At 37.5% G+C, this 288,358-nt stretch overlaps 2 protein-coding genes across 24 annotated transcripts; one reads left to right on the top strand and one right to left on the bottom strand.

Annotated features, from left to right (window-relative positions):
* Positions 1 to 101,194: 101,194 nt before the first annotated feature.
* On the top strand, positions 101,195 to 264,129 carry ABI3BP (ABI family member 3 binding protein). Of its 19 annotated transcripts, none has more exons than XM_082073944.1 (62): positions 101,195 to 101,345; positions 128,927 to 129,106; positions 138,282 to 138,350; positions 141,415 to 141,547; positions 150,693 to 150,874; positions 153,023 to 153,084; positions 159,675 to 159,726; positions 160,799 to 160,861; positions 161,905 to 162,000; positions 164,506 to 164,583; positions 170,271 to 170,351; positions 171,692 to 171,766; positions 176,246 to 176,311; positions 176,780 to 176,854; positions 178,066 to 178,134; positions 179,257 to 179,331; positions 180,011 to 180,085; positions 181,398 to 181,463; positions 181,848 to 181,913; positions 183,552 to 183,626; positions 184,883 to 184,939; positions 186,367 to 186,441; positions 188,197 to 188,262; positions 188,766 to 188,840; positions 193,628 to 193,693; positions 194,078 to 194,143; positions 195,783 to 195,857; positions 196,909 to 196,983; positions 197,954 to 198,028; positions 198,885 to 198,959; positions 199,509 to 199,583; positions 200,609 to 200,674; positions 201,076 to 201,156; positions 205,921 to 205,986; positions 206,988 to 207,035; positions 207,526 to 207,600; positions 209,188 to 209,235; positions 209,731 to 209,805; positions 211,367 to 211,414; positions 212,223 to 212,297; positions 212,995 to 213,069; positions 213,723 to 213,770; positions 214,316 to 214,390; positions 215,074 to 215,148; positions 218,550 to 218,624; positions 219,304 to 219,378; positions 219,850 to 219,924; positions 221,500 to 221,574; positions 222,055 to 222,129; positions 223,056 to 223,121; positions 223,429 to 223,503; positions 228,931 to 229,026; positions 233,386 to 233,496; positions 236,253 to 236,336; positions 237,456 to 237,524; positions 238,843 to 239,055; positions 242,652 to 242,763; positions 253,715 to 253,794; positions 255,264 to 255,293; positions 256,265 to 256,426; positions 260,337 to 260,450; positions 262,692 to 264,129. In XM_082073944.1, exons 1-62 carry the CDS (start codon positions 101,267 to 101,269, stop codon positions 262,805 to 262,807), a joined length of 5,055 nt encoding a protein of 1,684 aa, XP_081930070.1. In that variant the 5' UTR covers positions 101,195 to 101,266; the 3' UTR covers positions 262,808 to 264,129. The 19 variants fall into 19 exon arrangements, with proteins under 19 accessions (XP_081930070.1, XP_081930059.1, XP_081930060.1 ...); XM_082073933.1 differs by having other exon boundaries at positions 205,918 to 205,986; XM_082073934.1 differs by lacking the exon at positions 170,271 to 170,351 and having other exon boundaries at positions 205,918 to 205,986.
* An 854-nt stretch (positions 264,130 to 264,983) lies between these two features.
* On the bottom strand, positions 264,984 to 286,589 carry TFG (trafficking from ER to golgi regulator). Of its 5 annotated transcripts, none has more exons than XM_082043505.1 (9): positions 286,430 to 286,589; positions 282,340 to 282,381; positions 281,091 to 281,299; positions 276,219 to 276,302; positions 275,171 to 275,317; positions 273,486 to 273,653; positions 272,520 to 272,660; positions 268,106 to 268,195; positions 264,984 to 265,775 (listed from the first exon to the last, which is right to left on the bottom strand). In XM_082043505.1, exons 1-9 carry the CDS (start codon positions 286,438 to 286,440, stop codon positions 265,414 to 265,416), a joined length of 1,254 nt encoding a protein of 417 aa, XP_081899631.1. In that variant the 5' UTR covers positions 286,441 to 286,589; the 3' UTR covers positions 264,984 to 265,413. The 5 variants fall into 5 exon arrangements, with proteins under 5 accessions (XP_081899631.1, XP_081899630.1, XP_081899633.1 ...); XM_082043504.1 differs by having other exon boundaries at positions 264,984 to 265,778; positions 286,430 to 286,585; XM_082043507.1 differs by lacking the exon at positions 282,340 to 282,381 and adding an exon at positions 283,394 to 283,471 and having other exon boundaries at positions 264,984 to 265,778; positions 286,430 to 286,582.
* Between the last annotated feature and the right edge of the window lie 1,769 nt (positions 286,590 to 288,358).

Genomic DNA, 288,358 nt, shown 5'->3' with positions numbered 1-288,358 from the left:
GCAGGGCTCAAGTCTCCCAGCCTGACCGACAGGTAACTGCTGGCCGCAGTTCACTGTTCACAGTTCCAGTCATCTGCTCAGCAAGGAAGTGGCTGTTTTTCCCTTCTCTATTTTCAGACTGCAAGATCAGAGGGATTTGATCCACAAAAACGCTTTACACAGTTCTTACAGTTCTCCAGTGAACCAGAGACCACTGCACCGTTTTGTTTTGTTTTCTCTCTTTTTTCTTTGTTATTTAGTATTTAAAGTTTTGATTAATAAAACCAAATGAACAACAAAATATCAAAAAAACCTTCCCACACTATTTTAGGGTTTGCTTTCTACCTGCTCCCCTTAGGCATGGATGGAAACCCGCAGCCATGGTGGAAAGGCAGTGTGATTCCACAGATCTCCTCCACAGGTTCTCACTTTGCCCTTCACCCCACCACACCAGCATTAATAACATCAACTCATGGGTACCTGCCTTAAAAACCTCAAACAAATCAACCCCACACTGAAATATCCTCCCAAGGCTTGCAGTGAAAATGACTAGAAGCCTCAGACATGCAGAGATTGACCTTTCAAGGGAGTCAAATCTTTTGCATTATGCATATAGCTCCTGATGGGGTGTCATGCCTAATGCAACACTGAATACACCAGTCTAACGGAGAGCAAAATCAGAGGGTCGATGACTTAAGAGTAAGGCTGATGGTAAGTGTTTTGGGGCCACCTCTCAGCACATCACATGACTCCACTGGCATTTTTCAAAGGGCAAAGCACTTGCCTGCCAAGAAAATAGGCAATGGAATCTGCTGGTAAGACATTTGGGGCAGAGAACCAGTCCACAGTTTGCAGGCAGCATAAGCCACTCTCCAAAAAGGGATCATTTAGCCTGGAAAGAAGGAAGAAAGTAATGCTAGAAGCAACAAAGTAAATGAACAGGTTATTATTTTTAGTGTTTTTGGGTTTTTTTTGTGTGTGGTTTTTTTTCTTCTTTTTCTTTTTTCTATATGGGGAAGAGGAGAAATGTCCTATAATCACTATGGTTTGATATACATTCTGGTCAATAAGCTGCTGCTGGCCAAGTATCCTTAGCATTGCTTTGCAGAGGGGAAAGCAGAACTCTGACCATTTTGCCCTGTCAGGCCCTCTGCAACCTGTAGCTGCCACATCCAAAGATAATCAGGGAGGAAGGATTAACTACAGCATATCTATTTAGCAAAGGAGGTTAACTGGAAAATTTTATTTCTGAAATATTAGTGAGAGATGTGTGTGACCGAGTTTAGCTGAGGTTCTGCAACCTCACTGCTCAGCAACTATTTTGTATCACGTACCCTCATCTGTCTGTGAACAAATTTGTAAACCATCAACCATTCCTCTCCAGATGGAGCATTGCACAGTGTTCCACATCATGATATAAAAACTTGATTAGCTGTGCTGACCTGTATGTTCCATAAACATATAACAAAACTTCTCACTGTTTAAATATTTGTGTGCAAAAAGCTGATGAATTTATAACATTAAAAACTTGAGCTGGCAGATCATGAGGAAAAAAAAACAACACAAGAAAACCCAGCAAAAACAGGAGAGCTATTCAGCCCTGTAGTATAGAAAACCAAAGATGTGAATTCTTCAACCCTCATGTGAATCTCTCATGAATATTTTTAAAACCAGCGCAGTCCTGGTTTTGCTCTGGGAAATGGGAAACCTCAAACCCAGCAAAGCTCAGTCAGAAAACGGAGGATGCTTTCAGGGACCAAATTTGAAAATCAGAAGTATTTATACAGTTGTAAATGTCAGATGATGCAAAAACCCACATGCAATTCATTCTGAAAAAGACTTGGCACAGCAAAATACAATTATTTACTCTTTCACAGGATTTTCTAACATCATGAGCTGTCTCACACAGCTGGAGTTATTTGACCATTTCAGGACTTCCGCTGATTTACACCTTGCTTGCCTCAAAACCCTGCCATGTCAAGTTCTCTTCCCTCCCCTCTAGTTAGTGGAAACAATATAAAAGGGCTTCAGCTTGAAAGGGCCTAATTAGAACTTGGTTCAAATTAAAGAAGCATTCAACCTAGCCCACTAGCAACAGCAATGCTAACTGTTCTAAACTTGTGTGAATTGGATCCCACCCCAAGATTCTTTTTGTGGGTGGGAAGAAGGGGCAAAGCAAGGGGAGAAAACTGGATGAGAGACAAAGCTTGGCTATAGTTCGGGTCAGCAACAACGAGTCAGAAACAAAAGTTTAAGTGAAACTCTAGCCTTAGGCACACTGCAAGGGAAAGCAAGCCGTCCTGTCCACCTCTGGTTTTAAAGGCTCCTACTAAGGGCAGGACAAAGGGCAGACCTATTGTCACTGCTGGAGTGAAAGGAGCAGAACTCCTTGAGCTTCGGAGGAAGCCTGGAGGGCCATCTTCACTGTGGGACACGAGGCACTCTAGGAAATACTCATTTCAACTTCATGTCTGTTTGGTATGTGCACTGAAACATCTGCTCCGGTTTTCCACACACAGAGCGTGGTAAAACCGGAGTCAAAATTCTAACCTCTGAAATTAACTATGAAATGAACTACAGCCAAGGCAAATAATACCTTCAAACTGGGGGAGGAAGGGCCAAGGGGAAGAGCACTCGAGTTTCTTACTAGTGCCAAGACTCACAATTTGAAATCTCTCCACTTTTCCACATTTTTTCCACCAGCATATAAAGAAAAACAAACACTGATTCAGGTTTTTTTAATAAGACAGGCTGTCCTTCCTTAACTTCCAAAAAAAAATTTCTAGTTTTATTATCCCTTATCCATAATTACTGCATACTCAGCTCACTACTCCCAAACTCTAAGCCTGCCTGCCACTAAGGCAAAAACTTCTATCACTGGCAGCTTCCAGATGCCACTCTGACTCTCAACTTTATTCAGAGGCTGAGGACAGAATGTCCTCCTACCAATCCATTCATGCCTTCCTTTTCAATCCTTCTGTAATAAAATACTGCAGGAGCTTTTTCTAAAGCAGGTGTAGTAGTTTTTGTTCTGTTTTATTTTTAAAATCAAAGTAAAACAATTGTTTTATTAATAGCTATTTAAGATGCCAGATGTATAAATCGCTTCTCATATTCATTCCGACTCAGGAGCATCTCTGGCAGTCTGCACCTCTATACTTGTTGATGTGGGGCAGAGATATTATGCTTTCTTCACTTTTTATGGTACCAAAAGGTGACCAAATAGCCATGTCTGGAGTTTCATTCTCCATCTAAAGCAGCAAGAAGAGGTGTATCAGCCTACTCTAGTTACAAAGCTTTTGGTTGACTCCAGCTGATTAAATCTCATTTGCAGCTGCCTTCAAAGTACCATATGGACATATGTGGTTCTCCTGAGCATCAGCAAGAAAGCCAAAAGTGATCACAGCCTGCCAAGCAACTGTCAGCTCAGTAAGGTTGCCATATTATATGTGGACCACAATCAGTCAACATCATACTAAAAGAGAAGACTATTAGTTTAGGTTGGATTCAGGCCAGTGGTCTACAGGTAGAGATCCCACACAGGGTAGCAAAGACTCAAGTTTAGTGTAGCTTAATTTCTCTTGGTGGGGTAAGCTGTTCTCCTTGGACTGTGAGGCCACTCACAATGTTCCCAGCACCAAGCTAGTCTGTGCACGGCAAAGTTGGCTCCAGGCCCATAGCAAGTGATGAGGTGGTCAGTCCTGATCCACTGCCTTGATCAGCAGCAGAGCTCTGGAAAACCAGGCTTGTGGCAGCAACTGCTGGGGTGGCTGGCAATTGCTGGCCTGGACAGGATAATCCCTATGAGGGCAGCCAGCATCCCCCTCTTCACTAGAACCACACTGACAGTGAGTGTCCTCTCAGCAAGACTCGAGTCCATACCATCCCATGAGCAGGGAGGCCAAGCCCACTCCCCCAGTGATTAAAGGGCAGTTCAGTTTGGCTGAGAAGGGCAATTCTAGCTTTGGTGGGGGCTACGTGATTGTAGGTACTTGGTCCTGGCATATTCATGGCTCTGTGCTGGTTCTCCAAATGGGGCAGGCTGCAAGGGTGCTGGGCACTGCTCAGTGCCAGGGATGGTGACACTGAAACAGCAGCTGCAAAACTGACATTTTCCAGTCTCTCCTGAGCAAACTGAACCACGAAGACAAAAGTGTGCTCTGGTTTAAGGGATCTGAGGACAGGTCTCCTCATAGTTTACTATAGGAACTGTTTCTATGGTTGACTGCTTGGCAGAAGACATTAGCTACCAGTACAGTCTTTGCTTCTTAAAGGAAGACTGAATAAATGTAGTCCTTCTCAAAGTGTCAGCATAAGTTTCAACATTTTTCTTTCTTTTAATTATTTCTTTAAATCATGCTGGAATGCTTAAGCCTACCACTATTAATGAGCAACTTGTCAACTCAGATGTTGATACATTTCTGAAAAATCTCCTGCAAGGTGTTTCTGAAGATTATAAGCTTCTGTTTCTGTTATTTTTTAAAAATACATAAATGGTATTTACTGACATGATTTTATAATATAAAACATTCATCAGATAGCAGAGCTGTTCAGCCAAACAGCCTGAATTCAAGCACTAGTATTTTGTACCTACCACTGCAATACCTGTACTGAAGCAGAAGTTGTTTCAATGGTGTTGCAGTCAAGTTAAACATATTTCCTCAACATGGTCAAACTAAAGATGCTTCAGTCCTATTCTAGATGCAGTGTGCTGCACTTTCTGCACTGATTTCACACTTATTTGCAGTTTGCCTCTCTGCTGAGGCTGCCAGTGACAGTCCATATCCAACTCATTTCACATAAGCCCCCACTCGCTGCCCAAGGGCACTTAATTTTCTAGTTGGCACTGAATCTCAGGAACACTTGCATAAGAAGAACACAAACCCCAATACTCCAAGTCACACTTCATCTGAACATTGTCCACATAAATAAGCATGGACATTAATGAAAGAGAGATGTCAACACTAAAAGGTGTTGAAAATTATTTTAGGAATAACAAATGCTTCGGGGATTAACAGTACCATATGGTACCTTTCACCTCCAACTTACTGGTACAAATCCAGCTAGAGCAGCATGGATAAACACCTTTACCCTCTTCTGACTTATTACTTTACAGAAAATAAACAGGTGTTTGTATCTCACCCACACACAAAATCCACCATCATAACTGGAAGCCTTGTAGGCTTTCTCAGAAGAGAGCTCAAAGGGAGCCAGAACACTCTTCTCTCCCCCAGTACAACTACTCTATCTACATGAGGAGCAAGGACAGCGGAATGCCAAATACTATTACCACCCACTATCAGAAATTAAAATATGATCTACCATATATGATCTTTCCAGCAACAGTCTTTTTCAGGGAACAGGAGGATTTATACCTTTCAAACTGAAATCTCATCTGCAGCAGGTGTAACAATATTCTCCCTCCCTACAAGCTTTATCTTGCTTGTATTCTTAGACCATCACTGCTATGACAGCACTACTATAAAATATTTCACATTTAGCAGCCCTCCTATCAGCCTTAACAAGGAAGCCTGAAGTAATCAGCATCCATACCTCAGTGAGGTCATTTGAACATTACCCTTTTTTTATTCAAGAGTACTGTCCAAGTTTGAGTTACCCAGTTTGTTTATTTGTTTGTTTGTTTTATAAATTTGCTCCAACTTCTCCCTATGAGTTAGAAAGAAGATTTCTACAAGTTATTATTATTGTGTGAAACATGTAAGCAGTTACCATTGCTTTTAAACTTAATGGAAACAGATACATAAATAACCTCTGAGTTTCCTCTTTTCAATTTATGTGGAAATCACTTTTTGTATAGCAGAGTTTGCTAGCTGTTTAATACATCTTATCTTTGTCAGTGGCATACGGGAGATTCTCTGAATAACTCGAGACTGGGATAGTCAGAAGGTATTATGTCTGCCTTCTTTAAAGCTCTATTTTTATCCTGGACTAAATAGAGTTTTTTTGGCTAAGACTGAACGCAGCTACTTTCACATCACGTAGTGACCAGGAGCGCAAATCACATCAGAGAAATCTCTTAAGTTTCCTTGGCAAATCTGCACCTGCTGCTCAATTAAAAAAAAAAATAAAAAATGCAATAAGTATTCTTATTTCATTATCCCACACATGCTTTGAACACTACAGATCAAAGGCATGGTAATGGAGATCAGAGACTTTCTATTATTCCTCCTTTGAATGTTTTATCTGTATAATTAATACAGATCGAGTAAGGCAAAGCTAAACATAACTAACAGAGATTTGTCAAACCAAAGATCTGCCAGAAACATCACCCTACAGATCATATTTTGTCTCCTCATACACCAGTCAGGCTAGTTCCCTGTTCTGACCACCTGTGTCTGGATGCACTGTCTGGCTGCGCTCCCCAGGGCAAATTTTCATGCATCTGCCAGACTTTTCCAGCTTTTACCCTTACTTTGCCAAACACACACATACTAAAATAAAGCATCAGTGACTACTAAGTTGCTACATATTCAGGGCCAAAAGTGACCCTGTACAACAGAGAACAGTTTGCATTATTTCAAAATGATCAAGCTCCAGGCCCTAGTTTACACACAGTGTGCACCTAGGTCTCCAAATCAACTTCTCTGTTCACTTCCAGTTCTTGTATACTGTTGATTGCACAGCTGCTGAACCACAGTGGAAGTCTTGGGTGAATTAATCTGCAAGGTTTCAAAGGATGTGCTCCCCAAAACTAAGTGCAATGCATAAACGGTTACTCAAGAATTTCAAAAGGACCAAATAGCACACAGTCCTAGACGCTGTCACGTCAGCCACTGCCTGCTAGAAAGGCTTAGCCCATTTTAGGATTTGCTTGGCACTTATCCATTTAAGATTTTAATCCATAGCTGTTGCCCTTCAGACTCTTCTGCGTATTTGTGGCACAGACAGAAGGCAAGACTGCTTAATTTGAGCCTTGCTTTCAGACACGTTCCCTGTTGGTCCAGACAATTTTCCTGTCTCTCATCAAAATGAGTGCCTTCTCTTTGTCACCTGGTGCACTACTCCAGCCTGCTTTCCCAGAAGAACAATTAAAAAAAAGAAAAGCCAGCCATTTGATGCATGCTTAAATGCAATTACAAGTTGAGTGAAACAAGTTGGACTCCTGAAAAAGAGATAAAGGGAAAAATCTGCTTTGAAAGGGACCACAAAACGTCACCACAAGCTTGCTCTGTTCTAACAAAAGGTAAAGCAGGAGCTACGGGAGGTATCAGGGACCCTGTGTCAGATCAAACCAGAGTGCAGTGGCATTTGCAAGGCAGACCAGGTGGCTTAATGGAGGCTGTGTAAAACCAGAGCAAAGCTCGCAGTAGGTTTGATAACCAGTCCATTTCACAAGAAGGGCACAGTCTAAGCTACGAGTGCTGTCCCACAATCTGCAGCTCCTCTAGGACTACACTTCCCCAAAGGCAGTGGGAACTCATCATTTGTTCAACTGCACATTGCAAAGACCCTTGCAGTAAACTCTGAGAAGCCTTGGGGTCCCTGTAGGAGCACAGATCATCAACCGTGGATGCAGTAACATTCTTCTGCACAAGTTTAAACCCAGATTTCAGACCTAGATACTGACCAATTGATTTACCTTTGTAGTAATATACAAGGAAAACTGTCTCCAGCCCTGTAGCTTTGTGATGAGGGAGGTCCCGATGCTACCTTTTTGGACCCTCACTTTCAGAGGAAGACTCTCAGCCTGTGGAACTGCCCATGTAAACAAAAGAGTCTTCAGCAAAGCTACAGCAGAGCCTACAGACAAACCAGATCACTCAGGTGTTCAGTATCAGCCACCTTGGAAACTCTGGGTAACACAGGTGCAACTGCAGTGGCTGCTAAACCTGCCTAAAAGTGCTACTTTGCACTTTCTCCCTGTGCTCACCTGGGCGCTTCTTCTGCCAACGTATCATGGCTAGAGGTGGCACAGCGATGTGCTCAGCTGAATCAGGGAGTCCAAGCCAGCAAAACCCCCAAGCTCTCACAAACATTTTAGCTATATCATATCAATTGGCTGCCTGTCTGGCTACATTGGCGCCAATGCAGGCAATGGGAGAAGGAATGTTTTGTGAGGACAAGGGATGGGGACTTCTCATTTTGGCAGCAACCTACATGTTTAAGGTGCAGTTTCATAACCAGTGTGCATCACAGTGGGTGCTTGGTATTATACCTGTCCAGCAGACCACACAGCCAGCCTTCTGTATGAAAACTGCTACTGTTTTCCCATTTGCTTCTGCAGTACTTTACAATATTTCCTTCCAGCCCTCTAAGTGGGATTTCTACCAATACCTCAAACTACCAGAGTATCCAAGGAAAAGACTCTCAAATCCAGCATTTTCCTTTTCTGCAGAGAGAAGGGAAAGTGCAAGGGAGAAAAATACTTTCACACACATGTTCACATACAGTTTAAGGCTGGGATATCCTTCTTGGTTATTGAAGACAATGTCTGAAGGACTGCAGAATCTTTTAATTCATTAATGACTCAAAACTATGGATAGAATTGTGCCTAGAGTTTACACGTCTGTTTAGCCCTGTGTCCAGGTGGGGAGAGGGGAATAAAAAAACCCAGAAAACAAAAAATCAAAAAACTGCAAACGCAGATTATTTTTTTGAGACACAACTAGCAACCGTTTGCAGACTGCCATGCTATTACATGTACCAGAAAACCCTTACAGAAAAAGGTGTTTGTGGGCTAATAGCATATTCCCTATTTCTTATTTGTAATTTTCCCTGCAAGAGTTTCTCTTTTGGTTTCTGATTCTTTGTTTTCTCCTTTAGTTTCCTCAACTTATTCCACCCCTTACCTGCGTTTCTTAACAGTATGAGTATGATCTTTCATTTTTTTTCCCTTCAGAAAGTGGGACTTAAATGAATCTTGTACACTGAATGGCACCTGATATGATTTTCTCATGTCCCATCTCAGATCTCTAACTTCAAACACTACTTTGTGTCCCCTTATATCCAGTTGTCTTTACTTAATTGCATTGTTACACCCCAAGTTCAACCATATGAGCTAATTATTGAAATTGAATGGCTGGCTTGCTATTTGCCTTTAATAAGAGAAGTTGTCTGAAAATGGACGCATCTCCACCTTGTTATAAAGGCAGTTAACAGGAACCAGTGATGCGATAGCGAACTTAGAAAAACTGGACAACCAATAAGAAGCAAATTTCCTGTGTTTAATCATGAAGTTGTTCTGGAGGGATTGCTTAGATCCTGGACTCACTCCAACTTGGAGTCCCCAAACCCAGATACTTTGCCTCCCAGCTTTCTAAGAAGGAATGCCTGAATTTAACTTCCAAGAGAAAAATGTGACAGCCACTCTTGAAGGCACCTGATAGTAGCACCTTTTGGCATGAGCACGTGTACTTCATCCTCGTCCTCATTTGTACCTCTGATGCAGCTGAACACACAGAACTAAGATACTGCTTTAGCATTCACCATCTGCTCTCACCCGCTCTTGGCAATTCTGCCTTACACTCTTTACATTGCTACAATGATACAGATGAGTCTCAGGGAACAGAAACACATGAAATTGTGTTTCCTAGGCATAAAACTCAGGATATCTGTATAATATGTGTACAAATGCATAACTGTACACACACAAGAGCTATTCTAGCCAGCAAGTTGGCACAGTCATATTCTCTGAAACAGAGATGAAAACAAGAACCAAAGGGAACAAAGCTACTGGAACACGCACACACAAGCACATGTTATGCTGGAAATTTCCCCAGTGGCTCAGATTCTTATTTCTATGAGGTCTGAAGGGGGCTTCTTCCCTCAAAAATTCAACCTTCTCACATGGCTCAAATAAAAACTACACAAACTGTTCACAAATGAATTAACCGGGTTTTGAATCATCTTTCATCAAGTCTTGTATCCTGCCTCGAGTTTTCAATCCTTTTTTTTTTTTAGACATTCTGTATTAGTTTTAAACACAACGTGGCCAGAGTACCTACAGAATCTGATCTCTCTAATGAACCTAATAATTTTTTCTTCCAGACCCATAACATGCTTGCCTGTGACAGCTGCCAAAGTCACCATTTGCCTTTCTATACTCACCTCATTTCCTCAGAGCTATTCAGTGTAGTGCTACTTATAGTTACCTTAGCTGGCAGCTTCAGACACTTCCTTCACTGATCTGCCACCCTCACAAGTTTCGCAGCTCTATCAGGGCTCATCCTCTCTCTCCAGGAACACAACTGCTCTTCTATTTTACTACTTCACTGCATCTCCATCCCATCCTATGCTGTGCCACTACCCTTTGCTGTCCCACTGTCTGCACTATCCCCAACAGAAAACTCTTGTCCACAACTGTCTGTGCAGATTTCCTTGTCTTTTTTTCTAATCAACTCTTTGAACCACTTTTAATCGTGATTCCCCATCACAACCGCACAGATACATTTCCCCAGTAGCAAACCTACCCAACAGACTTACCCAGTTAGTGCTGCTAACTTAAAAATAACCGCCAATCCAAACTTACCAAAAACTAAGAAAAGGAAATTTAACTTATTTGTAATAACACAGAGAACTATACCCCATTCCCAGTTCTATATAAATAAATACATATATGTACAGACACACCATTCTCATATTCTGAAATTACCTCTGGCCATGTATGTTTAGTTTTCAGAATCATGTTAAATTTTCTCTCCTCCAGGCCACAATCCTAGCTCTGTCACAAGCTTTCTATGTTATCTTAATCAAGTTCCTAAGTTACTAAATATCTGAAAGTCTGGAGAACCTGATTCCTCTCCCCAAGAATCAACAGAAGTACCCAGCTCGGTCAGATTCGTGATAGGGCAAACAATTCTGATCTGTACACCAGTTTCTCAACCTGTTAATTTTGCTCCTCTAATAAAGAAGGATAACGTTAGTGCCTCATCTGGGTGCTGAAGACGGCACCTAAGCACCTGAGGAAGGTTCAAACTAAAGTTGTACAAATGAATTTCAGTAAAAGAGCAAAACTAAAACCCAGCAAAACTCAACAAATCTGACCAAGAATAAACAGAAAACAAAGCAGAGAAACACCCCAAATCCTAAATGTGGAGGACAAACAAAGGTTTATGAAACATCCTGTCAGCTACTAGACATGTCTTTCATGTTACATCTAGACAATTCTCTGTGCTTGTATTGTTCAGCTTTCTAGGCTTTTCACCTTGTGTCTCATTAACCATGATGTCAGCATGTAGCAAGCTGTCAAGTGGCATCACTAATAATTGCCTTAAAAACTGTGTGCTGAACCATCAGCAACAGAGCTCATTAGAAAGAATAAAGAAGAAAACCTGGCCAAACTTCTTTTTAATTTTCATTTATCCTTTAAGGGCAACCACAACAGCAGATGGTTTATCATTCCTGCACAGCTTCTGAGTAAAGAGAGCTGATCCATCTATTTAAGAGTCTTATCTCCTGTCAGCCTTGTGTTTGGGAAATGGCATATTGCAAGGTTTCACCTTATTACAAGAATGCTTTCCCAATAGGCCTGGAAAAATTTAAGCTTTCCTGTCAGTCAGATGAGCCCCTTTATCCCATTTGGCGACAAGCCTTGGATAAAAATAGACTGCCATCTGACTAAGCAACTGTGAGACTGAAAGACACATGCTGGAATGCAACTGATCTGAATATTAGTTAATCAGCTGATGTGTTTCTGTCTTTCCAGTTATACATTATGTCTGCTGGGAAAGTATATGAGACTTCTTTCAATAGTGCATTTAAAAAAAGAAAAAAATTAAAATTGAGCATTTGTTGTGTGGGGTGGTTTTTTTTTGTTTGTTGGTTTTGTGTGCATTTTTTTTTGACTGGCTGTACTACAGCTTCCCTATTTTAAAGAAAGCTTGTTACCTTGAGCCTTCTCCACACATTCTATGTAGAAAGTCTAGAAAGTCTCATGCTATTTTATTTTCACCATTTGTGCTTCTCTCCTTTCACTTTTGGGGACAGAAGGGAAAGATAACGGACTCAAAAGCAAATGTAGTTCACAAGGCAGAAAAGACTTTCACATAAATACTGCTTGATGTAACACCAGTCTGCCAGTTTGGCATACATGAATGACCATTACTGGGTATTAGGAAGGTAATAGGACAAATATGGATCAGTCTTTGTGATAGTAAAATATTTCATGGTACCCTAACAGTATAAAGAGTATTTTGGTTTTATTGGCAGAAACAAATTCTGCCTAAAATAAATTATAAAAATAGTTCAAATCAATAACAAATACAAGCTTAAAATGTCAGTAATGTAACTTAAGTGAAAGAGACTCCTCCTTTCTGGTCAACACATACCTCATCAGTTTAGTCTTTTGAATTGGGTAACCTTCAGGAAAGAAATTGGGAGCAGCTCTGATGGCATGAAGTTTGAGTCTATAGTACTACTTTGGGCTGAACAAAAATTTGTGGTAGCTCAGAATAATATGATTTTACAACTATCAAATTCTAACATTTTTAAAGCATAATCTCTGAGCAATTTTTGATGCATGTATACAGAGCATGACTCACAAAGGTTACACTTTGCTGTCTGAACACTCACCTGCCTTTCCAACACTGCTTCTACTCCTTCACTGCCAAATGTATTTAAGCAGATAACCTACAGCACACAGTTATTGCTGCTGGAATTTCTGGGCTGGTACTTAACCGAGAAATTACAATATTCTTTTGTTCATCCTTCTCCAAGTAATTTACTTTCATACTTCTGTAAGTAATAATTACAATAAAAAGTCTTGAGTGTTACCTCTGTGCCCTAGAAGTGCATTAGACAGAGCATCTGCACTTCAAATAACCAGCATATTATTTTAGTTAGGAAACAGCATGAGTTTGGATGCATTGGGAAAGAAAATTTTCAGGGAAGTAGTCAATATCTATTGCCTTAAGGACAGACTGCAGAGTAGGCTATTACCTCTAGACTGCTGCCTCTCAATTACTATGGAAGAAAAAAAAATCCAACAAATGCTATATTAGATATGAGAAGAAAAGCCAGTTTCCCAGAGAAATGTGGAGATGCAGCGTTCATTTGACTCATTTATGTCACGTGATGATCCACACTGAAAGGAAGGGTGGAAAGAACATTTCTAACTCTTTGTATCACCCACCTGGTTATTACTAGACTGTCTTGAAGATGTGTCATGGTTCTCAACAAGACTACATGAGCAATTAATTCAACACAACTCCAGAAAACTACTCTGTATTTATAATATCTCAAAGCAACAAGAATTATAGAGGAAAACATGTCTCTTTCAGTCCTCTACCGAAGCTTTTGAGGAAAGACATCTCCAAGATGTAACTACAATTAGTTTAGGTGAAGCTGTCACTTTCCACTGAAACTCCATAATGGAAAAATTCTGACTGGAGACTGTGCATCACAGATTCTTTGAATGCTGCTAGAAGGCAAAGCAAGCTATTTATTGTTTTGCAACAGAGGAGAGCTAAGTTACTTTACACAACTCATTTGCCACCATGGAGGAAGTTTTGTTTGCTTTTTTGCTTTTTAAAAACTAGTAACAACATCCTTTTTCAGAAAAAGTGGTAGCACCCCTCAGTTCCAGAAGGACAGGGAACTGCTGGAGAAAGTCCAGCGCAGGGCAACGAAGATGATTAAGGGAGTGGAGCATCTCCTGTATGAGGAAAGGCTGAGGGAGCTGGGTCTCTTTAGCTTGGAGGAGACTGAGGGGTGACCTCATTAATGTTTACAAATATATAAAGGGTGAGTGTCACGAGGATGGAGCCAGGCTCTTCTCAGTGACAACCAGTGGTAGGACAAGGGGTAATGGGTGCAAACTGGAACACAGGAGGTTTCACTTAAATTTGAGAAGAAACTTCTTCTCAGTGAGGGTGACAGACACTGCAACAGGCTGCCCAGGGGGGTTGTGAAGTCTCCTACTCTGGAGACATTCAAAACCCGCCTGGACACATTCCTGTGAAACCTCATCTAGGTGTTCCTGCTCCGGCAGGGGGATTAGACTAGATGATCTTTTGAGGTCCTTTCCAATTCCTAACATTCTGTGATTCTGTGACCAGTTTGATACAAACATCGAACTTAAATTCTCCCTACTCTCCCTGCTCCCCATTTCATTTTACTGGATGATGAATGTTTCAGACATTGCAGAGGGCATGTCCTTAGATCCCATAGGCAACAGGCAACATTCAAACTTACTTCCTTTTAAATATGGTGATTAGTTCTTGGTCCACATATGCATTTTTAATTGGAATACCTAAAATGGAGTGTCTTAATAATTTTCTTCCAAGAATCATATCTTGTTATCTAGAAGAGGAAAGTCTGTAATGAGCAAATGTATATATTAAAAAAGGAAGAGAGACTCAGATCACAGAAAAAATGGGAGCTCGCCATTTCTGCAAATGATACTCTAATCTGCTAGAAGGAAGGTTATTTTAGGATTACTGTAGCTGGAAACCTCCTGCTCACCCATATGCCACTTTTCCTTTTAAGTGCAGCAAGGACTCTTCATCCTAATTGTGAAGCTGCATGCAGTCAAACGAAATTATTGCATTTGTGCTGATGAGAATCAAATGAACATGTAGGGTCGAAAAAACCTGTAGCTACTGAGCTAATTATAGCAGGGGATGAGTGTGTGTGTGAGGGGGAGTTGAGACCTGGCATACTGCACTTGAACAAGTGATGTGAGTAAACCTGCACAAGTATAAATTGCAAGGATTTATAGCAACACAAATGCTGGCACAGGAACTTGAGTCATAACTTTCTCCTAGCCCAAGAAGATAGGATATGTGAGCTGTTGATTGTATTGTGTTCTCAGTTTTCAGAAGCATGAGTAGAAAGAGCATGTCCTGTTGCTGTTTTTTCTTCTTTTTAATTTTAGCACCTATTTTTGGGGGATGTGCTTTCCAGTACCTATTTTTGGGTGCTTTCCATCAGCTCTAAAAGCTGCACTGATCAGTATGCTTTGAGAGGCAGCTGACAGGTGAGGGGAAAGTGAGTGGCTGATGACCATTCAAGTAATACAAATTCAGAGAGTTTTATCCTATTCAAGGAAAGCTGAGCTTCTAGTCCAGACTGGTCACCAACCTTTTTCCTGTCAGTTTGAGTGACCATCACGTAGCGGATGGACAGAAAGGTCTATCACAGGGACCACCTCCTGTAGTCACCCTGCATCATTTTGTGATGTGCTACAGATTTCACTGCATTCACTTCGTTGCCCTGCGCTGGACTCTCTCCAGCAGTTCCCTGTCCTTCTGGAACCGAGGGGAGCTACCACTTTTTCTGAAAAAGGATGTTGTTACTAGTTTTTAAAAAGCAAAGAAGCAAACAAAACTTCCTCCATGGTGGCAAATGGGTTATGCAAAGTAACTTAGCTCTCCTCTGTTGCAAAACAATAAATAGCTTGCTTTGCCTTCTAGCAGCATTCAAAGAATCCATGATGCACAGTGTCCAGTCAGAATTTTTCCATTGTGGAGTTTCAGTAGAAAGTGACAGCTTTCCCTAAACTAATTGTAGAAACTGAAGTTCAGTTACTTCCACTAGATAGCTGCCTAGGAGCCCTAAGTGGCATTCTGGCAATGTATAAGCCTCTGATTAAATGACATACAGCTTAAAAAACCCAAATATCCATTTGCAAACTTAACATTATTTCAAAAAGATGTGTTTGAAGCAAGTAGTACCTGAGATAATGCCTTGCTGACCCATAAATCTGCTTCCCATGATAAATGGAAGGCTTACTTTACTTTCCAATAAGTTCTACATGTCTGTTGGTCCTTCAACTAAAAGCCTTTGCTTCAAATTCTTTTCCAGGCTTTATTCACCCAGCTGCTGTCTTCTGGAGACTCAAAGTTCTAACATCACCCCAATCAGATGAAGATCCTTTCCTTCATACTCATTGAGCTTAATTTTGGCACAGGAGTTACCAAAAAAAAAACAACATAAAAAAAAGTCCAGCACATGCTGCAGCAAGCAGTGTCTTGTTCTTCCTACAACTTTTTGAAGTGTACTGAACACAACCAGATGTAGCATTTTTGACAGCTCATAAAGCGTGTGACCACAAACATGTTCTCTCCACAAACGAAAGTGTCAGCCTTTGCATTTTCTGTTTTCATCCCTTAAAATTAGTTGAATTACCCACTCTATCACTTCGTCTACATTCATGAAAATATTCTCTGTGTGTTGGTAAAGACACTTCATGGATCAAGTTTCACTTCTTCTGGTAAAAACAATGAGAAACCCCAAACCAAACAAATAGAACTTCAGGGAATCCCTGCTTTGATTTCACTGAGGTTTTCATTGAACAAGGCTCACCTTAGCTGCAGGCTAGTTAAGGACAATACGTCTGACAACTTGCAAACACGGAACCAAGAAGTCCTCATCACATTGCTGTATGAAAGTCAGCTGTGCATCCTATGTATTTCAAAAGAGAGATTCAGCCAACATGTAAACAGGCGAGGAGCACAAACCACTGCAGCCTTCACGTATGTCTAAAGGACAGTGGTACTTTACCACCATATGGTCAGATAGATGTAATGCCAGTGCAACATGCTTAGCAGTTTTGACCTACGAAGTCCTAAATTAACTGTAACTACTCAGGAGACTCCCTCACCGAGCCATAACATTCTTGTGAGAATCTAGAAAATCTAGAAAATCCTAGGCAGGAAACTCCTGAGTTATTCTTTCTAGCCTGACAGCTTAAAATGAAGGATTTAAAACTTGGTTTTCCTCTCGTATTTTAAGATTAAAAACATGAAAGGCTTGAGTGAACAAGCACTTGGGAGATTCTGATATTAAAATATGTGTATTGTTGCCCTGTTATTGTGTCAGTGGCTATCAGCTTGCTTCTGTCACAATTTCTGTTCCAATTACTGCTTGCATTCTCATCATGTTCTATGTGGAGCAGTGTCACACATGTACAAGGCTGTCAGGTAAAAACTTGTTTGTCAGAACAAACGCACACCTGGCAGTCATGCAAAAAACATCTACCTTCTAGTTTATCTGGAGCTCTCTATTCATTTGTGGTTACACCAGACACATCCAACATTGGGATCTTCTCTAAGTTACCTCTGCTACATTTGTGATTGTGCTCTTTCCGATCCTGCTGTAAGAAGAGAGAAACACCTTTGATCTGAACTAGGAATAGAGTCACAAAACATCTCAAGTTGGAAGGGACTCACTAGGATCATTGAGTACAACTCCCTGCTCCTCACATAAACCATATGACTAAGAGTGCTGTCCAGACACTCCTTGAACTGTCGCAGGCTTGGTGCCATGATTATTTCCTCAGGGAGCCTGTTCCAGTGTTTGACCTCTCAGGGAGGAACCTTTGCCTAATGTCCAATCCAGACTGTGTGCTGGAGACACTTATGTACATACCTCATTACTGCTGCCTCAATTATCTTTGAAACAGAAATGTTACTCACACAAAGCTGGGGCAACAGCATGGTGTCTTCAGAATCAAAGACACAGGAGTACCTGGAAATGCCCAAGCCTAAACCAAAGCTGTGGTCTCCTCTAGCCTCAGTCTGCCAGCTACAATACTGTCTGGTAGAAGGGCTACAAAGGTGATCAAGGGTCTGGAGCATCATCTTTCTTATGAGGAGAAACTGAGAGAGCTGGATCTGATCAGCCTGAAGAAAAGAAGGCTGAGAGGGGATCTCATCAATGCTTACAAATATCTCAAGGGTCGATGTCAAGAGAACGGGATCAGAATCTTCTCAGTGCTGCCCAATGATAGGATGAGGGGCAAGGGGCACAGACTGAACCACAGGAAGTTCCATCTAAACATGAGGAGAAACTTCTTTGCTTTGAGGGTGCCAGAGCACTGGAACAGGCTGCCCAGAGAGGTTGTAGAGTCTCCTTCTCTGGAGACATTAAAAACCTGCTTGGACACATTTCTGTGCGATCTGCTCTGGCTGAACCTGCTTTAGCAGGTGGGTTGGACTAGATGTTCTCCAGAGGTCGCTTCCAACCCCGGCCATTCTGTGATTCTGTGAAGGACAGGTGGTAGGAGCTAAGCAGCTGCCACCTCCCACTGCCAAGCAATGGATCAGCCTACCCACAGGGAAACCCCACCTCTGGGGTCTCAGGCCCGGCTGGACCAAACCCGGAGGAGCCGGGCCCATTTCAGGGCCGAGCCCGGCGGTGGCGCCCTGTGGTGCCGCGCTCTGGCCGCCAGAGGGCGGCAGCAGCCCGGGAGCGGCGGGTCGGGCCGGGCCGGGTTGGGCGCGGTCGCGGCCGGAGGCGCCCCCGGGGTCCCCGACTCGCTGAGCGGGGTCGCTCCGCGCCCCGTCCCCCTCCCCTCCGGCCCGGAGCTATGGCCCGCCCGCTCGGCGGTCCTGGTCCTGCAGCACAGGGCAGGGAAGGTAGGCGATGCACGCCAGGGAGCTCCACCGTTTCGACCGCAGGGCTGAGCAATCCTTTCCCATGAAAGGTACTACACCTATTGCATTACGTAAGTAAGGTGATACTAGCAATATTTACACATTACCTATATATTAAAATACTTTTCCTAAATATTTCCACATAATTATATAAAACTAGTATATATTTAATAATTTACTATGAAATTCCTGCTTTCATAGGAGACAGAGCACCAACCCATTTAGCTCCCCAACCCACTTGTTAGCTGGCAATATCATCTGCTCCAGAGCAGAGTTTTTCTCTAGGAAACTCTTTTGGCACCAAGTGCTTTATGGCATTGAACACCAAAGGTTATCTGATCTCAGTAAAAAGTAAATTGATGTGCAGTCTGCTACTTCTGTTTGACTAGAAGTCTTTGTAACTGCATACGTGAAGACATGCAAACTCGCAACTTCTTTCAACAGTCAACTGATTGCATACACTCCTGTATGTTGCCCAACTCTGGGAAGTTCGTATTACTGTATCTTTGCAAGATCTTCATTCTTCCAAGACTCATGACATTTCTATCACCACTATTTAATCACCTTTATTTCTCTGTGTCTGGGACAGAGTTCTATTTTATTTGTTCTACCCGTGTAAAACGCACATAAATTACTAGGGCTCAGTTCACACAGATGAGTGCATGGACTATATATACTCTTTTATAGTATGGAAAACATGTAATAATAAAAAAAATAGTTGCTTGTGACACTTCAAGCAACTCACTGTGTTCACCTGTGACAGCAGAATTGAAAGAAGTGCTGTCAAATAAATACACACATAACATCACTTCAAATAACATTTCACAAGGGACTATTCCCTGTATAGATAAAGCTCATTGGTAGCAGTAGGGTAGCTGAAAAAAAGAAAACTAAGCTTATTCCCCTTGCAAGGTAGGAAACATCCTTTGGAGACCCCACAATTTCAAATTGTTCCTCATGCCCAAGGTGTGGCATTGAACAAATGGCAGCAAAATCTCAGCCTTCACTGTGCCTTGAGGAGAACAACTGCTCCCCCCAGTGAATACCACACATGCCTAAACTCTTCCAGTTAAATTAGAAATTAAGTTTATAAAATATCCCATGCTGATCCCTGATATTTACATAACACAAGAAGTAGAAGTTTAACATGAAATTGATGTCACTCAGTTTTATAGATCTCTTCTACATTCCCTCTTGGTCATATCTTTTGAAGATGTCATCCAAGCTGTCAGAGAGAGAGGGAAGATAAGCACTGACACAAAATAAACGGACGTTTTCTCTTAGTTGTGTCTGCTAACCTCATCCACCTTAAGTTCAGATTTAGGATACTGTTTTTGTCAGGTTTTAAGAACTTTTCTTGCAAGTAGGTGAAGACGAAGTAATAACTAAGATAAGCTGGAAAAAAAAACCCCAAAAACAAAACAAAACAAAGAACAAAAAAACTACCACAAACAACAACAAATATCCAACAAAACAAAACAAAAACAACCCAAAGGATGACTCAAACCCACACACACTTCAGAAAAACCTCAGGCATTTCTGATCCCACCAAAAAGAGGTTTTTGTTGCTTCACTTGAAGAAACAGCTGCATTAGGATGGCTGGACACAACACAATGCAATAGAGCTAGATTTTCTAATAGTTCTTTGCACTACCTCACTTTTGGAAACCTGTTCACTTACAGGGTATGTCTTCCAAGGGCTAAATAATTCTGTATGTTAGACCTTGGATTAGAATCCTAATCACATCAGTTCAAATCAGCAATAGCGTCACTTAACCGGGAAAGAATTTACAACAGGGAGGGGAGGATGCTTTAAGGTTAACATCTTTTGCAAATGAATGAGGCAGAGCAGAAATTTGCCTTGCATACTAGCCTTGTCCCAGCATTAGAAAAATGAGTTTTTAAGTTCAGACCTTGGATTTATGCACAGCACATCATCCATTTGAAGGTCCATGTTGTAAGCCAGCATGACCCTAATGTGCCTGTACAGCCTGAGATACATTGACCTGCTTCCCGAAAGAGTGTACTAGCTGAGGTTCATTGCTGCATTGCATGGCTTCTGCTCAGAGCAGCTCAGAGCAATACCATACAAATGACCCCTTACTTTACACTTCTGGTATGAAGGGGACCACACAGTCCAAGAATGCACAATGAACATAATCTAACTACACAGTAAAAATAAAAAGAAGGTAGGTAGAGGTTTCAAGATAACCAGTATGTATCAGCTGAACTGCATTCATGCTGGTGGACTGAAGGGAAAATGGATTAGAGTACATTTTATCCTACTATTATATTGCGCAACATTAGCAGAGACTCCTGTTGAATTTTTACAAAGTAGCTAATAGAATGAGAGCTAACCTCAATATAAAGCCCAACTAATTGCCTGTGGCACCTGTGGTTGACCAGAATTTAGAGGCTTAGATACTTAAACTGTGAGCAATGATGTTTGAGAGCTAACTAAAGCCATGCACTTGCCTAGTATGCTGGCAGGTTGCTAGAATTTGACCAGAGGAATTTGAACTCAGTGGAAAATATCAACTCCATTAGCATGCATACAGCTCAGCTTCAGATGTAAACATACTTCCATTTCATTAGCTGCTCATTGGCTAATACTAAGGAGAAAGACAAATTGCTATGGATTGTGTTTAACATTTTATTTCATTATTCTGTATTACTAACCGCTTGTACTTTCCACAGATATGCCTAGTTTTAACTCCAGTGGTAAATGCATTGAAAAGTGTGCAGTCAACTTTCACCTTACAACAATTTGTAATAGTATCTCTCGTTGAACATACAAACAGTTAAGTCTTCAGGTCTTCACCTTCTCACTTTTACACAGGAAGTGTGTTTCAGGTCTTAAGAACCTTGAAAACCTCCAACTTTCTCCTCCCACCCCCTGCAAACCCCAAAAACCAATCCAACGAAAAAAAAACACAGACAAACAAGAGCTGTCTTCCTGGACAGCAGGCTGATGGTATTTTCCAGATTTTATAAGACTAGTTAGTTTTTCAGACTGGTCAGGGATAAAGCAGAAAGCCAAGTCAGCAATAAGGAGCTGACAACAAAGCTGCAGTTTTTGAGTGTTTTTTCTTTCTGTAGTGGTTGAGGAACTTATATGAGAGATATACTTCTCTCCCTCCATGACAAAACAGTTAACCAACACATTTTTTCTTCAGACACAAATATCCTCATAAAGAAGTGCTCTAGCTGACGTCCTGAATTACTAGCCAGAGATTACTTGACATGTTTAGCCAATGAGGACAGCTTACTAAATTGCCAATCCTCTCTCCAGTGAAGTTATTCCCATGCCCAGTCTTGAGACTCCCATTGCTTATTCCCTCCTCACTCTGAAGAGTCAGTGCTGGCTCTTCAGAAACATACCAGATGCCATTCAAGTTGCCACCCTTACTGAAAGTAGGACTGAAGTTACTGCAGGGACTGTTTCCCTTTCCTGACTGAAGCTGCCAATCATCACAGGACAAGCGCCTTATCATGACATTGCTTGTTTCTCTTCCTCTGCAAAGATAAAGCTGTAGGACATATATCATTGCTGTATAACTATACTAGTGCTGGGGTGAAGGAGGTCTATCACACTCAAAATTGTAGTAAAAATGAGGAATGAACTTGGGTATGTCAACAAGGGCCAACTCGGACAGAAACACATTCAATACCAAGAACTAGCCATCTTTTCTGCAAAAAGAAATAATCTACTACACAGTATAAAACCTCTCAGCAAATCATTCACTTTCATATGAAATGCTGTTGAGGTAGGTGGCCAGAAGGCTATCTTACACTCCCAAATGTAACACGAGTTTTCTCAAGAGTTTGGCACCTGTATCAAAGAGTTGGAAGACTAAGGAATTGGGCCCTTGGAATAATACAGTATTTCTCTTCATCTTATATGAAGCTATTTTATGTTGGCCATGACAGCAGTTCTGCATGACTATATTGATCAGCTTTCAGAATATTGTAAGATTTACAGACAAGTAGTATTCTCACCATTCCAAAACTAGAAAAAAACAAAACAAAACAAGAATAGCAAAGCAACTCAGGCAAGGTCAAGTAGCAATTATTTCTTGCTAATCCAAAGACACTTGCTTGTTAAAATGGCACAGCTAAGTTTATTCAATGTGTGCTTGAGTATACTATGCCAACATCAATCCAAGTCCAACTGATGTGGATAAAGCATTCCCGTGTTAACCTTTTCTAGTACAGGACATGCAGGCTGGCAAGTTGCAGAAGGCATCAGTGTAAGTATGAACTGTAAAATCTCCACCTATTTTATAGCAGCAGCCAGCCTCTTCCACTGAATTTGATTTTGTCTATGCCATTTGCTCAGGAGGAATGGGCCTTACTAAACACAAAACTCCACCTTTCAATTACAAATTGATAAAGTCAACAGCTTTCCAAGTCTCTGTTGTTAATTTGGTCTTTTACACTTGTATATAATAATAGCATTTGGACATACTTGGAAAAGGTATGTGAAGACACATTCTATTTTGACTAAAACTGTGAAAAGGTATTCTATTATTTATAATGCACCTATCACAGTGGTATCTGAATGCTAAGAACTTTAGCAGACAGGCTTTAAAGCCAAATAAACAAAAAGGATAATTTACATTCCTTTCTTAGGCATGCCATTTGGATGTACTACTCTCTTTCCCCTCTCCTACAGATGTTAAGAAAAAGCAACTGCAGAAAAATCACAAGTCCAGTTACTGCAGTATTCCAGAATAATATGCTTTCTGCAAGGTTTATTCTGTTCAAATGCAGTTCTCACTGACCATGGTGCTTTATGTGCAATGAAGTCCAGATTGCTTGCCCCACAATGTGAAGCAGGAAAAGACAGCTATTTCTGATCTCAGTATTTAAATCATCTCTTCCTTGTAGAGAGGAAATAAAATGTGAACTACAAAATTTGAATTTTGTTCAAATTGAAGTTCTTGAGAGATAAGTGCTATGGCTTAATAAGTGATGCAGCCAACCAAAACAAAAGAAACCCTATATATAAATCTTGGTTGGTGTTTTTTTTTTTTTTAAAATCCTGTCTAGTCTGAACAGGATCAGTTTCTTTCTAAGCTAGAATGTTATTTTGGAATCCAAACTACTTTTTGATCGACATACCACACCAAATGCTGCCAAATAACCAAAGAAATTGGATATTTAATCTGGAATCTTGGCTGACGATGGCTACCATGAGAAAAATAGCAGTAGACAATAGAAACCTCACATTTCAGAGATCAAATCCGGGAAATATTTCAGTAAAATTTGGATCTAATGGTAAAAAAAACCAACAACAACAGCACTGCCCCACCCCCCCTCCAATATAGACACAGATGTCTGGTTACTCTGAGTCCTAACACATCATCGCTATGCCAGAAAAAAGGAAAATCTACCTTCAGAAGTACATTCACAGCTGTACAAGTGTAAGGCAGCTGCTATGTATCATAAGAATATACTTTATTTATTTATGCCTGATAAACAAGCTGACTACTGAGAAAAACCTTCTATTATGTCATTCCATAAGTCTGACAAACATGATTATTGTCCCCAAAGTAATTTATTGCTGTAATAACTTCCCATTAATTTCTATGAGCATATGTAAAGAAAACCCCTCTCCCTCTACATAGCTGTATTACACTCAATTTTAAGATGGCTAATATCTTAGCATGACTGGGTTTGTTTTTATTATTTGAAGTGTCAACCAGTGTGGTTGTCTTTGGAAATTACACAAGGGATAACATCTGTTAGTAGTGCTGTTCCAGTAAGAGTCATGGCCAAACCAGCTCAGATGTAAAAAAAAAAAAAAATGTAGCTCAGTTCATGCTTTGCATTAAAGCTTACTGGAATCCTTAAGCCAATTCTCAATATTGTGAAAATCAAAGTTATGGCTAGGGAATTTCTCTGTTAGAAATGTATCAACCCCCTGTGCAACAAGAACTAAACACATACTTGCGTATCACAAAGGTCCAAAACTTAACCAAGCACCTACTCACAAATCTGTATGAAGATGCCAAAACATCCAGTCCACAAACAACAGTAAAGACTTATAAGGTGGCTGGCATCTGAAGTCAGACAGGTAATATGCCAAGACCATGCTGACCAGTGCTGCCTAGTTGCTTCCCTGTGTCCCCCCACCACCTTCCCAAATCCACACTGTCCTAAGCCTAGTCTACTTTGAAAAGCTACAATAGCATAGTTATTAGGTGTACTTTCTACAATAGGACTGTAATAATATATGTATCACTGTATTTTTATGCTAGTTCACCTCCAATAGGAGGAAACAAATAATTCAAAAATTATATGAAACATGAGAACCAACTAGAGAGGGCTATGAAAACAAAGACAAGCAACTTGGGTACGACTATAGAATGGGAGTAAGTGGAGGAACACTAATAAAAGGGTGATAGGATCAAACAGTGGCCCCAGGAACTGTTTTTAAAGCTGAATTTTGCACTAATATAAGCACAAAAAGACTCTCATCTCTCAGAGTCTGCAAAATGGATGTTTTAGTAACCTAGACAAAATAAGAAGAGCCTAGGGAAGAACAGATCTGTGCAGCTGAATTAGGAAAGCTATATCATAGTAAAAAGAACAGTTAGAGTTTAAATGTCAATTAGACAAAAGTCTTGGCTTTTAATCCAAAGTAATTAAGTAACTGCTCCCCTCTCACAAAGAAAAGAGACAGCGTGACCAATGGGACTCAGTATATAAAAAGTCAGATGACAAACTTCTGCAAGGCCAGATGCTATTGGTCTAGATAGGTAGTAGCCAGTGGTGAGGGAAAAAAAAACCCCGGTTCTTAGATGCCACCTAGATATGAGGTCCTGGTTAAAGGAAACTGGTTAAAGAAAACTATTTTGACTGTAAAAGCGAACGACAGGCAGAATGACAGCACAGATTCTCTACAATAAGCAGAAAGGTGTGGATGGAAGACCCACTGTCTTAAATAATATTCATCAACTCTGCATATTCTCTAGAAGGCATACTTTTGATAACCAGATATTGGCAGGCCTCAAAAGAATTCAAATTGTTTTGAAGAGACCGCAATAAAGGAAAACATAAACAATTAATTCTTGCTAAAATAGGGAGGAAAGTAAAAAATACTTTGTAAGAGCCAAAAGGAGAGAGAGACAGATAGTGATCAACAGCAGAATCTCAGAAAAGAGACAGGTATCAAACAGAAGACATGCAGGTAACATCCAGGAAGATTCAAGAGGAACCAAACAAATGAAGATATCCATGTGTCAAAACTGGGGATGAACACTGGTTCAATAATAGATGAGGTTCCACAGTAGCCTTTTGAGATACAAAGCACTATGTAAACAGACAGCAGAGATCAGACATGAAGTCATCAGGAATTTGATACTATAAACCGCAAATAATCCTGTCATTCTGTGACAGAAAAAGCAAAACCCCCAAAATGCCTGCCTCAAAATGAACGTGGAAGTTGGCTGAGAATCCAGAAGGAAATATGGGCATGAGATATCTTGAATAGAAATCTCACAAAGCAGATGGCCATTTTACACTACACGGCTTACTATCAAAAGACTAATATGATTGGATCAGACCCTTTCAAAACAAGATTTTTTTTCCTGAGAAGTTTTCAGCTTGACAGAATATTAATCATACTGTCCAACATTTTCTCATCTGAGAAACCCAATTTTCCATCAAAGGAGGTTTAGTATTTTTTTACTCACAAAAAATAGAAATTTAGTAAAAACAGAAGATACGCTTCAATCCAACTGCAATATTAACCTAATTCTTCAGTTTTTTCTTCATTCAACATGTCATGTTAATATTACTGTTTAAAAACATACTTAAAGCAAAGAAGTAACAAGAGACACCTACAAAAACCAGATGGCAACAGGAAGAGATATACACGACATACAAGAAATTTGTCTTGATAAAACAATTTAGGACAACAAAGTAATGTGAAAACTGGAATAATCCTAAATTGAAATGTACAAGACTAAAACATCATGCAGCACAAGCTGTCTAGCAAGCTATTAATCCTAAACTTAAGGCAAAAAAAACCCACTCTGTGTTAAGTTCTATCAAAAGGCAGCAATGGTTTTGTTCTAAGGAAGCCCTGATGCTCTTTAAGGAGGTAAAATAAACCACTTGTTAGGAGGGGATACTGCAATAAACTACTCAGTCGTTAACAGGAACCCTTAAATTGGGCAAAACAATAACAACAAAATGTCTGAATAGGTATAAGGCTTCATTAATATATTTTTAAACTATTTTGCTCCTCAAATGCAGAATATAGTATAAATGTATTTCACAGACTCACATTAAGCCTTCATGGCTTTCTATATACTGTTTAATGCTTCACATTACATGCCACAAAGTGCTATGCATTGGATTTATGCAGAGAGATAAACTGTAATTTGTCTTGGACAGCACCTCATTATTCAAGACAGATGGGGAAAATGCAACATATGTATCTTAGAGTGTATCTCCATCTGATAAAACAAATGAATTAGCAGACGCAAGTAGTGCTTGCTGTTTTGTTGCTCCTGAAGAAGCTATTAGGAAAAATAATCATTTGTGCAGTATTGCTCTATACTACTCCTGGTTCTATGAACTCATCACAGATTTAGTAGCAAGCGTCATGGGCATTCTGAAAAATGTATTGATATTGGTTTGTCTTACACTTTCTTTGAGGTAAGAAGTGAATACTCGCTAGATTGGAAAGGAAAATTAAGTGGCACATGAAAGGAAACTCCAAGTTGTTATCAGCCCGTTGCAACTAACATCACACAGACTACAGCCTTGAATCCACTCATGCAAGCAAAGGTTTCTAAGAAGCCTTCAGAATCTCATCTTTATCTTACACGTTTCTAGAGCACCTACTAAAGAATCAACCACTAAAGCACTAAACCAGGGGGGATGAGCGAGTAAAGAAGATTCTCAACTTTCAATCTACCTAAGAGTTGCACACATGCCTTTCTCCTATACTGCTGATAATATTGAGGAAAAAGCTTTGGTTTTATTTAGGATCTATGTCAGAAAGAAAACAAAACTAAGGCCATAATTATTCTTCAAGTCTCTTCATAGCCCTGACAATGCTAGGAAGATACTACTTTCATGCAACAGCCACAGATTTTCCAGAGAAATATATAAAGGCTGCCTGCTGAGCTGCTTGCAAGGCTGCTGCCAACAGTGGTTGCCACTGGCATACTATCAGCCCTTATGTGCATGCTGCCTTTTAAACAGTTTGCCACCAGATTGGTAACAACCACACCCATCTGGGAGGAAGGTGAGAGCTGCCTTTCAATTTACCCACTAACATGACTGACAGGGTTCCTGTCTTTCACCATGCTACCATCAGACTTAGGCTAATGGAGCTGAATTTGACTTGTCATTAGTTACTGAAATTAAGCTCCACAGCTTACTGCACAGTGTCTGTGAAAAGAAGCCATCTCCATACAGAAACACAGTCCCTCTGTACAATCCTAGTTCCATTTCTCAAAGTTTCCACTTGCTCATTTCATGACCTTCAAAGCTTATGAATGCATAACTAAATGGCTACAGTTACAGATGAAACAATTAATTGTTTGTGAGGACAATTTGGTGTTTTGGGAAGATAAGAAGGACTGATATTAGTCAGAGCTGGCATCATCTAGGAGTGTTTGGCAACTCATCTGCAACCCATCTGCTCTTTCTTGTTTCTTCCTCACCAAGTAAAACATTGAGAGGGCTTTGCTAAGACAGTTGGAACAATGTCCTGGAATGCATTACTCTTTCCTGCTAAAAGGCGTTTTTTACTAGATCAGTTTACAAGTGGATATATATTATTTTTAAACTCTCAGCCCTAAGGTTACAACAGAGGACCTTGAAATCAAGCTATGATATTTTTTTACTTGTTTCTTGAGAGCCACAAAAAGAAATCTGCAACTGAAACTTACCTGACGATAATAAAAGCAGGAGCACATGCCCACAATCTCCGGTAAAAAACTACTAAGAGAAACATCTTTGTCAGTAAACCTATGGCCTAGCCCAAGCAGCCAGACTTTTTAACATGCACATCGTTGTCCACATCAAGTCTGTGCATGTCCAATATGAATGTTAATTATCACTCACCTGGCTGTGCATTCATACCACTCTGTCAACATACATGATTTTACAGATTACTGGCTTTGAAATCCACCTCAGTTTAATACATAAAAACGCAAGCCTGTTACACTCCTATCTGTTAAGCAAAACTGCAGCAGGTCTTATGACTAATTCTAGAGCACTTTGATGATCCACAAGACACCAACTGTTATTTCTTAAAGAGCACTATATGCACTTTCTGAAATAAACCTGCAATTAAAAGGTTACACATACTATTTTGAACTCTTGTGCACCTTCAGTTCAGTTCTATTCTGCCACAGATGTCTCTAATAGTTACTGACAGGAGACATGGCTAAAACACAGGGTTTGTCAAAAGATTTTAGTCTGATGTGGAACTACACGGTTCCCAAACACCTCTGTAATACCTAACAATGTGATTCCTGGTCATTTTTAAAGTAACCAAAAGGACATATCATAGATTCCTACAGATACGGATGACTGAGTATCTGGTGGTATAGAGCTCCAAAATTAATTAAGTCACCATTATATCCTTTCCATATAATTATTCTTAGGAATGAGTTCAGCAAGCGTTAGCTGCTTGAACTGGTGCATACTTCTACAATGTACTTTATAGCTAAGTCTCCTTACAAAACACCAGCAATTGAGGTTATGTAATCCCTTTCAAACAGCCAGATATCAGGTTAACCCAATTTTCTTCCATGAGACAGGGAAGGAAATGACTGTGGCTTCTGATTTTGGATAGAGCTGTGCTGAACTCATCTCAAAATTCCCTCGGTATCAGTAGATTCCAGCATATTTTTTGGCCTATTCAGCACCATTCCTGTGTACAGCCATATATTTATCTATCTGTTACCCCTTCACAGAACTGGGACCAAGGGGTCTACTGGCCGTAGTCCATTCCTGGCCAACTTAAGATACTTCAGATGCTTAAGCATCCTCTTGAGGCATTTTAGTTTGCAAACAGCTTTTCCATAGTTATATTTTCACTAAAGAAAGTAAACAGATGGCCTTTGCTTCAAATAACGGAACTCCAATAGGGAGGTTTTGTTTCACTTAGCTAGAATCTAGATTTTTCAGCATGGTGACTTTGCTAAGATGCCTTAAGAGTCAACAGGTCTCAACAGTCAGCCTCGAGCAGTGGGGCATTACTCTCCTTATTTAGAAAGGATGCAGTGCATCCAGAATGGATCCAATGGATCCAGAATCGTACTCTCAGCCTTCTGTGCAATTCCAAGTCTAGATGTAACAGACTGTCAGTGTTTACCTGACCACAGGCTTGAAATAGGTTTAAAAGTAAGCCTCACGAGACTTAAGTCACATCATTACTCATACGCATAAGTATGCCTTAAAGGAATTTTCAAATTAATTTCCTATGTGGCTGTTAGCTTGATTAGTAGAAATATTTTATTGAAACCATGTTGCTACATACTACACTTGACAATATTGCTTTTCTGCTGCAAAAGCGTTATAGCTGCTAATATAAATGGTGAAACAGAAATTTGCTTTTACGTGTGTCAGCTGGTTTTCCAGATCAAATTCCAATCAGCTAGCACTTTCACAAGAACAGCCTTTTCTGTCAATAACATTTACATAAAATTGCTTTTAATAAGTAAGAAAAAGACAAACCAAACCCCCTCTGAATTAGGTTGACCCAGTTTAAGTATTTTGAATAGTTTGGTCTTTACTCTGTGTAGCCAGAAATAATTTTTTCATTCAGGGTCAGTCCCGCATAGTTCATCTAACAAACTGAAACTCCTCACACTCAAATCCTGCAGTTTTTCTGGAAAGACATGGATACTGAAAGAAGGCTTCTAATAAACTTTCTGAGCCTACGTACTGCTATAAACTGCCAGAAAGTTGTTAAGAAGACCTTATTAAGAGACAAATTAATATTTTATCAATTTATGTGCATTCATTCTCTAATCCAACCTAAAAATTTTGTTTTAAATAGTTGTGCCAATCACCAGTCAGACCAACCAGGCAGCCTGATCATCCCAGTAAAAAGCCCCATATATTGAAGGTCTGACTGAAGCCATGAAAGATTTAAAGATAGATTAAGGATAATAGTGTGAGACACTGAAGAAGTTACTGTTATTTCAAAAGCTGGACCACACAGCTTTCCCACAGTATTAAAAAATGACATTTTTAGTTTTCAGACCTCACTTCCTGCTTTAGGCCTAAAATCTGAATTTGGCAACCTATTAACCTGTTTCAAAACAGCCCTCTTTTAAGATGAGCAGGATGGCAAGTCTGACAATAACTTCACAAAAATGTATAAAATCCACCTGCCAGGTATGGTGATGTCCAGTTAGGTTTGATTTAACAAACTCAGGATCTGAATCAGCCTTAACACTTGCCCTTCTGACATGGACAAAGTATTAAGCCAGAAACAACATATTAGCAGCCTGTCAGCGACAATCCTACTGCTAGAGTTAACCTGCTCTAAGAGTAAAATTAGCAATACTTAAAGCTCTCCTGTAGATAGACTAATAATATCCAATACCAAAAATAAAATTTCATACTCTTGCCCACAATCGCATATCCAAAGTTTATATATCTATATATATCTGTGTTGTGCCCTTGGGTTTTCAATTTAGTCTTTACATTCCTGGATATCCATGTCAAAGAAACAATGGAGTCAAATCTTGGAAGACAGAAGAGATTTAAGGAAAATTAGGTAGAATATTTTATTGTACATCCAGTCAGGATGGCCGAGCGGTCTAAGGCGCTGCGTTCAGGTCGCAGTCTCCTCTGGAGGCGTGGGTTCGAATCCCACTCCTGACAAGTTTTTTACTGGCCTGAGTTCAGAGAAAAGCAACAAAGCTGATGAAGTGTCTAGAGAACAAGTCTGATCAGGCACAGATGAGGGATCTGGGGCTGTTTAGCCTTGAGAAAAGGAGGCTCAGGGGAGACCTAATCACTCTCTACAACTACCTGATAGGAGGTTGTAGCATGGAGGGTGTTGGTCTCTTCTCCCAAGTAAGAAGTGATAAGACGAATGGCCTCAAGTTGCACCAGGGGAGGTTTAGATTGGATATTAGGAAAAAATTCTTCATGGAAAGGGTTGTCAGGCACTGGAAGAGGCTGCCCATGGAAGTCACCATCCCTGGAAGTGTTTAAAAGATGTGTAGATGAGGTTCTTAAAGACATACTTCAGAGGTGGACTTGGCAGTGCTAGTTTAATGCTTGGACTCAATGATTTTAATGGTCTTTTCCAACCAAAATGATCCACAAAACACATCCACTGTTAGGAGAGAAAATGGAACTATATAAGGGAAACAATTCATGGAAGCAAAATTATTCATTATAATACTATGTGTTTTAGGAAGGACTAAAATGTCCTTTGACAGTCCTGCTTGTTGCATCAGGAATAGGTTCCGTATTTTTCACTGTATTTTGAATATGTAGTTAGGAACTGCATGTATTACAATTGAACATTAGTCTTGCTGATTACTTCACAGAACATATACTGTGTACTTACAGTTTGAAAGCTACACAAGAATTATCACTAATCTAATGAGCAAAGCAAGACAGATTTATGTAGATTTGTCCACTACCACTTTTGCAAAACGTACATTAGTCACTGGATAGCCCAAGTACTGTTAGCTGGAAAGAATACTTAGCTGTCATAATGGGTGACGGAACTATCCTTTAGTCTTAGCTATTAATGTAAAATAAAATACATTTACTGAATTACTAGGTGTTCAAATAATATTTTGCAAAATAACAGAAGGCAGTGCTAACTCTTCTAAACTCACACGTGTTGTAGGCAGATCTTCGTTGGCTGAGATGCACTAAGAACTAAATTCCTGTCCCCAGCTCCTCATTATTAGACTCCCACTCCATTTCAGTGTCCTCTCAAATCTGCTGGATGAATGACTTGTCAGATGTCTCTAACTCATTATGGTCAAATCAAACTCTTCAGCCAATATAGAATAAATGGATTAGGATATCTGTCCACAGCCTGGAACTCCAAACAGACTCACAGTAGCAGATGATCAAATGTCTGAAGCTGCCATTGCCCCTGGGCATCAGCCTCACAGGCTAATTGACAGTCATAGATCTGCTGCTGAATTGCCACAGTTTTCAACCTAACACAGGAAGATAAACTATTCACATCTGGCAGCGATTGTTAGAGCAAGCATTCCAGAGCCAGCCATCTTTTAGCTCTCTGTTTTTAATCCACTTCTGACAGCCTATCTGATCCTTACTCCTATAATGATGGTACCATCATCATATAAAATCAATTTTCCTTAATGTGATAGTTAAAACACAAGTATTGTCTACTGGTCTTTGTAACTACACTTACACTCGATAATATGTTTGCTGTAGGCACAAAAGTTCACTGAAAATGTCGTAATTATGATGGCTTTCTCAGACAGTGGGGAAAACTTAAAGCAGTACTAAGGTAAATACTAAGTCTTCCAAATTTACGATCATCATATTGTCTTCTTTATACCACTTCTGGTTTGATCCTACATTTTTCTGTGAACAACGTGTCAGGGCAAATGAACACAAAGGGCTGTGGTAGAGGACAGTGAAGGTGAAAGGACATCACTAGCACAGTATACAAATTCCCAACGGGTTCAATAAATCCTGCAGATGTTGGAATCTCCATTACTTCTTCCAAAATCCTGCCAGTACTGCATTTGTTTGTTTCCTTTCCTTTCGTGCCTGCCACTGAGTACAAGAGTACAGCTGCTCAGAAAAGAAAGGGCTTGCTTTTCTTTAAAACTATACCAGATGGGATGCTCATTTGCTGACTTTGTCCAAAACAATAAGGTTTAGTGCAACACAGTTTTCCAGATACACACATGGCCAAGTCTCCTCTTCCTTCCTCTATTCTTCTGTTGTAACTAAGATCAATTTTACATAAACTGTTGATTGTTAAACCATTTTGGAATAGATTTCTGCAAGGTCAACTAATTGCAACTTCTGCTTTTAGTTTCTTTATAAACTTGTGAAGTGTCACTATGGAGAAATAGACAGTATTTAAATAAATTTTTATTGTCTATAAATGTTTGGCCATTATAGTTTTACCAAACATTTATTTAAAGAGTGCCTGCTAGGGTCAGAAGACTTAAAAATATTGCTCAAAATATTTCTCCTCAAGTATTTGCAACATCTTTGGCCTGTATTTCCAACAAGACCTCCAATTTATTCGTTTAAGGGTTGAGTAGAGAGAATCAGATTAATCTTCTCTAAATGATCTTCCCATAAACAAACATCAGCACTTGCCATTTGCATTTTACAGCTTGCTGTGGATATCAGAACCAAAAATACTTCCATAAGCAGACTCAAACTATTTATTAGTTATTAATCACATGACTTATAGCCCCCTATGGGACAGCTAACCATAAATATGTGAGCAGTCCTGCCTAATGCTTGTAGAGGGCAGTACTATGTATAAATACATTGATAGAGAAAAGGACTGAATTAAAGAGATATTTCTAAAAAAAGTTACTGCTATCAACACCTACAATGGCATATTTTAATGATGGTGCATTAGACAGTTAAACCTGTATTAATTCAGCATTCCTTTACTGGTTGCCAGTCATAGAGACTAAAAAATAGCTTCCTCTATTTCCAAGTTTAGAGACGTGTAATCAGAAAATCACTCAGTCATAAATGCATTTAAAATATAATAAGAATCATGACAATCTTAGAAGCAGCTGCTTGTAAATCCCAGAGCCAGTCATGGAACTGAAATCTGCAGAATGACATTTCCAAGCTTTTCACAGCACATTCCTATGTGTCAGACTGTGACAAGATAGACAGATAACCAGGTGCCCAATAAAAGTGCTTGCCAAGCTCCATTGTGAGTTTACTGCATAGTACTGTTGATACCAGGGAGGGCTTTCTTGTACCTGGGCCAAATGGGGAAGCAAACCAAAGCTTCACTTACGGGCTGAGGCAGGCAGAAGTAGAACGTATCAGGACAGGACATGCTATAGAAACACATGAGACATTTCCCATTGTGTCTCTTTCTCCCTCACTGTAAATCTACGTAAGTAGAAATGCACAGGCATAAATTCTTCAAATTATTCTCTGGATTTATCTCCTCAAAGGGAGTCTTGTAGATTTATTTAGCTGCTTCTTACCGCTGTCACACTTGCAACCTCCAAAAGGGTTTCAGCAGTCTTGTGCTCTGGTGCTCCCTGCCTCTGGTATCTACTGCCCCCATGCAACACTCTCAGAGAGAGCTATACTCTGGCTATAGTTACTGTAGCATAACCTGCAAGATCTAACAGTTAATAACATGTATTTCAGTAGTTCTCAAGCTTGCATTATTAGCACAAAAACTATATTAGGTAGTATTACAATGCAACCTCTATTAACTACAGTTTCCTACTGATCTCCTTAGTTCCTTCCTTTCTATTATCTTTCTTTCTCAGCAGAGCACATTCTCTGTTCATAACTGTATGCAATAGATGGCAAGAGTTGATAGAAGAGGTAGTTTCAAGTATGCTATTGTCAAGCATACAAGAATCAAGAGAAAAAAATAAATTGTTTGATTGAAACCATCTTCACAGAATGCAGGAAAACACCCACACCTTAAATGGATATCGAGAAGCAGTTATTACATTTAATATAAACAGTAGTATTGCTTTCATGCACTTTTTTTTTTTTTTAAGTACATTAGCTCATATACTGGAACTGACTGAGTTGTTTTATAAGCACTGTGCTTTTAAGCAGTAGGAGTGAGGCCTCATCAAGTAACTGAAGCTGTCTGATGTTGCTCTGATAAATAGGGCACATGCCTTTAATTTGCCTGTTTTGCTCTTCAGCTCTGCTATAAGTATATGGAGTTCCGGTTGCACAAATTAGGTTGACAGTCTAAATATCTGATACACAATCAGATTTTTTTTTTTTTTTAATAAAGGTGCTGTTTTTCTCTTACAGCCTGCCTTTGTATTTTGCCCAAGCATTCTTGAGGGCAAACAATATTGTTTAAGTATACACATTATTCCTTTTTTTCCATACTAATTTTTCTTGCTCTTTCTCTTGTTACAAGTTTCTCTCTCAACCCATTTTTTTCCAGGTTCACAGATTCCTTGTTCTTTGCATCTTCATTTTTATCTCATCGCTGTTCTCATCACTATTTCCATTTCTTTATAACAGCTGTTCTTTCCTCTGATGCAGACTCAGAACCCACGTCACAGGATGCAGACACACCCTATGAAAGCTCTCTAGGTGGCTGATGTCTCCAAAAACCTTGTTTTGTTACCTCAAAGCAAATGAGGATAAGCTTGTATAAGGGGAACATGAATACTTTCATTTTTATATGTAATCTGAGCTTCCATTTTAGAGATCTAAGGATTTCGAGAAGGATTTAAAATGTACATACAATCTCTGAAGTTCCACTGATGTCTGACCAGTGTTTTAAAGAGAAATAGTACCATATTCTTGATATTGGCAGATGGCCTTAAAAAGCAAGTCCCCCTACCTGCTTCCTACTCCTGTTACAATAATACTTACAGAAGCATCTACCACAGTACTATTGAAAACACTTATTTCATTAAAATATTTTATTTTGAGACCTTGTGGTAAATAAGTCTTTTCACTGGGGACTGATGCTTGAATTTGAATTTTTGGAAGACGCTATTTGGGTTGAAAGTATGATCAGTTTATTTACAGTTATCATCTTCTCTGTATTTCCAGCTGCTGTAACAATCTAAACACACTTTGACACATATTAGCTTGGAATCTTGCACGATACACTCGGTTACTTAAAACTGAAAATTGGCTTTGCACACTGCATATTTCAGTTTTTGGAAAGGTCCTACTTTCTCCCTGTTCCCCAAAGGAGATAGCTATTTTATAACAGAACCCATGGAAAGAGGGGTATAAATTCTTTTCTAATTTCTTCTCAAACTACACACAGTGACCATATGGAAAAGCTATTCAAGAAACAATTGCATGGCAACTAAAATGTGAGAGAAACTTGTTATGAGCTAACTTACAACACAGTATAAGTATTCAGAGCATACATGTGGGTATGTATAGTAAATATATTAACATTTTTGTAGATCAATATAGTTTAGTTAGTTTTCATCTGAATGTAGTTTCTTTGTGCTTGTACTGTTTTACTTGCATATTTACATGGCTGTCAAAAACTGAGACAAAGTCTACTCAACTATTACACAATTCTGCAACACCCAAGTTCTATGGCCTGTCAAACTGCAGGCTCCATACACTGAAGTATGATCAACTTACTATTTTCCTGTCTTTAAATAAAAGTAGTAAAAGGACACTAAAAGAAGTGAAAGTGGAAGTGGGTCATACCAAATAGCATTTCCCATCTTTGCTATAACTCTCAGGCATGTCTGACTAGCCCATTCCAAACTTGTCAAGGAATTAAGCCAGTTATATTTCATTAGGTCTTTTAGTAAAGGAAGTGTGTAAAGTAAAATCACACTCAATATATTGGCAACACTGAAGGTGAGGGAAAAGCCCCCAGACTGATTACAAGAAGTTTGTTATTCTCTCTCATAACCAGTATATGTTAATATCAAGCTTGTGAAGACTAAAAGATACCCAAGATAAATACTTAGCTTTACATAATTTATCTTTAGCTGGGATATCATGTAGCTTCAGCTCAAGAAAACGGACATAATCCTAGATAAACTTGGAACTTGATTCTAAACTAAGGATTCTACTGCTTTGGCTGAGTTTGGCTTGGAAGTTTACTAGGAGGCTGAAAAGTAATGAAATCAGGAAGAACTGAAAATAATTTCTTGCCTAATTATATTTGAAATCTAAATGGTGACCTGGTGCCAATGGGGAAAGTTTATAAAGAAGCAAATTTACCTCCGGGAATGATTTTAATTCAGTAATTCTGAACTGATTTAATATTGAGTAAGTTGTCTTAATTCTAAACCACATAGTTGTTAGACTAAACTGGTGCTGGAAATCACTATTACTGTGTTAGAGCACTAATTTGGAAAATAAAAAGGATTTATAAAACTTCAAGAAGTCTAGTTACATATAACACAGTCCTTGGCCAAGAGTAAGTATAGGTAAGTAAATGTAAAATAATTATTTCTTCCCCATTTTAGGTAAGGATACAGATTCAAAAATAACGAGAGATATACTAAAAATGACCAGCAGATACAGTCATTACACCAATTGTACACTTTGTTCCTTCATAGCAAAGTAAGTCTCTACACGCATGATCTACACCTTATGATACCTGAAATATCAAGTATCTTGAGCCTTAAGCTGACAGAATAAGAGCTTAAACTGACAAAAGACATCCAAATGCCATAACTGTCCAGGAAGCTGTATTTCGCTATGTGATTTCCTTTTTACCTTACGACTTTCATAGTATTTTAAGCAAATCAAGCTGTGCCATTTTGCCTTTTTATCTGACCATGGTATGGCTATACCTTGAATAGTGAGTGTATTTTGGGTTCATAGTATCATGGGATGTCCTGAGTTGGAAGGGGCCCACAAGGATCATGGAATCCAACTCTGGTCCCTGCGCAGGACAACCCCACAGTTCACACCGTGTGTCTGGGGGTGTTGTCCAATCTCTTCTTGAACACTGTCAGGTTTGGGGCCGTGACACCTCCCTGGGGAGCCTGTTCCAGTGCTCCACCACCCTCTGGGGGAAGAACCATTTATTAATGTTCAGTCAAATCTCCCCTGGCACATCTTCCTGCCATTCCCTCGGGTTTTGTCACTGGAGAGAAGAGATTGGCGCCTGCCCCTCCTCCTCCCCTTGTGGGGAAGCTGTAGCCACCAGGAAGTCTCCCCTCAGTCTCCTCTTCTCCATGCTGAGCAAACCAAGTTACTTTAGCTGCTCTTCATACAGCTTCGTCTCCAAACCCTTCACCAACTTTGTAGCCCTCCTCTGGATACTCTCCAGTAGCTTTATATCCTTTTTATACTGTGGTGCCCAGAGCTGCACACAGTGCTCCAGGTGAAGCCGCACCAGTGCAGAGTAGAGGGTTGCCATATTTCAAAAAGGACATAGAGAAATCAGAGAAGGGTAACTAAAATAATCAGGAGAATGGAACAGCTGCCTGAAGATGATGGCTTAAAATGGCTGAAACACCCCTGCTGGAAGAGGATTAGGCAGAGGGGTCTATGATAGATGCTTTCAGGTGCCACTAAGACAGCAGATAGTGAATGAAAAATTGTTGTTCAACAAATCCCACTATACATTAGTAGAAGGCACTTAACAAGCCTGGTGTAAGATGAAGGGCAAGGAAGAATACTTTTTATGCAGCAGGTAGCCAGCTTTTTGGAACTTACTGCCACAAACAGCTATGGACGGTATCAAGAGAGACTAAACAGATTAATGCAAAACAGGTTCATGAGGAGATACAAAAGGGATCAAGCAGGAATTTATCTTCCAGCATCCCTGTTGCAATTGTTGATGCTGAGAAAGTAAAAGGGAAAGGACTGCAAAATGCAACCAGGCCTGCACATTCTCCCTATAAAGCATCTCTTTTTGCTGCTGTTTCTAAGCCGTACATTGGAAGTACTGCATCACTCCATTTAGCAGCGCTTCTAAGAAGGTGGACATCATGTACAGTGGGTAGACATGGAACAACAGTTGGGTCTACTGCACAAAGTTGGATTCTGATTTATTACACTCATGCCATTCTCCTAAGTTATTTAGAAACTATCTGCTGTAGAGAAAAAGGCATTAAGCCTAGATTATAAACATAAGTAAATATAAAAACCCATTCTCTGGGGGTAACATCTGTGAAGTAAAGGAGAAGTTGAACAGAGTTCCTTTGGGTTTTGCCCAACAGGAAAAAGCAGTTGTTATGTAAAACAAGGCAATGTTCATCAGATGTATAAGAACTCAGGGAAACAGTAAGAGCAAAATAAATGGTAGACGAACATCCAAAATACTAAGATCTAAATATTTTTTTTCATAAACTTACTAGCACAACATAAGTTTTCAAAGAAAATTATTAACTATAATACATTTGTCCTTAAATGTCTTTAAAGCCAATTGCTTCCAATGGTAGTGGATAAGCTTGTGTATTTTATCATATTTGCATTGAGTTTTCAAGTATTCTCATTAATATAGTACATTAACATGTTGCTGAAATTTTTGAAACTGAACAATATAACAGTGTAATTGTAGCCACTTCTACTGGTTGTTAACAATTCATCAAACAAGGATTGTACTTCGTAACACTTTTGGGTAAACATTATTGTTTGATTTTCTGAAAGCGAGGTGTTTTGGTTTTATTTTTTTTTTTCTTCTTAAAAAAAAAAATCTAAATTGCTTTTGAAGTTACACAGATTTTCATAAATCTCCTAAACCACTCTCACAGCCTGTTTCCTTCACATGAAGATCTAAATGGATACAGCAAACAGAACAACAGAGGAATCTTCCTACATTGCCTTTTTTGACTTAATGTTCATCTACCATTGCAGGGCCAGAAGAGTGTTCAGATCAAACTAGCATTTAATCATTCTCCTTATCACTCTTTGCTAAATACATCCGGGGGTAGCTTGGGCATGTGGACTCCTAACAACTAAGAAACACATCTAGTATTGGGAAAAAAAAATTAAAAGGCTAAATTCTAAGAAATTAAATGTGATTTCTCAGGTCATACTTTGGTCTATTTAAAATCAGAACATAACATAGAATGATGAGTAATCACAATGTTTGTTTCCACGAAATAAATGTTAAGCACCATCTTCTAGATCAAGAGAAAGAATCTAATAGGATGCTTCAGAACATAAACGAAGCTTATAAATACATACTTGTGTTTTTGGCTTTCTCAGAATACTTCAGGATTACAGTAAGAAATTCATATGTTAGGAGGGCTGTAGATTTACCCTAAAACATTTTAAGGGAATTCTTGATGTAATGGCACAGAAAGGTAATGGACTGTAACAATTACCTCTTTGTCTTATCAAATCTTTTTCAATAGAATACCATTCAGCTGTAAAATCACAGTGAAGAAACACAACAGTGAAAACATAAGCATTCATGTCAATAAAAGAGACCTCCTAAAACCTGCATCTAATTAGATGGACTAAGGTTTATCCCCTGACAGAACTGTAATACAAACTAACTCACGTAACAAACTGTGGAAAACCAGGATGCAAATGAAAAGGCTTACCTGCCATATAAAAAAATAGAAGAAAAAAGCATCCAGCAGCAGATTACACAAAGATGCCAGAACACTTTTACAATAGTGGAAGTTTCTTTATATTATAGGGGAAAGACCTGCAGAACAGCATGTTAGCAACATGTTGAAATTCATTGCAAGGTGATACTGGACCCAAATCTCCCCATGCTCCAGAGTTTCACCATGAAGTTTGACAAGAAATGAGCATTCACACTCATGTATACAAACAGCTCTCAGACATATAGAGGGTAGATATTATATATTTGAGCTATGTAGGCCACTTATCTAGTATTTATCTGTGTGAATGTCTCTCTGAAAGTGCTCAGCCCTGAAGTTTTCACAGAATTCCAGAAAGGGCATTTGCTTCATTGCTGGAATGGTTTAGCCACTTAGGCTATTTTTGCTTATAGGATATTTTTTATAATTGCTTACACCCATTTGAGAATTCTGTTTCATTTGCATAGGAACAAGTTTAGAGAAATACAAAATTGGTTATTTGAGCCCATGCACAATGAATCAACGTTTGTAGACATCTGCAAGCTCCCAATGTTTTTTGTTTATGTGTAATATTGTTTGGCAGCTGAAAAACTTTATAATTATCATTCAAACAAAACAACTATAGTTCACTCATAACAAAGCCAAAATGTAAATTTGATTAGTTCTGCCCTAAAATATATTTCATTCACCACAAATCATCTGCAATTTGCAAATTTGTATGTTGCTTGCTCCCGTCAGTCTAAGCGTTAACATTTGGGCAATCTAGAAACAGTTTTGAAACCTTCAATAAAGCTTGTTTTTTCAAATATTAATGCTAAACCTAATTTAAAAATTTCAGTGATATCATGATATAGTAGTAAATTCTGACTTCCTTGTAAAAATATAATGCATGTGCAAAATTCTAACACTTGGCAAGCAAAGCACATTTATGGAATATTCCTTCTATTCTGAAGATTGCCAATGACATCCAGTTTTGTTCTTCCCAGTGGACAAAAATTATGTATATTAAGCACAATAAGGCTAGTTAGAATTGTTATGCTATAGGCAGAAACATTATTAAGTTTGTATCATAGGACTCTGTGGCTTCAAATGGCTGCATAATCATAATTTAACTCAATACATGTAAGAATGAAGGCTTCTGCTCTTACACTAGACCAGGCACCATGCATCCATTAGTTTGCCACTTGGGAACATATATAGCAGAAACAGATACATAAAAGAAAAGACACGTTCAAGAAAACAAGTGATCTACAGCTCAGATAAGGCTGCGATATTAAAAAGCAAAACAGAAAAAAAAGTTTCTATTTTTAAAAGCACAAATGTGCTATTCACTTCTACTTTAACTTCTTGGAAAGTGTGGCTGCCTTTCAAGAATTCTAGCTGGACCTTTTCCTGACCATAGTGCTAATCTCAGCATGGCAACTTTCACGTGCATTCCTTTTTCGTGGGTCAGAAGCGTCTTGTTACAATATAATAGGGTAGCAACATAAAGCCAGGAAATTCATTACTTTTTTACTGGGTAAGGTAATAATTCTGAGCAAAATACTGATACAGCAATCTGGGGGCATGGAAATACCAAACCAGTCCTAAAAAATAATTATTGATTTGTGCCTGGAGTTCTTCTGGCAGAGACCATGCCATGGGGGCTGCTGACTAGAATTTCCTGTAGTTTACAGCCTCCCAGTGATAATTAGATCAAACTATCTTTAGACACTGCCAGTGGAGCTTTTAAATGCACTAGGAAGGATTTCTATAGAACACCGCAAGTCTTTCACCTTACCTCTACAGTACCCAAATAAAATCTTGATTACTTCCATATGATCTTGATTTTCATTACAGAAATCTACTTGAAATGGTTTTACCTATCGTGAATTGTCATAAAATGTAGTTGAAGACACCATTAATCCTCCACAGAAACTGCTAGAATAAAAGTAATTTAACACAGAATTTGAATATATATATTTTTAAAATATTTGCTGCAAATTTATCTGGTTTAGACATTCATATTTTTTAGAATACACAAAACATTCTAATTAATTTGAATAGGAATAAAAGACACCATATTAACATTTAGACAAAGAAAAATGTACTCTTTACTCCCTAGATTTTGTAAAAACTGTACTACTGATTCATAAATCCCCAATTACTCTAAAAACCCTATAGGTATACAGGAAGGAAAAATGTAAAAAGTAGCTCATGTAGGCCAGTGTCCTGCATGAGACTTAAGCAGAACTCTCTAAACTCTGTGTACAGCAATATGTTCACTTTTTTAAAGCACTACCCATTTAGGCATTCAAGCAAAGAACTTGCCTTCCAACTGAGATTTGCAATCTGTATCATACAGTAACAGCTTATTTTCAAAGACTCTTGCAGAAGTTTCTATTCAACCTGCATTTTATAAAATGGATAAATAATTTACAGGCAGGCATTAGAAACCCCAACATTCAATTGGGGAAAAAAATACAGTTATTTGTTTGTTTTAAATACGTACAACAGGAATATGCCTTTACTTTTCAACCACAACAACACACATCTGAATTCAAATTTAAAATACAGCCTGAAACACCTTAGAAAGAAAAGAGGCCTCTCAAGTAGGTGATGATAAAGCAATTACCCTATCAGGTGGTACATAGGGCATATCTAGTTTGTTATTTATTTCTCTTTTCCCAATACTTAACCATCTCTCCTAGCCTCGTTTTTCTTTCTCCTTCCTCAAACCATACTCTAACAGTATGATAAGCCTCCTTCTACCCCTACCTCTGTTTTCATCCTTTCTTTTTGATTTTCCTTCTCCCTTCGCCTCTCATACAATGTGGCTGGGTTTTCCAAATCCTCCAGGCTCTGCTCCAGCCCAAGCAGCTATTAAGCAACAAGCTCAGATCTCAAACTCAGCCTGGTTTCCATCCACAAGAAACATAATGGAAATTAACTTTGTTCCTAGAAAGAATGCAGAGAGCAGCAGCTACTGGGATTAAGAACAGTTTGGCTTTGGTACAGTTGAAAGCAAAAGAAAAAAAAGCATTTGAAAGTAAGGGTAATTCAGAAAGTTGAACCTAAATAATACTTAGCTATATGGAACAAAACAAGTGGGTTCAGAATTTCCCAAGCATACTATAAGCACCTACTGACACAATTCTTGAAAATATTTTTCTATTAGAATTATTACATCAACAAAAAAGTACCTGTAGCTACATGGCATAACACACAGCACAGAGGAAAAACACAACACAACCCCCAAACCACTTGCTGAGTCCACTCTTCTACAAGAGAAACAGACACTAGGAAACACATGGGTAATCCTGAAAACAGGAAAACATTGTTCCAGACAACCAGAAAAGTAAGATTACTCACTTAAGGACTAAAAACTAGCGCCACCTTTCCTTCTGCAGCCACCAGTGTGCCATGACCACCTTCTTCTCAGCCTGGACTGGCACAGCCATCTTGCAACACTGTGGCAAGAGCTGCTTCCTTCCACCTGGTGAGCAAGAACTTCTTCTTTTCAGCTCCCTTCCCTCTTCTCACGGTGCCTAAAGAATATCCATGATGACAGATGCAACTTCAAACAGCCATACACATCTCAAAATAAATGCAGGCTGTCAGATTGACTCCTGCTAGCAGACAGCTATGAGCAGGCTGATACAAGGGTTGTGAAGTTAGTTACACAGGCTGTTAAAAAGCTCACCATGGTTCTAGGACTTCTGAATCACACCCTGAGCCTGTTCAAGCTGTAAGGAAGATGCTTGTCTTATCAGGGAGAAAAAAAAAAGCTCAGACCTGTATAGTGGAAAGCTTGGTCTGGAACAGACATGGACAGCAGTGAAGAGCAAGAGGGGAAAATGGTGCTCCCTAGGGATGTGCAACGTGGTTGAAGGGCATGGTGGGTCAGGCAATCACCTGTGAGAGAAAAGCTCAGAGAAAACAATGGCAGGGTGAGAAAAACATGTTTCAAAGCTGCAAATGATCTTGCCAGCTTTGTATTTTCGGAAGGCAAGTGACCTTGCATGGGCGCCTCTGCTTGCCTCTGAGATGGCTGCCCCTTCTGCTCTGACCTGTCCCGCAGGTGCTTTCTGCCCCAGCTCTGAGGGAAGCAACAGTCATTGTCTCTGGTTCCTGTCAGCCATACCAATATATGAAGTGTGAGAAAGCTGTTAAGTTTTATGTGAACTTGTTTTTAACCTCAGTAGAGAGTTGTTTTAATGAAAAAGAGAGGAAGGCAATTGCTGTAATTATTATTATTATTATTTTTAATCTAAAAAAACAACCAAACAAAAGTTAGCTGGAGTGACCAGCAAAATTCCACGCCCAACTACTTTGAGGGGAAACAAGGCAGCTGAATGCTGTGGTATAGATGACTTTACTTGTGTACTCTCCGTTAACTTCACTGAAAATAGCAGGGGCAATATACCTGAGCCTCCAGTATACAGTTAAATAATGTTTCACAGGGGTATGGCTCAGGTACTGTGAAAGCATCCAGTCCTCATAGGTACTGCCCTAATAAAACAAATAATATTTATGTTACTCATTTTATGCTATTTAGAATAAGGGTCACTGGCATACCAGCAATTCCAGTGTGCTTATGGACCAGGGAAGAATGGAGAAAGAGTTGTAGGAGTCTACATTTGGGTCTGTATGAGGCTAAGCACCCACACTCTCAAGATCTGTGCAGATTTTCAGTAAAAACAATCTAAACTTAAAAATGCAATAGACTGAAGTCTTTTGTCCATTTCCTAAAAGTTATACATTTCTAGGAACTAATAAATTTCATGGAACTAATATTCTGGTGAAATGGACTGCTGCTTATTGTAGAATCATCCAACCTCATAGTAGTTGTGCTGGAGTCTGGAGGTATAGTAGGAGGAAAGATAATCCTGCTTTGTAAATAAATGAAGATAGTTTTCACAAATAATCTGAGTGATGGAATATGACTAAAGTTATGGCATAAGTTAAAATAAAGGTGTCTGAGCTGCATTGTTTTTGAGAAGAGCTTCTCCCACACAGAGGTGAAAGTTAATTTACTGATTACAAAACTCACTCTCCACTGACCAGAATCAGTCCTGAAAAAAATCAGAAACAGTTCTTGATCCACTTGTTACTGTCGATAAAATATGTTTTTGCAAGTTATGCCTGTCTACATTAGGGACTGAGTTTAACAAGAAAAAGGTTGGGGATCTGTATTCTATAATGTCATAGAATTTTGTAGCTTTTTTGCCATCTTGAGATTGTGAAACTTCCTAATGCTTAGCAGGGAAGGCGTGGATTTCATGAAGAGATGATAAATTACAGAACACCATATATATATATTTTTTTCCTTTAATGTAAATATCAGAAACTGGCAGAAGGCTTAACTCAGAAGTGTAGGCTGACTTTCTATACTTAATTAATCTTTAGCTTTTCCCTTTAGTAGGCTGCATGGGCATATATATCATATTACTACCCAGACCAGGGAACATTTTCAAAAGTAACATTGCTATTGGTGAAATTGATTTGAATCAACTCAGAACAAGAAGTGTCAACTGATAATGGTTTCAGGACCTGACTTAATCTGTGATACCTTTTTGATAATATTAAGCCTTGAAGTTGGCTTTTGTCTTGTACTACCAGTCACTGATTTTGACAAGAATATTTATATATGAATAAGACTACTTTTTGTTCAGTGCAATGTTGAGAAAGCCTTGGTGAGAACTATTGCAACTTTTTCATCTTTTTCCAGAATATTTTATGTCATGCCCCTGTGCCACAATTACCAGCAATGCCATAACTGAAACATACTTAGGTGATGTCTCATTATTAATTATTGGTACTGGTTGTTTCCAAATATGTTTTACGAAGGTAGTTTCTTAGGTGAATTCCAGCCAGGAAACTTCCTTTGTTTTTATTTTGCAGGCTGCTTCTTTCAAGTGCTATAGGGCGTATCTACAGTTTAAAGTCTGAAAAATTGCTTTGTCAGTTCAGGGACACAGATTCAGTGTTTTCTGCACTAGTAATGGACAGAGCAATTTCAAAATGGTCAAAAAGGCATGTATGACTTGTCTGATGAACTCCAGTTTTGTGTCTGTATAAGATTTTACTGGAAACATTAAGAGAAGGAAAATAAAGGAGCAGTAGAGGACTGTCACTTCAGCTTTGGTGACCTGTAGTTGTCTTGCTAGTAATATCATGGTTATTAGAATGTGCTGGACTTCACTTCTTAAAACCACTAAGACAATAAACTAGAGGGAGTAACCAGAAAAGCATCAGTGCAGAACTGCATTCTCTAAAGAGGCTGCTTCAACAGAGATTAGAAGGTTCATCAGCTGTCACCATATACAGAACAATAGAAACAATCCTATTAAAGGAGTTGAACATTATTTATATATTCAAAATAATTTTCTACAGTTGTTTGACATTAATTAGGAGCCTCAAGGTTCTCTGAGTTTTCATGGTGTTTCTGAGAGAAGCTTATAAAGCCTGTATGGTTTTGCTGTTTTCTTAGACCCAGTTTTCCTTGTGCAAGTTCCATATGACCTGTCTTACATTTCTCTATTACAGACTAATTGCTTGATAGCCACTAACCACAGTACAGAATGCTGGGTCTTAAGTGGCTTTACTTATGCATGCCTCAATAAACTACTTTCTTCATGAGCACAGTAGATATAATACTATTAGTATGCAGATATTAAGGAGTTGGAAGAGACCCAAGCACTAGTGTTTTTCATAAAATTTATTTCCTGAACCTTTTTTAGCAGGAGAGTTATCTCTCTGTGCATGTCAGTAGTCCCAAGATAGGTTGTGGTATCTTTAGTTTCTGATTTTTTACATCTGTACTTCAGGATCCTAGCTTATCTAGTGAGAAATGAAGTCAATCACTGATTGGGTGTGGGGATAGCAGTATTTGTAATGAGTCTACAAAATCTCTCTGATATTGTTTTAGTATATTATTTCAGCAAAGAAGTCTGTATTTGTTTGGCCTCAGAAATTGGTTGTCTGGGAAAATAACTGTAAAACTAAACTGTAAATACAAAATTTGATCTTGTTATACTGTGAGGATCCAAAATAGGTGTTTCCTGAAGTATGAGATGAAAGGAGTATCATAGAAAAGAAGGGCTAAAGAATAAAATAAATGTATGACAGAGCTTAAAAGAATTCAAAGGCTTTGGTGTGAAAAGTGAGAGACACATTTGGAGTGCTTCAAGGGTCAATACTGGGACCAGTATTATTCAATATATTCACCCATGACTTGGATGAGGGACTAGAGTGTACTATCAATAAGTTTACTGATGACACCAAACTGGGTGGAGTGGCTGACACGCCAGAAGGCTGTGCTGCCATCCAGCGGGACCTGGACAGGCTGGAGAGTTGGGCAGGGAAAAATTTAATGAAATATAACAAGGGCAAGTGTAGAGTCTTGCATCTGGGTAGGAACAACCCCAGCTTCCATTATAAATTGGGGAATGACCTATTAGAGAGCAGTGTAGGGGAAATGGACCTGGGGGTCCTGGTGGACAGAAGGATGACCATGAGCCAGCACTGTGCCCTTGTGGCCAAGAAGGCCAATGGCATCTGGGGGTGTAGTAGAAGGGGTGTGATTAGTAGGTTGAGAGAGGTTCTCCTTCCCCTTTACTCTGCCCTGGTGAGACCACATCTGGAATATTGTGTCCAGTTCTGGGCCCCTCAGTTCAAGAAGGACAGGGAACTGCTGGAGAGTCCAGCACAGAGCAACGAAGATGATTGAGGGAGTGGATTAGCTTCCTTATGAGGAAAGGCTGAGGGAGCTGGGTCTCTTTAGCTTGGAGAAGAGGAGACTGAGGGGTGACATCATTCATGTTTATAAATATGTAAAGGGTGAGTGTCAGGAGGATGGAGCCAGGCTCTTCTCAGTGACAACTAATGGTAAGACAAGGGGTAATGGGTGCAAACTGAAACACAAGAGGTTCCACTTGAATATGAGAAGAAAGTGAGGGTACTCTCAGTGAGGGTAGCAAAGCACTGGAACAGGCTGCCCAGGGGGTTGTGGAGTCTTCTTCTCTGGAGACATTCAAAACCTGCCTGGATAGATTCCTGTGTAACCTCATCTAGGTGTTCCTGCTCCGGCAGGGGGATTGGACTAGATGATCTTTTGAGGTCCCTTCCAATCCCTAATATTCTGTGATTCTGTGATTCAGGTTCTAAGAGAATGTTTTTGCTCTTCTGGCTGGTGAGGGAAGTTAAAAAGCAGAATGTGCTGTTCTTGAACTCAACAGTATGTGTTCTTTGGTAGAGTATGCCAACAGTTTATTCACCTTATCGTGATAATGGGTTGTCTGTAATATATAATATCCCTGAGCTGTTTTGCGTCTCTTTCTTTACTGGATATTTGAGTTATGTTTTCTGAAGCTGAGCATCTCATTGGTTTTGTTTATAGGGCTGTATTTCACTTCTCGTTTACTCTTACTTCAAATATATCTCTCAACTGTTCATGTTTATATGGACTTTTGATTCTATATCTAGGAATAGCATCTTGCAAATTAGTGGGGGTTGTTTGTTGAATCATTGAAAGATGTCATCTAGGATTATGTGTTTTTGTTGGTTTCCCATGGTTTCTATTCCACTGCAGCATGAATAGATGAAGGAGTCACTGCCCTGCCCATTTTCTGGAAAATGCTCTTTATGTAGAAGGGATGACTAACTGGGGTTAGTGCTGTGCCTGAATAGCTGCAATTTACTGTTAGGTGTATGACAGTTTTACTTTACTGTAAAACAGCTGCTGTTTATTGGTTTAGGCATTGCTTTGTATCCTACCCATCTGTTGCTCCATTCGTGTCTCTACATTTGAGTCAACATCCTAAGAGCTGTTGGGTTTTCCCAGTGTGCTGTTGATGGTAACAATAAGGTACTTAATGAACACATTCCACATTGTTTTCACTTAGAGTTATGTATTTAGTGATAAAGGTGCACATGGCACTTTTTTTTTTTCTCAGTTTCTGTTTATCCTTTTTTTGTGACATTATTGGGAAGTTGTTTTGTCACATGGAAAAAACATGGAGTTCTTGAGTCAGAGGTGAGTTTGCTGTTTAACAGCCTTGTTTACCTAATAAAGTTGACAACCATGATAGAAGTTGTGTAGTACATACCATAATTCTATAAAACAACTGTGTTTAAATAAAATACTTACTCAAAAGTTAATTAATAAGCAAACATGTACTCATGCAATTAGATCTAGGTTGTTCTTTACTTTCACTATTGTTGTATTTGTTGGTTCTGGCCAGTGTTAGCACAATCATAATGAATGCAAAGTATGCAATTGGATTTGAGGCGACATACTTCCTAATTTAAAAAAAAAAACCAGGCATTTTTCTATTAAATTGCGTATAAACACAGACTTAGACTATCAGCTACTGAAGAAGTCATGTTGGATACAAATGTTCATTTGTTTATAGCATGGTAATCTTCGTAAAAAGACAAACTCTTAGGTCTCTATCTTAAAAGATTTTATAAGAGTCTTTAAAATAAACAGTATAAATGTATTTTTCTTTGGTAGTTTGGGCAGTTGAGCTATTAAACACATTGATGAAACAGCTGGGTTTTAACAAATTATATCTGATCAAACATTTCAAATATTGTGAAAATCTTTTAAATATTGTGCAGTTAATTCTGAGTTCTATCTGCCATTTCCACATTGTACTGGTAGCAGTGCTGGATCAAATGTTGTATATTGATATTTCTTAGCTTTGGGTCACAGAGGTCAAATACTATTAGCATCCCTAATTGTAGATAAAAATCTGAGGAGCCACCAAAATATTTGATAAATCCCATTTAACTGCCAATAAATAGTGATCAATTTCACTTTTGTCTCAAATTGCATTTAATTTGTCAGAAAAAAAAAAAGATATAGTACACTTAAGTTCACTTTCATTTTCCAGAAAGATGACAGTCCAAATACTTCATTATAGCTAGCAGTTGTGAAAATGGGCCAAAATATAATGAATAAAGTTCCAAAGCTTTGTTTTCTTATTTATTGGCAAAATAAGACCTAAAGCAGCTATGTAATCTATGACAAATACAGTATTCTGCCAGAGACATGCAAGTGACAAATGATAGTTTGGACATGGCTTTACTTGAACAGCTGATTTATTGGTAATACCACTTATTAATGCTACTGGTTCTCTGTGAAACTGTACAACTGCTGCCACTCAATTCTTTTGCATATAAATGATGAATCATATAATAATTTATGCTAGAAATTGCCTTAGTGAAGCTATCTGATTCGACCGCTCACTCAAAATACAGCCAAGTTTGAAGTTAGTTTATTCAGGATCATATCTAGTGGCATGATGCCATAGGTTGCCTGTTAGCTTCCTCTAAAGGAATACTATAAAATGTATATGGACCAGAGCTTGTGTAAGTACAGAAAAGGCCTAGAGGCCTAGAAGCCTCATCTGAATAACTTTTCACATCCTATGTTTTAACATTGCTCTATTCCAGGAACCAGAATGCAAATTAAGGAATAGCCTAGTGTCCCAGGCCACTGGCCAGTGTCAGCCTTGTAGTACTTTTGACATTGTAATGGTGTTCAGTAGCTACATATTACGTATTAACACAAGACCATATGGTTGATGAGAGAAAGGAGAGAAAGTGCATCATAGAGCACAAGTCTTATGGGGAGGAGTTAGGGGAATGGGGCTGTTTAGCCTTGAGAAAAGGAGGCTCAGGGGAAACCTTAATGGTGTCTACAACTACTTGAAAGGAGGTTGTAGCATGGAGAGTGTTGGTCTCTAGTCCCAAGTAACAAGCGATAGGATGAGAGGAAATGGCCTCAAGTTGAACCAAGGGAGGTTTAGATTGGATATTAGGAAAAAATTCTTCATGGAAAGGGTTGTCAGGCATTGGAACAGGCTGCCCAGGGAAGTGGTGGAGTCACCGTCCCTGGAGGTGTTTCAAGGGCATTTAGATGAGGTTCTTAGGGACATAGTTTAGTGCTAGAGTTAGGTTAGGTTGTGGCTGGACTCAGTGATCTTGAGGGTCTCTTCCAACCTAAATGACTCTATGACTCTATGATATTCTATATATCAAGTTTAATATTTGTTAGGAAAAGCTTGAAAATCTTTTTTTTTTTCTGAATCTATGGACTTTCTAACCCTACACTTTGCACAAACTCAAACTCAGATGTCACTATTTTCACCATCCTAGAAAGGAACTGTTGGCTGGGAGGGTGAGGGGAGAATGACTGACAAGCTCTGGAGAAGAGGGTGGGGCTTTCTGTTGGTTTACACAGGAAGAAGTGGCATATCCTGGTTTTCCCATGAAAATGATGAAAGCTGGGTTCTCTTCTGGCTGTTTCTGTGTCAGAGCAAAAAAGAGAACAAGGATGACTTCTGGAAGAGGAATTGCCTTGCTCCCAGAATATAAGATTTGTTAAAGGAGTGAAGGGTCCAATTCATATATTTTTAATTTGATCTAAGGAATTTAGGGCCAGTGCCATAACTCCCAAGCTCAAAGGGAAATCTTGTACTTTAATCTTTAATCTCTCTCTCTCTTTTTTTTTTTTTTTAATACCTCCCTTGTAAGGCAGGGATAAAACTGTGAAGTAGAAGAAGCTCCTAATATTTGTAAGAAAGAAAGAAAGAAATTGCATAATTTGTCCTGCTGTGCTTTATAACTTACATAGCTATGTCAGCACCAATTCAAGACTGAGACAATTGGTAAGAAAAAAACCTAGGAGTATACTGAGGAGCTATATTTTGCTAAATACGCAGTTCTATATGTTCTTTACCATTTTCTTGGAACTGAAAGGTACCTGGCCACAGTTAGCTTTTAGGTGGTGAGGAGAAATAGAAAATCTTTGGATTAAAACAAGGATATATTTTTGTGCTTGAAATATACATACTCATCATTAGTATACACAGTGATACTCAGCATACTCAGTATATGCAGGCTATTACCTAGTTTTAAATTCTGAGAATATATTAGTTACATGAAAACTCAGTTTTAATAAAAAGCCATTTTAAACCTTTATTTTCTTCTTCTCACTTTGCTTCAGGCAACTGTGACATTCATTGCATACTAATATAATTTTCATGTCTTTACATGAGCAAGCTATTTCTTGCTCAGCTTTACTAAGAAAAAAAAAACAACCAACCAACCAACCAGTTAGGAAAATCCCTACAGCAAAGTTCATAATACAAGAGGGTGAAAAGTGGAAGCCAAAAATACGAAATACGAGTGGAATAGCTTTAATGTACATCCTAGATCATAAGTAGCAATGATCCTGCAAGATGGAAAATTTCTTGAATTTATATACTGTGATTTGAAATGAGAGGATTGACGTTTCAAACACCACTAGACACAATTAAAGCTAAACTCAAAAAAACAGGTTTAGATCCAAGATCAACGATGTTTTCACATTGTTGTAAGTCCTTTAACAGGAATATTGCATGACCTGTTGTTGCCAAGGAGTTGAGTCTATTTAAGAAGACAAGCTGAAATGAATACTATACTGTAATAGCAGGATTCCTTTGCAGGTGAAGGAAATACAATACTGGGGTCCATAAGTAAGGATTTCCTTAAGGTAATCAGCTGTTGAAGGGCTGGTTCTGAACACAGAGAACAGACTAATTTTTGTAGTTTTTGCAGCTGTATTTTCAGCAAATTTTTCTACATGATGAATGATGAAGTCCCTGAGATATACTAAGTATATATTTTCCCAGTGGGGAAGATGTAAGAGCTATTTCTACAGATCTTTGTTCTTAGTATTGAGGAACATTAAAGGCTCTAAGGTGATTAAAACTAAATTAAATCTCTGTTTATAGCACAGGTCTCCTGACCTAATAGGAATCTTGTTAAATTGAGTGCTTTGTGCATGCGTGTACTGAGTTCAAAGCCAAGCAAAACTCATAAAGTCTGATGTGTTCTTCTGACCTCCTCAGATCATAGAAAACTACTATGAAGTGCTTGTCAGTGACAGCATAATTAGCTTGTGGATGTATATGGTAGAAATAAATCTTATTATTTGTAAAATGATACAGTTACACTGCAATTACCATCTTTAACCTTTAGATGGTTTCCCTCTGAACATGTGCTAGCTGTTCCGGGAAACTTCATGAAGTAAAATAATTTTCATGAAATGTCAGGCACTTTCATTTTTTAATTGGGCAACAAGTCAAGTTTTAAAGCTAGAATGTGGAATAGTGCCGGACTTGTTTTCCAGTTGGCAAGAGGCTCTGGAATCTTGTGTGTTAATAGTCAGGTTTGATTGATACTCTATGAAAGGAGGTAGCTTCTTGGTTGACAGTTTTCGTATTCAATTTTGTAGTTGTTGTTTACTAATAATTTTTTCTATCCTATATCCAGTCTAGTGGCAGTTTGTAGCCTTTTCTGTGGGTGTGTGTCACTTGCATAACTGCTTTGCACTTAGTTCTTCCTCTCCAGCTGACAGCTTTCACTTTCTTTACTCATAACTTGGAAAATTGCCCTCTGTTGGGAAATGCTTGACTATATGCCCTCAAAAATAAGACTCACCTTCTATTTTAATATATTATTAATACTATATATGTTATTATTAATACTTTCGGCACCTGTGTTCTAGGTTAACCTCTGTTTCATAGAATAAAATGCAAGTATATTTTTATACTTCCAGTTGTTCTTGGAAAGTGCAATGGTTAGCAGTTTAGTGGACAGTGAAGCAATATTTCCTATAAAAGTTAAATGTAATAGATGAAGCTGCCTACATAAAGTTGTCCACACTTTAAATACACAGGGACTGAGTATGTACTGCAGGAGATGAAGAGGCAGGAGCAACATTGTCTCATGTTCACTTGAAGACACGTTGGCTTTTCATAATGGATGGCTGCCCAGTTGTTTCATCTGTGAGACTGAATTTGCAACCATTGGCCCATTTTTCCACCCTTAATTGCTTGACTGACGGTGATTCATTTGGGCAGATGATGAAAATATAACATCAGAAAGAGGCAGCATGAATGCTCACAGTGAAAGATACTCATTTTAGTTATCAGGTTAACTGTGGTGCTGAGACATTCACTAACTATGTCCCAAAAAACTTGATTGATTGTTCTCAGTGATGTAGGCCTGCGTATTTGAATGATTACCGTCTGTAACTGGAATCGACTCACTTGGGCTAGAACTCACAGATTTTAGGCTTGTGAAGTTGCTCCTTTTACAGATTAAGACCTGAAGTAGAAATCTTAATATTATGATTATTGGCATGGAGGAAAACTGTAGGGGAAAAAACCCAAAAAATGAAACAGTGCAAGTCTACTACATGGAATGGGCAGGATAATGAATAATGTGCCCTTTTCAGTGCCTTCAGTATGGCTGATAATGTTTGGTAAAGCATTCCTATGTTGGTTTTCATCTTTCCCTCATTTGTAATACCTAACACTCAATGACCTATGTAATATTTTCCAGGTGAAGAGTAAAGACACACCTTTCCATGTGTTATTTTGCGAAGGATGATATAGTTAACCCTATATCATCAACATAAATTCATACTATATTTTTACAGTCTGTCTATGAACTGTTTTGTTGCTATGCTGTCCTGCATTTTAGCTGAAGCTGTAAGAACTAGCAGTACAGAATTTATGTTTCTGTATGAAGTTTTGTGAACAGTTAGAACTGCTGGCATGTGTGGTGGATATACTCAATCCCCCGCTAGCCAAACCAGCAGCAGTTTGGTCCAGGCTACAGAGGAGGGAAGCACCTGAGCCGCAGCCAGGCCAAGAATTCCTTCCAGGAGACCCACAGGGAAGCAGAACAGCAACTGAACACCAGTGGCTTGTGGGCACAGGGAGTCTCGTGCAGACTTTTCCTAGTGTATGCAATTTGACTATGAGTCAACCACTTCATTCTATAAATACGACAGCCTGGATGAGCCCACTTTGAGCTCTCTGTGCTAAATAAGTGAGCTGTATGGCAATGGTTTTACTACTCAGAGGCCAGTGGATGAGCCTAATTCAAGTTCATTATTAATCATTTATCTTAAGTAGATGCACACCAAATGTAAAGGATTATTTAGAGATGTAGGGTTGTATGATTTTTAATATAATCTTTGATTCATGTGACTTAGTAGACTAGATTTGCTAAAGTTTTAAGCTTGTATTTACCAAAAGCAACTGCAGACTACACTAAATGCCTGCAAGATAAAGTCTAGCTTGCATTTTGCTGGGAAAAATGGAACTGACTGGGAAAACAATGATCCGAGGCTAACGCAGAGACATCGCAGACATCTGCAGAGTGGGGCCTATTTTTGCACATCTCCGAGAAGAAAGGATTTATCCAAACAAAACAGCACCTTCAGGGATATGGACCAAAACCAATGTCAACAACTGAGCAAAACAGAGGCCCACGTAGAGTCAGGGAAAAGGGGTCCAATGGGGAGCAAAAGGACCTGGTGGTGAAATTTTGCTATTGAACTGAATCTTGGTGTGAATGATCTGTAAAGATATAAAAGTTTGTAGTTTTCTATGATCAGGTGGACCACTGTGTAGCTACCCAGCTTGAGCCAGCCCTTTTGTTATTTTACTCCATTAAATATTTTTCCTGAAAATTTTGCTTCCCAAAAGTCTACTTTGCATACAATTATGGGTGTCCCCTGGAAGTTTGCCTCCAGAGCTTCAAAACACAGCCCCTGGAGCAAACAGTTCTCAGGGAGAGAAGATGCCTGAAGGTCTGCTCTGTGAATGAATACAGGTGCCTGGAAAGAAGGTAAACGATATTTGGTTTGGTATATCTCCCCCATGCAGTAAATAATAGAGCAAACCCACCACCGAACTCTTTAAGGCCGTGCTTCTCTTTAAGAAATCTAAACATTGTTCTGCAGCAAGCAGAACCCTAAATTACTCCCCTGCGGCAGCGTGTCCCTTTAAGGTAACTCTAAGCAATGTAAATAAAAAATGTTTGTTATTCGGTGTTTATGAAGAATGGCTATTATGAATACGAAGCTCTATGGTAAGAAGAGCTGTTATTCAATCACAGCCCCATGGACTCTTCCGTATACAACATTTAAAGGAAAGTCTGTCTTCATATGTCTTTGTACCAGTACAGGTTGCTGGATATTACCAAAGCGTAGGTTATTACCATAATGCAAATATGAACACAGAGGTGGTGAAGTTATGCATGCAAACAGAACTAGACCTTTCATAAAAATTATAATATTTTAAATGAATGGCACTTCAACTCCTAGTCTATTTCATATTTACAGTTTTGTGAAGCTCTACAAATGCTTGGATAGAATCTTACTGGAAAAATAGCTCATGGGAAGTATTCTTGATGAAAAAATAGCTTATGTGAACTCAACTTTGTATTTACCCAAGCAAGTATTTCCTTGCAAGAACTGTGTTCTTACAAACAAGTAAACACAAACAAATTCTAACAAACTTTTGCTTTGTGTTTTCAGTTGTGAAGTTTACTTCATGGCAAAGGAGATGGCCAACTGCAGTATCCTGGCAATCCTCCATTTCAAGTTTCAAGTTATATGAATGGAATTAATAAGATCTATCTAGTATAATTGGTAATGCTTGAGCCTTGGACAATTTATTTGTATTAATATGTAAAAATTTTGTTATGCTTAGGAAGTATTAAAATAACACAAAGCTGTAAAATCATTTGAAAATTTCAAGAAGAGGGCATCTTGCAAACTTTTCACTGTATGTGAACCTGGTTAAAGGTACAGTGGAACAAGATCTAGCTACACTGTTTTGTGTTCAGGATAAAGTTTCTAAGGAGTTGATCTTTGAAAACTACACCCAGGCCTATTTGCAGTTACAGCTTTCAGGAACAAATAAAGCCTCGCTTCTCTCTGTTAGGATTACCATCAGAGTTGTGGAATAACTGATTTACTCTGTTTCTTGTGGCAGGGGAATAGGAATTGCAGTGTTTGACCAGCTTCTCATCTATCCTTTTTGCTTGTTGAAAACAAACATTTTTAATGAGCTTGTCAGAGGAGGTAGTTTGTATTTGACTTTTTTCACTGTCTTCCTGAAGAGTGGGAAAACATGGTTCAGTGGGGAATGGGAGAACTCTGACCTATCTAGTCACTCCCTTCAGATGTTTTTGCTTATCCCTTCATGTGTTTCAGCTGAGCTGTGATGGTGGAGCTTGCATCTTCTTTACAGTGTTATTCTTCAGCCTGAAAATCAGATCAAGAATTCTACAGTTAGTAATGTTTTAGTAATATTGATGTTACTAACATTAATACACTCTGGGCCCTTTTCTCTCAGTCAGCTAAGTCATCTAAAGATATATGAACTAGGTGGAGGGTCTTTGAGGATGGGGAAAAATTGTTTTATTTATCTGTTCAGTCCTTCCTTTTTCTGGGACCAGCAAGTTAAGAATTGCTTTCAAGTTGTACCATTTTGGAAGCAATCTCATGAAGGCTGTTACGTTCATTGAGAATTACTGTAATACTGTAGTTTTTTTGGACAGTCTCTCTTCATGGTAGGATTTTCGAGTGCATTGGTGCTAAACTAATTTTGACAGAGATAGCTGAGGATGCTGAAGACATTGAAACGTGTATTCCTATTTATTCATGCTGTAACATAAAGGACTGCAATTTGACATAAAGTCTGGATAGTCATAAGCTATTCACAGAAGTGTTCAGTGTTTTGGAAAGCAAGTAACCATTACTAGTGGAGGTTTGTGTTATAAGAGCTAATTATTTAAGTTCATCCTATCCTTATCAACATGGACAACAGACAAGATCAGTTGTTCGCCTGTCTGTTCCTTTTCATCCTCGTTAAAAGGGAGCCTAGAAAGCTGTTTAGAAACTAGCTGGACGAGTTCTCTTCTAATTTGTGAGATGTCTGATTTCTTTATGGTTGCTATAAGGAAACATCTTTGTTCCATATCTCTTTGTTACTTAAGTAACTTCCATTTGGATATTGAAAAGAGAAACAAAGAATAAGATAATTTACTATAAACTGACTTTCATATAAGCACATTTTAGAATATGGACAGCATCCTGACCTGAATCAGTGTTGAAGATCAGAACTATTGGTTGTATCTCAACTGCTAACCCTAGTTATATCTGAATTTGTATGTATAAACAAAGAAAATCTTGTCTTATATGCTGTGTGCTCTCTGCTCAGAGTATTGCACTTTATTCACGTTAGTGAACTGAAACAGCAGACTGAACCTGATATTGTTATCAGTATGGTAGATGATTAGTTTAAACAGTTCAAAGAATGAAAGAATTCCCAGAGAAAGCTGGAAGATATTTTGATTAAAGTAAGCTGTGGAATGCAGGGGTACATCTCTGATTGATTACTCTGATTGATTGCAAATGTCTGAATTTTTGCTTTAGTTATGTCTTTAAAAAAATAAACAGAGTAGTGAGAATGTTTAGAATTAGCAACAGTTTGTTTTTTCCCTTTTCAATGGGACATAGTCTGGAATATGTAGTAATCAGGATTTTAAAGATGAAATAATTTTTGGCAGAGCTAAAAAGTATCAGTCATTTGTGTACAAATTAGACTTAGGAGTGTCTGCTATTTAATTACAGCAGATGGCCCCTCTGCTTTCCTATGCCATTAAGACCAATAAATGCATCAAGTTTTGCAGTGTGTATCTCTATATTCGCAAAGTTGTTTGTTTCCCACTCAGGAACTGTTAAGATGAAGTTCATGTCTCAGCATACTGGGTGGTACATGGAACTTCCAAAAGATAATAATTTATTTTCAGCTATAGTTCCAGTTAAATAGAAGTGTGTTGGTTGGTTTGTTTAGAAATGTGTTATGCTAATCTGATGTGTAGTTTAAACAGATTTTTTTTTTCTTTCTCCCCTCATCCCCTGTTTCTAATTTGGGCACAGTTATTTCTTGAACAGTCTCACAACTGTGTTTACGGTATAGAGAAAAAAAACTCGAATCAAATTCCATGGGGAAACCTTCTACGTTTATCAACTCATTTCTCACACTGCATCTTGAAAATTAATTTTGGGAAATTTCTCAAAAACTGTGCAAAAAGTGCCCAAATTCAAGCAAAGAAAGTCTGAATTTAAAGATTTTTGGGGTACTTTTAAAAATATTAGAAGGTTTTTGCTCTTAACTGACCTCAGAAATGCTATCATGCAGTTGTGAAGCCAAGCATGTTTATATTGCTTAGTGACATGCAAAAGAAGTGTGGCCTCCAATGAAATATCATTTTAAGCAGTTGCTAATATCATTCCAGCATAAAATCACCATCAAGTGTGCTAGATTATAGTGCTTTCTCCACAACTTTTGGAATTTTGTAACATCTTTTTTTTCTGCCCCTTTGCAAAGGATGTAAGTGGTATATTTAACCACTCAGACCCATTCCTGCCTTTCTTTACTGTAGTTTCTCTGGCCACCCTGATCATCAAGAAAGCCATTAAAATGCTAGCAAGAAGTGAAGGGAAAGAGCTCACCCTCTAGCCCATATATTCAAGCAGAACACAGTGATATTTGGGACTGACATGTCATAGGGTTATGTTACTGGTGTAGTTGTCTGTTCAGTTATTAATCAGGAAGAAATTGGAGACTTAGATGTCATTGCAGAGTATGCTTGCTGAAAACTCATCAGTGATGTTTCAGGATGACTTATGTATGCTTTCTTGGATGAAATCTGAAAGATGATTACTTATGTTTATTAGCAGCAACATGATAAGTTCAGTGAAGGCAATTAGAAGGATCTAAAAATGATCACAGAACTGCCAGAACGTCTTCTCTAAATAATACTCAAGACAGCATTACAATGAATTCATTTAAAGACCTGAAACTGGTTTACAATAGTTCTAAAGTGACTTGGAAATAGAACAATTGATCTAGCGTGACTTGCAGGGAGGTTTTATAAAGGCAGCATTACAATATTTTCAGTGCTGTCTAGGACACTTTCTACATTTGGCACTCTGCTTTACAGCAGAGCCAGCAGCAGTGATTCAACTAATGGAAATCTTTGAAAAGTTGATCATCATTTTTACTTTTTCTGTCATCTTGCTTCATTAACTGAAATAACACAGAAACAACAGTGCAAATGCAGCTGTTGCTACACTTAAGATGATGTAACATGCTTTCTTCAAGAGTATGGTACAGTGGCAGAGCACAGCAAGATCCCTCTGTCCACCTTGAATAGATTTTCAATGCCTGCAGCATGCTTGCAGAAGCTTTAAATGATAAGTAGCGCCTGCAAGAAGCACTTCAACAGAAATGCAACGTAGTGGCGTATCTATGACATGATGAATATTTGATTTGGAGACATTCTGTTGTATGATGATGAGAGGGTCAGTTTCTGTTGTTCTGGTGACTATTTAGAATTTTGATTTACATTTTGCTTTGTAACCTCTGTACAGGTGGTAAAACTACCTTTGTGAGCTCCTGAGAAAACAGATGTTGCCTAGTTTGTTTGTTTGTTTGTTTGTTCGTTTGTTAATACAATATGCTTAATAAAAGCTGAAAGGATTAAAAACAGGAGAGATGAGCACCTAAGAGCCCTGCTTGCTTCCATGCTGTTCTAACAACTCTTTCAGTTTATCTTCTGACACAATGTGGCCAATTCACGTGAGAAAATTTGTGCCAAATACAGAGAACATCTGTTCTCTGGGAAGTCAATTTTTGTACAAATATAGTACAGATGATTAATCTAATGTCTTTGGTGTGTCCCAGTTGTTGATAGGGGAGATAGTAAAAGAGCCAAGTCATCTTAAGATTCTTCTTAATGCTTTTACCAAGCTTTGTCTTGCTTCTGAGAATATCCTGCACATTGTCACCCTCATGGTTTTAATACACTTGAACTGAATTTACCAGCTGCTGTGTCTTCTAATAAAGCATTTTGACATCAAAAACTTAACAGCATCAATACTTCTCACCCAAAGATGGTGTATGATGTTTGAGGCAAAATATAAACTGCAGTGATAAAGGACTCAGTTTTCTACATTCTTCTTTATTTAATAATCATTATTTAAGTCTACTCCAAATGTAAGCTATGCCTACATTTGGATTCTCTTTTAATCAAACAAAACAGTCTGTAAAGCAGTATATTATTGTCATCTGAGCTGATAAAGCTGCAAGTAAAGAAAGTACATTTTGTTAATGACTTCTGTCCAGGGTTCAGAAGTACAAACAGAATGAAGGAAAAAAGATGGTACAAGCAGAAATAATTTTTGCCTCTTTCTGTTAAGAGTTGGTGCTTTGGCTGGATTTAGATGATAAAGTTGAATTTATAGAGAAGTTATTATTTCGTAGAGTATACACATTATTTTAGTTTCTGCATTTGAGTGTGAATTTTGGAACACTTTATTCCACCTCGAGAAGCCCTAACCATTGAACTATTGCTATCCTGTAATATTTTTGGCTGTAATATATGAATGATAGAATTGGGGCCATACTGTGGCAAAGAAAAATGATGGATGTTGACACTAAAAAAAATGACCTACATGGAAATTGTAACATTTGTCATGCTTTGTAGATTGGAGTTTTTAATGTGCTGATCCAAATGGAGTAAGAGGTGATATATTTTTCTGTTTTCCAACTTGTTTTCAAATAGCTTCAAGACCTTTATGCTCAGTTTTAGGTAATAACTCAATTTTCAGTGAAATGATGATATGGAGATGTGCAGTGATTTGGAAGTACTCTGATATTATAGGCAGGAGAAAGAACTGGTGGTAGGGAGATTTAGGCATATGGGGTATCTTTTTCTATTTTGGACACTACCCCTGTCACCATAGTCACTTCCTTTGAGAGCTGATTGACCTAATGAAGAAGTTATTCCTTTTATGTTTGTTTTTGTTTTCTTTAATGTATGTCTTTGAATTCTGTTTTAAAGCTGCATAATCGTGATTATGAAAGCAATACTAAAATAACATAGAAGTCTTGTTTCTTTTGGGAAGGAATCAAAGTTCCAAGGCTTGATGGCCATTTCTTATTTCTCTAAACTTTATTCTCTTGACACGCTGAATTGATAGAAAAAAGTCCTGAAGGAATACAGTCTAATATGGTGCCAGCAATGGTCAAAACTTCTTGAATCTTAAAGACCTCAATGACTTCAACCTTTGAGGGACTTGCAGTTTTCTACAGGCTAACCTGGGGAGTAATCTTTTTTTTTTTTTTTTGACTCTTTGGCATGCAAAAGTTGGATTATGTATTTTGTTTGTGCACAAATGCTTGTGCAGTGTTTTTGAGACAATGTTAAAATAACTTAATCAACAGTTAATTAATATATTGTTAACTACATCTGTTTTAGTGAGTGTAAATGAGACATGATCAGTAGATATGGAGAGTACATTAATTGGAGAATATGGAAATGTGCATACAGTTAACAGCTGTAAGTTTTGACTCATTCAGTCTTCTCAGTTACTGGCTTATACCTGGTGAACTTCCATAAGCTATTAATGTTTGATTTACTGCACCTTGGAGTGTTGAAATCCCATTCAGTCTTGTAAGAGCACTTAACATACATGTAACCCTATGCAAATCCTGATTTATATCTAAAACTGCCTACTGACGGTTGTTTCATAGTCTGTGTAATGTCTGTGTGCATCAGTTCCACTCCCAGTGGGCAGCTTTCCAAACTGCAGAAAGAGCTACTGTTAACAGTGCCGATATCTTTGTTGGCAGCTTTTGCTACGTAATCAAGAGCTGAATTAGTGTGGGCATTAAACTTTGCTCACCTGTAAAAGAGGTCGTGCTGTGATGAGACATTCTACAAGAGTTTGTACTAACACTGTATTTGTTCTTTCTGTATCAGCTTCTCTGCTGTATCTTCTCACGTCATGTGCACCTTCATGCTCGTGTATCTTCTCACAAAATGTCATATTCCCCAAAATATATTAATGGAAATAGAACATAATCCATGTACTCTGACAGATTCCAGCAGTAATCCAACAGTCCTGCGTAGTTTAAATTTAACAGACCTTTTAAATGAAGAGCATGGCCAAGGACTGAAACATGTTTTTGCTTGATCTATCTGTAGTTTAGCTGTTAAAGTATATTGTTTATTGTTTGATATCTGCCATCAAGTGGATCAAGCCCCACATTCTATGTATTCTGATGACTATTTTAATAATGAATTGGGAAAACTGTAGAAATTATGATTGGTTTTGTGGGAAATTGTGCAAAAAGATAGCTTTGGAAAGTCTAGAGGCTCTGTTCTGGCACAGTGGTGTTTTGTTTTGTTTTTTTTAAACTGGACTGCTGTCCAAAAAATAATGTTTAAATGCTTTCCTTCTGCTGATTTTCCTGCAGGGGGATATGAGTCAAGTGAGGTATTCATAAGTGAAATCTTTAATTTTAAAATATAAAGGATATTGACTTTGTCTACAGACTTAGCTAATCACTTGTAGAAAAAATATTTAGCTTGTGTTTATGTTCCTGTGTATGGAATAAAATAATCAGTGTAATAAATAAGTTTAAATTTAGAAGTGAACCGAGTTCTTAACGTTGGCAAACTGTAATGACAAGTGACAGGGGCCCTCTTTTTTTTTTATCTTCTTGGATAGTTATTTTGCTTATTTTTGTACTGATCAGGATACTTGATGTAGTTACAGTGTTGCTGAACAGATGAATCTCAGTTAGAAGTTGAGAAGACTATGAATTGTTCTTTGCTTGCACTGCATCAGATTTTGAGAAGGGCGCCAGTAAACTGTTACAGATTTTGCTATGCAGACCAAGTGGTTTTAGTCTTTAGACTAAAACAGCAAGTAATTTTGTTATATGCTTATAATGTCCATTAACAAACATGGCCTCTAAAGATTAAAATTTTGTAAAATATTATTAAAAAGAATATATTGAGATTGGTGTCTTAGTTTTGCACTGCAATCACGCATTGAAAAGCTATAGAATCCTATATATACTAAGCCATACTTTTGAATTCCTAAAAACATTTTTTGTTTGTTTGTTTGGTTGGTTTGGTTGTTTTGGTTTTTTTTTTTTTTTTTTTGGTGTGTGTGTGTGTGTGTGTTTTGTTTGTTTGTTTGTTTTTAACTTCCAAAGGCTTGTCTTACCAGGAAGGTGGAAAGAAGGAATGTAGTCTGTGTAAATGCTTGGATCAGTGACTTAAAAATATGTTTGGGGATAGCAGAATTTTGAGAGCTGAAAGCCCTGTTTTTCTTGTGAACAGAGAGCTCTCTAAGGAGCTTTATTCTTTCTTACAGATCATGTCATGCAAAATCCACATAATAAAGAGAACAATAATATGTTTGTAATTCCAGACTAAGTTAAGCTGTTTGTTGTTGGTATCTAGTTTTACCAGTCGTTGTGAATGTTAATGCATGACAGTCTCTGATGCACAATAAAGGTCTAATTAAATTTTTCTTAGGGAATTTCTGCTGAGTTGATTTGCTGTTTGACTAAGTAAAGTTTTAATCTTAATTTTAAAAATAGAGTGGATGGATATGTTCTCCTTATTTGATTCAAACAATAGATGATAATTTTAATTGTGATGTTGATTTTCACATTTGTATTGCTTATCAGTCTGAAACTTCTGTTTCAGTCTGTTTTCTATCAGTATCTGTTTTTGTTGAGATTAATCTGTTTTTTTCTTTAAATTTTCTTTGGGGTGAGGCTTCCTCTGTCTTCCATTTTGCTGTTATTACATGTGTCAGTTCCTTTTTTTGGACAATGCTATCCACTGTAGTAAGGCCATACGTTATGTTTATAAATATTATTTGTAAACAAGTAATCTATTTTGGGGCCTAGGTATTCTGAGATAAAAGCTGATCTTGATTCAACTGCATTGATTGAATGCACATTGTTACATCTAGTGAGGAAAAAAGAACAATGGTTATTTGTAGCACTAGTAGATATTCTTTATGATTAGACTACTATATATATATATATATTCTTTTTATGGCTTAGGTCTTCAGTAATTCATTTCTCTTAAAATGTTGTGGATGTAAACCACAGCTAGTTTCAGTTTGTCTGACACAGCTTACTCTATTTTACAACTTTGGCATCCTCTAATAACTTGTCTTGTGGGTCTTTGCTCCTGGTGTCAGATGGAAAAAGTCTCCAGACTCCTCAGTAATGGACATTTTACTAAAACAGATCTGTCTCACAGTGTAAAATGACTTGCACTGGTTTCTTTTCTGCCTTCAACTCTAAGCTTAGCATCTGTTTTCCCGATGCTAAGAAAAAATCAGGAGCCACAGGTTACATTTTGTTATGGTTATCAACTACTTTTTATATCAGAAGAAAAATGGCCTTTAGGTTGTTAGGATTGTTTACTTGAAAGATTGAGTGTATACCAATATCACTCTTAGGTACAAAATTCATCCACAAAATAGTATATTCAGTTAATCTCTAAAGATGCTTAGAAGCACATATTCTACCATGCAACTTGACTTTTGTGTCTGAGGGCTCTGAACATACTGTAGAAATCCAATCTCTATGGCAGTTTTTGCCAGGTGCAATATTGGTTTCATGATTAGTTCCTAAAAATAATTTTTTGGGAGCAGTGAAGTACATTTATCCTTTTTCCTTGTTTTTTAAAGAATCCTGTTAAAATAAAAGTGAGGAGAGAGAGTTTTCCACATGAAATCTGTTTACAATCATAGACTGTTGTCATTTCCTGCTCTATTTTTATTGGATTGCTATGAGGTTTGCCTCTTGTCTAATTTGTGAATGCCCCCTGGGTCCTGTAGTATGTTTGCCTTTTGGGTTTTGTGTGGTTTTTTTTATTTTTCTTTTTTGTTTGTTTGGTTTTGGTTTTTGTTTGTTTGTTTGTTTTTTGTTGTTCTGTTTTGTTTTGTTTTGGTGGGGGGTGGGGGGGTGGGGGGTGGGCAGGGAGGAAAAGTTTTTTCTTCCCCTGGCTCTCCTGTCTGTATTTTTCTAAAAATGGCTTTCTAATCCATAGTTCTGTTCAGGTTGTTTTGTAGAATGATCTGGATTGGTTAACAGGATCCAAGAAATAATGCATTTCATAGAAGTAGAAGAAAAAAAATATTGATTTACAAAATCCTGTTTGCAGTGCCTCAAGGATAATGGTATTGTCACACCTGAATTCCAACCTGAAAGCATGCTCAGGAAGTGGGTAAAGCATTAAACTTTTTAAATCTGGGTGTTGTATGAAAGATGGCAAAGCACTCATTCTGGTTTTCCTTATTTATATGTAACCTAGAGTATGTTTGCTATTGCCAGTTACGTGGTTAACTTCTTGTTATTTCAGAAACTTAGTGTATGCAGCCATAAGAGTTTAAACATCTTCTGGAAAAAGACAGCAACTACGAGCTTCTCTGTGGTCTTCCTTGCCCCTTCCTTGCCCCTATTCTCTGTCCACGAGTCCTGTTTCTTCCTTACTTACCATGCAACTGTAACTATTTAAGAAGAATCCATAAATCCCTGTATTCATTTTAGCTGCTCTCCAAAACTGGAACTGTTTTGATACATAACAATTTTACTCAGCAGGATGCAATTTGTAGGGTAGAGAAATTAAGTTTCGAACTCAAATGTATTTGTACAAATAAATATCAGCCATTTATTAACCCATATATCCTATTTAAATGCATAGATTACTGAGCTCCTGAGGCAAAATAACTTTGGTACTTTAGCTGAGAGTAGATCATTATTATTCAGGAATATCTGCTTCCCTTTGTCATGGTGTATTATGTTGCTTCTTAGAAATTTACAGCTAGAACTTCAGCATATGATGGAGAACGTTGCTAGTAATATGAAGATTATCATCTAAGTAAGCTCTGCTACAGCTGTGGTGCTGCTAAAACAGAGATATGAGTGGGAGTAACTAGAATGAAGTGTAGAAAATGTTTGCTACTATTGAGCATTGACAAAATAAAATTGTTACAGGAGGTCTCCACTCTTATGGAGTGACCATCTCTGTTAAGCATGCTGTTGGAGAATGTCCTCTGGAACAGAATTTGTCTTTTAGTCTTTTAATGGGAAACAGAAAGGAGAAAAGCATTTTTGAATGGTTAAAGTATGTTAATTAGCACGGATTGTGTGCATGTGTTTTAGGGAGATTTTGGAATGGACAGGTGGCAAAGGAAGGCAAATGAGCAGTTGTTCTCAGGTCCTTCTTTCTGGTTCATTGGCATTTGTTGTTTGAGGTTCACTTGCTTTACAGACTGGCTTGGATTTGCAGCTGATATTTTTGGAAGTGTAGTTGTCTGTTCAGCTGCAGTGTTTTCCACTTTGGCATCTGCTTCTTTCGTTGTCTTGTTATTGTTCTTCTATGTGTACATGCAGGACTGCATATGGAGTCATCTCCTTGTCAATACATATCAGGTGGAAAGAATGCTCTGTTGTTTCACACTCCTCTAGTTAAAGGATGCTTTGTAATTATTGGTGTTCCATACTTAGAATTTCTCTGCCATGGCCCATCTCTCTTCACCAGTATTCTTCTGTCTTGCTTTTCAGATCCTGTTCCATTATCTTTGATGATTTTTGCTTTTGTCTTGTTAACAATTAACTTGATTGGAGTTGTTTTCCAGATTCAGCAGAATCATTAGCATGGTCTTTCAGATCAACACTGTTCCTTGTTCTGTAGTTTCTTCCAGATACTTAATAAAGCCAAGGTTCCACAGTAATTAATACCAAATACCACTGCCATAGTCCTCAGCTGTATTAATTTGGCCTGGAGCATGTGAAAAATAAAAATATTGAAATTGAATGTATCAGTTAGAAAAGCAGAGATGTTAGTAATCTTGCCATTTATGATGGTCAATAAGAAAGAAAGTTCATAAGGTTGAAGAGAATTCAAATTTGAGGAAGGCATTTACATGGCTTGTATAACTCTTAATTTTTTTTTCCAGTGGTACAGAGGGAACCTGTATGTGCGGTGGAAGAAATGCAGTTTAAAACAGTTTCGGAGGAAACAGTGCAACTGTAAGTATTTCTTTCAAGCATGGTTAACTGTCACTAAATAAATTGTCTTCAAAATGTAAGGTATAAATAGTAAACAATATTTATTGGTAATTTACCTACAGAATTGACTTTTCATCAGTAGTTTGATCAATCTAAGGTTTTGCATGTGAAATCTGCTAGTTAATAACTCTGTAGAGGTTGACCACGTATTCTTCTCTAGAATCACATAACTTTTATCCATAACCACATCCATATCACATAATGTTTAGACAGGAGGTACTGCATAAGATGGTGGCAGGCATCTTTGAGGTTTTTATTCTGCTGTTATTTAAATACCTGATTGCTGCATAAATGAGCAGCCTTCAAATGTTAACTTTATGATTCATGAATGAGTTAAAGTACAATTATAAAGTGAGATATTTTTGATGAGCTCATGATCTCAGATTCAAAATTACTTCCATTTGTGATCCACTTTTGGCAAGCGTTCTTGTCACTAGCCTCAAGTAAATTTTTCTTATGCATGTAAATAAGAAATTGTGATGTCTTCTGAAAATTCTCTGCCATATATAACAAGCGTGTTGTACACATAAGCAACAACTGGCTATAGTGTGCTCTTTTGTTATTGGTACAGGTTGTTATCCTTGTTATCTTAGAGTTTGCTTTTCCATTGTGGGACCAAAGAATTTGCTGTGTTTGTGTGTCACTTCTCTAAAGACCTTCACATATGGGTAACAGTAGGCTCTGCATTCTACTTAACCTTCTATTGCTGCTTTTCTGTGAATCTTCCATAGAAAATGCTGCTTTTATGAAATGTGCTTTCTACTATCCCTTCGTTAATATGTAATGCTCTATTTTTTTTTATCCAGAATTTCTCAGGAATATTTGAAACTTTCCTTTTCTATTGAGAATGTACATTTGTTAAAACTGAAATTGCTTTTAGGAAAGGATGACATCGATGAATTTATTAACATTAATAAAGGAATCATTCAAAACTATGCATATGTATATTACACAGAAATAATTATTGATGTTTTTAAGTTTTCTCATTAAAATTATACTGAAATCATCTGCATTATTATTGCTTGAAGTGGTCGCTTTCTAGTTTGGGTAAACAAACACTCTCAGATTTTCTTTCTAGCTTTTTTTGGATTGGATCCCACTTCCCACTCTCAAAAGAGAGAAGTAAAACCCCACTTTGTATAGTTTTACAAGGTATGAACACAATCGCCCTCTTTTTGTTTATACCCCCTAACTCACAGTTTTGTGTTTCACAATTGTATTTTCTCTCTGTATGTTGGCTGTATTTTTTTCCAAGTCTTTCTTACTGCAGGCATTCATTTAGGAGCCATTAAAAGTGTGAACATAGAGCAGCTACGTATAAAAATAGATTTATTCCTACACTTGTCTTTTTTTTTTCCCCTGTGGATTTTTGATTTAATATGTGAATATCTAATGAGAATTTATTTAGTTCATTTAAGACCATCACCATCCACAGTGCACTTGAATTCGAAACAGATGGAGCACGGAGGAACAGATGGAAGAAATCTGATTTGCAGCACTGGAGGTACCACAACTGTCTGAGTACCAATGTACAATTTTTTAGTCTTATTTCTAAGGAAATGAAGGTGTTGCAGGCATATATTTTACTTACATGTATTCTACCTTTTTATTTATTTATTTATTTTTAAATATTTCAGTAATACTAACTTTCTGTAAACTTCCTGAAAATAAATATTTGCGTAGAAGAGATGTATGGAAGGACTGTGGCATGAATTCCCTGGAGAGGTCACATGAGAAAGCCATCATTTCAGGCCACAAACTTCAGAAAACTCCATAATCAAAGTTCTCATTTGATTAGAGAGCAGTAAAGCCTCATGGCAGGCACACCTCAGTGGTTCAGTGTGCATTGGGTACCTGGTGCAGGTGCCCAAGGTGCCAGTAGGGGTTGCAGGGTGGGCTCTGTGAGGAGCAGCCAGGGCTGCCCTGTGCTGTGCAGAGCCGGTTCCAGCCGGCCCAAACTGACCCAAGGGGAACTCATACTGGAGCAGAGTAGAAGTGTGAAAAGGAGCGGATGATCTTGAGTAACATTGCACCACACATACAGGAGAACCATATGATCAGGCCCAGTCAACATGGGTTTATGAAAGGCAGGTCCTGCCTGATCTCCTTCTACGACAAGGTGACCCAACTAGTAGATGAGGGAAAGACTGTGGATGTTGTGTACTAAGACTTCAGTAAAGCCTCTGACACCATATCCCACAGCATTCTCCTGGAGAAGCTGGCAGCTCATGGCCTGGATGGGTGCACTCTGCAATGGATAAAGAACTGGCTGGATGTCCAGGCCCAAAGAGCTGTGGTGAACAGAACCAAATCCAGTTGGTGGCTGGTCACAAGTGATGTTCCCCAGGGCTCAGTACTATGGCCAGTTCTGTTTAATATCTTTATCAATGATCTGGATGAGGGGACTGAGTGCACATTCAGTAAGTTTACAGATGACACCAGGTTGGGCAGGAGTGTTGATCTTCTGGAGGGTAGGAAGGCCATACAGAGGGATCTGGACCAGCTGGATTGTTAGGCTGAGGCCAATTTTATGAAGTTCAACAAGGCCAAGTGCTGGGGTCTTGCACTTGGGTCACAACAACCCTGTGCAATGCTACAGGCTTGGAGAAGAATGTCTGGAAAGCTGCCTGGTGGAAAAGGACCTGGGGCTGTTGATTGACAGCTGGCTGAATATGAGCCAGCAGTATGTCCAGGTGGCCAAAAAGGCCAACAGCATCCTGGTTTGTATCAGGAATAGCATGGACAGCTGGACTAGAGAAGTTATAGTGCCACTGTAGTCAGCACTGGTGAGGTCACACCGTGAATCCTGTGTTCAGTGTTGGGCCCCTCATCATATGAAAGACATTGAGGTACTAGAGAGGGTGCAGAGGAGGGTGACAAAACTAGTGAGGGGCCTGCAGCACAAGTCTGATGAGGAGCAGCTGAGGGAACTGGCGCTGTTTAGCCTGGAGAAAAGGAGGCTGAGGGGAGAAGGAGACCTTATTGTTCTCTACAACTACCTGAAAGGAGGTTGTAGCATGAGGGGTGTTGGTCTCTTCTTACAAGTAGCAAGTGATAGGCCAAGAGAAAATGGCCTCAAGTTGTGCCAGGGATATTGGATATTGTGCCATTGGATATTAGGAAAAAATTATTCACAGAAAAGATTGTCAGGCATTGGAACAGGCTGTTCAGGGAAGTGGTGGAGTCAACATCCTTGGAGGTGTTTAAAAGGCATTTAGATGAGGTTCTTAGGGACAAGGTTTAGTGCTAGAGCTAGGTTATGTTTGGACTTGATGATCCTGAGGGTCTCTTCCAACTGAAATGATTCTATGATTCTAATGAAGGAGTGACAGAGAAACTGCTATATACATCCTATGTCTTTGAAACCCACCTGTTCTTTAAAAATAAGTATTTTAGGAGGAGAAAGAAACAAGTGGTGTGTTCCATTTCTGCCCTTGTTAGTTTAGATTAAATCTTTCTGGCCTCATGTTTGGAGAAACATGAAACAATTACTTCCCATTCACCTGTTCTATTCCATTAGTGATTTCTATATCTTTAGTGTAGTAATCTTCAGTGGCTGTTTCCCTTGCTGAAAAGTTTTGGTTTTTTTTTCATTTTGCTCTTTTTAAATTTTTTTAAATTTTTAAACGTATTTATTACTGTTCATGTAGAAACATGTAGAATCTAATTCTTAACTTTGGCTACTGTTGCTTCTTTCTTTACCCTTTCAGTTCTGCCATCTCCTTTTTATTGAGTTTGGGCTGTGGTGTAGGGATCTGAACTGTGTACAATTGCACCAGTTATACTCTGGCTTTATAGAGTGGCACAATGATATTATTTGTTTTGTTTGCTGTTTATTTCCTAATGATTTTTAGTCATTCAACCATCTTCTTTTGCTGATTTGTTTAACTAGGTGATCAGCACACTTTGTTGCATTGCTGTTCGTCTCTTTTTCCGCCCCCCCCCAAATATGTGTATTTTGAGCACCACAAGCTGAAGGACAGGTAGATGCATATGGTAAATTAATGACTTCCTTCCCCTGAAAACAAACAAAATAATCAAACAAACCACAAACAAACAAAAAGCCCCCAAATGAACCAACCCACATGGTTCCCATTTGTTGCCTTTTTTTAGCAGAAAGGTTCTTCTGGTTTCCTTAGACTGCTTTGAAGAGACATGTATCTGGATGTTCAACTTGGAAAAAAGATGGGCTGATTTTTACAGGTAGCATTCTCTAAATACATAAAAGTAGGTGTTGGGGTATTAAATAGTTCCATATCAATGGCATTGAGCTTTACCTTATGTATTTAAATTTGTAATCCAGTTAGTGTAATTCCTGCTTGCCATGCTTCTTGCATTCTGGTTTGCTTCAGTTTTTTTTTTTTTTAGTCATTTGAAATAGGCAAGACAAAAAACTTTATAGTAAAAGTGCTCTTTTTAAAAAGACAGTTTAAAAGTTCATGTGGGTGTTGGCTTTCTTGGGATTAGTATTTTGGCTGCTCTGAGAGGAAATGGTGTTTGAGGAAGTTGTGAGCCTTTGAACACCATGTACTGTGTCAGCGAGGGTGTGGTCATTGAGACACACATTTCACGTGCCTCTGGGAATTTGTGATTTTTCCATTTGTAGTAATAGTTATTTGTCAAATTGCACATTGTACTGACTGTGAACCAGAGCAGTGCTGGCTGAAGAGTAATGACTGCAGAGGTAGCACAGGGCTTGGGCAGGAGAGATGGTTGGGATGTTGTTCTTGGCTGGGTTTGTGTGATCTAATTGAAGGAAAAACTGAATGGCATTTAAAAAAATATGTTCAAATTCATTTTAGAAGGGCTGCCACGCTGTGTTGTGATTTGGAGATGCAACAAAGCCTAAGAAGTTAGTACGAACAGTTTGATTACAGTGTGTCCAACTCAGCGTTGTGTTAGGTGATGTGCCCTCTCCTTGTCCTCCTAGGCAGATACCATGTAGGCCACGCTTTTGACTTCTTTATGAAATAAACTTTTCAGTACCTGTTTGCAGATTGATGAAAACCTGATTGTTTCATGTTGTTAGTGGATGATGGTAAGGAAATAACGTTATGGCTTGAAGAAATAAATAGTTTGGAATTCATAGTTTCTTCATCACCACCACTGTGTTTTTGACAACAGAAGGATAGGAAGAGGGTATTCAAAAACACTCTTGAACAGGACAGTGTGTCTAAGAATGTAAGTACTGCATTTTCATTAATAGGGCTTCTACTATACTTTCAGTCATCAGCAATTTCTGCCATTGATTAGGTTAACACTCTGGTCTGGTAACTTTGAAGTGGCTTGAGACAGTTTCAACTGCTTTGTGAGTAGCAGAGCTTTTCATTCCCAAACCTATTATGTCATTACCAGTAAATTGCATTACAATTTCAGTTTATTCCTTTGGTTCCTAGAATTGTAGTTTGTTCTTGGAATAGCCTGCATGTACTAGGTGCTGAAGGATGCCTATTTCATATTTGGCCTGTATACCCCTAGTATCCTAGTAAATAGATTAATTAATTGATAGGAATGTTCAGAATTGACAAGTAATATTGTTTATTATTTTTTCACAAGACTGTGCCAATTTTACTTCACTGCTCTGTGGCTAGAAGAATTCACTCTAGTTCACAGAACAGTAGAAAGAGACTTTGTCTACCAAAAATTAACTGCTTGCACAGCTGTCAATTGCTTTTCCTTTTTGTAAACCACTTAAACATGTTATCAGCTTATTTTAGAAGTGTATAAATGTACTGATTACTTACTTTTAAGTGTAAGGCTATAGTGGCTTAGATAGTCGTCTCTACATCAGCAAACGAAGAACAACACAAGTCCTGGTCATCTTCAACTTCTTTGACTACCTCTCCAGAAAGAGACACCCTTAAAGGAAACTCCTTGAGGTATTTTTGTTCCGTGTTTCTCTTGTAATGAAGCTGTCCAAGTTCTAGACAATGTCAAGTCAGACAAAAATGCAAGCTATTTATATGAATTCTGGATGCTTTCAGCACTCACCGCCATTTTACCTAAATGCAAAAACCTATCAACAGCCTTGCACCACTGTTTTTCCTTTAAAAATATGATGGGAGAAGCTGAGGGAGCATATTGTTTCTTTTGGAATTTAGCAATACTTATCCACTCAAAATATTCAGGAGTGAAATTAAAAGGTTTCAGGAGTGAAAAATAAAATGTTTCTCATGTGGAAATACTTACCTTAAGAGAAGAAATAACTGTGTTCCCCCAAAATAAAGTAAATCTAACAAAGCTTGAAAGCAGAAATGGCGATATAGGCATATTCTGTTAAATAAGGACTCTCTGTCCTCCCATCACTTTAAGAAAGTGATTTTTAAATAGTGTAATTTTTACCCTGGATCTGGGCCTGACTTCAGACTTGTTTTCTGTTATGGAGGGGCATATCTATTTAAAGGATGGTTGAGTTAGGAAAACTGTTGGACTGCTGAAGCCTTGTAGCAATGGAAAAAGTATAAATCATTGAAAAACTGCTCAGCCTAATTCAGCAAAATGTGACATTAACTAGTATTCTTTTGCCAGTAAAAGCTATGTCCACATTAGGACATTTTGAAACTATAGCTATGCCAGACATTGTGCATCTGAGTCTCTGCCACAGCAGAAAAAAACAGTTTTCATATTTCCTCCTTTAGTTGTGTTCCTGAACGAAGACAGAGAAAGATTCAGTAAAGTATTAAAAACTCAAAGAATCGACTGAAGGAAAAGGCAATTTTGCTTTTTGTAGAAAAGAAACCATCACTGTGGAATCACAAGTGGATCTGGATGAAGCACCTTCTGCTTGCCTCAGGCTGAGTAAACCACCAGGCAATTGTCCAAGCATAGCAGGCTTGGTAACGCTTGCCCAGAGTTGAAAGGGGAGAAGTAAATGATGAAACTTTTACTCTGGAAAGTACTTGGTCTCTGCCAAGAGGTTCTTTCCTTCCCCATGTGTAAATTGTATAGCAATGGAATTACGTTGTCAGTGTTTTAATCTCTGAATTATGGGATTATTCTAACAATTGAACATTCTTAGTTCAGGACTGAAGCTGTGGGTACTGTCAAGAAATATTAATGGAGACTTGTTACTCTCTGCTAACAGCACTGGTGTGAAAAAGTTTTGGGCACACTCCACTCTGATTGCTAGGCCATGCCAGTGGCTGCAGTGGTGATGAAGAAAAAGAACTGGGATGCTGCTGCCTTTATTTAAAGAGGATACAATTAGCATTAATAATTCCAATTAAATAAACAAAAATTCAAAGAATATCCTTAGCATCAAATCGTTGTTATTAATATCTGGTTTATTACACATGGTTACTTCAGATAGAACTGCCGGAAGTTGAGACAAGCTAAAAGGAGTGAAGCCCTATTGATGCTAGCCTAGAGTTGGAGGGAAATCAGTTTACCCTGGGGAGGTGGTTATTGGTGTACTTATATTTTTATATGTATACTTATGCTTGGATAAATGGTTGTCTTTATATGGTATTTTTAGACATGCATCACCATTCTTGCACAGAGCATCTTTGCAGACTAACGTAGTTTTCTGCATAAGCATCTAAGATATGCATAATAAAGTGATGGCCAATTTTTTTGGCAGATGCAATTCCTGCATGGTTTAGTTTCTGCCTGAACATTTTTAATTTGACAGAGTACTGGGACTAAAGGGCTTTCCACTTCATTTTAGTTGCTCAGGGTGTTCCTACAAATATCTTCATTTGTGAGAAGCTTCTCTAGGTCAGTTTGGATATGTAGCTACCCACAAAACTAGGTGAATCCAGCGCTAAGATACAAATGTTACCGCATGGAAATGGCACTGATTCATGGAACTGCTATTACGTCTGCAAAGGGCAGAACAAAAGTTGTGGTGTTTTGAATTAATGCTGCATATAGTTGCAGTGCTGTGGACTTTTAATGAAATTTTTCTAATATTATACCTTCTCTGTTTAGATGAGCCACACTAGCAAGTCTCCCAACGCAATATACAATTACGCCCATTTTAAAAGGATGTTAACAGACGGTAATAATTGTGAATTTATTATAAGCGAGTTTGCTTCTGTCATACATATTACTTGAGAGATATGAAAGCTGTGGAATTGCTGGTTTTTGTAACTTAAAAACCATCATAAAAGACAAACCAACAGATCCCTGAACTGTGTGGACAAAAGGAGAAAAACATCTTCTGTAAATCTCCTTTGCTTGGAATCAGATAAATTTACTCACTTCAGAATTATTCTATCAGAACAGAGGCTTCTCAAATTTGTCATGCAAGGTTATTACATGGAAAATAAATAAACTTATTTTTCATATTATCTGAAGAGTTTGGCTTCATATTGTACTGGTTTTGTAGGTACTTGTTTCTAGAATGTTTGCAGTTAGCAGCCCTGAAAGCAAATTTTGAAAGAAGCAAAACTCCTTCCTACCTATGCTTACCCAAAAGAAGCCCAGTCTTCCAAGACAGAAACACTAGCCTCAGTTATCACTAAGGTCTTTATCTTGGTCTTCCTTATTTTGCCTGCCTTGCTTCAAAATTAACATTAAAGTCAACTAGTGCTTATACGACCATGTCAAAATTAGTTATTTTCAGAGTTCTTTTCCAGAGTTCTTTTCCCAGTTCTTCTATTACTTTTAGGTTCCTGTGTTTTGTTTGTTTGTTTGTTTGTTTGTTTTTTTCAGGGTGCATTGCCACATGTTCTCTTTTCCTGCCATTAAGTCTTTTCTTCAACTGCTCTCTTCAGAGTGTGCAACCCATCCTGTATAGTGAACGAGGCAGGGCTTTTGAAAGAGTAGTAGTATCTGATCATGGCTATCATACAGGTTAGACAGATTAAGGGTGCAGAGGACTCTTGATGTTACTACTGATTTTTTGACTTGGGAAGCTAAAACAAATTAATTTAGCTTTTTGTGTAATAAAATCCCTGTCCAGTTACCTAATCATTTGTTTAAGAACTGTATTCTCTTATTATCTCTGTGTACACAGGAAACCATACTGTACATTCATATATTATTTTGTTACATGCAAAACCACTTCTGTTTACACTCTGTATTCTCAGTCAGTTTCAAAATTTATATTTCATTTGCCCATAATGTAGTGCTGGGATCTTATACTTCAAAATTTATTACAGAGAAGCATGCATTACTTCTAAAGCAATAGGTTAGCTTTGATTTCCTATATTTTTTAATTACCTTATTTTGTGATGATTGCATGGCCCAGGGTGAATAACAGTGTGAGTCAAAAATCTTATGCAGGCAAGTATTTAATGACGTGCATTAAATAAATGATCTATTGTGTGAAAAGAAAGCTTGTAGTTTTTGCAAACATTTGGTAATGTGCTAGAAAATACAAAAATAGGGCAATAATATTTGTAAACAATCATTTGAAATTCAGCATTTGCCTCTTGTTGGGTTATCTTGTATGTCATATAAATGATGCTGCATGATGTAGCTAGTTTGGGAGTCTTGTAAAATATACTGTGTCAACCTAGACATGAGTGAAATACTCGTTTATTGGATTATTTTCCTCAAGAGGTGCTTTTACTTCTTTTTTTTGGCCCTCCCTCTTGATCCTCTGATAATTAATTCAAGAATTTATTGGGTGTGGAGGTTTATCACACAAACTTGCTGACTAAGGTTAGGAAAGCTTGAAAAGCTGAGTTGAGCTTATCTCTGGGGATGTATAAGCCTTTTGCCCCCCTCGTTTTTGCTTCTGCTAATCACAGTCATAACCTCTTCTAAAGAAAATATTCAGAGATTATGAACGTTGGAGGTGTTTTGCCTGAAGAAGTAACCACATCACAGGATCTGATGTTTCACAATGCACTAGAAAAGATTGAAGGGGAAGCATAAGCTGCTTGGAGCTGCATACATCAAATTAATTGGTATTTAAGAAATAAAAAATATTTGTCAAAAATTGTGGAGTTTTCCACTTAACTATGCATTTTCTACATTTTTCTTGTCTTAGATCAGGCATAAATAAGACACCATGTCTGCTAGTGCACTCTCTTTTTAATTTTTTTTTTTCCCCCTCAAGTGGAATTCCTGGCTATTTTTCTGTATTAGGTTCTTTTTAACCTCTGTTACCAGGCATTTAAGAAGGTTAAAATATTCCTTTTCCTAATGCAAATTTATTTCTGGTTGAGAAGTGGTTCGTTTGCTTAAAAGATAAACTGGTGGTAAGGAGTGAGATGAGTTCATTCAAGAGGGAATTTGGCCATACACGTTTCACAGATATGATTTTCCGCTTGTAGTTATTCTTTGCTAACAAAGGTATTTCTTAGTCTCTGAATAAGTGACTTATGAGAAAAGACTCTGATTTAATGCCTTTGCAAAAAGCAGGAATCAGCATGAACTGAGTGATTACCTATGCTGTTTCGTCTAATGAACATGCCTAGCCATGAGCCAGCCAGCACACATGTAGGATATTGGCAACACCAACAGAACTGTGCTGGTTATTGGAGGACAAATGAGAGAGCTCCAGCTTAATCTGAAAAGTTAAGAGAGTACAGGGATTAATTGGATACTTTTTGGTAGAGGAAGACTTCAGGAAAGAGAGGGTTACAACAGTGGCAGTGCTGTGGAATGTAGGGTGCAGATTGTGCTGAGTTAGTGTTACTGTCACTAGAACAGCTTGCTCTTCCCAATCTTGCATTTTATTTGGGGATTTTTCCTCTGTTAAAGTCAAAGGCGGGTTGTTCTTGCTGGTGTTTTGAAACAAGCAATTATCATAGCACTTTATTTTCAAATAACTTAGTTGTCTATCTTCTCTTTAGTAAGTACCCAGGTCTTATAAAAGTCTTCAATATTTGCCATGTGTTCTTTCTCCACAGTTACTTGGATGTAACAGTTCTCTGAAGAAAAAGCTAACAGCCATACCTGCTATAAACCTGTAGCTCTGTTTTCTTACTAAGCAAGTACTCACTGTTGGTTTTAATGCCAAGAAACATGAGCATAGACTTTTAACTGCTAGATAGGCTTGTCTAAAGAATTTGTTGCTTTACAACTGTATAGTAGACTGATCTGAACAGCCATATTTGTGCAGTTCACATAAGGTGTCTAACAAGAGTTTGTACTGAAGTTGTAGTATCCAAGTTAAAAGCACATTTGACTAATTCGCATAGGTTACTTGTGTTTAACTGTTTAACTGACTTTTTGTAATCATTACATTACAAACTACTTTTGTGTTAATAAATACATTAAATAGTGCTTTGCAAAGAGGCTGTGTGTTAAGCCTCACCTGCTTCCTGTAAATCTTCATGAAGCCATAATTTTTTATGTCTTGAGCTCTCCCGCTGTCCTCTAGTTACTCCACATGAGGGTTTTTTGTCGGTCTCATTGTTTCACTTTGCAAAGCCTCACCACTAATGTTGATAGAAGTGTCACGATTTCTTTTACTCTCTGAAGGTTGTTGGGGTTGTGGAAAAACAAATTTGATATCTTTATATGAATTTTATTTTTGAGGCTTCAAGAACTGAGAGAATAAAGCAGTTGCATCCAAATGTAGGTCTCACTTGAACATTTCCAGAGGACTGTTGTTCAGGTTAAGGAACATCCTGCTCCTTGGTAAGTGGTGGATTCATTTAAAAGTTTTTTAAAACTGTGATATATTTGTTCTCCATTTTGAGACTTGGTAAATCTGCTCTGAGTGCAATAGTCATGTTTTTCTTGTCTATTGTTTATATGGGAATTTACAAAATTAACAAGAAGTATAATGTGGGATTTGAGAAGACTGCTCTTTTAAACACTCGTGATAGGAAATTTGCATGGAAGTAATAGCAATTCTGAGAATCCTCTAGTATGAGTAATACACTTTTTTCAATTGTAAAAAGAGATTCAATATGTGCATGGGTCCCTTCCATGGGGCTCAGTCCTTCAGGAATAGACAGTTCCAGCACTGGTCTCCCACAGGGTCACAAGTCCTGCCAGCAAACCGGCTCCAGTGTGGGCTTCTCTTTCCACAGGTCCTGCCAGGAGTCTGCTCCAGTGTGGACTTCCCACAGGATTATAGCCTCCTTCAGGCACATCCACCTGCTATGTTGTGGGGTCCTTCATGGGCTGCAGGTGGAGATCTGCTCCAGCATGGACTTCCGTGTGCTGCAGCTGGCCTCACCGTGGCCTGCACCATGGGCTGCAGGGGGATCTCTCCTCTGACACCTGAAGCACCTCCTGCCCCTCCTTTTTCACTGGCCTTGATGTCTGCAGAGTTGTTTCTCTAACATATTCTTACTCCCCACTTTGGTGCAGCAGTTTTTTCCCCTTCTTAAGCATGTTATCACAGAGGAGCTACCACTGTTGCTGATGAGCTCAGCTTTGGCCAGCAGCCGGTCCATCTTGGAGCTGGCTATCAGTGGCTCTGTCAGATATAGGGGAAGCTTCTGGAATCTACTCACAGAATTCACACCTGTAACCCCCATGCTACCAGCACCTTACCACGCAAACCCAATACAGCTGTCAACTGTGTAAGAATAGATGTATGGTTTGAAATGGTGATAACACAACATAAAAACAAGGGGTTTTTTTGTAAGCATCTCATTTGTTGGGAAATCTCAGGTCTATAGCTGAAAAGTCATGTTATTGATGTTTAATGGGAATTTTAACTTTTCAATGAAACGTCAAATTTATGTACTTTTAATTCAGAGCCAAGTGCTGTGCTTCTATGAATTAATGAAGTTTGGTTTCTTATAGTGGTGTGTTTGATATTAGGAAAATTTTAAAAAAGAACTCCAGTATGTGTTTTATTACTGGACAGAGATCTTCATAAACTCAACAGGCTTCTGTGTGTGCCAAGTAGATTGATTTCCATTTAGATGCGAAGAATGTGAAGAACATAAGCTGTAGTAGATTGGACTGTAGGTCTTGACCAATTTCTTGTCCCCAGTTGTGAACAGGACAAGTGTATGTAACACTTACTTTAGACTTGCATTGTTTTTTGATTAAATGGACTTCCAGAAGTAGATGTGTTTTTGTGAAGCTCTCTTTTCAGTAATTTTCTCTCTTCTTTCTACATTGTCCGCTCTTTGACCCCATATTAACTGCTACTATCCATGACATTTCTTGGCAGGCAGTTCCACAGACCAAACACCCACTGCATAAAAAGTTGTGATGCTATTTTGGAAAAAACATGGTAAAAGTCAGTCCCTGCTGTCATTTTTCAACGTAACCGTATGGAAAGAAGCAGAAAGAATGCCTGCAAGTCAAAAATCTGTCAGTCCTTCAGTCTCATGAATGAAGTACTTGAGATCTTTCGGAGTGATGATCTGTTCTTAAAAGCCAGCATCTCTTTCAGTTGATGAGTCTTTTTTTGATGCTCCTTCTCTAGCCTCCATGCTATAAATAATGGCCTTGTTTATTTAAAATGTGTACATTTCTTTTGATCCATGTGTACTTGTCATCCATTGCATTAATTCTAGTGGGAAAAATTGCCTCACTGTCTTTTGAATTCAACCACTGCCTGTAACCTCTCGACCCCTTGACCATTAGCCAGTTTTTCTGTCCTTCAGTGTTGGTTGGTTTTGATTCATGTGGGAAAGATATGGCCATTCAGAGAGAGGCATTTCAAATGCTCCTCTTTGATTCTTGTCTCTTAAATATCCATTCAAGGTCCTCTTATCTTACACCATGGTTTCAAGTCCCTTAATGGCTTTAATGAAGGAATTAGTGAAAGCTGTCTGGAAGTAAAAGCACACATGAACCACATCACCATTACTTACAAGTCAGCCTCTTCAAAGTGTTCTGTGGAGATCATAGTAACGCATAATCCATGCATTATTACAGTGCCTCATGATTTTTCTATTACAGAATCCAGGCTTACAGTTCACTGGAGCTTTCCTGAGTTCAGATACTAGGGCAGTTTTGGCTACATACCACAATTAAAAGTTCAGCCTTTTCATCCTTAAGGCATTTTAGTACTTTTGGGTGAATATAGTTTCATTTTGCTTATTTGTTGTAGTTTATTTTGTCATATTCTTTAAATAAGCCCCTAAGAGAAGGGCTACTGTTTCAGAGTCCCCAGTGAAAAGTAGTTCAACTAAGTCATTTAATTTTGCTGCAAATGGGTGTATCTTCTCTAAGTGTTCCATTTATCTTGATCATCAGTTGGTCCTATGTAGTCTTCTGGCAGGCTTCCCATTCCTGATGTGTTTGAAGAAAGATTTATTACAAGTTTTGCCTACATTTCTTAGCTGCTCTTCAAATTCTTTTCTTGGCCTCTCCCTGTGTGTGTCGTTGTTTTTTTTTTTCTTTTTTTTTCTTTTTTTTTCTTTTTTCTTTTTTTTCCCCAGCCAAATCTGTTGTATTTTTGTATTTTCAGAGGGTTTTTTTGCTGTGTGGTGGTGTTTTTTGTTTGTTCCCTCCCCCAACACTTTTTGACATAATCTCAGTGTTATGTAGCATGTTGCCTTGTTTCTAGTACTTCTTTTGTTTTACTGCATAGTTTATGCATGCAGATTTCTTTTGCTAGGCAGGGTATATGCAGCTTGCATTTTTCAGTATAATATAGTATACTTAAGTAATTTGCACTTTGCATACACTTTTCTCAGCCTGCATGAATGCTGTAGGAGTGTTGAATAAAGTATATTATTGTTACATGAAAGCCACTTACCTGTAAGTTTTAAAATCAGACCGTGAATGCAACCCAAGTCCGAGAATCACATCATAATCTCTTGTGACTTCCCTAAGTGTTCTTAAGAACATCATGTTGTTCCATGAAACAATCATTGATATTGTCTAAAAATGTAGTTGCTGTCTTAAATACATGTAGAACATTTGTCCAATATAAACAGAAATAACTGAAATCTGACTGCTATTGTATTTTTTCTTAGGTTGACACCATTTGTGTACAGGTACTGTGCCAGGGTTTTGCCTTGATTCTGTCCTTCGATGACTTTCTGTTAGTCAAACAGAGGATAAAAATTGGTTTTCTTATTTCCTGTTTTCCATTTTGTTGGAGATATGGAACTTCTGCATCTTTACGTGTAATAGCATGACAATGCAAACCATGCTGTCTTCTGCACCTGATAGTTTTCTTGCATTCTTTGATTTAAAGCCTTATTTCTGACCTCCTTGATTTTTATATGTCACTGGTCTAGTTCTCCTAAGGTTCAGATGGAACCTGCCTCTTATACAGGATCTTTGCATTCCAGAAGCATTCTTCATTTATGGAATGAATCTGAAACCTTGTCCCTGACATCACCATTTCAGCCAGATGCGAAAACTCTGTATTCTATTCATTTTGCCAGTCTTGCATTGTATAAGGTACGTAAGGTCTCTCAGATCACAGTTGCTTTACATCTGTGTTACCATACTTCGGTGGAGGCCCTAGAAGGGATTTTGTTGCAGCAGGATAAGTGAACTACCACAACTGGTCTTACACACGTACTTAGCTTCCACCAGCTGCATAGTAGAGCATAGTTAAAACCCTCAAACTTTAAAGTATTTCCATAAGAACATTTTCTCCTACTTGTTTTTTGGCTTGGTATGTTCATTGTAAATTAAAATCTTCAGTGTTAATGCTATGCTTGTTTCTTACTAAGAATGAAAGGAATTCTAAAATGGCATTGGTAGTGAAATTAGAGTACGTACATGAATACTTACAAAAGAAACGAAGTGGAATCTCCACACCCTTTAAAACTCATTTTTACTGATTATAAAAATCAAATCATCTGAGATATTGAAAATGATGTCTTGTGTTTTGGTTGTAAGTGTTCCTTGTTTTAGTAACATGTCACTAGATTGTGACGTGAGCTTGTGCTAGTCTTATTATTTCTGGAATAATTTAGCATGGAGACAGAAGGCTTCTTTCTAGTTTCAGGATTTCCAGAATTCTTTAAAGTCCTTCAAGTCCCAGTCTGACTTTGCTCAGATATTTGCTGTTTATATATATCTTTTTTTTCCTTTCTTAGAACAGCTGCTAGTCTTTCTCTGCAGTACCGAGTTTCCAATTACAAAAGCAGGTGTTGATATTTAAAATGTTTGCCTTATAAAATTATGGATTGTTGAATTGCTCTGTAAACTTCTTAAGGTTCCACATTGGTTTTATTACCTCTCATGACTTACTATTGATCATTTTCTCATGCATGGATTTTAGAGCTACTAAATACCAGTCTTAAAACTGGGAATACCTCATAAAGCTTGGAGTCAACTCAGTCAATGACGAAAGCACTGTTCTCAAAACTCATTAATAGTGACTTGTAGCGCAACAGCTGATGTAATAATGGGTGTGTATAAATAAATTGTTCATTTCCAGGCAAATATTCTGATGTCCCTTCTTTGTTGTCAGATTTCCTCAAGATGGTTACAGCTTTTTATTTTTTTGTTTTTAAAATTCTCCTTCCATTTAATTTCTGTAAGGAGCCTACGTAACAGTCATGGGTCCATATAACCTCATACAAGTATTTCTGGCAATTCTCTAGCCTAGTCACAATAAAGACTTGATTTCAGGAGTTCTGTGCAGAAAATGTAGAAACAATGTAACAGTTGTTATGTGTAGTCACATGGTCTCTAAGGCAACAAGAGACTATTGCATCATGAAGTCTCACCTCCTGTGTATTCCTAGTCATTTTCAATTTTCAGTAAAAGACAGAAAAAGGCAAAGGCAATGGTACAGCTTGTGTTTGACCTCTTTCTCTGGACACTAACACTGCAGTGATTATATAGTAATTTAAAATTGCCTTTCACAAAAGCTTTTTGAGTGGTAGAGTCCTGTTCAGGTGCTGTTTGAATCCCGAATTATGGCTTTTCTTCTCCTTTTTTTTTTTTTTTCCTTAACACGAAAGACCAGAGTATAGCTATAGGTTAATCTGGACCCCAAAGAGAATTCTACTGCTTCGACTTTCCTCCATATTGTTCTTGCTCAAGGTATTTTATCCACAAGTGCACATTCATTCTAGCGTTTCCCTGACATGATGGATTCTGTACATGTTCCCGATAAGACTGTATAGAAGCCCTACGCCATTGAAAACAGGATCTGGAAATAAGCTGTGGCCAGCAGGCCTATTCACACAATCCTCTTTGGTTACTGGAATGTGTGTGGGGGGACAGTCTGTAGATTAGACCAGTCCTGCTCTTGGCCACCACTTTCTCCTTACCTTTGGTAAGAGAAGGGTTATCAGTCACCTGTAAAACTTGTCCCTCTGTTGAGAGCTGTGGTTATTGCTCGACTAGTTCATTGGCTTTGACCTTTGGAAGACGCTCTGCACAAGGGAGCGTGAGCTGATTAATTGTCCTGGCAGGTAGCCAACAGCCCATGATTGATCATGTCTGCCTGAAGTGGAATGTGTGGTTAGACAGCAATTGAGGCAAAGTGTTTCTGTCTCCCACAGGAATCCCAGATCATCCTACATTTTAATTAAAGCCTCCACTGAATGCCAAAAAGGGGGTTGTAACTTAGAGAAATGTCATAAGTAACATCTCGTTTAATAAAGGCAGACTATATTGATGTCTGGTGTGAATCCTGCTCCCTCTTTTTGGATCCTCGTGACTATAGTCTGATGTACCTCCTACATAGATTTTTGTAAGACTTCTGCTAATTGTTTTAATTGCAAACATACATTCTCTTTCTAGCAGAATTGTAAGGGCTAAGCAGAAATACGCAGGTCAATTCATGTTCTATTACTGTCTCAATGTGCTTCTATTGGGAACTTTTAAGTCTAAGGTTAAGCTAAGAAGGATTTAACCAAAACATTGTCATAATATTCTTTATTACACTAGTGTCTTTATATCTGCAGTTTTCTGTGTAACTAATTCCAATAACATTTTAATAATACGGATCCTGTCAAATGTTTCTGAAACTTAGGTTTAAATTATCTCTTAAGTAAGATCTTTGATAAGAGAGAGGAAGAGGCTAGAAGAGGTTGCTGAATGCCCATGAGCTTTCATGTATTTGTGTATTTACATATAAAGAGAACAGTGGTAATTCTGATAACATATTTACTAGGAACACAATATAACTGCTGCTAAAATCATGTCCTCATACAAATAAGAGAGCAAGGAAGGCAGCGTCAATGGAAGAGAACTGGGTTATGGAATAGTTAAACTGAATGTAAGTAAGTCAATGGGAGCCTAACACAATGAACTCATGAATGCTGAGGGAGCTGCCTGATTAAGTTGAAAGACTACTCCCAAATATCTTTGAAAGGTTATGGTGATCAGGAGAGGTTCCTGATGACCAGAGGAGAGGAAGTGTCACTCCTGTCTTCAAGAAGTGCAAGGAGGAGGATCTAGGGAACTGGGAGGCCAGTCAGCCTTCTCTCAGTCCATGAAAAGGTGATGGAGGAACTAATCTTGGAAACCATTTCCAGACACATGAAAGACAAGGTTATTAGGAGCAGTCAACATGGATTTACATAGGGGAAATCACAATTAACCAGCCTGATGGCTGCATGTTTACCTCAACTTCAGTATGGCCTTTGACACTGTTTCCTGTGAAATAATCATAGACAACCTGACAAATTATGGGTTAGATAAGGGAATAGGGAGATGGACTGAAAACTGGCTGAACTGCTCTGAATTAGTATAATCTGGCCTTGAGTGTCTTAAATAATGAATATTCTTGTATTGTATGTTTAGCCTATATTTTAAGAGAGACAGGAATGTAGGAGTGTGTGCAGAGGAGAAGATTTCTTTTGCAAAAGCCTTAGTTGTTTCAAAGCCAGAACTCCATGTATTTTCCTAGTTGTTCACTGGATGAAGGCAGAGGGAATTAAACACTATGTTCTGAACCAGAGACATCTTTATTGCAGCTTATTTGGATCATTTTAACCTTTGGCAACCTACGAGGTAAATACTCCAAAATGTTTAGTTTGATTATTTTAAGTATTATTTTAGAGAAATCCAGCTACTATACAGAATTTCTTCATCATAGTGTTGAAAGGAAGGTAACAAAGATTTCACAACTGGACAAACCTGCTGTTGCCATAATGTCAATAAAGCAGAGCAAGCATAAAATGAATGCTGTAAATACGGCATAAAGTTCCTGTGCTTTTAGATAAGGCAAAGGGAAGACGAATGAAAAAGAAAAATTAACATGGTGCTCACTGAACCAGATGGTTAAGAAAGTTCTTTTTGCATTTCTCATTTATGAACTGCTCATTATTGATGATTTTCTTGTTGCTGAAGACATTTTTGTTTGTTTCAATAGAAAATATAGCAGAATAATTTCCTCCCTCAAAAGCTGCAAGCCACTAAGAAAATATATGCTTAGCTGTGGAAAATTTTTGCTTCCTTTTTACTGGTTCTCTGGCAGAACTGGAGGGCACTACCTTTTGAAGATGTCAACCTGGAAACTGTTTACAGAACCATCTGTTAATTATTGTGTTTATGCAGCCTGTGGTATAACAGGACTCAAACTAATTAAAAAACTTAGGATCTACATGTCTTTACAAGGATGTTTTTCGAAGATAACAATCATGATTGTGGCTTTTCTGATCTGTGATATACTCTGAATACTGAACTGTGACAACTAAGCTCATGTGTAAAATCAGAGCCCAGATGGTGGCAAGTAACACTGGTGCTAAATGCCACTGATAGTATTGTTCACTCTTGACTTTCTATTATACAATCTAAACATGACAGAAAATACAAAAAAAATAAACAAAACCCATCTCATAATCACCAGATTTGCTGAGAGCATGTGAAGATTTATCTTGGAGTCCTCTTGACTTTGTAGAGTTTAAGTGGAATTTTGGATGTAGGATGTTATAATGAGGTAGGAGCTGCAATAAACAGTTTTCTTCGTACGGAGTCTGCAGTACTTGCTCCCTGTTCTTGGTCTTCATCTTCAGGATTCTTTTGGCCTTGCATAGTAGCAGGCCTTTCTGTGGGACAAGAGAAAGGACATCAGTCAACCTGTGACACAGTAATTTTTCTTTTGCTCTTTTTTTTTTTTAAAAATTTCCATTTTGAGTTAATGGGCCACCTGATCATTCATTCTTGTGCTGGGAATACATTTTAAGGAAAGCTGCCTGGAGCCTTTAATGGTGTACTTTTGTTTTTATATGTGTAAAGTTGTATTCCCATATACAAAGATTTTAGAGAGTCAGTGATATAAATATTTATAGCATTTAAGACTGAGAGATACTTTTCAATTAGATTTCTCTTCAGATTAATTTAGATATTAATTTATAACAAACAGTTATTTGACCAAAACCAGGCATTGTAAGAGTTAGTAGCAAACCATCCTTTTCCATTATATGTACTTGTTGAGGAACTTCTTTCCACTATTGATTGTTTTTAAGGCAGTATGTAAGTGTGCTGGTATGAATGGTAGATGGCTTCATTCAGCCGGGTATTGTGTTTATCTTGTCCAGTTATTAAAATGTTAAAGCATTCCCTGACTCTCCCACCCCATTTATAAGCTTTACCATGCTCTCAAGGCACTTGTTTCATGCACATTTGTGTGTACTAGTTTTAATATTCACCCAGCTATGCCCTGCAGGAGAGAGCCCTGGCTTATGCCTGAAGTCTTTAAATTCACCATTTTGGTTGATGTGGTGGAAGATAAGAACTTTTTCTTGCTCCATCTCTCTCCTCCCCCACACCCCCCTTAGCGTGGTGATGCATTGAGTAACAGTTGGCAGCTTTGTTAGTTGTTTTGAAAGCTAGAAAAACCCTTTTTGTACCTTAGAGACTAAACGCTGTTTGGGAAATAAGTGATGTTGTATGCTTTGTCAGTTTACTGGCTGCTTTCTCGCATGCTCTTTTGGAAAATCCCTGTAGTCCTTATGCATCTCTTCCCACCATTCCCTTCCCCTACTTTCATACTACAGAAGACACCTCCAGTTTTTTTATCGTCGTGTTGCTTGAAGAGCTTTTGTCTTTTCACATCCAAATGGTGTTCCCAGAGGGCCATCTAGAAACTGTTCACCCTGACTCATGCGAAACTGAGCTAAATCTCTGCTGATGAAAAGAGTTTAAAACTGTTTTTCTGAGGAAATAAAGTCTGACACTGTAATTTCCATTTGAAAACAGCTAACATCTGTGGAAAGCGCACAACCAATGCCTGAGGAATTTCTGCAAACTGAAATCCATGTCATGTTTGACTTTTTCAGTTCTTCTGTAGGAGAAAAGGAGGGGGGAAGAGAGAAGCCTCTGAGCCAAGACATAGCTAATTGTGGTTTCTCCATACACTGAGAGTATCAAGAGGTTGCCTTTCTCCCTTTCTGCTGTTTTATTCCTTTCTTGGGGACCACTCTACACATGTTCCCTTGTCACTGGTTCACTGTGGGTGAGCCAATATCTTGAACTGAGTGACTGAGTTAAGAACTAATTGATTCAGCAGATTAACTCCATGGTTTTACTTCTCACACATCATTTAATGATACCAGTAGCACTGTGGGGTTTTACCCTGAACTACTTCGACTCATTGCATGAATCAAAGGCAAACTTTTAGGGAAGGTGAGAGATGACAAAACAATTTGCTGTTACAGAAAAGGCTTGTTACAAACGGTATGCTTGTGTGCATGTAGATCACAAGGTCTGTTTCCATCTACTAAATGATCTGAGTAGTAGTCAAGACAGGGTGGTAATGTGGAAACAAAACAGATGTGCATGATGTTAGTCTGTAACGTGTATATCCCATTCATGGAGTTCTGTTTGCTGACATCTGAGAGCTTTTGATGCCCTTTTATGTTCCAAATGTTCCGAATCATATCTCCTGGTATCATCAGAGTTGTTGTAAATTATACAGGGGAATGAGAGCAGGTTAGCTGTTCTTCTTCTGATACTGTCCAAAGGCCAGACACATTGCACTAGGAATTTGAAGTTTTTCATACTTTCCTGTACTGGCTAGAGAAACTTGTGTCCACAGGGAAGCACGTACACTGCTTTATTGACAAGTGATTTCAGTATGTAGTGAGAATGGGATCTATTCTGTTTGGACAAATCATGATTTCTGTGAATACCAATGATTTTGTACATCTGCATTTTCTCTGTTTCCTCAAATTAAGCTAAGAAAAAATATTTTAATTATTTTCTGCCTTTACAGTTTAAGAGTTTTCTTACCAAGTGATATTTCATTCTTCGTAAGTTTTTGATGGTTCATCTTATGTCAGACTCAAAGTAGGAAATGTCCTCTGTTCTTCCATTTTTCTTTTTTAAGCTCCTCTTTACATAAGCAAGTTTAATGTCTGATGATAAAGATATGAATGAGTCACGAGATCAGAATATATTTCCAATTTCATAGGTACGTTGCTATGAGTGGAAGCAGGTTTGGATCTGTTTGAGGACCATTGTTGCTCCTGATCAGCAAGTGGAATGAGCAGCTTTGTAGCTAAGATTCAGAGACTCACTTTCTCACAGTATGCCAGAAAATAGCTTTTCACTAAAATAAAAGGGGAGAATTGTTTTCCAGTGCACTGAAGAGGGTACAGCAAGCTCTTTGTAATGTGGAAAGGAATGAAAAGATAGCGCTTGAATGAATCAGACCCCCAAGTTGGTTTTGTGTTCTCTCTTACCTTTAAGTAAGAGATAAAAATTGAAAATTAATGCAGTGGAAATGTTTTGTTCATATGTCTTCAACTAGTATTTCTCATCATTGAATACTTTTTGTGTTCTTTTATTGGTGTAGCATATACAGAGCTTGTTTAAAAACAAACAAAACCCAGCTTGTATTTTTTAATATATTAATTAATGCAAATTTAGTTATTAATATTATTTTTTTATTTGGAACAAATGTAATTTGGCATCTATGAAGTGTTCCAAATTTCTCATTTCTTGTTAGAGGATAACCGTATATGCAGTTATTATGTGGATTCTTGTACCTTGGCAATGAAGATTTAATGCTTTCATGTTGCAGTCATCTTATCCAGAAGATGTGCTTTTACAGTGCTTTGTATTTTTTTTAACTTGAGAGAAGCTCAGGATCCTCTGCAAACATCTCTGTGGTGAACTGACAGCAACTGCAGACAGGTGTCAACACAGTAAAATGTACATGATGCTCAAGGTTGTCATTAACCTCATCTGCAGGATTAATGGTTTGGAAGAGGAAGTCTCTTCTCTTGGAGAATATCCTTTCATTTTTACTGATGCAAACTGGCAGAATACTGTTATTGAACTAGTAATGTGTTTGTCTTGAGACTAAACAGGAGTTCATAGTTGAATGCTTAATTCAGGAATGGTCCCAAACTGTTTTACTCTGTCCTGTTGACCTCTCACCTGAAAATACAGAAACAGTAATTTTGAGGAAAGAGGTTTTGAAATAACCTCTGAGTTTGGATGCATGTTTCTGTGTGTTTACTTGTGTTTGCCATAACAGAAACACATGCCTGTATTATTTGATAACTAGTAGTATCAAGTCTTTAAAAAAACAAACCCTGTACACAAGAAGGGACTTCCAAAAGGTACTATTATACCTGGCTGTACTTGAGATCATGTCCCTGTCTCTGTGGCAGTTCCCAGCTTTTACAGATTGTCTGAGCTCTTGAAACTTGCTCTTTGGATACCATATCTATGTTCCTTGATAATTTTTCAAAATGTTGAGGCATAAGCAGATTCAAGATGTTCTAAAGCAGAATCTGGTTTTATATGAAAAAATAATTCTTACAAGCTTTTAAACAAGCAAACAGTTAAGAATTCAGTTTACATGCACTCCACATTATGAGACAGTTCCCAAACTCTAGATCTCTTAACACTATGGATTTATTAAGGAAAACCGTGGTAAATTCAGTGCATTGATATTCAAAGTCGACCAAAAGTGTTAGCTTTTAATTTGATGACTCACTGATGCTATGCAATGAATTGGGTACCATTCTTCCTAACATATGGCTTTTCGCATCACATCTGACAGTAACAGCATTTTTTTGGTTAAGTCATTGCATAATAAAGGATTTGTGTTACACAGTGAGCAAATGTGGTTTCTTCCTGAGCATGTGATATTATAACTATCTTGCATTACACAATCTAGTGTGGAACCTTTTCATTTAGGGGAAGGGAAGCATCTGAATTTCCTTAGCTGTTGAAAGTATTTTAAACCTAGGAAATATTGAAAATATTGTCTTCTCCAGACCAATACTTACTTTTCACATTAGGTAATAAACTGCTTTATATTATATATCTATATATTCACACCATATTTTAAGATTGGGAGAATCTCTTGAAAAAGATTCTCCTGACTATCCCCACTTATATTTTGTTGATAGCATGGGGATGTCTTGGATAGCACAGACTGGACTATTTTCAGGTGGAACTGAACTGGAAGGTAAGGTCCACATGTGCATGTAACCCATTGTAGCCACTGGTGGCCATTTGGTCCATGGGTCTAGGTTAAGACTAGTATTAAGTAATTGCCCTTCTCTCTTGAAATACATAAAGCAAGGATGTTTGGCCTGATGCATTGTTTGACTCTACGAATCTATTTTTTGGGGAGCTGCACTGTTTGCTAAATCTAAACATGGTTCTTGACATTGAAGAAATTTTCCAACAGACATTTGAGAGCTACTTGCTGGAAATCTACAGTTGCTGTTCATTTCTGAAGTGAAACATAACCACTTTCCCCTGAAGATAATGTGCTTTGTAATTATGTAGAATATAATGTTTTAGAGGTGTTTTGATTAGCCTTACAGTTGCAAAATCCTTGCTCTATGACTGGCCAGAAAATTTTTTTACAGACAGTATGTCTGCACTGAGAGTTTTTTATTTAATCCTGGATTTAGTTTGCTTCAAATAAATGTCACATGCACCATTATTTTAATCTTCATATAATATACGCTCCTTTTTTCTGTCCTTGGGTATGATGATAATTATGACAACTAAAGGTATGAATAGCTACATTACAAATTATTTTTAACAGTTTTGCTGTGTAATTTAGAGTAATGTTCTGTTGATCATTAGCTACCTTTTTCACCTTAAAATGAAATCTACAGTTTATAGTGTTTTTACATGTTTAAATTCTGTGTACGTTAGTGACAAGGAACCACACTTGAAAGTTATTCACAGTATTCTGAACTAGATAAGCCTGTTGATTGTAAACTAGTACAGCCAAATTCGGCCAAAAAGTTTCTGGAAGATGTGTTTTAGGCCAAAATGACTCATAAGGAGAGGGGAACAAACATGAATTATTTCCCTCCTGTCTTTGCATACATTCATCAAATCTGTGCATCCTAGCCAAAGGAGTAATTTTTTTATGCCAAGAAAATAAGTATCCTTTAATCTGGTAGTCTTCCTTCATCTAACTTTCAGACTACTCTTCATAAAACCAACAGTTGTTTTTTTATTATTATTTGCTCTAGTTATTTCCAGGGCTCCCCCTGGCATTCTGTCAGAATGTTTGAATGACTGATGTTGGGAAAGGGAGGGAAGAGGGAAATGGGGACAGCTTAAGGCTGCACCTGCTGTTCCTGGCATAGGCCAGATTCAGTACTGAGTTGGTTTTAATTCAGCGCCTCAACTGTAGTGAGGCAAAACTAAAACTTTGAGATATAGTCTGACGTTTCCGTATTTTTTTTTGCTGTGATAAATTGAGCTGACAGCAATAGAGAGAATAAATTATTCTATTTTAAGTCAAAGAACACAGGCAACAGCCTCGTAAGCTGTTTTTTTTTTTTGTTTTATTTTCTTTTTTTGCATCGCCTTGCTCTAAGGCCTAACTATTATCCAAATAGCATTTTAGTCTCCATCTCTGTTCTGTCTTTGGAGCTTATGCTGGGAAGACATCATGCAACAAAGAAACAAAAAAACCTCCAAAATGCGGAACTTGCAGGTTTGGGTAGCAGCTGTTTGCAGTCTGTGGGTGTACTGTCTGTAGTGCACTGCATGGAGGAACAATTTGATAAGGAGCACCACGTCAAAGCTAGTTAGCCTTTCTGAGAGGTATGGATTATTTTGTGTAGGGCAGCACTAGAGAAATACAATCATACCCCTCTCAAAACCTTTTCTCCTCCTGGTACTTCCGTGTGCTCATCGAACTCCCTGGCAGGTAACTCCGGAGCAATGCCGGGTGCTCTCCGGCCATGTCCTGGCTGCAAACTCGGTGTGCGGAGCTGGCAGATGGTCATCAGGCACCCCGCAGGTTTGAAGCCCAGCCATGTTTGTTGACGTTGAAGCAAAACGCTCTATCCCAGTCCCGGCTACTTCACTCACCTGCTCCCTCAACTCTCTGCAGAGACTTTCTGTATAATTAATTCCTCTTGATGAGGGGGTTGTTGAATTAATTCCTCTTGATGAGGGGGTTGTTGAATTAATTCCTCTTGATGAGGGGGTTGTTGCGGGCTCAGGTCAGGTGAAGAGGTGCGCGGCCGGCTAAAAGCTGGCTCGAGGACGCCCCCTAGCGTCCAAAAGTGGCATCGCTGATGTGAGTGTTGGAGGGCTTGGGGTACGGGGGTTCGGCTGGGAATTGGAACAGTCTATCAGGAGCGGCTAAGGAGCAATCCGGAGTTACAGGCCTGGGGCACAGAACATGGGTTGAGGAATAGAGAAGCATGTTATATCTCTTTGAGATGATTAAGGGGAGGAAGTCAGAAGTACTTGATCAGGGTATGAATAAGCAGTGGGGAAGGGGTACCATTCTTTATGGCATAGTAGTTTGACCTGTGGCAATAATCTGAAATAAACTAGATCTATATCAGAGATACGTGATATGACACGTGGTATTCATTCCTGTACAAACACCCTATAGTGTAACTTGGCAGACATCAGAGCCGTCAATCATTAGTGCTTCATTATCTTCAGAGCTGGGTGCTCCTGCTGATCTGTGTTAAAGACAGACATATCTTCTTCACAATAATATCACCATTGGCATCAACGTTCATGTTCTAAATGTAAAAACAGACATTTTGTATCCTACCCTTGTGTGTAGTAATAGACTCCAGACTTTGCATCTGAGTTCAGTAATCCGGACTGTGATCTTACATTATCTTCACAAATCAGAACATACTGTGGAGAGAGGCTGAAAGAGACCAGGAGAGGTAGACTTCTGCAGTGGAAGATTGTAACGGAAAGACCGAGGGTCCATACAGCATAGATTATGAAGCCCATCTTCCAAAGCAATCTAAGATAGGACTGATGCGTAAAGTCTTTGCCCACATTTTAAGCATGTTTAGACTAATTGAATTATAATCCAGAATAATTTATGCTATCCTAGATTCATTCTAATCCTGAGAAAATTGATGTGTACTGAGATATTTTTGATTCATGCACTTACTCTGTTAGAGACTCATTACTGTCATGTGCCTTTCTGTGTTTTGCTCTTTGCTTCTGCCTGCATTTTAGTGGATTCTGTTTAAGCAGGCAGTGATAAGTATTTAGAGATATGATGGCAGGAGAGGCACAGACAGAACATGTTTGGAAGGAATGTTGCAGAGTAATCCAGTAATAGAGGGGCTGTATTTGTGTTAATCATCTCAAGTGGCACAAATGTGTAGAAAAGATTAAGATAGTTTTCTTCAAAGACAGCAATGTCATCAAGAGTAAGTAGTTATGTAGTGCTTCAAAGGTCAAGGTGGGTTTGTGTTCTGTTAAGATCTGATAGAGAAGGGGAAGCCTTCAGACAAGGAACCCTTCAAAGAAATATTCAAGATATTCAGTACTTACTCGATATCTTTGATATTGATATCTTTTTTCAGTATCTTTGCCAGTAACCTGGAGGAGGTGACAGGGTGGTCTCTTGTCAAGTTTTCTGGTGACACAAAGTTGGAATAACCACTTCATAATTCTTCAGGGCACGGCTGCCATTCAGAGGAACCCAGGCAGGCTGGAGGAATGTGCTGACACGAACTTCATTACATTCAACGGGAACAACTACAAAGTCCTGTATTTGGGTGGGAATAACCCCTGCAGTGATACAAGATGGGGACTGACTGGTTGGGGAGCAGCTCTGCTGAAAAGGACTTAGGGATGTGGGTGGGCAGCAGGCTGCACAGGAACCAGCAGTGGGCCCCGGCAGCAAGGCAGGTCAAGAGTGTCCTGGGCTGTACGAACAGGAGCAGGGCCAGTAGTTTGAGGGAAATAATTGTATCCCACTACTCACCACTGGTTGGATGACATGTCTAGATAGTGTCCAGTGTTGGTCTCTCAGCCTTTCCCCAAATACAATAAAGGACAGACATCAATAAACTGGACCAAGTCTGATAAAGCTTAACCAAGCTGGTCAGGGTCTGGAGCACTTGCCCTGTGAAGACAGGCTGAGGGAACAGGATTCGTTCAGTCAGGAGAAGAGGTTGCTTCATGAAACCTAACAGCAACCCTCACGATACTTCCAAAGAGGCTGACAAGAAGATGAATCTATGCTCCTCACAGTGTTGTGTACTGGGAGCATGAGAGAAAATGGGCACAAGTTGAAACAAAGGAGGTTTAGACTGGTTATAAGGGAAAAATGTTTTCCCTTGAGGATGGACAGACAGTGGAGCAGGAGCTTAGTGAGATTGTGCAGGCTTCTTCTCTGGAGCCTTCAAGACCTGACTGTTAAGAAATAATTTTAAAAAGCAAAATAAGCCTCAAATAAAATAATACAACATATCGAGATCAAGGAGTACTGACAGAGTTGAAAACCTAGAATCACTCTGACTCTCCACATGGTGAATGTTGATAATGTTGTTGAAACTACAGAAGTGAGTGTACTAGGTTGAGTTACAAAGGGAACAGTAAGAGAAGTTAATAAATTCGTAGAGAAGCTAAATAAATGGTTTTGTTACCTCACTCCATGTAATGCAGAACTTTGGTGAACTGCACAGCCTGTTAGTAGAGATGAATCACTGTCTGAAATTATGAAGGTCAAATGGGTGAGTGCTGGAACATTTTGATGAAATATATAACAAAATGTCACAAGAACCAGCTGTTCTGTCCATCCCTTTTGACTGATTTTCTTCCTTTCACTTTGTCTCTGATCCCATTCATGTGGAGATCTGGAACCCAGTTTGGGATCAGGATACTAGAATGCATTGGCATTGTCATTTTTGAGCTATCAAATGTGATATGTCATACCTTTTGACTAACAGATTAGCATATGAGCCTGTGTTTTTGATAGCATGAGAGTTCAAATGTTTGCTCGTAAAAGTAGGAATTGGGGAATGGGGAAGACGAAGTAAATGCAGACTCTCAGAAAGTAAAGATCTTTTTTTCCCTTCTTTTTCTTTTTTTAAGCAACACATCTGAAAGAATGTTCTTTGGCATCTCTTTTTTCCTGAAGGTCTTTAGAGGAGATCCCGTGACATTTACAAGAAAAGAAGTCCAATAGCTGAATCACATACAAAAGAATGATAATTATAATTAACATTATTATAGTATATTTTATGCCAAAGGCACTTGTCAAAAGATTGACAGTACTGGTGAAGGGTACAGTACCAACCAGCAATGTTGTGAAAAAAGACAGGCCAAATGTACTGCAAGTCCTTGCTCTTAGAGAAATCAGTATGGCATTATTGTGCTTTTCAGAGTGGAGATATAATTTTATTTTTTGAGGTTGTGCTTCACACACTCTTCCTGCTTTAAATTTGTAAGTAGTTGAGTCACCTTGGCTTTTGCTTGTCAAAATAATTCAGGAAGATAGGTGAATTGGAATTTAGCCCAAAGCTCAACAAATGCATGTTAGTCTTTGGAAACAAAATGTAAAATCCCATCTCCTGCTCTCCTCCTCTTCTTCCCCCATCTTTCTGTTTTCCTTCCCATACTCTTGTTTTCACTGTACTTGCTGGTCTGGGAACTATTAAAATAGAACTAGAAAAGCTCTGTTCTGCTCTCAGACTAGCTGTGATGCCATCTTGTTGGAATCTCTGTTGCTGAGACCTACCCCAGAGAGACTCAGTTGAAGTTAAGGTAAGCAAGTAAACTTTTGAGTACTTTACTTAAACATTAATTTGGTGCTGAAGAGGAGTAATTAAGGGATCAGAGATTTTGACTTTTCCTGAACAAATCTGATCTGAGATTTCTCATAACTGCACTTATAGCTTTTTGTTTTTTTTCCTTTTATGCTAAAGGTATAATAACGCGAAACTGTCATTAACTGAATCTTCTTTGTTATCTTTTCCTTCCTTCTGAGACATCAAAGGATGGGTAATGTAATTCTAGGTTTGTGTGGATGAGAGAAACCTGAGGAACTTCTGGGTTAGATAATTTCTGGTGTGAAGTGTGACATGCAACTTTTATTTCTGTGAACTGAAACCAAATGCTGTCTCTGTTTAAATGGAGATTGTGGAGCAACCTGCCAACAAGAAGAGAAATCCGATACCTGAACAGCATTACGGAAGCATCCAGTAGTGCGGGATAGTGCTTGAAGTCCCAGGAACTCTCTTCTTTTCCAATGTTTGGTTTTTCATTGCGGTAGTCGTCATCCAGTGAACAGCAGAAGGATTTGGGAAAGAGGAAAGCAGAAGATGGTGTGGCTTTTCGTTTTTCATATAACAGGACTCCTAGGAAAGGTCAGTCCTGTAAAATAATAAGTGGACAAAAATCACTGATCACATAGATGATACAGATGTGTGAAGTATATAGGAAAAGTATAAGAGAATATTATATTGCTGATTTTTTGACTCAGCATATATTTGACAGAAATTTACACTTGCACCTGCTTATTGAACCATAATTGCCCCTGATGAAGTATATGCTTGATAAGACGTGGATTTTTGAACTCTGGGCTGAGCAGAGTTGTTTTGCACAAGAATGATCCAGAGGAAAAAGGTCATGGATAGTCTGCCAGGGTTTCAAGGGGAGAGTTAAATATTCCTGTGGTGTACCAACCGAAGAACTGTTTGAATAATGCATAGGAGGAAGAGGAAAGGTGTAACTGGCAGCAGAGAAGCAAGCGGTTACAAAAGCAGGAATGGGAGTATATTTATTTCTGAGAGAGAAGATAAAACCCATTTTGTTAGACAGCCAAATAACTAATACGTTTCACTGAGATTTTTCTGAGTAGAAGTTGGCCTTTGTATATTTTGTTGAAAGGTGTGTGATCTTTAAAAGGAGGGTGAATTTGCGATAAGATAAACTTTACAGTAGTAAGAAGACAACTGTGAGTGACCAAGAAGTAATTATTTCCATTACTTCTCCTGAGATACTAATCCATCAAATGATTGCTTTCTTACTTTTAATTTTAAGGAGGAAAAAAACAATGTGTTTTCTGGAGCATTTTTGAAAATAGTGTTTCAATCCTTTGCTGTGTGTATCAAGCTTTCTGTCATTTGAAACTCTTTGACCATCAGGTGTGGTCAGTGTGTGTCCAACTGTATGGCCTTTCAAACATCTTTTCATCTCATCCAAATTATATTTGTTGCATTTATCTGTTCATAGTATTCATGTTCAGCATTCGAATCTTCCCAAAGATCCTTGAGGGGATTTTTGTTTGGGGATTTTTTGGGGATCTGTCTATAATATTGACTTCCAACTTGCTATTCCCAGATTTGAGTTAGTGAATCAGAAAAAGGTTTTCTTTTGTCAGAATTAAGAGGATGTGATCAGGCTGGAAAATATTTCCATCATCAAACTGTTTTTGTGATAGCTTTGTGCTGTCCATACTGATTAGAGGAGCTTGAAATTCCTTGGTATTGTTTCTAGGACCATTACTGTTAACTTCTGGTTTAAAGTTTTTCCTGAAGTATTGAGTACATGGGGTCTTTTAAATAGAGTACTAATCTGCTTTTTAAGAAATGTTCCTATATGCTTTAATATGTTACCCTTTTATTTTAAATTACCTTGCTTCTACCCAGCCCAGGCACTAGTGCTGTGATTTTTCACTGCTTATAGAACACTCTAGAGAAGTAGAATGATGTCAGGTCCAGGAAAGGAGGGACTGGGAACAGTCTGAGCATACTGAAGAGCTTTACATATTGCAAGCATTGGATATGTTTGGGTTTTGTTGTTAACATTTGTGGTTTGGTGGGGTTTTTTTGTTTGTTTGGGGTTTTTTTTGTGTGTATGTGTTTGTTGTTGTTGGATTTGTTTTTTGTTTTTATAAACCAGTTTGGTGGGTTTTTTTAGTGTTTTTTTTTGGGGGGGGGTGTTTGTTTTGTTTTGTTGTTGTTGGTTTTGTGTGTGTATGTGGTTTGTTTTGGGGTTGGTTTGTTTTTGGTTGGTTGGGGAGCGGGGGAGAGCAACATCACTAGTTAACTGAATAGATTTAGTCTCTTTTGAGATGTTTTCCAGATACTGAGACTAAATTCTCCCTTATTCAGCTGTATCCTTTTTCTTCTGCTTCACCCTTTCCTTCCCACCTTTCTCAGTTGTTAGTAGGACCAAATTCTATGCTTAGTCGGCACATTGTAAACATCAAGTGAAACAACTTTTAATGGAATTTCTTTTTCATTTGGAGTTATGTAACTGGTGAGAGGATCTAGCCCCTGGAAGGAGAAGCACTGCCTTATTGCTTTCAATGTGCACTGTGTCCACTGGCTCACCAGACATGTATAAAAGGGGAAAATACAAAATATTTTTAAATTGCTAGGATCAGGTATGAGTGAAAAACAAACAAACCACATTTAGTTTTTTCAAAGACAGATCTTTTGCAGATAAATATTTATCATACCTGTTTATAATGTCATGCCACATGAAACTAGTGGGTTTTTTGCCTGCATGAAAGCCACATCTAGCCCAAATTAATCTTAAGCAAAATCTTGAGAATGCAAAAATACTGAGTTCCATATAGCAAACAGTTCTCTGAGTATTACAAATGTTATTTTTGCATTTTCAGTCCAGTTTTCTTTGATGAAACAGTGAAAATGTCTCTCAGATTAGTTTTCAGTTTATATAAGTTTTGATATTCCTGGTTTTATTTGCACAAAAGTTAAGTGATTAAACAACAATCTCTTATCCTGAGTGGTGGAAAAACCTTGTAACAAACCCCAGAACATTATTGTAGGGGGAGCCTGATAATATTTTTATTTTTTTGCAATGCTAATTCTCCTTATCCAGTGGGAGTGAATGATGTCATCCTGTCTCCTCCCACTATGTAAACTAAGCTTGTGTCCAAGTGTTGCTGCCTCTTGTCACAGAGAGAACAGTTCACTTAAATGCAGCTGCAGTACTTTTGTGTGATACCTGTCAGAATCATTCCCAGTGCGAGGTTGGGTTTGTGACCATGATGTCAAGATTGGTCTTTCTCCTTTTCTGTGGATATATTGCATTAAGCCTGGGAAATGCTCAGAAATTGCCAAGAGGCAAGTAGCTATGACAACTTTCTGGGTTTTTGTTTGTTTTTCTGTTGTGGGGCTCTTTGTTTTTTAATGCTTATGTTTTACCATGGAAATTTGCTTTCAAGATGTTAGGAATGATTAAAGATAATGGAAAAGATGGAAGAAGATCAGTCAGCAGAGCAAGGTCCAGGTACAAGAAAGTAACTTTAAAGCTCTTGAATAAAACAAGCTCAGTTGTTTTTCTGGTATCTTGTAATTCTAGTGAGAAGTACCATGAAACAAAATAACTGTATTTAATTATTTTATAATTATTTAGACAGCATTGTGTAGGTTTGTGGTTTAAGGTTTTAAAGAAAATGTGACTTAAAAGCACCTTGTGTTATTGGTGGAAAATTTCACTTCTGTCTTGAAAGAACTTTTATACTTTCCCTTTATATCCATCCTTAACAATTCATTAACAATTGACTTTTGTAGGTCAGGCAGTATGCATTTTGAGGGAGAGAAATACGATTTATTAAAATTTCAACAAGAAGGCAAAAATCCTCCAAGCCTGTGTGAATATTTTGTTAACTATTCCTTTCTCCTTGATTCTGGAAGTACAGTAGATTTGTAAAGCTGGCAGGATTTCTTTTCTTCCTTGCTAATGTGACCCTGTAACATTGGCATTTTACTAGTATTCTGTTATGACAGGAAGAACAGTCATAGCATAAAGTGAAAAGAATATTTCTATATCTAGGTCATAAAACACTTTGCAGTACCTTGGCATTAAAACAGCACTTTCACAACTGTTTCTGTACTGCACGTCTTGCTCTCACTTTGTGAAAGTGCTTGCCTGAGTCCACTGTGCTTTGTAATGCATTTTACATCTGCAGTCTTCTGCAACCACTAACTTTTAGAAAGGAAGCTGTGATTTAGTTCCTTATGCAAACGTTTATTAAGAAACCAGCACTTTGAGGGCTTCCTAGGAGATTCTCTTTCATAGATGGAGAACACAAAAGTATTTTGGAGAGAAGGAGTGATTTTTAAATTTCTTTAAAGCTCATCTTTTGGAGCCAATGTCAAGTTTTCCGAATACTGCTGATAGTGAGGCAATGAGTAATTTGTGAGTAGCAGATAGATATGCAGTTACTGTTCAAGTCAAGCAGACTGTAAGACCATAGTTTTATCAAGAAAGCAATCTATAAGTAAACTAGGATAGCCAAGTTTTCATAGGGGAAATGCATTACCTTATTTGAGGGAAGGAACTTTTCTAGTGCTTGTCTTTTTAAATGGTTTCACTGGACTTTCTGCTCACTGCCCCAGAATATTAGCTGTACATTTATGTTAACTGTGAAATTCAGACAAAGCTACTGATCCACTGCAGTCAATGGGAGACTAACTCTAGGATTTTTCCTGTTTTTCCTGTCCTAAAATAACATTGCAGAAGTGAAGTGCTGTTTGCCAAATGCACAAAGCTGCAGGTGGAAACTTTTTTGTTTCAATGAAAAAGCTCTTTAAAGATTCTTCCATCACAGTGCTGAAAGATCAGTCTTAATTATTCTGTATGCAGCTGTCTCTCAGGTTATTATTTACATTGGACTGCATTTAAAAAACAAGTACCTAGGTGTTATTTGGAAATGTTCGAAGGACTGTGTTTTTCTGTAATGCTGTTTTTTGACAGGGAGTACAGATTTTTTTCGTAAGCAAAGAATACAATTTGATCTTAAGGTATTTTTAAGATGGTGATACGTAGTGCTAGTATTCTGTTAAGAGAGCTATTCCGGCCTGCTAAGCAAGCTTAAAATCCCATTAATTCCTGTGCTCTTCAAGTCACAAACTATGTCACTGAGTCTCCAGAGTCAGTCGTGTTCTGTGGGGAGCAGTGGAATCAATTTCATAACTTGAGGGAGAACAATCTTGGCAAACTGGCTTTGGTTAGTGCTGCAGGTACTCCTGTGAACAGCTTCTCAATGTGAATCTTGCCATTCTTACCACTGCTTTGGAAGTCTTCTTACCACTGCTCCAAGTCTTCTCTCCAGGAGGCCTTGATCCTTTGTCTCGTGGACTGGGATTTCCTTTCAGTGATGCAAGGTGGAAAGAACATCTTGCCTCCTGCAGCTGCAAAGGAACAGAGACAGTACACGCTTTGGCTGTCAGTGGCTTCCAGAGCTATTTGAGAAATTGTGTGAAAATACATTGTCCAGGGGGCTGAAACACATATAACTCAGTTTTCTCATACTTATTTACACTTTCAGCTACACAAGTGTGTGTTTGACTAGAATGACAAAGTTATTGCTGTTCTCAAAAGGGTGTTCTTTATTGACAAATTATTTCTTTAATTATATTTACTTCAAAAATTAAGGCACCGGTAGAGGAATCATTTGGAAATGATACCGCCATGACTCAAGTAGGCAAAGTCAGGGAAATGTCAGTTAAATTTTCCAGTGGAAACTTTGCACTACTTCTGTGTATCCTGCATTTTAATAGCCTGTAGAGAAAATAGGCCTCTACTGATATCTGGACCTAGTGTAGGGCCCTAAGTGAAGGTGAACACCCTTTTCCTTGCAGTTCTTTGTCCCATTTACTGTAGTAAATGACAAGTGATGAGGCAGTTACAGGCTGTATCTTAATTCAGACTCTTTTTACATTAAGATCTCACAGACATAAGTAAGGGCAATGTAATTGGAAAGGGAAGGTTGGTGAGTATTGTGTTTTACTGTGGAGGCAATGCCTTTTTTACAGTTGTGTTTGTGTTTAATGAGTTTCTGTTTGAGGGATCAGCTAAGAAAATTCTGTAGTCAGTGCCTGTGGAGACTGTCTAAGGGGTGGGAAGTGATGGTACGATTAGGGATGGTCTTTTGTCAGGTATTTTAGCCACTGTTCCTTCAACTCTCTCCAGCTTCTAAAGGTTTCTTTTTCATAAGAAAGAAGAGAGACTTGTACATTTTCCACCCACTTTTTGTCTCTTCCCTCATGCCACTATGCCAGTGCCATCCAACACATAATTCTTCAGTTCAACACAGTTGTACGTGAAACATTTTAATGATGGGTGGAAACAGTTGCAGTGCCTAGGTGTCAGAGTTATAACTTGTCATGCTTTCTCTAATTTGTATGGTTCTGCCAAACAGAAACATTCCATGCTTGAAGAATGCAGCATTGTCTCTCTAGACAGGAATTGAGTACAGACAAAAACTCTTGTCTTTAGAGAAGGAGTTGGTAAGCAGAGCATCTGAGAGTGAGATGAAAAAGCAGAGCAACATAACCAAGAATAAACAAGTTACAGGACATAATCCACAAGATGTACGGCCTTGTAAACTGTGTTTCACTGGCATCTTCCCAGCTGGACCTGATACAAATTTGTTGAAGGCAACAGTTGTGGAACAAGTTCTTAGTGTTTGGTAAAACAGCATTTCATGGTTTTGATTTTGCCAGTTGACTTTCCAGTTACAACACAGGTGTGCATAGAAATGCACTTTTTCACTATAATCTCTGTTTCTGATAGCTTTTGTGTTAGCTTCGTGTTCTGTTTTTCTTTGTTGGAGCAGAAAAGAGTTCGGGGTTGATCCCTTCTTGTACACTTAGAGTTTTATGAAGTTTTTAAAAAGAAGAGTCTGAATGTGTGGGATTTTGTTCCTCCCCATTCCTTACCTCCCCCCCCAGACCCCCACCCCACCCCCCGCCATGTTCTGACCTCTGAGGTTTTCCTACTATTTGTATTAGTCATCAGGTAGATAGGAATTCAGGCTCGTACTTCTTCTGCTCTCCAGGATTCAGGCTTGTCCTGTTCTGCTTTCCAGGAAGCACTCAGGAGACCTTAATTCACCTTCCTCTTGGTTGCTGCCTTCTTCAGGAAAAAGACTACAGACTTGACATTCCTTCTGGGACCATGTGAAAGAGCCTGATTTACAGACTCATGTAGGGAAAAACAGATCCAAATCTTTCTTGTTTCTATGGTTGTCAACCGTGGGGATAAGTAGGAAAAACAATAGTTTTACTCCAAGGGTTTTTTTTTTTTCCTTTGGTAAGTAAACAGGAGTGTTAGAAAATATTGTAGATAACTACTAGCTAAGATTTGTATTTATGGTAATTATAACTGACATCCCTTTGAGAGTGAATGCTGTATTTACAGTATACTTCCAAACTTACCATTGACATTTGTGAAAGGAACGGGCTGATTTTATTCATAGCTAAATTTGCTAGCTGTGCTATGTTACATAATATTTCTTCCTAATGAGAGGTTAAACTCGGCATGTGTTTTCACTTACTAGTGTCAAGCAGTTAAAATAATGTTCAGTTATTTCAGTGTATCACTGTCACTATACTGCAAGAGCCAAACCTTAATCTTTAAACTTTTGTGCTGCACACATACCCACCCACACCCTCCAAGAGCACCCTTTTGGTAGCTGTAGGATAGCAGGACAGAGCTTGTAAGACAGGGGAAAGTCTGAAAGTTGGAGTTTTTGAACATGTGATGAAGCTGGCGTATCAAATTATCACAAAAGGAGTGAAATAACATGTGGTTTATATGTTGCTTTCTTCATGGTTTACAAAACAGCTTTCTGGGAACTGTTTTTCAAAATACACAACGCGTTAATCTTTGAAAAACATATTCTAATGAAGGAGGCTCAGTTTGGACTAAATTATTGAACTTCATTTTTTTAGTGTCTGGAAAGAGAAGTGCAAAATTAATTTGATTTGTGCGAAATTCTTCTCTCGTGTTTAGTGGTACATAAATGACAATAAAGTCCTACAAGGAATTTCAAAGTGATCATTAATTTGATATAATTGAGTGGCTAGGGTTTTCAGTCAGTAGATACGTCATGGCAAATTTGTCTCATTCTTTGCTGAAAATGAAAACAACCCATAAGAATGTTGCCATTATAGCTGCTCATTTAAGCAAAGTTATCTTATCATGCAGACAGTTGTGTCCTAGGATCACACAAAAATATATCAAAATCTGGTATTGAACGTCAGGCTTCATAGTTCAAAGATAATCTGTAATACCAGAATTCCAATTTTTTGCTGGCACAGGCAGTGGTGTGACAGTGTGATGATACATATGGGTGGATTCTGCCAGGATTAAATTCCATAGCATATGAACGCCTCTAAAATGATCTCACTGCTGGATAATCTGTATAACCTTCCACCTCTTCATTTTCATTTTAATGTTCCCAAGTATCTATTTCTGAATACTATTTTTCAGTCCTCCTCCAAATAATCTTTTGTATCTAACCATTCCAGCAGGACAAGCTACATAACTCATTTGAGGGGAGAGCTATAGGCTAAATCCTGTGGCTGCTTTTTGGCCAGACCTACTGTATATGGATAGTATAGTCTGTGTATCTATTAACTGGTGGTACTGTGAAAGGTCAATGATTCTGAAAATTCTCTGGAGTGTTTGGAATTACCAGCTGTGTACTACACATTGCATGTGCAAAGAGAAAGCTCTATCTGCTCCAGGGAGAAAAAACGGCCAGCAGTGACCTGCCATAGTCAAAACTGTTCATACAGCTCCTGGTGGATTTCTTTTCCTTGCAGAAATCAAGTGCAGACTTGAAATTGTTGGTAAGCAGGATAAATTTGTCACTGTGGAGTGTTCTTGACTGCCATCTTCTGCAGGAGGTGGTCAGAGACTCACTGGCATGGATTGTGCAGCAATGTTATATTAAATCTTAGGTGTGAAGAGAGGCAGGTATTAGTGTTCTGGTAAGGCAGTGGCCTAAAGTAGGTGTCATTAGCAAAACAGCCCAGTCTGTAGTTTGCTCCCAAGTGGAAGAGGGAAGCCAGTGGAAGAGGAAGCGGGCCAGATGCCATCCAAGGTTGCCTAACAGGCCTTATTTCAAATGCCTTTATTTAGAACTTGGGCTTTCTACAATACAGACAAACATGTATGTAATGTTTGCTTTATGAAATATATGTCTGTGTTATTTTGCTGTGAGGATAGTGTTAATGAAGATAACTACTGACACCATCATAAAGCAAACCTTTGTGTGCTCAAGGCCTGGGACAACTTACCAAGCACAGCTGCCCATCAAAACATACCAGTCATATGGCTTTATACTCTGTCTAAATCAACCCTAAGCCTCTGTACATGAGCAAACCACTGTGTGTCATGTCGAGGTGGAGAAAAAATGGATCAGGCTTTGAATGACCAAGTGAATTTCCACTGTTGATGAAGTTTTTATGGTCACCAGGATTAAATGGTTTTGCACTCTTTGCTTAACCAAAGTGATGTCATCAGAACATCCAGATATCCAGGTTAAGTAAGGATGGTCACATTAAGAATATCAACCCAGAGTCTTTACCACTTCAGAGCTGCTGAATAAAATGCTGGTAAAGAGTTGAGGCACTATCTGCTGGAAATACTAGATCTAAAGACAGGGAAATAACAAATGCTTTTTTGTTAGAATAAAGCTAGTCTTCTCCCAGTCTGGATAGGAGTTGTTGCTGAGATCCATCACTCTCTAATGATTAAATATTAATTAGAGTGTTTTCTGAAAGAAAAATAAGTGAGGCAAGTGAAACCACAGTGTTTTCTTGGGCTAACTGTAGTAGTGATTTTTATGCAAATCCTATTTATCTTGAACAAATGTGTCAAGTCAGCAAGGCTCCATGTGACTAAATCCACTTCAAAAAACCCAAAGTACCTAAACCTCTGTGGGTGATGTGATTTTTTAAAAAATTATTATTATTTTTTTGTATATGTGTGTGGTGTGCTAACAGTAGAGTGTTACTGTCTGTACTTAATAAGGGATTGTAATTCAGTGCTATCATTAAAGACAGAGAGTCAATTGCATGATGGATTCTCAAAGTGTGAGGGAATTTCTTTTGTAGGGTTATTTCTGCATTTGCTTATAGTTTTAAGTTTTTGCATTATTCTTGAAATCTGCTCAGGAAAAGCACGACACAATAAAGCAGTAAGGTTTTAATATTATTTTGTATCGCCAGCAGTTGTGACATTAGTTTATGAATCTATAAATGGCCACAGAGTGCTCGATATGAGTTTACATAATTAATACTTTGGGAACCTGGCCAATTTTAGAGGACTGGCAGTGAATGTGGGGATAACAAAATGTTTGAATTTGCATAGGGAAAAATCTTTTCTCCTTTTGTCAACTGCTTGCCTCTGCTTTATATTAATTATCCACTCTATTTTTTATTTCTATGATGTAAAAGTCTGGAATCATTTTAGAACACATAAAATTGTGGTTGGTTCAAGAATACAAATATATAAACTTGGAATATCCCAGAGGGTTTTTTTTTTTTCTGCTTTGAAGTGAAAGCATTTTCTGGCAGTTTTGATTTCCTCATTACCATAATTCAAGCCTATACATGAACATGAAAAATGCAAGACTTCAGAACTTATCAATTATCACTTTTCTTTTTAAATCTCGGTATGTCTGTACAACATGCACAAGCATATGCTGAAAATAAAGGAATGGGTGCAATAATCCAAAAGTTAGTCAGAAATTCAGCTTTGGGATACAAATAATAGGAAGATAAATGTATTGTCTGACCTGGAAATTTTGGCAGAGTTCCATTATCTCTGGCTCACACAAACACTGAAGTGGTTGGATTAAATGCCAGAGCACAGTTTTTATTTATAGCATGGTGTATGCTAAAGCACAGCTTGTTACACAGTTAGGGAAATGGCTGTAGTCAGGTTTGAGAACTGTGAATTCTCTTAGTTTGATGAAGAGCTGTCTCAGGTAAAAGTGAGGGGGTTGCATGTTCATCTTAAATCAACACATCTCCTTTCTTCATCATAAGGCTTATTAACAGCTATTTACTCTTGTGAACACGACTATGAAATCGTTCCACATTGACAACCCATTATTTGCTTCCTTACTGATGAGAACCAGCTTTTAGCTGTGCTATGACAAACATAAATATTGCAGGTCTTCAGCCTTTCTTCTTGCTTTTTATTTTAATTACGAGGAAGGCAAAATCTGGTAATTCTAATAAAATGTCTCCTTGCTTGTGTTGATTATTCAGTGCTCCTTAGTAGGTGATAAATCTGCTGTGACTGAATTGGTGATGGTGTAGTAGTTAATTTATGTTGTCTGTTTATCAAGTCTTTGTACAAACATCATAAATAAGATTTTTTTTTTTTAACAGAATTCAAATACAGATTATGCAGACTTGTTTTGAATTTTGGACAGATTTCCTGATTTTTTTCTCCAATGGAAGATTTATACTTAGACTAAACTTGCAAACAAGTAAGCAAGCAATGAGGATGATTTTACACAGACTCTAGCACACAGAGGCATGTGTACACACACAAAACCATAGTGGGATCTAGTTCATTTTTGGTAAATGGTTTGTGTCAAAAATTATTTGTTTTAATTTCCCAGGTTTTTATCAATCCCCCTCTACACTCCCAGTTTTAGTATCATGGTCAAATAGTAGCTGATAAAAGCATTATTATGTCATCAACATGCAGAAATGGATTCTTAGAAAGCAGAGTTTCTCAATAGGGTAACCAATGTTTGTTGTGTTCCCGTTCCACTCAGAAATGCTTACAGAAATGAGCAGTGAACAACATATGTTATGAGTATATTTATTTGAAGGGAATGTAAGGTTGTTCATAGTATTAGTGTGAAGAAAAATTACAAATGCTTCACCACACAAAGGAAATGGATGCTCCTACTTATGCCCAATTTCAATGAAGAAAACTCAGGCCAGTACTGGGGGTCAGTACTGGGGCCAATATTATTCAGTATATTCATTAACAATTTAGATGAGGGAATAGAGTGTACTTTCAGCAAGTTTGCTGATGACACTAAGCTGGGAGGAGTGGCTGACACGCCAGAAGGCTGTGCTGCCATCCAGCGGGACCTGGACAGGCTGGAGAGTTGGGCGGGGAAAAATTTAATGAAATATAAGGGCAAGTGTAGAGTCTTGCATCTGGGCAGGAACAACCCCAGGTTTCAGTATAAGTTGGTGAACGACCTGTAGAGAGCAGTGTAGGGGAAAGGGACCTAGGGGTCCTGGTGGACAACAGGATGACCATGAGCCAGCACTGTGCCCTTGTGGCCAAGAAGACCAATGGCATCCTGGGGTGTATTACAAGGGGGGTGGTTAGTAGATCGAGAGAGGTCCTCCTTCCCCTCTACTACGACCTGGTGAGACCCCATCTGGAATATTATGTGAAGTTCTGGGCCCCTCAGTTCAAGAAGGACAGGGAACTGCTGGAGAGAGTCCAGCGCAGGGCAACAAAGATGATTACGGGAGTGGAGCATCTCCCTTACGAAGAAAGGCTGAGGGAACTGGGTCTCTTTAGTTTGGAGAAGAGGAGACTGAGGGGTGACCTTATTAATGTTTATAAATATATAGAGGGTGAGTGCCACGAGGATGGAGCCAGGCTCTTCTTGGTGGCAAACAATGATAGGACAAGGGGTAATGGGATCAAGCTGGAACACAAGTGGTTCCACTTAAATTTGAGAAAAAACTTCTGAGTGAGGGTGCCAGAGCACTGGAACAGGCTGCCCAGGGTGGGTTGTGGAGTCTCCTTCCCTGGAGACATTCAAAACCCGCCTGGACATGTTCCTGTGCCACCTCACCTAGGTGTTCCTGCTCCAGCAGGGGGATTGGACTAGATGATCTTTTGAGGTCCCTTCCAATCCCAAACATATTGTGATACTGTGATTATGGATATTTTTTCCCATAACCTGGCTTTTCTAGGGCGGGAAGTTTTGTGTGGGTTTTTTTTTGTGTGGGGTTTTTTGTTTGTTTGTTTGGGTTTTTTTGTTTTGGTTTTGTTTTTTGTTGGTTGGTTTGGTGGGGTTTTGTTTTTTGTTTGTTTTGTTGTTGATTGTTTTGTCGTTGTTGTTTGTTCAGTTTTTTGGGTGGTTATTTTGTTGGGGTTTTTTTCTCCATTAATTTGCTTCTGTAGTGCTAAAACATTTATCAGCTGTCAAACAAAACTGACATGGGGAAGACCATCTCATTTGAAAACTCTTTAGCTGTGAAGCAATATTTATGTACTTAATACACTCTTAAGTCAGAGAACATTCCTTAGGAATGAATGTAACCTACTACACACTGGGTTACAAGATCAGTGATGAGAGAGATATAACTTTCTACATACCATAAATTCTCCATGAACAATTGGATACATGCTTGAATGAAGTACAAGTAAAAAAGCAAAGTCAGTTATACACAGATTGCCTAGCTAATGGGTCTGTGTGTAGGTGTACATGCCCTTATCCTGCCCCAAAATTAGCATAAGCCTTCCTTTTGTATAGCTGATAGTGGTTTTTTAATTGAAAATTTTCTTTCAATAAAACACTGGATGGAGAATTAAAAAAAAAAAAAAAAAAGAAAGAAAAGCCCCGTAAATATAGATGTAGAAAGATGGATTAGAAATAGACATTATTCCCTGCTGTTTTCTTTCATCTCTGTAGATAAAAGGCGATGTAGTGAAAATGGAGCAGGTGATGTAATGGATACAGAATCTGGAAATAGAGTCGAACAACGTAAACTCTCTATTGTCTGCCATATCCTGGGTACGAAGGGAAATGGGTGGGAGAACAGATGGAACACTTTGGAAGTAGCAAAAATAAGAATTTATGAACTCCCTTACTCCCTTAGAACACCCTTACTCATACATATAGCTTTTATTTTGCATATATACTTAGTATAAATATATTTGTTTTCCATTTTTTTCTCTAATCCGTTTATTTAGAACAATTTACTTCATACTTATTTTTCTTAAGGTGGGTTAACAATGCCTCTGCCTCACAACATGTTCATAGTGCTGAGAAAAAAAAAAAAAGATTTCTGCCCCATTTTGAAACTCAATATTAGTTTAAAAAATCATCAAGTATTTATCATATTAGTGGTTTCTATTTTCACACCCTTCGATTAAAGACTTACTGGAAGTCTGATGCTTCTTTCTTCAGACATTTACTTGAACTTTGGAAGCTTTCCTTTGATCTCTGAAAACTCAGAATGTGGAACAAAATAGAAGAAGATTAAAAGGGTCACCTGTGATTTTTCTTAATCTGTTACTTTTTTTTTTTTCTTAAACAAGCCAGGTAATCAGTCTTGAGATCTATCTCATCCTAATGGTGCAAGATGAGATAAATTTTCCAGCTGGAAAAACTATATGCAGTTGGAATCAACCCCTACAGGACTCGGCTGTATCCAGCTAGTGTTATAGATATATGTGCGAATGTTCAGTTTGGAGACCAAGAACATAAGTGAAACCACTTTATTTTCACTGCTCTGTCGGAAACACTGAGCAACTCTTTCTTTTTTTTTTTTTTTTTTTGGTTTGTGTCTATAGCTTCTATAGCTTTCTAAACTGAAAGGGAATAACCAGTTAAAAGTTTTGATGATAGACTTGAATGTGTTGACTGCAGTTCTCAAAGCAAAACAGCATTTCATATTCGATTGCTTGTTTTGTTCAGTCATGAAGTTTACTTATTCTTTCTGAGATTAGCATGTGATATACAGCAACACCTAAGAGTCCTTGTATATGCTTCAGATATTTAATTACTTTATCAGCTGTCTGCCTCTGAAAACTGGGGAACTTATTCCAAAGTTAAAACAGAATATTGCGAGCACCTTTGCCAAGTGCACATCCAAAGCTATTAATCTTTGCACAATTTGAAGTCCTGTATGTCTTGGAAGTTAGAAGAAGATTTTGAGCAGAGAACTCAGGTACTTTGTGTGGTCATATGATGGTTGCACACATCCCTACTTGTGCAATCTCAATATAATTGGCAGATTGTACTTTTCAGTTTCTAGATGTTTCTGCTAGAAATAGATTATTGAATTAACTTCTGAGGAGATACTGTTCAATGATATCTTATTTTAGATACCTTTTATTTGATCTTTTGAGAACCTATGAACTAAACCAGACTGTCATTCTCAAGAGATGGGCATGGATGTGTTTACTTAAATATTAAATCTTAAAAGAGGAACAAACCATTCAAACTCATTGATACATCAGGAGTGCAGCAATGTCTGTCTCACTAATTGCACTGTCATTCCGTAAAGATGATTTAGGAAGTTAGCTTGATGGGTACCTGTTTCTGAATGGGTGTCTTCCTTCAATTTGAAAGCTTATCATTATGTACAACTCACCTTGTTTTATTTGCCCAACCCAAGTTCTTTCCCAAGCATACACAAATCACAAACCGTTCTTCATCACTGAAATGAGGTCAGGAATTAATGTGGAGATTTCTCAAGAACCAGGAAGACTGTCAACGGGGACTTTGGACTTTTAACCACTGACTGCTGTTCTTTGAGACCAGTTTTCCGTCTGCTTGTAATCTACCCTTCCAGTCTGCATTTCTATGGTTTGGCAGACACGTTCGGGCCTTGGTAAATTTGTGGTGGCTGTTCTGAATCACCACTTTGTTTGTCATGTGCATGTGTGTGACCATCTGTTCCTGGTGACCAAGGTTAGGCTGCACAGCTTGCTTGCAGTTTCCTGGATGCTTTTTCTTGCCCTTAATCAACCAATTGCACTGAGATATTTTTCGTTCTCACATGACAAATTAATCTTGCCTCTCCCTGACGGTTCTCTTATGCTCCTCTATAGACTGAAGAGATCATGCTTTATTGGATTTTAAATATCTACGTGTTAGAGAAAGGAAGTAGGATATTTGAATTCAAGCATAGCACTGAGGAGGGCAACCCTTCTTCAAGCATTATGATGCGTACTTAGAGGTGTGGGAGAAAAAATGATAGCCTTCAAGTGGCAAAATATTCATTTCTACAAAGAAAGACAGGGCTGAAACTGACTTCCTGAAGTCATTTTGACACCCTCGTGCTTGTTCCCAAGGCAGTTTGTTCAAGAGCTTCTTTGCTTTTATCTGTTTTCCAGCTATTTTCTTTGCTACATTTTATGTAATGTCTGCTCTTCACAAATACGGAGCAGAGCTTATTCCTATTGCTTTCCCCCAGGGCTTTGTTTGGTAAGAGATCTTTTAAGAAGTGAAGACTAGTACATAAAAGGTCTGGGTGCCAGTTCTTCAGATTTATAGTAGAGAAGACCACAATCTTGAAACATACCTAAATATGGTGATTCTGAGACTCATAGACTAGTTTACAATGTAAGAGTTCAAAGTACTAATACATTCTGGTTTCAAAATTACTCTGTTAGTATAGATTGCAAACCTTGCTAACTGTCTATATTGGTGAAAAAGTAATTACAGCAAACACATCTTTATTAATCAAACCAGGAACCATTACAATCAACAAATTTTTGCCTGCAAGAAATAAGTTTATTTCTGTAGTATAAAAATCCATGCTTTGGGATTCAACAAACTCTTGGAAAGCATTTTGTGCATCCTGCGGGTTGTGGAAGAGTTTTCCCTGCAAAAAGTTGTCAAGATGCTTGAAGAACTGGTAGTTGGTTGATGAGAGGTCAGGTGAATATGGCGGATGAGGCAAAACATAGTAGCCCAATGCGTTCAACTTTTGCAGTGTTGGCTGTGCAATGTGTAGCTGGATGTTGTTGTGGAGAAGAATTGGGCCCTTTCTGTTGACCAATGCCGGCTGCAGGCATTGCAGTTTTTGGTGCATCTCATGGATTTGCTGAGCATAATTCTCAGATGGAATGGTTTCATCAGGATTCAGAAAGCTGTAATGGATAAGACCAGCAGCAGACCACTAAACAGTGACCCTGACCATTTTTTGGTGCAAGTTTGGCTTTGGGAAGTGCTTTGGAGCTTCTCAGTCCAGCCACTGAGCTGGTCATCGCTGGTTATCATATACAATCCACTTTTTCTTGCACAACACAATCCGATCAAGAAATGGTTCATTGTTGTTGTGTAGAATAAGAGAAGATGACACTTCCAAACAATGATGTTTTGGATTTTCAGTCAGTTCCTGAGGCAACCACTTATCAATTTTTTTCACTTTTCCGATTTGTTTCAAATGCTGAATGACCATAGAATGGTGGTGTTTAATTCTTTGGCATCTTCATGTGCAGTTGTAAGAGGGTCAGCTTCAATGATAGCTCTCAAGTGGTCATTGTCAACTTCTGATGGGCAGTCACTATGCTCCTCACCTTCAAGGCTCTCGTCTCCTTTGCGAAACTTCTTGAACCACCACTGCACTGTACATTCATTAGCACTCCCTGGACTAAATGTGTTGTTGATGTTGCTAGTCATCTCTGCTGCTTTATGACCCATTTTGAACTCTAATAAGAAAATAGCTCAAATTTGCTTTTTGTCTAACATCACTTCCATAGTTTAAAATAAACGTAAAATAAACAGCAAGTAATAAGTCAGTAGGAAAAAAAAACAAAGCAAGAAAAGCACATTCAAATGATGTATAATGTAATGACATTTTTGAGAATGTATTCCAATATCACATGGCAAATTTCAACAATGCAAAAACCACTATTACTTTTGCACCAACCTATCTTTAATCAGGTTCATCCTTAAGAAATAACCATGTGCTGAATCAGAGAAGGAGGTAAAACAAAATTAGCTATGAAAACATCTAACTCAGTGTTACAGAACACTGACCTAAAGACTCCATTGTTCTTTGAGCTGCTTGACGTGTGACAAGTAAGATAATACTTATTACAGAATGAGGATTTTAGTATATGACTACCTCTTTTGTTCTAAGTATATAGATAACCATGCAAATATCAATTTAATACTGCTTGGGGTTTTTCTTTAACATTAATTCAAAACTGTCTTATTCTGACACAGTAGAAATGACACTTTGTTATTATCAGTTATTTCATATTCTTTTTATTTTAAATCTGACACCTCCCAAAGTGCTTCAAAAGATACACAGATGAACAGTTACACAGCAAATCAATCCAAGAGATAGGCATTGAAAAATAAAAAAAGTATTCTGATGAAATACATAGTGGTCACATGTAAAATGACCACTACAATGTGAGAACCTCACTGCAGTTTGGCTTTGCATCAATCCATGTAGCAGATTATCTGTGCATTCAGTAACGATAATATCGTGGATTGTAAAGTATCGTATCTTCACTCTTCTCTCAGAAGCAAATGCACTTCCAGATACTGTTTTTCATTATACCTTTGATTTTTAATTCTTAAAAAATGCACTGATATTTGCAGAAGAGCAGTGGATTAAGGGAGTGGTGATGTAAACACTGCCTGCTTTTGAATAGGTAATGGCAGCAGTAGTGCTAAGCACCGCCTGCCAAAGAACATGTTCTTAAGAAACTTGTTGCATTCAGGTCCACAGTCTTTAATACTGATCACTTCAATCTATTAATATTTATAAGTTGTGAGGAGAGCCAGACCAACAGCATCTGAATTCCTCATCTGCTTAAGTTATTAGTATCTTGTTGAGATTTCCCTAGTGAGAAGCTGTTGTTAAAGTCCGCGTTTTTATTCAGCTGATCAGCTCTAAAATACCCTACATGCGGTCATGTCTGAAGATCACGTTTCTCTTTTAGTGTTTGGATTGGCTGGTGCTCTTTGAAGTCTTGAAAGGGAGTTATAACTAGAAAACCTGGGAGATTTTCTTGCTCCTCACAGTCTTCTACACACCTTTATCAAATATTTTCAAGCAGAATCTGTCAGGTTTTTTGGTCAAGATACAGTTTGCTTCATGGCTCAGCTTGGGTGGAGTTGCCTTGGACCTATTTCCTTGGACAGAAGAAGGAGCCAGGATCGGAAAGACCAGCTCTTCTGGGCAAAATGCAGTCACTGTCTCATCAGCTCTGTCCAGGTGGAGTTGCATCGGCCCAGAAAAAGACATGCCAAGGCAGTCTGGAAGAAGACAACAATAAACAACTAGCTCTGGGAGTAAAGCCAGGAGAACAATGCCCTGGAGATCATAATTATATCAGATGCAAATCAAGCTTTATCCTAGTGCAAATAAGTGATCCATAATCTAAACTGAAATAAGGATTTGAGTGAGGTTGTTTTATTAACAATGAGTTTTTTCATTGCCTTTAAGTTTTGTGGGTTTTGTGCTGTTGATTTGAAAAGTAATATTCATCAAAAATGGTTCATCATCAAAATAATGATAGGTTTTGTTCTGTCCCTACCCTGCAAAAATGTTGAATAGTTTGATGTTAAATTTTATTTACATATTTAGCACATGTATTTGACATTTAAACACAACTAAGTTTCATGACTGAGCAAAGAAGGGAGTAGAATTTTCTATGAAATGAAAGAAAAATAAAACAATATCTTATGACATGAGCCAGGGATAGGTTGTTTGAACTCTATCCAAAGAAGTTTTCAGAAGTTTAAGTCCTGTTCCCTTTTCTGTCAGTGCTAAAGACTTGGTTATTCTCAAACAACAGTTTTCTTGCTTGTTTTCAATTTTGTTTGCCATTTTAGCAAATGATGGGAAATGAGCTGCAGAATGAAACCTAGAAATGAGGGTTGATAGACCACTGAAGTAGGATCCCACGTTTAAATCCAGGCTCTTTTTAACTTTTAACTCCAAAATAAGGACAGTTACTGTACATATTCCAATAAAAAATAGTTTTAAACCAATATGTGTAAGGAGCCTTGTGAGGGAGATAGTGAAAAGGAAGCAAGTGGGACAAAAAAGAAGTGGTTGAATGACCTGAAAACAGGTGAGAGAAATGGCAGCGTACAAATAATAAATTCCTTTTTGTACATTGCTTTATGTAGATATGTAGAAGCTGGAATTGCTGATAAGTATATTTTTAGCTCTGCATTGTCCTTACTAGTCCTAAAGTAATAGCAACCTACAGCTGGTTAACTCACTTCTGAACTGTAGTGATAACTAGAGAGGACTTGGCAAAGGAAGTGTTAAAAACTGTTCAGTTTTGTAATATAAATGCTCTTAATGAGTTTCTCTGAGAAGTATCTATTTAGTTTATATCCTTAAAAACAGAGAGAGTAGTTCAGATTAGCATTAGTAAAACTAAATTGGAACTGAAGGAAGAGGTCTCAGCAATCTGGAAAGACTGCTGTGAGAAAGGGCACTGGAAGGGATGGGGCTTCAGCCAAACACCAGTATTGAGGGTTTTTTCTCCTGCATATTTCAGATATTTGTACTCCTTTTGTGGTGAATTTGTATTGTAAATGAAATTTCAAAAATCACCCCATGATATGAAAGAAGTACAGAGGGGAATTATAATTTCTGATATTTTATTTGCTGTGCACACTCTGTTAAGACACCTAAAAAAAGTTGCCATCTTTCAAATAAAAGGATTTTAAAGGCATAGACAAGAAGGAATTTGTTTAAAAATCACTTGAAAGCATCTTAATTCTGAGTTGGGCAAGTAGTGAAGTTGAAATTCCAGTAGATTATTCTTACAGCACAACTGATGGCAGAATGTCCCCTTGACAACTCTAGGCCATTAAATACTGCTATGAAAACAAGTAAATGGACCAAGTGTGTTTGTTTTGGTTGTACTGGCTGAAAATATTTCTTTCTGCATCTGGAGATGCTAGAAAATACAGAATGAAGGATCACATGAAAGTAAGATCGATCGATCGATCTGTCTGTCTGTCTGTCTATCTATCTATCTATCTATCTATCTATCTATCTATCTATCTATTGCCTGGAAGTTAGCTTGCTACAGCTTGTTCTAGTTTATTTCTCAAAGGAACTAAATTGAAATTCTCTGTTTCCTGTTGGCTGACATAATGTGACTTCCTCTTTAACACGTAGATTCTTTTGAGAGGCATCTAACGGTTCTAATAGACATCATGAGTTAGATGGAGTTTAGGTTGTTTGGATCTTTCTTTGGTGATGTCTTTTCTTCTCTTTTAAATTACTGCAAGTCATAGGACAGGTTGTGCTATCACACCTACTCTGACAGTGGGAGTCGAAAAGAGGTGCTAACTTAAAAACTTAATAAGGTGGAATCAATTACTTGTTCCTGGGTATCAATAATAATCCTTGATCATAAGTCTTTATCCTATCTATCAAGCACCATGGTCAAAATAAGAAAAAAAACTACAATTTCTGTATTAGACAGTGTCATTGCAAGTGGAAAAAGTAGCGTTTCAAAATAAAATGATTGCTTCTGCTCCTCCTCCTTCTTCCTTGAATCAACAGAATGACTTTGAAATTCAGAGAATCAATAGCCTAGGGGCAGAGAAATTCAGGTTAAGAATAGTGTTAGCACTGGAACAGGAATTGTACTGCTGAAACTTTCCCGATTGCTTAACCCTAAAAATTTGCCAATGGATCTCAGTGTAATAAGTGTTGGTTCATAGTTAAGAATAACAGTGGTTTTTTTCATCTTTTCTGGAAGCTGCCTGAGCAAAGAAATCCTGTGAGCAAAAGTTAGACTCCTTTTGTAGACAGGTGTGCATGTATGTGTTCTGCAAACTTAAATATTGCTTGTTGAGAGCTTGTTTTTCTGAACTAATGTTAGACTTGTGTACAGAGTTTAGGAGTGTACAGGGTGTAGGCATACTGTCATGGAGGCACCCTAGAAATCAATCTAGGCAGGCGATAAGCTCCAAGCAGACTTTATTCTAACCAGATCTGCTTAGTGGAGAGCCAACTAGAAATGGGGTTTGTCCAAAATTATTCAGCACTCCGGCAACATTTAATAAATTGCAGGTTTGAGATACCAGTTGGGGATATTATTATCATACGACCACACAAGAATAATGATCCACAGCATGCTCATGCTCACAAAAAGAAGAGGCCTCTTTGACTCAAAGGTACCCAGAAGAAATAATTGCTTGCCTGGGATGGCCAAGCCTAGCTGGATTTGGACTTCACTGGGGTCATCATGAGCATGGTCCAGAAGCTTTTCTGGGCCTGGGCACCTTGCTGGATGAGAACCCTGTCTGTTGACATATGGTTCCCTTCTGCTCCCCCAGCTGGGGGGAGGTGTCCATGAGGAGTCATGGTGCCCCTGGGGTGGGGGGAGTGACTGTTGGCACCAGCCGAAGTGTGTTTGTGAGGACAGGCACAGTGGGGCAGGAAAGGCACTAAAGAGCCATCACCTGCCCTATTGAAAGTTCTAGACCTCATTGGGCTGTGTGCAACTGCCACACATACTAATATTTTGAAACAAACAAGCAAATAAACAAACAAACAAACAAAAACTGGGGAGCTTCAATTGTAAATGACAAAATTGTGTGCAATGCTCTTAGCTTACCCTCTCTCAATAAGATATTCTTTGTTGCCCTTGTTAAGGGTATGGTCTGTATGGGACTTATTTTCATTGTTCAGAGTGTTTATTAGTGTGCGTTTTGTAGCTAGGAGTGTTGGTGTAATCTGTGATGAGAAAGATGATCTAACATTGTCCACAGCTACCTGACTGGAGGATACAAAGAAGACAGTTGATTTTCTGCAGATGTGCGCAACAATATAACAAGGTTGGAACATGAAAAATTCCAGTTAGATATATGACTGTATTTTTTTTTAAATCACAAGAATGATAAATACTAGAACAGGTTATCCAGAGTTGTCGAATCTATTTCCTTAGAGGTGTTCAAGACTCAGTTGGACATGGCCCTGAGCAACCTGATCTCATTAGGTCTGCTTTGAGCAGGGAGTTGGACTAGATGACTTGCAGAAGTCCCTTCCACCCTAAATTATTCAGTGATTCTATGGTGTTGGCTGTCTTAGAAGTGTGTCTTGTTTATTCTACTGCATAGAAACAGAACTATTTTAAAATGTTTCCCATTTTAAGCTATATTGGGTTTTGAGCCAAACGAACAATATTTCTCCATGTTTGTGAGCCAAAGTAAATACAAAAATCTGAAATAGCAAAAATAAAGTTTCACAGTGTCAGATTATCATTGAAAACTTGGCTGGTGGTACTATGGTACCAAATTTGGAAAATGAAAGTGCTTTTGTGAACGATTTGAATGCTGTGAGGTTGTGTTCACAAATATATGGTGATAATATATTTTTTTAAAGCACGCTTCATTTGTCTAGCACTTGGAGACAGTGCTAGGTCTTGCCTTCATACCCTCTGAAACAGTGAAAAACAAACAGTTTCAATGTAAGGCAAAAGGAATTCTGATGACAAAGACAAATTTGCTGTAATACAGTACAGCTGTATTCACCCTCTAGTTTTGTAGGGCAGAGTTCAAGGCTTTTGACTCTATGGATAAAACAAAACAAACAAAAAACAACAAAAAATCACAACCAAACAAAAACATAGGACTGTATTTGGTCAAGAGAAGCAGAATACACTTAGAGTGCACCAGTAGTATCATAGAATAAGTGAAAGTGACACCTTGACCCAGTATTGCTTTTGCGGAGTCTTCAGTGAAGCGAGCAAAAGTTGCCAAGTTGAATTTATTTCAAAATTTTAAAAAGTTTATTCCACTTGTATATCATTCTTGAAGCTGGTTGCTATATCAGCACCTCAGGGTTACTTTTGAATGTGTTAATTACCAGTTAGTAAATTATCAGCCAGGTGTTGACATGTCATCTTAAGTTGGAGAGAGAAATATTGTTCTTCAGCTGAAGTTACTTTATTTGACAGGGAGAAGATCTATTTTGGGGTTTTTGCAGAAACAGAAAAGAGCCAGTTAATTCACATTCCAGTCACCTCATCACCCAAGTTCTCTCATGTTCCCTGAGAGGAAAATCAGACCAGCTGGTAATTTTAACTAACTCCGCATCTATTGTTACCAACAATATCGTAATGATATAGTGGGGCATAGGACACAGAATTTCAAAGGCTTTAATTCTCTGTTACTGAAACAAAATTATTTTGTTCTTTTGGGAAGCAAACTCTCAGGTGGTTTTATTTTCTTTCATAGTTTGAAAATGCCACTGTCCCCAACACTGAATTACTGAAAAAGTACTGGTTTAATGCAACCACCCCAGTGAACCATTTCTGTTTATCTCCTTACCTCTCTCCATTTATTAAATAGCAAAGGAATTATATATATCTATTCTTAGTAGTTGCTCTTCCACCTTTCCAGACTACTTTGCAGTGGTGGTTTCTTAGGCGGATGTTAGATCAAAGGGCTTTGACTGAACTTTTGCTGTGAAGGTAGAAAGTGAAAACTGGACTTCTTTGTTTGTCTTGTAGCTAAATATGGACCATCAGTTAGAACTAGCTGGTATGAATAAGAGATGGTAACAGCACTTATGAATTCTCCCCTCTCTTCCTCTGTTATTCTATGATTAATTAACATGATAAGAAAAAGAAGATGCTTGAATGACAGGAGTTCAGCTGAATATTTTTTATAGTATTTTCTGTAGCTGCTTTCACATTTTAAAGATGTGAAATTCAGTTAGGTAATTTGGAGTAATTTTTTTCTAAAATTTCAATGTTTATTTGTTCTTGGCTTCTGTCGCATATATGTGACCATTTATCTTTACCAACTAGCCAAAGTATGGTGCTCCCAGCTGGATTCTTCAGACCATTTGTAGCTATTTGCTTCTTTCTGAAGAGTTATCAGTGTATGATTCCCTCATGATGCAGCTGATTCATTAGGCTGTTTTTAAAAGTCTTCCCTTTTAGGCAAAGAGTCCTTTCCCTGGAATGATTCTAACATTGCAAGTGGTCTGATGCACTTATCATAGTGCTTTCAGTTCAGATATGATATTCAGGGTTTGTCCTGTTGATTTTGGCCATTAATTGACTTTTGTTGATGAGAATACTTGCAGATCAGCATGGAGGGAAAGATTGTTTTTCAGAGGTAGTTGCGGGTCCCAGAATCTTCCATTAGGAGGTGGCCTCAGTGTAAAAAAATTACTCCACAAAGGCAAATACTCAAGACGAGAGTTTCAATAACACATGCCAAAAGCTGATACAAATTAATATGAGTTAGGAAAATTCAACCTTGATTTTCTTTGTTTTGTGCTTGTAAGCGTTCTTTTCTGTTTGTAAGGTGTTTTCAGAATCAACTTGCATTGGAATTATAAGGCATCTATTTTATCTTTTGACCCTTTCATCAAGGAGACGGGGTAAAAAAGGTATTCTAAAATTATAGTATGAAAATGTTATTTTCTCAAAATCAAATACATTCTTATCACAGTATTGCAATCAAGTTTCTGTGACTTCCCTTGTCCATTTGATCATGTTTAATGCATGTTTATCTGAGTGGTGGCCAAGACAGAGATAAGACTTAGAATGGGAATGCCTGTTTTCCCTATTGTTCAAAATACTGTGAGATCAACACAAGTGAAATCTATTGTGCTAATGTGCTCCTGAGATTAGTTCTCATTTACCAAGGTAATTGATATGAAGTCCTTTATATCTGAACTGCTCCAGGCTGTCCCTGTCTTGACTAGACTGGCAGTGTCTGTGCAGCACATAGCATTAGGTTCTCCCTGACTGGCTGCAGAGGCCCCTCAGCACTGCTGTGACCCCCCCTGTGTACCTCTTGTCTGCTCCAAGGATTCCAAGTGAATCCTTCCTCACCGATCTTGACATGAGTTGCATTTTGTTACGTTTTCATGGGCTGCTTTTTGTTTGTTTTTAATTCTGACCAGTGTAGTGGACTTGGGCTTACAGTCTCCTACACAAAGCTGCGTTTTCCTTTTAGATTCAGGAAATGCTTGAACATGTTCATAAGGGTCCAGGTCTCCTTTGAACTCCCATGACTTGCCTGAATCTGGAACATTTTAACCTTTTTAATTTTTTTTTAATTCTATAAGAAATATTAATTTTAATGTACTCAGCTATAAAAAAAGATGGTTGCTTCATGGCTTCTTTTGTTTGTATTTTTACAGTGTGATGCTAAGAAGTATACTGTGTGTAGGTGGGCACAAAATTGGGGCATTGGAAGAGTGCAAGGGCTTCTGGAAAGATGTTGGAGTGCTAATCTGTTGGCAGGCAGAAGAGCTGGATTGATGACTAAGCAGCACATTGACCTGCTTTGGAGAGAGATGTCATTCCCTACAAAGAGTCCATACCAAGAGTGATCTACCATGCATTGATAGCTCTGCCACGTCAGAGAGCATCTTCTGTGCTGGTTGAATTCCTTCTGTCCTCATTGATCTCTGATTTTGTCTCCTGTAGCCTTTCAAGTGCCCTCACTGAGCAGCTATGGTTCCCAGCGAACTCAGGTTCTTATTTCAGTTGGGGACCTTTGTTGCTAAAGTAGTACTAGTGACAGAAAAGAGTACATGATTCGGTGTAGTGGTCATTCTTACCTTGGGCAAAATGAGAGCAGGTCTTAATTCTGTTGAGGACACCTCACTGGAGAGAATGCGACTGTCACTCAAATCAGTTAACATGAGCTAAGTGATCTTCAGGTAGAAAGTAATTAGGAGATGTTGAAATAATGTTGAAATAATGTTCCACATCAATAGGATGTAGTAATAAGAGAAATAATAACAAAGGGAACCATTGCCTTCTCTTCTTTTTTTTTTTTTTTTTTTTGAGCTGTAAAGTGTCTGTACACTAAGATGCCTCATTAGGGAGACACAAACCTCATGTGTAAATTTAGTTTTCTGTAGCATACTAACTTCCACAGATTTCTTGTGAAATTTTCAATTTGATGCTCAAGTCTGTTTTGACATCTGGTAGAGAAAAACTTGTCAGTGTTGGTCTTGGCTGCTCCATTTCTGTCTGTACACTTCCAGAAACTGGTCAGCCTCTTATAGGTATTGTTTTAACAGTTAAAATTCATTCTTTGATTTCAATGATTCTGGAATGCACACAGCCCATGGAAGGGGGTGTGTTTTAGTCATATGAAGTGTGGCATTTGTGTTGTTGCTAAACAATAGCGAAGAAGGCTGTTTGTCTACCTGGCCTTGTGCTGCTCTTTGGGTCAGGCTGCATCTTCAACAGGAAAGGGAGAAGAGCGCTCTTGCTGAGGTGGACCATCTCAGCAAGGGGAACTTCTGCTGTGTGGAGAGAAGGAAATAGGAAGTAAGGAGCTTACAGAAGGGATAGAAGATAGTTATGTTTAGAAGAGCATCGAGCAGACACTGTCGCTAGATCTCAAAGGAGAGGAAAAGAGAGATTACCAGCATCCTTTATTGGATGCAGGTAGAAACATAGTGACAGAGGACGAGGAAAAGGATGAGGCACTTACTGCCTTTTTTGCCTCTGTGTTTAATATTAAGACCAGTACCCAGCCCCTTCAGCTGGAACACAGGGACAGGGAGCAGAATGAAGCTCCCGTAATCCAAGGGGAGTAGTTAGCAACCTGCTACACCACTTAGGCACATGCAAGTCTATGGGACTGGATGGGATTCATCCAAGGGTTCAGAGGGAGCTGGCAGAGGTGCCCATCAAGCCACTTTCTATCATTTATCAGCAGTCCTGGCTAAACAAAGGTCCCAGTTGTCTAGAGGTTAGCAAATATGACTCCCAACTACAAGAAAGACTGGAAAAAGGACTGGGAAAACTACAGTCCTGTAAGTCTGACCTTGTTGCCGGCAAAGCTTGTGGAGCAGATCATCTTAAGTGCTGTCATGTGGCATGTACAGGACAACCAGGTGGTCAGGCCCAGTCAGCATGGGTTTATGAAAGACAGGTCCTGCTTGAGTAACCTGGTCTCCTTCTGTGACAAGGTAACTTGCTTAGTGGTTGAGGGAAATGCTGTTGATGTTGTCTACCTAGACTTTAGTAAAACCTTTGACACTGTTTTCCACAGCATTATCCTGGAGAAGCTGGCAGCTCATGGCTTTGATAGGTTCACACTTTGCTGGTTAAAGAACTGGCTGGATGACTGGACCCAAAGAGTTGTGGTGAATGGATCTGAGGTTATTCAGCCTGAAGTCTCAGGGGAGACTTTCTCGCTCTCTACAACTACCTGAAAGGAGACTGCAGCATGGTGGTGGCGGTCTCTTCTCCCAGGTAGCAAGTGGTAGGACAAGAGGAAATTACCTCAATTTGCGCCAGGGGAGGTTTAGATTGGATATTAGAACACTATTTTTCACAGAAACTGTTGTCAGGCAATGAAACAGGCTGCCCAGGGAAGTTGTTGAGTCATCATCCCTGGAGCTATTTGAAAGACACGTAGATGTGGCACTCAGAGACATGGTTTAGTGGTGGAGAATTGGCAGTGTTAGGTTTACAGCTGGAGTCGATGATTTAAACATCTTTTCCAACCTGAATGATTCTGTGATATTTTTCCTAAACACTGTGGGGACTTTACAGTATTTGTTACCATGCAGGTCATCACTGAAAGGATCCTGTACTTAAAAGTGAACTAGAGGAAAAGGACAAAAGGACCTGCCCTATCAAGACAGGGTGGGGAGGACAAAGACTTTTTTTTTTTTTTAATTTTAGGTTAATTTCCTCTGTTCTGTGTTATTGTCTATTTAAAAAAAATATATGATTCCTGCTTACCTTCTGCTAGACCTGGCTTTGATTGTAAAAGCTCTCTTGATGGTTTTGGTACACTAGCTGAAAAGGTCTAAAGGGTCCTACCTCAAAGCTGTTGCTGTCTTGGGATCCCATTTATTCTTTCTGGCTTTAGAGACTTCATTGAGACTTTTTAGGCTTAAATAAAATCAAGAGCCCTTGTCACTATGATTGACTATTCATGAATACAATACAGTATCTACCTAATTAGAATCAAACCCAGTTGAATTCAAACTGAAATTAGGATTAGGTGTACAAATTAATGTCAAGTGTGACTGAGAGATACGTAGAAATTATTGTGTGTAAAAAAAAAAAAAAAAAAGAAATTATTGTAAATATAAAATAGATCCTCACTAGAATTTTTTAATACCCAGTTTTGAGTCTGATTAAGAATTTTAATATAGAAATCAAATTATCATATTTGAATCAAGTACTGTAAATCTTGTTCTCTTTTTAGCCATAAATTTTCAGTGGAGACCAGAAGACCATCCTTTCCTTTATGCTCAGCTTTCTAAAGATAGTTGGAGTTTTGCAGACTACCTAATTTTAACAAATCTTGTTCACTGTTAATCGGAGGTAATAATCCCAAAATTTGTTGGCATGGTGCACTTTATACTAAGGGTCTTTATGAAACATACTGGAGGAGTTTGAAGTCTGTTGGGTTTTATTCCTGGTTTCTGTTATTCGGAGCCTTGTCAATATTTACACACCCACAGCAATTTCATATACTGAAAATAAAAGAAGTTAGAGTGTCTCCCAGATAAGGAAGAGACTGTTACCCCCTGTGGTGGTATTGTGCTGCTGAAAATGTCAGAGTTGAGTTTTTGAGAAGCCTTGTAGCCTTCCGGAAGCTGGCAGAGTTGCCTTGGAAAATTGTGACAGTTTCCTGGCTGAGTGCTTTTACTTGATCAGTCTTTAGATAAGGGAAGGTTCTCATTGGAGGCACGTTTTCCATCAGTTTTACTTCTACGCTTCTTTATATAAAGGGAAGATGCATAATGTGTTTGGCTTAGGTCTTTTCGTTCAGTGTACAGACAACTGAGGGTGCTCAACAGTACTACTAAATCATCTTCACAAATTGGAGATTGTGGCCTCTTGGCAATTCTAGTCATTAGAATTTCTCAAAAAAAGGAATGAAAAAGGAGGGTAGGCTGGGGTGATACTAGGAAACCAAGAGGTACTTGTCTAAATAAACTCTGAATATCCATCTGCAGTTACTGAGAGAGAGAGAAAGAAAGGAAGTTAGAGTGAGGAATAGAAAGAAAAAAAAAAAGGAAGAAAGAAAAGGAAATTCAGTATTGTTCTGCTCTGTTATTTAATGACAGGTCATACGTCTCTAATTTTTTCTGTTTTGTTTTGTTTTTTTTTTTCTCAAAATTTAATTTCAGATGTCATGATTGGAGAGATACCTGAAAATCTGTTGGAAATAAAAATGTATATTTTGAGAATGAAGAGAGAAATAATAGTGCAAAATGTACTGTTCTGGTAGTAGTGTCATAAAGTCGGGGAAAAGTTATTTTTTTTTAGTCAGTATTCAACAGGTCTGAAAATATAATAAACCTAACAGTGACAATGGAATATTAAAATCGTAAGTACCGATGATGGAAAAGCCAGTCCTTCTTCACCATAATAAGAGAAGAAAAAACACCTTCTTGTAGCATAAAAAATTGATTATTCTGTTATGAAATCATTCTGTGTTGTTACAAGTTCAATTTTTGTAGATGGATATACAAGGTGTTTCTTGCTATATATGCTGATCTTCTGGAAAGCATAAAAATGAATGTTTAAAAAAGTTTCTTGGTAATTTTCAATAAAGTTTGTATGTTAGTTAGCTGTCCTGGTGTAATTCCAACTAGAAAATGCCATTTCCAGCCCAACACAGCTTGCAAAAAAACAAAAAAAAAAAAAAAACAACAACAACAACAACAAAAAAAAACCAAAACGCAGCATTTTTATTTGGATCTTGTTACTATTTATCACCTACCCTAATATTTCATTGTGATTAACTTAATGTTAAAACTTTGTATTTTTTACTAAAATGGAAAAAAAATAAATCAAACTTGCAGTTTTTTCACCTATGGGTCCTACACATCAATAATACTACTATAACTCTTGTATTTAAAGGAAAAAATACTTACATTTTTCCAGGTACTTCATGCATTTTGCTACTACTGCAGATGTAGAAGATGTTACAGGTAATGATAATACTAGACGAATGGAAAACCAGATATGTTGGAAAACACAATTTTACATGACTGTTAGTTTACTTTTAAAAATATGATTAGTTTCCAGGAGAGTGCACCTTTAAGCAATTGTTCAGTTGCTTGCAACTAGCAAATTGGACAGCCTTATGTTGTTATGATGTCATATTTCATTACTGAATACATGATTACCAGATAATACATTCTGATACCTTTTTTCACTCTTTCTCCAGTGAAAAGGCAAAGTCTGAAAGTTCAGATCAATGCAACAGATGACACCGTTTGCATGAGGTATCTTCGACCAAGTCAAAACACCAAACTAGAAGGTTTTGTCCTGGGTTATGGAAGCAACTTCTTTTCTAATCAGTACGTTCCTTTACCTTCAGAAGGAAACACCTACGTAACAGAACTTGGTAAGGCATATTTGCTTTGCGTGCTACTGTTGTAATGAATTGTGGGAAGCAAGTGAGGAGTATATGAACCTTTGTGTTTCTTAATTTTTGTTTTTATTGGGTTGTTGCTCAGGTTTTCTTTGTGTTTGTTTAAGGTTACCTTGAAGAATTTCAGATGAAAGTGGAATTAGGAGATCCTTCAAGGAGAACAAATAGTTCTTGCTACTGGTGTATGTTTTGAGGATTTTCATTGTACTAAAAGATTATACTATACCGACTACATCACAGAGAATCACAGATCAAGTGGGATGATTTGCCTAAAGTTGAAGTTACAAAGTTGAATATAAGGAAGATGTGCACGTTTTTAGCAAATAGTACAAGATGCCATGGAGCAGTTTTGAGACCTGTGTTGTTGATTCCCTTTTCTAGAAATGTTTGTATCAAAATGATGCATTTCCTGGTCTTTTCTGTTCCAGTTCTACATGTTATAGAATAACCTGTAATTTCTACATCAGAAGTTACAGCAGAATTCCATGAGCTGTTGTATGAAATAGATTAAATTACATCAAGATTGTTATATCCTGTTGCCTGTGATAGGGAGGAAGAAAGGCATTTGGTTGTCCCTTTGACTTGGGGTTATGACAGTGTGGGCAGGACAGGAAAGCAATAGAACTGGATTAGTTAGAATTGTCTGATAAACAATTGAAACAGTGACTTATCAGGATCTGACCTTTAAAGAAATCTGTTTAATCTCTGATTATTTTTCTGTTGCTTTCTTTAATCTTTTCTAGCCTGAAATGAATCTGGGTTACCCTCGGCATTGTAATGCAGGTGATCTGGGTGTAAAACAAATGGAAAGAAAGGATGCATAAGCATGGAAGTAACAATTGCCATCTGTTTGATGTGGTCAAAGGCAATTCTGGGGGTCTGCTCCAGGCTGAAAACTGTAGAATAAAAAAGAATAAATAAGATGTTAGACACATAATTCTAATTAAGATATTAGAGACATACATTATATCACTGTGGCAGACGTTGACTTTTTCCTTTTCAGGAGTTGGTATTCCTATGATCTCTTTGTAATTCTATCACCAATCCAGTGTTTGAGTTGGTAACTGTCACCTAAGCAGTGTTTGATTTATCTGATTTACCCCACATGTAACTTTTGAATCAGTTCACTAAGAATTGCGAACAGGTATAAGTAACATATGCATAACTGCATTACAGGAGTAGTGAGGATTAATATTTTTCTCTGAGATCATTGGAAAGAGGAAAAAGCACTGGATGCAACGTGATGTGTAGATCATTTGCACTTCCTATTTAATAGTAGCTTTAATACCTAACACTTTATAAAAATATGAAAGCTGAAAACTGAATGTCACCTGGAACTTATGGGATTTTGGTATTTTGTAACTTTAGTGTTAATAGATAATGGGTGGAAGCTGTAAACACCTTTCTTCTGCAAGGCATCAAAGTGCTAGCCACATGCACATTAATTAAATCTTACCATTAAGCAAGTAATATCTTGTAGCAATGAACACAGAAGATGAGAAAACCCACAATGCATACACTCTTTAAGGAAATTAACACATTTTTCTCTAGTGTATCTGGGAAGGGAAAAGCACGAGTGTTGGAGAATACTCTCCTTTTACTTTTTAATTATTTTAAAGGACAATAACTTCATAATCTTAAATCACTCATCCTAACAGAAGTTGTCAATCAGTTTCCTAATGACAATGAATCTATGATTGTGACTTCTGAGTGTCCAGTAGCTAAAAATTCAATGTGCAACATAATATAAAGACTAGCATTTCCAACTTTAGGAAAATATCATATTTGAAAGGACATGAATAAAAGAAGCTAAATGCAACATGTAGTTCCAGTCACAAGTATTTATTTAAGGCAATCAACAGCACATTTATTGGAGCTGTTGCCTTTAGTTAAGACATTTAGGGTTAGATTATATGCTTTGTGAACTTGTTTATTGGAGTTTGGAAGCAGAGAAACACCATCTTTCCCATTTCATTAATACTAAACATTACTTTAAACTGCAGCTTTGACCGTGCTTTCCAAGTGTGTACAAGCTAAAGCAAGAAACATCGGTTGTTCTCTTGGCTCATTTTAGAGTGACTTGTGTGGCAGAGGTGAAGAGAAGACAGTAGTGATTGCTGGCACTCCCCACAGTTTCAGGGACTGGCTGCTGGCACAAACTGCAGGAACTGCAGGATGGTTCTTAGTTTTAGGAACAATGGTTAAGTTATTCTGGCAGCCAGAGTACTCAGCTCAGAACACATTTCATGTAGATGTTAGAAAAAATAAGGTATTGTAGAGGGACAATAAAAATTCTCTCAGTATCCTTTCCAAAGATACAAACCCCCTAGACCTTATTGCTGAAAAGTCTTGCATTATCTTTGTACTCCTAGTAAATGTCGTATGTGATGAAGTTGGCCTAGTATGCTATCTTCATATCAAAACAAGATATTTTTAAAATTTCACACTAAAAATTGTCTGTTCCACGTTCTAGATATTCTAGTGATTCAAGTGTCACTGTACAGTTTACAAAAGACATTCAGTGCATTCCACACAATTTTCCACAATCAGAAAAACCAGGTTTATGCAAAAATATTCACATTCACCCTGAGAACACCTTCTTTGTCCTCTTGTGCTTTGGCTAAACTGACTTTTACAGAAAGCAGATTTACAGGCTGCTCTGAACAGTGGTTGGCTGTGTGTTTTACTGAACAGGATGTAGAGGGAGTGATTTCCAAATGTGAAATCACATTGTGGCTTGTTCAGACCAAGACTAATACAATTTAATGCTTCCTCCTCTCCTGTCTGTTTTAGTGGTTCATGGAAACTGAATACCTTTTCTAATCAATTTAGGGACTTTGGTCACAACCTTAAATTCATTTGGTGACTGAAATGTAAAGTTTAGAAATGGAGATTTAAGGACGTTTGTTAGTTACTAAAGGGTATGTTTTCACAGTAGATTAAGGAACATCCCTTTAGCATATAATTTCCTGAGAGGGTGACTAGATCCAGGAGAATGGAATCTCTGTATCTAAACAAAAGTGGATCTTGTCCTATTAGTGTTCGAATTGTGTGTTCCATGAAGCTTTGTAAATGAAAACGATACAGATATGCCATCAACTGTAGACCCTACTTAAAGCAGTAAAAAAAAGATTCATTAATTTAATAAGTCAATGTAAGAAAGCATATAGACTTTGCATATAAGTCCCTCCCTAAAATGCATCAATCCTTTAAAATGCCCTTTGACCTTTCTAACAAACAGCACAGGTTTACACAACAGAATGAAGTGCCCTGCAGACATTTCCCTGGTTTAATTCTGCATGCCTGGTTTTGTTAATGGAGCAGCATAATCAATGTTCTGTTTGGGATAATTGTACCCAATAGAACTGGAATAAGGGGAATAGAGCAATGATTAACTTGTTTTTTTTAATAGATGACACAACGTACACAATTATATGTGTATATATATCTATCTATCTCTTAGACTTATGACTTCCCTATTTCCAACCCTGTCACTATTGATAATGATGAAATTTATTGTCTGTTTTTTTGCTGGGTTTTATGACCGTGTGAACAATAAAATTGAAGTCAACAGATTTATTAATTTATGAAATTTCATGTGTGTATGTGCATGCTTTAAAAGCAATGAATAAGGACGTGATCTTTCCTAGGATTTCCAGGAGAGATATGTGGCTTTGTAGAAAGTGTGACATATGCCTACATTTAATCTATTAAAATATTCAGCACCTCACTGTAGTGATTCTTATCTTAAAATATTTGGTTTTCCTTTCTTTTGCAACTAAAATAATAACCAAGCCAGCAATTGTGCAACATTTTCCATGAATTGGCAACTGCCTGCAGAGGGCATGTACAAAGAGAAGAGGGTTCTGTTGGATTTCCTGAACTTGTAATGAGCTCATGCTGGCAACAAATTCTTGAGCAGCTTCAGTGAAGTGTAAATGACAATGATGAGGCAACATCAAAGTTTGTTTCAAAAAAGTATGCCTCTTTATCAGGATACAAGATGTGTTTTGTGCTGAGTGTATTTTATGAGTCTACATGACAGTAAGCTACATTATTATGGGTCACAGAAGCTATTCAGACTGTGTCAAAAGATATCAAAATGTAAATTCAATTAGACTAATAAATAAGTTTAATAGACCCATGCAAATGTTCTGAACTTGACTTAAACCTTCATCTAAATCTCTTCAGTGTGCCTAACTCGTAAAGAAATAGTATTTTCTTGAGTAATGTGTACTGGTTTTTTTTCTAACTTGGTTAGGGAGATTGCAAGTCAGATTCCTTGAATTTGTTGGTACTGTTGGAAGAACCAAAACACTTGGCTGGAGACAGGAAAATTTTGTAAAAATGAACAGCAATTAGCTAACACAACAAAATTAATTTCCTTTTCAGTTTCTAAAACCAGGCCAGGTTTGGACAATTCTTTGGCCTTTTCTTTACCTGAGCCAGATTGTACAGCCTAAGTGGAGAATGTATTGACAATGCTGCTTTATAATAACCATAATAAGTGATGAGTGAATTTTGCATATACAGGGTGTTTCAAAAAGATTGACCCAATTTCAAAGCCATGTATTGTGAATGACTGAGGCTGGGGGCTGTTTGTGCACTAGGTGAGTCATCTAACCGTAATGATTGGAAACTCTGTGTCCTGTCATTTCCAAAGGTAAGAGTTTCATTCCTGGGTGGTTCGTGGTTACAGAAATATAGTGATTTCAAATTGGGTCTATCATTTTGGAAAACACTCTTTAGATATATATATATAGGGAAGATTTCCAGTACCACCTTGAACACATTAAAAAAGTGTAATTCAGGTATGTATGCTAGAGCAGTGCTTAGCTAAAATATCTTGCTGTGCAGTTTCTTATATCTGATCAGTTCCCAGAAATGGGCAGATGTATTAAACACATGGTTTTCAAGATGCCAATTTATGTGCATGTTAATTCAGAAGTATGTTGATTCCTAATAACCTGCCAAAAACCCCAAATTCTTATTGTCAGTGTTAGATAAACCTAGTGGAATGAAGGACCTGGAGAAGGTCAGCAGCTGCACATTCAGCTAGACAAGTGTACCAGCAGCAGGTTCATTCACACCAACCCTTTTGTCCACCTTCTCTCTCTTTTCCCATGCTTGTTACACCATAATACTCTTGGTCCTTCCCTTTCTCCACCTTTGGCTTTTGCCCACGATGACATCCTGTAGTAAGTCTTTAGGAATTCCTAAATTCAGATTAGGGAATTATGGCCAGAAGCTAAAAAATACTTCCCTTTGATTCCCGAATCTGCTGGTCTATGAATTCTAGTGATGTATCGTAACACTTTATTTTAAAATTTATTCTAAATTCATTAGTCAGTTCATTCTTACATGGTTTTGTTTTCAACTGCATTGGCTGAACCCTGAAGTGAATTAAAATAGGATGTCTGAACATTAGCAGAATTTGCTACCATTTTGCAGTGCATGTTAGTTGCCTGCTGCCACTGAATTGATAGCCTAATTCATGGAAGTAAGTGTTCTATATTAGTTTGATGTGTCACTTGCATGTATTTTTGTTATATTCTGGTTGTCTCCTGATGCTTTTAAAGTGGATAATAGAAATTTTTTCTTTTAATAATTTCATATCATCAGTATTATAACATCTCAGTCAAATACTTGTTTTTCTTCTTTTACAATGACACCAAAGAGCTGGTTTACTTCTGTGCAACTTTGCAGTCTTTGAAATGTCTCTTCTGTGGTAAGCTGTAGACACAGCTGTGTACATGTAGTGTGTGTGTGTGTGATCATGGCTGTCTGGATGAAAAAATACCGTACAATTGAAGGAGTTCAGAAAACTATTTCATCTAGTTGGTGAGAGCTCATTGTGCTGTAGTAGCCTTGATGTTTAAAAGCTAAAACAAGATGACTGAATACTTCTGTCTAATATTTTTGAGAAGTGGGAGGAAAGGGTGTAGGAATATGTACTGAATGCATATGCTTGTGTCTACTGTATGTATTGAATGCTATCAATACAAATCCTATTGCTTTACATATACATTACGTATACACATATACACTAATCATTACATAACACTAAGAATTAGGCAGGGATTAGTTGACTAGCACTTTTCTGGTACATCTGGACATTTCCCTGTAGTACTTTGTGGCTAAAGAATTGAAGGTGGCCACTCTTTGGGCTTAATTCTGACCTGCAACTTCAAGGGATTTATAAAGAAATAGCTGTATGCCAGCGAAAAGGAGCTCTTAGCCATGACATTTGTCATTCCACCCTTAATGAAGGGAGGTAAGCAGTAACAGGTTCAAAGAAGTGGATTTATTATGTTAGTCTTACGGTTGCATTCCTTCAGGAATGTGTTAAGCCACAAGGAACTGCTAAGATTTTAATAGTAAATTTGCAGATGAACTTGCTAAAGTTTGCATTGTTCTGTAGGGATTCTTCGTTGGTGAGATTCTGGATCCTTACAAGATGAGAGACAGACAGAGCTGTATCTTGCATCTGTATCATCTGTAGCTCTGTTATTTACTGATGTATGTTGAAAAGATTTCTGGGAGCAGATGCTGGATTCATGAATCTGTGTCCAGATATTTGAACATTAACCTTAATTATGTAACTATCATTTTCTTACTGAACACAGTTCATCCAAAATAAGAAATATTCAACTGTAAGCAGGATTGTCTGTACTCTGATTTTATTGGCTTTTACTTGAGGTAATAATTTTGTTTTTGAAATGCACTTCTAGTTTTAAATGTATTTTAGTGTAAATAGTGGATATATTCTGTGAATCATAATGACACACAGAACACCATGCTTTTATATGTCTGGTGGTAACCTACTACTGATGAAGCAGCATAAGCAAAATGATGGGTTTATTAGGGTTTGTTATTTCACAGCATTTTCTTTTCTTCTTAATGTTACTTACCTCTCCTCAAGATTCCTGTTTGTTGCAGACATGGATGTGTAGAGTGGATTATGCATATATAGGCATCATAAAGGAATACAGATGATCATAAATAGCTCTTCCAACTTGATAGAGTTTATTACATGAGTGACGCAGTGTTTTAAGCCCCTGAAAATGGGTTGAATTGTAGTAGCATCAGTGATTTCTGTGTTGTGATGCTACATATATTTCTCAGCAAGAGGACTGAACCAGTGTGAAAACTCACTGGTCTCCTGAACTTAATAAGAGAAATGTTACCTTGCAGTGGAAGGCTAAGAAAGAACTTTCATTTCTAAAAGTGAATCAGGGCTCATTATATGAGATTAGAAAGCCATTCTTCATTTCATTATCCTTGGATATTGAATGTACATTTGAGAAAAATTTCAAGGCCTGTGTTCTTCAGATCGTGCATAATGCTTTAAGTTCAACTACAGTTGCTGTCCTTTTAACACCTGTATAATAGCATGAGTGGTTCTGCTCAGAAATGGCAGAAGATTTTCTAAATTAGGATATAGTTTTAGTTAAATTCACAATAGAATTTTAGTGTTGTATCCCAGGTGTCAAATGTACTCCTCTGATAATTTCAAATTCTGATTTATAATGATCATAATATTTTCTTAAATTCCATAGAGTAATGCTCTTTCAAAAAACCTGTAACTAAGGTAGTTTTGATCAGCATATGGTGAGCCAAATTCTGCCCATAGATATCTCTTTGGCAGCTCCTATGACTTTTCTGGTGTTACAGTTCAGTGAGAACAGAGCTTTGTTTTAAATAATTAAGAAAGGCAGACATATCTGACATCTGAGGTCAAGAATAAGGGAAAATCCTTCTGAAGATGAATTCCCCAAACTAAAATCACCATGTCAACATTGTTTTAATCAAAGCATTTATTGTTTCAAGCTGTAGGGTGAAATTATCTGCTTTTCACTGCCAGAAACATGCATATATCTGAATTTGTGGCCTTTTAGTATGTGTGTGTGTGTAATCCAGACTACATGAGGTGTCTCTGAAATGTGTAAAACATTTGTGTAAAACTTAGTTTGCTTAATTTTATTATTTCCTATGAAGACCAGTATTTCCAGGAGTTTTCCAAGCTGATCCCCAACTGACAGCTGATGATGACTCTACATCCTTTAGAATGGCTGTGGTTGTTTAAAAGAAAATGTGGTTGAAAAGAAATTTAGGCAATTCAGGTATGATTGAATTGAAAGACAAAGGTCTTGTCTTCAGAGGGGCTTTTCATTTTTTTTGCTATGTAATGTGGTCTGTTCTGTTACCTTTCTGAAATGAAGCATTTTGAATTTTCATGAGAAGTGGTGCAAAAAAGTTTGAACTGTAGTTAAGGTGAAGAGAATTTCTTCCCTGTTACGATTTTAAAAATATTTTGCAAAGGTTCATTTTTTTCTGGGAGAAAATGCATAGGGATTAAAATTAAAAGAAATGTAGATGTCAGAAAGTCTGAAAAATACAATTTATCTCTGAGATGAATCTATTGAATAAGAAAATAACTTAAACTGTTGCTCTCCTGTTGCATGCATGTGTCTGACATTGTGTTGTTTCCTGCAACCAGACAATTGTGCAAATCTTGAATGATCTATTACTAGTCTATTGGGGTATGCACTCCTAAATTTCCTAAATTATCAATGCATTTTGTTACTTTTATTTTTCTTTCTTTTTTTTTTTCTTTTACAATTAGTCAGCTCTTTAATAAGAAACTGCTTACACCACGAAAATTAAGGTTTATAGCCTGAAAGAGAATACAGAAAATATTGTAGGAAAAGTTCCTCCGGCTCCTGTCAGAAGTAGATATCCCTGGCTGTACCTGTCAGGCTTTCTTCTCTTTTTAATTTACCTGTTTTACTTTTGTGTTTTGCCATCACTACTTCTTCATCTGGGTTTTCATTCCCCTTCACTTTCCAAGTTAAGTTTGTATTGAAGTGTTACATGTATGTCCTTCCAGATTCCCCTTTTTGTTGTGTCTCAGTCAAAAAGAATTGCCAAATCTTTTGTATATGGGTGTATTATTTTTCCTAATGGGTAGAATATTTTTGAATGGTTGGTGAATAAACCTTAAAGCAAACATGCCAGAGGATCACAAAGATTGCATAATCTATCAAGCATTCACTGAATATTGGACTTTTTCTTATGAATTGTAGGTTAATCCCTCTCTCAAATAAAATAGCATGTCTGTGCTAATTGTTGCTTTCTTCCTTTACAGATGCAGAGCCACGGTATTTGGTTTCAGTAAGACCAGCACGTATTTCAAATAACAAGAAATCATGTTCAGGTATTTTACCATTAGAGCATCTCTTTCTTAAAGCAGTTAAAGGAAGACAGAATCTATTACTGGGTTTCTCTGAAAAGATACTTGTAACTGTAGGTGTCTGACTGGGATGCACAAATTCCATACATGCAAAGGTAAAATGAAGGACAGTATTTCCTTGTCAGTAATTAGTTACACATGTGGTGTTTATAACATGAAGTAGTACCTTAAGATTGTTCCTGTAAAAAGTTCTTACAAATGAGAATTGAAATTTAGAATACTCTAATGTTTAAAGAGGTCACAAGCGCATGCAAAAAACCAAAAGTTTTGAAATACAATGACCTGGTGTATTGAAAGTTACTCTTTGCAGACTACTACTACTGATTCCTTCATCCATGCATAATGCATGCTCTCTGTTTCTCACTGAAAGTGACAACTTGTGTGTGTGTGTATCTATATCTGTCTGTAAATCCGTACTTCTCCTAAGTTTGCTGATACATAAGTTAAGGAAAGAAGCATGTTTCTAGCTTAAACTATACATAGCAGAGCAGAAATCTGAAATATTACACTTTTCTGTTCCAAAGAACTTCTATATGACCTTAATCATATCCTTAAATTTTTAGATTTTAATTCCTTACTTCAATAGGGAGATGACTCTCAGGATCACTGGACTGTTGCAAAGAATAAACTGATAATATATATGTATACGTGTATAGCTTGAGACCTTTATATGAATTTTTTTCTAATTCCTGGTACTGGCTTGGAATTAATTTCTTCTTGCTCTTGGCCAAATGTAAAACAGTATGTCTGGAAAGATTTTTCAAAAACAATTTACCTTTCAGATGTAACACATGTACATATAAAAAAACACTAAACCAAAGAAATGCCCAGTTCACTTTTTGGACATTATTAATTTTTCTATCTACAGTCTACGGAAACTGATTTGTGTAACAAAATTCAGATAATTGACTTATCCAGCAGACAAAAGTATCAGAACAACTGTTAGTCTAATGCTAGCTAGATATATGGCAAGTCCTTTTAGTAGTGAGAACAGTTAAACTAGACACATTGGCAAGAATTGTGGTAGAGTGTGAGTTGCTGCAACTTTAAATTTACAGATGAAGACTGGTTATATTTCTAGAAGATACAATATAATTCAAATTCATATAGATGAACACAGATGATCACCAAGGTAATTCTTTGTTTTACAGCATATAAATCATTGCAGTCTCTGGGAACTAATGGCATAATAAGGGTCATAATCATATTCGTATGTACGTCCTCCCAAACCCCAGTATAATTTCAAAGTATATAAGAGCTTGGTTTTTATTTTCCTCACAACTGGCATATTTTCCATGTTTCCTCAAAAACTGGTCATGAAAGGGTTTTGTTATAAATAGATTTGCTGGATAGTTTGGTGAATGACCAATCTGTTTTAAGTTTTTCTTACAAAATTGAGAAAAAGTATAGGAACTGATCCAAAAAACAAGAAAATTATTCAGACATTTGCCCTTGTGGAAGTATCATATATTCCACAGTATTTCAAAGCACGCCATACTTCCTCTTAAAGGTAGAGAGTGGTTTTGTTTGTGGGGTTTTGTGGTAGCATATTCATCATCAATATAAAGTAAAACCCCATCTGGTTAATGCTTCTAAACGCACATGCATGCATTGGTTGAAAATACAAATCAGACTTTCATTGGGGCTTGTTAAGTGAAGAGATATTAAGGTCTAAATGAAAATAAAGTTAGTCAGATCTGTTTCACAACAGTGAAAAATATAACCCTTACATTAGTGGCTTATAAACTCTGGGGAAATTTGTGATCACCTGTAGATTTTGAGGAGGTACTTTATATTTTTGAAGTATGCAATGTCAGGTAAAGAATATATGAATTTCCTTTAATTAATTGTATTTCAAACACCAAAGTTTCTCCTTGGCCTTGGAGCAATCTACAAACTACAGGTTCAAAATAGTTGCTCTAGATAATTTCTTAATTTCCAACTATTAGCTTTTAGAGTTCTCTCTCCATGAGAGCTGTACTGCTTCATTCAGAGCAAAGTTGAAGTTGAATATCATGCAAAAGCTGAACACTTTGAATGTAGTAGGTGGTTAAAAGAGAAAAATGCCCCTGGATACAGACACTGACTCATGTCTGCCTACAGTTAACTACAACAGAACTTTTGTAGGTTTTATTTAATTCTTGATGAAGATTGCTGTAGAAGTATGAATTATCTATGGACATAATTACAGTGTTACTAGGAATTCTGCGAAGAAGTTACTATTTCTGTGACATTTTTCTAATGTCCTGCACCCTGTGGAACACCTTCTGTGACTCAGTGCAAGGCAGTCAGAGCTTTGAAGTTAATCTGCTTAGAGCTTGTTCTCATACTAAGCATATGAAAAACATTCACTGATCATTTTCAAAAACTAGGTTTAAGTGGAATGTAGGCTGAAAAAAAAAAAAAAAGAGAAATAGAGAAAACTTCTAATGAGACAAAGTTGAAACAAAGTTTAGTAAGCATATCTTCATCCTGACTCACCAGATAATAGCAAGAATTCCTTTAGGTTTACCCTGTATCTGCAAGTCTGGAAATAAAGTCTTCCATTTTCTTCCTAGGTTGAAATACATGATGGGGCCATGATGGGTCATGATGGTCCAGAGGGGACATAAAAAATAGTCTTTCTGAGGCTTTTGTGTCTGATATCTGCTTTCAAAGCAGTCTCCTAATCTGTACTCCTGCTATCTGCATCTTCCCTTTTTAATGCCAACTTTGTTCTGCGTTTCTTTCCTCTGTTCATCCTCAGTTGGCTTCAGAGAAGGAGCAGTCTCCTTTCCTTGCAGATGTTTCACTTGCCTCAACAAGAAGCCAAGAAACAGATCACCAACACTGTCTCTTACCCCTTTTTTAAACCATACTTTAGAAATACTGACCATGAAGAAGACAGAGAACTGTTATATGTTTCCATTCAAATTTAGAAGAGAAGTAGGCTTTCATTTACTTTCTTAACCAAATGAAGAAACTTTCCCCTATATAATGCAGGAGAGAGAAACTAACTTGTAATTGGAATTACATGTTTCTTCTGTAGGTCGAAACAAGACTCAGAAGCCTCTGCAGCTTGTAGTTGGCACTCTCACCCCAACCTCTGTGTTCCTTTCCTGGGGCATCCTAGTCAACCCTCAACATGACTGGACAGCAACAAGTAACTGTGCTAGCGACAGGTAACATAACAGAAAAGCATGTTTTATGATGATCATTATTTAATCATGTGTAGTTATCTGTTGTGGCTGAAATAAGTCTGAGAGTGGAAATTTAAAAATTGGAAGAGAGAGTTCTGAATGTGAAGTAAATCTTCTCATTTACTTTAATCAGTGTTTTGCAAGTCTTTACTTGTCTTGAGTGCAAATTTAGTCACATGTCTGCATGCTGAAGTACAAATCTTGATATTTCATGCTGAGTCCTTTGTTCTTCTTAAACCAATCACATTGGCTGTGCCTTCTTTTCTATCTGAGTGAATTGAAAGAAACTGTGTTAAATCATAGGAAATATATTGATTTAAAGTTGGCCAGATAGAAGTAAAATAAGTCTCTTTTGCTGTGGTAAGGGCACGATACCTTGGTTTAATGTTATTTGATTTTTGTTTCCTGTGTTTGGTCTTATCACTACACTACTTTCTTTATATCAATACAGAACAGCTTTCATTAATTTTTTTTTGTCCTAAGCAAAAGGAGATCTCTTCTACCATAACATTTTCATTTTGCTGTATTTAATGACTGGTATAGCAGGTGGGGAGCTCAGAAACTTTCACCAAGTAGCACTTTCAAGTCCAAGTGCTAGGTAGTTTCTCAGTTAAGTGCACCATTACATTTTAGGCAACTCTTGGCAGATGAGTAAAATTCATCCGCTGTGATTATTGAAATTGTTAGTACAATTGTTAATGTTTTCCCTGATCTGTTATTTTCGTCTTCGCTTTGTATTCTTCCTTTTATGACAGATTTTTTTTTTTTGTCTTCATTTGCATCCTGTGAAGCTCCATTCAGCTCAGCAGTATTTTGTAAAACCAAGAAGAAACTTCATGCACCCATGTGTGGATGCATCTGCATCTGGTTTGCAACTGTCATCTTTAGGATTTTTAGTGCACCTTTATGTTATTGAAAAAACTTTTTTCTCCATATCTGTCCATTTTTGTCTAATTTGTACCTATCTAATTTAGACTTGAATATGCTCACTTTGGTGTTTATAATATAACTCCCATTGATACCATTAAACTGCATGTCAAACACAGATTATGTTTAAAAACCCATGCTACATAGCCAACATGACCTTTTTATTACGTCCCAAAAGTTTTGGACTAACCTTTTTTAAGTTTCAAAAATTTCTCGTGAACAAATTTTGATCTTAATCACCAACCACAATTTCAAACACTCTTGAAAAAACAACATCATTTTTTATTAGAAAATTGTTATGGAATATTGGGAAATGTCCAAGCATGTAATTTAATTGGGTTTTGTTCAGTAGAAATAAAAGTTTGTTGAGACTTACATTTTACATTCTCAGTGAAGAAAGAAACAAATAATTTCCTACAGTTAGAAATCAAAGAAACAAACTGATTATGGAGGAGCTTGTAAAGCCTTCTGCCCACATAACATTTTAAAACCATTTTTACAATGTAACTTTTCTATATGTGTTGTGTTAGCACCAAAGTTACAGCACTCATTATATAGTGGGAAGGAAGAACAGTTTAGAAGAAGACTGTATCCTGTATTAATGTACCTGGAGATTCAAGGCATATGGTACCCACCACAATGCCATCATTAGCTTTGGGTGTTTTCTCCTCAATAACTGAGTATTCTTGTTGGGCATTCATTGACACAAAGTCTGAACAAACTCTTTAACATAGTATGTAATATTTTCCACTTAGTGCAGTGCTACCCATGGTTTGCTATGTTTACAACATATTCTATATGTTTGCTACTGTGGTGTGAGAGAGACTTGCTTTTACCATGTCTTTGTGTCAAGTGATGGTATACATCTCCCAAAATCCTGGTTCTTTAGTTAAGTATTATTTAGTCTAGCTGGCTGATGCCTCTCAGGTGTTTACTCTTAATTTTCTGTTTTGCAGTCAAGCATAGCAATGAAGATAAAAATCGCTTAAGTGGTGCTCTTATTTTGTATACTTTTACTGGACAAAAATGCTTATGATTTGTATAAACTATAAGAACAGTTCTCCACATGACCCTGGTGTGTATTTCTATAATTCCAAGCAGAGTTTGGATTCAAATGTATTTCTAGTCAGTGTATAGAAGAAAAAATATCAATTTATTCTAATAATTTGAATGATAATTGATAATGCATGAAAAAAGTAGGAAGTAGCCCGTCCTTAGCAAACTAGCTTTGTGTCACAAGTACAAGACTTCAAATCAGACAAAGGATTCATCAACATGTGTATCTATTACAGGGGCAGATTACTTCACTTACTTGATCCTTTTTCATCTGGCATGTTCAACTTACTGTGACATGTTGAAATGTACTGTTAATCATCCTCAGCATTGCTGTAGAGTGACTAACCTCTGATCTTTGACAATGTGTGATAATTGTGACCCCTTAACTCAGTTCTGTCATTTAATATCCCACGAAGTTTTAGATTTGTAACTCTGTATGACCTGAAACAGAGTCACTGTTCTCAGCCTCAGATTTTACCATCTCTGGATGGACATTAGGCTTGTGTACAAATGTTGCATAATATAAGTTAGTTGAAGACGTTACTGACTTGGAAGATGAAAATCATATGGAACAGCATGGATCTATTGGCCAAGATTTTCTCTAGTCTGACCTCAGTGGGATATTCCCTAGAAGATCTGGTTTTATGAGCAAATGAATTTTGAATAAGAGGTGCCATGTTCTCAAAGAGCATTGGTATCTTCTATTGCTTCAGTGAAATTATTGCTCACTTATCGAGGGCACACAGTGTTCTTCTGTATCTACAAAGTGCTTTTTTAAGAAACTCCAATGAAGAAAAAGTTTCTGTGCCATTTTTGACAGATCATTATTTGGTTGCTTAACTCTCTAGAGAGAAAGGGCATAAGCCAAGAGGGTGCTACATATTTCCTGCAAGATAACCCCAAGCTGTAACTTCTTGTGGAAGCAAAGATAATCACTGACATATGTATGGACCAAAGTTCTTTACAAGGGCAAATTCTAAAACCTCTTTGTAGTGACTATCATTTCTGGGCAAAGTCTTAGCACTAGAATGTAAAACAAAGCAAAACAAAAAGACCCAAACAAAAAACCCTCATGCAATTATTTTTATGTAACGAATGAAAACTACATAGCAGCAGAAAGGTTCCACCAACAATGTGGGGTTAGCTTTCTCAGCATCTTTTGTTTTCTGACACCAGTATGAGGTAGTTGATGAGGGAGGCTGACAAAGTTGTAATAACCTGCTGCAGTGTCATGTTCAGTTACTTTTTTTATATTTTCAAGAAATTAGAGAGACTTGTTTATTTTCTGCCTTTCAGTGGTCAGAGTTGTCAACCATTAGTGGACAGAGTTGTCATAATAAACATGCTGGGGCTATGTTTACTGTCCATTTAGGTATGAAAAAGAGTATAGACTATTTCTTTATAGTTTGACCTTCAGTTCCTTAGTAGGGGGAGTTTGAGGATGCAAGAAAATCTTTTTTCCATACAAGACAAAATCTGGGTTTGTAGACAGGATACTATATTTTACAGTATTGGGTGGAATGTATAGGAAAACAAACACACTTTTAGGTGCATGTGAAATAGAAATTTAAAACCTGAAGTTATGGATTTTTTCATTAAATATATAGAAGGTAAGATCTTTGAAAAATTATATTGTTTAAATTTGTTTAGCCATGATTTAAATGTCCTGATGTCATATTTGCAAGCAGTACAGATTTTGTGTTTTACTTAATCTGTATCTGATGCTTTAAAAAAAATAATATATATATATATATATATAAATATATATATGTAAAAAGTAAGACAAATAAAGAGAGAGGGGAAAACAGAAGAAGAAGAATCCATATCTATTCTTTATGTTTTGCAGCACACAGAAGTAGGGTTTTTAAAACCCTAAATTCAGAAACATATGTGCATGCATCTCCTTTTGTGTCTCTCTACGAATCTGTGTCACTATGCATCTGCCAGCTTAATCATACTTTGCTTACAAATGTCATAGAAAATGCATTTTAAACTTAGTAGAATTCCTTATGGAAAGCATACTACAGCAAATTAACTTTTTGAGTGTCAGATGCTTTTTTAGTTACTGCTGTGGGAACATATGCTGAAAGCTTGTTTAAATTCTGATTTGCTGGTGGTCATCCTTTCATTCTTCAGAACTTCCAACTCTTCAATTACTTTCAGTCATTCTACTAAAAACTTTAAGTGAAAAAACTGAATGTTAGTGATCTTGTAAAAGTAAAAACTAACTTAGAAAGTGCTTTGCAAATGTAACTGTATCTGTTACTTTAAAGTAAACTTGGCAATAAAAATGAAACAGTATAATCAACTTTCAGTGACCATTTATGAAACAGTATCTGAAAAATTGTAGTTCAAATAATTTTATTGCTTTCTAAAACTAAATGGATGCTGTGCTTCTAATGATGTCTAACTATAAACAAATAAATAAATATATGTGCATGTTGATAGTCTTTTAAAAAGTCAGATTATGTCCCTGTGCACAAAAGTGCAATAAGTTTTAGAATCGTTTATCTATGGCAACACAATCACAGAGCACAAATGTTTTTACCCCAAGGCTTAATTGTTTGTTTAGTGTTATGTGTGACTAAAATAGCCATGATTAAAGTGTTTGGAGTTTTGGTTTGGATCTGGTTCCAAATAAACCCATGATATTTATACAGACTGACCTAGTCTGGAAATCTCATCAAACCATCTGCCTTATAGGATTTCCAGTATCTAATTGTTTGTGTCCAAATAATTGACTGTGCAAGCATTTTCTGGGAATCTGGCTGAAAAAAGATTTGTCTAACAATTGGAAAAGTAGCACTGGAATTCTTGGCAAGACAGTGTCATTCATACTGATACAGGAAAACTTAATGTTTCGCCTACCCACCCTAGAATTTTGCTTCTCTTAGCAGCAAGCAAGATTTCCTTAATTTCAAAAGCAAAACCCCTGTGAACTACCTCCTTACCATGGTCATCATATTTTGATTTCCTGCGTAATAAAAAGGCTAGCTATAAGCTGAGAAAGAAAAGGTTTCACTGCCTTGCATAGTGGCATTTAAATGAAAAGCCTATGTAAATTGAACTTAGAAAGGATAAGAACATCCTTTTGTATCAGGCTGATAGGCTTTTACATGGACCTTGCAGATATAGCAATCACTACAGTGATTGGCCTATGGAGTAATATCGTACTCTTATGGCTCCCTTTAAATGATGAGATGGGTTTTGCTTCTTTTATTTCTGCCATTAATTCACATTTTGTGTGCAGCCTAGGTGGAGGCAAGTGAAGTTGGAATATTGAAATACTTAAAGCTCGTTAATGTCAAAAGAGTTTAAAGAATGCTAATGTTAAATGTATCATGATGTTGCGCAAATGCATAAGGAGAGAGGCTGTCTTGGTGAATGTAGGCTCTTCATTTCTTTACTGTGGTTGGTTTTTTGTTGTTGGCTTTATTATAGCAATTAACTCTGAGAGGAACAGTACCCTCACCTGCTCATGACATCTCCTGTTTAAATTGTTGGAGTTTATTATCTTTTCAGTTGTCTAGTAAAAAGGGAAGAGGTGAAATTTCTCCACAGTCGCCTTGGTGGTTTGCTTGGAGGTATCTTCTAATGAGTGAAACATGGCCTGTTATGGAGAGAGAGAGATAGATTATTTTTTAAGGAGCTGTACAAAAGAGCTCTAATATTTTATAGAGTGCTAGCTGGAAAAAAAGTGAACCCTGCAATCTTTTGATGAGTATTTGTTGTAAATAGGAATACAAGTCCTATTCAATAAACATTGTTATGATAAAATGTACCCTTTTCTTATCCCCCACCAAAACAAATGAAGTATCAAAATTAAAAATAGGTAAATATTGCCAGGTCTTTGTACATGCTGAGAATCTAGGTTAAAATAAATTCTCACCCAGTGTAAGTGGTTGTGCTACCTTCTTGCTGAAACATTGAACTAGCATTCACAGCTGTGAATAGCATTCCTAGGACTATTCCAATTGCACTTTACTTGAATAGCATATTACTTTCATATTAGCTATTAGGACCCTGAAGTATGTCATCAGTTTTTCATATTCTTAGCTCACAGAGATAACAGGAAGTGTTTTATCTGAGAAACAGTGTGGTGTACCCCACACCCCTCCATATGAGTGTGGCTGTACTCTGTTTCAGCCTGCCTTCTATCATTTTTGGGGGGGATCTATGCAGACATTTCTCACAACATTTACAATCCAGAAGAAACAGTTTTGCAGCTTCTGATAGAAATAGCAGGCCAGCTGTGCAAATTTTGTGTGCGTATGTCACTGCCACAGGGGGATGAATATACGTGAGTGGTGACTGGATTTTACTGCTTTCTCGTGTCTTCAATTATATGTGTTGATTGTTTGATATTTCATTTCTTTTCTGAAAGGAAGATCTGAAAAATGGAGAAACTAAAATGACAACAAAATTTAATCAGTAGAATTTTCTCAGGCAGGCACTGAAATTGCACTGTATTTGGCAGCCTGGTTTAACAATTAATTGTTCTTTGTTGACAAAACTTGGCATTTTTGAATTCATACTCTATAAACAATGATTGCATGTTGTTTATAATTTGGATATTTTTAATCCTCAGATAATTGTGACTTGCAAATTATAAAATGGAACTTAATTTTGGCTGCTTTTAGTTGAAATGGTTGAGGAAATTCTATCATCTCAGTCAGTGTTTTTAATACTCATCATGGCAAGTTTCCACTGAAATAATTACACCCTTGGTGAAGTTTTTACTGGCTTGGAAATCTTGGAGTTGAGAGCACATTTCTTCTATTCTATATGTTTCTAATGGCACAGTTTTGCACAACGATGAAAATCATCTTGTCAGATTTTTAATAGTCTTGGTTTTTAGTGAAAGATTTTTTTGACATGTTCTTGATATTTTAAGTCATGTTACAGAGAGGGAATTTTCAGGTGTGGAGACAGTATTCAGAACATTTTCTACCTTAGAAGCAAGTGGGAGCAGCCACTTAAAAGTCTATTCATTATGAAGAAGTTTTTAATGGGGTTTCTCATGCAGCTGTTCATTTAGACTGTCAAATAACTGAAATGAATCAGTACACTGTTTTCTTTCCGTCACATACAATAACTTTATTTCTACCCCATTCAACTAAAACAGGAAGGAAAAGGTAAGGATGAAGATGAAAACAAATGACATTTCCTCTTTCAGGCAAGCTAGGAAGAATGTGACTGCTCCTACCTGCGATTCGCATTTTGATCATAGATCTACCTATACCTATTCTAAGTCTCTCATCAAGAGACTGTACAGGGTCCAGCAAGATTCATTTATGTTGCAGATGGGATTTGTTTGTTACTTTTGTGTCCTTTGCAAGATAGTGACAGAGATTTCAAGTAAGCTTTTCTTATCTGTCAATAGTGGTATGAATATGTATTAAAGGATTAAGACGATAAAGGACAATAAATTTTCCTCATCTTAGTGTTGCCAATAGTTTCTCATTAAAAACATTATTTGCCAGTAAAAATAGTATTCTAATTAGATCTTATATTGCTTGACTTACGAAATTTGAGTAGATCACATCCCACAGAAGTAAGGATGCAGATTATTACTTGGTACTCCAGGAATCAGTAAGAAGAGAGAGGATATTCTCTACTTATCACATTTCTTTCCTTTCCAAGATTTGAGTTAGACTATTGCTTGTTTTGAATGTGAAGTAGTACAGCTAATGAAGAGAATTATGTGAGCCAACATAAATATTAATTTTGTAACCTGGCAGAATACCTGAATGAGCTGAGTTGTAGGAACTAAAACAGAAGAACCTATGCTTTTGGTGCCAAAAAACCAAATTTGACATTTATGAGACAAAACGTGTAAACAAAGGGAATCTTTGTGTATGAAAATATTTTCCATGATTGGTGCTTGCCTTGTCTTAGGTTGTGTTTTAATAATGAAGTAGGAATTTCCCTGTACTCAACAGTCATCTTTCACATTGCTCTTCTGTAACTTTGGCAAAAGAAGATTTATGCATTGACAGTATTATATTTGGTCCATTAAGTCATTTTAATGTGGACCTTACGCGTTGGTATATTTTCAGGTGACAAAAGAACTTTTCAAACATGTTTTCTTAATGTCCCTGCCTTTTTCTCCATATATTTTCCTATATAATACCTGGATTAAATTTCACAACCCAGATTTCTTCTTATTTTTGTTCTGAATCATTCTCGGGCACAAACCTGGGGGTTTAAAGTTCTGTTTCTTAATTTTTCATTATTTCAACTAATGTAAATATAAGGCGGATATGGACAGTGGTTATTTTTTTTATGTTATGTGTAACTGTTTTCAGTAATACTTGAATTAAAAGTTGCCAAATCTCTCTGAGATTTGTTTGTACAAAAACAGAAAACCCCACCCCATTCTGGCAGTGATACCATAAGTATATTGAAAATGAGGCTGTAGCAGGCAGTGGATTCTTTGTGCTGTAACTCTCACCATTTACACTGCGTTGTTTTCTATTGGTTAGAATCACAGTCGTACGTTTTCAGGGTGGTGCTGCTTGACTGAATTGGGCAATTTCTGTAGAAATGCTTTTTAATTTCATAATCTTTTAGCATTCATCACGTTATTGATTTAAAGTGCTGAAAATAATGTCTTGCTTTACTTTCTTGTTTGAAGTGTGGGCAATGCATAATGGGATCACTGAATGAGGAATGTATCACATAAATGTCAACTATTACTGGTTTTCCCTTGGGAATATTTTTGGACTAATTTTGAGGGGAACACCTTCCCCTGGACAGAAGATTTTTGAGAAATTGGTTGAGCCTTCCTGACTAATAGACTCATGATTCAATTGACTAGTACTGGCAAGCATCAGACTCACATAAACTACTTACATAATGACCTTGCAGTTTGTGGTCAGAACCACACACATGGTTTGTGAATAAGGAGACTTGTCTTTTGCTCTTTATATAATTCTCCTAATGTTGGGGTCTGTATGATGGGGAGCGTCTATGTATCTAGGAGATTACTGGGGAAAGATATAGCTTTTCTGATATTTGATAACCATAAGGGGCCAGAAAGAACAAAAACAATGGTGGGTAGAAGTCATTCTAGAAATTCCTGACAAAAATGGCTGTAGTGAGTTTCTTTGTGATTTGTTTGTTTGTTTTTTTGGTGGAGCAGGTTCTATACAGTTCGCTACAGAGAAAAGGATAAAGACAAGAAATGGGTGTTTCAGCTTTGTCCAGTTACAGAGACGGTGGTGGACAATCTGAAGCCAAACACAGTTTATGAATTTGGAGTTAAAGACAACGTAGAGGATAGTATTTGGAGCAAGACTTCCAATCATAAGATAGTTCTGTCTAGTAAGTATTTGGCAACAGTTAAACAAATAACTATTCAGTTTGACAGTATTTTTTTCCTCTGTTGTGGTATTACTTGAAGTAAGCTGCTAATCAGGTTTTAATTGTTTAAATGCTATCCCTTATGCCCCTAACAAATTCTTATAGGTATTAGTGAAACTAGAAATAGTTGTATTTGAAAACTTACCACCTACTCTTCTGAAAGGAAGGGAATAAAGAATGCATAGTGTTTATAGTTTAATACTGTGTTTGAGACTTACTGAAATGTCCGTCATCAAATCTGCCCTTTGTATATAATGTATTTCAAAATGCTGTGCCTTATAGACACTACACATTGTTAATAGGCCAGAAGGATCATTCTTTTATGTTATAGAGACAGACTGAGTTGGGTTGACAGATACTTTTTTGTAAGAGTTCATATTCTATTTAAATGGGACTTCTTTCCCCTGGAATGTAGGCTTGTGTATTCAGCAGGTGCTTCTGCAGCAACTAAATCCAGGGAGTTTGCTATTCCCCTGTATGTCTACATTCTGGTCTACTGGTAAAGTATCTTCCAATTGGAAAGCTGGCAGCACCTTTCTGATTCAAGCCTTTCATATTGTCATTGCATAGGAGGTAGACAGAGAAACTATGGGCAGTAAACAGAGAATAAACATTTATTATAAATTTGTAACCATCTGTCTGCATAGGAGTTTACTAATAGGCACAAATGACCACTTATTTCTGGTTTAACTTACCATCTTGTAGCAACTCACGGTCTTTTTCTACATAATTAGAAATATCTTAACCTGAATCGAACTCATTCACTGTGCATTTTCTTTCCTTAGTGAAGAATATATTTAAATTAGTATAATCTGCAATTCCTGTCGCATGGTCTTGTATTTGTTGAATCCACAGAACCATTTTTTTACATACTAAACACATTGGGAGGGGTTGGGAAGAGAATCTGGTTTTAATTCATGATTTGAAAAAGACATAAAAGACATGGCAAATATTCAACATTTATTTAATGAAAATTTAGCAAAAGAGATGAAAGTAGATTATTTCTGACCATCTTAACATGATTTTCTCATGAAGTCAGTGTGAAACTTTTGTCAGTTTTCCCTTGTCTTTAGGCCAATAGTAGGTACTGTTTCTGAGAAGTATCAAGCACTTTGAAAGATTTTTTTTCAGAATAATGTACCAAAATGTGTCTCTCAATTCATATTTATAGTTGATTTTTTTTCTATTCCTTATCAGTTTTGGATGGCATTGTGAAGGAATATGCTAACATTTAGCTTGATTCTTGCTTACATGCCTGTCAATGCAAAGGGAGGAGAAAAGTCTGAAGGTGAAAGATGCAGAGAAAGTTTGCAGCATCATGCTACAATACAGGAAGTGCTGGCAGGGACTGGTTTTCCTCTGTATGTAACAGCTGCATCACAAGAATCTTCTGATATGTAGAAGCTATGAGAAAGAAAAAAAAAAAAAAAAAACAAACAAAAAAAACCCAAGAAACAAAGCAAACAAAACAAAATAAAACAAAAACAAAACAACACTAAGAAAACTAAGACAAACATTTCAGATATGAAGCCCATGGGTTACTCTGTTCATATGTTGAGACAAAGGAAACCATGTCAGAGACAAAGATAAGTGGTATGCCTGCTCTGTATTGCCAGTGCTAAATGTGTATTTCTATCAGAAGAGTGCACTTAAAAGCAAGACTAACTATTGGAAAACAAAAAACATGCTGCTTTTAGCCAGTCCTAGTACCAGCCTGACTAGTGGGATGCAGAAATTCCTCTTTCAAGTTTCTTCCTTGCATGTTAGTGTTGTGGTTATATTGATTTTTTAAAGAATCCTCTTAGGCACCTCTAACATCTCCTTTCTAAATCCCGAAGGGCGCTTCAGCTCTCTCACCTCCTGTTTTAAAACAACCAGGGTACATTTCATTTCCTCTCTGTCAAAATATGAAGGGGAGGCTTTGCAGATTAATTAATTAATCTGGATAAAGAGAACCAAACAAAATTGTCACATAGTGTGTTTTTATAACCGGCAATTAAATCCTCTAACTTTCTTAGCTGTTGAAAAAGGTGAATAAACTTGATTTGCATTCCTTTGGACAAAAGAAAAAGTAAATCTGTGTATTTATTTCTCTTTCTGTCAAATCAGGTAAAAAAATAAATGGACACCTCCAGAATATGTACAAGTTGGTACCTAATGCCCAAACACAGGTATGCAAAATTGTCTTATTTTATTTTTTATACCAGATTTCTAGTTTATATGGTCAAGGTTTTGCTTCTCCATTAAAGTGATAAAGAGATTATGGCCTCAAATTGTAATTAAAAAAAAAATCTGTTTAAGACTAAATACTGTAAGGAGAAGCATTTATATGTGTGTATTGAAAAAGTGATTGAGAACTGTAGGCAAGATGGTTTCTGTATGTGGATTCTAACAATTAAAATTTGCTTATCCTTTTGTAGTGTTCAGTTTTGTTAACTTGTGATAGTTGTGGTGGTCAGTTCATTTTGTGATAAGGTAGTATTGTTGTTTTATAGACTAATCTTGTGTATACTAATGTGTTCTAAAATCATTAGTCATCCCATTGAATTCACTAATAGTTCTTACATGCAAGGCAAGTGTTTGCAAAACAAGAAAAAGCTAGAAAGGGCAATTAAATGTACTTATTGAGATTACTAGGCAGTTCATCAAATTTTTAGAATTTTTAACTGTTTCATCAAAGCATTTGAAGATTTTTTTTTAAATAAGTAGGTAAATATAAACATTTATTTATTTCCTATTTTTTTTTCTCATCTGGCATTTGCCATAACACCTATCAAACAAGCATGGGTGGATTTCATATGTTTGTGGATTTACATACACAGATACCTGGCGAGAGGGGGTCAAGGACAACAGAAAGAGCTTTTTCCAATACATGGCAGATAAAACTAACACCAAAGGCAATGTAGGCCCACTGATGAACGAGGTGGGTGCCCTGATGACAGAAGATAGAGAGAAGGCAGAATTACTGAATGCCTTCTTTGTCTACTCTGCCAGAGGCTGTCCTGAGGAGCCCCGTACTGCTGAGGCCCCAGAGGAAGGCAGGGCAATGGAGGAGTTTGCCTCAGTTGATGAGGACTGGATTAGGGAGCAATTAGGCAATCTGGACATCCATAAATTCATGGCTCCAGATGGGATGCACCCGTGGGTGCTGAGGGAGCTGGCTGAGGTCATTGCTGGACCACTCTCCATCATCTTTGCCAAGTCTTGGGAAACAGGAAAGGTGCCTGAGGACTGGAGGAAAGCAAATGTCACTCCAGTCTTCAAAAAGGGCAAGAAGGAGGACCCAGGTAACTATAGATCGGTCAGCCTCACCTCCATCCCTGGGAAACTGATGGAACAACTTATGCTTGGTGCCATCTCAAGGTGTATCAAGGATAAGAGGGTCATTAGGGGCAGTCAACATGGCTTCACCAAGGGGAAGTCATGCTTGACCAACTTCATTGACTTTTATGAGGACGTAACAAGATGGAGGGATGATGGCAGAGCGGTGGATGTGGTCTACCTTGACTTCAGTAAAGCATTTGACACAGTCTCCCACAGCATCCTCACAGCTAAACTGAGGGATTGCGGGTTGGACGATCGGATAGTGAGGTGGACTGTGAACTGGCTGAAGGAAAGAAGCCAGAGAGTAGTGGTCAGTGGGGCCGAGTCTAGCTGGAGGCCTATATCTAGTGGAGTGCCTCATCTAGGTGTTCCTGCTCCGGCAGGGGGTTTGGACTAGATGATCTCTTGAGGTCGCTTCCAACCCCTAACATTCTGTGATTCTGTGATACTTTTTCTTCCAAGAGCTGAAGCAGGAATGAAAGATCTGTAGACCGAAACTGTTAGTTGACTAGTTTTGATATATAGTGAAAACCAGACATTTTATTCATAGCTTTTGAGCATTACCTCCTCTTCTATGAGATTAAATTGGTTTCCTCATATTTCCTTTCCTTAATTTTTCAGAAAATTGCAAGTTTCAGCAGCTAATCTTCTTCATGAGGTAGACCATGGGAAAAGTTGTAGAAATTCTTGTTACTTCAGACATTTTAAAGAGTTGCCCCATGAGTGATAATTATTATAGGAGAACAATCTGTTCTTCACAATTCTCTTCTGTCTCTGATTTTCCAAATGTTTTCATGGTAGGAAATGGTCATGTATGGTTTCTCATTGTTCCCTCTTCATATTGTACTGTATTGTAAACAGTCTGTAATTTCCAGGCCTCAAATTCCTTCAGGAATCGAACTGCAGTCTATTACATACATTTCCTTGTAGGAATAATTAGGTATTCATTTAGGACAGTAATACTTTAATTATAGCATTACATACAGAGAGCAGTGTAATGCTTAAGTTATTGGAAACATGGTCATGTCTCACATTCAAGAGAAAATGTTTTATCTGTGAGTAAGATGAAGCCAGTTGATTAAGTACTCGTGAAGGTCCTCATCTCATTCTGTTGTTGATGAAATCAACATTACTGTTCTTCCCATTGGTCCCACAAGTGTCTTTAAAGTTACATGTGATAGCCCAAAATCAGGTAATTCATTCTGGCATCAGGAGTGCAAGCTGAGTTCCTTTCTTCCTCTTAGCAAACCATGTGTGCCAGGACCCTGACTCTGTTACATCGCTTCTGTGAAAGTGGGGTTTCTATTTATGCAAGAGATGTCCTGAGAAAGTGAGCTAGAACACTTTTCCAAATATTTGCACAGCTTAAGCAGGAAAGGAGGACTGGAGCCAACATCAAGTCTTTTTAGTCAGCTTCACAGGGCTTAGCTCCAGAGTAGTACTGCTTTATCACCCTCCACAGAAATATAGTGAAAACATTCCGTTGATCATTCTAACAATTCTCTTATCATTTTCATTTTAATGGTGCAAAAAGCCATAAAACTAAGGCTGGGAAGCAGATAGTGGTAAGCTCCTGCGTTTATGTTATTACTTCAGTTTCCACAGTATCATGCGGGTTTGTTTCAGTGTTGCAACGCATCATCAGTGCAAAGCCAGAAAGAGTGTTATTTAGACCGAGCTTTGTTTGCTCTTTATTTTCCTCCAAAGACACAATTGGCTCACATCAGCATGGTTCTAACTCTTCTCTGTAAGGGGATGTTTTTAGAGGCTGTTTATTAAAGCAACATTACTGATCCATCTAGTCATTCTGCCCTTTCAACATTGGTCACATATCAGCTTGTGTTTCTTTTGGCCGGTTCATCCTTTAAGTTTGACTGAACTCCTGGGGCTGTGTGAGCTACAACTAATAAGAGAGGGGAAGAAAAGGAGAATTCTATGTTTTCCCTTCATAAACAAGGGGTGGTGGTAGGGTGGAGATGATGCAGTAGTAATTAATTTCCTCTTCTGTCTGACCAAGTTCCTGTAATTTCATAATGTCAATCTGAAAGGTGGGGTCCTCCTCAATTTTGAGTGGCTACAAAAAAGATGGAGACTCCCTTTTTACAAGGAGTCAAATGGAAAAGATGAGGTGCAACAGGTACATGTTACTCCTGGGGAGACTCTAGTTGAACACAAGAGGAAAATTTATCACGATGAGAACAATCAGCCATTGGAATAATCACCCCAGGGATGTGGTGGATTCCCCATCATTGGACATTTTTGAGTTTCAGCTGGACAGGGTGCTGGGCCATTTTGTCTAGACTGTGCTTTTGCCAAGAAAGGTTGGATCCTTGTATTCCTTTCCAACCTGGTATTCTGTGATTGTATGGTTTTCCCAGCCAACAAACAGGACACTTAGCTTCTATGATTTGTTAAACTCTGGAAGAAAACATGCCTGCTCTTCCAAATTTTTTCCAGTCCAGGCTGACTCTTATGGTCTCTTGAGGAATCTCTTACATATGTGCCAGTTATTTGTGGCTTTTGGAGTACTGGAATAGAAGAGAGGCAGAAAGAACAAATGTCTCTTAAAGTGCTCTTGCTATATGCCATCTGACAGAATGTCTGATAACTGCAGTTCTTTATGCAATATGCCATGGGTATACAGTCAGGAATTAAGGTGCCTAACAGTATAATTTATGTCTCTATTTTTCCTCTGAAATTAAGAAATACCTTATTTGCCATCTTCATTCATGGAGATGCCACAGTCATTTTAATAACTAATGTTCCTAATACCTATATGCTTTATATTCTCTGTCTCAAAAATAGTAGTGCCATTCCTACAGATGATATGTTGATGTTTTTGAAATAGTTTGCCCAAGTAGTAAATTTTACTAGACATAGAAATAGCTGAAGTAGTCTCTTTCTCGAGACTGAGAAAGAGGGGATTGACAATACCACAGAAGATTTCAAGTGCAGCACATGCAGATTTGTGCAGGGTAAGCAGTGTAATTACAGCAGCTGTGGAACACAGATTTAATGTCAATGATTTGTTCTTGAGTGAGAAACTAAATTTTGAATGTATTGTAATGTGTTTAGCATTTTCATATTGTTGTCATTACTGTCATCCACTCATTCAACAAATAAAGGATGCTTTTGTAAGAACCTTTTACTAGTAAAAGGACTGATAATAAGTTCCGCACTTGAGTTACACAAGTGCTCACTACAGCTTGAGAGCTGTTTATTTGATGTTAGGGCTCCTGACAAGAAATACAAAAAAATGAACACCTTCTTCTGATAAGCGCACTTCATCCCGCTTGTTAGTTGCATGAATTGCATGGTTACTTCAAAAGCTAATCAGCTGCAACAATTTTTTCACTAGATCGCAAAACAGAAAGGTAAGCCTTTTTAATAATAAAGGAAAAAGAGTAAGCAATAAAAAAGGAAGGTTATTTTATATCTTTCATTAATGATAATGTTTGAAACCTCCATTTAATTTCAAACCATGTTCATGCAAAACTGTTAGTAGGTAGCAGAAAGTAACGGCTTTCATAGAATAGAACCACAGAATCATTCAGGTTGAAAAAGACCTCTAAGATTACCGAGTCCAACTGTAAACCTAACACTGTCAAGTCCACCACTAAACCATTTCCCTAAGAACCTCATCTATGTGTTTTTTAAACACCTCCAAGGATGGTGACTCAACTACTTCCCTGGGCAGCCTGTTCCAGTGCCTGACAACCTTTTCCATGAATAAATGTTTTCTAACATCCAATCTAAACCTCCCCTGGCACAACTTGAGGCCATTTCCTCTTGTCCTATCACTTGTTACTTGGGAGAAGAGACCAACACCCTCCATGCTACAACCTCCTGTCAGGTAGTTGTAGAGAGTGAGGTCTTTTCTCCAGGCCAAACAGCCCCAGTTCCCTCAACTGCTCCTCATCAGATTTGTGTTCCAGCTTCATTGCCCTTCTCTGAACTCTCTCCAGCACCTCAATTTCTTTCTTGTCATGAAGGGCACAAAACTGAACACGGGATTCAAGGTGGACCCTCACCAATGCTGAGTACAAGGGGATGATCACTTCCCTGATCCTGCTGGCTACACTATTCCTGATACAAGCCAGGGTGCTGTTGGCCTTTTTGGCCACCTGGGCACACTGCTGGCTCATATTCAACCAGCTGTTGACCAACACCCCCAGATCCTTTTCCACCAAGCAGTTAAATCTCATGCAATTGGCCTTCATAGAATAAACAACCTCCATTCATTCCACTGAGGAAAGAACCATCTCACTTGTTTGGATTTGCCTTCTTCCAGCTTCTTAGACTTTGGTATGTGTTTGATGTGTACCCAACATTCGCTTTTAAAGCTTCTTTTTAATATCTACAATAGAGCAAAAATCTTTGTCATCAAATGCTGAATTTTCATGCAAGTGTTCTTTCATATGAAGTAGACCGGATGTCATGAAGTACAAAATGAACATTAAATGATTCTGACTTTACTGGTGTACATTTGACATGGAGAGCTAGTTTGAGTTACTTTATTTATTTCTTTCTTGTAACTCAGATATAACTCAAAAAAAAAAAGAAAATCCACTTTTGGGGATTTAGCCTTTTTATATTGCTGGCATAACAGTCTTCCTCCTCTCACCACCTGAGTGTATTAAGTTTTCAGAAGTTGTTCCTAGTACCCTTGTGTGGTAGTAAATATTGATTTATAATGTTTGGGAGCAGCTGTGTTCTTCCTTTTAGAATATCTGGAGTCCATTCATGTGTTCCTTATTTTTATGGTATCAAAATGCTGAAAAAGATTCACACTTAGAAAAAATTTAATCTGGGTCAAAGACAAGTGAGCAGCACAAAAGTCCATGTATTTAGCATAAAATGTGAGAAGACCATTAGTGACCAGTCAATTAAACTTTGGAAACAATTTCACGAAATAAAACTACTCTGCGTTAGTCTACTTAAAGCGGACTGTTCACCTAAGACTCCTGATAGTTTACAAATGTACACCTGGTTCTGGAATAGTTTGTGTTCTAAGTATACTATTCCTGTGAATATAGTTAAATCCTGTGACCAAATTAGTAACTGTATGTGTTTCAGAGGTTTTGTTGTAGTTAAATCTCAGCTTTTCTTAGCTTTCTGGACTACTCCCAGTGAGTGCTCAAGAGATTCTTAAAAGAAAAGAGGGCTGAGGATTCCTAAGTTCTCAAATACTGTGTTTTTCTGAAGCAAAATGTCTCAAGCAGAAAAAAGGAGATCAAAATGCAATATTACTATACCGGCCCATGGGAATTGAAGCAATAACACAACTTCAGTGACTAGAGCCAGCGCCATATCCAGTGTTAACTTGAGGCAGGCATGGTATTGGATTAGAGCCCTCTATTTTTGTTACTAAGAAAGTTCAATTACTATTATAGAAGTTATCCCAAGGCTTTTTTTTCTCCCTTCACCTCTTTCTCAGCTTACACTGCGTGATAATAAGAAGTTGGTGCCTGTCACAATAATCAAACAAGGTAAATTTGTAATTTTTTTTAATTTATTCTTATGCTCTGCAAGAGTAACTTAAAACAAAAGACAAATCTGACTCTGATGTGAATGTCATGAAAGTTTTCTTTTAGAATGGGTGGAACCTTAAAAACTATAATATCCTTTAATTACAAATACTATTAAGCTGTTACTTATCTGTGTTAATAAAATGAGCTATTACATTGCATTATAAACAATGCATTAGTTGGCTCATGGAATGAATACCAATCAGTTCTGATTTCTGCCAGTATCCATTCCTTTTCTCTTTCAACTAGATTGTCCAGCCATGTTGATCGCCACGCTATGTATAACCTGATAGTCATGTGTGAAGGGCGGCAATATGGATGAGATTCATGCTGCTAAACTTCAGCTGAGTCACTGACTTAGACTTCCCTCTTCTTTCCATGGTCAGTGGAGAGGGAGATATCTACAATAGACTTAAACATGCTGCCCTTTAGAAATGCCCATTTCTCTCTAGTGGTAAGAGGTAGCACAGTAGTGTAATATTTGAAAATAAACTACATAAATGTAGCTGATAGAAAATGAGCTCCAGATTAAAACTTGATAACAGAAATGGGATTGTGAATAATTTTATGTAACAAAATCAAGCAAAATGTCTTCAAAGGCAGTTCACAGTTCAGGGATTGGAAAGCACTGGAGGATGGTGTGAAAGCAGATTATGGTAATTATTGCAATTACCATGCTGGCGTTTACTTCACATGCATCTTTTTTTAAGGCTTGTGAATGGCAGGGTAATGAGATGGCCTGGAACTAGGCTTATATTAACATAAACGTGTAATGTTATTTTTTACCAAGAATATAAAAGTGATATGCAAGTGGAGCAAAGAGATGCACCATTAAGCCATGATGTAGAGGAAACACAGTTTGCAGTCTCTTAAACTGAATGCAAATACAGAGAAGATTAGGATGGTGTCCTCATCTCTAAGTATTAAGTTGAGGCAAGATTTTCAGAATGCTGACGCTTGTCTCGGGTTTGGTTTTGTTTCTTCTTTTGGGTTTTTTAGATGCTTTTCTAATACTACTGTATTGTCTCCACAGTTATTCAAAATCGGACACAGTCGAAAACTGCAGATAGTTCTTCCCTGCCAGGAGCAATATTAGGTGACTAGAAGATATTTTTGTTATTTTTCCTTCTATTTGGCTGAAAATTAGAACTGTGTAAATACTTCTAATTTTCTTAATCTTGCTGTTTTTTTTTTTGCATATCAAAGAGTATTTTGCAGCTGGTTCAGATGATATTTGTTATGTTTTATGGTGGTACAGATGGTTTGAGGATGATGTGGCCTGGGGGAAATAGAATAATTTCATTGTTATAGTATTTAAAAGAAGACAGTGTCACTGTTTAAACCAAGAACTTCTTTCCTACTTCAAGTAAAGTTTTGTGTCAAAGATCTTACTGAGATCACAGGCTGTTCTTTTTGATTGTTTTTTAAGGCAGTACAATAACCTACCATCTACAGACACAAGCGTATACTGATATGTTAGACAATAGTGAAGTATATTATAACTTTACTTGCAATTAAAGCTTGATGTTAGGTCTCAGGGCATGACTGTTTTCCTCAAGCCACTCAGTTGCATGCTTTCTGTTCTTGATTGACCTATAAGAATACACAGTATTGTCTTAGAACGTAACAATAGGGAAAAGTCTATCATATAGTGTTTAGTGTGAAATAGATGGGAAAGGCTCACTGCATCATGCACTTTGTGACCAATTTATTCCTGGGTTCCAGAAGTTGTTTTATATATATTGCAATACTTTATTTAACTACGTAACATTTGGCTAAAGTTTGCTTTGTGTGAGTTTTACTGTATTGATGTAAATCAAACAGATGTTTGGCATTGAGTCTTCTTGGCCCACCAGACACAATATCCCAGAGTCTGATGCTGCAGTACTCCAGGGCTGTATGCTCCAGTATTGAACTGATTTCAATCCTGATTAATCATGAAATGGTTGTAATACAACACAGTGAGTGGTGTAAAGGGGAAATAGCACCAAATGGGACTGATGATTACCTAACAGAACTAACTCATTTCCCAGATACTCAGATTAAACTCCAGGTAGTTCAGCAATAGTTGCTCACATATCTCGGGAGTGTGTATTTTTCATCTCTTCTGGAATTAATGGCACACATCTTTCTGTGTAGTGCACCTTATTGTTCCAGGTCTCAATGAAACTCAGCAGAAACTTCCCCCTCTCCTGCCAATAGATGACAGACCTCAAGCATCCAGGAAAAAACTGGGTAAGCAGAAATGAACTGAGCTTGTATTGTTTGTGAGCAGTATCAGAAGCATAGTGATGTGAGCTTGGACTTACAAGGATTCATAGAAGTCAACTTATTTTAAAACATCTGAACAGTTTTTTAAGGTATTTCAGAGCTATTTAAAAGAATGTGTAGTAGCTTTGATCCAAAGAGGAAAGAAGATAAACCAGTGGTGTTTATGGTCTTTAGGGCTTTGTTTTGTTTTACAATATAACTTATTTTTTTCATAGGTTATATCTTTCAATATACCTGTTTAAAATGGACATTTGTGTATCCATTTGAAAGATCCAATTTTCAGTGAATTTTAATGATATGAGTTCTGGCTTGAGTATATGTGAGAAATTGTTTCACTAAGAGATTCTTATTATTATCTGTAATTGAATCCATTAAAAAAAATGGTAGCCAGAAATCAGAACATTTCAGTGGAGATTTCCTGTGTATTTTGTAGATATGCCTGAAACCTGCAGGAGAAAGATTAATTGAGGCTTTTTTTTTAAGGTCCGTAAACTAGCACATCATCTGCAAATAGCTTAGTTGTGGAGAATAGAGTTCTGGAGCTGATGACTTTTGGCTTGGCTAATCTTAATACTTAATGTGAACTCCAAACAACTGGGTCAGATATTTTTTTTCCATTCTTCTCGTTTGTTTAATTTATTCTGTCACTCAATTGCTGGCCATAGCACATTCTCAGACTGTCATGCTTTGCAGTGAGAAAACATCAATGCTTATTCCTGTTAAAATGCTGTGTACATGTAAGGGCACGGCTACACAGTGGAATAATAGTTGAATGTGTTTGAACCAAGGCTGAGTTCCTCAAAGAATTGTATCTGGAAGTATCTGGCAGCATTTGACAGACAAGTATTGCTAGCATCATCTATGGCTACCAAAAATTTAAGTAAAGTGGAAAAACTTAATTGCACTGTTTACATTACAGAGCATTGCTGGTTTGCAATCATGATGACAAAATTGACCACATCGTTAACTTGATTACTACCATTTTCTTTGAACAGCAAGCAGAGAAAACAAGGTGTTTATCGTTACTAGATTGGTTTTAACGTGTATATAAAGAGTAGATAACAAAGGCACCATTAAAACTCAGTAGACCATATTTTGACAAATCCATTTTTAATACCACTTACTTTTAGTAAACCATATATTAAGATCTCCAGTATCATTTCTGGACTACGGTATCTAGAATATTTATATTTAGTTTCATTTTCTACCAGTAAAATTATATCTTTCCACAGGAAAACAATGTCGTGTTTTCAGAGAGGTCATAGGGCTCAGTAGTGTGTGTAGTAGAATGTGACTATGAGCAAAAGATGAGGAAAAAATGAAGGTAGCATGAGCTTTGCTAGAGATGTCCGACTTTCTCAGTTCACTGTGCATAGAACTTGAACTTCTAAATTTCAGTGTTCTGATATGTCTAAAATAGGTAGCTGGTGTGATGCCAGTTTGGAGCCACCCTTTGTGTTAGATTATGCAAACACCTTGGTGAAAATAACCAGGGCAGACAAGTGATGTTTTGTTTTATTCTGTTTACTGTGTGTTCCTTACCAGAGAACATGAAGTACGTGGGTGTACACACAAGGGACTACTGGATTTCAAAGGAGTGTATTAATAAAACAGGGAAGAGTCATTGCTTGGAAAACAAAAATACTCTGAGAAATAACTTGATGTATAAAATAACTGACAAAAAGACATATTGTCTAAATCTATACAGATATCCTTCACTGATACCTGAGAATTATGTATGTCTACAATAAAATGCAATAAGGCTTATGCTGTGTGTGAAGTTGTGACTAATTATGATTTCTAAACACACTACAACTCTTCTAATTCTTTATTATTTAGAAAAGTTAAAATAATGCATCACAGAATATCATATTTATGGAATTCCAAATTTTTTTTTTGTTTATTTAGTCAAAAAACTTACTGTGTTTTGTGTGGGTTTTTTTGCTGTTACTGTAATTACCACTGTAACCACTGTTACCACTGTTGTTACCACTGTAATTATTAGAGGTAATGTAAAGGAAAATAAGGACATAACTACTGTGACATTTGCATAGTATTTGAAAATTTATTAGATTATCATATAACCCTTAGAATTATATTACATCTTTGAATTTTGAAGAGCGTTTTTGCTGTTAATGCTCAAAAGCTAGACAAATGGAAAACAGTGAAAACTATTTTGCAGTGTGAAAGTAATTATTTGTAAGGCATCAAATTCCTTCCTGTAAAATTTACTTTAAAGTAATCTTTTAATGAAGAAAATTATGCCAAAAATGCATGTGTTTAACATAGCTAGATTGATGCTTGTACTGATTGTGCAGTGGAAGTTCATGGATTCCTAAAGGTATTCAGCTTTCCAGATTTATTCATGTTGGTTTACTTTGGCAAACTGAAATAGGACAAAAATAAATCTGTAGTAGAATAGAGCAGACACAGCTTTGCAATTACTCTCCAATGTCTCTGTCCCTTCAGCTAAGAATGAAACTCGAGTATGGCCTGCTGAATCCAAAACACCAGAAGTTCAAGAAATCTCCCCACAGACCCTCCCAGGTAATGAAAACTCTGGTTTTAGAAACTGCATGGGATATCTTTGCCAAAGATAAAAAACTAAAATTGACTCCATCTTTGTCTTGCTTAATCTGCAGTTAAAGGCATTAATTAGAAAGCAGGAGGATAATATATGTGAGTTAGTAGCCATGAGTGATAGATGTGAATAAAAATCTGAATCTAATTTTGAAGGAAAGTTTCAGATGCTACAATTGTCAGGTTTATAAAAACACTTAAAGTTAGAACCATGTCTTTGTGGAGTGCGGATACCTTGAAATTGTGAAAAATGGCAAAATAATACTTTTCTTGTGATGCACCTTGAACTTCTGGCTTTCATGAAATCTATGAAGAAGAAAAGTAGGGACAAGAGCAGGATTGTGCAAAATGCATGTATGAGATTAAGATGGAACAGTCACAGTAACAAGGTTTATTTCACAGATGGCAGAGTATGACAGCATGATGTACCATTTAATTTCAGTTTTGAACATATTAATTTTGACCAAACTCTCTCTGTGGACTTACTGGTCCTATTAAAGTGAATAGGAGCTGTTCACATCCATGGGAAAGGAATGTAAAATTTAATCCTAGACTCATATTCAAGGTTGTCTGTGAAATATATGTTAACTTGTATATTTGGAAGGCTGAAGTTTATCACCAGCTACTTGTGGTTGAAAAAAATATTGCTTATATGAAAGGACATACTCATATGCTAGTTCCTGAAACTGTTTAAAAACCTGAAGTTATATTTTAAAACTCACCAGATTTACTGCCTCCATTTGCTTAGGAAACAAGTTAGTGTAACATCAATAGACTATCAAGTTGTATGACAAGTATAGCCCTCTATTTTGACATCTCGATCTGAAGGAAAAAGGATTGGAGAGAGATAAATTGTTCAAAGCCAAATGATGAAGAGTGACTTTCCACCCACTTTATTGACCCACATTTCGGAATTGTTTAAGTAGACATATGCTTATATTCATTTTCTGTAGCTGTACTTTTGTCCTATAATTAAGACCGAAGTCTTAATTCCACTGTCATTAGAGACAATAGTTGGCTTCTGCCACTTTCTTTGATGAAATGTGAGAAAGAAGGGTTGAATGGTGGCAAGACTTTAAAATGAAAAAATAATTTGAGGAAACGATACAGCGAAGGTTTGTTTTGGTTTAGTTTAGTCATATTATGTGTTCTTGCTGGCATTACTCTATTCCATCTATAAAGAATTTCCTGGCCTGCTGAAATGGAGTTGCACGTTACTCTTTTGACATCACAAGATTCACAGAGATGCTGCCCTTAAATATAACTGCATTTATTTTATTCCTTAAGTTTATCAAACATACCATATTTTACATCATCAGACCAACTTAGTCTTTAAAACAAACAAACAAAAATGCTCTTAAAGGATATGTAGGAAATAAAAAAGATGGAGGATGAAGTAATGCAGCAAAATCATGTAATGATTGACAACCATCCGTTAGATTAAACAATCCATCATTTTTTTTCTCTGAAAATGTTTACAGAATCTTATCTTCAACTCAACACGTGTGTTTGCCAAATTCTAGTTTTAACCATCAATTTCTTTCTGCAAAACTTTCATATGGATACATCTTTTCTGTTCATCCTAAGTATTAAGAGACAAACACAGGAATTTATTATCAAAGAGGTCCCTGAAGTTTACAAGTTTAGCATATATGTGATAAACAGCTTACTTTTAATTGGAAATATGTGGATAATTTTTAAAAAAACTGTGAATAATTTTTGTTTTGTTTTAGCTTGAGATCTCTTGTGGACGTAAATTCTAATTACTAAATTATTTACCTTGTCCAAATAAATGCAGAACAAGCAATCTACAGATATTTTTTTCTAGAACTTTACCATTTTGTGAAAGTGAGAACTGAATGCATAAATTTATGTAATCTGCTCTCTCACAAAATCCTAGTCCTCAAATTTGCATTCATCTAATCAAAACACATCATTCCTTGTGCTGGAATTTACTGGTTAATCAGGTAAACAGTGTGAATCTGACACGAGGACTGATATATCACCCAAGGAGGAGAAAATCAGTCCATTCTGTTTCCTTTCCTTTGTGTTCTGTAGTTATATTTATGTACCTGGCATGCAGTAATTCTAACCATAAACAAAATCATTTCTAGACCTAGCATAGAATTATGTGTTTATGGAATGGGTTAGTGTTTCATTGCACATGATAACTATTGGCAAGTATTGTCTTTTTAGTGACAAATTATGTACAACCATTTGTTAAAAGTAAATGTATTCTTATTGCTATCACATCATTAATTATTTACTGAAATATTTAGAATAATTTTCATCTTCCACTTCATGCTTCCTCTGTGGTTTTAATTCCATGTCTCTTTTTCTGTGGTAACCGTTCCTTTCTGTCATTCTTTGTTGATCACAGCATCAGTGTCTCATGTTAAAGTATGAGTATGTCACACTACTTACATGAAAGAATTTATTCATTGTGGTTACAGTATTTCAGCTAAAGAACAAAAAAGGGAGTGGCAGGAAACAGAAATGAAAGGGAATCCTTTAAAAGAAAATATTTGAGTGTGATTTCTATCTAGCCGTTGAATATGCAAAAATAGCTTGAATACTTAGGCATTTGAGCCAAACTTTCACAAGTAACTTAAGCGAGAGATCTGACCCACTTTTGCAAGGGTTGCGTTTGAGAGACAGGTTAATATACAGGCACAATTAATTGAGTTTAGCAATAGGATCTACTTAATTCTATTTCATTCAGACTTCCCTATTTCAAAATCATACTGGATTCTTTGAATAAGGCATAGTAATTATTTGCTGCGAAAGGTTTAAGGACTGGTGCCAGAAGTGGCAACAGAACACTGATTTAAGAGTTGTGTTCTGCAGCAGCTGTTGTGTCATCAGTCATGGAAGAAGGTAAGAAATGAGCTTGAAGTAAGTGACCTAGAAGCAAATGGACCATCTGTAAAATTTCATGAGCTGGGCCACTCTTGTATTCCACTGGGTCTTTGTCAAAGGGTGTGTTTTGTGTTTTGACACAGTTTGGTAACTTTTCTGGGTGTATTTGCCAGCCAGGCACCCCATTATTTTCTTAATTTCAGGCCTCCCCTCCCTTGGCTTGCACTTCTGTGGAAAGACTGGCTAGTAAGCTCTTACATGCTTTGTTTTTGCCAGGCTTGTTAAAATATTTTCCACTTAGTACTAATTTATTCTTAACACAACAGCACAAATTCATAATGCCTGTTTTTTTTTTTTTTCTGCAATCTTTAAAATGCTGTATTATGCACCACAAACTACTACTACATTTTTTCTCTCAGATGAATAAAGTTTAAGCCTTTTTATTAACTTCACAGGGAAACTGGAGCTAACCAGCATGTAGATATATCAGCACATTCGTCTAGGATATGGTAGAACTAGTTTTTGGGGTTGGTGTTGTTTTGTTTTTGTTTTGGTTTGATTTGTTGGTTTTTTGTTTCTTTTTTTGGTTGTTTTTTTTTTTTTTTTTGTTTTTTAAAAAGGCAAGTTATTTCTTTATGTAAGGGATTGTACCAGAAATTTAACTAAGTAGTTTTGTGAAATAGGCTTGAAATGAAAAGTACCCCCTGTGAATCAAAATTAGGGTTAATGTTTAATAGGAATTGCTCCTTTGTTGCCATGTTTCTTAAGTTCTGTTCCTCCCTTCCTCCTTCTAGCCCCTGAAGGCTTACGCTTGTGCTCAAGTGGTATATTAGAAGGAGTGAGATTATTGCTTCCATCAGAAAATCTTAATTCTGGTTGTGGAGGAAGAGAGGAACATGAATGAGAGCTTCAAGAGAAATTAGAAGAAAAATAGTTTAACAAATGTTGCCTAAATGCATTCTTGCCATATTCCATGCTGTGATAGTAAAGTGACTTCCTTTGCTTGGTCATGTTAACCATTTACTTTGCAGCTACCATTGAATGAATAAATGAATACATTAAACCTAGCTTACATGCTGCCCTGGAAAAGTCAGAAGCATTTCTCTCTTTTTTTCTAATTTAGCTTTTAAAGGCCAAACTTCAGACTTCCTCTATCTTTTTTTTTTTTTTTTTACAAAAATTTCTGCTCTTGTTTCACATCATCCCTACGATGTTCTGTGCAAAGCAGAGGAGAACTTGGTTCCTTTTGTCCCAATTCTAAACATGCTTTTTTTTGTTCAGCTTGCTCAGCCAACTTAGCTGCTTCATGTGAATGTAAACCATCTGACCTCTAAAAAAACCCAAAACATAATGAATGTCTGTATTCACTTTTTGTGATGTTTGGTGAGGGGGTTTTGTGTTTATTTTGGTTGGTTGGTTGGGTTTTGTTTGCTTGCTTGCTTGGTTTTGGGGCTGTTTGGGTTTTGTTTGTGTTTATTTTTTCATGATTACATTTCACCAATAAGATATGCTAGCTTTTGAAGTATTTCTGAGGTGCTTCTGAGGTATGGTTTTGTTAGTTGCTTCTGGGTCTTTTATGGGTGATTTTTCTCCCACAAGTTTCATAGAGATAAATTGATTTAACTTCTCTGTAGAAAGAAATCCTCCTTCCACTGATGATAGTAACAGCACTCTGACTTAGTAGAAGCTGAATTGGGTCCTAGTAAGGGAGTGTCTGGAGATTCCATCTTTTGTGGCACTGAAAACCACTATACTCCAAACCAGAAAACAGTATAGTTGTTGCAACTGTAGTAGCATCTGTGTAATTATTTAGAATCCAGAAAACAGCATGTTCTCTTCAGGGAATGAAATAAGAAGCTTATAAGCCTACATGATCTGTTCTTGCATGAAGCATACTTAGGAGATTGTGGAAAAAGCATGGAGAGCATGCTGGACAAACAGAAGCAACTCTCTTCTAGTGTATTGCAAAAAGAAAGCGATCTTCTATTGAACTGAATGAATACTAAATCTTAGTACTATATTGATGCTGATCACCAATATTAAAGATCGCTTCTAAATACCAGAATGTGCTAAATATTGTACAAATTGCTCTGTGGAAGGAATTAATGTTCTTATGACATTCAAAGCTGAGACCTTACCATCCTGTGTTCCATATAAATAATCATTGTCAATTTATAACCTGAGATCACCCATCGTGTGTACTGTATGACTGAATAAACACCATGGACTTCCAGCAAGATGGACAGGAAAGAAGTGATCTTGACTTAAATACTGTAGGAATTAAATATTACGTAGAACAGCTGGAAGAGTACAATTATGCACTGGTTTATTGAAATATGGTTCAGTTTCTTATTACTAGAAAAACGAAAGAACTAAGGTATTATAGGTGAATATTTATTCTTGTCCTGCTGTGTCTTATATTAGAATGATTTTTAAAAATCCAGAATAGGAGGGAAAACATTTGTAAATACACTTCGTGATGTAATGGGCCTTGTTTATAATGTATATCATGAAGAATATGGGAAGCTGTACTACAAGTGCAGTGTGAGCTTCTAATCTTAGCTTTGCTGCATTTTCCATTGCTCATGTTAACTGCAACAAAATAAATCCAAAACATCATATAGGCTTGACATCTGAAAACAAAAATAAATATTAGTCATTATGGAGCTGAGCTGCTGCAGAAATTATTCTAATCAGGTGGCATGAAATGGTGATAAGGAAAGGAGTGGACTTTGGGCAATAGATAAAGAAAACCTCAGAGGGATTCTAAGTTAAATAAAACTTCTTTCTTCTAGCTCAGGCTGAGAAAAAATATGGACCTGAGGAATTTAAATCAACGCCTAAACCCGAATTGGTGCGAACTCAAAACAATCTGGGTAACTAACTTCACTGCTTTTTACCTTCTTTGTACATTAAATGCTTTTTCCACCTCCAGCAGAAGTTTTCTTCTACTTGCTGCACCCCCTTTGTATTGACTCCAAAGGTAATCCCAATTAAAAATTTCTGCTTCCATTTGTGTTTTCAGTGACTCACAAATGAAATGTAAAGCAGGATGCATCTCTTTCTGGCTGAACTGGGGTTGTCATACATATGATTATTGCCAAGTGATTTGACTGGGTGATTCAGTTTTATTTTTCAAAGTACTGTTTTCTGTGTATGTGATCTGCATGATTAACATCACATAAAATTTCCATCAGTAAAATTAACCTCAGTGATAGAATTGAAATAATTACCTCCTTGATTTTCTTCTGATGACAGGTTCATTTAGGTAGCATCAAAAGTGACGCAAAAGGAGAATTTTATATTTCATGTGACATGGTATAATTGTATTTGTCCTGGAGGAAAAAAGAGCTCTACTGATTTTTTCATAAAGATGTCTCAGAATGAGACATTTGTGATCTAAGTAGCAGTACTTTTAGTTTTGTGGTTTGGAGCAGCATCTACTTCTTGCATTCAGAATTCTAAATTCTCCAGTATTGATTTTGTTGTCTGTATTTTAATCCCCAAACTGTGGAAAATTATGAACACAAATCTAAATTTAGGGTTGTATTTATGTATTTTTTTAACATTGATTACATTTTTCTAAAGCACAGATGGCATACATACAGGATGATGTATGATAAAGGAAAATATCATCAACATTTGCAGGTCTGAAGTACAGATCTTCCAGCGAAGAGGACTGCCAATGCTTCTCAATAAACATATTTTTACCTAATCCTATTGACATGTCATACACTTTTTTTGGTCTTGTTTCATATACAGTTGCAAGCAGATTTCCAGAATTTACTGAAGTTAAAGCATCAATCTAATTTTCACTCCAAATTTTAATCAGTTGGGTTTTTTTTAAAGCATAATCAACCTTGCTTGTTTTTTGCCAGGCTTTTAAAGATGAAAATATGAAATTTAACCAAGATGGGTCACTGCTTAATTTCAAACTAGGTGGTCATAGTTACTGATGGATGTTCATTATCAAATTCTTGTGACTGATGGATCTTTGTATTATGATTAGGGAAAAGGTGATTTTGTTCATATTCCACACACCTTTATAAATGACAAAGTTATGTGGTTTTTTTCCTAGGTTGGAACTACTTTTTTTTTTTCTTTTTTATTAAATATCATTGGTTTCAGGAGTGGTTTGTAAGCCAAAATATAGATCCATAATGTGCCTTTTCATATTCTTGATAAATTAAAGCCTTGATTATTTCTTTTGTCATAGCTTCTAATGAAATACAGCCACTTCCTTCTGGATCCAGAATCTCTGATGCTCCAAAAAGTCTATTGACAGAATTTGGTAATTACTTTCTTTGTAAATTTGAGTAAACTTCAGTGGAAAATTATCTTTTTTTTTTTTTTTTCTCTGTCTGGTAGGTTTTTAGGTGTTTCAGCCCCCATAGTATCACTCTATATGTAAAATATGGTAGCTATTAGCTTTCTTTTCACAAAACTTGCAAATTTCTTCTTTCGTTCTAAGTCTGGTTTTGCTTTATTGTCATGACAGGATGCTCCAGATTAATGCTTCTTTTGAAAAAAGCCAAACCAACAAACAAAAAAAAACCCAAAAAAACAACAAGCAACAAAAACTCATGACAATATATGGGATAGCTTTTATCTCTAGAGTGATGATGGCAATTTATACTTAGCTAAAATCTGTACTTTTAGTTTAGTAAGTTTCTTGGAAGTACTCCATAAGCTTCTGAGACTGCCTGTATTTCACAGTTGGAGTGCTGTTCCAGCCAACATCAGTTCTGTGGGTTTCATGTAGTTTGCCAAATATTTGTATATTTGGTTAAAATAGTACTATAATTTGTAGATGTTGTTGTGGTTTAAATATTCATAAGTGTTTGCTTTTTTTCTGGATTCATTAGCTGTTTGGTGATGAACTTCAGGAAACTTTGGAAAGGTCTGATATTTGAGAAAATATGGAACTGCTCACATTATCAGAATAGTTTTACCCATGTAAGGATCAAAATGTTATGGTCAAAATCTTATGGGCAAAGAGGATGTATAGACATGTATTTACATATATGTATATATATACGTCTATAAAGTCAATAATTTATTGCTAGTGTAATGGGGCATGACCTGTTGGAGAGCAGTGTAGGGGAAAGGGACCTGGGGGTCCTGGTGGACAACAGGATGACCATGAGCCAGCACTGTGCCCTTGTGGCCAGGAAGGCCAATGGCATTCTGGGGTGTGTTAGTAGGGGGGTGATTAGTAGGTTGAGAGACGTTCTCCTTCCCCTCTACTCTGCCCTGGTGAGACCGCATCTGGAATATTGTGTCCAGCTCTGGTCCCCTCAGTTCAAGAAGGACAAGGAACTGCTGGAGAGAGTCCAGCGCAGGGCAACACAGATGATTAAGGGAGTGGAGCATCTCCCTTATGATGAAAGGCTGAAGGAGCTGGGTCTCTTTAGCTTGGAGAAGAGGACACTGAGGGGTGACCTCATTAATGTTTCTAGATATGTAACGGGTGAGTGTCATGAGGATGGAGCAAGGCTCCTGTTGGTGACAACCAATAAGACAAGGGGCAATGGGTGCAAACTGGAACATAGGAGGTTCCACTTATATGTGAGAAGAAACTTCTTCATGGTGTGAGCAACAGAACACTGGAACAGGCTGCCCAGAGAGGGCTAGACACATTCCTGCATAACCTCATCTAGGTGTTCCTGCTCCAGTAGGAGGATTGGACTATGTGATCTTCCGAGGTCCCTTCCAATCCCTATAATTCTGTGATTATGTGATTCTGTGTGTGAAACCTAACAGTCTATTGACTGAAGAATCATTTTGCAATGAAACAAATAATATTAATGCAGGTAGAGTACTTACATACAAAAAAAAATATCCTTAATAATAGCAGTAGTATAATTAAAATAGTAACACACATATTTATGTTACGCTTATTCTTGGTGTTTTGCACACCCGCTCACTACACCTCTGGGTCCTAAGCTTGGTGAGATCATGTTTGTGTTGGTGATCAGTGGGGAAGTTTCAGCAAGTTATGAGCAGCTGCCGTCCAATCCTGGGGGGAATGTGACATTCACATTGATAATTTCTTCCTCTTCTCTCTCTCTCTCTCTCTGCCTCACTCTCTCTGTCTTTCTCTGCCTCTCTTCTGCTGAGACCTTACATCTGAATTTACCAAATATGGTGCCATTTGTCTATGTTAGATACTATTTCTGTGCTCATGTTACCCCTCAAGTAAATTTTGTCCAGCCCCAGGTGCGTAGTTGTTACAACTCACGAAAACTGAACTGTTTATGGCATGGGATTTCCAGTGCCAAGTCTGTTCCACATCTGTCATCATCCCATGCCTCTACTCCTCTATGCCATATCCTATGTCTCCCCTTCTCAAAACCTCTGCTTTCATAACAGGCCTGCATTTCTCTTCACTGTGTCGTTGTGTTAGTCATAAATATCTCATTCTACCAAAACAACTGTTTTTTGCTGTTATCTGTATCAGCGACTATTGCACTAGTTAACTGGAGTGACCTTGAATCAGTATGCATTTATATTTTACTAGGCATTAGGCAAGAAGTTATCATACAATGGTACTGATTTATTTAGATGGCATACTTCTACATAATGCAGTTTCCCAAATTTTAAGATCATTTCCAGAAACAGCTCTTAATTCTTGAAATGCATATTTAAACTAAATTTTCAAGAACATGAAAATTCTCTTCACAATTTTTTCTTAATTTGCTATAATTTTTGACAACTCTTTTCCAGATATGTTTGATGGCATGGGGACACGTATTTGTTTTCACTGTAATGAAAGAAGTATACTTCAACCCAGTTAGAGGCAGCATTGGAGAGAGAGAGACAGACACTTGGTGATTTAAGAACCTATTTGCTATAAATGTATCTGAAAACCTCAAAATTATTAGGCAAGGGGAAGTATTTTTGCTTTCTGCTGGGGAATAATAACCTAATCCTGTGTTTTTCTCAGTGGTAAGGGTAAAATAATAACAACAATTGAGGCAAAATACATGTTCTGTTCAAGTATTTATTCTGGGTTTGTTCTGATGTCCTCCATTTCTGCCAAATAGTTACACTTAGCAACAGTGAGATTTCATTATAAGAGGCTGGGTCCAGCCATCAGGTCAGCTGGAGCATCTGTGCTCCCCATGAAGTCAAAGCTGAAGTCAAAGATGTTCTGTGAGAGCCAGTGGGGGTGGTCCTACAAAGGAGATTTCTCTGCACTGTGCCTCTGCATGCCTTCATCACCTGCTGTCATAAAATCAGCAAAGAAAGCAAAATTTTATTTCTGAAGTTTAAGTGTGTGTGACCTGTATTCTGACCTAGTTCCCCTGAAGACTTTTTTTTCTTTATTTTTCTATCTGCATTGTACCAGAGGGAGACATTGCCTGTGGTTTACAAACTTTCTGTGTGGTCAGTATATTTTGAATTCAAACCTTTCTGAAAGGATAGCTTTGTTAACATGCCTTCAACGATCTGATGCCTTTGGAAGATCTCTCATAGTTCTTACCATATGTAAATGGATTGATGGAAACTTTTGTCAAAAGCTGTGAATCATATGGCTTTTGTTGATATTATTTTCTTCTTTATATGGATAGAGTAGAATTAGAATTAGAATTAGAATTAGAATTAGAATTAGAATTAGAATTAGAATTAGAATTAGAATTAGGACAGGACAGGACAGGACAGAACAGAACAGAACAGAACAGAACAGAACAGAACAGAACAGAACAGAACAGAACAGAATAGAATAGAATAGAATAGAATAGAATAGAATAGAATAGAATAGAATAGAATAGAATAGACCTGCAAATATTATCTGGTCCAACCGCTGAGTCCAACTTTATCAGGACAGTAACCTGGAATCATATTTGTTAATGTGATAAACTGGATTGAAAGTAAATGGGAAAGCAGATCCAATATATGAAATAAAAGTCTGCTCACTTTTTGGCTTATATTCACATTGCCTACATTAAAAACGAACCCTACTCCTAGCTACACCTAGTTGTTTGAATGTTTTTCTAAATCTTAAACATTCAGAGAAGTTTAATTTTAAACTTCTGGTATAACTGCTTTTCAAAAAACCTCATCTTGATAAAGACCAATTAAAAACAGAGATGGAAATTTTAAAATATGTTATAACCTAAATGGGCATAAGTGACTGGTACAGATATGTTTACTGGAAAGAATGGTACTTACTGCCCTGTACACACAGTTGAATAGGAACAGTTTCATAGAAGCAGGACAGCAATGCAAAACCTACACATGGTGGACACTAATTCATTATGCCTTTTGGGTAAGAATAACTATTTTTACCTTGATTCCCTGTTTTCATTAAAGCAGGCGTCAGGTTATCCATACTTCAAAGTGAAATAACTGTAAGGTCTTTGTAATAGTTTTCATTACAGCATAGCAGACAGAATATGCTGTTTACTAACTCTGATTATTTCAGCAACTTCATTGTACTACTCTTATCTTTTCCTATTACACCTCCTTTTAAAATAGTTACACATAATGTAATAGTAACCAGTTTATAAAGACCTCGGAGTGCAGTGTATATAAAATATATTTTGTTTGGCTTGTAGCTTCTTCGCTGTGAAGAAAAACCTCTTAAGTAATATGGATTCAACCTGATTAGATAATGTATGCCAAAGTTTGAATGAGTTAAAAATAGAAAGAAGAGACCTTCAATCTAAGCCAAAACTTGCTAGTTACAGGTAAAATTAGATTTTGTACCACTTGCAAGGAGAGTGTCTGTCTCGGTATCATAATTTTTTTTCATCTTTGATCTTAGCTACTCAGACTCCAGGCTTGAAATTGGTATCTCTGCCTTCTACAGAAACCACAGAGATGGAGATGGGTAATCAGCAGATTATTTCCATGGCTTTTTTCTATTATCTTAGCATCACATAGATTTGCAAATGGTGATTTCAAGATCTGTTTTAGAATCTCAGCTGTCTACACTCACAGAGAGCTGCTTATTCACCATTCGTGCGTCTGTGTAACTAGCTGAAAAACATTTGTTACTGGCTTAAAAACTGCTTAAAGACAGTGCTATCATATCTCATTGTTAGCTTATTCCTTTTTGTATTAGCTGTAGCTCTTATCCCAGCTCTTATCAAATTTTGAGGCCAGAAGACTGTATTGCAAGCCATCATGTCCTGTTGTCATGGCACACATGTCTCACATCTCATGTCCAGGCCATCTGCCATCTTGCTTAGCTTTGCATTAGCATCATCTGGATCTGCACAGCCTTCACTGAGCTACGCAATGCTAATCCATTAAGTCACAGGCCTCTCAGTGTTCTAAGCTCAGATTCTCTTTTCAGCTTTTGAGGAAACACAGCCTGTTTCTTCAGGATCCAAAACATCTGCTGCTACAGAAGTGCAACCAACCAGATCTGGTAACGATTTCTCATAAGATTAATCCTCTTGACATTTAGGAATTTTCAGAGGAGACATAGCGCCTCTTATTAAATAGTTTGTTCAGTTTGACATATATCAAGAATAACTGCAGGTATGAAAGGCTGTATCAAATAGCAGGTTTCTTTATGATATTTTATATGAAATATTGAACTAGTAGTTTGGAGGTCTTTCCATATTTGACTACAGCATGTAATTCTTAGCTTTAAAATGAAATCAGACTTATAGTAAATAGTAAATCTAAATAGGCTTGTCTACACCTTGAGTTTTTAAGTGGAATATCTTGATTTGTTGAAGTACTCAGAGTCCTAAGGAGAGAATCAAAACTGCAGAAATTCAAACACCTTTTGAAAATGTAGCTCTTCTTTTAGCTTTTCTGTATAAACATGGACATAATTCTATGTGCCTGGATTTCAAAACTGGCACTATAAAAACATGCCGTTGAAGATTCAGACACTGGCCAGTTGGTGCTTAGAAAATGTCTATTATGTGTTTCTCTTGTTTTATAGATGAGCACGCAAGAGGTAGTTATTTATCTGGGGCCACTAACATTTGTCCAAAGAAGGAAAAAAAAAAAAAGTAGTAAGATGAGAGCCAGCTGGAAAGATTTCTCTTCATTAGCATGCCAATAGTGTCATGCCTGATGCGTATGTTTTTGGAAGAAATTAATTTTTGAAGGAAATGCGTTACTGAAGGAGAGATTGAATGGAAATGTCAACTATTCACATGCCTGACAAAAGACAGTTGATGTTTCATTTGGTACAGTTCCTGCTGTGTCATCCTTTCACCTTCTCCAGTTTCAGCAGCAGGATATCCTCCTTGATTCTTGGGATTCTAGACAAAAATTCCAAGCAGTCCCAATTTGCTAATTTTTATTCATAATTTGTTCTCCTTTTTTGACCAGTCTTGTATTTCTTCTTTTTAATACCATAGTTAAATAACTTTTTGTGCTATTCTGCTAACAATTTGGTTGTTACTTGCATTATGTGTCTATGCATTAATGTATGCTTTTGGAAATTGTTACCAAGTCATGCTTAACTGGTTATTGTACGTTTCAGAGTCTTTCTGTGGAACATAATGTGTTAAATATTACCTAGAAGGTTCTTCAGCTCATAAAAGAATACGATGCTATTGCATGATGGATTTTGTCACTTCAAAACAATATAGCATGATTTTTATTTTTGTTTTCCAGCTTCACATGACTTTCTTCATGTTACTTCTACCCCCCAAACTTTTACAGCTTCAGAAATACCAGACACTGGTAAATTATAGTAATATTATTTCAGAAGCATACCCTGTTGGCTGGTTGATTAGTTAGTTGGAGCCTGAATAATGCATTATCAATCAAATGAGTGTGTCAAGAAAAGATTTAAATTTTGCAAGGCTTAAGACTGTTAAAATCAAGTAAGATATAATACTTTGTAGTCATCAGATTGTGATTTTTTTCTCCCTTTCTGTCTGTTTTTCATGTCCATTCACATTTTGTTGTGATTTTTCCTATGTATTGTCTTAAAACAAAAAAGTAAACACATGTCAGGATAGACCTTTCTAACTACGCTGTACCTTGGGTTACAGCTTTGGAGATAGGCTGTTGTTTTTCCCATAGATTTTAATATGTGAGGATGCTTAAATTTTTTAACCATTGCTTGAATACGAACAAGTATGTACATAAGCAGTGAGGGCAATAGGAAAGGGGTAGGAGGAGGTGGAGGGGGAAAGAAAGAAGTTCATTGCCCAAAACTTCACTTTGAGCCATGCAGCTATAGTTTATTAAGTTCTCTGGTGTATAACCCACTGGTTCTTGGCATCCAAGTACAGTTTTCAAGAGTTCAGTTTTGCTGCACTGTTCTATAAAGCACTCACAGGAAATTATTTTAAATCAAGTAAATTCATTCTGTTATATGGGATACCTGGGACCAATCCGACTGAAAAAAGTTGGCCACAGTTGAGAAACTGCATAAAGCTAAGTAACTTAATGAAGTGATACTGAGAGACTTTAATCTCCTGAAATCATGATTTTTCCTAAATTCTCTGAGGAATTCTTAACTTCATGGAAAGATGTGGTATAAGTTGTTGAGTTGTTTTGTCAGGTGCTATTTAAGGCAAGTGCACGTGAAACTGTATAAACATTGTTTTTCAAACTCTTTCTGAACATTTGCATACATGGGAAAACTAGAATAACATACTTAGCTAAGTAGTTAAGAAGGGTATTTACTTAGTAAAAGAAGGTTCATTTTGTAAATAAATAAATAATAAAAATAATACTCTGCAGGGCAGTGGAAGGCTAGATTTCTGTCTGCCAAATTGTCCTTCTTGATTTATTTACATGAATTTATTTCTCAGGTGTAATTACTTTTTTTTTTTTTTTTTTTTAATTCTGCAGCTAGCGATACTACTGAGTTGAAAATATCCATGCCCATAATTACTACAGAGTCTCAATTGTCAGGAACGGCACTGGGTAAAATTGACAAGATGATTTAGTTGTAAAGATTTTATCTTCATTTTTTTATTCTTGCTGCTATTTTTGGAAGCTTTGCACTGCTTTAGTTATCACCATCCCAGTCATTCATACCACTCATTGCTGTCATTAACTAGGTTCACATCTGCACTCATCATTCATCTTTGTAGAATGAGGTCCAGCAGGTATAGAGGTAGGCTCACTTTAGTTGGTTGCGTTTGGTTGTTTCACTATTGAGGTTCCAAGCTGTGGACCTGCCTTTCTGAGTTGTGGTTTTTTCCTGCACTGGGCAAACATAACCATGAGAATGAATTAAGCACTTGAAATATATTTCTGTGTAACGTTTCTGTGAAAAGTTTGCTTTGACTAGATTTATATTGGCTGGCCCATTGACTTTTCCAGATCAAAAGGTGTTTTCTTACTATTTGCAGTTCTTAATGTGCTAAGATTCTTAAGAAGTAATAAGAATTATCTTTAGTATGAATAATTAGGTCACATGGCTTCCACACTGACTTCCAAATCAGCCTAACAGTTCATGAACATAGTAATGCCTAGCTAATTTGCAAGCAAATTTCCCTGTGCTTTCATTTTAACGACACAATATTTGTCTACTGAGCCCTATGCTATCCATAGTAGCTCTGAGGCAATTAAGCCTTTTAACACAAGATTATCTTTTCAGATTTAGGTGAAAGGAAGCCTCTTTCTTCAAGATCCACAACATCTGGCATGCCAGAAATGCCACCAGTCTCAGCTGGTAATATCTCTCTTCATTGTAGCTCACCTGACATCTAGACAGTCTCAAAAGACACAGAAATGCTTTGCTAAATGGAGGTTTTATTCTGACTTGCTCTGTATAAAAGTGTGACTGGAGAGAGAGAGACCAGTTGGATCTTCTGCAATGTTTGAGAAATCTGGAGTGAAATGTTGGAATGATAAGATTAATTTTTCTTGTGTTTGTAAACAATTAGATAAATTTTCCTTTGGGGTTGTCATCCAATTTTTTGTGAAGGATTATTGTGTGTATATATATAACCTGTTATTAAGAACAGTTAAATAGCTGCTAACATGTCAAATTGGGTCCTCTTGTAGATTGGATGCAAAAGCTGCTCCATAGCTGGAAAAGTTTTAGCTGTTGTTCTTAAGGATATCCGATAAGATTTTAACCATGGGAGAACACCAGTTGCTGATTTGGTTAGTGACTCCTTGAATGTTGCTAGAAAAGTTTCATGTAGAAGGGACCTGAAAAGAAGGGTTTCAAGGCTTTCCATTTCCAAAGGTTGAGAATATTAAAAAATCCCATTTCCTTATTAACTGTAGCAACTTCATCTTTGTGCATGTTTGAAAACTGACACCAAGAGTCTTCTCTCTTGCACCTGAAGTTAAGCCTGTGGTATAGCAAAGTTGTGCAGTGCAAATTAGTACACATAAACTGGTTTCTGTGTTAGGCTGCACATTTTCTTTCTGCAAAATCAAGATAAGAGAGAATGAGAAAGTCACTTTAGTGAAGTTACTTGTTCCTTTGTGGATAATGGAATGGACTGTACAAGTATAAGTGGTTGAAAGATGTGCTAGAATTCCTCAGAAAAATTGCCTTTGGTCACTTGAGTGCAGGCATTTCTCTACAGTCACCGTGTTTGATTACTGCCAGGGACTAAGATTGCTGAATCATAGAATGAACATTTTGAGAAATTCTGAGAAAAGGGAAGATCAGATCTTGAATTCTGATTGCAAAGTTGGGTCTCTTGGATCCTGTGTTCAGTCTTCAATGACTGGTTTGGGGGCATCTTTCAGGGAAAAGTAGGGGGTGCTTTGGTGAAGCAGTCACTTAGCCATTTTTCTGTGGATGGAGAGCCATTCAGCTACTGAGTTTCTAAGAATATTGTGTTAGTTGCAACAACAGCAAGATGGTTGCCTGCTGATTTGATCACTGAGTCACAAAATACTGCCAGGAAAAGGCATGTGTTGCCCTAAATATGGACATTTGAGGTGCTCTGAAATGGTGCTGCTTGTACTGCCATGGCAAGACTGTGTGGATATCTCAAGATCATTTCCATGTCTGATTGTAGCGAGCCAGAAACCAGACCTGGAATCCACCTCATTGACTTCACCAGAAACCACAAGGCCTGCGATGGGTAAATAATCAGTAATCACATTCCTATGTTGACTAGTTTGGCAGTGTTTTTCTCAGTAGTGATGAGCCCGTTCAGGTGTTTTGGTGTCCTGGAAAGTAGATCCATAATGTGGTTGGTCCCTTATGGCTCCCTATTAGAAATCAGTCAATTTGTAATGTTTCTGCTGTCTTTTTGGGGGTTCTACAACTAGGTTTACTCTGCTACCTTGGGCTACCTGTGCTAGTTGAAAAAAGTGGCATCATGGTACTAGGGGGACTGACACTGTGACATAGCAGTGTCCCCAAGGCAGGGCCACATCTACTTGTTTGCAGCTCTATCTTGATAGCACCCACGCAACAACAGCCTGTCTGAGGACCTGAAGGTGGTTTTTGTGTTTGATCTTAGCTACTCGAAGACCAAGGCTGAAGTCTACCACTCCTTCCTCCCTGACAACCCAGCAAACCGTGATGGGTAACTAGAAAAATAATCATCTTTATCCATTTCCCCCTTTCACTTCCCATCACGCCTCCCACCACAAACCATCTGGCATCCTTGTCATCTTCCATGCAGAGCATGAAGACTTCCTGGTGCAGCTTGGCTTGCAGAAGCACTCAGCACACTTGTTCTGCTGTTCTGTTGTTTGTTCTTGTGCTTTTTCCATTGCAGGAAGCATTTTCTACAGGGACTGAGTGACAGCTTGCATAGAGAATGTATTATCACACCTTCCCTTCAGCTGCCATTCTTTGCTTCTTTGTGTCTTGGTAGCAGGTCTTCCTTTCTCTGACACATTAAAATATGACAGCCTTCTTAAGATGTAAATTCCGTCTGGGCTGACACAAGAGGACAGAGCTGCAGTTCAGCTGCCCACCGGGGTTTCCTGGTCCAAGGGTGCAGCTGTTGGTTGCTTCACCACTGACTTTCAAGGCATCTGGTTGTCATTTACCTACACTTTTCCATTGGCATTACCTGGCATTGGGAATGCTCTGCTACTGCTTTTGATGTCACTTCACAGATTTAAGCACAATTAAGCTTTTGGTGAATCATGGCATATTTCTTCACAGTTTAAAAACATGGGTGGCTTTGGTGCCTGACCGTGCTGCCCACCTAATCTGGTAATGGTATTTCTTGCAAATCTGGCAACAGTGCAAGATGCGAATTGTCCCAAGAGATGATGTTGTGCTTTTGCTGAACTGTTATTTCTCTTGGGCCTACGCTGGGGTGAAGTATAAACGTAGAAATAAAACGACCATATGTGAAAAGTTATGTTTACTTTAAGGCATGGGATATGGTACTTAACAACAATGGGTGGAGATGCTCATGATCACAACTTCTTTCATGTGGGCAGATGTATGAGACCAGTCCTGTGGCCTGGCAGTAATTTTTGGCCTATGAGGTAACAAAAGCAATACATGAGCAGGCTGGTAAACCCACAAACCCAAAGTTGAATGCAGGTTAAAAGTGTAATGAACCATTACAAGTGCCTTGCAGTGTTATTGTGCCACTTTTGTCTGTAGCAGTCTTGCTTTCTTATCAGCTGAGATACCTCTTGCACTTCAGGGTCTTTTTCAGGGAACTTACATTTCTTGCCTTGTGTTACTTAAAGGACTTTTCTTAGCTTTCTTTTTTCTACAGTAGGGGAATCGGATAGTTTTAATTAAAACAAAGCATTTAAGGTTTAAGGTCATTTCTTTATCTTTTAATGTCTAGTGATATTTTCTGGATCTCTTTTTACCTTCTTTTATTTTTGCCAATTTTTGAATTGGATTTGTTTCAGTATCACAATCTTGTAAATTTGCTTTCTCTTTGCCTCCCTTTGCCCAGTGTTCTTGCACTTTTTCAGTCTTATATTGCTACCTACCCCATGGACATTTTTTTCCATTCTACTTGTGATGTTCCATTTCATTTTTTGCATCATATTTATGTGTTTTTACACATCTTGGCATATTAATACTCCTTTTTTACATTTTTCTTATTTTCCAGAATATATTTTTATGTTTCTTCAGTTCCGTATTATTTGGACACTAAAGCATTGACTCCGTTGATCCAGATGATGCCATAGTGTAATGGTTCATGTATCTTTTAAGTAATAAGCCACTATTTTTTTTCCAGCCTCACATGACTTTCTTGATGTTACTTCCACTCCCCAAACATCTACATCTGCAAAAATATCAGAGCGAGAGACTGGTAAATGGCGTTTGTTTTATTTCCAATCCTTGTGATATTTGTTGGTTGAACATTTGTTTCCTGTTACGACTTTTTTAAGGTAGTTTCTAATATTCAAGAGATTGCTGTACAGAATTTGGGTATTTAAAAGTTATTTTTACGGTTATTTCTGCTAGCAATTTATTATTTCTCCCCATGTTTTTATGGAAAACACATTTTTTAGGGATTTGAGTGTGAGATTGTATTCAGTTATGACATCTTTCCCGGAATGTGGTAATGAAAAAAAAATATAAGGTTGTTGTGTTTCTGTTCATACTAGGATGATTTAAGCAAGTGATGTTTTATTATATCAAACACCTTTCTGTGTACCAACTTCGAAATCAGTTTTCTTGATCCTGCAGTTTACTATGCTGAGACAGCAAAGCAAGCATCTACAAAGCTGGCTTCTGAATGAAAAAATAGCTACTTCTTAATCTTCTCTTGATACATTTACAAGTGGTGTTCAGTATTTTAAGGGCAATGAGCACAAATATTTTTGAATGCACTTACAGAAGTGCTATACAATATTTTTGTGTCAAAGATGCATGTCTTATGACCTGGTTGAAATACGTTTATTCATAGAATTGTTGAACACACACACACACACACACACACACACACACACACATGACACAGAAACATAGGACTGTAGATGCTCCGCATTTACTAAATGGACAGACATAATATTAGAAGTGTCAGGAAGGATTTGGTCCTTAATTTTAAGTACACATGTTCAAAAGTGCTGGGTTTGATAAACTGTAAAATACTTTGAGAATAGGAAGCCTGTGTTTCTCTACTCACTATATTTAAAGCAGAGTATAAATTTCAAGTAATGTAAAACTAGTTCAAGCCTGGGCTTTCCACTCATTTGCACTTTTGTACTCTTATTTTGTTGGTGTGGAGTTAGTAGAACAGGTGGCTGAATTATTCCAAGATCAGTTTAGTTGGTTATCTGCTGGTGCAGGGATGAGTAGATACCCAAGGCACAAAGCAGTGGTGTATCAGACCTTGAAGTCTTCAGTGCAAAACAGTTTTATATTTTTTGGTCCTCTCAAGTTACACATTCCAGCTTAGTGCTTTCATTTTAATAATTCTAAAACTTACTAAATGGACAGCTTCTTGCATTTGTTGCTGTATTGGTTAAGTGCAGCTTGGTAAACATACCCACACAAAAACTGAATTTGTTAGAAATTTATTTGTGAAAAGCAACATGAAAATGACATATTTCTCTATTACAGTAACTATTCAAGCACCTTTCAAACCTGTTTCATCTGACAACATTGAAGAGGAACCGGGTAATCAATCATTAACATTTTTTATCATCTGGAGATTAGCATTTTCCAAGATATATACACTGTTCATGTTTTCCCTCATCTTATTTGCTAAAGTTTGGTCAGTGTTCTTTTAGTTTCTCGCCACAGACAAATTTAGAAAAGTCTTATCTGTTGCAGAATTCACACTGAACACAAACATGATGCAGCTGTGTTAATACTCCATGGGTGGTATTCACAGTTCTGCTGCCTCTGTGTGAATACAATATTTTTGTTTCCTTTTAAAGTTGCAAACTCTATTTTGTCCAAGGTCATTTAAGTTAAAGCAAACTACCTTTATTAGATGGAAAACTTCTAGCAGCTAGTCAAGCGTGACTTTACTGCTCTCTGGGGCATGTTCTGTCAGAACTCCCACAGCATTCTCTCTTGATGTGAAGAATCAGGCTGCTTAGTCTTCTTGTTACTTGTCCTTTAATCAGTCATGAGTGTTGTTAACATCAAGAGCACCTACTCTTCAGTTTTCCATATACCACTGCACATAGAAATAGATGATGTTTCTTTCATGCCAGCTGCATAATTTTTCTAATGGTTGTCTTAGGGATCTGGTAGAATCTGATCTTTCTGCGTTTGTGTTTTAATTAAAATATCGTAAAAACATTAAGACGTTTTTAAGCCATTTTGTATCAAAGGATGGCCTTTCTCAATAATAGTGTTTATATCAAAGTAACTTTGTGGCAGTTGCAGGGAAAATCTGATCCCTGGGAAAAATATGAATTTGTTGACTGTGTTCAAGAAAGTGTTTTAATACCACCAGTGTGAAGGCTGTCTGCCTCAGTTTCTCAAGACTTTTTATCTTTTGTTAGCTGTTTTGTTAGCTTCCCACAGATCAGCTTTGATCGACATCTCTTTCTTACCTGGTAACCAGATGTATAGCAATAGATAAATAGCACATTCTTGCATTATAGTTTCCACTTCCTCATCACTGCCCTGGACTACAGTAAGACCGAAAGTCATTGTCTTTAAACAAAATGTGTCTCTCTGCTTTCTTGTGTAATACTTTCATATCAACTATTTCTTCTTAATAGCAAGCAGAAATCATTCTGCTCAGACTGAATAACTGAGGAATGTACTTGTATCTTACTGTAGGTTTAGTTCTTATTAAAAAATTTCTTCACCTAAGCTCTTCGAAAGGATACAAATTCTATGTCTTGGAAATGTAATAGATAGGAGAATACCACTCTGATCGGACTTATTTTATCTCCATACCATAAGAGACATTAGCTTGGTTGTTCTGTCAGTCATCCCACAGCTGACTCTCAGGACATTTACTATCTTGATTTTTATTTCCATCATTGTTTCTTTTTACAGATCAGCTTCTGCCAGCTAGGTACTCTGGTATTTTAGTGGCTTTGATGCCACCGCAACTTTTAAAACTCAGATTCTTTTTTCAGCAACTGATGAAACACCACCTATTTCTTCAAGACCCACAATGTTTCCTATTCAAGAAATGCCATCAACAAAATCTGGTAATGACATTTCTTAAAAATGTAATTTTATTAGTGCTAGAAATTCACACAAGAAATATCTTTATACTTTTAGTTGTATTGTTAATTTATATTTCTTTAACTTGGGGTTAACATTATTACAAGAAGAAGGAAATATATTGCTGCATTGGGAATAACAACATTGAAACAGTAGGTTTTTAGGATTATCATGACACAGAACAGTGGATTATTACAGTTACAGATTTTTTTTGTTAATTTGATATTATACACAAATTATAATTTTTCTGGAAGTTTTAAGGACAAATGTGACTCACATTATCATTGTTTATTTGTATTGTATTTGAACATTAATATACTCATAAGATTATTACTGATTTACTTCCATATTTAACCTTGCCCTGATTCAGCTGTCCTGATTTTGCAGAAGTTCCAAATCAACAGATTCCCTGAAATCAGTATAATTGCCAGCAGCCACCAGTGGATAGTTATTCTAAATAAATAAATAGTAGTACTTTTGTCACTCTTAATACTCTATTTGTGCAGTATAATTTCCCTAAAATCTTTTGCTTCACAATTATGATTACAAAAATATTTTTTGTGGTTAAGGTTCAAGCTGAACATAGTTATTTGGTTTGGGTTTTTTTTACAGTAACTGTCAAATACCTTTGCAATCTATTATATTTGACTCAAGTAAAAAGGAGATGTAAATTATTACGATGTTTTCTTAAGGTCTAATATAATTTATCAGACAGGCATCAATATATTTTTATTTACTGGCTTCTGATTGTGGAAACTTACTCTTCAGCCTCTTTTATTTCAGGTTTTATGAGAAATTCTGAAGCCTTTTAACAATTCATGTGTTACAGAACACATACATGGTGTAGTGGGGTTACTATTTGTGATTCTGACAATTTTCCTGTCTCTCTGTGAAGGGAATGGTTTCTTTCTTTCTAAAGCTGAAAATTTTATACAACTTCATGCTGTTTCATTTTTTTTTGCACTGTGAATGTTCATGTGACGGAATTTTTTTCAGCATCTAGCATACTGGATGCCCATCCCAACCTCAGATATGCTGTTTCACTGATTTCTGTGTTAATGTTGTAGGCTGATACCACATACTTTTGTTACACAGTGAACCATTCCCACATCATTTTTTAAGATGCAGACTAGCTGGATTTAATGTGTATCCCACACTGCATCAGGTGTGTTCGTAAACTAAATGATAATGTTTCTAACTTTGATGTTTAGTAGTGAGCTTTTCTGTGCAGACAAAACAATGCTTCTTGTAACTTGAGTTATTCATTTACTATGTCTTTGCCTAAAGACGTCACGACAGGCTTTTTTCCACACCGAGTGTGTATGTTTTCCAACTTGTGTGCATAAAGTGATGTTTTGGGGTTGAATTAAGCTGATTCGTCAGTTTTTTACTGATTTCTAATGTGAAGGCATGCTGTATCACAGTAACATCAGGCATTCACAACTTCTTATTTAAAAGGCCTACTTGGAAGATCCAAACTAAAGTGTAGGGGACAAGGGGGTTGTTGTCAGCTGTTGGTATTGGATAGAATTTTAAAATCAGATGTAGACAAAAAAGCAAAACAAAAACACAAGACAAAGAACAGAGTAGACTACCATTAATATCAGTTAGAAGTGTGTATACAAGAAATCCAAAATCAATAAAAACCTTTCAAACCTGTTAATAAAGGGCCAAAGGTCACCTTATCTACAAACTGATCTCACTCATTGTTTCAAGATTGTTTTCGTTTTTGATCTTAGCTACCCAGAGACCAGGCCTGAAATTCACATCTTATCCCTCCATGGAAACCAGAGGGAGCGTGATGGGTAAATAGCATGCAATTCCATTAGCTTTTCCATACCTTGCCATCACTTTCATTAGCTGTGGATTCATTCAGCCACATTGCTTTATAGACTACTTGATGCTATGGGTTTTTTTCTCTTTTTTTTTTTTTTCTCTGCCAAATTGGCCATTTCTGTGTAATGGAAGCTGAACATTATTTTACCACATGAACTAAATAACAGTCTACAAAAATACCTCTGCTAGCATGTGTTGACCTTATTTTTTTCAGGTAGTTGCAATTTTCTTTCAAAGAACTTAAAAAAAAAAAAAAAAAAGTCAGTGAGAAGAATTGTGCCTGTGCCAGAATTGACCTTTATTTCACGCCAGCTTCAGTGTTTATGTAACACCTAATTTCACAGCTGATCTTTAAAGATGCTGCCATCTTGCTTGATCTCACATCAGTGTTGCCTTGAACTGCCCAACAGGTTCTGTCCAAATACTGTGGCTCTGAAGTTACTTCTCTTTTTAACTCCAGATTTTCTTTCAGCTTTTGATGAAAAGCAGGACATTTCTTTAGGATCTGAAACACCTGACATCCAAGAGATGCCATTGACTGTGCCTGGTAATACTTGAAAATGTGATTTTAAGTAGAAATTTTTACACAGATTTCATCATACTTTTTGTATATTCTTAGTTAAGCTTAACATGAATCAGAATAAGCCCAGAACTTTTATAGTTGCTCTCTCAAATACCAGACTAACTTAGGAAATTTTGTATGATGCTCTAAAACAGTAAACATGCTCTTCTAATTTTGGTCTACATTCCTGTATTTACAAGTATGTATCGCTGTGCTTGATGATAATAGGCTTTGGCATGTCTTGCTACATATAGCAGTGTTCTCTTTTTAAGCTGCAATACTGTAGATGGGTAAGAGTGAAAGTTAAAACAAAGTTTGTTTAAATCCCTGAATGAAACTGTTCTAATGGTTGTAATGTTGAGTAAGTCCCATAGAAATAATAGGATCAATAGCAATGAATATGTAAGCTTCGATATAATGGAGAATGGACCCTTAATTCCTTTCATTTGAAAATATTTCAAGCAGTTATCTGAGTTAGACATTTTGCTGCCAGTAGGTACACAGCATAGGTCTAGGGCTAATAGAAATGAAAGCATGCATATCACATGTTCAACTGTACATGTGATATGTACAACTTTTTAAACTAAACTGCACAACATTGTAACGAAAGAAAATATTTGCAACAAATTGATCCTGAACCACTTCTGTGGTAGATGTGATGCTTTCAAATACCCTTGAAACCTGTCATATTAGACTCCAGTAAAATTAAACTGCTTGGATGATGGTATTTTCTTGACATGTAAATTACTTACACTTATAATAATCTAAAGTATATAATTTTCCTGTTCTTCCTTGCCAACATTTATTCTTTAGAATTCTTCTGCTTACTGAGTTCAGAAAATAAACTAAAAATTAACAATGCCTTACAAAATGACACTGAAAAAATGCAGTTTTATCAATACTCAAGGTCCCTCTTGTTGTACTGTCCCTGCATGAAGAAATATTTCATTTCCTTCCAATAATGACAATTGCATCCAAAGCCGGTTTCAAGTTATTGCCAGAACTCCCTTGCAGTAAAAAAGTGGACTAAATGGGTGTTTGACAAAAAATTTGTAGTAGCTGTCCAACTGCCTGTAATTGTGGATTAATGGGGAAGTTTGCAGATTCCAGCTAAGCACTCTTAAAATCAAGAAATGACCATGAGTTAAGTTTTATGCATTTTTATTCTTTGGAGATATTAATCAATATTTCTCATTAATGCATCTTCCATTCTGAGCAATAGCTAAAGATCAAGTGCATTAACAGAAAGTTTCAGTAATGGTTTTCTATATATTGATATATTAGCACATCGCAGTTCAATTCTTTGTTCTGCATGCTTCACCTATAAAGAAAGTTATACTGCACTCTTCAAACCAGAGGGATCAATTTCCCAACACTTACAATGTGTGGGAAAATGGAGAAAATCACTTCTGAACAAGTCTGCAATTCAACATAAACATTTCCATGCAAAAATTAAGTCGCAGATTTCAAGGAGGGTTAAAAATGTGATTAAATGTGATAATAATGTTAAATTAACATATTCTAGGTATTGACTTCATATGAGATGAGAACCAGAAGCATGTACAGTTTCTTGTATTTAAAGGACTGCCTTGGAATAACCTAAGGAATTCTGGGTTTTACTTTTGCATGTGTGTGTTGGGGAGGGGAGGAAGGGATTGAGAAGAGACCGAATAAAAGGATCTTTCAACTAAAGGAAGGTGAGGAAGTTGCGCCACATAATGAGGACTGCAGTGTAATACTTGCTTACGTGTTATTTCCCCTGGAGTGGGTCTCTGAGTGATGTTAATGCTTTGTTTTAAACACTATTGCTTAGTTGGTCACTTAGTTGTTTTTAGCAAATCTTGCCAAGGTTCTTCAAGCTTATTTGAACATTTCTTCACTTCTTGAAGACTGATTAATGACTTCACATTTATTGTGCTCTCTGGAGCTACACAACCCACAAAACTAATGTGATTATTCAGGTAACGAACAGCACTTTCAATCCAGACTCAAATTTTTCCCTTTAAAACTGCAGTGCAGAGACTGTCTATTTCAAGATGACGTTCATATTTGATGTAGTTACATAGGGACTAGTCCTCAAGTCTACATCTCATCCTTTTGGGAAACTAGACAAACAGTGATGAGTAAGCAATGTGGGATTCTATTTTTGTTTCCATCACATTGCCACTTGCTTACTTTTTTCTGCTGTGAACTCTTCCAGTTTTCTTCTAAGTCTAAATGACAAGCCTGTTGAAGAACAGCTTTGAGTCAATCACTTCTTGATCAGCAGCTAGAAAGCATTTTTGGTACAAAGTGGTAAAGTACCGGTCTCTCATACCAATTTGTAACAACTTCATTTTTTTCTGTTGGTGTAATTTAAACTCCAGAAAGTGTAAAAGAAGGTGACTCTTAGGAGTTCTGTCTAGCATCAGATATTAGACCCTCTTGCCACCATACTGAGCTGCATATCATTCTCTTTATTCCTATAACACAGAGAGAACATCTAAGTATTCAGTATCTTGATTCTGTTTGCAGCTTGAACAACACAACTTGTGCTGTGTAGTGTGTTGTGCTATCCCAGAAACAGTGAGATTCCTCAGCATTTTAAATCCAGGTTTTCTTTTCAGCTCTTAATGAAACACAGATAGTTTTGCAATTCATGTCTAAAGCATCTGGAGTCCTGGAAATACTATCAATCCAATCTGGCAATGGCATTTCTTGCAAACCGAGTGCTCTTGACAGTGCGGAATTATCAGAAGAATTCCTGCTGTGCTTTTGATGAAACGTTGGTTTCATTTCCCTTACTTTGGGGATAAGAACAACCGCCAGATAAAAATTCTGCATTAGTGCTTCTTTTGTTTCAGGTGATATATATGATGTTTACAATGCTGGATTACATTTTTTTATATTCTTAGTTCACTTTTGGAATACTAATTGGTACTATTACCCATAATTGCTATTGACCAATTACATATTACTTAAAGTTATACAATTTTACAGTATACTGTCCTGGGTGCTTCTGTGCCTGTGAAATACTGTGAGGCTAGTAATCGAAATGTAACTTCTCAATTACAAACAGAGTATCCTGATACAGATAACTACTGTATTGCTTGAAGTTAGACTGCATTTTATTTTATATTTTCTTTATTATTACTATAGTGAAATTTTATCATTGATATTTAAGACATCTTCCTTGTCCGTTACAACGTTAGCATCTGTATGATGTGTTTAGGGAGTTCTCTTTGTATATTTATTTTCTGTTGCCTGTTCATGTTCACTTGTCATTTTAAATCGGTTAAAATGTTGTTCAAGTTGTAAGTACTACAGTTGTGTAGAATATTCAAGTGTATTTCTCATGAAGGAGGACTCTTAAGCTATGCTGTAGCAACAGAATTCGTATTAGGGAGATGAAAGATGGGCATTGCAAACCAAACTTCTGGAGATTTTAAGAGCTCCAGACTTGGTAATCCAGATATGTCTAGGAGGAAAAAAAAAAAGAAAAAAAAAATTATTTATTTAGGGAGATAAAAGGTCTGTTGGCCTTCTGCATGCATCCTAGAGAATCAAGCCGGACTCTTTAATAGTTTCCTTCCTCTGTAGGACAAATTTGATGCTGAACACAGGAACTCTCCTTTTCTTCTTCTGGCATACTCTGAACTTTGCCTTCTACTGCAGACCCACATAGATATTCGTAAACCTTCTATAGTATTCCCCTGTACACTAACAAGTAGGTACTCTTTTACATTGGCCATCTTAACTGCTGTGTTAGTAAATGTGCAAACATTGTCTAAGTAATTCTGAAAACACATTTGTGGAGCTCTTCTTTCCCCATTTTGCAGCAAACAGAAAGAAGATGGAGAGGACAGTAAATAGCCAAGAGCCCCAGGAAAGTGTGTAGTCAAATGGATCACTGAAAGGGTGAAATTTCTGAAACTCTTTCAGTCCATGCCCATGCCAATCAACTCTACCAGCTTTTATTGCATTTCAAATGCTTTTGTTTGCTTACACTGGAGGAATATAGCGGAGTTCTTTCAGAAGAAGAATTTCATGTTTCAAATTTTCTCTTTGTTGATTCATCAAATTTGTGCTCTTCCAATTTTCCTATAGTGTGTTCTTGCAAGTGTGATGGCAGTTTCAAAATTTTTATTCCATTTTCTGAGGTATTTGACCTATCTATTAGACCTATTTTCTGCTTGTGTTAAGAACTTGCTCTATGCTTTTATCAAGCTCTCTTCTTTTTTTTTTTTTTTTCAACAGTATGTATTCTTATACAGTAAAGGGATTTTTATCATGATCTTTGCATTTCACTGTTGTCACTTGCATATCTGTTCACTAATAACTGGAAAATAAATGTGACTCTTCTTTTAGCTCATGCTTATCTGAGAGTGTGGATATGAGATTCTGTCTGTTTGAAGTATTTCGTAACTCTTCAGGATGAACACTTCTGCCTGTAAATTAAGGAGATGCTGTTCTAGTACATGTTCAGTGTGCAATGACTGTTTCGGGGGCATCTTTCAAGGAAAAGTAGGGGGTGCTTTGGTGAAGCAGTCATTTAGCCATTTTTCTGTGGATGGAGAGCCATTCGGCTACTGAGTTTCTAAGAATATTGTGTTAGTTGCAACAACAGCAAGATGGTTGCCTGCTAATTTGATCACTGAGTCACAAAATACTGCCAGGAAAAGGCATGTGTTGCCCTAAATATGGACATTTGAGGTGCTCTGAAATGGTGCTGCTTGTACTGCCATGGCAAGACTGTGTGGATATCTCAAGATCATTTCCATGTCTGATTGTAGCGAGCCAGAAACCAGACCTGGAATCCACCTCATTGACTTCACCAGAAACCACAAGGCCTGCGATGGGTAAATAACCAGTAATCACATTCCTATGTTGACTAGTTTGGCAGTGTTTTTCTCAGTAGTGATGAGCCCATTCGGGTGCTTAGATGTTCTGGAAAGTAGATCCATAATGTGGTTGGTCCCTTATGGCTCCCTATTAGAAATCAGTCAATTTGTAATGTTTCTGCTGTAGTTTTGGGGGTTCTACAACCAGGTTTACTCTGCTACCTTGGGCTACCTGTGCTAGTTGAAAAAAGTGGCATCATGGTACTAGGGGGACTGACACTGTGACATAGCAGTGTCCCCAAGGCAGGGCCACGTCTACTTGTTTGTCGCTCTATCTTGATAGCACCCACGCAACAACAGCCTGTCTGAGGACCTGAAGGTGGTTTTTGTGTTTGATCTTAGCTACTCGAAGACCAAGGCTGAAGTCTACCACTCCTTCCTCCCTGACAACCCAGCAAACTGTTATGGGTAACTAGAAAAAAAAATCATCTTTATCCATTTCCCCCTTTCACTCCCCATCACACCTCCCACCACAAACCATCTGGCATCCTTGTCATCTTCCATGCAGAGCATGAAGACTTCCTGGTGCAGCTTGGCTTGCAAAATCACTCAGCACACTTGTTCTGCTATTCTGTTGTTTGTTCTCGTGCTTTTTCCATTGCAGAGAAGCATTTTCTACAGGGACTGAGTGGCAGCTTGCATAGAGAATGTATTATCACACCTTCCGTTCAGATGCCATTCCCTGCTGCTTTATGTCTTCCTTTCTCTGGCACATTCAAATATGACAGCATACTTAAGATGCACATTCCTTCTGGGCTGACACAAGAGGACAGGGCTGCAGTTCAGCTGCCCACCGGGGTTTCCTGATCCAAGGGTGCAGCTGTTGGTTGCTTCACCATTGACTTTCAAGGCATCCAGTTGCCATCTGCCTACACTTTTCCATTGGCATTACCTGGCATCAGGAATGTTCTGCTACTGCTACCGCTTTTGATGTCATGTTAGAGTTATAAGAATGATGCCTTTTTTCACTTTTTAGTAAATCACGGCACATTTCTTCATGGTTTAAAAACACGGGTGGCCTTTGGTGCCTGGCCGTGCTGCTGACCTAATCTGGTAATGGTATTTCTTGCAGATCTAGTAACAATGCAAGATGGGAATTGTCCCAAGAGATGTTGTTGTGCTTTTGCTGAAATGTTATTTCTCTTGGGCTTATGTTGGGGTGAAGCATAAATGTAGAGACAAAACAACCATATGTGTGTTTACTTTAAGGCATGGGATATGGTACTTAACAATGATGGGCGGAGATGCTCGTGGTCACAACTTCTTTCATGTGGGCTGGTGTGTGAGACCAGTCCTGTGGCCTGACAGTAATTTTTGGCCAATGAGTTAATAAAAACAATACATGAGCAGGCTGGTAAGCCCACAAACCCAAAGTTGAATGTAATTTTAAATTGTAGTGAACCATATTAATGTATCTTTCCCACCGAGATGCAGTTGAATCGTAGGTCCTCAGATGTGCTGATCATGTTCATGGTGTCTCAGTCTAAGTGGTAGAAACTGATTCTGAAGCGTGTTTTTTGTGGCACTGGAAAAATCTTGTATTTTTGTCAGCTGAGCATCACATGCTTCCGAGTCTTTTCAATGATGCTGTAATTCTTGCCTGTATTAATCTTTTTAGTATTGTTCAACCTTCTGCAAGAATATGCTTTCTGTGTTTCAGAAATTGTACGTCTCCCCTATCACCTCTGTTTTTAAATAGTGTTTTCAAACTGAGATTTTGTATGTCACATCTTGTCCTGCTAGACATAAGCAAGTGTTTATTTGTTTTTCACCTCCTTTATTAGTCGATTTTGATCTGTTCTTTTCTTTAGTTGCATTTTTCAATCATGGTCTGATGTCTTTGAATATTTCTTCATATTTCTTGCAGCAGCTTCTTCATCATTTGCATCACCAGTGCATCTTCACACATTCACATTAGAAAATCCATTCCATGTGCATTCAAGATTTTTTCCTGTCTGTAGTCTGTAGTTCCTTAGTAATGGGTTGAAACCTGTTCAGCCTATAGGTTCAGATGATAACAAAAAGAATTTTTTTGTTTGTTTTCCAGCTTCCCTGGACTCTCATCATATTACTGTCCGGTTCCAAACATCTGCATCAGCAGAAATATCAAAAATAGAGACTGGTACATTGTGTTTATGATACTTCCATATCTTAGGATTTGTTTTTGTGTCAATGTTACAGTTACAGGCTGTTTGCTCTGCTTGCTTGGTGAAATTTTGTCTGCAGCATTTAGTAGTTAGGCTCTGTGACTACATGATGATACTCTGTGGCATGGGCTCAAATGAAAAAAATACAGGAATCAATATTCTTTTTGGGTGGTTTTATTTTGTTGGATATAAGAACCACTAACTAGATGGAATCATTATTGTTTATGAAGATATATTCTTGATTGGGAGATTTTACCCTGGGTGATTTTTTTTTGTATTAGTCATACCATACATGTTTTTTGTCTTTTTTTTTTCCATTACTGAGCATTTTTTTCAGTTGTGTTATGCTGGAACTTACTGGGATGATAGCTATCCAAGATTAAATTTTTATTCATAGCAAAGGTATGAATGTGTGAGAGATAAGAAGGAAGATTATCATAAACCTGACAGTCAATATTTCAATAATGTTGTTTTGAATTTTCTGCCTCACCTTCTGGCTCTTCACTATGTCACAAAAGTTTTATTTACGTTATGTCATTTATATCAAATATCACAATTAAGTTACAAATTACATGGTGTGTAGTATATTAAAACCTATAACTCAAAATACTGGCATCTGTTAAACTTAAAAAAAAAGCATTGGCAATAGAAATACCTGGTTGTAGAAATTCATATTAGCATGTATTTTACGTATGTAGGTCTCTTTCTACAGAGAAGGTGAAGTCAGACAGCACAGGTTTTTTGATTTTACATGTGCACAGATCAATTAACTCCTGCTGATAAATTTGCTTTTAGGGGGACTACAGTTTCTGTCAGGCTGTGTCTGTTAGGTGTGTGTGACTTTTTCAAAACTTTCAGGTTTTGTTCATTTTTTCTCAAGCTGGAAATCTTGTAAAGCTGTATTATTATAGTGTTAGCATCTTGTAAAGCAATGTAAAGCAATCTTACTTTTTCTGATTCCACCCTGTCCCCCCCCTATTTCCATACCAACATGAATCTCTCAGGATTATTTACCTTTTTCTGCAGTTACAAGTTCAGCTGACCTGGAAAAATCTGTCCCTTCACTTTCCAGAACACCTCACGTGTTAACAACAACGACGGGTAATATTAATGCATTAGCTTTTCAGTTCAACCATTTTTGGTGTTTTGATAGTGATTGTGGAAATCCTATTCATCACAGATATTTTGGTCATCTGCCATATTTTTATTCCACTTGAGTCATGATCATCAGAGTAGACAAAGTACCCTTTTTCACATAAGCCAAGACAACTTGTGCTTACTGCTGAGAAACTCACCTGATAGTGTTTCTGATCTTACATTTGTCTCTCAGAAAGCCAGTAAGGCTATTCTAAGACACACTTCAATGAAGCTTGGTTTAATGGTAATGATAATAATAATAATAGTGCCTAAATCTTAATAAGAATCCTTAAATTAGTGGGTTTTGGTTTTTTCTTTCAAGGATTTTATACTCTCAGATAGATGGATACACATATTTATATACTCTATATTGTTTATGCCTGCATAATAAGCTTCTTTCTTATTGTTTCTTCCTTTTCGGTGATTTTTTTTACCCTTGTTCTATATGTGTTTATACATACACAGATTATATTACATTAAAATTCACTAATAAAATCTTGATAGCAAAGCGCTGAAGAGAATTAGGGAAGTCTTTTTTACAGAAATATAGTTGCATTGTTTTTTAGTTTCCTGTATTGTAATTTTTTCTCCCTTTTGGAAGTGTTTTATGCTTAAAATCATGGTGTTAGAAGTTCTTTTATCTTTATATTTTCTGAGTTACTTTAAACTACATGGACCATGCTATCTAAAATAATATTAGCTGTGGCTGTCTGACACTAGTTTTAGTTGTCATTTTAACCACTATCTTCAGCTCCCACTCTAAACCAGGACTGCTCCATTGTCAAAGTAAGGTGTGCTTATTGTGGGTGGACATCTGCTTTGCAAATTAAATATGTTATAACCTATAACATTTTTGGTTTGTTCTTATAAAACAAACAAACGAAAGCTTTGTGTAGAATTAATAATCATAGATACTGTAACCTGTTTTTTATAGCTTTCAGTGGTATTCAGCCTGTTCTTTCAAGCCCTGTGACACCTAGTAAGCCTGAAATAGCAGATGCTGGACGAGGTACAATAATCTCTACCTAGTTCTTAATTTAGTAGTTCAAACTATGTTCTAAAACTCTGAAACGAGTACACTGGTAATCTCAACTTCCAGTGCATATTTGGATTGGAGAGTAACATCTGAATTTTGAATTTAAATTGCTGATAATGGTTGAAATTGGTGCTTTTTCACACTTAAAATGCATATGGCAACTCATAGTCATGTGATTCTCCTCCAGTATTTTGAAAAATATGCCACATAGATAATTGAGAAAACCGTATTTATTGTCCAGTTGTGCTGATGAAAATAATCTGTTATATGCTGTAGATTTTATTCTACTGCTGTATCATTGTAGAAAATACTAAGGAGAGTGTATCCTTAATGACATAAAGTTGGTTAATGGTCACAGACACTTGATGCTTTTGGACTGAAACCATAGTTGGATCAGTTGTCAGTTTTCTACTCCAAATTTTATATGGTTTTAATGTCTGACTAATTGATTGTTCAACATGCCTTCTTCATTGAAGTCCTACGTTTTATATCATACCATCTTCCTTAAGTAATGGACCAAACCTCAAAATGTTCAAACGCTCAGCTTAAAATCTTACTTGGCAGTGGTTGAGAGCCAGGCCAGTTGCCATGAAAGTAGGAGGAAACGAACATCCAGAATTTCTGCACATCACAAATGTAGTGACCACAGTCACTGAAGCTCTGTGCAGTTCAAAAGATTCAATTTCTCTCTAATGCTTACCAAACTGATAAGTGTCCAAGCATTAGTGAAATATTTGTTGTTCTTGTAAAAACAAATTTGGTTTTGCTTATGAAGAGTTTCTTCCTTTAGCTCTTTGCTCTCTTATGACTGTCACATTTCTTCCAACAGCAACAAGCGAATCCATTCTGGAATCTTTCACACCTAAAACTTCTCGTGCTTTTCAGTGGCCAAGGGTAACATTAGGTAATAATGTTGTTTTCACCTAGTGAAAAACTCAGTGTTTATTTTGAGCACTTCATCCCATATGAATGCATTTCTTCCAGCATATCATTTCACATGCATAATCACTATTCTTTTTCCTTATTGTAGAGTCTTGTTCTTCCATTGTCATTGGATTGATTCTTCTTGATATATCTCTTATGAGAACATAGTGCAGGATGGTTTTACTGTCCTCAGAGAAGTAAAACTTGCCTCTTGCATGAAAAACTCCAACAGCTTTTTGTTAGAGTGTTCTTTCTCTCTCTTTCACTCTCATGCATGTGTTGTCTTTGTCTATATGTAGAGCTTTCACAGTGGAAATTTTAATTTGTTTGGACACACAGAATCTATTTCTGATCTAGCAACAGTATTTCAGTATCATCTCCATTCCGCACTTAAAACTCTTTCATCAGGTGGCTTTGAAATTCCATACTACGTTGTCTTTTCATCAATATAAACTTGAGGCATGTGCTGTTTGTTATGGGAAACTCTTGTTAAACAATTTTTGATTGCAAACTGAGCTCTTTCTTTCAGCTCCAAAAGAAATACCACTTATTCCTTCTAAACTGAAACCATCTGCCTCCCCAGAAGTACAACATGTGAAACCTGGTAATTGTGCACACCATTTTTATAAGTTAGTATGTGGAGACATATGTTTACTAAATATTTAAGCAAACTTCCTAAAAGGGACAAGAGCTATGCATTAAATGAGCATCTTGACTAACTCATCATTCTATAACTGCTCATTTGATGTTGCCCAACAAAAGGAATGAGAGTTAAGCTCATCAGTTTTTTGCATTTGGATCCTGTGTTAAAAATACAAACAAGTTCTCAAGTTTTGTAACCTTTCTAAAGAGCTGGAAGGGAAAAAAACTTCTGAGTACCGCAGGGGATTTTTTTTTTATATCGCTTGTATAAACAATATATGTGATTATTATTTCTGTAATCTCTTCTGCCAGTCCCCATCTCCCAGTTTCACACAGACATACTACAGCAAAGATGGTATCTTTGCTAGTCAGAACAGTTTGTTGATTGAAAGTACTACTCACGATCAGTTAGTCCTCCTGCAGGGAACTCAAGGGAAAGTATTGCTAATTTAGTGGAAAGAAAGCTTTCTGAAAGTAGAATGGGAAACTTTTGTATACACGTGAGATTCATTGTGTGGCCATGAGAACACCATCATTGTGTCATGTCTTTTTTCAGCAAGATTTTGGCATTTAGAAGTTCCCTCTTTAGTATAGTTTCCCTGGTATTTGTTATGGACTGAAGTCTTTTCCTCAGTCAAAACCCTCATCTGTCCTTTCTCACTGTTCTCCCATTACATAAAATCAAGGTATTTGTTCATGGAATCAGACAATGGACTAAAAATGTCCTGAGAATATAAATATGGGGAAGGAGCCTTAGAAGCAGACTCTCACACATAGCCATGAGCACATCGTATGTAGTTTTATAGGAAACAAAACTAAAAGAAGTGTAGGGTATTATGTGTAAGAGTAGGACTTAGTTACATGCTTATGTAGTCTATTTAAAAACAAACAAACCAACCCCTTGAACTACTGGAATGACAACACTTTTGACTTACTGTCGATACGTCTACTGATCTGGTCAATTACACTTGAATTTTTCTTTTCTAGCCCCTAAACCACCACTTTTGGAGCCTAAAATTTCTCAGACGCTTGAACAACCAAAAGCAACACTAGGTAATACATGTTTCTGTAGCTGTTGGTCACTCTTCATTGCAGTCCAAGCCACAGTTTGTACTCTGCCACTTTATCTCACAGCTTTTACTATACTCAGTCCATTTCTCTGAGAGAGGAAAAAATTTGCTAACTTAATGAGAGGAACATTTTGATGTGATTGTAAGCTACAATTACATATTTTAAATTTACTTACTGACTTCTATAGTGAAGAAAAAACAGGGATTTTGCTGGGGTAGTGAAGTCTTAGAAAGATTTTTTAAGAAGCCTTCTTAGTAAATCTGATTTTGCTATTTGCTTTTGTTCCCAGTTTCCATTCATTGCTTCATTTCAGGCTTGAAGAATGTGATTTTTATGCAATACAGTAGAAAGGACGATCTTATAATCCAGTATATTTCTTTCAGCTCCTAAAGAGGCAAAACTTACACCTTCTGCATCTAAACCTAGACCATCTGCCAGACCCAAAAAGCCACGAACTAAACCTGGTAACTAACTTCCATAGTAAACGTTTGCTATAACATATCACTTAAGTAGTATACTTCCGTTGAAATTCATTTAAACTAAAGAAGTGTGAAGCTCAGCACTTAATCTTCAGAAAGATAGGCACTGGGGCGAGCAGCGCAATTTGAGGATTATTATTTTTGTATTGAACCTAAATAAAAAATAAAGCAAAGCAAGAAAATGTTGAACTTTTATATCCCAAAGCAGGAAATCGTGTGGCCAGGAACAGAAACAAATTACTTTCCTGGGTTTTGTTTCAAAATAACCGGTTTTCCAACTTAGTTCAGCACAGGGTCCAGAAAATGCAAATTCTCCTGCTTTGCTGATGATTATAGCATCTTACCTAGAACCACAGAATTCGTACTGATTCTCTGATTATTAATGCATATGTAGACTTACCTGAAACTGTGGAAATAAGAGTGAAATTCTGCTCTGGGATTTAGTAAAGGCATATTTTATGATGGCAAATGAAATTGCACTTTCACACAAGGATTGGATTTGGTCTATGATGTATGTCAGAGAATAGAAGACATCTGGCATTTTCTGGAGCTGAAGAACAAGTGAATACAGTTACAAAAAGATTGCTGGTGTTCTGTGGTTTATAATGAAGTTAGAAAGCTTAAAATTGCAAAATTGTATATTGTAAGAATATATTACTTAATGCTGGAAGAAATCAGACAATATTATTAAATAATTTCCAGATTATTTGTAAATTATTTTTTTGCTCATAAAAAGAATTACTCTCTTCAGAGCAAATAATTCTTTGTGAAGCTTGTTAACTAAGTGGTATTTATGACTGGGAACTGTCTCAGAATAGTGTGCATAATTAGTTTTTCATGGAGATCACAGTTTCTAAAACATTTTTGGTGTAGGAAATCTGGTATTGTATTACTAGAATAATTACACTTGTTTCTGCTGTAGGTACCTGTATCTGAATGTAGATGTGAATTTTGCATGGGTTTTTTTTTTAAATGAAAGAGAAAAAAAAAAAACAACTCACTTGGAAACTTGCATAAAATTGTTTTTCACTCTTGGACTGCCAAGACCAATATTGTATATTCATGTTTCTGCAATAAAAGGCTATATAACAAGTTTCTGTACAACAGCAAAAAAGGTGGCATGAGTCTATATTTGTATGCATGCTGCTTCTTTGTCCTTTCCTTGCTAGTGGTTTCACTGATCAATCAGCTGGAATCCTAAGAGAGACTTTTTAATCATAATTAAGCTTGTAATGATCTTTCTGTAAGTAGGTATTTGTGAATATGGCATTTGTTCTGATGGGACCAATGATTCTATTTTTGTCCAGAAATTATTATTTGAGGCATAAAATATGCAGTGCATGGGAATAACCTTGCTTTTGGGTAGATGGCAAAATAGTCAAAGAGCAGGATCACCTCTGTATTACAGCGTAACTGGGAAGTTCAGCTTAAATTAGAAACTTGTGTCATGACAGTAGTTGCCACCTTTCCTTAACAGTGAATCAAAATAATTAATAATGTATGTCAAACTCATACTTGATCAATGACTTTCTAATGACCCACTTTTTGTCAAACAGAATTCCTGAATCTTAATTTTAGCTCTCATTCTTAATTAGATTTTTGTACTGTTTCTGATAAACAGTTTGTCTTTTTGCAGTGGAGCAAAAAGCTTCATTAAAAAAACCCCATATAAACAATTTTCAGTTTTTCCAACCAACTGTACATACTACTGAAAGTTTGCAGCTTCATTTTTCTTGATGTTTGGGTAATTGAATCTGTCACTTGCATGTAAAAACAGTTCTTGTTGCCAATGTGTTCATGCCCAACCCTTATACTCGTATTATTGTTAGCATTAACCTCTCTATCTAAACATACTAAGTCCTCAGTTTTTCAGGAAAGGAAACTACAATGGATTTTCTACCATGCATCCAGCTGCACTGCAACATTTTCTTTCCAGAAAATTCTAGTTCTTCACATGCATCCATGCACTGCTGCTTGTGTGATATGAGATTTTTGCAAGTGAACCGCAGAACTGTTTTAACAACAAATAGGCAGAATTTATCTATTGTAGAGTGGGATCTCAACCACCTACTATTTGTTAATTTCTACAGTCTCAACACAGTACTGAAGTTAAGATAAAATAATGTTAGATAGTTTGGTGCACACATGAAACTGTTCCTTTTACAGTCTTCTCTCTCATACTAGGACTGTAAGGGTCCTGGAAAGACTTCTAAACATGGAGTTTCTGACATATAATCATACCAGAGAACAATGCCTTCTCAGCCTTCTTGATAACTTGGTGCATGTCTTTCCTACTATTATCTGTCCTTCAAAGTTTTGGTTACCTCGTTGCTCGGTGCTTGAAACCAAATTGCCTGATAAATTGTCCAAAAATATCAAGAGCAACTTTTATGTCAAAAGTCCTCTTTTATTTTCTGGGAGTTTTATTCAGATGCTTTGCTTTCAGAAAGGTCAGAGGAAATGAAAGGCATTTTATTTCCTCCCAATCCTATTCTCCTCTCATCATGATTCTGAGAAATCCATCTCCCAGACCAGAAAAGTCTTTATGAAATGTGAGAGATATATCTATTAATGAATTTCTTTTAAATGCACCGAAAAATAAGCAATTACCAGAGACTTTCAGAAGCTCTTCAGGATTGGAAGCAGGATGGCATTGTTGAATTTTACATTTGAAAAAAATAAAACAAAGTAATGAAAGAGAAAAACAGATTTGAATGATTTAAGATTCATCAGAAAAACATGGTGCGATGAATATATGGCCCTAGGTTAGTTCTGTAAGAATGTGCAAAGTACCTAATTTGTAGGTTAGTGTGCTTCTTATTGGATTTCCCTGCTTGGATTTAGAGCTAAGTGCAGTGCCGCCAGGTGTAGAAAAGCAGTCTCCAGTTGTTACATAGGTAAGAATTGCCTTCTGATCTTTGTAAAGACAGAGCAGTACTTCTACATGCAGTAGTTCAGAGAAGAACTTGGCAAAGAACAAAGGGATCCTACTAGTGAATGTTTTTTCCATAGTTACTTCTGTGTATTCTCATTCTTCACCTTTTGACTGCAACTCATACCAGAGCCTTGTGGTTGGGAGAAAGAACTGTTGCACTGGCTGAGCTGGATTTTTTTTTTCTTTTAAAAAGAATGATGTTGTCACTTCACATGAGCCGCTTCATTCATTTTCATTTTCAACAACATGGCTTTAAAGAGGCTTGTGTTGAGGAGAGATTTACCTACCCAGAAAATGTTCCTTTAGAGATCCAGTTTCCAAGGAACATATGAAAACTTCATAATTTCTCTCTGTCAGATTTTTTTTGGTCAAGTTTTCGCTTCTCAGTAAAGCTTCTCCTTCCAAACCTCAAGACTTTTTTGCAGCCCGAATAGCCTTTGACAATACTGGGTAGTTGCAATGTCCCTTCACTAACTCACAGAATGGTTGAGGTTGGAAGGGGCCTATGGAGTTCATCTGGTGCAACCCCATGCTCAAACAGGACCTCCTAGAGATGGTTGCCCAGGAACATGTCCAGACAGGTTTTTAATATCTCCAGGGACTGAGGTTCCACAACCTCTCTGGGCAAGCAGTTTACTAAACAGTCTGAATTATTTATCTTGAAGACATTTTGGAGTATTTGCTTTCTTAGAGTAGTTGCAAAAGTGTCAAATACATCAATCATTAATTATAAAAAAAGTCAGTAAATAAGTGAGGGAAGATATAAATTCTAAATTAAATACGTCAGTGCTTTTATTCAGATGTTCAAACTTAAACACGGTCCCCCAAATATAATCCCCTCATCATAAGCCTTTCTGAAAGGAAACAGAGACTTTTAAATTAATAAAGTAATTTTATATCTTAACTGAGGTAGCTTTAGAAGTTTCAGGTCTCAAATTTTATTGTATTTTAAAGTTTTAAGATAACTTTTTCTAAATGAGGGTAATTGTGAGTCTTAAAATGTTTGTGAACTTCAACATGACAATTTGTCAGTACATCCAGAAATAAAGTTTGAGGCACATTGTACAATATTCATCTATCATTTTTTCTTTCGTAATTAAAATCTGTATCATGATAGGGGGAGAGCACCAGGAGGTAGAGGTAATAAGATGTAGGCTGAGAAGAGTCAAAGCAGAATAAACAAGTGAAGTAAAGTTTGAAGGTCATATTCATTACTTAATTATTGTAGATGTATTTATTTATAGTTTCCAGATTCTTTGGATTCTTTCCTTTCAAAGCTAATTAATTACTCTGGGTAGAAATGGGAAGCTTTTTAACTTGATTATCTAACGTGCTGTAGCACTAGGTAACCTACTGGGATCTTCCTGTGACTTGGCAGTTATTTACACCTGAAATCTTTCACATGTAACCTTTGCATCACTCTTGAAGAAACTCAGCAAGATTAATAGGTTTACCAAAAAAAAAAAAAAAAATTTCTATGGAAGTGTTTCTTTTCAGTGGTCGACGGGCAGAAAGAAAGGAAAAAATGTGACAGGAAAACAGGAAGATGAAGTCTCAGAGAGATCCTCTGCCAGTGGTGTTCCTGTAGCATAAATGCACTCAAATTTTCAAAGAGCAGCAAAAGCTGCACAGTGTAGTTACTGTTCCTTAAGAACATTCAGTAAATTTATTATGTACTTGATGTTTCCATTTGAATATTGGGAAGGAGGTGGATTTTATTTGGGAAGCAAGAGCAGCTGAGCCATACCAGAGGTTGAGAAATAGATGTAGATGCACCTGTATTTCTCTCAAGAAAATTATCTTTATTCCAGCAGCAACCATTCCGGTGTCAGTCACTACTAGGAGTCCCTACACATTTGAACGTCCAAAGCCTGCAGAGGGTAATGATTACGAGTCATCTTTAGTCGTTCTTCTTTTCGCTGGTCTGATAATATGTGCAGTTGAAAACTGTTTCCTGTAGGCTTCTTGCTTATTCACGTGTGGTCCAAACCCAAGAAATGGAAATATAGTCTTGGTGCCTTATTATTTCTCCATGTTTCTAGTGTGGAGATACTGTCTTCTAAAAGGCAGGTTATCTCTTCAAAGGTATCTGACTAGAAACTTCAATTACATTAGAAAAGGAAAGTGTAAGAAATATTGCAAGAATAAAGATTTTATGAAATATGGAAATAATATACATAATCTGAAAATCACATTTAAACTACGAACTGCTGAACAATTTCTGCAGAAAGGGGAACACTTTGTTGCACATAACCAAGTTTTTGCCAGTATCTAAAATCACCATCCACATATTTGGAGCCCAAATCATCTGCTAAGACTCAAACATCTTAAGCTAAATCTGATGTATTGGGTTTTGTGATCCGAATTATAAGAGGATATAATGAGAAAAAGACTAAAAGGCTTTATTAAAATATTTTTTTTCAGATATTTATATAGCTGTACCAACAGCAGGCTTTTAGTCCTCTGCTTGACTCCTCAATTTAGAGGAAAAATTAAACTGTTTTGTCATGGTCAGCATGCCACTTTCAAATAGCAGCAGACTTCAGACTGGGGATACCCGACGTTTTTGTATATCAAGAGTCCCTTGCTGTCACCAAGTTAAACTGTGTGGTCTCTTCCCTTGCTTGTTCTAGGATTTACTGATTTCCATTAGCAAATTTTTGCTTCTGTTGCCATCAATTTTGTGCAATTATATTTTTCTTATTGAACCTGTATTATTAGGAAGTTTGATTGTCCATGGTTTTAAAACCTAGAAGTTAATGTGAAGATCTGCGTCACTGTGGTGTAGTATTAGCATCTGCTTTTCTACTTACCAGTGGAGCAATTTTAAGTTTTTTGGAGTGCGTTCCATACTTACCTTGTCACACTGTTTCTGTTGCAGTCTTGGAACCTATTACACTTAGAATTGAACCACCAAGGTCAACGATAGGTAATGATATTTCCTTTGCAAGCTGTGGTGTTTGCTTTTTTCATCACAGAAACCATCACTGAAGTTAATCACTTTATGCCTTAGGATTGTTTCATTAAACTTCAGTTTTCTTCTAGGTAATTCTCTTGCTTAGCATTCATGACAGTTGGTCATACTGCTCTCTTCACAGTTGGAATGTCTCCTTTTTTTAAGAAAACGATGCTGGCAGCTCTGAATCACCTTTCTCATAATTATGCTTGTCTGTGCTTGTCCCAGCTTTTTATTCAAAAAAATAAAACCTGAGCTTCAAAAATGACTAAAATTCCACTCGCTTGCCTAGATTGTTGTAAACACATGGACAGTATTACCTGACTTTCTTTCCTGCTTCCTATAAAGGGATGTTTTTTCTCTGTTGCAGGTGTGAAGTTTCTGTGTTTGTGTGTTCAACTTGATATCACACAGTAATTGTTGTGCAATTTAACCAACTTATTACCCTCATTTTCTCTTCCAGCTCCAAAGGAGAGTCAGCGTATTCCTTCTAAACCTAGAACTTCACCCAAACCTCACATCCCACAAGTCAAAGATGGTAAACTGCTTTGTGTGATTGTTTCTAATACAGTTTATGTTGGATTGAAATGTATTTCTGAGCAGCTGTTTAGTTATCTGAGCCAGTTAAAACATAATGAGGTTCTGTTCTGCTGTATGTTCAGTAATTTATTTGCAGTTTTCAGGAATAGTAACATTCGCTAGATATTTTTCATCATGCAAAAGAATAAATCTCTGCTACTTCATGGCAGCAGAATGAAAAATATTGTTCTTAAACTCAGATTACAGTAGTAACTACAGCAAATACCCTGCAATTAAAGTATATATTATGGCTACTTAGGTGGTACAATTCTTTCCTACATTGCTTTGCATTGTTGGAATAAATACATTTCCCTTTTAAATCACAATTACTTAAATTTCTTTACATTATTATTTTCTGCATGAATGACTAAATTACCCAGTGCATAGTTACTATTTGTTAATAAATATTAATATTTATTAGCATTAATGATCATTTATGCTGTATTCCATTTTTATCCTATGTCATTAAAAGTGACTGCAGCTGAATTCAGTGGTGGGCAGAAAAAATTACTCTCTTGGATATAAAATATCAACATTTGTTATCTTTTGATAAGTGTGAAAAATCTCGTGATAATCACTTTACTGAAGATCTTTAAATTGTAGACACGTAGCAATATTTGTGAAAGCTGATGTTATATATTAAATATGACTTCCTTACATAGAAAACAGCCAAAATCCTTGTCTCCCGTAATTTTTTAACCATGGAAGCTGATTGTAAAACATTGTTTCCAAGCTATAACTTAGAATGCAACACCTCATAAACTCAGATTTTACCTCTGTGGCCATTTTTCATTATTATGATAGTCTGGCCTTCTCAAAAAATGTTTTTGTCACACAGATGTTACAGGTTTGTATTGTTCTATGTTTTTGGGGTTTTTTTTGGTGGTTGTTTGGTTTTTTTTTTTTAAGTTACTGTTTCTTCAAGAATCTGTAATAAACAGAACATTTTTTACAGCATCATCCACTTATCTTGTAATTGTCTTGAAAGATCCAAAGAATTTTTTTTAATTGTCACCCATACAGAAGAACAGACACAGAGAGGGATACCATTTCTATTGTGCCTCTGTTTCTAATGCAGGAAATGCAAGAAAATAGCATCAATTTCACATCCTTATGCCCCTTAAACATCCAGTTTTATTTTAGATCCACACCAGTTTAGAGCTGAAATATGTAATTATGCAATGCAACATGCTGTAATGCTCTTTAATAATATAGCATCCAGAAAACATGGTCTCTGATTCCAGTTGTATATATAACCTGCATTTGAAATACACCACAAAGGAAAGAGATTTGTGTCACTAAAAAGCCATTTTCTGAATAAGGGAGTGGTACATATTTGGATATCTCTTTGAAGGCCAGGAGAGAAATAATCTCACATTGTGTTTCAGCTTACACTGCTTTCTCAGATACTTCATTTAATATAATGGTTTATGTATGAGGCAGTATAAATAGTATTTAATTCAAAATGCAGTTATGAGACAAGTAATACTAATTGTAATTGGAATTCAGTGTTCATAATAGCTTTTATGTTTTGTTTCTGATACAGTCCTGGAATCTATAACCCGTAGAACTGATCAGCTAAAACCAACAATAGGTAACAGTTTTACCTATGAGGCATCATCCCATTTAGCTTTTTTCTCAGTATACACTAAGCATCATAAGTACATCTTCATTGCAATTCACTGATATATTTTTTCACTTTTAAATTTAGTCCTTTTATAAGGCTTTCTTTATAGTGATTTTTACACTTACAATTCATAATCATCTTGTTTGTTTTTTCTCACACAAATGTGTTCTATAAAGTGGGTGGAAGCACCACAATCCACCTTTGACTACATGTCTCTGTCATGTGCTGCTTCATCTTTTATACTAGTCCATCCATACTGGCCTTGCTTTATGTTATCCTGTTACAGAGGTTCTCCATCAGCACTGTTTCTTTGTGTACCAGACATCTATACTTCTCCATCAAGCTCATACAAGCTTTTTGTGTTTCCAGAGGGTCCCAAAGTTCATTTTTAATATTATGCCATCTGTAGGTCTCAGTTCTTGAAATATTTTAATAGTTGCATTTTTTTTTTTTTTATTTCAGTTCCAAAGGAAATACAGCGTGTTCCTTCCAAGCCTAGAACACCACCGATTTCAGAGGTGCCACAAACCAAACCTGGTAAGTACATCGTTTCTTTATCTTATCATACTGATACCTGTGTCTTACAAATTCTACTGTGATCAGTGGAGCTTCAAGTTTATATGTACCCCTTGGACATATGTGTTTGAGCATTCCTTGAGGGATAAGATCCAGTATCACATGTCATGACATGTGGAATTTATAAGCAACCTGGTAAGTTTGAAATTATTTTTACATTTGAAGTCAGTGAAACAGTGGGCACTTTCTGTGCAGTTCTCGGTGAAAATAGGTCTTTTCTTTGTGAATTCGCATGGGTTTTGGGAAAGCAAAGGTGGAAAGGAGGAGTGTCATTGTAATGAGGAAGGGGTTTTTTCTGTATTTCTCAAATTGAATACTGGGTTTTTTTTTCTTTCCCAGACACAATCATTCATTTGTGCTTTTCAGTTCACTTTTTCATAGCCCTTACATTGTTCAGAGATTCAAGAGTGTGTGATACTTTCTATAATGTTGTTTACACATCTTGGAATAGAGCAATATATAACCCTGGGCTAATTAAGGGTGGAGGAAGAAAGTTAACTCAGATTAGTAGTTTCATGAGGTGCTGCAGTGGGTTGACCCTTGGCCAGCAACTAAGCACTCACTAGCCACTTGCTCGCCACACCCCAGAGTTTGGGGGAGAGAATCACAAGAGCAAAAGAGGAAAAAAAAAGATCATAGTTCAAGATAAATATAGGTTCACAAGTGAAGGATAAAAAGAGTGAAAAACCCCCAAGTGATACAAAGGCAACCACTTACCATAGACCAATGCCAGTCTAGGAGCAATGGGTCCTTTGGAAAGACTACCCCCAGTTTTGTTGCTAAGCATGACATTATATGAGGTGGAATATCCCTTTGGTCAATTTGGTTCACCTGTTCCAGCTGTGTCCCCTCCTTGCATCTTGCCCACCCCCAGCCTGCATGCTTGCAGACAAAGTGAAAAGCAAAGAAGTCCTTGATGCTGTAACAAGAACTATTCAGCAGTAGCTAAATCATGGGTGTGTTATCAATACTGCCTTGGTCACGAGTCTAAGACAGGCTACCACAGGGTGTGCTATGAAGAAAATAAACTCCATCTCAGCCAAACCCAGTACTGGGTATCCAAGGTATATGCAGAATTAGATGGTGCTGCTGGAGAAATTGGCAGAAAGATGGCAACTAGGATTCCTTTTTCCCCCAATAAGTCTGCATCTGTTGTTTGAATCAAAACCTTGAACTGAGTCAGGAAAGTGTATGACAGTGAAAAACCACCCACAATTTCTTTGTGGCTTATTACAAAAGCTTCAGATTTATATTTGGCCTCTGTTCTATATTGGAGCTATTGCCTTGAACTGGGAGCAATTCTGAGTGGCATAATACTCTGACATGTATTGAGTTTCACGGAGGAGTGACGATCTGTCATTGGCTGTAGCAGGGATGGTATGGTCACTGTGGAAGTACTGATTGTAATGTTTTGATTGTTCTTAGTAATACTTCTTTTGGGTCTTTTTGGCTTTGTTTGTTTGTTTTTAATTTTTTGTTTAGTTGGTTTTGTTTGTTTTTTGTTTTTATCACACTAATGTAGTTCTGGAACCAATTACATTTGGAACTGAGAAACCAAAGTCAACAGCGGGTAATGATATTTTCTTACTTGAATAGTCATGTTGCCTTTCCTCTTCAACACAAATCATTAAGTGTAGACCTGCAAAAATTTGTCACCTTTCTTTGTATGTGCCTTAAGAATTTAACATCTCTTTTCTTATTTTCTACAAAACAATTGAGGAGGATCCTTGTGCCTTTTAAGTTGTTATACACATAACATAGGGCAATTTCCTTCAATATTTAATGATAAGAGGCAGAGGGCAGATCTGAACAGGATCCTAACTTCCGTGTTCTCAGTCATACTGTAGAGGTGGCACCATTATAGTTAGTTTGAGTGAGCAGAGTTGAGTGCTATGAGTTTTATTTCTCTGCTTCCCTTCCCCTCCTGTTTTACTAAATGAAATTCAGTCCTTCATAGAGGTCTGAACAATAATTCTGTTGCACTCAACCTCAATTCCACTGTCAGAACTGAACCACTTAATTGATCTTTAAGTTACATGATTCCTTGAGACAAATAGATTATTTGACTAAGAAATTTTTATTTAAAGCTGATATTGTGAATCATTCCAGTACAACCTCCATTACAAAGCAGTGGTGCCTTTGTATTTGAAGTTACTTAGTTCTCTTCTTTGTTTATTTTTTTAAGTCTTCTTAAATAGAACCAATAATTCTGTGACAATGCTTAGTTGATTATTTTGATGCTGAAAAACCTTCTCTTTTGCATCACTTTCATAGAATATCCTTGTTTCAAATCTTTGCTCTGTTTTTGTTGACTGTTAAGGGTGGACACTTATACCTTGGAAGTTTTATTATGGTATAACCCAATTTCTTTCTTATAGCTCCTAAAGATACACATCTTGTGCCTTCTAAACCTAAAACATCACCCAGTCCACGTGTTCCTCCAACTAGAGCAAGTAAGCTTATCAACATTTTTCCTTTTAGTGCATGAAAGTTTTATCTGATTGAAAATAGTCAAAATTTATGAGTTATCTGAAGGTACACAAATACTTATTGAATAGGCTGTATTTTACTCTTATAATCAAGTTTTGCTATATAACTATCCTGGAACAAGATAGATATTTATATAAGTTAATAACTTTGTGTTTGTATGTGTATTTTCTAGTTACTCATCTACCAGTGTAAAATTACAGTACTCTCCTGTTCCAAAAACTTTGGAGATAGTTCTATCTATTTAAAATTAGTGGTAAATTTCTACCTCTCCTCTGCTTAGACTGCTTTGCTAGAGATTTTGTTTTAGTGCAAAGCTGATTTGAATAAGAAGCAGATTTTTTGAATATGAAACACTTGAGAAGCACAACTAGGGGAACTGTTAGAACTACAGCAGTTTACTTTATGGAAAGCTCTGTTTGATAGAGCTGAGAGGAGTAGAGAGTTAATCCAGCACCGCACTGTAGCAGTCACTTTGTCTTTAGTCTCTGCATTAACATAATACTGATTGCATTGACAGGAGATCTCTGTGGTTGTTTTCAAATGGAAGAAATACTTCCTAAAAAAATTATTTGCAGAAAATTAATCTCCTATCAGGAAAATCATAACATGTTGAATCACCATCCTCAATAATATGTTTAAAAATTTGCTCATCTTCAAAAGGTCCAAAAGAAAGTCAACGAGTTCCTTCCAGGCCCAGAGCATCACCAAGTCCAGATGTACCACACACAAAACCTGGTAAATACATTTTTGGTTTGTTGTGCTAGAATATTCAGGGTTTCTTTTGGGTTGTCTTTTCTCAGTGAGTCAAGTGTTGATTAACATCTCCTCGTATTACAAACAAATAGATTCTCCAATTATCATTAATTATGTGTTTAAAGGAAGACAGAGCTGTTCTTTATTTTCAATGTCTGAGTTTTAATGAATTGTATATGCTTTTCAGCCACATGACAGCTGTCACTGATTAATAATCTACATAGCAGGGTAGATAACATACAAACATTCAATAATGTTCTTGGAAGAAATTGCATCTCTTCTGTGCCTATCAAAAGATGCTTAGAAGAAGACATATTTGAGGGGGTTCATGTATGAATCTAAATATCTGTAACTGAAACCACTCAAATGTTTTTATGCCCTGGTAATGGAATTTGATCCTTAAAAATATACTTAATAGGGACTTACATACTAGTGAACTGCCAAACTTCTGTAATTCCTGATGGTTCTGAAAACATCAGTTGAACCGTCCTTTTGGGTGAGTGTGTATTCACTAATTAAAAAAAAAAAAAGTATTTGTTCCAATTTGAAAATAAATCAGTCATGCAAAAGGGAGTATTTTTACCCTTTTGCATATACTTATTGCTAATTCTGTGTACATGCTTGTTTTTATGAAGTTTTGGCAACTGCTACATTTACAAGTGAACAGCCAAAGACAGCAACAGGTAAAGATGTTACCTTGCACTGGTCATTTTTGGTTTTTTGCTGCTGCTCCTTAGACCAAAGATTATATCTCATTAGTCTGTTTTTCACTTATCACCTGTTTGTGGTTTTAATTTATTTTCTTTTCCTCTCATTGAACTTAATTCTACTCTGTTTCAGGTACTGAAAGATTCATACCTGTTTTGTTGTCTTCACAGAGAATTTCTTGCACCCTCATACCCTTTGTCATTCCTTTGACACTTATAGGAGACAAGCATGCCATGGGTATTGCAGATATGAACTCTGAAATACAGATGGAAAAATGCCCACTATAGTTGTCTGTGTTCTTTCAGTTTTAGTTATTTGACTCCAGATTTTGCTTACTTCATCAATTTTCCACCCGTGTTTTCATTCATGATTTTGTTTTCTCTTCAAATTCCTCTATGTATCTGATACTCGATTTTTCAGTCTCTCATGTAAGGATCTTGTTTTTCTTTGCAAGCATGAGGCATGCAATAAACCTAATTTCTGAAGAGTATAAACCCTTAAAAAAGGTCTTTTCTTTCAGCTCCTAAAGAACCACAATACGCTCCCTTTAGACCTAAAGCACCTCCCATCCCAGATGCTCCACACAGAAAACCTGGTAAATTATCTGGTCTTTTGTCAAGTTGCAGTTGATAATTGAGCAACTGCTTTCAGGGCCGGCAGTGGGGGGAGTTGTTAAGAGTACATTTGCTGTTACCTTGGTATCATTCTAACTTAAGAAACCTCTGCAATGCTGCAGTTAAGTTGTACCACTGAAACTACAACAGTTCCAGATTTTTTTTTTTTTAATATTATAAAGATATTACCAGAAGAAGAAATAATAGTTATCTGTATGTTTAAATCAATGACAAGTTATTCACAGCTTATATCTCAGCAACACGCTTCAGTTGTTTGCATCGTGTTTTTGAAGCTCTTATGAGAGAAGACTCTTCAAGCAGTTGCAGTGCTTTTCCTTTGTTATCCATGTTTTCATCCAGATTAGACTGAGAAATCACTTCAGTTGTATTTCAGTGAGGAGACTCCTTATGAGAAATCTGACTGACCTGCATAAGACAATCAGTGGTTTCACTGAAGGGTTGTTATTGTTATTTTTTCAGTATCTAGATATTAAAAACAGAAAGAATGAACTCTTTGTAACCATAAATATCTGAGGGTAAATGGCCACTGCTGTTTTGAAATATCCCTTTCCTGGTGGATATAGTATAGTGCTGAAGGGTTTTTTTGAGGGGGTGGGAGGGAAATGGAGAATCTCTTAATTATTCTGAGCATTTTTTCCAACAGAAATAATTCCAACCTTCCATGAACCAGAAACTACTATGATTCCTCATATTCCTGAAAGAACAAAGGCAACATTGGGTAATCATGTGTATTTCATAAATAATTAACCTATTTTTCATTCTTGTTAGTGAATATACTCTTAGAGAGAGCTCATTATATGATATTAAAAATGAATAATGAACTTTTGCTCTTCTTACAGATACTTGCTTGCCCTTTGGTCTTGATAAGGATAATAATACATGAGCTCATTTACTTTTGAAGTTTCTTTTCCTTGTTTTCTAGCCTTTTCAGTCAGGATTATGTAATTCATTCAGAGGTTATATATTCTCCAGTAAAAGGAAACTTTCTTTAAAGAGGAGGTAGTAATTCCTGTAATTTGTGCAACTGAAGTATGGACACTGTCATCCTAAAATACTTTTCTTCTTCTCTTCTCTTCTCTTCTCTTCTCTTCTCTTCTCTTCTCTTCTCTTCTCTTCTCTTCTCTTCTCTTCTCTTCTCTTCTCTTCTCATTGTATAATTTTACAGAAGAAAATTGCAAGAAAACTATAAGCTGTCAACTATTGCATAACATATTTGAAAACAGACCAGTTATGTCACCCTCTAAATTAAATAGTAGTTCTGAATGCTATTTTCTCTGCTAACTTCTACTCATCCATGTTGGGAAAACTTGCTTAAATATATGAAACATCAATTGAGAGATCTTTCCTCTTAACTTGAATGTCAGATGAGGACCAAAGAAGGTTCAATGAATTCAAGTAGTATTGGGCAGCAGGAGTATTGCTTGAGCAATCTTTGTTAATAATCAGGTCTCTGTCCCCAGTTTCAGAGACAGACATAGACCATGATTTTCTGAGAATGAAATGGTATCACAGTAGGTTTGGGATTGGAAGGGACCTCAGAAGATCATCTAGTCCAATCCCCCTGCCAGAGCAGGAACGCCTAGATGAGGTCACACAGGAACATGTCCAGGTGGATTTTGAATGTCTCCAGAGAAGGAGACTCCACAACCCCCCTAGGCAGCCTGTTCCAGTGCTCCGTCACCCTCACTGAGAAGTTGTTTCTTCTCAAATTTAAGTGGAACCTCTTGTGTTCCAGCTTGATCCCATTACCCCTTGTCCTATCATTGTTTGCCACCAAGAAGAACCTGGCTCCATCCTCATGGCACTCACCTTTTATATACTTATAGACATTAATAAGGTCCCCCCTTAGTCTCCTCTTCTTCAAACTAAAGAGACCCAGCTCCCTCAGCCTTTCTTCATAAGGGAGATGCTCCACTCCCTTAATCATCTTCGTTGCCCTACACTGGACTCCCTCCAGCAGTTCCCTGTCCTTCTTGAACTGAGGGGCCCAGAGCTGGACACAATACTCCAGATGGGGTCTCACTAGGGCAGAGTAGAGGGGAAGGAGAACCTCTCTCGATATACTAACCACCACCCTTCTAATACACCCCAGGATGCCATTGGCCTTCCTGGCCACAAGGGCACAGTGCTGGCTCATGGTCATCCTGCTGTCCACCAGGACCCGCAGGTCCCTTTCCCTTTCACTGCTTTCTAATAGGTCATTCCCCAGCCTATACTGGAACCTGGGGTTGTTCCTGCCCAGATGCAGGACTCTACACTTGCCCTTGTTAAATTTCATTAGGTTATTCCCCGCCCAACTCTCCAGCCTGTCCAGATCCCACTGGATGGCAGCACAGCCTTCCGGCATGTCAGCCATTCCTCCCAGCTTAGTGTCATCAGCAAACTTGCTGATAGTACACTCAATTCCCTCATCTAAATCATTAATGAATATATTGAATAATATTGGCCCCAGTACTGACCCCTGAGGCACTCCACTAGATCCTGGCCGCCAACTAGACTCTGCTCCATTGACTACCACTCTCTGGCTTCTCTCCTTAAGCCAGTTTGCAACCCACCTCACTACTCTATCGTCCAGACCGCACCTCCTCAACTTAGCCACTAGGATGCTATGGGAGACTGTGTCAAACGCTTTCCTGAAGTCAAGGTAGACCACATCCACCGCTCTGCCATCATCCATCCACCTTGTTACATTCTCATAAAAGGCTATGAGGTTGGTCAAGCATGACCTACCCTTGGTAAAGCCATGCTGACTGCCCCTAATAACCCCCTTATCCCTGATATGCCTTGAGATGGCACCAAGGACAAGCCGTTCCATTACTTTCCCAGGGACGGAGGTGAGGCTGACCGGTCTATAATTACCCGGGTCCTCCTTCTTGCCCTTTTTGAAGACTGGAGTGACATTTGCTTTCCTCCAATCCTCGGGCACCTCTCCTGTTTCCCAAGACTTGGCGAAGATGATGGAGAGCAGTCTAGCAATGACTTCAGCCAGCTCCCTCAGCACCCGCGGGTGCATCCCATCTGGACCCATGGATTTTTGGATGTCCAGACTACTTAATTGCTCCCTAACCCAGTCCTCATTGACTAAAGCAAACTCCTCCATTGACCTGGCTTCATCCGGGGTCTCAGTGGTACAGGGCTCCCCAGGACAGCCTCCGGCAGAGTAGACAGAGACAAAGACGGCATTCAGTAATTCTGCCTTCTCTGTATCTTCTGTCACCAGGGCACCCACCCCATTCATCAGTGGGCCTACATTGCCTCTGGTGTTAGTTTTATCTGCTATGTATTTGAAAAAGCTCTTTTTGCTGTCCTTGACCCCTTTCATTAATTATCAATAGCCATTTCATAATATTCAAACTATGATTATTTTTTTAATGGGAAATGAAATATATTTTTAATCATGTTTCTATCTTAATACATATTCCCTGTATGCATTGATACTTAGGTTAGTATTCATTTGATATATCTTTATATAGGTTTATGAAGTTTGTGTGAGCTGTCATACACATCAGAGCTACCTGATGCAATATTCATATGTAGAAAATGGTTCTTCAGAACAAGGGGGTGAAGAATGCACAGGCTAAGGCTGATATTTTGAGGACCTCTCACACTGGTGTGGATCAAAGACTAGGAAGTGCTAAGATAACCTTTTCCAGTATCTGATTTCTACATGTCAAGAAATTTTAACTGAATAATATGAAGATAATAAGATTGAATACTTCCCACATAAGAACAAAGAAGTTAATTTATAAATCAAGTGTGATACAAAGGGTTCACTGAAAAACAGATCCTGTCCTCAGATACTCACGTATGGCAGATGTGGAAGATGCAGGCTACTACTGTCTATTTTTGTCCCATTACTTTACTGTATGCTGTTCATGACCATATTCTTCAGTGCTTCATCCAAAGCTATAAATTTGCATATGGTTTTGAGGAAGTCTGTGTCAGCAGCCATTTAATTTATTTTCCTTTCTTTGCAGGAATTATGACTGATTGATTTTCAGCTCTACACTTACATAATTTGCCTTATTACAGATCAGATCATACTTATGTTCGTTGTGTACGATGAAAGCAGTCTGTTTATTCAAATATTTTTCCAAGTGCTGTTTGTTTTTATTTCAGCTCCAACTGAAAAACAGTTTGTTCACACCAAACCAAAAACAACTGAAAAATCAAGAGTGCCGCACACCAAACCTGGTAATGGAGTCATTCTTTTAATTTTGTGTCTTGTGTTTAATCATTCTTTCTCTTAGCCTCGGGTTTTAAGAGACGAAGAAGCTATCATTCTGTGCTTTTTAATAGAATTATTCATAGCTGGCTTTGTGCTGAAACAAATGCATTGCACTCAAGTCAGTCAATTCAACACATGTCAAGACTACACTGAAAATAAGAGTAGGATTTGTAGTATAACATCAAAAATGTTTTTCCACCTTTCTCTTACATATAGAAAATGGTGACTAAAATGTAGTTATGTGGGTGTTGAAAAATTTATTTGTGCAGATAGGCCGAGTTCTCTCTGATTACTTCCTGGTAATCAGAGATGCTTCTCTGTGAGCACTTTTTTTGTAGTTTTATCCATAAAAAGCAAGAGAACTCCTTTGCAATGTGCTTGTATAGTTAGCAACTGACTTGGTGTGCTATACTGAAACAAAAGTAATCTTAAAAATAGAGGGGGCTGTGTCTCTTCCCCTTCTTGTTATATAAGGAATGCATAGGAGAAGTTAATAGATATTGATATCTGTCAGCAGTTGATTTTTAACATATTTTGCTACTCTTTAGTTTAAAGCAATTTGGAAGTTTTAGAAATAGTGCAAATGCTACTTTGCTTCTATTACAGTTTAATATTCTAAGATTCTTCACATTTTCTCCTTAACAGCAGTACATCAGACAACTCCACTACCAATTATTACAAAGTCTTCTACTACTACTCAGCGTTCAAGGGCAACAATGGGTAAATAAATTTCCTTGAAGTTAAGATGCAGGTATTTTTAATTTTTCAATGGAGAAATTTCTAGAGAACATGCTCTGCCGTGGTATTTTGTGTAACATCGTTCCACTATCCTTCATTCTGCTTAGACACATGCATGTTTCTTAACACAGATGAGTCTCAGTTCTATCCTAGATGTAAAGCAGAAATAGCCTACAGCTCATGTCTGGTCAGAAGCCTGTTTGTCAGATCTCCAATCAAATTCAGTGGTCTAACTTTTCTTTTAGAGCAATAATTTTAGCCATTAATTCAACTTATTCTACAGCACAGTGCTAGAACTGTGGTTTTGAAAGCAATTTTATTTCAGGTTCCAGGAAGCCACGGAATTGTTATTGTCTTTTTTTCAGGCATTTGAGGCATTTTCTGTGGGCTAAACATGGCACTGGATCATGACTCCAGAAGAATACAATTAGAATCTTTTTCCTTTTCTTTCAGCTCCAAAAGAAACACTGCTCATTCCTTCCAAACCCAAAACATCTGTCATGCCAGAAGTACCACAGACGAAACCTGGTAATTTAAAGTTTGTAACTTTAGAAGAACTTTAAAAGTGTTGCTGTGATACTGCCTTAGTTACCCTTTCTGCTGTCATTCAGTAGTACAGTCATGTGACAGGCATGTAGACAGAAATTAGCATCATTTTTCAGTTCAGAGTATGTTAATAAATTATATCAAAGAAAATGCCCAAGAATTGCATTGATTGGGTTTTTTAAGATTTGTTTGTTGAGTTGGTAGGTAGTAGCCATTAAAAATGTGAGGAATTCTACTAATTTTAATAAAAATATACTCCTGTAGCCAACTACAATAAGTTCTTTTTTTTGGAGGGATTTTATTGCCTTATATTTATTTGCTTCAATTTCTCAAGTACTTTTGAAACTCAGGTTACCGAATCTCAGTCCAAGATAGATGCTAAGAGTATAAGTACTTTCTTCATATCAGTGTTTTTTCTGCAATAACTACAGTAGATTTAGGGATTCATAGTTATAATGAAAGATGATGATACCTCAGCTTTGCCTTGGGTGTAAAATATTTCCATAAAAATTAAAAGAATTGTTAATGGAGGAGTGACAACATGATTATAAGAAAAAAGTCATTCCTAATCTTTCTTACTCTCAGATCTACCCTCAAAACTGATAGTGTTTTAGGCAAATAAGTTTAATGAATGGGTTTATCATTCCCCCCTTTTTTCCCCTTAGATTTCTAGCCCTTTTTATACAGCCATAAAAATGTAAGCAGGCATCCTATTCATTCAAGAACTGTACATACATATTGCTATGAAAACCAAACTGAATAGTCCAGAAAAAAGATGTATTTTCTAAAGGCCTTGTTTTGAAAAGCTTTCTGTTAAGTAACCAAGTTACATTCTAAGTCTCAGTTGAGTAGGAACTATGTCCAATCATGTCATAGTTAATAAGTGCCATGTTTTGCTACCACTAAAAAGTTAATTTTAGGTGAAGAATTTTAGAAAACAAAATCTATAGGTTTATCACTTTCCTTTTATATTTTAAATCATTATAATGATACATATGCAAAACAAACTACTGCTAGGAAAGCTGCTAACAAGAAATAGCAGTATTTAGCTCACTGCCCTTTATGCCCCTAAGTAGGTTACTTTCAAGCCTCCATATTTTAACCTTGTTTCTGAAAGACAAAGAGACATGTAGTGGGTGCCTCTACCTGTCAGGCTCTCTTTTTCACCCTATAAGTTAGATATCTTTCACTATATTTAATCAAATTTAAGTGAGGGAAGAATGTCTGAAAGATAAATACGTTACTACAGGCATTTAGAAGTTTTTTAGGGAAGTGCAAATTAATATACGCAGTGTGAGAAAGACCAAAGACTGTCAGAATTCCACCTTCAGGGCATTTGTTCTGAAGTTGGTGGGGGCCTGGCAGAATAGTTGCACCGTATGGCTGTCAGCATGAAAATACATCCAGACTAATCAGAACACATGTCTGTCTCATGTCTGCTAAAATTATCTTAGCAGATGTGTAGATAGGTTTTTAGGAAACAAAGGTCACATATCCTTAATGAAATCCAGCTTCTTTAATTTTACCTCTCACAGAAAAATGTTTTATTTCTTGTAGCTCCAAGGGCAACACACCTGGGATCAATTAACCTTATAACTGTTCATGTTGTTGATGGGTCCAAAGTGACTTTGGGTAATGAGAATATTATGTCAGTTTATTTTTCATAAAACTTTACTTTCTCTGCTTCAGCAATATGGCTTAACTTACACTTTAAACAACAGAAATACCTTAATATATCTGTATGTAGTGTTCATTTTTTAGTCACATTCCAGTGCATGTACAAAATTTTGCTGGTTTGGATTTTCTAGCCATTTTTTCTTTCATGTAATTCTTTCTAGAAATGAGTACTTCATGTACAAGGCTGAGGAGCTGTATAAAAAGGCATTACCTGGTCATCTTATTTTGTCTGACTTACTAAAGATATATATCTTCTCAGTCTGGAGAAGTCTTTTATCTGTATAAAAGCATGATTTTCAGCCACCTTTCTAGCACTGACTCTTTTTGTTTATGGTCTGCACAAAGACAATTTGAATTTCCCTTCCACCTGTGGTGTCTTATGTTTAAAGAGAAATCATTTGCATTTGATTTAATAAGCAATATCTCCATTTTCAGTTCCCAATGAAACATACCAGATTTCACCCAAGCCCAAAACTGCTCTAGCAACTGAAATTCCACGGTTCCATACAGGTGATTTTTAGGATTTTCTTAAATTGTTTTGTTGACAGTCTGTAGCGATTCTGTGTGATTCTGTGATCTTAAGTAAAATCAGTACAGTTTAAGATTTAATGGTCTGTTCTATATTAACTTTAAAACTGCTTCAAATATATAACATGAATTTTTTTTTCTCCTTACCAAATATTTTTTGTTCCTTGCTCTAAAAATCAAGTTTTAATCGGTACTGCCTCAAAGATGATACGAAGCTTTTAAATAGTATTAGTGCTGAGTTCAATCCTCAGCTGTGTATTGTTACAAACATTATCAATCGAGGTTGGTAATTTGGTACAAGATGACAGTGACTGCTTATGCTTTCAGTTTTCAGTGTGATTCACACAGATTCTGTAATAACCAAAATATCAAAATTATTTGGCAAGTGAAAGACAACAATAAGAAAAGTTTGAAGGCTTTTGATTTTAACCTTGATGATGATGCCATTCTTAAGCAGCCCTACACAGTGTTTACATTGAATGCTTCCAGTTATTTTCTCAGTGATATATTAATTTTTCATGGTTTTGTCTGACTACTTGATTTGGGATGGGTTCAGTCTGGTGTTTTATTTTGAGGTTTTTTGTTTGTTTTCTGCAGAACCTAATTAAATGTCTTAAGGCCATGGATACCTTGCAGAGCTAACCCTGTATCTATATACAGTTGGGTAACTGGCTGTAAATATTCTATATTTTTTCCTAAACCTAAACATGAATGTAACGGGTCAGACTGCATGACCATTAAAGAAACTAGCATTTTCAGCGTGTATTTTGGATTGGAACTCATTGAATTCTCATATGTCCATTTTGCTTTATTGCATTGGTGCATGGACCTTTTTTTTAGGCCAATTACACTGTGCTATTGGTTTTCCTTTTACAAATAACATTTAAACTGAACCTTATCTCTTTTAGCACCTCATAAAACACGTCACACTTCTCCAAGACCAAAGCCATCTGATAAATCACAGACCAGACCTGGTAATGATTGTTTATTCAGTTTGGGATGGGGAGGAGATTAATTAATTAATTAACTTCACCTATTCTCAGTGGAATTTTAAGTGATGTTGGGAAAAAAGTGTATTTTTCTTTCAATTGATCAGTCTAGAAGTAAAGCCTTTCCAAATTAAAAAAAAAAAAAAAAAAAAAAGAACCCAAAACTGTGTGTATCATAACAGCAAATGTTACTTCTTTTTCTCTAATGTGGAGTTGTTTGCATTGCATAACAGTTTGGTGGGTTTTATTCTCATTGAACTTTTTTCCTCTTTTCTTTTAACCTCTTTTGCAGCTCTTAGTAAAACCACACTAGCACCACCTAGGACAAAAGCACCTGGGCTGCCGAAGTGGATTGTGCCAACAACAGGTAGAGCTGCAGTTTTGAGGTTTTTTTAACTTATCAGTAAAATACAATAATGTGACTTCCTCAAATCATCCTGAGCCCTGCAAAATATTTCATTTTGTTTGATTATAGAAGTTAGCTCCTCAGAGTATGGTATATAATTGCTGCTGCTACTGGTCATGCTATGTAATTTCTTAGTGTGATAATGAAATTATATTGACACTCAGCACAAACTTACAGGTAGATTATTACATAGCTACTGATGTTTTCTTCATTATGGATCTAGAATAATTACTAGAAAACACTTTGTTGAAAAGGATTACCCGGTTGTTTAAGTCCAAGTCAGAAGGCTTGGTAAGAAAGCCTTAAAGCTGGGTATCTAGCTAGCTATCAGCTATACATGTGGTGCATTCACATCAGACCTACTCATATTCAGACTGTGTGGCAGTCAGGCTCAAATACTTCATCACCAGGAAAGTTCCAGGTCGATGGATGATAGCAGAGGGTAAAAATTGTCACTTCAGTTTACACATCCTTACACATGCAGATAACATGCATCCCTAAGCACAAAGATTTATTCAAAATACTAGTTTGGTTGGAGGAAAAATAATTTATCTTTTTTCAACTGTACTTGATTTTTCTATCCAATCAAAATAATGTCAGTGCAAATTAATAATGAATCCATATTTTTTAAAATTTAATAAAGCATTAATTTATTATGTCAATATAAATACTGTTGGGTTTTTTTAATAGAGCCATTGGGTAAATAAATGCAGAATTTAGGGATTCTTCGTGAATTATGCAGGTTTAAAACAGATATTTAAAAAAAATAAATAGATCATGCAAACTTTTAGCTGTTCACCCACTACTAACATTGCTACTGTCACGTACTATTACTCTGTGCTAGCCAGGTTAGGATAACCTGAGTAATATAACATGTACTCCAGACATTATTTTTTTGTCTATGTAATGTTTCTCTGTACTAAGGTTTCCAAAGTATCTTAGGCAATTTAATACCTGTTGCTGACCTTAGTATGATATGAGGTACTTGTTCCTGTACATAATTTTGAGACACCCACCATGTTTTTAGAAATGGCAAAACCTCAGAAGAGATTGTAGTGTATTTAAATGAAATTAAAAATAGCTTGTTTAGAACATTACCTGCTCTTCTGTACTACATACAGAGGGATGCCCTCATTGGAGGTATGTGCCCTTTGACTTTTCATAGTCTTTCCAGTAATGAGCCCATCAAATTCTGGTACAATAGTGACCGTTACAGTGCTAAATGACCAGTGGCAGTCATTGTGGGTCAGAAAGTTTTGTTCTTTGCTTGTGTTGGCAGTCTGCTTGCAGGTGAGCTTTCTAATGTCTAATTACCAAAAGAGGCAGAATGCACACAGGTCTCCAGGAGTAAGTGGCTTTTGAAATCACATTATGAAATTATGCATGAATACACAGCTAGACAGTATATTAAGCCTTTTCCTTCTCCCATATAGTAATAACCTTGGCAGACATATTTGTAGATTAAAAAGAATAAATAAAAGAATGCATGCTAAGTAAATTAGCAGTACGAACATAATAGCAGACATGTAAATTGTTAAATGTAGTTTATTGTGCTTAATGTTGGCTTAGGTGACTTCTGAAGCATTGTTTTAAGCAATTGTACTTTGAATGCACCTCTTGGAGTGCCTACTAGTCATCATTATTTACCTGTCCTTACGGCAGTGCCAGTTGACAGGAAGAACTAGAACTTCATTGTGGTAGATTATGTCAAAAATTGTCACAGAACTATCACCTTGATGTGCATGCTGTGTGTACTCACAGGCAAATAAGTATCCTCTTTTAGAATTCTTCTGGAAAATGATACTTCTAGTAATATTTTCCATTGCTCAGTTACGTAAGTCTTTTTTTCTCTAAGTTAAAAAAAAAATCCTGAATATGTCTGTTACGTAGATTTTGTGTCCTGCCAAACTTAGCCCTTTAAGTTGAACCTGGTGTCCAACATACTAAGGAAGAGCTGGCATTTATTATCTACTCTCCATTTTTAGTGACTCACTGATATCTTTCTGTGAGTCTGCACCCTTCTCCTCAGAAGTGTAGAGAAATCACCAATGAATTTTGTACATTAGTGACTGTCACTTTTAGCAGCTTTTCAGTCTGTACTTGCCTTGATGATAGATAAGTGAAATCCCAAGTCTTCTGTAAAGCAGGCACTTCATGGTATTGTGGCAAATGCAGTGTCTGAACCTGTAAGACTATCTGTGCCCACAAAAATAATTTCACACAACAGGAGGGTTCAGTTAATCAATTAAATGAATTTTCTATATCTCTCCCAAGCAATGTGCAATTACTTGTTGCAAGCAGAGTTCCTAGGTGCAGAAGAGCCTTAGAGAACTCTACTAACCTGTCACCCTACATCTTATCAGCTGAACAAAGTTTATTTTTCAGTAGGTGGTATCTTAGAGAAATTATAACATTTAAAGTCACCTGGGTGATTTTTGGGGTGGGATAGTTTATTTCTTCCATTGTGAAAAGTGTATGTTATTTTCTGAGGTTAGTTTATCAGAATCCTTAACTTCTGATCTAAGCTGATCAGAATCCTGAACTGAACTGTCAGGAACAATATGTTTTCAGGCTTACCTTTAGATATTGCATCATTTTTTCTTTCTCTGAAGAAGAGCACATTTCCTCAAGAGCAATGGATACTCTGTTATTTGAAGACCAGTTTGGAGCTTTTAATTCCTTGCTGGGCTGGCACTGCTGTTGAATGTGCTCCAGTTCTTCTTCCTGATTGTGCTCATTAGCATCAATGCAAAGATGTTTCACCCCATGCAGAGCGTGCTTGGCAGCTGCAGGGCCCAGATGATAAGCTGTGGAATTTGTTTTTTCCAGTGGCAGCACATGGGATTGCGGCTGGTTTCCTGGCAAGCTTCTCAGTCTCCTGGCTAGATGTAGTGCCAGGTGGTAAATCTGACTGCAGGAAAGAGGCAGGGATTTGCCTCCTCATGAATAACATTCCTTTCTGTTTTCTACCATATTTTAGCCATTTCATTTTATTGAGATGGCATTTCGTATTTGTCTTAGTGGATATAACTTATCTTACTCAGTTGGTTTTTTAATTTAATCCTAACCATCTAAAAACTGCTTGTGATCTATTCAGCTTTTAGACAACCTTCAGCAAAAAAAACTTTGACCAACATTTTCATTTCTCTTGTGAAAGAGAGAGATAATTGATTTTCATTATAAAGGCCATTAACTTAATGCTCAGTTTCCTTATTTTTGAAACTGTGGGTGTATAGCCAAGTTCTAGAGAAAGTCAAGTATTAAGGTATTTCAGTTTGTTTTATTAAGGGCACTTTTTCCGGTTCTTCACTTATAATGATCCACCCTTCTAATGATATTCCTGCTATTAAGATGCAGTGGTGGGTTTTAAGGTGTTCCAGACCCCATTAATATTTCCAGGAAAAAAAAAAAAAAAAAGAAGTAAAAGAAGACACAAACACACATGCAAGTAATACATCTATTCTCAGTTCTATAAAAAGTTTGGATTAATGTGGCAAGTCAAAATGCTTATAGTAAGCAAGTTACATTATGATAAATACAACAAGCTGTTTGATAGTGCAGATACCTTGTGTGAAAACACCAGCAAACTTTAATGTAACTTCAAAGTACATTGGACCATTCAAAAAGCAGATTTTGTCAACAGGGAAGTGTTGAGGTTTGATCAGCTTTTTCTCTGAAACTTTGACATATTTTTTGTTACCACTTTACCAACAGCAGAGCAACAGTGCAAGTTTCTGGAAAAAAAGTACTTCTTCAATCCAAATGTATACAATATTTTGTTCATTCCTAGCTGATATAACTCAGAAATGATTATGATTCTATATGTGATTGTAAGGAGGAGGATAGCGGTATGCTTTTCTCTAGGCACTGTAAGGTGCAAAACTAAATTAGACTTGTAATGGATACTTGAGTTATTTAGTGTGATTTAGTCAATGTACGGCTACATTTAGTTGATATATTTATTTTTGAGGTGAAGCTAAGAAACTAAATATATTCTGACTATGACCCATGGTGTGCAAGATTATTTTTCTTTTTAAGCATGGTGCTGGTCTTCTCATGCATCTTTTTCCTTGAAGATCATTCACATGAAATATTGATTAGCACTCTGGTGCTTTCTATATCTGAATATCTAATTAACCACTTTAGTTACCTGAAGACAAATTGCAGTTACATAAAACTATATAATGTGTTTAGAACTTTTGGTCACAGGTACCAGGTGACCTGTCTCTTGTTCTCAGCTTACTACACATCTGATTATTTTAATCTAAAGTAAATAACTTAATGCTTCCATACTATTAATTTCCCATATGAGGAGTACTGAGACTCAGAGAGTGTAGAGTTTCTGTTCAATCTCATTTTTAATGTCACACCACAACTATTCCTAAAGTATGCCTAGTAATAATGACCAAATAATAGTAAAATAATTGAAAAATTATCTACTTTTTGCTGTTGAAATATTAGTTTAATCTCAAAACAAGCTGAATCTATGAAATCTTTGGTTGACATGTTTAGATCATGTTTGAATAGGCTTGGAATTTGATCATTAATTTAATTTTGAGATTTTGTTTTTATATATTCATTAACCTTCAGGAGTTTTTCCATATCTCATGAAAAACAGTGAGTTTGTTTTGTTTTGTTTTGTTTTTCACAAACACGATGAACGTGCAATGTAATTTGTCACTCCACTATATATAGAGTTTTTGTAAAGCAGATATACTTATTTTGTATAAGAAAAGCATATTTATTTAACAGTCTGTTGTCCTATAAAATCAAAATGTGAAACAGTTGTTCTGTACCAGGAGTAGTTGTGTTTATCTTTTTAATGCCATTTACTTCACTTTTTTAAAAATGTGTTTATGTAGCTTTTAAATAGGACTTTCTTTTATATACAAACTAAATTTTATGTACACTTTGCCTCCAGTGCTCCAAATACGGTATATGTTTGGTACAGAATTGCTCTAGCCATTCAATGTAGAATTTAACTTAAGATCTTATTTTTGGAAAGGAGAGCTTTGCCCTTTGCAAGAATCAATGGACATTTTATTCTGTATATTGAAAAACTAAAATGTTCTCTGTGTTTACCTTTCCATGTATAATCTTGGTTTGACTCATCTTTTATTTCTTAATCTTATTCTCTCTTTACAAATATACTTTTTAATAGGAATGTTTAAAATGAAGTTGCAGGATCTTCTAGACCAAGAACATTTTCTATGTACTTGAATAGGAAGATAACAGGCATAACTAAGTTATCAGAAAAAATATAGATGGACCATATATGCCATTTTTGCCCTTAATGTTAGTGACAGTTTGAACATATACAATATAGAAGTATTCTATGACTTGGTACTGCACTGTAGATATGTTTTTCTTTTCCTTTTTTTTCCACAGATGAAGTATATACACCCGAGGATATTGCCAGAGAAATTGGCATGGATGTGAAAAAACCTTTGGAATACAGTCATACCTGGGAAAAGCCATTTGCTGGTAAGGTTCACAAAAGAAGACAATACAGCAATTTTTAACAGTTATGAAAAATAAAGAGATTGCCTTTCCAACACAAAAAACATCTCCACTGAAGAAGAGAAAACAATTCTTGGTCATCCTCATCAATGCACATTCTCTTGGTTTCAGGATGCTACTACAAGAAATAAAAATAAGAATATTTCATGGTCACTTCTTAGTTGCTAGCATATACTGTATATTAAAAATTAGCACCATCAGCGTTGTATCCTTATGATCAAGCAGACACAATACTGTAAGCACTTGAGTTTTTTTCAGACTAATAGTTTCTACATAGCAAAAGAGAGTAGGGAGAATGCATAACAAAATTGTCCATGCACTTAAGAGAAAGTTTTGTTGAATGTTAGGATTGTTAGGAATATCAGAATGTTAGGCTTGAAGCAAAATAACACAGTGGAGTAAATAAGGTTACAACTATTTTACTTGTGCTATACCAGGCTTCCCACTTTTACTTTTTTTGCAAATCTTGTAATCATATTTTCAAAACAATCTAAATATTTTTACTGAAAAAGGGCTTCCCCAAATAGGCTTTCAAATATGGGTTTTTTGTATTTCACTTTTTCTAGCCATCTTCTTAGCCATTTTCTGTTTCAGCTGAAAATTTGTAGTATAGAGTGTTTCTGTATGCCACATGTATACACACAAATTTTTTTTATTAGCATAACCTAGAATAAAGCTCATTTTAGCAGTGGCCTTTTTACTGGCAAAACCAACTGAAAATAAAATCTTCTTGGTTTTGCCTTTTGATATACTTTTCAGCTGCAGCTGCTCTTTTAGTTTGATTTTCCTTTGAAAGTATGTTGTTAGACTTAAAAACACAGATACAAAGATGGGCCTCTCACTAACTCATGAACTGCTGTTTGCTCCTAATCCCTGCTGAATTTCCTTTCTGCCTAATTTACCTGCACAAAGACAAGAGCCTATCTTGACAGCTGAGTGCTGGTGTTTCATCTTTTTAAAGTTTATTCACTCTGAAGTTTGTACTTTGCAAAGATTAAGTCCAATGCGATATACCATTAGCAGCAGCTGGATGCAGACTGTAAAATGCAAACAAGGATGGGTCTCTACATTTTTGGTTACTGAATATCAGGCAGCAGTGTGTATTTAAGTAAATTCAGCCTGTGATTTGCAGAGACTGAAAGTTTTTTTATGCACGTAGATTTGAAGGAACATCTATATCTGCTTTTACTCATCTTATGACACTAGATGTTTAAAGTTAAGCTTTTAGAGCTTTGAAGTAAGCCAATACCTTGAACTGCAATCATAACAGGCAGTTTGGTATGGTTGTGAAATCATCTACTACTGTTTCATAATTTGTTTGTATACTTCTGTGATCTCAGCTCTCTTCCCTTACTATGCATGTCAAAATTCAGAATTATAGAATCACAGAATGGTTTGGGTTGGAAGGAACTTTAAAGATTAGCTAGTTCTACCTCCCCTTCCCCAGCCATGAGCAAGGACATCTTTCACTACATTGGTTTGCTCAAAGCCCCATCCAACCTGACCTTGAACACTTCAAGGGATGGGGTATCCACAGGTTCTCTGGACAGACTGTTCCAGTGTCTCAGCACCCTAACAGTAAATAATTTCTTCCTTATAGCTAATCTAAATCTTCCCTTTTTTAGTTTAAAACTGTTTCCCTTTGTCCTATCGCTACGGGCCCTGGTAAAAAGTCTCTCCTAATTTTTCTTATAAGCCCCCTTCAAATATTGAAAGGCTGCAATAAGGCCTCCTCAGAACTTTCTCTTCTCCAGGCTGAACAACACAAACTCTCTCAGCCTTCATAGGAGAGGTGGTCTAAGCAACTGATCATTTTCATGGCCTCTTCTGGGCCCACTCTAAGATGTCCATGTCTGTCTTGTACTGGGGACCCCAGAAGTGGAAGCAGTATTACCACTGTCTATGTCCTTAATTAAGATGTTGAACACTACTGGTCCCAATATGAATCTCTGAAGGACACCACTTGTTACTGACCTACATTTGGACATATAACTGTTGACTGCAACTCTTTGGATGGGGCTGCCTAGCCAATTCCTTATCCATTGAATAGTCAATCCATCACAACCATACCTCTCCAATTTGGTGACAAGGATGTTGTGTGGGACTGTGTCAAAGGCCTTGCAGATGTTGAGATAGGTGGCATCAGGTGCTTCTCCCTTATCCACCAACACAGTCACTCCATCCTAGAAAGCCAACAGTTTAGTCAAGCACAATTTGCCCTTGTGAAGCCATGTTGGCTGTCTCTAATCACCTCTCTGTCATCCATGTGCCTTGACCTAGCACCCAGGGGGATCTGTTCCATGATCTTACCATGCAAAGAGGTGAGGCAAATTAGTCAACTATTGCTATAAGTTAGCCAATATTTTACTTTCTCTTTAAATACATTTACTTTTTCTCAGAACTTAGTGTGTTTTAACTGAAAAAGTTTACATTTTGGCTATTTATGAGAAATGAAAAAGTAGACTACAGCACACAAGAATTAAGCTTGATGTGTTAGGAGTCTATCCTAGAGGCTGCATACCTTCCTTTTTTGTGAAGAGTGACAGTCAAGGAATACATTCCCTGCCCACAAACAACCCCTGATATTAAATAAATCCTAATAATTCACCATGCCACTGTCCTCACAAGAATCTATGCTATCACAAAATCCCTGTGTTCTATTGTATGTGCTTGTTTACAAGCTCAATCTCCATACATTGTTAATTAGATTTGGTAGCATCACATACCATCACCAAAATTGTTGTGGAAGTAGCAGAAGGGAAGGTTAGGGGTTCTTGCTTTTCCAGAAGGGAAGGTTAGGGGTTCTTGCTTTTCCAGAGTGCAGTATAGTAGATTCAACTGTGACACAATCCACAGAATGCGATGATTTGGCTTTCATGTAACTTGCACTTGTGTTGTTCAGAAAATAGGATAGAAACCACTGACAGGTCAATACTTGCACATTTTTACCCCATAAATATCTCAGACAATCCCATTTTCTAAATATGGGCAGGGGGAAATTTAATAATGGATGCTACCATGTAGTAGTATCTAGGGTATGATAACAGATATTTATTACTCTTTTCCAGTTCTTTAGACATATGTTTTTAATCTCCATCTGGGGAATGAGTATGAAACCTACAAATGCTATTTTCAAAACCATTACATCTTCCTGAATTAGATAGACCATTATTTCCTGTCTTGATCTGAGGGATTTAAAAAAATGTGTTTTATAAGTGACAGCAAATGTCCAAAAGGAAAAGGAAACAGAGAACTAGGAGGTGTATATTGTAAGTATTTCAAAAAAGGGTCTCCCAAATGAGTCTTTGGATCAGTTCGCTTTTTGCCCACAGTCACTTTATTTATAGGGTAAACTAAGGTCTGATACGTAGGGCCGGAGGTACTGTGTGTAGCCAGTAACTCAGTTTCAGGCAACTTGCATATTTGTTGACATTGGCAGAATTGTAAGAATTATATTACTCTTCAGGATTTTCCCCTGTTAGGTACAACAAGTCTTTTGTTACATAAATGTGTTGTACATATCTCCTGTTTTTTTTCTTAAGAAGTACGAAGGTGAATAGTGGAAGAAAAATCTTTTCCTTTGCATAATAAAATCCTTTATAATTGCCTGGAAAATATGGTAATACGTTTTGTAAGCATGAATTAGGAGGCTTAGGCTCTACTTTCAGACCTTGTTCTCAAAGGACCTTATGAGATTAATTGAATAGATGTTGGCTGGAACTGCACATTGAAACAACCTAGTTGGGTGCTTCAGGAGTTCCTGATGCAATTACTGTCTCTAGCCATGTCAGTGCGTGAAGTGACAGTGACTTTTTTCATTTTTCAGTTTTGAACACCATAGGTTAAGGTGTCCCTAATGATAATTTCCCTTTTGCTACATCTTTTGCTTCCAGCTGGGGGTGACTGGTTTTATCAAATAGAAAGTACAAAAAGATTAGGAATTTTGTGAGTAGGATACTGAAGATGTTTCCAAGTACACTGAGGCGGTGTTTACTGTGGGAAGAAGTATCCTGTTGGCTGCCAAAAAAATACCATTGACAGAAATGAGTAACTACATAGAAAATAAATTGCTGAAACACTTGTACAAAATCCCAAAGGAGCTACATTTTTTCAGTGTGAGCTTGTTTTAAAACTCCATGGCACACACTTCCCAAAGAATTTAAGGCTGAAAATACAACTCACTTCAGCTCCTAACGTCACCTCTCTGCTATTGATACTAAATGTAACATTGCTTATGAAGCCAGAATATCATTCATAATGGGTTTCTGATTTTATGGAATTTGAGGTTAAATAATTAATAACACTGTCTTGTATGTCATTCAGTAACTACATCACCTGGCCCTCGGCATCCTCCTGTACCTCCTGTCAAGCCTACACAAATGCGAAGAAAGCCTCTGCCTCCAAACACTGTGACTGGTAAACCAGGGAGTCCAGGTATCTGAGCCTTTTCAGCATAAATAATTTGTGTGAGATAATACTAAACTGACTAGCAGAGTATAGGAGAATTTTATAGTATAGCTTCTTTTTCTGTAGTCTGTGATATGTATAGAAACTACTCTTTCGGAACATAAGGGCCTTGTGTCTTTTGTCTTCATACATAAACTCTGTTTTCCTTTTGCTTTCCTAAACTAGTTATGTCAAAAATCATCCCTAGTAAGGGAGCTGAAAGCAGAATAGCATAATGTAAGTCATTCTGTAAGAAGATCAACCTTAAGAACGTTTCATGTCTTCAAATAGCATTTTAGTTACTTAATGTGCATGTCAGATGGGAGATATTGAATATTATGCTTCCATGCATACTCCTAGTTAGTTATTTGTAAAGAAATTCTGTCCCATGTATATGGCACATCCATTAACCACTGCAAATAACAAACCAATAGGCACCCATAAAACTAACTGCACTGGGAGGCAGACCGCGCTGAGTTAATTCATGTGCAAAGAGTTTAACTTGATTCCTCTGCTACGGCATTCCTGCTTCTCAGTATCTGTAAAAGAGCACACAGAAACTTTCACATTTCCTATTTTGTTTTAATTTTATCCTGGAGCTGATATTCAGTATCCTTATGCATGTTTCATCTGTGGATTCTGTATAAGAATACTTAGGCTAATGTTAATTCCAGGTAGTCAGAAATTATCATCTCATTATGCTTAGCATAGTGAGAAGTGCTTCTCTCTTCATTTTAGTCTCTGTAGTTCACTGGTAAATAGCATTTCAGTGCTATTGAGGTGCTAAAGAGCTAAATAATTCTTTAGTATTTTGTGCAGCAGATTAGAAGCAAGAATCTCCAAGCTGGATGGAACAAGCTGTGTATTTAATCAATAGCAGAGCCAAAATCAAAATGCTGTGTCTGTACTTACTGTTGATCAGTGGTGTTTCCTTAGTAATAGCGACAACAGAACGTAAGACATTGTCAGTCTTAAGCTGTAACATAAAAATATGTTGACTTGATACATATTATTTTGCTCGTAATGGGATCTATGCTAATTTTCTTCATTAAGTGTCTAATTAATTTACTACTGTGTTGAAATTTCACACTTTTTCCATTCACTAGAGACCAGGTTATGTGGTAGTCAGCAGTTACCAAACCTTCCTAGGCATTCAAGATGGAATAAATTGGTTAGATGATCTGGTTCTTCCTTGCGGGGCCAGTAGCAGTTTTTCCTTTTTCTATGTTTCCTAGTGTTTTATCCAGCTTAGTTTTAAACATCATAATTGAGTTTCTTCTGGTTCCCTTGAGAGACTGTTCCACAGTACTAACAGGAAAAATTTGCCTCAATGTTCTCCTTGGATTTTCCCTCTCATAATTCTGTCTTGTTTCTCTTTCTCATTAGCGCAGATTAATTTCTCACTTGCATCTTTCTTATTTATTCAGTGGATAAGTATTACAGGAAGGTTTCTATGCAGACACTGAAAGTCTCCTAAATGGAAAAAAATGGAAACATGAGAGTTCCAGAACCTTTGTGAAACTGTACTCTAGTGAGAATCTTATTAAATTTCCACTTTATTAAGGAAATCAGTGGAAAATAGAGAGAGAAACTTTATTACTGAGCATCTTAATAAATTTACACTTTATTAAGGAAATTAATGGAAGGTAGGAATTTTTGTTGTTTTAAACTTGGTTCACCAGAGTTCTACCTTCAGTCATCATATTCATCTGTGTCATACATACAGGGAATGTAACTACGTTATGTAGTTCTCGACTTTTAGAGGGTTGATGTTTCACAGTCATGCAGTGACTATCTGGGTGTATCTGCATGTTTTATGAATGTAATTCTTGTCTCCTACAGCTATTTTGAAAACAATCAAGACATTGTTTGCCTCTTAGAAGCTTGTTTTCATTAGGTGATAACAGCTGAGGAGTAAAAGCAATGTCACGTAATCCAAAATAATTTTTAAAACAGCTATTTAACTATGGGAGATAATATTCCCTTTGTCAATCAGTTTTCATCCTGACTTAGGGTGCCTACAACAGAGTAGATCAGTTCAGACAGAAAACTTTTTTCCTTGGGTCATGTGGTGTTGAAAATATTGGACTTCATTGCATTTTTCTCACCTTCATTTGAAGTGCATCTTCATTTCATTTAGTGGAAGCTCCAGTACTGTTCTATAGTTAAACTCTTAACGCAAACCACAGTTAAGGACTTGGTGCTTTTATACACAGTCCAGTTCTAGCCTTGCTAATAATACATGTGCTGTACTGAGAGTAGAATAATAGTAGAATAAAAGGACCTTAGCTATATTTCAGGGAACAATCCAAGTTTCAGTTGCTGAGTTCAGTTATTCCATCTTACAACTCAGTAAGAAATATGCTCTTTTATTTGAGAATCAGAAATGTCAATGCAGCTCATTTAGCATCCTCTTACCATTCTGTGTACAGTGGTTCTGTGCGTTAAACCAGGTCGTATTCTAGCTGACTGAAGTCCGCTGAGACAATCTCCAAGTAGCAAAAAGTTTTCCTGATGGGTTTCAGGAGTAGGTTATACTGACAATAAGGACAACTTGGAATTTTCCCAAATCCATCTGGAAGCTGTTGCATAACTTTTGAGGGAGTATCATCGTTTCAATGAAAGTACTTGTTTCATGAAGTAGTTAGCACAAATCCAAGTTCTGATAAAAAATCAGAAAGCAGTTTCACTCTTTTGAATGATGAATGCCTTGTTGCCACAAGTTCCTCCTTTTGTCATTATAGCTAAACCTGCTGGACCAACAACACCTGTGAGGACAGGAACCTCATATAAGACACCAACAGCTTTTGCAACTCCAGAGTATTATGGTAAGCATATTACAGACAGTTCTGGATGGGTGTTTCTGTCGTTTTTTTTTGGTTGGTTGGTTTGGGGTTTTTTGTTTTATGGTTTTTGGTGGTTTGTATTTTGGGGGTTTTGTTTTTTGTTTTTTACAAACATAAAGGTTTCATTTTCTTTTCCTTTTGCTTCCCTTTCCCAAACTATATTGATACATCATATATTTAGTATAAGAAGATTTCTGTCCAAGGTGATTTTGATTTCCTTTATGTCACCTTACGACCTTTCTCATTTGGCTGAGTTCCTCTGGCTGTCTTCTGGCACACACCTTGGTAAATGAGAACATGGTTGCCCCTTTCATCTTCCTAGAAATCCGTACATGCTTATCAGGCTCTCAATACTACTTGGCAGCTACTTCAAATCTGTGAAGGGAGTAGATAAGGCACTTCTTTTCCTTAACATTTCTTTTTGCACGGGACATGCTTTTAAATTATTGTTTGACAGTGACTGATAGCGCTCAACAGGTTTGAGCTGCTATTAGAGTAAACACAGTGGTTAGCTGGTAATTTGCCTTTTTTTAGATTTAGAGTTAACTACAAGTTCAGACCTAAGTCTCCTCAAAGTGGCTATACAGGAATGTGCTTGGGGAAGGGTGTGTTTAAAATTAATTTTGGAGCCAAAATACACAACTATTGAGATGAATTATACTGTTTCTAATTTTCCTGGACTTAAAACAACCCTGAAATTTTTGTCTCCTTATAATGATCATGAACTCGTGACCCTGAGTGCAGACCAGATGCAAGATTTATTTGAAAATGTTTGTTGTGAATATATTATGTTTTGTTCACTGAGGTCCATTTTAGCATTTGCATCCAAGAGAAGATTCTGTTCAGTGTAGTGGCTATTTAACACAACACTGTTGTCATGAATCCTGACCTAGCACATTTCTGCTCACCAGCATATTTGCTTTCAATTTCCTTCAAATTTTGTGGAAGTTGTACACACTGGAAACCAAACTTGTGGTTTCCTTGTCACTATTTTTAGAGGAGTTCGTGTGCCAACATAATAGTGCTATATATTTTATGAACATGAAACAAGCTCCAAGCTAAACAGCCAGTGCAATTAAGTTATAACTCTCTCTCCCATAGTTGATGCAACTGTCTTCAGCTCAAGTCCTACATCAGAAACAGACTCTTCAGGCAAACCAAGGTACCAAGGTAGGATTTCAACAGCTATGGTATTTTTATTTGTGGGAATATATGAAGACTGACCTATCTTGCATCAAAATTATCTTGTTTGGTTATTTGGAGGCAAAATCACTGTAGTGTAGACCATCAGCATACTCTTGACTAAATTTTACTTCTCTTCTACTTTCTTTCCTTGCTACCACCTCCTAGTTTAGAGTATTACCCACAAATGTGTTGTGGCTCTTGCTGTATGCCAACAGTACTACAACTGCACACTGTTCACATTCCACCAAAACAAATGAAAATCTTCCCGTGGCCTTGCAAGCATTAACTGGAAAAGTATTGCCCCAATACCAGTGCACCTTACCATGAGGGATATGTACCCATTGTATATGCTTCACCTCTCATTCCAGGCTGTGCACATTCAGAAAGTCTAGTAATATGATAAAATATACTAGACTAGATGATAAAGGAGTCAAGTTATTGCTGTTGCATTAATCTAGAGAGTTTAGCAAGATGAGATGACAGGAAGAAATGGTTTCGTATGATAGGATTTTTCAGATTTTTTCCTTGGTCTGGTAAGGGATACTACATTTCTGAAGACACTGTCATTCTGGCAAGAGCTTATTGTTTATATCCAGTAGAAGTTTTAATTTTAGAACTGCTTGTCTTCAGTAGTCTTCCTAATTTTGAGGAAGTACAGAGTATAAGACATTTGCCTTGGAAGGTTTGTTCCAAGTCTTGGTCCTGTCCAACTCAAAAGGGTTAAGATTTTTCCAGTCACATCGAAAACTGCAAGTTTAATTACAGAATTACTCTAGTCTAAACTTGTTACTCTTTCTGGTGAAACAAAGTGGTGATGGGCATTAAATCTTTGTATTAGCATAACACTCAAAAGCTGAAAATGGAGTTGTAGTGTCATTTTACTATAGAAGAACTACAGTTGTCGTATGCAGGGACAAGAGTTGGACTCAATGATCCTTGTGGGTCCTTTCCAACTCAGGACATTCTATGATAAGTTAATGATGCTATGTTATAACAGAAGTTAATTCTGTCAAACAGTGCATATCACCCACTAATACCTTCAGAGTAATATTTCATCAGTGATGCCAATGGGAAATGGGGTGAAGGCAGTGCAGATTCCAGGTCTAACAGCAACAAAAACTCCAACAATCATCTTACTATTGAAGATATGATTTCTATTTTTAAATATTTATGTTTGAATTTGATTACTTGTGCAGATTTTTACTTGGCACCCTGAGATGGAAGATGTGCACTAAGTGAAATGGTGTTGATATTTTGTGAAAACATTCTGTATTGAATAACAGTTCTTTCCTATTGCTCTTAGCCCCTCATGTCAAGTACATGAAGAAAGATGATGATGTCCCTTGCTCTATTACAAGCTCTCTTGAACATTTTCCTCAAGAAGAAGCTGGCAGCAAGGAAGAACCTACTCGTCCTCCACAAAATCCTCCCACCAATCTCACAGTGGTGACTGTTGAGGGTTGTCCAACTTTCGTCATATTGGATTGGGAAAAACCAGACAATGACACTGTTACGGGTTGGTTTGATTTCTTTACTCTGTTATATCAGAATATTTTATTTTCAGCTTATTTTTACTTTCACAGTGGTTTTATGCCGTTCATAAAATACTTTAGTCTCAAGGGACTCTTACGCCTCAGTGTTTTTATTTTGTGTTTCTGTCAGCTCCAGTGTGGATAAGAAAAGGCTACTAGATGAGAACAAGATTTTCACAACTATATCATTGGTGTCAGTGATGAAACAAAAGAAGTCTGACTCTTTATCTTCTCTTAATTTCTGTCTTCTCTGTGTACATATGGGACCTGCTAAGATCTAGTCAAGAAGTTCCAGCAATGCAACAGTAGTTTTTATTATATAGATGCATACACATAATGTAAACATCTTCCTTGACTAGAGGATGCTGTTGATCAGTGCGCCAGACACAATTCAACCTTACATCCATCTAGGAAGTCAGTAGAACTCTGCCGCCAGAATGCTTGCTGTACCCACCAGAGAGTCATCACGTTCTCTATGTTAAGAGAATCTGTTTTGTGAAATATAGAGCAAGAAACATTCACTGTTGCTTCTGAGACTTTAGGTGGAAACCCTTACTCTGTTCAGTTGTAATAAGCATTTGCAAAAGTTAACTTTCCATTAAGTTGCTTCTTTTCTATAAGACTATTCTTTGAAAAGTAGGACACCTGGCAAACCCTCCCCCATTCCAGAAAAGATAAAAACCTTCTGGAGAATTTGTGACTAATACTTATTTGGCTTTACTGACAGAAACTTTGGGTTTTAATCTAGCTATCTTCCTATATAGATGTAACAGCTTTCCCATAAAAACCATCTTCATTCTTTTTAATTTCAATGTGTAATGCATGTTTGTATTCTGTAGCTTACAAATACTCTCATTGAGCTTGTCTCCTTCATCCTAACTTCAAAAAAATATTCAGTTAATGACTCACCCAAGGGCACTTTCTGAATTCAAGGGAAGGCATTGAATTCCATTTTCGGAAAACAGTGATTACTTCATATTGGCATCAGTGTGACATTACTTGTTCAGACGGACTTAAATCAAGTTTTCTGTCATCTCTTTTTATTTTTGTAGTTTGTGCATGTTTTTTCAATCATCTGATTGAATGCACTGTTTCAGATAGAGCTGTGGAAAATAGAAAATGTAATTTTTTGAGCCATTTTTTGAAAATGTTACTTTGCTTCACTTTTAGCTATGCACGAAAGGTTTCATTGTATTGGGTATTCCTAAAAACAAAGTTGTGCTTCAGTAATGGAAAGGTCTGACAAATAATAACCAAAACAGTGATCAAGCTTACCTCCTTGTTTTTGTAAAGGCTGCAAATGTCAGGAATCAAGACCATTTTGCTGGTGCTGTGCTACTCCTGTTGTGTTGCCACAGAAACGTAGGACAGTTTGTTGTCTTGTGCACTGAGTAACAAACAGGTACTGGATGCACTCAGTAGCTATTTGTGTGTATGAGCGCACAGGTGTGCGTGCCCATTCACATGTGCTGTGTTTTCCAACTTGAATGAATTAAGAAGTTCAAATCACATATCGACTTGCAGCTGCAGAAAGCACAAAGATTGAATTCCTGGCAAGTTGCTTACTCATTCTCTATCTGGATGTATGTAAGGCAGTGGATATGCACCCTCTCTCCCATACTTCCTAATAAACAGAATTTCTCTAATGAGGCTTAATTAGGGCAGATAAGAGCTTTCCTGGGTGTTTTTTTCTTTTATTCTCTGTGGTTATTTCAGCCCTTCATGGCTATATAGAAAAAGGTCTTTGTTTCCAAAAAGGAAATGTGTGGAGAGAAAGCACAGGTATGTTTTAGACAAATATACAGTAATTCTCAATGTTAATGTTGGTCATTGCATTGGTGTCCCACTTGAAAAAAATGAGCTAAAGTAAAAGGCCTCTATTTACTTTGTTTTTATTTTTCCCCTCTCATCTGAGGCACCTACTCCTGCAGGTCCACAAGTTGGTTTTTAAAAATGATTAGTTGGTCTTTTGCTGTTCATGGGTGACTGTTGTGGGGAGGACTTCTGAACAGGGAAAATTTTAAATCTTCAGTATCAGTAGTAATTCCTTTCTTCATGATCACTTTCTGACATATTTTTAAACCTGTTTTAAAGTTTCCTGTTGCTCTGTATGTGCTCTAAATAACTGAGTCTATTACAAGGTAAACATGAAAAGATGCTGTGTAGAGGTCTCTTTGTAAACTATTGCAATGAGTAATCTGAAATTTGCATGAGCATACATCTATATAATTGCTCAAATAGAATTACTGTGATTTAGAAGCTTGGAATTTTAGAACATATTTTCTTATGGCCAGTCTGCATTTTCATTTAACCACATTGTCTTACATAAGTTACCCCAGTGGTTTTGATGTCTGCTTTTTGCATATGAGTTTGCAAAGGAAACACTATTGAGTTCAAAATCAGATCAATTTGTGTGTGTATGCTCATTTACATACGCATCTCCTGCGTTTAGTAGGAGTGATGATCTGAGAGTCCAGCAACAATTAAGAGTGTTTTCCTTTTTAGCACTAGATGCCATGGCAGATGTTTTGTCTTTCTGTGTTAACAAATGTGTCTCCTTGTATTGAGAACTGAAAAATTTAGGAAAAAAAAAATGACCTACAGCTTCCAAGCATTTAGTTAAGATCTCAAAAATTAATAATATCATTAGAAAAAAGCAGGAAAGCAGTTTTCTATGGGTTTTGTAGTTGTTGATATGTGATCTCTGGCCTCACTGCTTTATTTGTTGTGTTGTAGATCTAAGTGGTCATTGCAAATGTTCTTTGAAAACATTCTTCTTTGCCAGCTTATACTTGGCAAAGCCGCATTTGCTGTTATAGACAGGTTTTAGGAAGGATCTGGGGAGGTTGTGAACTTCTTTGTGAAGAGCGGAAAATTAGCAATATACTCAGTGTCTTCATTAGAAGAGGTTGTTATGAATTAGAACAGAGGTTGCCTGCTAGAGAGAGACTGTATCTTGGACAGGGCTATGACTGAAGGGATATCTTCTTCCCAAACATCTGTTGTTAATTCCTTGTTCAGAGCATGGCTTCTGCTTGGTTATATATCCCAGCGAGATGAAAAGAAAGTAGTGAGACTATAAATCTTATAAATACAGAAATGAATTCACGCAAAATTATTTCATTCAAAACTGGAAGATTCCCTAAGTGCACAATCCAAGTTAGTTGGGCAGTTTCCTTTGGAAATCTTAACAATATAGGTCTTATTTTAATTTAATCAAGGTTTAAGCATTTAGAAACTGTGTTTTCATCTTTGTTACTTTTCCATCCAAACTCCAGAATGCTTATGCTTGTTTGTGTTTGGAATGTTGTCACTAGTGTACCTTTGGGTAGAGGTGAGTTGCTGAGTATCTTCTATCTCATAACTGAATTATGAGGAAGGATGAGGGTCTAGGCACTCAGCAATCTGGAACTGGATCTCTTTTTTCTAACAATTTTAGCATGCTATTGTCCCAACTGGGTCACATAAGATGTCCTTACAGAATATGGGAGTGGAAATCGGATAAGAAAACAGAGAGTAATGAAGAAGCTCAAGCAAGACCTGTTATTTAAGAAAATTTCTTTTTACTATAATTTTCCAGAGTATGAGGTTGTGTCAACTGAAAATGGAGCAAGTGATGGTGAAAAGGAGAAATCGATCACCACGACAAATCAAACCCATTCTACTGTGGAAAATCTAAAACCTGACACAAGGTAATTAAATAAAATGATTTTCTAAGCTAATCTACCTAATTTAGACTGTTAGCTCTTTGCCACTTCAAATGAAAATACATGTGTATAATACAAGACCAAAGTGATTTTACTCCTGTTCTGATAGGAAAAAGGTATGCTTTGGTTTTGCTTTCTTTTAAGTTAACAGACCAGACACATCTGAGGAATATTTAGGACATTTCCAAGAGTTTATCCCATAGATGTATTTTGTGTCAGTGTCTTGAACCAGCCAGAAAGTTAAAAATGGTCAGTGAATTCCAGTTGATGACATAGACCTCATGTGACTAGTCCAAATAAGCATTCTCATCCTTAAAACAAACAAACAAAAACAAACAAACAAATAACTGATGAAAAATTATTCTTCTTTTTTTGTGGTAATATTCAGAGCAGGGAAGAAAACCACTTGTCCTGTGTTTGTGTTGCTTATTGATTGCATGAGAAAGTTAATTAATGACACATTGGATTTTTTCCTGTAAGACCATCCATTTGGCTTTGGTGACCAGATTTTTCTATTTCTGATAAACTGCTCTTTTCTATTATTATACTTAAATTGGTAACAGGGAACACAATTCTCCATAGAACCCATCTTGAATCTTTATTTTTAGGAAATATGTGGTTTAATCTGGAATGTTGTTTCTTAGCTAATGTACTTGTGACCAGCAGCTCCTAGCAGGAGGATTGAGAAGCTATTGCAGAAAGTGGAGAGGAAGGGAAGACAATTAGAAAAGAAAGGGTAGGGGAAATTGTAATACCCAAAAAGAGCTTCTTTGAGAGATTCTAAAACTCATAAGATGGGCTAGAAGTGCTACACATTGCATCAAGAACACCTCTGTTATTTCTTAAAGGCATGTGGCTTGTGAACTGCAGCTATGTTGTTCTGTCTCGGTAAGAGGCAATTAGGGTATTTTACAAATACAACTGGAGACAAAGCATCAGTTTCCTCAGTCTCTTCCTCAATGATTTGAGAAGGCCCAGAAGAGACAGCAAAACAATGTTTTTCTGGATAGTGACTGAAGAAAGGCAGTTAGTGCTGCTAAACTTGTCAGGCTGTGCTGTTTGTGTTTTCATTTCACTTATGCTTTGAAATAATACATTTGCATTTTTGGGTGGAGCTGAGTGCTATTGATGAGATTCTCTTCTATTACACACTCAAACTCTTCATGTCACATATGGTAACAGAAATAGGATGGATTTGCTTAAGTGTAAAAGAGACATGGAAGCAAAGTCAAGTCCTTGTTGCTAACAGCAATGTCCAGATGGCCAAAAGAGAAAAGCATTTTTAGACTATTTTTTGTTCAGAAAAGAAGCAAGGTGGAGGCAGGCAGGCCCAGGTGGAACCATTGGAAAGGTCATTAGGAAGGCAGGAGCTATGTAGAAGCAGGTAAGATGGTTCTGAACTTTAATTTGTAACTCTGTTAATCCTATGAGAGGACTTCTGGTTTCGGTAGGCAAGAGCAGACTAAAGACCATGGAGAAAAGCTGTCTTTTGGAGTGTGGATTTTGTTACAAGAAGCTAGTTATCAGATCAATACTGACTGGTGGAGGCTGACTTAAGACATAAAGGCACAACTTATCCCTTATGGGGCGCTGGCTGCTATTCCCACCCCCCAACCTCAAAAGCAAAAGACAGTGAAAGTCTTTCTGGATTCAGGAGGCTTGAAACTGAAAACCTTTGGTATGAATTGCAATGATGCATGTCCCTCAAGTCATACAGGATTTAAAGCATGTAAATCCGTCTCAGAGTGGCTCTCTTTGATTATACTCCCTCTTCAAAATCTGTGTTTCTTAATTTTGAGGACACCTTGAGAGCTTTTGCAGAAGCACAAGAAATTTTACTGTTATGATTTGAATTCAGGCTTGTTGGCACAATAAATTCAGGGAAAATAAGAAAGTGATTAAGGCAGTTGGCACCATGTAGACAATATCAGTTTTGCAAGGAATGGCATATGTCCATGATAAATCTCCTGTCTGTCAGAAGCTGATTACTCTCTAAGAGGAAGAAAATGGACCTGCAGACAAAACTGACTGAAAATAGGAGGAATAGAGTCAATGAAACACAACTCAATAAATTAATTAACAGAGTCTCTGAAATGCCTGCAAATTCATCAAGTAATACATCAAAACTGGGAAGCAGAGTTTTCCATAACTAGCCTTAAAGGAAAGAGTTGTAGAAGAGGTGGAGCTCAAAAAAAAAAAAACCTGGAAGGGGAAAACATCCCTGTCACAAATGATCAACATTTACAAAACTACCAGCAAGGATGTGGAAAGAGAGATGCTCAGTAGCAGAAGGTGGATTAACTGGGGAAGAACCTATTGGCCTTGAAATGTTTTAGAGAAGCTGACAAGCTGAATTTGAGTCTATTTTTTCCAGCTTTCCTGAAGCCGTCAGTGAGGCTGTGTGAATCTCATATGCTGCTCTGAAGGTTCAGTGCATCCAGAGCTGAATACAGTTCAGGATGAATCTAAACCAGACAGACCTAAACAAAGACTTTCCAAAGGAATAAAAATGTTTGTGAATGTGGTATCTCGGTCTCCATGGGTAAATTTAAGCCAAAAATATCCTTTAGCAGCAAGACAATTGAAGCATGTAATTCTCCAGATGAATGCTTCTCAGGAGTGGTGCATGACAAAGATGGTCTGCAGTCACATTGCCCAGGGTCTACTATCCTGTTGCGGTAAATCTGGTAGGATGAGTTAGTGCCTCTCCCAGAAGCGAAAGAATTAATCACCCACATTCCCCAGGAAGGAAGCAAGATAAACAGCTCTTAGGTGTGAAGAGGACAGAACAAGCAGCAGGGAAAAATTGAGTGCATCCAAGCCTGCCAGATTGTGCTGTTTGTTTGCTCTTCACTTTTGCATTCTACTTTCAAGCAGGTCATATTGCTAGACCTTTGGGAAGCTCTGCAGTAAGCCAGAAACCCATCTTCCTTTGAGTTGGCCTTTTGACAAGGCAGCTTTTAAAGATTAGGAGCTAATGGCCAGACTTCGAATATTTAAGAAATCTGGATGGTATTAGTGAGGCAAGAATAAGAGATTCTTCCAGTCTCTCATGAAAAATTGCATGTGTCACTACAGCTGTCAGTAAGTACAAACATAGAAGTTAAATGGAATACAAATTTCTCTGAATCAGAGGATTATCATGCAGTATTCTATGTGTCCATTTAGCTGTCTGAAAAGTGACTAGATCCAAAAAGACTTGTGTTGACTGAGAAAGAAAACGAGTTCTGACTTTCAGTTATCAGGTATTTGGTTTTAACAGATTCGTACCATACTAATATGTAAATGAAAATGGAGTTTCAGAGGCATGCAACAACCTGTGAGAGTTACTTTTAAACAAATAAAGTTGTATATATTATGGCAGTTTTTCATATCTCTTGTTTGTCTTGTAATATACATGCGAGCTTTTTGTGTCCTTGGTGACTTGATTGCAAGATATTGAGACTCTGAGATGAGAGTAAAATAGTGATTGAAAAATCTGTCCAACTGTGAGGACATACATCCTTTAAATAAATGTGAGGCATAGTCAGCCGCTTTCCAATGCAACTGTTTGATTAAAGAAAAAAATAAATCTAAAGGCTCCAGTACAATGTGATTTTGTTGGAGTGCTAAGACGCTTATTTTTTTTGCCCAAGAAAAAGTACATGGTATCTATGCTCTTTCACAGTAAGGCATGAATGACAGTTGACAATGTAACATTCATTTAAAGGATTTTTCCTTACAGGATGAGTATGTTGGCCTCTTTTTCACCTGCAGAACTACCAAATATGGAGCTTGCAGTATTTCACTATCACATGTCAGAAAACTTCTGATAGTTTAATTAACCTGGAAAGTTCATATCTCGATAACCATTATTTGTTTGGTCAGAGTTCTTGAAACTGCTACTGTTCCTAGCACTAAGCTACTGAGTCCAATCTAGAATTCTGTTTAATTTTGTCAGATATTTTGTTCTTGATTGTAACTTTTACCTGAAACCTCTCAAAGCATGTAGTAAGGTTGTGCTATGTGAGCTAGATGACTATATATAGATCCTTCTTATACAGGTAGTTAGTTGGATATAACTGGTGTCTAAAGAGAAAAACTTTCTCTTGTTTTATCAATGTCTTCTGTTTAAGCATTTCTATTGTAGATGTGCTTCTGTGATCTAATAATTGCCGATAAAGAGCTATTGATTACCTTGTGCTGCAGTTGGCCTTTGTTACTCTTTACATTATTTCCAAGACTTTTAGAGTTGATCTTGGTCATATCTCACTCAGCCGGTTTTTGCCATTTTTATCCTTCTATTAGTCCTTCACTTGTTAAGTTAGTGAAATAGCCAAATTCCATTCATCCTTCTTTCTTCTAGTTAGAACTAAGTACTGAGCTACTCAGTTTTTACTCTGTTGTTCAAGCAGTGAGTGTCTATAATTACTGTGCTTGTTGACCAATCCCGAGCAACCTAATGTAGCTTTTATGTTGACCCTGTTGTGAAAAGGGGCCTGGACCAGATGACCCTTCCAACCCAAATTATTGTATGGTATTGTCTCAGGGGTAGTTTTGAACTTGTAAATCTCATCTTTGCCCATTTTCTTTAATGCAGGCCATGGTGGATTTGTATGTTAACGCAAAGAAAAAATTAGAGGAAGGCATGCGCTAGTATGAACTAATCTGTCAGTTTAATTTTTTCATCCTCCACATGGAAATTCTGCAATTATGATATTGAGAAAACTGCCACAGGTTTTTTTTTTTTTTTGAGAAATGTACCATTTATTCCACTTGGAAAACAGTCAAAGCCAAACCGTAAGACTGATCGCTTTGGTCAAGGCAATTACAGTCTCACTTCCAAGCAGCTGCTTGAGGAGCGAGACCTGTAATATTCTAACTTGCCCTACAGGTCCCTTGGTTTTGAGTTTCCTTGCAAGGCGGCTCACACTAGAACTCCTAGTTTCATTGGCATACCCAGGACTCCATGCTCTTTACCTATTCTTATTTTTACATCAAAAACTGTCCTTAAAAAGAAAGCACTGGAGTAACTTCTCCTTTGATAATAGTGAAGCAAGATCTCCCGTGTGTGCGTCAAGGTAGGGTCATTACACACAATTTTCTGTATTTCCCTCCTTCAGGTGCTTTTTTGTAGTAAACTTCAAGAGGTCTGAGATAGAAATGGGCTTACTGTGGCTTTTGTTTTCTTCATTCTGTCTCTCATGTAGTAATGATGGTGCCCATCTGCATCTTCTCCTTTGTTAAAATGGGTTTCACTGACCTGCAGTTTTTTCATGGACCTTTCCTAGCCTAGAATATTAAATGCAGATGTTGTTATTTTTTTGCTTCCAATTCTATTTTCCCATTTCCAAAGGAATTTTAGGGTTTGGGGTTTTTTTTACTAGTTTTGGAGTTTTCTAACTCCTTAAAATTGATTGATTTATTTAAGTCTTCCACTCGTCTGATATATTATCATTTTGATGACTTTTTCTGCTATTTCTGCTGGTTTCTCTGCCAAAATATGTAGTTCTCATTTCTGTATCCCTGCCCTATCTTGAATTTTTTTTTTTTTTTTAATTTGGTGTATATTTCCTCTTTCGTTATGGTGTTTTGTTTAAGGGCAATTAAGTTCATAGAACATACCACTAGTGTCCAGGAAACTTTGCAGCACTAATCTCTATACAAGGCTTTAAAAAAATACTCTGAATATCATTGAAAACAGTTCTCATGCATGTTTGTGTTGGCTGTAATTGGAAGGTAATAAAGAAAAACATTAAGACTGCAGTCAGATGTGCAAAATAGCTCTGGGGAAATTCAGGTAGCCATTAAAGTAAAGGAGGTATGCCACCAGCCTGCTGGTGTAGATTTTTAATGGAAAAAAATGTATTAATAAGAAACAAAATGGCTGTGATGCCTGCATTCCACAACATTTTAAAACTTCCCTTTAGGTATTGATCCTTTGCCTGGCTGAGTAGTTTGGTGATTTCAAATATACTTATTAGATTGTGTCCCAAGGCAAAGTGTATTTCCAGACATGAAGTCTCTCAAGAAACATAAATAACTGGAAATGTTTAAATCAATAAATAAATAAACCCAAGCCCCTGCCACCAACAACAGCAACAATCAACAAACCAAAACTGTAAAGTAAACCTGAAATGTGTAGGACATATGCGTGTACCAAACTGTTTTTATAAGGTGTGTGGATGGTGTCCTTCAAAACTATTTTCATATGTCTTGCAAGAGGTGTGAAACAAAAAGATAATTTTAGTCTGATTTACTTCAAGGCTATACCAAGTAAGTCTTCAGCCCCCTGCTTTTTATGCACTTACACACAAAAATTAATACCTACCTGCTCATGCTGTTATTACCATTATCTCCTATTGTTTTGTATTGCAGTTAGCAGCCAAAATGTGCTAACCAAATACAAGGGGAAAAAAAAAATCTACCAATGCATAGAGCTTAGCTTCTGTTAACAGCAAGGGTCAAGAGCTGAGAACTACAGTGGAAGTTACAATGCAGAAGAATGCAGAAAGTGGCAGAAAAATACTGGAGTTTTTTGTACTCTTTATTACAAAAGTAACAGATTTTTATACCAAATTGCTGGTGATGTAAGGGTTCATGGGTGAACATTTCCTGTTTCTCTCAGCCCTTCCAACTTGATTAGGAGAAAGACTCATCAGACAAGCACAGGACGTTTTTTCTTGCTTTTTTCGTTCCCCTCTCTTAAACCTGGTTTTATTTGCTATGTCTGATCACACTGCTATCCTAGCACACTCTGCAGAGACAGAGAAGCTCTGTACATCGAGGCAGTCCTGCTTGATTGTCATTTAAGCACCAGCATCTCCCCAGCAATTGATCTGAAGTCTCGGGACTGTACTCAGCTACTCCAGTCATCCCATTATGGTGAAAATCTCTCTTCACCCATTTTCAGTTCTGTGATCTTCAGTCTTCTCCTTCTGCATTATTTGAAAAATGCAGGAGCATCTGCATCTGCCAAAGTTCCATGTGGAATAGCAATTTCCTATGGTGGAAAAATGTGCTCTGCACAGTCATTACTCTAAGTCAAGTTCACTGATTCTGCACAAAGACTTTTATTGTCTTATGCAGTTTGGGAGGATTTGGGAGGTCTAGTCTCCAAAGCTTGTAGGATAGCGACCTTATAGATATTAGAGGTGTGATGCATGTTGAATTACTGCATATACTGGGTGGCAGAGTTTTGGTATCATAGACACACAGATATAAAGATACTTGGTAAACTCCAGTTTCTCATGAATAAGTCTAGCTAAGAGGTAGACATGGGATAATCATTATATAGCTTTCCTATTTCCCTTTATTAACTTAACTTTGTACTACATATTTTTGTGAATCTCTCAGCATTTTTTCCCCACCCCTTTGGTTGGTATAGGAGTGCCTAAGATTGCAGCAGGTACCCTTTTTTCACCTTTTTTTTTTTTTTTCAGATCTTTCACCTGATACACAAAAAGAGAGACTTTATTTTCTGTGAAGAGAGGCTTGAAAATTACATTTAGATCTGTAAACTCTGTCAAATAGTGAGTTCAGTCTAACTTTTCCTTTCTCTCCCTTTCAGTTATCAGTCAAATAATTACTTCTCTTCACCTCCAAAACTGGTTGGTTGTTGTTCTTGTACTGTTGCAGCCACCACTATTGTTTCAGGATTGAGTTTGGCAGAGGAAAGGAGCCTGTGATGCTTGGGCACTTGTGAAAACACCTACCACGAAACAGTAGAATCGTGTATATTTTAGTTTAAAGAACTTGCTTTTTAACATTATTAATAGGAGGCTCCCCTAACCAAGGTAAACTTTGGACATTTCTTTATTAATTTCCTTTTCTCCAGTTTTCTTTATATGTTTTCATGAGCTGAAATCTCTACGTGTAGATTTTAGTTCTTTATTTCAGTCTTGCCATAATTTTCCCAGCTGTGGTTTGATCTTTTGCAGAGATCCTAGTGGTCCCTAGACCACAATTTGAAAACCACTGCTTGGAAAAAATTTAGTCTTCAGTTCTTGTTTTGGTCTTTTTATGGAGTTGGAGAACCGATGGGTCCAAGTTCATAGGCTTAAGTTTTTTGGGAAGCGGGACTGTTTCCTATGAATAATGTTGCCTGATATGACCCAAAGTAGGGCATATCAGCTCTTGAGGACAATATGTTTGTACAAAAATCAGCAAAATACTTAAATTTGTTTCAAAATCCTTCACAAACCTGTCCAGCTTGTGATTTTTCTGCCTGACAGAGGCATGTAAATCCAGCTTTCAAAATCTGTGAAACCTGACATATTCAGGTGAGAACCAGATGTGCTGACTGTAGATCTTTATCTTTAGCTCACACTTGTCTGCATCCTTACTTTCCAAGTCCCCATGGCTGCCCAGTCCAGTTCCAGAAGAGCATATAACCTGCTCAGTTTTCATCCTTTCCTTGTAGCCTATCCTATGAAATCAAAAAGCTCAAGGTCAAGAATCCTAGGCAGTGCTCTTCGTATTTCACTTTTGCTTTCCTACCAAGGGACAGAAACATATTATTATAATCCATAAGGTCAAACCATAAGCTCCCAGTAAAGCAACAGAATATGTCATGTTGAGCTATCAATGACCAAAATTACAACAATGAGTCTAGGTAAGGTGTTCCTGCTGTGGAGGAAGAAGGAAAATTTCTTTGGAGTATTTTGTCTCTCAGAGTGCATTAATTCATACACTGTGCAAAATGTATCTTATAGCTATTACTCCAAAATGCCAAACAAATTGGCAAATCTTCATTTATGCTTCAGTGATTCTTCAGAAGGAATCTCCAACTGCTCTGCTACAGTTCTCTGGGTAACAACCTTTCCTACCAGATGAAAATACTTCTTGACTAAAAAAGTTACTGTAGTACATGCCCAGTGTGACTCTTAACTGCTCAGATCCCATTTTTAAAAGTATGCATTTGTTTAAACAATTTAAAGTTGATTAAGAAGAAGATTTTGTGCCTACAACTTTTTTACTTTATTATTTATATAATGTCTACTTCCTACAGTAGGGTAATGGGAGTTGCTCAAAATGGTCTTGCAGCATGTTTGAATAAATGTTTACTCCAAATAGACTTCTTAAAACTCAAAGTAAGCTCACGTTTCATTTAGAAATGTCCAGCAATTATCCACAATGCATCTCTTCAGCATACCAATCTTTATAAGTATTTCCCTTTAAAAAGAAAAGAAAACCCTAGAAATAAAGGCAATTCCTTATGTAAGCAATTTTAAAGTTAAATATTGTCTTAGAAGTACTGTGGATGGAAAAGAGTTGCTTGGTAATGCATGATTAGTCCACTGAGGTTAATTAGTGAGCTGTTCAGTTTTAGCAGAAGCCAAGAAGCAATGAGAGGTAATCCAAAGCTTGGATTGAATTATTCTGTCTCTTGTAGGGACTTGCAAAAGGAGTTTACAAATTTCCAACCGTGTAGAGAGCGGTATGTTTTTTTCTTTAGAAAATTGCTGTTTGGGAACAATTTCATCAATACATTACAATGCTATGTTATAGTCATATACCAAGATATCACTGGTAAGTGATCCTTCACGAGTTGAGAGCTGGATGTTTAATTGCCAGCTTCTGGGATTCTCATTTTTCTCTGTGTTTAGTCTCCAAGTTAGGGTCCATTTTCCAGTCTTACCGTCCTTTTGACTCCTATAGATCTCTCTCGCTGATTAAATAAATGCCCTATACTAAGAGAGATTCACCATGTAGGCACTCAAAGAAATGAAAAATCTCTCTGTAGATGACGTGTGTGGGACAGATCCTTGCTTATAGCTGATGGGGAAGGCATGAAGAGGGTGCCCTTGACTGGGTGTGTACATGCTGCTTATCAGGGTGCTCTGACACAGAGAACATGCAGGTCCTACAGGGAGGCATGGAACTGTTGCTGAGCAGTAAGAAATTCCCAGGTGCTGTCAGCCCAGAGCCAGGAGAGCTGAGAAGGGGCTTGCTGGCATTGTGTGTGCTGGGAGGAATGAAACAGTCTGTTCCTAGCACTTGCTCTTGATGTAAGATCTTAGCTGTGTCCAGTGTCCACCCTTGTAACGCTCATTCCTGTCTCATCTGTCTCGTGTTTGCTGTGTAGCATTTTTAGGTTTGCAACTGTCGTCAATAGATGTTTACCTAAAGCTTCTGATTGAAAGTGTAAGTTTAGCTGAGCTGAAGAATCAGAAACCACCTTGTCTTGCCTGTCCACCATTGTTAATCATTAATTATTGACGGGCAGGGAGGCTTAAGCAGAGGAGTTTGGCTTGGATTTTTGGACCACAACACAGCTGTGATGAAAAGAGATAATGACAGTAAGATGACGACAGTACAGACTGGTGTTGTGTGATATTACTATGAAAAGACAAGGAAAGACAAGAAAAGACAAGAAAGGACAAGAAAAGACAAGAAAGAGATGCTGCACAATATCATACAATTACTTCATTTTTTTACTATAAACATATATTCCACCAATTGGATCTTTGCCTTGGCTGACCTCTTGTCCTGGAAGACATGCCCTGTGTCTCACCACTGGCCCTAACTGGCCCTGTTGGTGGGCCTGGGAGGCATTGCATTGGAGGTTTGTGTTCTTATGAACAAACAATGTGCAAATAAATAGCAGTGTGTTTTACTCAGTCTCTGCTTATCAGATTGCTTCTGACCTCACCTGATCTGCTCCCTTTGCCAGAACTGAAACTGCATATGTGAGAGGAGACAGACTTAAGACAGTGCATTAAATCAAACATTAATAGTATGCACGCAAAGAATTAGCAAAAGGACTGCTAAATTATGTGTTCAGAGAGGCCTTATACAGGTAGTGTCTCAGTGTTTTCACAGCAAGAAATAAGGCCTTTTTGTTTTTCTCCAGGAGGTGAGTAGCACTAAGGTGTGTGTTGGCAGTTTGTTTGCTTCAGACTCTGAAAGAAAGCTTGGTGTGCAAAATTTTCATCTCTTCTATTTCATTCCCCAGTTATGAATTCCACGTGAAACCTAGAAACCCTCTTGGTGAAGGTCCAAGTAGCAATGTTGTGCAATTCAGTACTGAATCAGGTAAGAACTTCCAAGGGTCTGACCATCATTTACAGTGGCTCCATGTATGTGGGATATATGAAAAGCTCCCTTGCTTCAATTTTGCATGCTTGGTCTTGCTCTTTACTGTCTCCAGGTTGGGTTTTTACTACTGAGCATATCATGGTAGTACCTGGAAAGCCAGCCTGGGATCAGGGCTGTATTGTGTGAGGTTATAAGATGGCCAGACTGCAGAAACTAACTTCATTATTATTATAATTAATTATTTATTAATTATTATTATGAAGAAGAAACTAACTTTAGCCTTAGAGAAGGCACAATCGTTTAAGGTTAATATTCCTGACCTTTTTGTGTCTATGACACTCATTAATGACTTCTGGATGAGAAACATAAGGTTTTTCTTTGGGCCAGTGTGTTTATCGGCACTTTGGCTACCTGTTCATTCAAGGCTGATGTGTAATAGGGATGTCTTCTGGCTGAAATAAGGATTGAGAAATAGCAGCTGGGAAAAGTCAGTGTCCCACTCTGTCCTCTCCCATCCTGTTTACTCTCCTGTGAAACTGTTAAGGAGCTGTACACAAGCCTGTTTTGACCATTGATTGGTTCCCAAGTTAAATCCTACCTGGCTCAGAGGTGAGAATCAGAGAGTACCTTTCCTTGCCCTATGCCAGTTCCCCATGAGGCTAATTACAGCTGACTTGTTGGCTTTATACAAGCAAGACACCATCTTCTGTGTAGAAGTGTATATTGCTTGATAGTACTTAAGGACCATATAAAACACAAAATTGATTTAGTCTTTTTAAAAAGACTTTCGCAATCAGCATTTTGAGCCAGGTGCAATAATATAATAGTCCTCGTCTAGTGCTGTCACTGATGGATGAGAGTTTTGGCTGAGCAAGGGATTAGTCAGGGGGGAGTTCAGACTATGCCACACATACTTGAAAACTCTGAATATGCTCTTTGTAATGCTAGATTGTTGAAACTGAAAAAATGTTTGTGCCAAGTACAGTTTTCAAGAGTGACAAGGCTTATGTTCTGTCTCTTATTTAGCTTGGACAAGTAAAGCAGTCCATTTTAATTTTTATTAATTGCACACATGCATTTCTCACTTTTGGGCTTTCATAACCAAGTCTTGTGTGGCAAGTATTACACAGGGGTCCTTTTTTGAAATTGAAATTTTTAGGAGGTGCGGTAGAGTTGGATTTTGCTGGTTACAGGTTTAAACTTTTGTTTTTACTAGAACTGTATTTGACTGGTTTTGTACCATAAGTAAAATTTTTAAAAGCTCATTGATACTGTAATTTCACATAAGAAATTTATTTATTTTAATCTAATTTAATACAAAATGAACTTTGCTTCCACAACTCTTTCTGTTTCACACATTACAGCTTATGTCGACTGTAGAAAATTACTTACTAATGTTTTTCCACCGAAATATTGGGAAAGTTCATTGTACAGTGTCTGATTGAATGTTTGTTTTCTTTCCTCAGCGGACCCAAGAGTGAGTGAGCCAATTTCAAGTAAGCCTTTTATGTATAAATACAGTGTATTCTGATCAGGAATTTTTTCAGAAACGGCATAGCATCATTATATGAGGGGGGTGACTGTCCTGCACCAGTTAAATGAGTTATGGATTTAAACAGCATTCACACATGACTTCACTCCTTCCACCCACACCCCTGGTAAGGAATTCATGCCAGGCTGCTTGTTTACCTGAGCGGAACGCGATCAACGTGATGTGGTGCTCCCATGGCAGCTGAGATGGCTTCAAACCAACGTACACAAATGAACCAAGGACAGACGCATATTTTCTCAGCCTTGTCATTAAAGCAAAAGAAAGCTCTGTAAAATGAATAAGCTGCTTCACACTTTTTAAGTGAGTTAACAGAGCACAACTCAGAGGATCCTGTTCAACTGCCGTTATGTTTTAGAAAAAAAATTTAATGCTGAAGGCTTGATTCAGCTCTGCTTTAGGCCACTCTTGCTGTGGGAGGTGGACCGAGATTTTGAAGGACAGCTGAGATCACTCAAGCAAATTGCACTGCATTTTGCATTTGTAACAGACATCGCTTTGACAAACACCAAGACTCCATTTATTTCCACATAATTCATGACACTTAATTTTTATATATATATATATTTTTTTTAATCACATAGAGTTTGCTGCAAGCTGACTGTCCTGGCTTGAACCCACTGATAAACAGTGACTGTGTCACACACTTTGTAAATGAGAGTTTTGCCAACACACAGAGATTGTCCCCCTAACAAGGTCCTGGCGCCAGGCACTGAGAGCAGAAGTAATCTACTGCATCAGTCACATCTGCAGCCTTTGGTGCTTCCCTGAAATACCTTTCATGTTCAAAATGGATGTGACTGGTACTATGGTGCATCCTGCTCCACAGGGTTCCTAATTCTATGCATTTGAATATATTTGTTGTAAATAATTTTGTATGCAGCATCACGCTTCAGCAGCTTTCCTCCTCTCCTGCAGTGGGAAAGGATGCTATCTGGACTGAAATTCCATTTGATTCGGACGGCTATTCAGAATGCAAAGGGAAACAATACGTAAAGAGGACTTGGTATAAGAAGTTCGTAGGTGTGCAGCTGTGTAATTCTTTGAGATACAAGATATACCTCAGTGATTCACTTACAGGTAAGAGACATTCAAGTCCACGTTGTCCACATTATACACTCCTTAAAGATATCGTGGTTCCAGAACTGAGAGGTTTAACAAGATGGACTCTGCTGAAGTGCAATCAAGTATGTTTAATCTAGTCCATAAACATTAATCTGCTTGTGCTCAGTAATCATTGATGTATTGACACTGACTTTTCAGACTCAAGAGTTAGGTCTCTATGGTGATCATTCTGATTTGCAGTACTTGTTAGTATAACGGCGGTCATAGTGGAAATTGATAAAGATTGGGTTTCAGCCAGTGAATAGCACATATTTTAAAGGTGTCAAATTTGTATTTTAAAGGTAGCCTGGGATAGGTCTTAGTTAGAAGATTAGGACCTAATTTTAGACCAAGATTAGATTCAGTCATTTCTATCCCATTTGGTAAACATCTGCTTACTTCTTTATGAGGGTTATAAATAGGTGGCATCAACTCTAGTCAACAAGTTCTACTCACCTGCTTTGAGATTTTTGTCTTCACATTCCTCATTTTTGTTTATAATGTCTTTGCCCCCCTCTCCCCTTTTTATTTTTCTTATTCTATGTTTTTTTACTAACAGCAGCCTCCTCACCTTATCAAGTTTTGTTCAGAATCTTAAGGTCACTAGAGTGTGATGTATTTAAGACCTGAAACCAGTGACACGTGCTGTGTGTAAGCTGAGGAAAAACAGCCTGTAAAAAGGGGTTTTCAGTTAATTGATACTTAAGCAGAACTTTGTGTCTCATGTAGATTGTATGAACCATATTCAGAAACATTTTAACTTCTTATAATCCATGCCCAGCTCCTGGTTTTCTTCTGTATGAAGTCTTTTATCAGAACTGGGTGGACAACTCTATCACAATGGCATTAGAATGGCATCCAGAGCACAAAGAGTGTCATGCACCCGTGTATGGGAAATGCCTTTGGGTGCGAGTTGGGCAGCACGTTCATCACATGGGATTGAATTAACCTGGAGAAATTGTAGCTGAAAGAATCAATTTTCATAGCCCAAAGCTGCCCCATCACAGAGCTCGGCACCTCACAGGAGTGTGGCTCTGGTCTCTGTGTTCAGAAACATGGAGCAAAAAGAGCCGGGCAGTGTAGGGCAGCCCATGCTGATACAATTTTAAGCTGCCTGGCCTTGCCCCCAGCACCGTTCTCCCATGAGCGGACAAGGAAGGAAAGCCCTGTCATTAGTAGTAAGTACAATACCTCATACATAAATAATATCTTGGCAATTGTGTGAATAGAAAAAGACTGTTTTGAACAGAGGTATCATTCATTCAGCCGTGGCTGCACTAACCAGCTGTGATCGAATGACAAACACTGGCAATGAGGCGCAGTGTATCACACAACCAGCCAGTAGCGGAAATAGCAGTGCTAATCTAGCAGGACTAGACTTCAGCCCTAAATCAAGTGAATTAACACTGCCCTGAAAGCCACTTCAATCTTAGAAGAAATGTTTAATGTATCAGGAGCCCATTTTCCTATTTTCATTAGATTGTTTTTGTTCTTGCTGGAAGGGTGGTGATTTAACTTGGCTGGAGAAAGACGGTGGTAGCCACATTGTATGCATTATACTTGGCAAGGCTGGTTCTTGCACTTGAGTTGTTACAACCAGTGCTGACCAGTTGTCACAGTGTTTGAAAGCATTGAAATATTTACATAGAAGGAAAGCTGCTTTCCCCCCACTTCAGTTTCCTAACTGTGGCTGCCATGGCACGGGCCACCATATACGACTGAGAAAGTTTCCAATTTGAACCCAGATCTGTTCTGATGTGTTTCACTGTCACACGCCGTCTCACCGTGTCCCGAGGCCGGCAGAAGTGTATCTGCCACCACTAGCCAGCTCGGCAATTTGTGCCGGTATCAAAGGGCCACGCTGAGGTCCAAGTTGCCCTCTACAATGAAAATACCTTCCAAAGCTTTGCTGTTTAAGCAGCATAATGATCTTGAAACTTGTGTGCAGTGTACGAAATGCTATTATATAAGGCAGCCAACAACCATATATTTGCATGCTGGTTTTTAGCATGAGTTTATATTTAGAGTGTTGCAGAATTCACAAAGTATAAATCAAAGATGGTGACTAATTTTCTTAAGACCACCCATAAGAGAACACTGGGAAAAAAAGTGTATTTTATGCTAGAATTGCTAACCCCAAAAGAGAAAGATGAAGCTGGTCATTTGTTAGCTAAATGTTTTTAAGTGTGTTCCTTTATAATGGAAAGAATTGGGCAGTAAGAATTTAATAGTTACTGAGAATGCTGCTAATTTATGTATAGTGATTGTTTGAATGATGCATAGGTTACACTGTGGGCCAGAAGAATATGTGTGTGTCTGAAAGTTACTGTTCTTGTGTTAACCATAAAAATATCTGGTTTAGTCTGTCTCTCATGAAGAAAAACTGGCCTCTGTTACACATGCCAGGACTGTTCTATAAACCAGCATCTACTGCTGACCTCATTTAACAGTCCTCCAGGGCAGTCAGCGTAGGCATTCCAGAAAAGCAGGCCACCTAAAAAAAAAAAGAAAAAAAAAAAAGAAAAAAAAAGTATTTATTGAGGGGAGGAAAAAAATAAATTCTAAGTGTGACCTTCAACAGCCATGGAAAAAAATGCAGTTTTGGGCAGGCTGAATGTTCTTAATTTCAGACCAAAAAGTTGCTGAGAGGAACTCCCTCTGACCAGTTCTCCTATGGAAAAAACATGCCCACAGCCAAAACTAGATAGTAATAAATAATTTTCTAAAGCTAGAGCAGAACTGCAAGCACAAAGACCATCAACTGGAGGTGAGAATTTTTGGCAAAGTATTGATCAGATCACAAAAAAAAAAAAAAAATAGAAAGGGACAGCATATTGGTTGGCTGCTCTTTTATTGTTAATAATTGCACTTTAGGGAGCAGTATGATAAGCTACCTCACCACTTCTCAAATGGCCACGTTAGCACAGGTTCAAAGCTATGGGACACCAAACATCTAATGAGTAACTGGACTTTCTGCTTAGCTTATACCTGAGTACTGAGCTTATTTCCAACTGGTTGTGAGGTTGAAAGGAAAGATGAGAGCAAAGGTTGAACTTATTGATAAGTGCTCTGAAAGGAAGTTAGAAAAACTGGTAAGTTTATCTGAAATCCCAAGGCCTGGGAAGAGAAGGCAGCATGCTTCTCTCCATCTTCTGGACTGAATGTTACTTACGTCTTGCAAATCAAATCAGTAGGTAAAAACATCTCTGTCAAAACTCCTTCACTGTGAGTCCTCTTCTTAATAGGATAAGCACAGCCTGCAACATCAGCACATGCTGCACGGGGCACATGAGACCTTGTTTTCTAAGCGGTTGCAGTAAAGAGCCCTGTTAAGTGAACCTGCAAATAAATGCACAGGCACACTTCATGCTCTGGATAAGCAGTTACCATACCAAGGTCACCTCTTTGTTAGAGGATATCACTTGCACATGCATGTTGTAAAAATATGATGATTTATAAAACAGGCCTTGGCTGGGTTATGAGGTGGTTGATTAAAAACATCTTTGAAGGTACTGGGAGCTTCTCATCAGGGAAGCAAACCTATCTTCCATTTAAATCCCTAGCAAAACTTACCTCATTTTTGATACAGTCAGGTAATAACAGAATTTCGCTTACTGTATGAAATGTAAGGAGGGGAAAAAAATCATTCAGGCGTAGATTTTGGCCAAGAATGGGGCACTTTTGCCTACGGCCATGAGCGCCGTACTTGGAGTTTGCACATGGTGTTCAGGTTACAGCTGCAGATCCTGAGAGGAAAAGAATCGTAGCGTTCCCCTTGGCTTCCCCACAGAGCGAAGAGCACAGCCCACTGCCTCTGGTGGTTTTTGGAAGTAGCCCTCACTAAACTGGATATGGATTTTCAACTTTGCTGCTTCTTTGCTTTCAGGAAAATTTTATAATATTGGAGACCAGAGGGGCCACGGAGAAGATCACTGCCAATTTGTAGACTCATTCTTAGACGGAAGGACGGGACAGCAAGAAGATCTACCAGTCAAAGATGGTAATTCCTTACGCCTGTTTCTGGCAAACCTCGGCAATTCCTTTGTTTGTGTGTTTCTTTTTCTTGCCAGGGGATTCAGTGCCCACTGCTGGGGCAGGCGATGGAAAGGCCCAACCAGCTTTGCAGGCAGAAGAGAGTTAAGAAGTATTTGAAGATGAACAATAACTTATTAAAAGAGGTTATGACTTGGGTTCTGTTAGGTAGTAAACAGCCTCTCTCCTGTTTAAAACATTCCAACACATTATTCACAGTTGGTTTTATTTATTTAAACCCAACCACAAATTTGCGTTTGCAGAGGCATGAAGTGTTATGTTCAAACTAGCAAGGTTGATTTAAAGTGCAGTAAATCATCAGTTGGGCATTAAACAGCTTTGTTTAGTGCTAATGAGAAGCTAAAAAGTTATTACTGGAAAATATAATTCATGCTGCAGCAATTCTGTGTGCACTAATTTGAACCGGCTGCCTAGAATTCCAGTCTGATCTAAGTGGGCATGGGACTGACTGGCTGTCCTAAACACAGCTGTGACCTGCCTGGATATTTTTCACACGTTGCTGAGGCTCGAGCATAAGAAATTGTACTTCTGTCAGCTGAACTCCAGCTCTGCTCGTTTACTGCAGCGCCTGTGTGAGGTGTCCCGTTCCCTTGTGGGTAAGAACACGGGCTGTATGGATACATGTGTACAGGCTGAGTGTCTGATGGGATATTATTTTTACTGAGGAAAATACCAAAACGGTTTTCAGTTACAGTATCAGTGTGTTGACCAAACCTTCCTGTATGTAGTGCTTCATTTATAAAGCACCTTACACAAGTACAGAAATGCACTGCGGTAGGTGTGGGAGATTAAAGTGAAGTGTCTAAACCTTTCATAAGTGTATCCAAAAAAAAAACAAAAAAAAAAGGTGAACAATATGAAAGGTGTTTATGTGATTTGTTTGTTGTGTTTTCTTTTTTTTTTTGAAAGAGAACTTTAAAAATGGGCAATATTGACTGGGAAATGAAAAGCAAAGATATTTTGTTTATATAAGGGACTGTCTGAATACAATTTCACATTGTCAGGACAGCAGACCTCTCAGCTCTATCAGATTCACTTTTTAAAAATACTATTTCAGCGTAGTAAGCTTGCTACCCCATCTTAAAAGACATTTAAAACCAATTTGTTTTCAGCAACAGTACTTCATTAAGTGGATACATGAGCTACATTTGTTTTTAGTAAAACTAATTAAATAGATAGATAGATAGATAGATAGATAGATAGATAGATAGATAGATAGATAGATAGATGATAGATAGATAGATAGATGATAGATAGATAGATAGAGATAGATAGATAAGAATTATGCTTAAAAAAAACACCAACACACACAAAAAAACCAACCAAACCCAAACAGCCAACCAAACAGTACACCTTTCCTGGACTTTTATTTCTAGTAAATGAGCTGAGCAGAGGGAAGAACAGATTGTCCATTGCTGCTCAGCTCCTCCCTGACTGTGGCAAGTTCAGTTCTGTTCAAGCCAGAATTATCTACATACAGGTTTGACCTGAAGAGCAGGGAGAGCACCGTGACTGCTGTTGCCTATTTGTTGTAGAACAGTATTTTGTGTGTGTGTGTGTGTGTGCACAGGTGTGCTTTAGCCAGACATACATTTCTGATTGGATTCAGCACTAATTGCTCACTTTAATTTGTATCTCAACGTTAATTGTTTGAACGGGAAGCATGTGCTTTGTCATACAGAACAGATTCACAGCAGGAGGTATGATCTTTTGCTTGGGGTGGGGAGGTAGTGTGAAATATTCCCAACTGTCAAGGTTTATTTAGGTTCAGCGCAATGTAAAGGGTGCTGCAGTGAGGACTACCGAATGGTTGTAACTTTGCAAGAAGGAACAGCCTCCCGTTCAGAGAAGACCCCAGCAACAACCAGAGGAGGGAAAGGGCACTGGCCTGGCCCTGTCAGCATCATCCATGGGTGCTGGGAACACCAGTTGCAAGGGCACCTGGCTTCACCTCTCCTGCTCTATGCTGCAGCAATCGCAAGCGCTTCTGCTTTTGTTTGATTTGGGTGGACCACGGCCAGAGGTTTCAGAGTGCTCATCCGTGTGGGGGCACCAGACCTGCCTGTTTGTGGCAGATGGGTTAGCAGCACAGCAACTAGTTTAGCCATTAATTGAACTGTATGCAAATTTCACAGGGAAATCAAAGGCTGTGGGCTTCATGCAACCAACACTCTGTTCTCTGTTCCAGGATTTTTCAGGGCAGTTCGTCAGGAACCTGTCAAATTTGGAAAAATAGGCGGGGAAACTCAGATTAATTATGTTCGCTGGTACGAGTGTGGAACATCAATACCTGGGAAATGGTAGATGCAACATGAACTTGGTGAAAAGGCCCAGCACTTACCACCCCGCTCCGACTGCCCAACGCAGGCTCCAAGATGGAAATGTTTATGGTATGCCTGGCACGTAAATAAGTTTGCTGATGTGCACGGGTTTATACAAGTCTAATGCCAATACTGCATTAATTGTGTAATAGCGTAGGCTGCTTACTGTAGTTATCCAGTTTTACAAATTTGTTTTTAGATTAAAAAAAAAAAAAAATCCCAAAGTGGCTAGGGACGTGTTGTAGGATAATGCATAGGGAAGCTGGCTCCCTATTCTTGAGGTATGGTTTATATGGTATTTTAAAAGATATGGTGTGTATATTATTTATCACAATGTTGTAATAAATGTTTAAGGCACGGTTACAGCAGAGTTGGTCATGGAATGCAATGTGCATTAGTTTTTAAATATTCAGTGTGTGTATGATGTGCCATAAGCTACCTGTCTGGATAGATCTGTAATGTCTCCCCAGTCATAAATTATAGAAAAGACCCTACAGTTTTTAATAACCTGCAACCAGTAAACTTGAAGCGCTTTCTCCTTACACGTACAAACAGTTTATACTCCTGCCAAAAAGCTGGGGCAGGTTGCTATGCGTGCAGCTTTAAACCATCAGGTTAGTGGTTCTTTTCCATGTTTGTTGTCAAGTGCTTCAGCTCCAGCAAAACAGTACGTTCAGCCTATAGCTACAGAGGTAGAGCCACTGCCTGTGAGCGCAGCAGTGGTTTGCTGGTGGGTTTGGTTTCCTCCAGTTAAAGCAGACAGGTACATACGTACAGGGAATAAAAAAAAATCAAAACTGGCCTCCACGGCTGTGGCTTTTCATGAAAATGTAGTTTTCAGAGATGGAGACTTCACCCGTTCAAAAGCCACATGTACGTACAGCGGGACTTGGAAAGATAAAGGAAACAGGGGAAAAATAAGCTACTTATAACAGCATAATCTGGTTTGGTTTGTTGTTGTTTTGGTTATTTTCTCTTTTGAATGGTTTAAAACATTGTTCATTGGGGACAAATGGGAAACAGTGATAAGTGACCTTTGAAACTGCTTGATAGTAACTTTGATTAAAACCTCTCCCAAAGCTACTTGTTGTACTGCTTGAACATTTATGAACTTAATAAAGAGATGTAGGGTTGGTTTGTTTTTTTTTTTTAAAGGTGTTATTCATTACATTACTAATGTATGGAAAAAAATATGAACAGGAACACCCAGATATATATATAGTAGAAACAGTCATTTATAGAAAAATGCCTTATAAAGTACATTGCAGGTACACTGTACTCCAAATAAAATATTTTTTAATCAAGTGTTTTTCTTACTGTTTTACGTGAAAAGAAATACCAGTTTCTGTGGCAAATGCTATGATTTCAGGAAGCAGTTTGTTCTGAAAGAGGCACATGTTAAAGGGTGCGATAAGCACCCGATGTGTTAATTCTGACAAGAGCACAACCTGCAGGGGTTGCAGCCATGGCTTTACCAGATAGTGCAGCTGTGGGAGCAGCAATATTTCAGGACGCTGAATGTAGGAATATTTTCACTCACTTTCTTTCCTAATTTATCTTTATGAGAGTTCAAGCCGCTTGCTCCAGTTTTAATTCCCTTAGTTTTATGTATTCCTAGAATCCATAAGATGGAAAATATTAACTGGGAGAAAGTTTTGTCCTCAGCTGTTATATGGTCTATTGAATTTGTTACAGCTCTTGATCTGCTTTTTCTTGGCTCAAAACTGAGTCACTAGAACTGTACTCCCAGGTTTTTCTGGGTGGCAAAGGACCTGTGGAAAGTTGTTCCTTCTTAACAGTTCTTTTATAAAAATATGTATTTGGCTTACATTTTCAAGTAATAACCCAATTTTCCCTCTGCCCTTGTTAAAGTGAAATTAGTAAGGGGCTCTAAGATTTTATGTATTGGTTCTTACTCATTGGGTAACTGGGTTGCTTGGTAATTAATAACTGCCGACAGTGCAAAACTGTCTACTCTGCAAAAGCAATCTATTCACGACACTTCTCCATTTACACACCTAAAAATCTGCCTCTTCCCCTATAAACCCAAGCACTGCTGATATTTTACCTCTCTATCTGCACATCCAGCACGCACACTTGTCTTAACAGAGTTTCCTTGTTCAGCAGTACGTACGTTCTAAAAATCAAGATCATGCAAATAATAGATTCAGGGTTTTTATTAGTTTTACACATGAGCATTACAATTTATAATACATCATATCTAGGTTTTACCTCCAGAAGGAATCTAATTTAGTACATCACGGTATTAGTAGAAACAAGCCTGATAAGTGGGCTAAACTTCCAACTAGAATCTTCATATCCTTCAAACAAGGCAAGCTAGAATGTCAATCACTTTACAGACATTTAGGTAGTGATTCCCCAAAACAACCCAGCCCCAAATTAAACTAGGAAGCAGATACAATTTAAAGCAGGAAAGATTCATTTGATCTTTCCCCTTCTCCCCCCAGCAGAATTGAATTAACAGCTATAGCTTTGCCTCATTACAGTTGTGGAATCTCCATTACAAATCCTGGAGTCTGTTGGGGTGGAATCGCAGGTGCTGGTCACGCACGTCTGGGCGGCACCTCCTTACCGGTAGCCAGGTCCCGGCTGGGTGTAGCCCTGGGAGCTGAAGAGAGGCCGGTTGCGGGCATAGGGGTTGGGCCCGCTGGGCGGGGGGGTCATGGTGCTGCCAGGCGGGGAGGTGAAGCCTGGCCGTGGCTGGTAGGTGCCAGGGGCCGCCTGGGAGGCGGGGGGGCCGCTGTAGGGTGCGGGCTGAGAGGCCTGGGTGGTGTAGGGCTGCGGGGGGTAGCTGCCTCCCGGGTACTGCGGAGGCTGCTGCGCCGGCAGCTGCTGCGGCTGCCCAGGGAAGGCGGCGGCCGGGGCGGCAGGCTGGCTGTAGGCTGGGAACTGCTGGGCTGGCTGCGAGGGGGTTTGCTGCTGGCTGTAGCCTGCTGGAAAGGCAAAGAGAGACGTGGGGTGAGAGAGCGCAGAACCAAGGGCGCTCGCAGAAAGACCTTTTTTTGCTTATGCTGACAAACACAAAACAACGCGGTAAGCACAGATAAAGGCAAACCAAGGATGAACTGCAAGTTTTCCAGCCTTTCACAGAAGCACGCTGCCTGGTTTTTGACGCACTACCATGGCAGCACAGCAACAGTGAAAACTGTTAGCATAAAATAATTTTCCCACGACTGACAAGAAATAAAAAAACACATAGTATTTTACCATCATGTCACATGAAAAATATAAAGTCTTCATTGGCAAATGAGGCAAAATGCAACCTTTTTCCCAAATAAAAACTCAAAACTAAACTCTCACGAAAATATTGTTAGGGTTTAATATAAGTCATACCTTTGGTTTAAATCATAGGTGTTTTCAGTTCTTTAGGGTTAAATGTGAAAAAGTTGTGCAGAACAATACTTTAGTACAAAACTTCCATTTAAACATGTCCCAAACTTGATTTTTCTGTATGAAACCAGCTTCAAAAACAAATTTATCTTATTGAAGACTTTGAAACAACAAAAAGTCCTTTTATGAAGAAATAGCTACTTTTATCCATCATGAAACACACCTGCAGCTACTTGCAATGAAACCTCTCCAGTGACTGGAATCCTGTCAGCATTAAACACCAGACACACAAATTATTAAAAGTGCACAGCCCTAAACGGAAAGAGTAAGGATTGAAGAATGCACTGGAGTAAATTCTGAAACTCACCTTGAAACTGGGGTCAAAATTTACTCATGAGACAAACCTTTGAAGCATCCATTTTTTACTACCATGAGTAAGTAATCACACTGTTGCCTAGGACGTCTACTAGAATGGGCATGGATCCTGTTCTTGGGGGACATGGTTTTGAAAGGAGATCATAACTCATCATAAACAACAGCAAAACAAACAGACATAAAAAACCTCAATCTCTTCAAAGGCTGCTGCCACTAGGTCCTCAAAAAAAGACTGTTTCTGAAATATTAGGTTGATCATTAAATAAGTTATGAGAAACAGAGGAACTCAAGCTTTCACAGGAATTTCTCCAGTAAAATAATGGATTAGATGATGGTAAAATACGACTAGAAAGCAGATGAGAACTCCTCTTTTTTTTTTTTCCCCTCACTCTGTTTTTAAGCCTAAAGAAAGTCAGATAGAGCCTTCTACTTCCGACAGGCTTGTTCTTGTGAAATTAGACTTCACAAAGTCTGTCACTGTCTTCTAATTACAAATGTGGGGGTCAGAAATCTGCAGAGAACAAGATAATATTTAGAGACCCAAATCAATCAGCTCTTGCACAGTGCGCAGGAACAAAGGCTGAGGCACAAGCCTTCAGTTCCAAGTTTTCTAGGGTTCTTTTCCAAGATAAACATAGAATTTCTTCATAAGCTCTGCAAGCATTCTCCATCTACACCGAAACTGATGCACTCCCACTGTATATATTGCACACCAAAAAAATGCCATACAGGCTCTGAGCCACTTAATGGTATGGGAGTCTTTTGTTTAGTTTAAGGAAGACTGTTTAAAATGAGGAATGACGAATGCTTTGTTTCATTTTCTAAAAGCATTAAGCAACTTGCAATTTGTTAGGGAATCTGCCGTTATAGCTCCATCCCTGCACGTTAGCTAGATTATGATTCCTAGCATATCCTCTGCATTATTAGATGCCAGCTGCTTCTAAAATAAATAGCTGAAAGTTCTGAAGTTTATTTTGGGTATACACAAAAGCCAGCTTTTCATATCTGACTGCACTAAAATATTCTTCTGCTATAAGTCTACTACTGGCACCTTTACTTGAGGTATCAGCAAAATCAACTAAAAAAACCACTATCATTTGAGAGTTTCTCTGAAATTACAGTATTTATAATAATTAGGGATATACTAAATGACAACTATAATCAGTGTTCACACCACTGGATTTTGCACATGGAGATCATTCTAGATGCAAGAAATAGGGGCCATCTTTATACACCTCTGCCATTTCAGGAAGCTAAATTGGGACGTTTTAGTCACTTGCTAGGATCCCGAGACTGCTCACACTTCAGCTGATTCATTTTGCCTTCCTTTCAAACAATGCATTCTGCTGATTAATAATGAAGTCTGCTTTTGGTCACAATCAACTGGGAATGAGATACCAGAACTCCAATCATGTATTAAAAATATAGACAGTTACAGTGTTCTCTTACTGGCAATTTTTGAGTTGTGCCATGGCTCCAGGAACTGAAGCTCCCAGGGCCTGGCACTGAAGGAGAAGGTTTCATAGCTCACCCGCCGTCTGAGGGCGCTGCTTACCTGGGTACTGCATCCCGTACTGCTGCTGAGGCTGAGCCTGTGGCTGCTGGGCAGGGTAACCAGGCTGCTGGTACTGTTGATACATCTGACCTATGGATTAAAAACTTAGTTAGTTGAAGCCCAGTACCCTAGCTATACCATAAACACAAGGTGAACAACATCCTAACAGTTTAAAAATCACAGAAACAAACTTTCTCACAACATGTAAAAACTTTTTTTTTCTTTTAAATGTGAACACAGTGAAGTTTGAGTATGTTCTACCTAATTACCAACTGAAATCAATCTACAGACTTTAGTTTCTGAACCACGTTGTTCTGAAGACTAAATGATGTTTAACTCCAACAGAATAAATAGTTCTAATTCGGTATGTGAGGCTTACTACGTTGCATTTTCAGAGGATGCCAGAAGCCATGCACCTTAATTATTGCTACTCTGGTGAGTAAGAGAGCAGGAATCTTTAATGCCTTGATAACTGCTCCAGAACTTATACTGTAAATTAAAAGTACTTCAAAACTTAAACAGGTCCTCAGATTGTCTGTTTATATTAGGTTTTTAAGACCATTTCTGCATCAAAGTACTGTAAGCAGAGTGGTACATTATTTATTCTGAGCACATTTTCCAGATAAGTCATCTATCTCTTAGTATCTTACTTGCAGTAAGCCAAGTTTTCTTAAGACACCCAGGGGTACACACCCTAAAGCAAAAACAAAACCATATATTCTTAAGCTTGGATATTCCAACTCAATGCTAATCTTTCCTGAATTCACTGTTTCAAATTTATTGGCAAGAAGAGGCAGAACATTTGTTCAGATTTAAACTATGGGCCATGTTTAGGCTTCATGCTTCTGTTTTTCAATTTAATAAAAGGCACAGTCAAAGAACCAAGACAATCATCTGCCAGAACTAGAGCTTAGCTGCACTGAAGCAGACACAGGAACTTTGCTATTATAAAGTGTTACTGTACTTTTATTCATTCTGCAAAGATCAGCAGACTGTATAAATATACTGTAAGCTGTATCTTCTGTCTTGTATAAGACAAAAGCTACTCAGCCCTGCTCCAAGCCCTCCCAGACCCCTGTGCATGCTGCTTATTTCTGCTTTTCTCTTGCAGCTGAAAGCAACAGTACATTCACACTAAGGTGTTCAAAATGTTTTATATTGCTACAGTCCCTTCAAAATTTTACAAGTGCTAAACACAATGCCTGAGAATTTAAGCCTGTTAGCTTGACAATTAAAATTAGAAACTCAGACTGCATAGTTTTTGTTAAACTCAGTTGTTCCAGAGAAGTTCTGGGAGAACAACCAGGAGGCTGCCTGTCTCAGGGTAATAACCTACAGACTAACAGAGAGACCACACTGGCACCTGCTGGAGACATCAGGTAAAGGGCTACAGAAGTTTTCCCAAAGCTTTCTGAGAAGGCTTGCTGTTTGCACTGGGCTTGAAGCATTACAGAGGGGCAGAGGGGTGTTCTGGTGCTGTCCAAGAAAAAAAATTCTTAATTCACAGCCTTGAATGCAGTCAGGGATCCTGTGGGTCCTTAAACACACAGTCTTCTCTCTCCCTGGATTTTACTTTGAAAACAGATGAGCTATAGCATCAGTGTCTGATCTTGTACTTAGTGCTTATTGCAGTCGAGGATCTATCAGCCAGCATCTATCACTGTTTCTGTGCACCGCGAAACACCAACGTTAGCTTGATTTGGAAAAAAGACCAAGCAGGTATATAATCATGCAACATTATTTTCCCTAGAAGACCACAAAGTGCTTACATGAATTGACTTTTACATTTATTTTAGCAAAGCCTAAAACAGTGTCCACATCTGCACGTAACTGGTTCCTCTGAGTGTTCAGCAAATGGATTTAGTGGTACAACAGCACAGGCATGCCACAAGAGACAGCACTACATTGAAACATCTCTGTTGCATGGATGTAATTCAAACAAATGAATGCTTAAAATTTTATCAATGGGGGCAAGCCATTCAGTGTTATCTGCACTAGAGGGGAGGTGACTTGGCATTCATGAACAACAACAGCTAATAACCAATTATAATTATCACAACATCATTTATTGGCAAAGAATGCCATTAAAAAAATAAACCCTGATATACCAGAATGAAAGACATGTGACTAGCATCACCATTTTACTTATATCCTCAAAATACTGGGAAGGTGGAGGGAAGTACAGCTTGGGGTGGTTTGTTTTGTTTTTTACAAAGTGAACTAATATTTTAAAACTAGTTTCTAACAAGAACATGCCCTCCAGCAGCAACGTCATTTGTGTGAGCCAATTCTGTCGAAAACTCAGCCATCAAAATGGATCCAAAGTTCTGGCTGGGCCATGGACCTCTACGGGTTCTCAGTTCAGCTGCACAAGTACAGGGAGGGAGAACAGGACAGGACAACGTAGGTCCCCAAATTACCATCGGACTGAGGTGCTATCAAATGGTAAAGTACAGAAGCTTCTCCATGTATCAGAGTAAAGTCTCTGAATGCTTTGGATAAAAGCAACTTAGTTTATGAAAAAAGTCAGCAGCTGATAATCACATATATTACCCAGCTTTGGTAAGAGACTGCTGTTTACCATAATGCATACAACGGACAGCATAAGCACCCCCACTAGTGTCTCTGATTAACTAAGTGCAATAATGACTTCTGACCTCTTCCAAAGAACTGAAACATCCTATTTTACCTATACAGTGAAGAAAATGTAATCAATACTTAAAATATTTCAGTAGCAATAATAACAACTGCATAAACTACAGACCTACGCCTTCATAATTACTGCTGCTCTACTTTTACATGCAAAAAAAAGGACCTGGGCAAAGGTGTAGCACAGATCATTGGTTTAAAAAAAACAAAAAAACAAAAAAAAAACAAAAAACACCACACACACTATACTTCCTTTGACCCAAGTTCCCAAGTTTAGAAAAGTCACAACATCTACTCTAATACACAAGCCTCGACAAGTTCTTTCCTAAGTAAGCTGAGTTTTGCTGAAACAAGTACTTTTTCCCTTTCCTAGTGTCAGCAGCTGTTCAGGATTCCAACCTACTGCTGCTAGTACTTTTAAGTATTTAACTTTGTTTCAGTTGTAGTACAACATCAACACTTAAAACCTCATACTTTATTGTATTAAAGTAACAGCAAAAATGCTAAATTCATAAAATACAAGTTCAGTAGCTGAGAGTATATTTTCTGAATATGAAGTTTTCTGGCTGCTGACAGAAGAGCCTGAAGCACTTTTTTCCAGAAGTAACTTTCATCAAACACCAAACAGTTGTTATAGCAAGAAACATCTTTGTAGCTTTAAGATGTCTCATTTATACCACTTGACTAATTCTTAGGGAAGTAAGCAAAAAGAAAGCTGAACAGCAAAGCAAGTGCTTTATGTGCTCTACTGCAACTAACAGCATTTGTGCCTGCTTAAACACTATGCCTAGCTACAAGTTGCTCAAATGCTCCATCAAAATGTTACTGGTGCCCTTCACGGAAGATATTCCAAGTGACCGCGGATACTGTCATCACCCTCAATAATGCCTCCTCTTACACTTATCTCAGCATTAGGTCAGCATAGAAAGCAGCTGAGGGTTGTAACTAGTTCCTACACTAAAAAAGAATCAGCTTTATATTGTACTTTGTTCGGAGGTAGAAATATCAAAGCAAGTCATTCTACAATTTAATCCAGAACTACACAGGTCTGAAGGCTCAGTGCACTTAGAAAATACCAATAGAAAAACGATGCCCAAACATAGCAAACCTCCGAATGGGTTTATTTTTAGAAGTCAAATAACATTTAAAAGGGCATACTACAAAGGAATCTGAACACCAGAGTCAAGACCTTAAGCTTTAAAGGAGAGCCAAGGGAAGCTCTCAGGAGTTACACAGGAAAACTAGAATACAATACATATAAGACATGTATAAGGTTTAACCTGACTCATGCAGAGCCATACATAGTAAAGACACAATGTAATAATGGCTCTGCTTTGTTAGATAGAAATAACGAGCAAACAAAATTTTTAATTCATATTTGACAAGCCAGCAAACTGCTAGCTGAGTGAAAGCAACTAATATTGCTAGTCACAACACACAGGCCATGACAGGAACCAAGGTTTTCAGACAGCTTTGAAGTGCAGCGTATATAAATCTGCCTTACAGTAAAATGAGCATGTAGGCAAGTACCATGAAAAGCCTTCTCACGTTACATTACCTAACCCTTTTAAATAAAGCTACTGCTCCACCTGCCGTTTGTATATTGAACAGCAAGTGGCGAAAAAGTTTTTCTGCCTAGTGGCACAAATGTAATTTTTAGTTTGGTATGGACTTTGGGTCTGCTAATTGAAAGTCTTAGCTACTGACCACTCAGATTCAGACACCATAATTCACATCTTAAATAGCAGAAAAACATGCTGCTTACCTTCCACCTGACCAGGCTGTGGCTGTGTTCCGGGGTAAGGCGGCTGCTGTGCCTGAACACCAGGGGGGTGGGCTGCGGAAGAGGAGGAAGCGATGCTGTCTGGTGTTCCCGATCGCTCTTCTGCAGGGGCACTGGGTGGTCCTAGAGAAGCAAGAACAAAGTATAAGCTGTGAAATGAACAGAGTTTGAATTTTAAAAATCTAATACAAGACCATTCCCTTGCAAAGCTTTTTATATTTTTTCCAGTTTTCTATTGGTTTACATCTGAGAGGATCACACCCAAGCTAAAACTAAATATATTTGCACATCTAAATTCTCCTTTGAAAATATTTGGAGGGGATTTTCCACTTTTCTCTCGGTCACTCAAATTTCATCCCTCTGAGGAACCCACTTATTTGTGGGATGAAACCATGCATGACAACATTTTCTCCCCAGCTTCAAGAATTAATCTTCAAGAATAAATATAGTTCAGACAAGTATGTTATTCCTTGCTTTTAACAGTAAAAAAGTTGACACGATTTACTTTTTAAATGAAACACAGAAAAGGTAGGCTGGTACAAAACTTTCTGACTGACCCAAGCAGCAGAAGCACAAGCCAAGAACATGAACTGCAAGAACAAAGCCTAAGGCCGAGCAGTGGATACTGTTTTTCTGTCACTGGCAGATAATCAATTTAAGTTACTCTACACAACAGCTTCAAATAATTCAAATTAAAAAAATTAAACAATTTTCTACTCCAAACTAAAACACAATGCTAAAACCAACAGCAACATTTCAACATTTTGTTTACAAAAGTTAACAAAGTTACACCACCTTAACGTATCAAGTTTTAGAATTCTGAAAAGAAATAGTGAATACAGAACACAATTTAATACATCCAAAATACAAATGTTTTGTTAAAAAACAAGATTTGAGCCATCAGCTTTGAACCGGTTCTGCTTTCCTTTTCATAACTCTTATTCTTACCTGACACCTGATCATCTGTCAAGCCAAACGCTGACATGACATTCTTGCTGATTTCATCCTGGTTTTTTAGTGGATCAAATGCAGACATGCTTGCTGCTATAACTTGAGTAGATGGCTTAACATTAGAGTCAGCAGCAGCAGGCTTTTCTTCCCTACCATCTACAGCATCTGTAAAATAAAATGTCCAACTATGAATTCTTGAGAACTGGAACACCTTGATACCTATATATTATACTACAGTAACTTTAAAACTGCATAGTTGGGGGGGGGGGGGTAAATGTTTTAACTGTTGAAACGCTTATTTTAGGATAACAGGGATGAACCACTGATGTAGCTGAAACTGTGAAGAATCACAAAACTTATGTTTTATTGCACAGTTACTTAATGATACACTGACACTGTGGAGTATCAGTATTATGTTATCGTTTTGTCTTAAATTTAAAGGTACAAGGCTCCTGCTTCAGCAGAGTGTTCTGGTATGACTCGCCCATCAAGAATTCAAAAAACATCAAGCAGACTTACAGGATAGGTTCCAGTTTATTATGATGTTTTATCAACTGTGGTTTTGGTTTTGTTCTATCCCCCTTCTCCCCAAATTCTTCATACACTGACAGGTGAAGTTCATCTCTTTGCAGTTATACAAGGAACACTGAATCACTAAGAAATCCCTTACCTAAGAGAGTGCTACACTTACTCTTAGAAACAACAAGTGCAGGTAGGCTTTAGACTGGTTAGGTCTGTTTACCCTCTGAGATCATCACCGGAACCTCCTTCCAAACAGTTAATAACCAGAATTCAGGGTATTCCACTGAAATTAGTAATTGCTTATATTGTAGGAACAGGGGCTGGGATTTTTTAAACAACAGAAGAAATAAAACTTCAAAGTGTAAAATACAAAAGCAGCGTTTCCTAAAAGGCTGGGAGTTCTTGGTTTACCTCTTTACTCAGAACACTATACTCCATGACTTTGTGACATTATTTTCTGTGTCCAGCTTACCCAAAAATCTGCAGTTAAGCACACAGAGGTATAGTTTTTACAGTACAACAGCCCTAAGCTAGGAGATCAATGCCTTGAAACTGGAAGAACAAGACTTCCACTTCGTTCCCCATTTTGCCCTCCCCTGATAATCCTTTCCCACCCTTATCTGCACCCTTATGCTGCTTACCCTGAGACAGCTCTGATGCTGGTCTGAGCTCAAAATGTGTGGATTCAATTTCCTAACCTGGCAAAAAAAGTGGATACAATTTTTGCTGTATTCGCTTCTTACTGTTTTGATGAATCAAACTTGCTAAGCAACATGACAAGATAAGCACCAGAGCTAGCCCAAAGTAAGCAGTGAGAGTGCTCAGCTGGGAGCAAGAACTCTACAGCAACAACTATTAATTCAGCTCAAAGCCCTCTCAAAATGTTCTCGTGACTCACAAGTGTTAGTTACAGCAGTTTCATACATTCCAACAAAAAGACTTTTAAGTTTTATTCCTACATTAACTTAGTGCTTTACTCCAGATAATTGGACTAAAAATTCTGCCTCCAAAATAACTGAAGCATTAAAAGTAAAATTCCGAATCATCAAGCAACAATTATTAATGAACACAACCAGTATTCAAGCCTCTGTTTTTCACTTTGTTAAACCGCACACAGCTCTGCAAATCAAACCAGACAATTTTTTTGCCAGGCTACCTACCACTTTCAGGGAGATTAGTGGAAAGTCCTGGTTCAGCTGGTGGTTCTAAACAGTCCAGTAAACAATTGACTTTATTGCGAAGTTCAATCAGCTCTCGACGCAGGTATTTCACCTGATTAGATTCTAGGGGTCTTGGTTGTCCATTCACTGCAAAACAGCAATTACATAAATTTAAGAATGTAGTAACATATTCTACATTCATTTTAAAATTGTACAAAAAAAAAAAAAAAATCCCAACTTTTACTTACTAGTAGTATCATCCTCCTCTGTGGAGTTTAAAGTAACACAGTTCAGTCAACACAAGCTGAACTCATTCTAGAGTTTACTATTCCTTTAATATAATTTCAGTTCAGCATAATCCACAGTACCAGAACTGCAAAGTCAAGTCTGCAGAAAGTTTCTGCATTGTTTACTCATTTCCATGAATGAGTACAAATACATGAACAATACAAATATCACAGTTGGTTGTGGAAAGCTGTCATTTTAGAAAGTACCTTCAGAACTAAGGCAGCACACACACAACACAGCTGCAATTCATTAATAAGGTTCAGGTTAAAGTCTCCTTGCTATTCTTTGGAACTTAATTTACCAGTAGTAGCTTAAAAATAAAGAACTACTTTATACAAAGGCCAAATGATAAATGTTAGAATCAACTTTAAGCAATTAATTTTAGGTTTTTTGCAGTGTACTAGTAACACTGCAAGTTTACCATCATCTTTATCTCACACACCTGTGAAGAAAACCCCACAAATGCTAAAGAGTGGAATATAACATAGAAAATAACATTCCAAAAAAATAACTGACCACATATATAAGCCAAATACTTCAGCAATTTTACAAAAAGAAGTTTGTATAAATAAGTTTCCATAAATTCAGATGTCAGATAAAGCATCAAGAGAGAAAATTGATATTACATATTAATCCAATATTTTTAACTTAAGGATTTCATGAGGTGACAAACTGAAAGTTTTTAGTACCTTCCAGTGAAACCTGCTGCCTGAATTTTAATAAACATTATTAAAAAAAAAAGACAACCTTCTATACTTACCAAACAATGTCAGCTTAAGTATCCTACTGCACTGAATTGCAAAGGAAAGATCTGAGCTATCAAAAATTGTTATAAGATCTCCATCTGAAAAGAACATGAAAAAGTTACATTAAAAGTAAAGCCTATTAACTACTGAACTTCATGCTAGGGCAGAAGTGTTACTTTATTACTAAAAAAATAACATTCTCAAGATTCTGAAGCTACTAGAAAAAAAATACCAATTAACACTACCACAAAAAGGGTACCATACCTCATTATACAGAGGTTGAGAAACTGAAGAAGTAGTAAACAGAGGATTTTTTTTTTCTGTCACTAGGTTTACATCCATGTTTCCCTGAGCTACAATCAGAGACATACACTGATCATTTTAAAAGCATCTACAATAACACAGGCAGGAAGAATTTCTAGAATTAGGAATACTTATGAATATAAATGAAGTCCTCAAAACCAGTGGGTTTTTTTAATCATATCACAACAAAGCAACAAGTTAGACTTGTACATAATGCAGCATAAAAACATTTATTATTTTAAAGCAAGAGTCAGAAAGAATTATGCTGCCCGTTAAAGTTAAATGCCCATTTCAAGTGACTCCAAAACCATACTGTTCATGAACAGACAGGAGAGATAAATAGCACACGCCAATCCTAATTTAATTTTTAAAAAACAAAACACACAAACAAGTTGTAAGTGATCAGAACTCTTTCTCAGGTTATACTTAGAACACTGAGGTGCAAGACTGACTTTCAACAAGGGAATGATAATAAAGTTCCTGTGTAAGTGAATAGTAAAAGTATCTATCAGTCTTGACCCACAAACAGGAATAAAGACATAAAGATGTCAAAGTTGTCAGAACAAAAACTTTTCTCTCAAACTAGGAATTTGACATGAAGTCTTAACTCGTAGCCATTTGTTTTTCTGTGGCAGATTTCAGGGGAACTCTCAATCCTGATGCATCCTAATGAATCTGCACATTGCCATCAGACACAGAAAATATGTAAGAACTGTATGGAATAATCTATTATTAAGACACAAAGGCCTACACATAAAGCACTGAACACCTTTAATCCTATTAACACCCAAAAGAGATACCAAGTTCCCATTAAGTCTGGTCTTTCACAATTTTTAACCTAACACAAAACACATCCACATTAAGATCAACACATAAAACAAGATCACACATAAAACAAAGCTTGTCTTTGGCAGGTTGAATTTTCTGCTGTTTTACTGTATTCAGCAGATTATTAATGGATTAATGGATTAAATGAACACAAATCAGGCAGTGGAAAGGAGTGGGAAAGCATTATCAGGAAAATGTGTGTACTAGCAGAGGGAAAGAGAAGGGATAGCAGAACCACTTCTTTCCAGAACAGACAGGGAACTGAGATGATACACTACCTAGTGAAGCTTCACTTTCAGAAGCAACAGCATTAGATAAATGACACACAGCTTGGAATAAAGCCAGCTCCAGGCTACCAATGCTCCTCCCTAAAACACTGTTAAAAGGAGGGTTTGTGGACAGACACAGAAATGTTTTTAATTACTCATTACTGCCTAAAAATCCTGAGCTATTACTTACGTACTGATGACCTAAAGATCAAACTGTAAAAAAGTTAGGGTTAAAATTTTCAAAGAAATAAATGCTTCAGTATGAACAGTCATAAAACACGTGACGGCAAGCTGGAAAAAGCTCAACATTTGAAGAACTACATATTCTAATTTTGTCATACCATGACTACAAGTAACACCTCTGCAATGGAAAGCTTTTCTTAGTACAGTACCATTAATACCACCTACCACCATCCATCAGGCTTCAAAGAAGCTGCTTTCTAACAAAACGAACAAGAAATCTTACAAATACTAAGAAACTGATGACATCCAAAATAATTTTCAAGTATTCCTGAAGGAAATATTGTTGTCTCCATGTATTTTTTGTATCCTATGTCCTGCTTGCACTTTCACAACCTTCAAAAACATGGCTGAGAGCAATATTAGCCATGGATTTGCTGAGTAGGGACTGGAAAGTCTCCAAGAGTTGAGCCTCCAAAACCCCACCAGGCAACCTGCTCCAGTGACACACTGCCCTCCTGGCCAAAACTCATGCTCAGTCTCTCAAACTGCAATTTATGACTGCTGCCATCTGGTGCTACCAAAACTAGTTTGAATTCAATGGTCTTTGCAACTCCCACTCAGTGAGCTGGAGGGTGCTGTTGAGCTCTGCTCTCAGCCTCCTCCTCAGCGTACTGAACAAGCTCAGCTTCCTCAAATGCTCCCTGTAGGCCACCTGTCCAAGGTCCCTCACCGTCCTCACTGGATGGACCCTCTCCAGTCTCCCTAAGCATATTTAGCCTGGGGTGCAGGGAGCAAAACTGAGCACAGAGCTTCCAGTGGGGCCTCACCAGTGCCATGAGAAGGGTAAAAGTGTCCCTGTTTGCTATTATGATCCATAGAAGGGTTGTACAATCGGACCGTAAACAAGCAACTTTCATAAAGTTACACAGTCCTTTCTCTTCAGCAGTGTGGTTTTCATCCACCACCTCAAACACCTCCTCCAGCTTTTCCAGTATCCCTTCCTAAACGCTGATACCAATAAACACTGGTGCCTAACACAAAGCCCTTCTATTCCATATTCTCCTGCTTACACAAAAATTATTAATGCTCTTGCCAGTGCACAACACTGACAAACCATCTTATGATGCTTTTCTGTCATACCAGTCAATGCTCAGATTCACTGCCTGAACAGCGGTACATGTTCTGAACAGTTTATCCCACATAGCCAAATGAAAGTTTATATTAATACACATGGTTTACATGTATTAACATCAATCAAAAGAATCCAGATAATTCCATTTTATTTTCCCTCATCTATTATAACATTTATGTTGAAGGCAGTTAAGAACAGCAATTGACATTTTGCTTTTAAACTGCTAGCAGAAAAAAGGCAGAAAAGTACACAATCTTTTTAGAAGTATGAAGTCAGTTCTACAATTCCCACCAACAGCCATCACTTATTACCCAGAAGTGCATACGCTACGATTGTTAAGGTATATGTATATGTCAAGCCATACAGAAGTCTGAGAGTTGAAGTATATTAATCAAACTTTTCACTGTAAGGAATGTCAATGAAGCTTAATTCCTGTTATCATTATATAGATAGGAATGTACAATATTGAAGAGCAAAATAACTTTCCCTTATTTTCTCTACTAATTTTGTTATTGCAAGAGCTTACCTTCCTTGTATTTTGCAAGGGGCATAACTTTCAGCTCCCATGTACCTCAAATATTCCCTGCTATGCCAATTACATTTTTTTTTTTTTAATCCTTAGTACAGGCTAGTGAGTCCCTTAAATTATCAATGGACTGGAAAGTATTTTAGCATTGATTCTGCATCATCATGATGCCTTACAATTTTTGACATTAGAAGTCAGAAGAAATTGAAAATGTTTAAGATATTAGAAATCAGCATCATTATCCTTGGCCCTGCCAGCTATGCTTTCTCATCTATTAGCTTTATCTACCCTTTCATCTATTTTCCCCTATTCCATTTTGGTAAAAAAAAAAAAAAATAGTTTTTCTTCACTTTGGTAAATTTACCCCTTTTAAGCAGTCACTTCTCAATTATTGGCTCCTTTAGGTTTTAGCATATGATTCAACATAAAAGTTGCAGACAAGCATCACTCCAGGTTCGGAGCAGTATATAACAAAACAGAAACAGCTAGAACAATGTATATATTCCAACACTTCTAATGACTGAAGTAGATTTAAAGAACTTTATCTTAGTTGAAACAAAGCCAAGAATACTACAGTCCTCATAAGACAAACCAAAGCCTGGTTCTGTTCACATTTTCCCTAATCATTTGCAGCTTCCTCTGATATTAACACTGTTTAAATGTTGTTAGTAGTGATCCTCTTCTAGGATAACATACAGAAATTCCATGTCACAGTGGAGAAGTACATTGTGAGACAGAGAAAGATAAAATTAAAGTAGGAGGCTTCTAGGTTGTGAAATACAACCAAAGAATGAAACCATAATTACAGTCTCCATCATATACCATTATCTCCTTCAAAAAAGACAAACACAGAGACATACAAAACCCGAGAATTCTACTAAAAGAACAATTAGAATGCAAAAAAGGGGACTAGAAGCTTTTACCTACTTAAAAAGCATTCAATCTCCTTTCCCCTTTCCAGTTCCAGAAAGAAAAACGAAATTGATTATGTGGTAAGAGGAAAAACAAAACCATCACAAATCCATTAAGTTATCTCCCACTAGAGATAAGGAGCCAAAACGCTAGCCCTTCATTGCATATCAATTTTGATGAACAGGATATCTCAAAAGCTTCATGAACCTGAAAAAAATGTCTCAGGGCAATTCAAAGTGAAATTTTATTGCCTAGATGTAGGAATGGAAGTTGACATTTTAGGTACCACAGCTGCTTCTCTTCTTTACTGATGGAGGAAAACACAATCAATAATTGCTACTACTTAAATAAAGTCTTATAAGAGCTTGCGTTAAGTCACATGTTTATTCACTCCTCACCTTCAAACCTGCTCTATCACTGAAAACACAGAAAAATTACTAAATGAGTGGACAGCACAGAAATCTGCAATAGCATCAGCTTCCTGCAACAGCAAAAAATGAACTTTCAAGACAGCTGGTATTTCAGGAAAACTACAGGAAACATCCTGTTAAGACAGGATAACCACAAGAGATACATCTTCTATAATCTGATTCAAAGGAATTCACAAGAAATCACTTGCATTTGCCAATGAATTTAGACAATTTTGAAGAGGTAAATTTCACAGTTTCTGTCCTTAGATAAATCATATCAGAGCAACAGTAGTAATTAAACAACAGTATAAATTAAACGTTACCTTCATCTTTATATTTTATTGTGACTTCGTCATTGCTCAGAAGTTTTCCTCTAAAAACTCTTTGCATCATTAGCACCAATTCATCATAGGTGATATCTTCATTATGAATAGGAATTCTCCTAATATCTTCCCCAAGCTGAGCCTTGATGATCAACTTCCCACTTAAGTCCAGCTGCCCGTTCATGGTGGATTCCTTATTGCCTGCAGACCTGTTAACAACAAAACATTTAAAACATTTTAGAAAATTAAACTGTTATTTGTATCTGATGATAGTTCAGAAGTTTTCCATCTTTAGAAAGCACTACTGATAGAAAGCTCTCCAGAGAACCTCTCTCAGACACATTCCATGATGCACTGATTTCTCAAACAATGAAGTGCACAATACACTCACTGAGCTCACAGGCAAAGGAGAACTCTGTAAGACCAGACACTTCAAATCAACAGTTACCACCATTCGCAGTGCTCAGAATTTAAAACCAAAGTTTTTTTTTTTTTTAAGTCAGAGAGCTTTTAAATATGTGTGACATTTAGAAATGTCAAACTTTCTTTTTTTTTTTTAAGATATCAGCTCTAAACTTTCATGGAAAAAAAAAGCTATGAAGGAACTAATATTCCACAAGACGTGCTTTTGAGATATATTGCTCAGGGAAAGTGTAATTGTAGCAAATAGTTTCAGCCTTACAACATTATATTGGTTACTTTATCACCTTATTAGATTATTTTTACATCCTCCATAATTATGATAACCCACAAAGGGCTTTTTTTTTTCCCATTCAAGAAAAGACTGCCAGAACAAAATAATGGATGTCAAAGATGATAGGTGGCTAGGAGGTTTTATTAAGGAGATCAAGTTGAATCATGCATTATTTCATAAACAAATGAACAAATAAATGAAGACCTGAACACTGGTTTTATTATATAAATGATCAAAACATCGAGGGTTCCTCTCCAGAAAATAAGATACAATATTTTTCCTTTTTTGAAATTTTGACTGAGATGTTTTAACCAAGATTTTAGATTTTTAAAAGCTGCTCGACAGACCATACATCAGCTACCCATTAGGTTCAGTGCCACAAATTTGTTATGCAATATCCATGGTCAGAACTGTCAGTACTATCAGTGCCTTAAGACAGGTGGACAACTGCTCCAACTTAAAAGTGCAACAAAGCCAGTCTGCGTCCAAGCAGCACACAGCATATACTTCAGAGTTACATCTCTAACATTTTATATGAGACAAATTAAAAATTACCACTTTGTATGAGGCATCTCTCTTGTTAAATAACACAAAGGCCTTAAAAGAAAAACAGAAACTACAGATAAGTAACTGAGCAGAGGAACGAAAAAAAAAATCTAGATAGCTAGTCAAATGTCGCCTTCTTTCTTCACTGTTTTGGACAGGGCCAAAACAATAGATCTGGAATGAGAAGCAATTAAAGAAGCAGTTATCTTAACATCTGAAGTACAAATATTGGAAAATTTAGAAGTAGGAAGTCCTACACATCAAAACTGACATTTCCAAAGCCACGTGCAAGCAAGCATGCTTTTCACTCTCTTGTGCCAAAAGAATTCTTGGTAGAGATATGTAGATATTTCTCCATTACCTTTAAGGATGTTATAACACAGTGCTTTATGAGAAAACTTAATTTTGCTTTGGTCAGTCTATTTTTAAAGTATTACACTGAAAATGACTTCCCTCCTACTGGAGAAACAAGACACTCAGCCAATGCCTTGAATACACTGAACTTTGATGCACCTATGTATATTTAATCCTACTATTTCAATGGCAATGTTTTGCATTAAAAAGATATAGTATGATGCTATATCTAGATTGCAATTCAATTTCTGGAGGTTTTTATTGTAATTAACATAAAGCAAACATTTCATGCAAATCCCTTTGTTTAGCCCAACGACATTCCAAAAAAAAAAAAAAGGACAACAAAAGTCATTCCTAATCAGACATAACAGGAGGTAGGTGGATACAGTCTAACTGAAGCAAAAAGGGACCTGCAATTAACACAGCCAGGTTGCTGCCAAGATACTATGATGAAACAGTGAAGTTTACAATATTGTTAATGCTCACTAATGCCTTATTCATGTTTTGCAACATAGGCGTCTTTACTACTAGCACATCAATCAGTCCAATTAACACTTTGTCTAAGTTTGTTGTAAAAGCAGAGGATTTTGCAAAAGTTGGTTGCTTGATTGGTTTTTTTTTTTTTAATTTAAAGCATTAAAATATAAAATAACATCCATCCACAGGTTTCCTTTCACCTCCTTTCCAAAAAACATACATTCATCATTACCTTGTCTGTCTTACTGATGCTGGATTATTGGACACAGTTCACTCACTACAGGACACAGTTAGGATAAGCTGCCATGCACTATCAGTGTCAGAAAACAGGAAGCTGTATCAGAAGAAAAAAAAAAAAAAAGGACAAAAAAACCCCACAAAACAAAAATGAAAAAACACACACAAACAAAAACAAAACAAAACAAAAAAAAAAGCAACACACACAAACAAAAAACCAAACAAACAAAACCCACAAGATATATTTATTTATGGTCACACTTCCTTAGAACTATACAGATCACATCAATCTTTCACTTTAGAACACCTTAACAAATATACCTAACTAAAAAAAGTCATTGTTTTATCCATAATGTAACAATCATCTTTACACTTTTGAGTATTGTAGAGTTTGAAGCTCAAGTAAAACAGATCTCGAACAAGAGTTGTAATTTAATAATAGAAATTCTTTTTTTTCTACATTTGTAACTGCATGTAGGAATTCCTAACAGTCATGTGTTTTTTTCCAGGACAGTGATTTTCTTCAACAGTCTGAAAAATATTCATTTGTATTGCTTCCATCTTAAAATCCCAGGTTAAGTTAAAGAAAATAAATTTTGATTGATTTAGCAGTCTAAAAACCTAGATGTCCATTTCTTAGCTTAAGGCCAAAGCCTCTCTGGCATGAAGTAGTGTGTCTTCAAGGACAGGCTGCACAGCATTAGGACAGACTACCAAGAAGAAAGAAGTAGTAAAGCCACTTTTTCCACAAGGAGAGCCACCAAAGTGGGCAAGAAGGAAATACAGTCAGAAATACACAACTTAAAAATATTATCTACCCTCAGAGTTCAGCTTGTGTCTTTCCTGCTGGAAAACCTATGTGATGAGCTTCCTGAAGTTCACGCAGTCCACCTGTTTATTACACAAGTGGTGAATGCCCAGAGTTATGGGCAATGATTTAGCATATAGACCAGTGCTATACAGAACTGTGCTCCTCCCTCCCACCCAATAGGCATACCCTACTCAGCACACTTCTCCTTGTCTCTCTCTCACGCACATGGTTTAAGTCAAACACCCACGATCTGATTTTTAGATGATTTGCTAACCAGACAGAAAAAGTAGGTTCCTCTCATCCACATGAAACGGTGCTTCCCAGCTTTCCTCTTTCAACACAACTGGAAGTAAACTGGAACAGGCAGGCATGAGACACACAGGATGGAAGCTGAGAGCAAGCAAACCCCAGGGAGTGGACAAAACCCTTCACTGGTACGCACAGGCTGGCAGCTGCTACCCTCATACTGAGTATGAGATGTTCACTTTTAAAAAGGGCTGTACTCACTCCTGACAGGGAGAGGGTAAGACTATTGCGACATAGCAAGCAGGCAAACAGGAGAGATTACTTTTCTAATTCCTCATTCACATGTTTAGAAATGAGTAATGCATGAAAGATGGTGCCCCTTACACACCGATCTTGCCACAGCTCCAGGTAAAAATTTTCTACAATGGACAAGTAAGGGATAAAGATAATGCAACTAAGAGTGGTTGAATTTAAAGAGTTCATTTAGCTCACATCTTATGTGGTTCAAACATTACAGCTGGGCACTGGTTTTGCTTCCTTAGCATTACTATGTAAACTACTTAGAAACTGACAACAGTAAGAATCAAACTTCATCTGTAATTCCTAAAGATACACATTTTGGTGGACACACTTGACCTCCTGTGGCCTTTCAACATATTGAATGCATCATTTGTATCTTTTTGCAAGAAAACTGGCTACTGTAATATACCTACAGAACTATAATGTCTTATTTACCAACACTAGTCACAGAAATCCTCTGTGTCTATCACTGATTGCGAAAAAGCAACAGGAAAGCATTAAAATGCACCTTTTTTTGTCCAACTGTTCTCCAGTCTGCTTGACTGTGTCCAGGATTTAAGAGACAGATTCTGAACACTGCAACTGCTTGCAACTGTTACAGAAAACTATGAGAAATGTTCTAATCATTGAATTACACAGCACTCAAGCTCCTTTCCTCACTGTGACATAGCTCAATGGATGACTCCCTTGGGACAGTTTTTCAGACAAGACATCCAGAATGCACGCTAGTGAGTAATCACAGTGTCTACATTTTTTTAATTTAAGAAAAAAAAAAAACAAAACAACACCAAACATTAATGTCTTTCTGTTGAAGAGAGATTATTTTTCATAAAGATCACACTGATGTCTTTCTATCCTTCCTGGTGTACTACAGGCATTTTGGAGGTACAGATTTTTTTCTCCTCCCTTGGCTCTCTTTCTGTTCACATTGTGTACAGATCTAGGTGGTGCATGTGGACAGCGACTGTTCAATCTAAGCCAGTCACTTCAGGATCTCATGATGTCATAACCATGTTGGATTCCACTACCCCTTTTCCATTGCAGCAGAGAAAAACAGCCTTGCCTAAGCAAGGGAAGAAAAGCCATTCCTGCTTCACTTTTTCCTCTGTCGAAACCAAGCCAAGGAACAACAGGGTGAAGCACACCGAAATAGGGTCAAAAAGCAATGCCTCCCGAACCCCACTCAGAGCCATGAGAGCTTTCCCAAGATAGCTGGGGGGTGAGGAAAGGGGGGCCGAAAAGCAAAGAGCTCTTTTTGTTTTTCTCCAGTTCCCATAAGGGCAGGCCTGACCCAAGGCGAAGCAGGAATCATAGCCATCACCTGCCGGGAAAGGAGGAGTCTGCAGTTCCCCTGCTTCCCAAGGGAAAGAGGCTTGGTGAGCAGGGGGAGCACCCTCCTTGCGGAGAAAGGGAGGGGAGGCCCCTGTAAACCCTCACCCCCCACTTCCCAGGCCAAAGAGACCGGGGGCCACTTTCAGTCTCCCTCAGGCGCGGCCGGGGGACGCAAGGGGTCTCCCAACCTCTCCGCCAGGGGCCGCGTCGCCACTGGAATCGGGGAGGGAGGGAGGCTCACCCCCAGCCTGCAACCACCCCTCCGCCGCCTTCACACACGCGGCAACGGCTCCCCCCGGGAACACCGCGGGGAGGGGCAGGCAAGCAGCCCCGCTCTCTTACTCTGGCTTCATCCGCGGTCCCGCCGGTGAAGGGCAGGCCGGGCCCGGCCGCCGCCGCCGCCACCCGTACGTGGCAGGGGAGAGAAGGGGCCGGAGCTACGGCTGCAACTGCCGGGCCTGCGCGAGCCGCCCGCATGCGCACTCCGGCGGCCGGCCCGGCCAGCGCCGCAGGGCGCACGCGCTGCCGGGGAGCCCCTCCTCCCTCTCCTCCGCGCGTCGACGCGTCAAAGGGCGCGTCACGCGTGGCCGCGCGAGCCGCGGCCGTTGGTGGGCGTCGAGGCGGGCGTGGCGCCGCGTTGGCGCTGCGGCGGCCTGGCCACGCCCCTGGCGCGAGCCCTCCCCCACCCCCCCACCCTCTGCCCGCCGCCTGGCTCCGCGCTCGGGTCCTGGCAGCGGTGGGTGTGCAGCCGGAATTTATTAAACGGCCGGACTTTGGGGCAAAACGTTTCAAACTCTTTGTCCCAGAACACAAAAGCCGGTCATCTGGCTGGTACGTGCCCCGATGTAGAATCACAGAATCCTTTCGGTTCGAAGAGACCCTCAGGATCATCGAGTCCAACCATAACCCAGCTCTAGCACTAAACCATGTCCCTAAGAACCTCGTCTAAAAGCCTTTTAGACACCTCCAGGCATGGTGACTCAAACTACTGCCCTGGGCAGCCTGTTCCAATGCCTGACAACCCTTTCCAGGAAGAAATTTTCCCTAATCTCCAACGTGAACCTTCCCTGGTGCAACTTGAGGCCGTTTCCCATTGTGCTACTAGACAAGAGGGAGAGCGGTGCCCCTACTCCTGGCCCAGCGGTGGCACATCCAGCCACAGCCAAAACAAGGGAGATGTGGCTGAAACAAGAGTTAAGTGGTGATTCAGACCGAGTGCCGTAGCAGGGCGGTTGTTTGGAAATGCCAGCTGTGACCCTCGTGGGCTGACGGTGCTGGGGTGAAAAATCGACCGTAAAATTCCACCAGTCAGACGCCGCCACCTTCACACGGACAGCCTGTTCATCCTCAAGCAGTCATTGCCCTGATAAGACTGTCCTTCCAAACATTCACTACTATCCTTGTCCACCAAAGAGAGAAAAACATGGACCTGGAGCTGATTTCCTGACATTATAAAAGATGCAAGAACAGACTCCTTGGGGTGCTTCTCACAAAGCTGCTGGAACCAGAGCTTCTGTCATTCTAGGACAGGGGTGGCAGGCTCATTTTCACTGGGGGCCACATCAGCCTCGCGGTTGCCTTCAAAGGGCCAAATGCAATTTTAGGACAGGATAAATGTAACTACTCCTTGGTGAAAATGAGCCTGACACCCCTGCTTTAGGACATTGTTTGCTGCTGCCTTTGTTCATAGGAGTTTGATTTTTGTAACATTTGTCTTTGCTCACAGCTTTGCCTCTGCTTAGAGCAGTGTAATAACAAGTCAAACTAGTAAGAAGCAGGTATTATTCACACTAAAATTGAGGTGAAAAAAGCTGAATATACTATGTGGTTTTAATTCTAAATATTTTGAGGAGAAGGAAGAGTGGGGTTCAAAAGGATTCTCTGATAAGTATTAGAAAATACTTAGAAAGAAATTTTGCATTTTCAATGCAAAAAAAATCATCTCTTTGCTTTTAAAAATATAGGAAAGTTATTTGGAAAACAGGACTTTGCCATCCATTACACTCCCTACTGGTCATATTTCATACCTTTGTACTGATGATTCAGTCCTCCTCTAATGCATTTCTTTGTCAAAGCAGTGTTTCCAAAGTGTTAACGAAAAGAAACTTCATGACCCTTAAAGCCCACATATCACAAAGAATACCAAAGTACACTACATTATTAAGGTCAATATATTCCACGTGTAGATAAGAGCTGAACTAATGTTCCTGTAACAAGTAAGCATATAACCTGAAAAAGATCATTTTGCTTTGTTCCATTCTTGACATTAGG

The sequence above is a fragment of the Streptopelia decaocto genome (genome assembly GCF_964273445.1).
Source record: "Streptopelia decaocto genome assembly, chromosome: 1".
In the NCBI taxonomy this organism is placed as follows: domain Eukaryota; kingdom Metazoa; phylum Chordata; class Aves; order Columbiformes; family Columbidae; genus Streptopelia; species Streptopelia decaocto.
The sequence above is the reverse complement of the archived record's forward strand: the minus strand, read 5'-3'. Positions and strand labels throughout refer to the sequence as shown.

Bases quoted from the DNA above. Each gene is read 5' to 3' on its own strand.
- TFG (XM_082043504.1), bottom strand. The intron at 272,661-273,485 runs GTAAGAATAAGA...TTGCTTCTCTAG, and splicing joins GACAGATGATCAGGTGTCAG to GACCACCCAGTGCCCCTGCA. The intron at 268,196-272,519 runs GTAAGCAGCATG...TTTAATCCATAG, and splicing joins ACAGCCTGGTCAGGTGGAAG to GTCAGATGTATCAACAGTAC.
- ABI3BP (XM_082073933.1), top strand. From the start codon at position 101,267: ATGATGTCAAGATTGGTCTTTCTCCTTTTCTGTGGATATATTGCATTA. The intron at 183,627-184,882 runs GTAAATGGCGTT...TCTCTATTACAG, and splicing joins AATATCAGAGCGAGAGACTG to TAACTATTCAAGCACCTTTC. The intron at 233,497-236,252 runs GTATCTGAGCCT...TTGTCATTATAG, and splicing joins TGGTAAACCAGGGAGTCCAG to CTAAACCTGCTGGACCAACA.